General features: G+C 45.0%; 14 protein-coding genes across 17 annotated transcripts; 5 read left to right on the top strand and 9 right to left on the bottom strand.

The window, feature by feature from the left end:
• Positions 1-72,757: 72,757 nt before the first annotated feature.
• Positions 72,758-76,412, top strand: LOC146391288 (odorant receptor 131-2). Its single transcript, XM_084924159.1, has 2 exons — positions 72,758-73,797; positions 75,849-76,412. Exons 1-2 carry the CDS (start codon positions 72,869-72,871, stop codon positions 75,991-75,993), a joined length of 1,074 nt encoding a protein of 357 aa, XP_084780285.1. The 5' UTR covers positions 72,758-72,868; the 3' UTR covers positions 75,994-76,412.
• A 1,918-nt stretch (positions 76,413-78,330) lies between these two features.
• On the bottom strand, positions 78,331-95,489 carry acadvl (acyl-CoA dehydrogenase very long chain). Its single transcript, XM_084924158.1, has 21 exons — positions 95,383-95,489; positions 95,051-95,138; positions 94,892-94,961; positions 92,517-92,591; positions 92,085-92,157; positions 91,877-91,941; positions 91,640-91,774; positions 91,413-91,557; positions 91,057-91,186; positions 90,170-90,295; positions 89,852-90,050; positions 86,727-86,831; positions 86,334-86,420; positions 85,980-86,042; positions 82,656-82,757; positions 82,207-82,304; positions 80,969-81,041; positions 80,674-80,746; positions 80,402-80,474; positions 80,112-80,187; positions 78,331-79,322 (listed from the first exon to the last, which is right to left on the bottom strand). Exons 2-21 carry the CDS (start codon positions 95,122-95,124, stop codon positions 79,185-79,187), a joined length of 1,980 nt encoding a protein of 659 aa, XP_084780284.1. The 5' UTR covers positions 95,125-95,138; positions 95,383-95,489; the 3' UTR covers positions 78,331-79,184.
• Positions 95,490-97,232: 1,743 nt separating this feature from the next.
• Positions 97,233-120,402, bottom strand: dvl2 (dishevelled segment polarity protein 2). The gene is made up of 15 exons (XM_084924157.1): positions 119,850-120,402; positions 114,323-114,392; positions 110,961-111,115; positions 106,176-106,285; positions 105,822-105,951; positions 105,522-105,612; positions 105,362-105,431; positions 105,110-105,249; positions 104,546-104,622; positions 103,808-103,875; positions 103,588-103,722; positions 103,019-103,150; positions 100,871-101,047; positions 100,241-100,465; positions 97,233-98,868 (listed from the first exon to the last, which is right to left on the bottom strand). Exons 1-15 carry the CDS (start codon positions 120,008-120,010, stop codon positions 98,306-98,308), a joined length of 2,304 nt encoding a protein of 767 aa, XP_084780283.1. The 5' UTR covers positions 120,011-120,402; the 3' UTR covers positions 97,233-98,305.
• Positions 120,403-121,510: 1,108 nt separating this feature from the next.
• Positions 121,511-128,351, bottom strand: LOC146391285 (E3 ubiquitin-protein ligase RNF182). The gene has a single exon (XM_084924154.1). The coding sequence runs from the start codon at positions 123,642-123,644 to the stop codon at positions 122,997-122,999; it is 648 nt and encodes a 215-aa protein (XP_084780280.1). The 5' UTR covers positions 123,645-128,351; the 3' UTR covers positions 121,511-122,996.
• Positions 128,352-128,439: 88 nt separating this feature from the next.
• Positions 128,440-129,723, top strand: LOC146391284 (RING finger protein 227). 2 transcript variants are annotated; one of them, XM_084924156.1, is made up of 2 exons: positions 128,440-128,988; positions 129,400-129,723. In XM_084924156.1, exons 1-2 carry the CDS (start codon positions 128,538-128,540, stop codon positions 129,456-129,458), a joined length of 510 nt encoding a protein of 169 aa, XP_084780282.1. In that variant the 5' UTR covers positions 128,440-128,537; the 3' UTR covers positions 129,459-129,723. The 2 variants fall into 2 exon arrangements, with proteins under 2 accessions (XP_084780282.1, XP_084780281.1); XM_084924155.1 differs by having other exon boundaries at positions 129,397-129,723.
• Positions 129,724-130,032: 309 nt separating this feature from the next.
• On the top strand, positions 130,033-134,929 carry LOC146391283 (uncharacterized). Its single transcript, XM_084924153.1, has 3 exons — positions 130,033-130,143; positions 130,276-130,343; positions 132,012-134,929. Exons 1-3 carry the CDS (start codon positions 130,115-130,117, stop codon positions 134,927-134,929), a joined length of 3,015 nt encoding a protein of 1,004 aa, XP_084780279.1. The 5' UTR covers positions 130,033-130,114.
• An 8,962-nt stretch (positions 134,930-143,891) lies between these two features.
• On the bottom strand, positions 143,892-197,290 carry LOC146391282 (insulin receptor substrate 1-B). The gene is made up of 4 exons (XM_084924151.1): positions 193,014-197,290; positions 181,977-182,278; positions 178,490-181,658; positions 143,892-148,102 (listed from the first exon to the last, which is right to left on the bottom strand). The coding sequence occupies exons 1-4, from the start codon at positions 193,360-193,362 to the stop codon at positions 148,095-148,097; spliced, it is 3,828 nt and encodes a 1,275-aa protein (XP_084780277.1). The 5' UTR covers positions 193,363-197,290; the 3' UTR covers positions 143,892-148,094.
• A 117-nt stretch (positions 197,291-197,407) lies between these two features.
• Positions 197,408-211,822, bottom strand: agfg2 (ArfGAP with FG repeats 2). Its single transcript, XM_084924152.1, has 14 exons — positions 211,438-211,822; positions 210,465-210,558; positions 208,264-208,379; positions 207,284-207,428; positions 206,789-206,909; positions 206,593-206,697; positions 206,141-206,173; positions 204,810-205,079; positions 203,115-203,187; positions 202,927-202,970; positions 202,614-202,706; positions 200,569-200,688; positions 198,580-198,650; positions 197,408-198,449 (listed from the first exon to the last, which is right to left on the bottom strand). Exons 1-14 carry the CDS (start codon positions 211,602-211,604, stop codon positions 198,402-198,404), a joined length of 1,500 nt encoding a protein of 499 aa, XP_084780278.1. The 5' UTR covers positions 211,605-211,822; the 3' UTR covers positions 197,408-198,401.
• Positions 211,823-216,393: 4,571 nt separating this feature from the next.
• acap1 (ArfGAP with coiled-coil, ankyrin repeat and PH domains 1) lies at positions 216,394-238,820 on the top strand. The gene is made up of 23 exons (XM_084924150.1): positions 216,394-217,201; positions 219,727-219,784; positions 222,580-222,699; positions 222,840-222,893; positions 223,037-223,095; positions 224,323-224,506; positions 224,748-224,792; positions 224,885-224,980; positions 227,296-227,370; positions 228,298-228,410; positions 228,537-228,588; positions 228,665-228,765; positions 228,938-229,049; positions 229,151-229,362; positions 229,437-229,506; positions 229,701-229,795; positions 232,898-233,085; positions 233,194-233,244; positions 233,342-233,520; positions 233,980-234,089; positions 236,574-236,684; positions 236,764-236,825; positions 238,119-238,820. Exons 1-23 carry the CDS (start codon positions 217,149-217,151, stop codon positions 238,214-238,216), a joined length of 2,298 nt encoding a protein of 765 aa, XP_084780276.1. The 5' UTR covers positions 216,394-217,148; the 3' UTR covers positions 238,217-238,820.
• Positions 238,821-242,729: 3,909 nt separating this feature from the next.
• On the bottom strand, positions 242,730-248,015 carry slc16a13 (solute carrier family 16 member 13). Its single transcript, XM_084924149.1, has 5 exons — positions 246,503-248,015; positions 246,106-246,249; positions 244,567-244,823; positions 243,857-244,385; positions 242,730-243,260 (listed from the first exon to the last, which is right to left on the bottom strand). Exons 1-5 carry the CDS (start codon positions 246,822-246,824, stop codon positions 243,007-243,009), a joined length of 1,506 nt encoding a protein of 501 aa, XP_084780275.1. The 5' UTR covers positions 246,825-248,015; the 3' UTR covers positions 242,730-243,006.
• Positions 248,016-255,449: 7,434 nt separating this feature from the next.
• On the bottom strand, positions 255,450-258,339 carry LOC146391278 (macrophage mannose receptor 1-like). Its single transcript, XM_084918497.1, has 4 exons — positions 258,306-258,339; positions 257,619-257,993; positions 257,099-257,452; positions 255,450-255,796 (listed from the first exon to the last, which is right to left on the bottom strand). Exons 1-4 carry the CDS (start codon positions 258,337-258,339, stop codon positions 255,450-255,452), a joined length of 1,110 nt encoding a protein of 369 aa, XP_084774623.1.
• A 2,762-nt stretch (positions 258,340-261,101) lies between these two features.
• On the bottom strand, positions 261,102-262,376 carry LOC146391277 (L-selectin-like). The gene is made up of 3 exons (XM_084922728.1): positions 262,346-262,376; positions 261,371-261,745; positions 261,102-261,205 (listed from the first exon to the last, which is right to left on the bottom strand). The coding sequence occupies exons 1-3, from the start codon at positions 262,374-262,376 to the stop codon at positions 261,102-261,104; spliced, it is 510 nt and encodes a 169-aa protein (XP_084778854.1).
• A 4,822-nt stretch (positions 262,377-267,198) lies between these two features.
• On the bottom strand, positions 267,199-271,527 carry bcl6b (BCL6B transcription repressor). 2 transcript variants are annotated; one of them, XM_084924136.1, is made up of 12 exons: positions 271,385-271,527; positions 271,028-271,105; positions 270,713-270,939; positions 270,161-270,409; positions 269,937-270,071; positions 269,544-269,736; positions 269,253-269,455; positions 269,062-269,168; positions 268,865-268,963; positions 268,637-268,767; positions 268,210-268,347; positions 267,199-268,115 (listed from the first exon to the last, which is right to left on the bottom strand). In XM_084924136.1, the coding sequence occupies exons 3-12, from the start codon at positions 270,931-270,933 to the stop codon at positions 267,975-267,977; spliced, it is 1,617 nt and encodes a 538-aa protein (XP_084780262.1). In that variant the 5' UTR covers positions 270,934-270,939; positions 271,028-271,105; positions 271,385-271,527; the 3' UTR covers positions 267,199-267,974. The 2 variants fall into 2 exon arrangements, with proteins under 2 accessions (XP_084780262.1, XP_084780263.1); XM_084924137.1 differs by having other exon boundaries at positions 268,865-268,960.
• A 4,581-nt stretch (positions 271,528-276,108) lies between these two features.
• Positions 276,109-284,216, top strand: trip6 (thyroid hormone receptor interactor 6). Of its 2 annotated transcripts, none has more exons than XM_084924135.1 (11): positions 276,109-276,310; positions 276,666-276,712; positions 278,550-278,760; positions 279,901-280,004; positions 280,101-280,214; positions 280,321-280,911; positions 281,028-281,121; positions 281,229-281,398; positions 281,510-281,688; positions 281,803-281,923; positions 282,387-284,216. In XM_084924135.1, the coding sequence occupies exons 3-11, from the start codon at positions 278,559-278,561 to the stop codon at positions 282,516-282,518; spliced, it is 1,707 nt and encodes a 568-aa protein (XP_084780261.1). In that variant the 5' UTR covers positions 276,109-276,310; positions 276,666-276,712; positions 278,550-278,558; the 3' UTR covers positions 282,519-284,216. The 2 variants fall into 2 exon arrangements, with proteins under 2 accessions (XP_084780261.1, XP_084780260.1); XM_084924134.1 differs by having other exon boundaries at positions 281,025-281,121.
• The last annotated feature ends 258 nt before the right edge of the window (positions 284,217-284,474 follow it).

Genomic DNA, 284,474 nt, shown 5'->3' with positions numbered 1-284,474 from the left:
TTGTCCATCTCTCTGTATCGTGATGGCGAACCAGGAAAGCTGAACGGTCAGAGTCTGAACTTGTCCATCGCTCTGTAACGTGACGGCGAACCAGGGAAGCTGAACGGTCAGAGTCTGAACTTGTCCATCTCTCTGTAACGCGACGGCGAACCAGGGAAGCTGAACGGTCAGACTCTGAACTTGGTCGTCTCTCTGTATCGTGACGGCGAACCAGGGCAGCTGAACGGTCAGAGTCTGAACTTGTCCGTCTCTCTGTAACGCGACGGCGAACCAGGGAAGCTGAACGGTCAGAGTCTGAACTTGTCCATCTCTCTGTAACGCGACGGCGAACCAGGGAAGCTGAACGGTCAGAGTCTGAACTTGTCCATCTCTCTGTATCGTGATGGTGAACCAGGGCAGCTGAACGGTCAGAGTCTGAACTTGGCCGTCTCTCTGTATCGTGATGGTGAACCAGGGAAGCTGAATAGTTAGAGTCTGAACTTGGCCGTCTCTCTGTATCGTGATGGTGAACCAGGGCAGCTGAACGGTCAGAGTCTGAACTTGTCCGTCTCTCTGTCACGCGACGGCGAACCAGGGAAGCTGAATGGTCAGAGTCTGAACTTGTCCATCTCTCTGTTTCGTGATGGGGAACCAGGGCAGCTGAACGGTCAGAGTCTGAACTTGGTCGTCTCTCTGTATCGTGAAGGTGAACCAGGGCAGCTGAACGGTCAGAGTCTGAACTTGTCCATCTCTCGGTAACGCGACGGCTAACCAGGGAAGCTGAATGGTCAGAGTCTGAACTTGTCCATCTCTCTGTATCGTGATGGTGAACCAGGGCAGCTGAACGGTCAGAGTCTGAACTTGGCCGTCTCTCTGTATCGTGATGGTGAACCAGGGCAGCTGAACGGTCAGAGTCTGAACTTGGCCGTCTCTCTGTATCGTGAGGGTGAACCAGGGCAGCTGAACGGTCAGAGTCTGAACTTGTCCATCTCTCTGTATCGTGATGGTGAACCAGGGCAGCTGAACGGTCAGAGTCTGAACTTGTCCGTCTCTCTGTAATGCGACGGCGAACCAGGGAAGCTGAATGGTCAGAGTCTGAACTTGTCCATCTCTCTGTAACGCGACGGCGAACCAGGGAAGCTGAATGGTCAGAGTCTGAACTTGTCCATCTCTCTGTATCGTGATGGTTAACCAGGGCAACTGAATGGTCAGAGTCTGAACTTGACCATCTCTCTGTAACGCGACGGCGAACCAGGGAAGCTGAATGGTCAGAGTCTGAACTTGTCCATCTCTCTGTATCGTGATGGTGAACCAGGGCAGCTGAACGGTCAGAGTCTGAACTTGGCCGTCTCGCTGTAACGCGACGGCGAACCAGGGAAGCTGAACGGTCAGAGTCTGAACTTGTCCATCTCTCTGTAACGCGACGGCGAACCAGGGAAGCTGAACGGTCAGAGTCTGAACTTGTCCATCTCTCTGTATCGTGATGGGGAACCAGGTCAGCTGAACGGTCAGAGTCTGAACTTGGCCGTCTCTCTGTATCGTGATGGTGAACCAGGGCAGCTGAACGGTCAGAGTCTGAACTTGTCCGTCTCTCTGTAATGCGACGGCGAACCAGGGAAGCTGAACGGTCAGAGTCTGAACTTGTCCATCTCTCTGTAACGCGACGGCGAACCAGGGAAGCTGAATGGTCAGAGTCTGAACTTGTCCATCTCTCTGTATCGTGATGGTGAACCAGGGCAACTGAATGGTCAGAGTCTGAACTTGACCATCTCTCTATAACGCGACGGCGAACCAGGGAAGCTGAATGGTCAGAGTCTGAACTTGTCCATCTCTCTGTATCGTGATGGTGAACCAGGGCAGCTGAACGGTCAGAGTCTGAACTTCGCCATCTCGCTGTAACGCGACGGCGAACCAGGGAAGCTGAACGGTCAGAGTCTGAACTTGTCCATCTCTCTGTAACGCGACGGCGAACCAGGGAAGCTGAACGGTCAGAGTCTGAACTTGTCCATCTCTCTGTAACGCGACGGCGAACCAGGGAAGCTGAACGGTCAGAGTCTGAACTTGACCGTCTCTCTGTAACGCGACGGCGAACCAGGGAAGCTGAATGGTCAGAGTCTGAACTTGTCCGTCTCTCTGTAATGCGACGGTGAACCAGGGAAGCTGAATGGTCAGAATCTGAACTTGTCCATCTCTCTGTAACGCGACGGCGAACCAGGGAAGCTGAATGGTCAGAGTCTGAACTTGTCCATCTCTCGGTATCGTGATGGTGAACCAGGGCAACTGAATGGTCAGAGTCTGAACTTGACCATCTCTCTGTAACGCGACGGCGAACCAGGGAAGCTGAATGGTCAGAGTCTGAACTTGTCCATCTCTCTGTATCGCGATGGTGAACCAGGGCAGCTGAACGGTCAGAGTCTGAACTTGGCCGTCTCGCTGTAACGCGACGGCGAACCAGGGAAGCTGAACGGTCAGAGTCTGAACTTGTCCATCTCTCTGTAACGCGACGGCGAACCAGGGAAGCTGAACGGTCAGAGTCTGAACTTGTCCATCTCTCTGTAACGCGACGGCGAACCAGGGAAGCTGAACGGTCAGAGTCTGAACTTGTCCATCTCTCTGTGTCGTGATGGTGAACCAGGGCAGCTGAACGGTCAGAGTCTGAACTTGGCCGTCTCTCTGTATCGTGATGGTGAACCAGGGAAGCTGAATAGTTAGATTCTGAACTTGGCCGTCTCTCTGTATCGTGATGGTGAACCAGGGCAGCTGAACGGTCAGAGTCTGAACTTGTCCGTCTCTCTGTCACGCGACGGCGAACCAGGGAAGCTGAATGGTCAGAGTCTGAACTTGTCCATCTCTCTGTTTCGTGATGGGGAACCAGGGCAGCTGAACGGTCAGAGTCTGAACTTGGTCGTCTCTCTGTATCGTGAAGGTGAACCAGGGCAGCTGAACGGTCAGAGTCTGAACTTGTCCATCTCTCTGTATCGTGATGGTGAACCAGGGCAGCTGAACGGTCAGAGTCTGAACTTGGCCGTCTCTCTGTATCGTGAGGGTGAACCAGGGCAGCTGAACGGTCAGAGTCTGAACTTGTCCATCTCTCTGTATCGTGATGGGGAACCAGGTCAGCTGAACGGTCAGAGTCTGAACTTGGCCGTCTCTCTGTATCGTGATGGTGAACCAGGGCAGCTGAACGGTCAGAGTCTGAACTTGTCCGTCTCTCTGTAATGCGACGGCGAACCAGGGAAATTGAATGGTCAGAGTCTGAACTTGACCATCTCTCTGTAACGCGACGGCGAACCAGGGAAGCTGAATGGTCAGAGTCTGAACTTGTCCATCTCTCTGTATCGTGATGGTGAACCAGGGCAACTGAATGGTCAGAGTCTGAACTTGACCATCTCTCTGTAACGCGACGGCGAACCAGGGAAGCTGAATGGTCAGAGTCTGAACTTGTCCATCTCTCTGTATCGTGATGGTGAACCAGGGCAGCTGAACGGTCAGAGTCTGAACTTGGCCATCTCGCTGTAACGCGACGGCGAACCAGGGAAGCTGAACGGTCAGAGTCTGAACTTGTCCATCTCTCTGTAACGCGACGGCGAACCAGGTCAGCTGAACGGTCAGAGTCTGAACTTGGTCGTCTCTCTGTATCGTGATGGTGAACCAGGGCAACTGAATGGTCAGAGTCTGAACTTGACCATCTCTCTGTAACGCGACGGCGAACCAGGGAAGCTGAATGGTCAGAGTCTGAACTTGGCCATCTCTCTGTATCGTGATGGGGAACCAGGTCAGCTGAACGGTCAGAGTCTGAACTTGGCCGTCTCTCTGTATCGTGATGGTGAACCAGGGCAGCTGAACGGTCAGAGTCTGAACTTGTCCGTCTCTCTGTAATGCGACGGCGAACCAGGGAAGCTGAATGGTCAGAGTCTGAACTTGACCATCTCTCTGTAACGCGACGGCGAACCAGGGAAGCTGAATGGTCAGAGTCTGAACTTGTCCATCTCTCTGTATCGTGATGGCGAACCAGGGCAACTGAATGGTCAGAGTCTGAACTTGACCATCTCTCTGTAACGCGACGGCGAACCAGGGAAGCTGAATGGTCAGAGTCTGAACTTGTCCATCTCTCTGTATCGTGATGGTGAACCAGGGCAGCTGAACGGTCAGAGTCTGAACTTGGCCATCTCGCTGTAACGCGACGGCGAACCAGGGAAGCTGAACGGTCAGAGTCTGAACTTGTCCATCTCTCTGTAACGCGACGGCGAACCAGGTCAGCTGAACGGTCAAAGTCTGAACTTGTCCATCTCTCTTTAACGCGATGGTGAACCAGGGAAGCTGAATGGTCAGAGTCTGAACTTGACCGTCTCTCTGTAACGCGACGGCGAACCAGGGCAACTGAATGGTCAGAGTCTGAACTTGTCCGTCTCTCTGTAACGCGACGGCGAACCAGGGAAGCTGAATGGTCAGAGTCTGAACTTGTCCATCTCTCTGTATCGTGATGGTGAACCAGGGCGGCTGAACGGTCAGAGTCTGAACTTGGCTGTCTCGCTGTAACGCGACGGCGAACCAGGGAAGCTGAATGGTCAGAGTCTGATCTTGTCCATCTCTCTGTATCGTGATGGTGAACCAGGGCAGCTGAATAGTTAGAGTCTGAACTTGACCATCTCTCTGTATCGTGATGGTGAATCAGGGCAGCTGAACGGTCAGAGTCTGAACTTGGCCGTCTCTCTGTATCGTGATGGCGAACCAGGGTAGCTGAATAGTCAGAGTCTGAACTTGGCCGTCTCGCTGTATCGTGATGTTGATGCAGGGAAGTGGAATGGTCAGAATCCAAGCTTGTCCATCTCTCTGTATCGTGATGGTGAACCAGGGAAGCTGAACGGTCAGAGTCTGAACTTGGCCGTCTCTCTGTATCGTAATGGTGAACCAGGGAAGCTGAACGGTCAGAGACTGAACTTGTCCGTCTCTCTGTAACGCGACGGCGAACCAGGTAAGCTGAACGGTCAGAGTCTGAACTTGTCCATCTCTCTGTATCGTGATGGCGAACCAGGAAAGCTGAACGGTCAGAGTCTGAACTTGTCCATCGCTCTGTAACGTGACGGCGAACCAGGGAAGCTGAACGGTCAGAGTCTGAACTTGTCCATCTCTCTGTAACGCGACGGCGAACCAGGGAAGCTGAACGGTCAGACTCTGAACTTGGTCGTCTCTCTGTATCGTGACGGCGAACCAGGGCAGCTGAACGGTCAGAGTCTGAACTTGTCCGTCTCTCTGTAACGCGACGGCGAACCAGGGAAGCTGAACGGTCAGAGTCTGAACTTGTCCATCTCTCTGTAACGCGACGGCGAACCAGGGAAGCTGAACGGTCAGAGTCTGAACTTGTCCATCTCTCTGTATCGTGATGGTGAACCAGGGCAGCTGAACGGTCAGAGTCTGAACTTGGCCGTCTCTCTGTATCGTGATGGTGAACCAGGGAAGCTGAATAGTTAGAGTCTGAACTTGGCCGTCTCTCTGTATCGTGATGGTGAACCAGGGCAGCTGAACGGTCAGAGTCTGAACTTGTCCGTCTCTCTGTCACGCGACGGCGAACCAGGGAAGCTGAATGGTCAGAGTCTGAACTTGTCCATCTCTCTGTTTCGTGATGGGGAACCAGGGCAGCTGAACGGTCAGAGTCTGAACTTGGTCGTCTCTCTGTATCGTGAAGGTGAACCAGGGCAGCTGAACGGTCAGAGTCTGAACTTGTCCATCTCTCGGTAACGCGACGGCTAACCAGGGAAGCTGAATGGTCAGAGTCTGAACTTGTCCATCTCTCTGTATCGTGATGGTGAACCAGGGCAGCTGAACGGTCAGAGTCTGAACTTGGCCGTCTCTCTGTATCGTGATGGTGAACCAGGGCAGCTGAACGGTCAGAGTCTGAACTTGGCCGTCTCTCTGTATCGTGAGGGTGAACCAGGGCAGCTGAACGGTCAGAGTCTGAACTTGTCCATCTCTCTGTATCGTGATGGTGAACCAGGGCAGCTGAACGGTCAGAGTCTGAACTTGTCCGTCTCTCTGTAATGCGACGGCGAACCAGGGAAGCTGAATGGTCAGAGTCTGAACTTGTCCATCTCTCTGTAACGCGACGGCGAACCAGGGAAGCTGAATGGTCAGAGTCTGAACTTGTCCATCTCTCTGTATCGTGATGGTTAACCAGGGCAACTGAATGGTCAGAGTCTGAACTTGACCATCTCTCTGTAACGCGACGGCGAACCAGGGAAGCTGAATGGTCAGAGTCTGAACTTGTCCATCTCTCTGTATCGTGATGGTGAACCAGGGCAGCTGAACGGTCAGAGTCTGAACTTGGCCGTCTCGCTGTAACGCGACGGCGAACCAGGGAAGCTGAACGGTCAGAGTCTGAACTTGTCCATCTCTCTGTAACGCGACGGCGAACCAGGGAAGCTGAACGGTCAGAGTCTGAACTTGTCCATCTCTCTGTATCGTGATGGGGAACCAGGTCAGCTGAACGGTCAGAGTCTGAACTTGGCCGTCTCTCTGTATCGTGATGGTGAACCAGGGCAGCTGAACGGTCAGAGTCTGAACTTGTCCGTCTCTCTGTAATGCGACGGCGAACCAGGGAAGCTGAACGGTCAGAGTCTGAACTTGTCCATCTCTCTGTAACGCGACGGCGAACCAGGGAAGCTGAATGGTCAGAGTCTGAACTTCTCCATCTCTCTGTATCGTGATGGTGAACCAGGGCAACTGAATGGTCAGAGTCTGAACTTGACCATCTCTCTATAACGCGACGGCGAACCAGGGAAGCTGAATGGTCAGAGTCTGAACTTGTCCATCTCTCTGTATCGTGATGGTGAACCAGGGCAGCTGAACGGTCAGAGTCTGAACTTCGCCATCTCGCTGTAACGCGACGGCGAACCAGGGAAGCTGAACGGTCAGAGTCTGAACTTGTCCATCTCTCTGTAACGCGACGGCGAACCAGGGAAGCTGAACGGTCAGAGTCTGAACTTGTCCATCTCTCTGTAACGCGACGGCGAACCAGGGAAGCTGAACGGTCAGAGTCTGAACTTGACCGTCTCTCTGTAACGCGACGGCGAACCAGGGAAGCTGAATGGTCAGAGTCTGAACTTGTCCGTCTCTCTGTAATGCGACGGTGAACCAGGGAAGCTGAATGGTCAGAATCTGAACTTGTCCATCTCTCTGTAACGCGACGGCGAACCAGGGAAGCTGAATGGTCAGAGTCTGAACTTGTCCATCTCTCGGTATCGTGATGGTGAACCAGGGCAACTGAATGGTCAGAGTCTGAACTTGACCATCTCTCTGTAACGCGACGGCGAACCAGGGAAGCTGAATGGTCAGAGTCTGAACTTGTCCATCTCTCTGTATCGCGATGGTGAACCAGGGCAGCTGAACGGTCAGAGTCTGAACTTGGCCGTCTCGCTGTAACGCGACGGCGAACCAGGGAAGCTGAACGGTCAGAGTCTGAACTTGTCCATCTCTCTGTAACGCGACGGCGAACCAGGGAAGCTGAACGGTCAGAGTCTGAACTTGTCCATCTCTCTGTAACGCGACGGCGAACCAGGGAAGCTGAACGGTCAGAGTCTGAACTTGTCCATCTCTCTGTGTCGTGATGGTGAACCAGGGCAGCTGAACGGTCAGAGTCTGAACTTGGCCGTCTCTCTGTATCGTGATGGTGAACCAGGGAAGCTGAATAGTTAGATTCTGAACTTGGCCGTCTCTCTGTATCGTGATGGTGAACCAGGGCAGCTGAACGGTCAGAGTCTGAACTTGTCCGTCTCTCTGTCACGCGACGGCGAACCAGGGAAGCTGAATGGTCAGAGTCTGAACTTGTCCATCTCTCTGTTTCGTGATGGGGAACCAGGGCAGCTGAACGGTCAGAGTCTGAACTTGGTCGTCTCTCTGTATCGTGAAGGTGAACCAGGGCAGCTGAACGGTCAGAGTCTGAACTTGTCCATCTCTCTGTAACGCGACGGCGAACCAGGGAAGCTGAACGGTCAGAGTCTGAACTTGTCCATCTCTCTGTATCGTGATGGTGAACCAGGGCAGCTGAACGGTCAGAGTCTGAACTTGGCCGTCTCTCTGTATCGTGATGGTGAACCAGGGCAGCTGAACGGTCAGAGTCTGAACTTGGCCGTCTCTCTGTATCGTGAGGGTGAACCAGGGCAGCTGAACGGTCAGAGTCTGAACTTGTCCATCTCTCTGTATCGTGATGGGGAACCAGGTCAGCTGAACGGTCAGAGTCTGAACTTGGCCGTCTCTCTGTATCGTGATGGTGAACCAGGGAAGCTGAACGGTCAGAGTCTGAACTTGTCCGTCTCTCTGTAATGCGACGGCGAACCAGGGCAGCTGAATGGTCAGAGTCTGAACTTGACCATCTCTCTGTAACGCGACGGCGAACCAGGGAAGCTGAATGGTCAGAGTCTGAACTTGTCCATCTCTCTGTATCGTGATGGTGAACCAGGGCAGCTGAACGGTCAGAGTCTGAACTTGGCCATCTCGCTGTAACGCGACGGCGAACCAGGGAAGCTGAACGGTCAGAGTCTGAACTTGTCCATCTCTCTGTAACGCGACGGCGAACCAGGTCAGCTGAACGGTCAAAGTCTGAACTTGTCCATCTCTCTTTAACGCGATGGTGAACCAGGGAAGCTGAATGGTCAGAGTCTGAACTTGACCGTCTCTCTGTAACGCGACGGCGAACCAGGGCAACTGAATGGTCAGAGTCTGAACTTGTCCGTCTCTCTGTAACGCGACGGCGAACCAGGGAAGCTGAATGGTCAGAGTCTGAACTTGTCCATCTCTCTGTATCGTGATGGTGAACCAGGGCGGCTGAACGGTCAGAGTCTGAACTTGGCTGTCTCGCTGTAACGCGACGGCGAACCAGGGAAGCTGAATGGTCAGAGTCTGATCTTGTCCATCTCTCTGTATCGTGATGGTGAACCAGGGCAGCTGAATAGTTAGAGTCTGAACTTGACCATCTCTCTGTATCGTGATGGTGAATCAGGGCAGCTGAACGGTCAGAGTCTGAACTTGGCCGTCTCTCTGTATCGTGATGGCGAACCAGGGTAGCTGAATAGTCAGAGTCTGAACTTGGCCGTCTCGCTGTATCGTGATGTTGATGCAGGGAAGTGGAATGGTCAGAATCCAAGCTTGTCCATCTCTCTGTATCGTGATGGTGAACCAGGGAAGCTGAACGGTCAGAGTCTGAACTTGGCCGTCTCTCTGTATCGTAATGGTGAACCAGGGAAGCTGAACGGTCAGAGACTGAACTTGTCCGTCTCTCTGTAACGCGACGGCGAACCAGGTAAGCTGAACGGTCAGAGTCTGAACTTGTCCATCTCTCTGTATCGTGATGGCGAACCAGGAAAGCTGAACGGTCAGAGTCTGAACTTGTCCATCGCTCTGTAACGTGACGGCGAACCAGGGAAGCTGAACGGTCAGAGTCTGAACTTGTCCATCTCTCTGTAACGCGACGGCGAACCAGGGAAGCTGAACGGTCAGACTCTGAACTTGGTCGTCTCTCTGTATCGTGACGGCGAACCAGGGCAGCTGAACGGTCAGAGTCTGAACTTGTCCGTCTCTCTGTAACGCGACGGCGAACCAGGGAAGCTGAACGGTCAGAGTCTGAACTTGTCCATCTCTCTGTAACGCGACGGCGAACCAGGGAAGCTGAACGGTCAGAGTCTGAACTTGTCCATCTCTCTGTATCGTGATGGTGAACCAGGGCAGCTGAACGGTCAGAGTCTGAACTTGGCCGTCTCTCTGTATCGTGATGGTGAACCAGGGAAGCTGAATAGTTAGAGTCTGAACTTGGCCGTCTCTCTGTATCGTGATGGTGAACCAGGGCAGCTGAACGGTCAGAGTCTGAACTTGTCCGTCTCTCTGTCACGCGACGGCGAACCAGGGAAGCTGAATGGTCAGAGTCTGAACTTGTCCATCTCTCTGTTTCGTGATGGGGAACCAGGGCAGCTGAACGGTCAGAGTCTGAACTTGGTCGTCTCTCTGTATCGTGAAGGTGAACCAGGGCAGCTGAACGGTCAGAGTCTGAACTTGTCCATCTCTCGGTAACGCGACGGCTAACCAGGGAAGCTGAATGGTCAGAGTCTGAACTTGTCCATCTCTCTGTATCGTGATGGTGAACCAGGGCAGCTGAACGGTCAGAGTCTGAACTTGGCCGTCTCTCTGTATCGTGATGGTGAACCAGGGCAGCTGAACGGTCAGAGTCTGAACTTGGCCGTCTCTCTGTATCGTGAGGGTGAACCAGGGCAGCTGAACGGTCAGAGTCTGAACTTGTCCATCTCTCTGTATCGTGATGGTGAACCAGGGCAGCTGAACGGTCAGAGTCTGAACTTGTCCGTCTCTCTGTAATGCGACGGCGAACCAGGGAAGCTGAATGGTCAGAGTCTGAACTTGTCCATCTCTCTGTAACGCGACGGCGAACCAGGGAAGCTGAATGGTCAGAGTCTGAACTTGTCCATCTCTCTGTATCGTGATGGTTAACCAGGGCAACTGAATGGTCAGAGTCTGAACTTGACCATCTCTCTGTAACGCGACGGCGAACCAGGGAAGCTGAATGGTCAGAGTCTGAACTTGTCCATCTCTCTGTATCGTGATGGTGAACCAGGGCAGCTGAACGGTCAGAGTCTGAACTTGGCCGTCTCGCTGTAACGCGACGGCGAACCAGGGAAGCTGAACGGTCAGAGTCTGAACTTGTCCATCTCTCTGTAACGCGACGGCGAACCAGGGAAGCTGAACGGTCAGAGTCTGAACTTGTCCATCTCTCTGTATCGTGATGGGGAACCAGGTCAGCTGAACGGTCAGAGTCTGAACTTGGCCGTCTCTCTGTATCGTGATGGTGAACCAGGGCAGCTGAACGGTCAGAGTCTGAACTTGTCCGTCTCTCTGTAATGCGACGGCGAACCAGGGAAGCTGAACGGTCAGAGTCTGAACTTGTCCATCTCTCTGTAACGCGACGGCGAACCAGGGAAGCTGAATGGTCAGAGTCTGAACTTGTCCATCTCTCTGTATCGTGATGGTGAACCAGGGCAACTGAATGGTCAGAGTCTGAACTTGACCATCTCTCTATAACGCGACGGCGAACCAGGGAAGCTGAATGGTCAGAGTCTGAACTTGTCCATCTCTCTGTATCGTGATGGTGAACCAGGGCAGCTGAACGGTCAGAGTCTGAACTTCGCCATCTCGCTGTAACGCGACGGCGAACCAGGGAAGCTGAACGGTCAGAGTCTGAACTTGTCCATCTCTCTGTAACGCGACGGCGAACCAGGGAAGCTGAACGGTCAGAGTCTGAACTTGTCCATCTCTCTGTAACGCGACGGCGAACCAGGGAAGCTGAACGGTCAGAGTCTGAACTTGACCGTCTCTCTGTAACGCGACGGCGAACCAGGGAAGCTGAATGGTCAGAGTCTGAACTTGTCCGTCTCTCTGTAATGCGACGGTGAACCAGGGAAGCTGAATGGTCAGAATCTGAACTTGTCCATCTCTCTGTAACGCGACGGCGAACCAGGGAAGCTGAATGGTCAGAGTCTGAACTTGTCCATCTCTCGGTATCGTGATGGTGAACCAGGGCAACTGAATGGTCAGAGTCTGAACTTGACCATCTCTCTGTAACGCGACGGCGAACCAGGGAAGCTGAATGGTCAGAGTCTGAACTTGTCCATCTCTCTGTATCGCGATGGTGAACCAGGGCAGCTGAACGGTCAGAGTCTGAACTTGGCCGTCTCGCTGTAACGCGACGGCGAACCAGGGAAGCTGAACGGTCAGAGTCTGAACTTGTCCATCTCTCTGTAACGCGACGGCGAACCAGGGAAGCTGAACGGTCAGAGTCTGAACTTGTCCATCTCTCTGTAACGCGACGGCGAACCAGGGAAGCTGAACGGTCAGAGTCTGAACTTGTCCATCTCTCTGTGTCGTGATGGTGAACCAGGGCAGCTGAACGGTCAGAGTCTGAACTTGGCCGTCTCTCTGTATCGTGATGGTGAACCAGGGAAGCTGAATAGTTAGATTCTGAACTTGGCCGTCTCTCTGTATCGTGATGGTGAACCAGGGCAGCTGAACGGTCAGAGTCTGAACTTGTCCGTCTCTCTGTCACGCGACGGCGAACCAGGGAAGCTGAATGGTCAGAGTCTGAACTTGTCCATCTCTCTGTTTCGTGATGGGGAACCAGGGCAGCTGAACGGTCAGAGTCTGAACTTGGTCGTCTCTCTGTATCGTGAAGGTGAACCAGGGCAGCTGAACGGTCAGAGTCTGAACTTGTCCATCTCTCTGTAACGCGACGGCGAACCAGGGAAGCTGAACGGTCAGAGTCTGAACTTGTCCATCTCTCTGTATCGTGATGGTGAACCAGGGCAGCTGAACGGTCAGAGTCTGAACTTGGCCGTCTCTCTGTATCGTGATGGTGAACCAGGGCAGCTGAACGGTCAGAGTCTGAACTTGGCCGTCTCTCTGTATCGTGAGGGTGAACCAGGGCAGCTGAACGGTCAGAGTCTGAACTTGTCCATCTCTCTGTATCGTGATGGGGAACCAGGTCAGCTGAACGGTCAGAGTCTGAACTTGGCCGTCTCTCTGTATCGTGATGGTGAACCAGGGAGGCTGAACGGTCAGAGTCTGAACTTGTCCGTCTCTCTGTAATGCGACGGCGAACCAGGGCAGCTGAATGGTCAGAGTCTGAACTTGACCATCTCTCTGTAACGTGACGGCGAACCAGGGAAGCTGAATGGTCAGAGTCTGAACTTGTCCATCTCTCTGTATCGTGATGGTGAACCAGGGCAACTGAATGGTCAGAGTCTGAACTTGACCATCTCTCTGTAACGCAACGGCGAACCAGGGAAGCTGAATGGTCAGAGTCTGAACTTGTCCATCTCTCTGTATCGTGATGGTGAACCAGGGCAGCTGAACGGTCAGAGTCTGAACTTGGCCATCTCGCTGTAACGCGACGGCGAACCAGGGAAGCTGAACGGTCAGAGTCTGAACTTGTCCATCTCTCTGTAACGCGACGGCGAACCAGGTCAGCTGAACGGTCAGAGTCTGAACTTGTCCATCTCTCTGTAACGCGACGGTGAACCAGGGAAGCTGAATGGTCAGAGTCTGAACTTGACCGTCTCTCTGTAACGCGACGGCGAACCAGGGAAGCTGAACGGTCAGAGTCTGAAATTGGTCGTCTCTCTGTATCGTGATAGCGAACCAGGGCAGCTGAACGGTCAGAGTCTGAACTTCGCCGTCTCTCTGTAACGCGACGGCGAACCAGATAAGCTAAACGGTCAGAGTCTGAACTTGTCCGTCTCTCTGTAACGCGACGGCGAACCAGGGAAGCTGAACGGTCAGAGTCTGAACTTGTCCATCTCTCTGTAACGCGACGGCGAACCAGGGAAGCTGAACGGTCAGAGTCTGAAATTGGTCGTCTCTCTGTATCGTGATAGCGAACCAGGGCAGCTGAACGGTCAGAGTCTGAACTTGGCCGTCTCTCTGTAACGCGAAGGCGAACCAGATAAGCTAAACGGTCAGAGTCTGAACTTGTCCGTCTCTCTGTAACGCGACGGTGAACCAGGGAAGCTGAACGGTCAGAGTCTGAACTTGTCCATCTCTCTGTATCGTGATGGTGAACCAGGGCAGCTGAACGGTCAGAGTCTGAACTTGGCCATCTCTCTGTATCGTGATGGTGAACCAGGTCAGCTGAATAGTCAGAGTCTGAACTTGTCCATCTCTCTGTAACGTGACGGCGAACCAGGGAAGCTGAACGGTCAGAGTCTGAACTTGTCCATCTCTCTGTAACGCGACGGCGAACCAGGTCAGCTGAACGGTCAGAGTCTGAACTTGGCCGTCTCTCTGTATCGTGATGGTGAACCAGGGCAGCTGAACGGTCAGAGTCTGAACTTGTCCGTCTCTCTGTAATGCGACGGCGAACCAGGGAAATTGAATGGTCAGAGTCTGAACTTGACCATCTCTCTGTAACGCGACGGCGAACCAGGGAAGCTGAATGGTCAGAGTCTGAACTTGTCCATCTCTCTGTATCGTGATGGTGAACCAGGGCAACTGAATGGTCAGAGTCTGAACTTGACCATCTCTCTGTAACGCGACGGCGAACCAGGGAAGCTGAATGGTCAGAGTCTGAACTTGTCCATCTCTCTGTATCGTGATGGTGAACCAGGGCAGCTGAACGGTCAGAGTCTGAACTTGGCCATCTCGCTGTAACGCGACGGCGAACCAGGGAAGCTGAACGGTCAGAGTCTGAACTTGTCCATCTCTCTGTAACGCGACGGCGAACCAGGTCAGCTGAACGGTCAGAGTCTGAACTTGTCCATCTCTCTGTAACGCGACGGCGAACCAGGGAAGCTGAATGGTCAGAGTCTGAACTTGACCGTCTCTCTGTAATGCGACGGCGAACCAGGGAAGCTGAATGGTCAGAGTCTGAACTTGACCATCTCTCTGTAACGCGACGGCGAACCAGGGAAGCTGAATGGTCAGAGTCTGAACTTGTCCATCTCTCTGTATCGTGATGGTGAACCAGGGCAACTGAATGGTCAGAGTCTGAACTTGACCATCTCTCTGTAACGCGACGGCGAACCAGGGAAGCTGAATGGTCAGAGTCTGAACTTGGCCATCTCTCTGTATCGTGATGGGGAACCAGGTCAGCTGAACGGTCAGAGTCTGAACTTGGCCGTCTCTCTGTATCGTGATGGTGAACCAGGGCAGCTGAACGGTCAGAGTCTGAACTTGTCCGTCTCTCTGTAATGCGACGGCGAACCAGGGAAGCTGAATGGTCAGAGTCTGAACTTGACCATCTCTCTGTAACGCGACGGCGAACCAGGGAAGCTGAATGGTCAGAGTCTGAACTTGTCCATCTCTCTGTATCGTGATGGCGAACCAGGGCAACTGAATGGTCAGAGTCTGAACTTGACCATCTCTCTGTAACGCGACGGCGAACCAGGGAAGCTGAATGGTCAGAGTCTGAACTTGTCCATCTCTCTGTATCGTGATGGTGAACCAGGGCAGCTGAACGGTCAGAGTCTGAACTTGGCCATCTCGCTGTAACGCGACGGCGAACCAGGGAAGCTGAACGGTCAGAGTCTGAACTTGTCCATCTCTCTGTAACGCGACGGCGAACCAGGTCAGCTGAACGGTCAAAGTCTGAACTTGTCCATCTCTCTTTAACGCGATGGTGAACCAGGGAAGCTGAATGGTCAGAGTCTGAACTTGACCGTCTCTCTGTAACGCGACGGCGAACCAGGGCAACTGAATGGTCAGAGTCTGAACTTGTCCGTCTCTCTGTAACGCGACGGCGAACCAGGGAAGCTGAATGGTCAGAGTCTGAACTTGTCCATCTCTCTGTATCGTGATGGTGAACCAGGGCGGCTGAACGGTCAGAGTCTGAACTTGGCTGTCTCGCTGTAACGCGACGGCGAACCAGGGAAGCTGAATGGTCAGAGTCTGATCTTGTCCATCTCTCTGTATCGTGATGGTGAACCAGGGCAGCTGAATAGTTAGAGTCTGAACTTGACCATCTCTCTGTATCGTGATGGTGAATCAGGGCAGCTGAACGGTCAGAGTCTGAACTTGGCCGTCTCTCTGTATCGTGATGGCGAACCAGGGTAGCTGAATAGTCAGAGTCTGAACTTGGCCGTCTCGCTGTATCGTGATGTTGATGCAGGGAAGTGGAATGGTCAGAATCCAAGCTTGTCCATCTCTCTGTATCGTGATGGTGAACCAGGGAAGCTGAACGGTCAGAGTCTGAACTTGGCCGTCTCTCTGTATCGTAATGGTGAACCAGGGAAGCTGAACGGTCAGAGACTGAACTTGTCCGTCTCTCTGTAACGCGACGGCGAACCAGGTAAGCTGAACGGTCAGAGTCTGAACTTGTCCATCTCTCTGTATCGTGATGGCGAACCAGGAAAGCTGAACGGTCAGAGTCTGAACTTGTCCATCGCTCTGTAACGTGACGGCGAACCAGGGAAGCTGAACGGTCAGAGTCTGAACTTGTCCATCTCTCTGTAACGCGACGGCGAACCAGGGAAGCTGAACGGTCAGACTCTGAACTTGGTCGTCTCTCTGTATCGTGACGGCGAACCAGGGCAGCTGAACGGTCAGAGTCTGAACTTGTCCGTCTCTCTGTAACGCGACGGCGAACCAGGGAAGCTGAACGGTCAGAGTCTGAACTTGTCCATCTCTCTGTAACGCGACGGCGAACCAGGGAAGCTGAACGGTCAGAGTCTGAACTTGTCCATCTCTCTGTATCGTGATGGTGAACCAGGGCAGCTGAACGGTCAGAGTCTGAACTTGGCCGTCTCTCTGTATCGTGATGGTGAACCAGGGAAGCTGAATAGTTAGAGTCTGAACTTGGCCGTCTCTCTGTATCGTGATGGTGAACCAGGGCAGCTGAACGGTCAGAGTCTGAACTTGTCCGTCTCTCTGTCACGCGACGGCGAACCAGGGAAGCTGAATGGTCAGAGTCTGAACTTGTCCATCTCTCTGTTTCGTGATGGGGAACCAGGGCAGCTGAACGGTCAGAGTCTGAACTTGGTCGTCTCTCTGTATCGTGAAGGTGAACCAGGGCAGCTGAACGGTCAGAGTCTGAACTTGTCCATCTCTCGGTAACGCGACGGCTAACCAGGGAAGCTGAATGGTCAGAGTCTGAACTTGTCCATCTCTCTGTATCGTGATGGTGAACCAGGGCAGCTGAACGGTCAGAGTCTGAACTTGGCCGTCTCTCTGTATCGTGATGGTGAACCAGGGCAGCTGAACGGTCAGAGTCTGAACTTGGCCGTCTCTCTGTATCGTGAGGGTGAACCAGGGCAGCTGAACGGTCAGAGTCTGAACTTGTCCATCTCTCTGTATCGTGATGGTGAACCAGGGCAGCTGAACGGTCAGAGTCTGAACTTGTCCGTCTCTCTGTAATGCGACGGCGAACCAGGGAAGCTGAATGGTCAGAGTCTGAACTTGTCCATCTCTCTGTAACGCGACGGCGAACCAGGGAAGCTGAATGGTCAGAGTCTGAACTTGTCCATCTCTCTGTATCGTGATGGTTAACCAGGGCAACTGAATGGTCAGAGTCTGAACTTGACCATCTCTCTGTAACGCGACGGCGAACCAGGGAAGCTGAATGGTCAGAGTCTGAACTTGTCCATCTCTCTGTATCGTGATGGTGAACCAGGGCAGCTGAACGGTCAGAGTCTGAACTTGGCCGTCTCGCTGTAACGCGACGGCGAACCAGGGAAGCTGAACGGTCAGAGTCTGAACTTGTCCATCTCTCTGTAACGCGACGGCGAACCAGGGAAGCTGAACGGTCAGAGTCTGAACTTGTCCATCTCTCTGTATCGTGATGGGGAACCAGGTCAGCTGAACGGTCAGAGTCTGAACTTGGCCGTCTCTCTGTATCGTGATGGTGAACCAGGGCAGCTGAACGGTCAGAGTCTGAACTTGTCCGTCTCTCTGTAATGCGACGGCGAACCAGGGAAGCTGAACGGTCAGAGTCTGAACTTGTCCATCTCTCTGTAACGCGACGGCGAACCAGGGAAGCTGAATGGTCAGAGTCTGAACTTGTCCATCTCTCTGTATCGTGATGGTGAACCAGGGCAACTGAATGGTCAGAGTCTGAACTTGACCATCTCTCTATAACGCGACGGCGAACCAGGGAAGCTGAATGGTCAGAGTCTGAACTTGTCCATCTCTCTGTATCGTGATGGTGAACCAGGGCAGCTGAACGGTCAGAGTCTGAACTTCGCCATCTCGCTGTAACGCGACGGCGAACCAGGGAAGCTGAACGGTCAGAGTCTGAACTTGTCCATCTCTCTGTAACGCGACGGCGAACCAGGGAAGCTGAACGGTCAGAGTCTGAACTTGTCCATCTCTCTGTAACGCGACGGCGAACCAGGGAAGCTGAACGGTCAGAGTCTGAACTTGACTGTCTCTCTGTAACGCGACGGCGAACCAGGGAAGCTGAATGGTCAGAGTCTGAACTTGTCCGTCTCTCTGTAATGCGACGGTGAACCAGGGAAGCTGAATGGTCAGAATCTGAACTTGTCCATCTCTCTGTAACGCGACGGCGAACCAGGGAAGCTGAATGGTCAGAGTCTGAACTTGTCCATCTCTCTGTATCGTGATGGTGAACCAGGGCAACTGAATGGTCAGAGTCTGAACTTGACCATCTCTCTGTAACGCGACGGCGAACCAGGGAAGCTGAATGGTCAGAGTCTGAACTTGTCCATCTCTCTGTATCGCGATGGTGAACCAGGGCAGCTGAACGGTCAGAGTCTGAACTTGGCCGTCTCGCTGTAACGCGACGGCGAACCAGGGAAGCTGAACGGTCAGAGTCTGAACTTGTCCATCTCTCTGTAACGCGACGGCGAACCAGGGAAGCTGAACGGTCAGAGTCTGAACTTGTCCATCTCTCTGTAACGCGACGGCGAACCAGGGAAGCTGAACGGTCAGAGTCTGAACTTGTCCATCTCTCTGTGTCGTGATGGTGAACCAGGGCAGCTGAACGGTCAGAGTCTGAACTTGGCCGTCTCTCTGTATCGTGATGGTGAACCAGGGAAGCTGAATAGTTAGATTCTGAACTTGGCCGTCTCTCTGTATCGTGATGGTGAACCAGGGCAGCTGAACGGTCAGAGTCTGAACTTGTCCGTCTCTCTGTCACGCGACGGCGAACCAGGGAAGCTGAATGGTCAGAGTCTGAACTTGTCCATCTCTCTGTTTCGTGATGGGGAACCAGGGCAGCTGAACGGTCAGAGTCTGAACTTGGTCGTCTCTCTGTATCGTGAAGGTGAACCAGGGCAGCTGAACGGTCAGAGTCTGAACTTGTCCATCTCTCTGTAACGCGACGGCGAACCAGGGAAGCTGAACGGTCAGAGTCTGAACTTGTCCATCTCTCTGTATCGTGATGGTGAACCAGGGCAGCTGAACGGTCAGAGTCTGAACTTGGCCGTCTCTCTGTATCGTGATGGTGAACCAGGGCAGCTGAACGGTCAGAGTCTGAACTTGGCCGTCTCTCTGTATCGTGAGGGTGAACCAGGGCAGCTGAACGGTCAGAGTCTGAACTTGTCCATCTCTCTGTATCGTGATGGGGAACCAGGTCAGCTGAACGGTCAGAGTCTGAACTTGGCCGTCTCTCTGTATCGTGATGGTGAACCAGGGAAGCTGAACGGTCAGAGTCTGAACTTGTCCGTCTCTCTGTAATGCGACGGCGAACCAGGGCAGCTGAATGGTCAGAGTCTGAACTTGACCATCTCTCTGTAACGCGACGGCGAACCAGGGAAGCTGAATGGTCAGAGTCTGAACTTGTCCATCTCTCTGTATCGTGATGGTGAACCAGGGCAACTGAATGGTCAGAGTCTGAACTTGACCATCTCTCTGTAACGCAACGGCGAACCAGGGAAGCTGAATGGTCAGAGTCTGAACTTGTCCATCTCTCTGTATCGTGATGGTGAACCAGGGCAGCTGAACGGTCAGAGTCTGAACTTGGCCATCTCGCTGTAACGCGACGGCGAACCAGGGAAGCTGAACGGTCAGAGTCTGAACTTGTCCATCTCTCTGTAACGCGACGGCGAACCAGGTCAGCTGAACGGTCAGAGTCTGAACTTGTCCATCTCTCTGTAACGCGACGGTGAACCAGGGAAGCTGAATGGTCAGAGTCTGAACTTGACCGTCTCTCTGTAACGCGACGGCGAACCAGGGAAGCTGAACGGTCAGAGTCTGAAATTGGTCGTCTCTCTGTATCGTGATAGCGAACCAGGGCAGCTGAACGGTCAGAGTCTGAACTTCGCCGTCTCTCTGTAACGCGACGGCGAACCAGATAAGCTAAACGGTCAGAGTCTGAACTTGTCCGTCTCTCTGTAACGCGACGGCGAACCAGGGAAGCTGAACGGTCAGAGTCTGAACTTGTCCATCTCTCTGTAACGCGACGGCGAACCAGGGAAGCTGAACGGTCAGAGTCTGAAATTGGTCGTCTCTCTGTATCGTGATAGCGAACCAGGGCAGCTGAACGGTCAGAGTCTGAACTTGGCCGTCTCTCTGTAACGCGAAGGCGAACCAGATAAGCTAAACGGTCAGAGTCTGAACTTGTCCGTCTCTCTGTAACGCGACGGTGAACCAGGGAAGCTGAACGGTCAGAGTCTGAACTTGTCCATCTCTCTGTATCGTGATGGTGAACCAGGGCAGCTGAACGGTCAGAGTCTGAACTTGGCCATCTCTCTGTATCGTGATGGTGAACCAGGTCAGCTGAATAGTCAGAGTCTGAACTTGTCCATCTCTCTGTAACGTGACGGCGAACCAGGGAAGCTGAACGGTCAGAGTCTGAACTTGTCCATCTCTCTGTAACGCGACGGCGAACCAGGGAAGCTGAACGGTCAGAGTCTGAACTTGGTCTTCTCTCTGTATCGTGATGGCGAACCAGGGCAGCTGAACGGTCAGAGTCTGAACTTGTCCGTCTCTCTGTAACGCGACGGCGAACCAGGTAAGCTGAACGGTCAGAGTCTGAACTTGTCCGTCTCTCTGTATCGTGATGGCGAACCAGGAAAGCTGAACGGTCAGAGTCTGAACTTGTCCGTCTCTCTGTAACGTGACGGCGAACCAGGGAAGCTGAACGGTCAGAGTCTGAACTTGTCCATCTCTCTGTAACGCGACGGCGAACCAGGGAAGCTGAACGGTCAGAGTCTGAACTTGGTCGTCTCTCTGTATCGTGATGGTGAACCAGGGAAGCTGAACGGTCAGAGTCTGAACTTGTCCGTCTCTCTGTAATGCGACGGCGAACCAGGGAAGCTGAATGGTCAGAGTCTGAACTTGTCCATCTCTCTGTAACGCGACGGCGAACCAGGGAAGCTGAACGGTCAGAGTCTGAACTTGTCCATCTCTCTGTATCGTGATGGTGAACCAGGGCAGCTGAACGGTCAGAGTCTGAACTTGGCCGTCTCTCTGTATCGTGATGGTGAACCAGGGAAGCTGAATAGTTAGATTCTGAACTTGGCCGTCTCTCTGTATCGTGATGGTGAACCAGGGCAGCTGAACGGTCAGAGTCTGAACTTGTCCGTCTCTCTGTCACGCGACGGCGAACCAGGGAAGCTGAATGGTCAGAGTCTGAACTTGTCCATCTCTCTGTTTCGTGATGGGGAACCAGGGCAGCTGAACGGTCAGAGTCTGAACTTGGTCGTCTCTCTGTATCGTGAAGGTGAACCAGGGCAGCTGAACGGTCAGAGTCTGAACTTGTCCATCTCTCTGTAACGCGACGGCGAACCAGGGAAGCTGAACGGTCAGAGTCTGAACTTGTCCATCTCTCTGTATCGTGATGGTGAACCAGGGCAGCTGAACGGTCAGAGTCTGAACTTGGCCGTCTCTCTGTATCGTGATGGTGAACCAGGGCAGCTGAACGGTCAGAGTCTGAACTTGGCCGTCTCTCTGTATCGTGAGGGTGAACCAGGGCAGCTGAACGGTCAGAGTCTGAACTTGTCCATCTCTCTGTATCGTGATGGGGAACCAGGTCAGCTGAACGGTCAGAGTCTGAACTTGGCCGTCTCTCTGTATCGTGATGGTGAACCAGGGCAGCTGAACGGTCAGAGTCTGAACTTGTCCGTCTCTCTGTAATGCGACGGCGAACCAGGGAAATTGAATGGTCAGAGTCTGAACTTGACCATCTCTCTGTAACGCGACGGCGAACCAGGGAAGCTGAATGGTCAGAGTCTGAACTTGTCCATCTCTCTGTATCGTGATGGTGAACCAGGGCAACTGAATGGTCAGAGTCTGAACTTGACCATCTCTCTGTAACGCGACGGCGAACCAGGGAAGCTGAACGGTCAGAGTCTGAACTTGTCCATCTCTCTGTATCGTGATGGTGAACCAGGGCAGCTGAACGGTCAGAGTCTGAACTTGGCCATCTCGCTGTAACGCGACGGCGAACCAGGGAAGCTGAACGGTCAGAGTCTGAACTTGTCCATCTCTCTGTAACGCGACGGCGAACCAGGTCAGCTGAACGGTCAGAGTCTGAACTTGTCCATCTCTCTGTAACGCGACGGTGAACCAGGGAAGCTGAATGGTCAGAGTCTGAACTTGACAGTCTCTCTGTAATGCGACGGCGAACCAAGGAAGCTGAATGGTCAGAGTCTGAACTTGACCATCTCTCTGTAACGCGACGGCGAACCAGGGAAGCTGAATGGTCAGAGTCTGAACTTGTCCATCTCTCTGTATCGTGATGGTGAACCAGGGCAACTGAATGGTCAGAGTCTGAACTTGACCATCTCTCTGTAACGCGACGGCGAACCAGGGAAGCTGAATAGTCAGAGTCTGAACTTGGCCATCTCTCTGTATCGTGATGGGGAACCAGGTCAGCTGAACGGTCAGAGTCTGAACTTGGCCGTCTCTCTGTATCGTGATGGTGAACCAGGGCAGCTGAACGGTCAGAGTCTGAACTTGTCCGTCTCTCTGTAATGCGACGGCGAACCAGGGAAGCTGAATGGTCAGAGTCCGAACTTGACCATCTCTCTGTAACGCGACGGCGAACCAGGGAAGCTGAATGGTCAGAGTCTGAACTTGTCCATCTCTCTGTATCGTGATGGTGAACCAGGGCAACTGAATGGTCAGAGTCTGAACTTGACCATCTCTCTGTAACGCGACGGCGAACCAGGGAAGCTGAATGGTCAGAGTCTGAACTTGTCCATCTCTCTGTATCGTGATGGTGAACCAGGGCAGCTGAACGGTCAGAGTCTGAACTTGGCCATCTCGCTGTAACGCGACGGCGAACCAGGGAAGCTGAACGGTCAGAGTCTGAACTTGTCCATCTCTCTGTAACGCGACGGCGAACCAGGTCAGCTGAACGGTCAGAGTCTGAACTTGTCCATCTCTCTGTAACGCGACGGTGAACCAGGGAAGCTGAATGGTCAGAGTCTGAACTTGACCGTCTCTCTTTAACGCGACGGCGAACCAGGGCAACTGAATGGTCAGAGTCTGAACTTGTCCGTCTCTCTGTAACGCGACGGCGAACCAGGGAAGCTGAATGGTCAGAGTCTGAACTTGTCCATCTCTCTGTATCGTGATGGTGAACCAGGGCAGCTGAACGGTCAGAGTCTGAACTTGGCTGTCTCGCTGTAACGCGACGGCGAACCAGGGAAGCTGAATGGTCAGAGTCTGATCTTGTCCATCTCTCTGTATCGTGATGGTGAACCAGGGCAGCTGAATAGTTAGAGTCTGAACTTGACCATCTCTCTGTATCGTGATGGTGAATCAGGGCAGCTGAACGGTCAGAGTCTGAACTTGGCCGTCTCTCTGTATCGTGATGGCGAACCAGGGTAGCTGAATAGTCAGAGTCTGAACTTGGCCGTCTCGCTGTATCGTGATGTTGATGCAGGGAACTGGAATGGTCAGAATCCAAGCTTGTCCATCTCTCTGTATCGTGATGGTGAACCAGGGAAGCTGAACGGTCAGAGTCTGAACTTGGCCGTCTCTCTGTATCGTAATGGTGAACCAGGGAAGCTGAACGGTCAGAGACTGAACTTGTCCGTCTCTCTGTAACGCGACGGCGAACCAGGTAAGCTGAACGGTCAGAGTCTGAACTTGTCCATCTCTCTGTATCGTGATGGCGAACCAGGAAAGCTGAACGGTCAGAGTCTGAACTTGTCCATCGCTCTGTAACGTGACGGCGAACCAGGGAAGCTGAACGGTCAGAGTCTGAACTTGTCCATCTCTCTGTAACGCGACGGCGAACCAGGGAAGCTGAACGGTCAGACTCTGAACTTGGTCGTCTCTCTGTATCGTGACGGCGAACCAGGGCAGCTGAACGGTCAGAGTCTGAACTTGTCCGTCTCTCTGTAACGCGACGGCGAACCAGGGAAGCTGAACGGTCAGAGTCTGAACTTGTCCATCTCTCTGTAACGCGACGGCGAACCAGGGAAGCTGAACGGTCAGAGTCTGAACTTGTCCATCTCTCTGTATCGTGATGGTGAACCAGGGCAGCTGAACGGTCAGAGTCTGAACTTGGCCGTCTCTCTGTATCGTGATGGTGAACCAGGGAAGCTGAATAGTTAGAGTCTGAACTTGGCCGTCTCTCTGTATCGTGATGGCGAACCAGGGCAGCTGAACGGTCAGAGTCTGAACTTGTCCGTCTCTCTGTCACGCGACGGCGAACCAGGGAAGCTGAATGGTCAGAGTCTGAACTTGTCCATCTCTCTGTTTCGTGATGGGGATCCAGGGCAGCTGAACGGTCAGAGTCTGAACTTGGTCGTCTCTCTGTATCGTGAAGGTGAAACAGGGCAGCTGAACGGTCAGAGTCTGAACTTGTCCATCTCTCGGTAACGCGACGGCTAACCAGGGAAGCTGAACGGTCAGAGTCTGAACTTGTCCATCTCTCTGTAACGCGACGGCGAACCAGGGAAGCTGAACGGTCAGAGTCTGAACTTGTCCATCTCTCTGTAACGCGACGGCGAACCAGGGAAGCTGAACGGTCAGAGTCTGAACTTGACCGTCTCTCTGTAACGCGACGGCGAACCAGGGAAGCTGAATGGTCAGAGTCTGAACTTGTCCGTCTCTCTGTAATGCGACGGTGAACCAGGGAAGCTGAATGGTCAGAATCTGAACTTGTCCATCTCTCTGTAACGCGACGGCGAACCAGGGAAGCTGAATGGTCAGAGTCTGAACTTGTCCATCTCTCTGTATCGTGATGGTGAACCAGGGCAACTGAATGGTCAGAGTCTGAACTTGACCATCTCTCTGTAACGCGACGGCGAACCAGGGAAGCTGAATGGTCAGAGTCTGAACTTGTCCATCTCTCTGTATCGCGATGGTGAACCAGGGCAGCTGAACGGTCAGAGTCTGAACTTGGCCGTCTCGCTGTAACGCGACGGCGAACCAGGGAAGCTGAACGGTCAGAGTCTGAACTTGTCCATCTCTCTGTAACGCGACGGCGAACCAGGGAAGCTGAACGGTCAGAGTCTGAACTTGTCCATCTCTCTGTAACGCGACGGCGAACCAGGGAAGCTGAACGGTCAGAGTCTGAACTTGTCCATCTCTCTGTGTCGTGATGGTGAACCAGGGCAGCTGAACGGTCAGAGTCTGAACTTGGCCGTCTCTCTGTATCGTGATGGTGAACCAGGGAAGCTGAATAGTTAGATTCTGAACTTGGCCGTCTCTCTGTATCGTGATGGTGAACCAGGGCAGCTGAACGGTCAGAGTCTGAACTTGTCCGTCTCTCTGTCACGCGACGGCGAACCAGGGAAGCTGAATGGTCAGAGTCTGAACTTGTCCATCTCTCTGTTTCGTGATGGGGAACCAGGGCAGCTGAACGGTCAGAGTCTGAACTTGGTCGTCTCTCTGTATCGTGAAGGTGAACCAGGGCAGCTGAACGGTCAGAGTCTGAACTTGTCCATCTCTCTGTAACGCGACGGCGAACCAGGGAAGCTGAACGGTCAGAGTCTGAACTTGTCCATCTCTCTGTATCGTGATGGTGAACCAGGGCAGCTGAACGGTCAGAGTCTGAACTTGGCCGTCTCTCTGTATCGTGATGGTGAACCAGGGCAGCTGAACGGTCAGAGTCTGAACTTGGCCGTCTCTCTGTATCGTGAGGGTGAACCAGGGCAGCTGAACGGTCAGAGTCTGAACTTGTCCATCTCTCTGTATCGTGATGGGGAACCAGGTCAGCTGAACGGTCAGAGTCTGAACTTGGCCGTCTCTCTGTATCGTGATGGTGAACCAGGGAAGCTGAACGGTCAGAGTCTGAACTTGTCCGTCTCTCTGTAATGCGACGGCGAACCAGGGCAGCTGAATGGTCAGAGTCTGAACTTGACCATCTCTCTGTAACGCGACGGCGAACCAGGGAAGCTGAATGGTCAGAGTCTGAACTTGTCCATCTCTCTGTATCGTGATGGTGAACCAGGGCAACTGAATGGTCAGAGTCTGAACTTGACCATCTCTCTGTAACGCAACGGCGAACCAGGGAAGCTGAATGGTCAGAGTCTGAACTTGTCCATCTCTCTGTATCGTGATGGTGAACCAGGGCAGCTGAACGGTCAGAGTCTGAACTTGGCCATCTCGCTGTAACGCGACGGCGAACCAGGGAAGCTGAACGGTCAGAGTCTGAACTTGTCCATCTCTCTGTAACGCGACGGCGAACCAGGTCAGCTGAACGGTCAGAGTCTGAACTTGTCCATCTCTCTGTAACGCGACGGTGAACCAGGGAAGCTGAATGGTCAGAGTCTGAACTTGACCGTCTCTCTGTAACGCGACGGCGAACCAGGGAAGCTGAACGGTCAGAGTCTGAAATTGGTCGTCTCTGTATCGTGATAGCGAACCAGGGCAGCTGAACGGTCAGAGTCTGAACTTCGCCGTCTCTCTGTAACGCGACGGCGAACCAGATAAGCTAAACGGTCAGAGTCTGAACTTGTCCGTCTCTCTGTAACGCGACGGCGAACCAGGGAAGCTGAACGGTCAGAGTCTGAACTTGTCCATCTCTCTGTAACGCGACGGCGAACCAGGGAAGCTGAACGGTCAGAGTCTGAAATTGGTCGTCTCTCTGTATCGTGATAGCGAACCAGGGCAGCTGAAGGGTCAGAGTCTGAACTTGGCCGTCTCTCTGTAACGCGAAGGCGAACCAGATAAGCTAAACGGTCAGAGTCTGAACTTGTCCGTCTCTCTGTAACGCGACGGTGAACCAGGGAAGCTGAACGGTCAGAGTCTGAACTTGTCCATCTCTCTGTATCGTGATGGTGAACCAGGGCAGCTGAACGGTCAGAGTCTGAACTTGGCCATCTCTCTGTATCGTGATGGTGAACCAGGTCAGCTGAATAGTCAGAGTCTGAACTTGTCCATCTCTCTGTAACGTGACGGCGAACCAGGGAAGCTGAACGGTCAGAGTCTGAACTTGTCCATCTCTCTGTAACGCGACGGCGAACCAGGGAAGCTGAACGGTCAGAGTCTGAACTTGGTCTTCTCTCTGTATCGTGATGGCGAACCAGGGCAGCTGAACGGTCAGAGTCTGAACTTGTCCGTCTCTCTGTAACGCGACGGCGAACCAGGTAAGCTGAACGGTCAGAGTCTGAACTTGTCCGTCTCTCTGTATCGTGATGGCGAACCAGGAAAGCTGAACGGTCAGAGTCTGAACTTGTCCGTCTCTCTGTAACGTGACGGCGAACCAGGGAAGCTGAACGGTCAGAGTCTGAACTTGTCCATCTCTCTGTAACGCGACGGCGAACCAGGGAAGCTGAACGGTCAGAGTCTGAACTTGGTCGTCTCTCTGTATCGTGATGGTGAACCAGGGCAGCTGAACGGTCAGAGTCTGAACTTGTCCGTCTCTCTGTAATGCGACGGCGAACCAGGGAAGCTGAATGGTCAGAGTCTGAACTTGTCCATCTCTCTGTAACGCGACGGCGAACCAGGGAAGCTGAACGGTCAGAGTCTGAACTTGTCCATCTCTCTGTATCGTGATGGTGAACCAGGGCAGCTGAACGGTCAGAGTCTGAACTTGGCCGTCTCTCTGTATCGTGATGGTGAACCAGGGAAGCTGAATAGTTAGATTCTGAACTTGGCCGTCTCTCTGTATAGTGATGGTGAACCAGGGCAGCTGAACGGTCAGAGTCTGAACTTGTCCGTCTCTCTGTCACGCGACGGCGAACCAGGGAAGCTGAATGGTCAGAGTCTGAACTTGTCCATCTCTCTGTTTCGTGATGGGGAACCAGGGCAGCTGAACGGTCAGAGTCTGAACTTGGTCGTCTCTCTGTATCGTGAAGGTGAACCAGGGCAGCTGAACGGTCAGAGTCTGAACTTGTCCATCTCTCTGTAACGCGACGGCGAACCAGGGAAGCTGAACGGTCAGAGTCTGAACTTGTCCATCTCTCTGTATCGTGATGGTGAACCAGGGCAGCTGAACGGTCAGAGTCTGAACTTGGCCGTCTCTCTGTATCGTGATGGTGAACCAGGGCAGCTGAACGGTCAGAGTCTGAACTTGGCCGTCTCTCTGTATCGTGAGGGTGAACCAGGGCAGCTGAACGGTCAGAGTCTGAACTTGTCCATCTCTCTGTATCGTGATGGGGAACCAGGTCAGCTGAACGGTCAGAGTCTGAACTTGGCCGTCTCTCTGTATCGTGATGGTGAACCAGGGCAGCTGAACGGTCAGAGTCTGAACTTGTCCGTCTCTCTGTAATGCGACGGCGAACCAGGGAAATTGAATGGTCAGAGTCTGAACTTGACCATCTCTCTGTAACGCGACGGCGAACCAGGGAAGCTGAATGGTCAGAGTCTGAACTTGTCCATCTCTCTGTATCGTGATGGTGAACCAGGGCAACTGAATGGTCAGAGTCTGAACTTGACCATCTCTCTGTAACGCGACGGCGAACCAGGGAAGCTGAACGGTCAGAGTCTGAACTTGTCCATCTCTCTGTATCGTGATGGTGAACCAGGGCAGCTGAACGGTCAGAGTCTGAACTTGGCCATCTGGCTGTAACGCGACGGCGAACCAGGGAAGCTGAACGGTCAGAGTCTGAACTTGTCCATCTCTCTGTAACGCGACGGCGAACCAGGTCAGCTGAACGGTCAGAGTCTGAACTTGTCCATCTCTCTGTAACGCGACGGTGAACCAGGGAAGCTGAATGGTCAGAGTCTGAACTTGACAGTCTCTCTGTAATGCGACGGCGAACCAGGGAAGCTGAATGGTCAGAGTCTGAACTTGACCATCTCTCTGTAACGCGACGGCGAACCAGGGAAGCTGAATGGTCAGAGTCTGAACTTGTCCATCTCTCTGTATCGTGATGGTGAACCAGGGCAACTGAATGGTCAGAGTCTGAACTTGACCATCTCTCTGTAACGCGACGGCGAACCAGGGAAGCTGAACGGTCAGAGTCTGAACTTGGCCATCTCTCTGTATCGTGATGGGGAACCAGGTCAGCTGAACGGTCAGAGTCTGAACTTGGCCGTCTCTCTGTATCGTGATGGTGAACCAGGGCAGCTGAACGGTCAGAGTCTGAACTTGTCCGTCTCTCTGTAATGCGACGGCGAACCAGGGAAGCTGAATGGTCAGAGTCCGAACTTGACCATCTCTCTGTAACGCGACGGCGAACCAGGGAAGCTGAATGGTCAGAGTCTGAACTTGTCCATCTCTCTGTATCGTGATGGTGAACCAGGGCAACTGAATGGTCAGAGTCTGAACTTGACCATCTCTCTGTAACGCGACGGCGAACCAGGGAAGCTGAATGGTCAGAGTCTGAACTTGTCCATCTCTCTGTATCGTGATGGTGAACCAGGGCAGCTGAACGGTCAGAGTCTGAACTTGGCCATCTCGCTGTAACGCGACGGCGAACCAGGGAAGCTGAACGGTCAGAGTCTGAACTTGTCCATCTCTCTGTAACGCGACGGCGAACCAGGTCAGCTGAACGGTCAGAGTCTGAACTTGTCCATCTCTCTGTAACGCGACGGTGAACCAGGGAAGCTGAATGGTCAGAGTCTGAACTTGACCGTCTCTCTTTAACGCGACGGCGAACCAGGGCAACTGAATGGTCAGAGTCTGAACTTGTCCGTCTCTCTGTAACGCGACGGCGAACCAGGGAAGCTGAATGGTCAGAGTCTGAACTTGTCCATCTCTCTGTATCGTGATGGTGAACCAGGGCAGCTGAACGGTCAGAGTCTGAACTTGGCTGTCTCGCTGTAACGCGACGGCGAACCAGGGAAGCTGAATGGTCAGAGTCTGATCTTGTCCATCTCTCTGTATCGTGATGGTGAACCAGGGCAGCTGAATAGTTAGAGTCTGAACTTGACCATCTCTCTGTATCGTGATGGTGAATCAGGGCAGCTGAACGGTCAGAGTCTGAACTTGGCCGTCTCTCTGTATCGTGATGGCGAACCAGGGTAGCTGAATAGTCAGAGTCTGAACTTGGCCGTCTCGCTGTATCGTGATGTTGATGCAGGGAACTGGAATGGTCAGAATCCAAGCTTGTCCATCTCTCTGTATCGTGATGGTGAACCAGGGAAGCTGAACGGTCAGAGTCTGAACTTGGCCGTCTCTCTGTATCGTAATGGTGAACCAGGGAAGCTGAACGGTCAGAGACTGAACTTGTCCGTCTCTCTGTAACGCGACGGCGAACCAGGTAAGCTGAACGGTCAGAGTCTGAACTTGTCCATCTCTCTGTATCGTGATGGCGAACCAGGAAAGCTGAACGGTCAGAGTCTGAACTTGTCCATCGCTCTGTAACGTGACGGCGAACCAGGGAAGCTGAACGGTCAGAGTCTGAACTTGTCCATCTCTCTGTAACGCGACGGCGAACCAGGGAAGCTGAACGGTCAGACTCTGAACTTGGTCGTCTCTCTGTATCGTGACGGCGAACCAGGGCAGCTGAACGGTCAGAGTCTGAACTTGTCCGTCTCTCTGTAACGCGACGGCGAACCAGGGAAGCTGAACGGTCAGAGTCTGAACTTGTCCATCTCTCTGTAACGCGACGGCGAACCAGGGAAGCTGAACGGTCAGAGTCTGAACTTGTCCATCTCTCTGTATCGTGATGGTGAACCAGGGCAGCTGAACGGTCAGAGTCTGAACTTGGCCGTCTCTCTGTATCGTGATGGTGAACCAGGGAAGCTGAATAGTTAGAGTCTGAACTTGGCCGTCTCTCTATATCGTGATGGTGAACCAGGGCAGCTGAACGGTCAGAGTCTGAACTTGTCCGTCTCTCTGTCACGCGACGGCGAACCAGGGAAGCTGAATGGTCAGAGTCTGAACTTGTCCATCTCTCTGTTTCGTGATGGGGATCCAGGGCAGCTGAACGGTCAGAGTCTGAACTTGGTCGTCTCTCTGTATCGTGAAGGTGAACCAGGGCAGCTGAACGGTCAGAGTCTGAACTTGTCCATCTCTCGGTAACGCGACGGCTAACCAGGGAAGCTGAACGGTCAGAGTCTGAACTTGTCCATCTCTCTGTAACGCGACGGCGAACCAGGGAAGCTGAACGGTCAGAGTCTGAACTTGTCCATCTCTCTGTATCGTGATGGTGAACCAGGGCAGCTGAACGGTCAGAGTCTGAACTTGGCCGTCTCTCTGTATCGTGAGGGTGAACCAGGGCAGCTGAACGGTCAGAGTCTGAACTTGTCCGTCTCTCTGTATCGTGATGGTGAACCAGGGCAGCTGAACGGTCAGAGTCTGAACTTGTCCGTCTCTGTGTAATGCGACGGCGAACCAGGGAAGCTGAATGGTCAGAGTCTGAACTTGTCCATCTCTCTGTAACGCGACGGCGAACCAGGGAAGCTGAATGGTCAGAGTCTGAACTTGTCCATCTCTCTGTATCGTGATGGTTAACCAGGGCAACTGAATGGTCAGAGTCTGAACTTGACCATCTCTCTGTAACGCGACGGCGAACCAGGGAAGCTGAATGGTCAGAGTCTGAACTTGTCCATCTCTCTGTATCGTGATGGTGAACCAGGGCAGCTGAACGGTCATAGCCTGAACTTGGCCGTCTCGCTGTAACGCGACGGCGAACCAGGGAAGCTGAACGGTCAGAGTCTGAACTTGTCCATCTCTCTGTAACGCGACGGCGAACCAGGGAAGCTGAACGGTCAGAGTCTGAACTTGTCCATCTCTCTGTATCGTGATGGGGAACCAGGTCAGCTGAACGGTCAGAGTCTGAACTTGGCCGTCTCTCTGTATCGTGATGGTGAACCAGGGCAGCTGAACGGTCAGAGTCTGAACTTGTCCGTCTCTCTGTAATGCGACGGCGAACCAGGGAAGCTGAATGGTCAGAGTCTGAACTTGTCCATCTCTCAGTAACGCGACGGCGAACCAGGGAAGCTGAACGGTCAGAGTCTGAACTTGTCCATCTCTCTGTATCGTGATGGTGAACCAGGGCAACTGAATGGTCAGAGTCTGAACTTGACCATCTCTCTATAACGCGACGGCGAACCAGGGAAGCTGAATGGTCAGAGTCTGAACTTGTCCATCTCTCTGTATCGTGATGGTGAACCAGGGCAGCTGAACGGTCAGAGTCTGAACTTGGCCATCTCGCTGTAACGCGACGGCAAACCAGGGAAGCTGAACGGTCAGAGTCTGAACTTGTCCATCTCTCTGTAACGCGACGGCGAACCAGGGAAGCTGAACGGTCAGAGTCTGAACTTGTCCATCTCTCTGTAACGCGACGGCGAACCAGGGAAGCTGAACGGTCAGAGTCTGAACTTGACCGTCTCTCTGTAACGCGACGGCGAACCAGGGAAGCTGAATGGTCAGAGTCTGAACTTGTCCGTCTCTCTGTAACGCGACGGCGAACCAGGGAAGCTGAATGGTCAGAGTCTGAACTTGTCCATCTCTCTGTATCGTGATGGTGAATCAGGGCAGCTGAACGGTCAGAGTCTGAACTTGGCCGTCTCTCTGTATCGTGATGGCGAACCAGGGTAGCTGAATAGTCAGAGTCTGAACTTGGCCGTCTCGCTGTATCGTGATGTTGATGCAGGGAACTGGAATGGTCAGAATCCAAGCTTGTCCATCTCTCTGTATCGTGATGGTGAACCAGGGCAGCTGAACGGTCAGAGTCTGAACTTGGCCGTCTCTCTGTATCGTGAGGGTGAACCAGGGCAGCTGAACGGTCAGAGTCTGAACTTGTCCATCTCTCTGTATCGTGATGGGGAACCAGGTCAGCTGAACGGTCAGAGTCTGAACTTGGCCGTCTCTCTGTATCGTCATGGTGAACCAGGGCAGCTGAACGGTCAGAGTCTGAACTTGTCCGTCTCTCTGTAATGCGACGGTGAACCAGGGAAGCTGAATGGTCAGAATCTGAACTTGTCCATCTCTCTGTAACGCGACGGCGAACCAGGGAAGCTGAACGGTCAGAGTCTGAACTTGTCCATCTCTCTGTATCGTGATGGTGAACCAGGGCAACTGAATGGTCAGAGTCTGAACTTGACCATCTCTCTGTAACGCGACGGCGAACCAGGGAAGCTGAATGGTCAGAGTCTGAACTTATCCATCTCTCTGTATCGTGATGGTGAACCAGGGCAGCTGAACGGTCAGAGTCTGAACTTGGCCGTCTCGCTGTAACGCGACGGCGAACCAGGGAAGCTGAACGGTCAGAGTCTGAACTTGTCCATCTCTCTGTAACGCGACGGCGAACCAGGGAAGCTGAACGGTCAGAGTCTGAACTTGTCCATCTCTCTGTAACGCGACGGCGAACCAGGGAAGCTGAACGGTCAGAGTCTGAACTTGTCCATCTCTCTGTATCGTGATGGTGAACCAGGGCAGCTGAACGGTCAGAGTCTGAACTTGGCCGTCTCTCTGTATCGTGATGGTGAACCAGGGAAGCTGAATAGTTAGATTCTGAACTTGGCCGTCTCTCTGTATCGTGATGGTGAACCAGGGCAGCTGAACGGTCAGAGTCTGAACTTGTCCGTCTCTCTGTCACGCGACGGCGAACCAGGGAAGCTGAATGGTCAGAGTCTGAACTTGTCCATCTCTCTATTTCGTGATGGGGAACCAGGGCAGCTGAACGGTCAGAGTCTGAACTTGGTCGTCTCTCTGTATCGTGAAGGTGAACCAGGGCAGCTGAACGGTCAGAGTCTGAACTTGTCCATCTCTCTGTAACGCGACGGCGAACCAGGGAAGCTGAACGGTCAGAGTCTGAACTTGTCCATCTCTCTGTATCGTGATGGTGAACCAGGGCAGCTGAACGGTCAGAGTCTGAACTTGGCCGTCTCTCTGTATCGTGATGGTGAACCAGGGCAGCTGAACGGTCAGAGTCTGAACTTGGCCGTCTCTCTGTATCGTGATGGTGAACCAGGGCAGCTGAACGGTCAGAGTCTGAACTTGTCCATCTCTCTGTATCGTGATGGGGAACCAGGTCAGCTGAACGGTCAGAGTCTGAACTTGGCCGTCTCTCTGTATCGTGATGGTGAACCAGGGCAGCTGAACGGTCAGAGTCTGAACTTGTCCGTCTCTCTGTAATGCGACGGCGACCCAGGGAAGCTGAATGGTCAGAGTCTGAACTTGACCATCTCTCTGTAACGCGACGGCGAACCAGGGAAGCTGAATGGTCAGAGTCTGAACTTGTCCATCTCTCTGTATCGTGATGGTGAACCAGGGCAGCTGAACGGTCAGAGTCTGAACTTGGCCATCTCGCTGTAACGCGACGGCGAACCAGGGAAGCTGAACGGTCAGAGTCTGAACTTGTCCATCTCTCTGTAACGCGACGGCGAACCAGGTCAGCTGAACGGTCAGAGTCTGAACTTGTCCATCTCTCTGTAACGCGACGGTGAACCAGGGAAGCTGAATGGTCAGAGTCTGAACTTGACCGTCTCTCTGTAACGCGACGGCGAACCAGGGCAACTGAATGGTCAGAGTCTGAACTTGTCCGTCTCTCTGTAACGCGACGGCGAACCAGGGAAGCTGAATGGTCAGAGTCTGAACTTGTCCATCTCTCTGTATCGTGATGGTGAACCAGGGCAGCTGAACGGTCAGAGTCTGAACTTGGCTGTCTCGCTGTAACGCGACGGCGAACCAGGGAAGCTGAATGGTCAGAGTCTGATCTTGTCCATCTCTCTGTATCGTGATGGTGAACCAGGGCAGCTGAATAGTTAGAGTCTGAACTTGACCATCTCTCTGTATTGTGATGGTGAATCAGGGCAGCTGAACGGTCAGAGTCTGAACTTGGCCGTCTCTCTGTATCGTGATGGCGAACCAGGGTAGCTGAATAGTCAGAGTCTGAACTTGGCCGTCTCGCTGTATCGTGATGTTGATGCAGGGAACTGGAATGGTCAGAATCCAAGCTTGTCCATCTCTCTGTATCGTGATGGTGAACCAGGGAAGCTGAACGGTCAGAGTCTGAACTTGGCCGTCTCTCTGTATCGTAATGGTGAACCAGGGAAGCTGAACGGTCAGAGACTGAACTTGTCCGTCTCTCTGTAACGCGACAGCGAACAAGGTAAGCTGAACGGTCAGAGTCTGAACTTGTCCATCTCTCTGTATCGTGATGGCGAACCAGGAAAGCTGAACGGTCAGAGTCTGAACTTGTCCATCGCTCTGTAACGTGACGGCGAACCAGGGAAGCTGAACGGTCAGAGTCTGAACTTGTCCATCTCTCTGTAACGCGACGGCGAACCAGGGAAGCTGAACGGTCAGACTCTGAACTTGGTCGTCTCTCTGTATCGTGACGGCGAACCAGGGCAGCTGAACGGTCAGAGTCTGAACTTGTCCGTCTCTCTGTAACGCGACGGCGAACCAGGGAAGCTGAACGGTCAGAGTCTGAACTTGTCCTTCTCTCTCTAACGCGACGGCGAACCAGGGAAGCTGAACGGTCAGAGTCTGAACTTGTCCATCTCTCTGTATCGTGATGGTGAACCAGGGCAGCTGAACGGTCAGAGTCTGAACTTGGCCGTCTCTCTGTATCGTGATGGTGAACCAGGGAAGCTGAATAGTTAGAGTCTGAACTTGGCCGTCTCTCTGTATCGTGATGGTGAACCAGGGCAGCTGAACGGTCAGAGTCTGAACTTGTCCGTCTCTCTGTCACGCGACGGCGAACCAGGGAAGCTGAATGGTCAGAGTCTGAACTTGTCCATCTCTCTGTTTCGTGATGGGGAACCAGGGCAGCTGAACGGTCAGAGTCTGAACTTGGTCGTCTCTCTGTATCGTGAAGGTGAACCAGGGCAGCTGAACGGTCAGAGTCTGAACTTGTCCATCTCTCGGTAACGCGACGGCTAACCAGGGAAGCTGAATGGTCAGAGTCTGAACTTGTCCATCTCTCTGTAACGCGACGGCGAACCAGGGAAGCTGAACGGTCAGAGTCTGAACTTGTCCATCTCTCTGTATCGTGATGGTGAACCAGGGCAGCTGAACGGTCAGAGTCTGAACTTGGCCGTCTCTCTGTATCGTGATGGTGAACCAGGGAAGCTGAACGGTCAGAGTCTGAACTTGGCCGTCTCTCTGTATCGTGAGGGTGAACCAGGGCAGCTGAACGGTCAGAGTCTGAACTTGTCCATCTCTCTGTATCGTGATGGTGAACCAGGGCAGCTGAACGGTCAGAGTCTGAACTTGTCCGTCTCTCTGTAATGCGACGGCGAACCAGGGAAGCTGAACGGTCAGAGTCTGAACTTGTCCATCTCTCTGTATCGTGATGGTGAACCAGGGCAGCTGAACGGTCAGAGTCTGAACTTGGCCGTCTCTCTGTATCGTGATGGTGAACCAGGGAAGCTGAATAGTTAGAGTCTGAACTTGGCCGTCTCTCTGTATCGTGATGGTGAACCAGGGCAGCTGAACGGTCAGAGTCTGAACTTGTCCGTCTCTCTGTCACGCGACGGCGAACCAGGGAAGCTGAATGGTCAGAGTCTGAACTTGTCCATCTCTCTGTTTCGTGATGGGGAACCAGGGCAGCTGAACGGTCAGAGTCTGAACTTGGTCGTCTCTCTGTATCGTGAAGGTGAACCAGGGCAGCTGAACGGTCAGAGTCTGAACTTGTCCATCTCTCGGTAACGCGACGGCTAACCAGGGAAGCTGAATGGTCAGAGTCTGAACTTGTCCATCTCTCTGTAACGCGACGGCGAACCAGGGAAGCTGAACGGTCAGAGTCTGAACTTGTCCATCTCTCTGTATCGTGATGGTGAACCAGGGCAGCTGAACGGTCAGAGTCTGAACTTGGCCGTCTCTCTGTATCGTGATGGTGAACCAGGGCAGCTGAACGGTCAGAGTCTGAACTTGGCCGTCTCTCTGTATCGTGAGGGTGAACCAGGGCAGCTGAACGGTCAGAGTCTGAACTTGTCCATCTCTCTGTATCGTGATGGTGAACCAGGGCAGCTGAACGGTCAGAGTCTGAACTTGTCCGTCTCTCTGTAATGCGACGGCGAACCAGGGCAGCTGAACGGTCAGAGTCTGAACTTGGCCGTCTCGCTGTAACGCGACGGCGAACCAGGGAAGCTGAACGGTCAGAGTCTGAACTTGTCCATCTCTCTGTAACGCGACGGCGAACCAGGGAAGCTGAACGGTCAGAGTCTGAACTTGTCCATCTCTCTGTATCGTGATGGTGAACCAGGGCAGCTGAATGGACAGAGTCTGAACTTGTCCGTCTCTCTGTAACGCGACGGCGAACCAGGGAAGCTGAACGGTCAGAGTCTGAACTTGTCCATCTCTCTGTAACGCGACGGCGAACCAGGGAAGCTGAACGGTCAGAGTCTGAACTTGTCCATCTCTCTGTATCGTGATGGTGAACCAGGGCAGCTGAACGGTCAGAGTCTGAACTTGGCCGTCTCTCTGTATCGTGATGGTGAACCAGGGAAGCTGAATAGTTAGAGTCTGAACTTGGCCGTCTCTCTGTATCGTGATGGTGAACCAGGGCAGCTGAACGGTCAGAGTCTGAACTTGTCCGTCTCTCTGTCACGCGACGGCGAACCAGGGAAGCTGAATGGTCAGAGTCTGAACTTGTCCATCTCTCTGTTTCGTGATGGGGAACCAGGGCAGCTGAACGGTCAGAGTCTGAACTTGGTCGTCTCTCTGTATCGTGAAGGTGAACCAGGGCAGCTGAACGGTCAGAGTCTGAACTTGTCCATCTCTCGGTAACGCGACGGCTAACCAGGGAAGCTGAATGGTCAGAGTCTGAACTTGTCCATCTCTCTGTAACGCGACGGCGAACCAGGGAAGCTGAACGGTCAGAGTCTTAACTTGTCCATCTCTCTGTATCATGATGGTGAACCAGGGCAGCTGAATAGTTAGAGTCTGAACTTGACCATCTCTCTGTATCGTGATGGTGAATCAGGGCAGCTGAACGGTCAGAGTCTGAACTTGGCCGTCTCTCTGTATCGTGATGGCGAACCAGGGTAGCTGAATAGTCAGAGTCTGAACTTGGCCGTCTCGCTGTATCGTGATGTTGATGCAGGGAACTGGAATGGTCAGAATCCAAGCTTGTCCATCTCTCTGTATCGTGATGGTGAACCAGGGAAGCTGAACGGTCAGAGTCTGAACTTGGCCGTCTCTCTGTATCGTAATGGTGAACCAGGGAAGCTGAACGGTCAGAGACTGAACTTGTCCGTCTCTCTGTAACGCGACGGCGAACAAGGTAAGCTGAACGGTCAGAGTCTGAACTTGTCCATCTCTCTGTATCGTGATGGCGAACCAGGAAAGCTGAACGGTCAGAGTCTGAACTTGTCCATCGCTCTGTAACGTGACGGCGAACCAGGGAAGCTGAACGGTCAGAGTCTGAACTTGTCCATCTCTCTGTAACGCGACGGCGAACCAGGGAAGCTGAACGGTCAGACTCTGAACTTGGTCGTCTCTCTGTATCGTGACGGCGAACCAGGGCAGCTGAACGGTCAGAGTCTGAACTTGTCCGTCTCTCTGTAACGCGACGGCGAACCAGGGAAGCTGAACGGTCAGAGTCTGAACTTGTCCTTCTCTCTCTAACGCGACGGCGAACCAGGGAAGCTGAACGGTCAGAGTCTGAACTTGTCCATCTCTCTGTATCGTGATGGTGAACCAGGGCAGCTGAACGGTCAGAGTCTGAACTTGGCCGTCTCTCTGTATCGTGATGGTGAACCAGGGAAGCTGAATAGTTAGAGTCTGAACTTGGCCGTCTCTCTGTATCGTGATGGTGAACCAGGGCAGCTGAACGGTCAGAGTCTGAACTTGTCCGTCTCTCTGTCACGCGACGGCGAACCAGGGAAGCTGAATGGTCAGAGTCTGAACTTGTCCATCTCTCTGTTTCGTGATGGGGAACCAGGGCAACTGAACGGTCAGAGTCTGAACTTGGTCGTCTCTCTGTATCGTGAAGGTGAACCAGGGCAGCTGAACGGTCAGAGTCTGAACTTGTCCATCTCTCGGTAACGCGACGGCTAACCAGGGAAGCTGAATGGTCAGAGTCTGAACTTGTCCATCTCTCTGTAACGCGACGGCGAACCAGGGAAGCTGAACGGTCAGAGTCTGAACTTGTCCATCTCTCTGTATCGTGATGGTGAACCAGGGCAGCTGAACGGTCAGAGTCTGAACTTGGCCGTCTCTCTGTATCGTGATGGTGAACCAGGGCAGCTGAACGGTCAGAGTCTGAACTTGGCCGTCTCTCTGTATCGTGAGGGTGAACCAGGGCAGCTGAACGGTCAGAGTCTGAACTTGTCCATCTCTCTGTATCGTGATGGTGAACCAGGGCAGCTGAACGGTCAGAGTCTGAACTTGTCCGTCTCTCTGTAATGCGACGGCGAACCAGGGAAGCTGAACGGTCAGAGTCTGAACTTGTCCATCTCTCTGTATCGTGATGGTGAACCAGGGCAGCTGAACGGTCAGAGTCTGAACTTGGCCGTCTCTCTGTATCGTGATGGTGAACCAGGGAAGCTGAATAGTTAGAGTCTGAACTTGGCCGTCTCTCTGTATCGTGATGGTGAACCAGGGCAGCTGAACGGTCAGAGTCTGAACTTGTCCGTCTCTCTGTCACGCGACGGCGAACCAGGGAAGCTGAATGGTCAGAGTCTGAACTTGTCCATCTCTCTGTTTCGTGATGGGGAACCAGGGCAGCTGAACGGTCAGAGTCTGAACTTGGTCGTCTCTCTGTATCGTGAAGGTGAACCAGGGCAGCTGAACGGTCAGAGTCTGAACTTGTCCATCTCTCGGTAACGCGACGGCTAACCAGGGAAGCTGAATGGTCAGAGTCTGAACTTGTCCATCTCTCTGTAACGCGACGGCGAACCAGGGAAGCTGAACGGTCAGAGTCTGAACTTGTCCATCTCTCTGTATCGTGATGGTGAACCAGGGCAGCTGAACGGTCAGAGTCTGAACTTGGCCGTCTCTCTGTATCGTGATGGTGAACCAGGGCAGCTGAACGGTCAGAGTCTGAACTTGGCCGTCTCTCTGTATCGTGAGGGTGAACCAGGGCAGCTGAACGGTCAGAGTCTGAACTTGTCCATCTCTCTGTATCGTGATGGTGAACCAGGGCAGCTGAACGGTCAGAGTCTGAACTTGTCCGTCTCTCTGTAATGCGACGGCGAACCAGGGCAGCTGAACGGTCAGAGTCTGAACTTGGCCGTCTCGCTGTAACGCGACGGCGAACCAGGGAAGCTGAACGGTCAGAGTCTGAACTTGTCCATCTCTCTGTAACGCGACGGCGAACCAGGGAAGCTGAACGGTCAGAGTCTGAACTTGTCCATCTCTCTGTATCGTGATGGTGAACCAGGGCAGCTGAACGGACAGAGTCTGAACTTGTCCGTCTCTCTGTAACGCGACGGCGAACCAGGGAAGCTGAACGGTCAGAGTCTGAACTTGTCCATCTCTCTGTAACGCGACGGCGAACCAGGGAAGCTGAACGGTCAGAGTCTGAACTTGTCCATCTCTCTGTATCGTGATGGTGAACCAGGGCAGCTGAACGGTCAGAGTCTGAACTTGGCCGTCTCGCTGTAACGCGACGGCGAACCAGGGAAGCTGAACGGTCAGAGTCTGAACTTGTCCATCTCTCTGTAACGCGACGGCGAACCAGGGAAGCTGAATGGTCAGAGTCTGAACTTGTCCATCTCTCTGTATCGTGATGGGGAACCAGGTCAGCTGAACGGTCAGAGTCTGAACTTGGCCGTCTCTCTGTATCGTGATGGTGAACCAGGGCAGCTGAACGGTCAGAGTCTGAACTTGTCCGTCTCTCTGTAATGCGACGGTGAACCAGGGAAGCTGAATGGTCAGAGTCTGAACTTGTCCATCTCTCTGTAACGCGACGGCGAACCAGGGAAGCTGAATGGTCAGAGTCTGAACTTGTCCATCTCTCTGTATCGTGATGGTGAACCAGGGCAACTGAATGGTCAGAGTCTGAACTTGACCATCTCTCTATAACGCGACGGCGAACCAGGGAAGCTGAAAGGTCAGAGTCTGAACTTGTCCATCTCTCTGTATCGTGATGGTGAACCAGGGCAGCTGAACGGTCAGAGTCTGAACTTGGCCATCTCGCTGTAACGCGACGGCGAACCAGGGAAGCTGAACGGTCAGAGTCTGAACTTGTCCATCTCTCTGTAACGCGACGGCGAACCAGGGAAGCTGAACGGTCAGAGTCTGAACTTGTCCATCTCTCTGTAACGCGACGGCGAACCAGGGAAGCTGAATGGTCAGAGTCTGAACTTGACCGTCTCTCTGTAACGCGACGGCGAACCAGGGAAGCTGAATGGTCAGAGTCTGAACTTGTCCGTCTCTCTGTAACGCGACGGCGAACCAGGGAAGCTGAATGGTCAGAGTCTGAACTTGTCCATCTCTCTGTATCGTGATGGTGAATAAGGGCAGCTGAACGGTCAGAGTCTGAACTTGGCCGTCTCTCTGTATCGTGATGGCGAACCAGGGTAGCTGAATAGTCAGAGTCTGAACTTGGGCGTCTCGCTGTATCGTGATGTTGATGCAGGGAACTGGAATGGTCAGAATCCAAGCTTGTCCATCTCTCTGTATCGTGATGGTGAACCAGGGCAGCTGAACGGTCAGAGTCTGAACTTGTCCATCTCTCTGTATCGTGATGGTGAACCAGGGAAGCTGAATGGTCAGAGTCTGAACTTGTCCATCTCTCTGTATCGTGATGGCGAACCAGGAAAGCTGAACGGTCAGAGTCTGAACTTGTCCATCGCTCTGTAACGTGACGGCGAACCAGGGAAGCTGAACGGTCAGAGTCTGAACTTGTCCATCTCTCTGTAACGCGACGGCGAACCAGGGAAGCTGAACGGTCAGACTCTGAACTTGGTCGTCTCTCTGTATCGTGACGGCGAACCAGGGCAGCTGAACGGTCAGAGTCTGAACTTGTCCGTCTCTCTGTAACGCGACGGCGAACCAGGGAAGCTGAACGGTCAGAGTCTGAACTTGTCCATCTCTCTGTAACGCGACGGCGAACCAGGGAAGCTGAATGGTCAGAGTCTGAACTTGTCCATCTCTCTGTATCGTGATGGTGAACCAGGGCAGCTGAACGGTCAGAGTCTGAACTTGGCCGTCTCTCTGTATCGTGATGGTGAACCAGGGAAGCTGAATAGTTAGAGTCTGAACTTGGCCGTCTCTCTGTATCGTGATGGTGAACCAGGGAAGCTGAACGGTCAGAGTCTGAACTTGTCCGTCTCTCTGTAACGCGACGGCGAACCAGGGAAGCTGAATGGTCAGAGTCTGAACTTGTCCATCTCTCTGTTTCGTGATGGGGAACCAGGGCAGCTGAACGGTCAGAGTCTGAACTTGGTCGTCTCTCTGTATCGTGAAGGTGAACCAGGGCAGCTGAACGGTCAGAGTCTGAACTTGTCCATCTCTCTGTAACGCGACGGCGAACCAGGGAAGCTGAACGGTCAGAGTCTGAACTTGTCCATCTCTCTGTATCGTGATGGTGAACCAGGGCAGCTGAACGGTCAGAGTCTGAACTTGGCCGTCTCTCTGTATCGTGATGGTGAACCAGGGCAGCTGAACGGTCAGAGTCTGAACTTGGCCGTCTCTCTGTATCGTGAGGGTGAACCAGGGCAGCTGAACGGTCAGAGTCTGAACTTGTCCATCTCTCTGTATCGTGATGGTGAACCAGGGCAGCTGAACGGTCAGAGTCTGAACTTGTCCGTCTCTCTGTAATGCGACGGCGAACCAGGGAAGCTGAATGGTCAGAGTCTGAACTTGTCCATCTCTCTGTAACGCGACGGCGAACCAGGGAAGCTGAATGGTCAGAGTCTGAACTTGTCCATCTCTCTGTATCGTGATGGTTAACCAGGGCAACTGAATGGTCAGAGTCTGAACTTGACCATCTCTCTGTAACGCGACGGCGAACCAGGTAAGCTGAATGGTCAGAGTCTGAACTTGTCCATCTCTCTGTATCGTGATGGTGAACCAGGGCAGCTGAACGGTCAGAGTCTGAACTTGGCCGTCTCGCTGTAACGCGACGGCGAACCAGGGAAGCTGAACGGTCAGAGTCTGAACTTGTCCATCTCTCTGTAACGCGACGGCGAACCAGGGAAGCTGAACGGTCAGAGTCTGAACTTGTCCATCTCTCTGTATCGTGATGGGGAACCAGGTCAGCTGAACGGTCAGAGTCTGAACTTGGCCGTCTCTCTGTATCGTGATGGTGAACCAGGGCAGCTGAACGGTCAGAGTCTGAACTTGTCCGTCTCTCTGTAATGCGACGGCGAACCAGGGAAGCTGAATGTTCAGAGTCTGAACTTGTCCATCTCTCTGTAACGCGACGGCGAACCAGGGAAGCTGAATGGTCAGAGTCTGAACTTGTCCATCTCTCTGTATCGTGATGGTGAACCAGGGCAACTGAATGGTCAGAGTCTGAACTTGACCATCTCTCTATAACGCGACGGCGAACCAGGGAAGCTGAATGGTCAGAGTCTGAACTTGTCCATCTCTCTGTATCGTGAGGGTGAACCAGGGCAGCTGAACGGTCAGAGTCTGAACTTGGCCATCTCGCTGTAACGCGACGGCGAACCAGGGAAGCTGAACGGTCAGAGTCTGAACTTGTCCATCTCTCTGTAACGCGACGGCGAACCAGGGAAGCTGAACGGTCAGAGTCTGAACTTGTCCATCTCTCTGTAACGCGACGGCGAACCAGGGAAGCTGAACGGTCAGAGTCTGAAATTGACCGTCTCTCTGTAACGCGACGGCGAACCAGGGAAGCTGAATGGTCAGAGTCTGAACTTGTCCGTCTCTCTGTAACGCGACGGCGAACCAGGGAAGCTGAATGGTCAGAGTCTGAACTTGTCCATCTCTCTGTATCGTGATGGTGAATCAGGGCAGCTGAACGGTCAGAGTCTGAACTTGGCCGTCTCTCTGTATCGTGATGGCGAACCAGGGTAGCTGAATAGTCAGAGTCTGAACTTGGCCGTCTCGCTGTATCGTGATGTTGATGCAGGGAACTGGAATGGTCAGAATCCAAGCTTGTCCATCTCTCTGTATCGTGATGGTGAACCAGGGCAGCTGAACGGTCAGAGTCTGAACTTGGCCGTCTCTCTGTATCGTGAGGGTGAACCAGGGCAGCTGAACGGTCAGAGTCTGAACTTGTCCATCTCTCTGTATCGTGATGGGGAACCAGGTCAGCTGAACGGTCAGAGTCTGAACTTGGCCGTCTCTCTGTATCGTGATGGTGAACCAGGGCAGCTGAACGGTCAGAGTCTGAACTTGTCCGTCTCTCTGTAATGCGACGGTGAACCAGGGAAGCTGAATGGTCAGAATCTGAACTTGTCCATCTCTCTGTAACGCGACGGCGAACCAGGGAAGCTGAATGGTCAGAGTCTGAACTTGTCCATCTCTCTGTATCGTGATGGTGAACCAGGGCAACTGAATGGTCAGAGTCTGAACTTGGCCGTCTCTCTGTATCGTGATGGTGAACCAGGGCAGCTGAACGGTCAGAGTCTGAACTTGGCCGTCTCTCTGTATCGTGAGGGTGAACCAGGGCAGCTGAACGGTCAGAGTCTGAACTTGTCCATCTCTCTGTATCGTGATGGTGAACCAGGGCAGCTGAACGGTCAGAGTCTGAACTTGTCCGTCTCTCTGTAATGCGACGGCGAACCAGGGAAGCTGAATGGTCAGAGTCTGAACTTGTCCATCTCTCTGTAACGCGACGGCGAACCAGGGAAGCTGAATGGTCAGAGTCTGAACTTGTCCATCTCTCTGTATCGTGATGGTTAACCAGGGCAACTGAATGGTCAGAGTCTGAACTTGACCATCTCTCTGTAACGCGACGGCGAACCAGGTAAGCTGAATGGTCAGAGTCTGAACTTGTCCATCTCTCTGTATCGTGATGGTGAACCAGGGCAGCTGAACGGTCAGAGTCTGAACTTGGCCGTCTCGCTGTAACGCGACGGCGAACCAGGGAAGCTGAACGGTCAGAGTCTGAACTTGTCCATCTCTCTGTAACGCGACGGCGAACCAGGGAAGCTGAACGGTCAGAGTCTGAACTTGTCCATCTCTCTGTATCGTGATGGGGAACCAGGTCAGCTGAACGGTCAGAGTCTGAACTTGGCCGTCTCTCTGTATCGTGATGGTGAACCAGGGCAGCTGAACGGTCAGAGTCTGAACTTGTCCGTCTCTCTGTAATGCGACGGCGAACCAGGGAAGCTGAATGGTCAGAGTCTGAACTTGTCCATCTCTCTGTAACGCGACGGCGAACCAGGGAAGCTGAATGGTCAGAGTCTGAACTTGTCCATCTCTCTGTATCGTGATGGTGAACCAGGGCAACTGAATGGTCAGAGTCTGAACTTGACCATCTCTCTATAACGCGACGGCGAACCAGGGAAGCTGAATGGTCAGAGTCTGAACTTGTCCATCTCTCTGTATCGTGATGGTGAACCAGGGCAGCTGAACGGTCAGAGTCTGAACTTGGCCATCTCGCTGTAACGCGACGGCGAACCAGGGAAGCTGAACGGTCAGAGTCTGAACTTGTCCATCTCTCTGTAACGCGACGGCGAACCAGGGAAGCTGAACGGTCAGAGTCTGAACTTGTCCATCTCTCTGTAACGCGACGGCGAACCAGGGAAGCTGAACGGTCAGAGTCTGAACTTGACCGTCTCTCTGTAACGCGACGGCGAACCAGGGAAGCTGAATGGTCAGAGTCTGAACTTGTCCGTCTCTCTGTAACGCGACGGCGAACCAGGGAAGCTGAATGGTCAGAGTCTGAACTTGTCCATCTCTCTGTATCGTGATGGTGAATCAGGGCAGCTGAACGGTCAGAGTCTGAACTTGGCCGTCTCTCTGTATCGTGATGGCGAACCAGGGTAGCTGAATAGTCAGAGTCTGAACTTGGCCGTCTCGCTGTATCGTGATGTTGATGCAGGGAACTGGAATGGTCAGAATCCAAGCTTGTCCATCTCTCTGTATCGTGATGGTGAACCAGGGCAGCTGAACGGTCAGAGTCTGAACTTGGCCGTCTCTCTGTATCGTGAGGGTGAACCAGGGCAGCTGAACGGTCAGAGTCTGAACTTGTCCATCTCTCTGTATCGTGATGGGGAACCAGGTCAGCTGAACGGTCAGAGTCTGAACTTGGCCGTCTCTCTGTATCGTGATGGTGAACCAGGGCAGCTGAACGGTCAGAGTCTGAACTTGTCCGTCTCTCTGTAATGCGACGGTGAACCAGGGAAGCTGAATGGTCAGAATCTGAACTTGTCCATCTCTCTGTAACGCGACGGCGAACCAGGGAAGCTGAACGGTCAGAGTCTGAACTTGTCCATCTCTCTGTATCGTGATGGTGAACCAGGGCAACTGAATGGTCAGAGTCTGAACTTGACCATCTCTCTGTAACGCGACGGCGAACCAGGGAAGCTGAATGGTCAGAGTCTGAACTTGTCCATCTCTCTGTATCGTGATGGTGAACCAGGGAAGCTGAACGGTCAGAGTCTGAACTTGGCCGTCTCGCTGTAACGCGACGGCGAACCAGGGAAGCTGAACGGTCAGAGTCTGAACTTGGCCGTCTCTCTGTAACGCGACGGCGAACCAGGGAAGCTGAACGGTCAGAGTCTGAACTTGTCCATCTCTCTGTAACGCGACGGCGAACCAGGGAAGCTGAACGGTCAGAGTCTGAACTTGTCCATCTCTCTGTATCGTGATGGTGAACCAGGGCAGCTGAACGGTCAGAGTCTGAACTTGGCCGTCTCTCTGTATCGTGATGGTGAACCAGGGAAGCTGAATAGTTAGATTCTGAACTTGGCCGTCTCTCTGTATCGTGATGGTGAACCAGGGCAGCTGAACGGTCAGAGTCTGAACTTGTCCGTCTCTCTGTCACGCGACGGCGAACCAGGGAAGCTGAATGGTCAGAGTCTGAACTTGTCCATCTCTCTGTTTCGTGATGGGGAACCAGGGCAGCTGAACGGTCAGAGTCTGAACTTGGTCGTCTCTCTGTATCGTGAAGGTGAACCAGGGCAGCTGAACGGTCAGAGTCTGAACTTGTCCATCTCTCTGTAACGCGACGGCGAACCAGGGAAGCTGAACGGTCAGAGTCTGAACTTGTCCATCTCTCTGTATCGTGATGGTGAACCAGGGCAGCTGAACGGTCAGAGTCTGAACTTGGCCGTCTCTCTGTATCGTGATGGTGAACCAGGGCAGCTGAACGGTCAGAGTCTGAACTTGGCCGTCTCTCTGTATCGTGAGGGTGAACCAGGGCAGCTGAACGGTCAGAGTCTGAACTTGTCCATCTCTCTGTATCGTGATGGGGAACCAGGTCAGCTGAACGGTCAGAGTCTGAACTTGGCCGTCTCTCTGTATCGTGATGGTGAACCAGGGCAGCTGAACGGTCAGAGTCTGAACTTGTCCGTCTCTCTGTAATGCGACGGCGAACCAGGGAAGCTGAATGGTCAGAGTCTGATCTTGACCATCTCTCTGTAACGCGACGGCGAACCAGGGAAGCTGAATGGTCAGAGTCTGAACTTGTCCATCTCTCTGTATAGTGATGGTGAACCAGGGCAACTGAATGGTCAGAGTCTGAACTTGACCATCTCTCTGTAACGTGACGGCGAACCAGGGAAGCTGAATGGTCAGAGTCTGAACTTGTCCATCTCTCTGTATCGTGATGGCGAACCAGGGCAGCTGAACGGTCAGAGTCTGAACTTGGCCATCTCGCTGTAACGTGACGGCGAACCAGGGAAGCTGAACGGTCAGAGTCTGAACTTGTCCATCTCTCTGTAACGCGACGGCGAACCAGGTCAGCTGAACGGTCAGAGTCTGAACTTGTCCATCTCTCTGTAACGCGACGGTGAACCAGGGAAGCTGAACGGTCAGAGTCTGAACTTGACCGTCTCTCTGTAACGCGACGGCGAACCAGGGAAGCTGAATGGTCAGAGTCTGAACTTGTCCGTCTCTCTGTAACGCGACGGCGAACCAGGGAAGCTGAATGGTCAGAGTCTGAACTTGTCCATCTCTCTGTATCGTGATGGTGAACCAGGGCAGCTGAACGGTCAGAGTCTGAACTTGGCTGTCTCGCTGTAACGCGACGGCGAACCAGGGAAGCTGAATGGTCAGAGTCTGATCTTGTCCATCTCTCTGTATCGTGATGGTGAACCAGGGCAGCTGAATAGTTAGAGTCTGAACTTGACCATCTCTCTGTATCGTGATGGTGAATCAGGGCAGCTGAACGGTCAGAGTCTGAACTTGGCCGTCTCTCTGTATTGTGATGGCGAACCAGGGTAGCTGAATAGTCAGAGTCTGAACTTGGCCGTCTCGCTGTATCGTGATGTTGATGCAGGGAACTGGAATGGTCAGAATCCAAGCTTGTCCATCTCTCTGTATCGTGATGGTGAACCAGGGAAGCTGAACGGTCAGAGTCTGAACTTGGCCGTCTCTCTGTATCGTAATGGTGAACCAGGGAAGCTGAACGGTCAGAGACTGAACTTGTCCGTCTCTCTGTAACGCGACGGCGAACCAGGTAAGCTGAACGGTCAGAGTCTGAACTTGTCCATCTCTCTGTATCGTGATGGCGAACCAGGAAAGCTGAACGGTCAGAGTCTGAACTGGTCCATCGCTCTGTAACGTGACGGCGAACCAGGGAAGCTGAACGGTCAGAGTCTGAACTTTTCCATCTCTCTGTAACGCGACGGCGAACCAGGGAAGCTGAACGGTCAGACTCTGAACTTGGTCGTCTCTCTGTATCGCGACGGCGAACCAGGGCAGCTGAACGGTCAGAGTCTGAACTTGTCCGTCTCTCTGTAACGCGACGGCGAACCAGGGAAGCTGAACGGTCAGAGTCTGAACTTGTCCATCTCTCTGTAACGCGACGGCGAACCAGGGAAGCTGAACGGTCAGAGTCTGAACTTGTCCATCTCTCTGTATCGTGATGGTGAACCAGGGCAGCTGAACGGTCAGAGTCTGAACTTGGCCGTCTCTCTGTATCGTGATGGTGAACCAGGGAAGCTGAATAGTTAGAGTCTGAACTTGGCCGTCTCTCTGTATCGTGATGGTGAACCAGGGCAGCTGAACGGTCAGAGTCTGAACTTGTCCGTCTCTCTGTCACGCGACGGCGAACCAGGGAAGCTGAATGGTCAGAGTCTGAACTTGTCCATCTCTCTGTTTCGTGATGGGGAACCAGGGCAGCTGAACGGTCAGAGTCTGAACTTGGTCGTCTCTCTGTATCGTGAAGGTGAACCAGGGCAGCTGAACGGTCAGAGTCTGAACTTGTCCATCTCTCGGTAACGCGACGGCTAACCAGGGAAGCTGAATGGTCAGAGTCTGAACTTGTCCATCTCTCTGTAACGCGACGGCGAACCAGGGAAGCTGAACGGTCAGAGTCTGAACTTGTCCATCTCTCTGTATCGTGATGGGGAACCAGGGCAGCTGAACGGTCAGAGTCTGAACTTGGCCGTCTCTCTGTATCGTGATGGTGAACCAGGGCAGCTGAACGGTCAGAGTCTGAACTTGGCCGTCTCTCTGTATCGTGAGGGTGAACCAGGGCAGCTGAACGGTCAGAGTCTGAACTTGTCCATCTCTCTGTATCGTGATGGTGAACCAGGGCAGCTGAACGGTCAGAGTCTTAACTTGTCCGTCTCTCTGTAATGCGACGGCGAACCAGGGAAGCTGAATGGTCAGAGTCTGAACTTGTCCATCTCTCTGTAACGCGACGGCGAACCAGGGAAGCTGAACGGTCAGAGTCTGAACTTGTCCATCTCTCTGTATCGTGATGGTTAACCAGGGAAGCTGAATGGTCAGAGTCTGAACTTGACCATCTCTCTGTAACGCGACGGCGAACCAGGGAAGCTGAAAGGTCAGAGTCTGAACTTGTACATCTCTCTGTATCGTGATGGTGAACCAGGGCAGCTGAACGGTCAGAGTCTGAACTTGGCCGTCTCGCTGTAACGCGACGGCGAACCAGGGAAGCTGAACGGTCAGAGTCTGAACTTGTCCATCTCTCTGTAACGCGACGGCGAACCAGGGAAGCTGAACGGTCAGAGTCTGAACTTGTCCATCTCTCTGTATCGTGATGGGGAACCAGGTCAGCTGAACGGTCAGAGTCTGAACTTGGCCGTCTCTCTGTATCGTGATGGTGAACCAGGGCAGCTGAACGGTCAGAGTCTGAACTTGTCCGTCTCTCTGTAATGCGACGGCGAACCAGGGAAGCTGAATGGTCAGAGTCTGAACTTGTCCATCTCTCTGTAACGCGACGGCGAACCAGGGAAGCTGAATGGTCAGAGTCTGAACTTGTCCATCTCTCTGTATCGTGATGGTGAACCAGGGCAACTGAATGGTCAGAGTCTGAACTTGACCATCTCTCTATAACGCGACGGCGAACCAGGGAAGCTGAATGGTCAGAGTCTGAACTTGTCCATCTCTCTGTATCGTGATGGTGAACCAGGGCAGCTGAACGGTCAGAGTCTGAACTTGGCCATCTCGCTGTAACGCGACGGCGAACCAGGGAAGCTGAACGGTCAGAGTCTGAACTTGTCCATCTCTCTGTAACGCGACGGCGAACCAGGGAAGCTGAACGGTCAGAGTCTGAACTTGTCCATCTCTCTGTAACGCGACGGCGAACCAGGGAAGCTGAATGGTCAGAGTCTGAACTTGACCGTCTCTCTGTAACTCGACGGCGAACCAGGGAAGCTTAATGGTCAGAGTCTGAACTTGTCCGTCTCTCTGTAACGCGACGGCGAACCAGGGAAGCTGAACGGTCAGAGTCTGAACTTGTCCATCTCTCTGTATCGTGATGGTGAACCAGGGCAGCTGAACGGTCAGAGTCTGAACTTGGCCGTCTCTCTGTATCGTGATGGTGAACCAGGGCAGCTGAACGGTCAGAGTCTGAACTTGGCCGTCTCTCTGTATCGTGAGGGTGAACCAGGGCAGCTGAACGGTCAGAGTCTGAACTTGTCCATCTCTCTGTATCGTGATGGGGAACCAGGTCAGCTGAACGGTCAGAGTCTGAACTTGGCCGTCTCTCTGTATCGTGATGGTGAACCAGGGCAGCTGAACGGTCAGAGTCTGAACTTGTCCGTCTCTCTGTAATGCGACGGCGAACCAGGGAAGCTGAATGGTCAGAGTCTGATCTTGACCATCTCTCTGTAACGCGACGGCGAACCAGGGAAGCTGAATGGTCAGAGTCTGAACTTGTCCATCTCTCTGTATAGTGATGGTGAACCAGGGCAACTGAATGGTCAGAGTCTGAACTTGACCATCTCTCTGTAACGTGACGGCGAACCAGGGAAGCTGAATGGTCAGAGTCTGAACTTGTCCATCTCTCTGTATCGTGATGGTGAACCAGGGCAGCTGAACGGTCAGAGTCTGATTTTGGCTGTCTCGCTGTAACGCGACGGCGAACCAGGGAAGCTGAATGGTCAGAGTCTGATCTTGTCCATCTCTCTGTATCGTGATGGTGAACCAGGGCAGCTGAATAGTTAGAGTCTGAACTTGACCATCTCTCTGTATCGTGATGGTGAATCAGGGCAGCTGAACGGTCAGAGTCTGAACTTGGCCGTCTCTCTGTATTGTGATGGCGAACCAGGGTAGCTGAATAGTCAGAGTCTGAACTTGGCCGTCTCGCTGTATCGTGATGTTGATGCAGGGAACTGGAATGGTCAGAATCCAAGCTTGTCCATCTCTCTGTATCGTGATGGTGAACCAGGGAAGCTGAACGGTCAGAGTCTGAACTTGGCCGTCTCTCTGTATCGTAATGGTGAACCAGGGAAGCTGAACGGTCAGAGACTGAACTTGTCCGTCTCTCTGTAACGCGACGGCGAACCAGGTAAGCTGAACGGTCAGAGTCTGAACTTGTCCATCTCTCTGTATCGTGATGGCGAACCAGGAAAGCTGAACGGTCAGAGTCTGAACTGGTCCATCGCTCTGTAACGTGACGGCGAACCAGGGAAGCTGAACGGTCAGAGTCTGAACTTGTCCATCTCTCTGTAACGCGACGGCGAACCAGGGAAGCTGAACGGTCAGACTCTGAACTTGGTCGTCTCTCTGTATCGTGACGGCGAACCAGGGCAGCTGAACGGTCAGAGTCTGAACTTGTCCGTCTCTCTGTAACGCGACGGCGAACCAGGGAAGCTGAACGGTCAGAGTCTGAACTTGTCCATCTCTCTGTAACGCGACGGCGAACCAGGGAAGCTGAACGGTCAGAGTCTGAACTTGTCCATCTCTCTGTATCGTGATGGTGAACCAGGGCAGCTGAACGGTCAGAGTCTGAACTTGGCCGTCTCTCTGTATCGTGATGGTGAACCAGGGAAGCTGAATAGTTAGAGTCTGAACTTGGCCGTCTCTCTGTATCGTGATGGTGAACCAGGGCAGCTGAACGGTCAGAGTCTGAACTTGTCCGTCTCTCTGTCACGCGACGGCGAACCAGGGAAGCTGAATGGTCAGAGTCTGAACTTGTCCATCTCTCTGTTTCGTGATGGGGAACCAGGGCAGCTGAACGGTCAGAGTCTGAACTTGGTCGTCTCTCTGTATCGTGAAGGTGAACCAGGGCAGCTGAACGGTCAGAGTCTGAACTTGTCCATCTCTCGGTAACGCGACGGCTAACCAGGGAAGCTGAATGGTCAGAGTCTGAACTTGTCCATCTCTCTGTAACGCGACGGCGAACCAGGGAAGCTGAACGGTCAGAGTCTGAACTTGTCCATCTCTCTGTATCGTGATGGGGAACCAGGGCAGCTGAACGGTCAGAGTCTGAACTTGGCCGTCTCTCTGTATCGTGATGGTGAACCAGGGCAGCTGAACGGTCAGAGTCTGAACTTGGCCGTCTCTCTGTATCGTGAGGGTGAACCAGGGCAGCTGAACGGTCAGAGTCTGAACTTGTCCATCTCTCTGTATCGTGATGGTGAACCAGGGCAGCTGAACGGTCAGAGTCTGAACTTGTCCGTCTCTCTGTAATGCGACGGCGAACCAGGGAAGCTGAATGGTCAGAGTCTGAACTTGTCCATCTCTCTGTAACGCGACGGCGAACCAGGGAAGCTGAACGGTCAGAGTCTGAACTTGTCCATCTCTCTGTATCGTGATGGTTAACCAGGGAAGCTGAATGGTCAGAGTCTGAACTTGACCATCTCTCTGTAACGCGACGGCGAACCAGGGAAGCTGAAAGGTCAGAGTCTGAACTTGTACATCTCTCTGTATCGTGATGGTGAACCAGGGCAGCTGAACGGTCAGAGTCTGAACTTGGCCGTCTCGCTGTAACGCGACGGCGAACCAGGGAAGCTGAACGGTCAGAGTCTGAACTTGTCCATCTCTCTGTAACGCGACGGCGAACCAGGGAAGCTGAACGGTCAGAGTCTGAACTTGTCCATCTCTCTGTATCGTGATGGGGAACCAGGTCAGCTGAACGGTCAGAGTCTGAACTTGGCCGTCTCTCTGTATCGTGATGGTGAACCAGGGCAGCTGAACGGTCAGAGTCTGAACTTGTCCGTCTCTCTGTAATGCGACGGCGAACCAGGGAAGCTGAATGGTCAGAGTCTGAACTTGTCCATCTCTCTGTAACGCGACGGCGAACCAGGGAAGCTGAATGGTCAGAGTCTGAACTTGTCCATCTCTCTGTATCGTGATGGTGAACCAGGGCAACTGAATGGTCAGAGTCTGAACTTGACCATCTCTCTATAACGCGACGGCGAACCAGGGAAGCTGAATGGTCAGAGTCTGAACTTGTCCATCTCTCTGTATCGTGATGGCGAACCAGGGCAGCTGAACGGTCAGAGTCTGAACTTGGCCATCTCGCTGTAACGCGACGGCGAACCAGGGAAGCTGAACGGTCAGAGTCTGAACTTGTCCATCTCTCTGTAACGCGACGGCGAACCAGGGAAGCTGAACGGTCAGAGTCTGAACTTGTCCATCTCTCTGTAACGCGACGGCGAACCAGGGAAGCTGAATGGTCAGAGTCTGAACTTGACCGTCTCTCTGTAACTCGACGGCGAACCAGGGAAGCTTAATGGTCAGAGTCTGAACTTGTCCGTCTCTCTGTAACGCGACGGCGAACCAGGGAAGCTGAATGGTCAGAGTCTGAACTTGTCCATCTCTCTGTATCGTGATGGTGAATCAGGGCAGCTGAACGGTCAGAGTCTGAACTTGGCCGTCTCTCTGTATCGTGATGGCGAACCAGGGTAGCTGAATAGTCAGAGTCTGAACTTGGCCGTCTCGCTGTATCGTGATGTTGATGCAGGGAACTGGAATGGTCAGAATCCAAGCTTGTCCATCTCTCTGTATCGTGATGGTGAACCAGGGCAGCTGAACGGTCAGACTCTGAACTTGGCCGTCTCTCTGTATCGTGAGGGTGAACCAGGGCAGCTGAACGGTCAGAGTCTGAACTTGTCCGTCTCTCTGTAACGCGACGGCGAACCAGGGAAGCTGAACGGTCAGAGTCTGAACTTGTCCATCTCTCTGTAACGCGACGGCGAACCAGGGAAGCTGAACGGTCAGAGTCTGAACTTTTCCATCTCTCTGTATCGTGATGGTGAACCAGGGCAGCTGAACGGTCAGAGTCTGAACTTGGCCGTCTCTCTGTATCGTGATGGTGAACCAGGGAAGCTGAATAGTTAGAGTCTGAACTTGGCCGTCTCTCTGTATCGTGATGGTGAACCAGGGCAGCTGAACGGTCAGAGTCTGAACTTGTCCGTCTCTCTGTCACGCGACGGCGAACCAGGGAAGCTGAATGGTCAGAGTCTGAACTTGTCCATCTCTCTGTTTCGTGATGGGGAACCAGGGCAGCTGAACGGTCAGAGTCTGAACTTGGTCGTCTCTCTGTATCGTGAAGGTGAACCAGGGCAGCTGAACGGTCAGAGTCTGAACTTGTCCATCTCTCGGTAACGCGACGGCTAACCAGGGAAGCTTAATGGTCAGAGTCTGAACTTGTCCATCTCTCTGTAACGCGACGGCGAACCAGGGAAGCTGAACGGTCAGAGTCTGAACTTGTCCATCTCTCTGTATCGTGATGGTGAACCAGGGCAGCTGAACGGTCAGAGTCTGAACTTGGCCGTCTCTCTGTATCGTGATGGTGAACCAGGGCAGCTGAACGGTCAGAGTCTGAACTTGGCCGTCTCTCTGTATCGTGAGGGTGAACCAGGGCAGCTGAACGGTCAGAGTCTGAACTTGTCCATCTCTCTGTATCGTGATGGTGAACCAGGGCAGCTGAACGGTCAGAGTCTGAACTTGTCCGTCTCTCTGTAATGCGACGGCGAACCAGGGAAGCTGAATGGTCAGAGTCTGAACTTGTCCATCTCTCTGTAACGCGACGGCGAACCAGGGAAGCTGAATGGTCAGAGTCTGAACTTGTCCATCTCTCTGTATCGTCATGGTTAACCAGGGCAACTGAATGGTCAGAGTCTGAACTTGACCATCTCTCTGTAACGCGACGGCGAACCAGGGAAGCTGAATGGTCAGAGTCTGAACTTGTCCATCTCTCTGTATCGTGATGGTGAACCAGGGCAGCTGAACGGTCAGAGTCTGAACTTGGCCGTCTCGCTGTAACGCGACGGCGAACCAGGGAAGATGAACGGTCAGAGTCTGAACTTGTCCATCTCTCTGTAACGCGACGGCGAACCAGGGAAGCTGAACGGTCAGAGTCTGAACTTGTCCATCTCTCTGTATCGTGATGGGGAACCAGGTCAGCTGAACGGTCAGAGTCTGAACTTGGCCGTCTCTCTGTATCGTGATGGTGAACCAGGGCAGCTGAACGGTCAGAGTCTGAAATTGTCCGTCTCTCTGTAATGCGACGGCGAACCAGGGAAGCTGAATGGTCAGAGTCTGAACTTGTCCATCTCTCTGTAACGCGACGGCGAACCAGGGAAGCTGAATGGTCAGAGTCTGAACTTGTCCATCTCTCTGTATCGTGATGGTGAACCAGGGCAACTGAATGGTCAGAGTCTGAACTTGACCATCTCTCTATAACGCGACGGCAAACCAGGGAAGCTGAATGGTCAGAGTCTGAACTTGTCCATCTCTCTGTATCGTGATGGTGAACCAGGGCAGCTGAACGGTCAGAGTCTGAACTTGGCCATCTCGCTGTAACGCGACGGCGAACCAGGGAAGCTGAACGGTCAGAGTCTGAACTTGTCCATCTCTCTGTAACGCGACGGCGAACCAGGGAAGCTGAACGGTCAGAGTCTGAACTTGTCCATCTCTCTGTAACGCGACGGCGAACCAGGGAAGCTGAATGGTCAGAGTCTGAACTTGACCGTCTCTCTGTAACGCGACGGCGAACCAGGGAAGCTGAATGGTCAGAGTCTGAACTTGTCCGTCTCTCTGTAACGCGACGGCGAACCAGGGAAGCTGAATGGTCAGAGTCTGAACTTGTCCATCTCTCTGTATCGTGATGGTGAATCAGGGCAGCTGAACGGTCAGAGTCTGAACTTGTCCATCTCTCTGTATCGTGATGGCGAACCAGGGTAGCTGAATAGTCAGAGTCTGAACTTGGCCGTCTCGCTGTATCGTGATGTTGATGCAGGGAACTGGAATGGTCAGAATCCAAGCTTGTCCATCTCTCTGTATCGTGATGGTGAACCAGGGCAGCTGAACGGTCAGAGTCTGAACTTGGCTGTCTCTCTGTATCGTGAGGGTGAACCAGGGCAGCTGAACGGTCAGAGTCTGAACTTGTCCATCTCTCTGTATCGTGATGGCGAACCAGGTCAGCTGAACGGTCAGAGTCTGAACTTGGCCATCTCTCTGTATCGTGATGGTGAACCAGGGCAGCTGAACGGTCAGAGTCTGAACTTGTCCGTCTCTCTGTAATGCGACGGTGAACCAGGGAAGCTGAATGGTCAGAATCTGAACTTGTCCATCTCTCTGTAACGCGACGGCGAACCAGGGAAGCTGAATGGTCAGAGTCTGAACTTGTCCACCTCTCTGTATCGTGATGGTGAACCAGGGCAACTGAATGGTCAGAGTCTGAACTTGACCATCTCTCTGTAACGCGACGGCGAACCAGGGAAGCTGAACGGTCAGAGTCTGAACTTGGCCGTCTCTCTGTATCGTGATGGTGAACCAGGGCAGCTGAACGGTCAGAGTCTGAACTTGGCCGTCTCTCTGTATCGTGAGGGTGAACCAGGGCAGCTGAACGGTCAGAGTCTGAACTTGTCCATCTCTCTGTATCGTGATGGTGAACCAGGGCAGCTGAACGGTCAGAGTCTGAACTTGTCCGTCTCTCTGTAATGCGACGGCGAACCAGGGAAGCTGAATGGTCAGAGTCTGAACTTGTCCATCTCTCTGTAACGCGACGGCGAACCAGGGAAGCTGAATGGTCAGAGTCTGAACTTGTCCATCTCTCTGTATCGTGATGGTTAACCAGGGCAACTGAATGGTCAGAGTCTGAACTTGACCATCTCTCTGTAACGCGACGGCGAACCAGGGAAGCTGAATGGTCAGAGTCTGAACTTGTCCATCTCTCTGTATCGTGATGGTGAACCAGGGCAGCTGAACGGTCAGAGTCTGAACTTGGCCGTCTCGCTGTAACGCGACGGCGAACCAGGGAAGCTGAACGGTCAGAGTCTGAACTTGTCCATCTCTCTGTAAGGCGACGGCGAACCAGGGAAGCTGAACGGTCAGAGTCTGAACTTGTCCATCTCTCTGTATCGTGATGGGGAACCAGGTCAGCTGAACGGTCAGAGTCTGAACTTGGCCGTCTCTCTGTATCGTGATGGTGAACCAGGGCAGCTGAACGGTCAGAGTCTGAACTTGTCCGTCTCTCTGTAATGCGACGGCGAACCAGGGAAGCTGAATGGTCAGAGTCTGAACTTGTCCATCTCTCTGTAACGCGACGGCGAACCAGGGAAGCTGAATGGTCAGAGTCTGAACTTGTCCATCTCTCTGTATCGTGATGGTGAACCAGGGAAACTGAATGGTCAGAGTCTGAACTTGACCATCTCTCTATAACGCGACGGCGAACCAGGGAAGCTGAATGGTCAGAGTCTGAACTTGTCCATCTCTCTGTATCGTGATGGTGAACCAGGGCAGCTGAACGGTCAGAGTCTGAACTTGGCCATCTCGCTGTAACGCGACGGCGAACCAGGGAAGCTGAACGGTCAGAGTCTGAACTTGTCCATCTCTCTGTAACGCGACGGCGAACCAGGGAAGCTGAACGGTCAGAGTCTGAACTTGTCCATCTCTCTGTAACGCGACGGCGAACCAGGGAAGCTGAATGGTCAGAGTCTGAACTTGACCGTCTCTCTGTAACGCAACGGCGAACCAGGGAAGCTGAATGGTCAGAGTCTGAACTTGTCCGTCTCTCTGTAACGCGACGGCGAACCAGGGAAGCTGAATGGTCAGAGTCTGAACTTGTCCATCTCTCTGTATCGTGATGGTGAATCAGGGCAGCTGAACGGTCAGAGTCTGAACTTGGCCGTCTCTCTGTATCGTGATGGCGAACCAGGGTAGCTGAATAGTCAGAGTCTGAACTTGTCCATCTCTCTGTAACGCGACGGCGAACCAGGGAAGCTGAACGGTCAGAGTCTGAACTTGTCCATCTCTCTGTAAGGCGACGGCGAACCAGGGAAGCTGAACGGTCAGAGTCTGAACTTGTCCATCTCTCTGTAAGGCGACGGCGAACCAGGGAAGCTGAACGGTCAGAGTCTGAACTTGTCCATCTCTCTGTATCGTGATGGGGAACCAGGTCAGCTGAACGGTCAGAGTCTGAACTTGGCCGTCTCTCTGTATCGTGATGGTGAACCAGGGCAGCTGAACGGTCAGAGTCTGAACTTGTCCGTCTCTCTGTAATGCGACGGCGAACCAGGGAAGCTGAATGGTCAGAGTCTGAACTTGTCCATCTCTCTGTAACGCGACGGCGAACCAGGGAAGCTGAATGGTCAGAGTCTGAACTTGTCCATCTCTCTGTATCGTGATGGTGAACCAGGGAAACTGAATGGTCAGAGTCTGAACTTGACCATCTCTCTATAACGCGACGGCGAACCAGGGAAGCTGAATGGTCAGAGTCTGAACTTGTCCATCTCTCTGTATCGTGATGGTGAACCAGGGCAGCTGAACGGTCAGAGTCTGAACTTGGCCATCTCGCTGTAACGCGACGGCGAACCAGGGAAGCTGAACGGTCAGAGTCTGAACTTGTCCATCTCTCTGTAACGCGACGGCGAACCAGGGCAGCTGAACGGTCAGAGTCTGAACTTGGCCATCTCGCTGTAACGCGACGGCGAACCAGGGAAGCTGAACGGTCAGAGTCTGAACTTGTCCATCTCTCTGTAACGCGACGGCGAACCAGGGAAGCTGAACGGTCAGAGTCTGAACTTGTCCATCTCTCTGTAACGCGACGGCGAACCAGGGAAGCTGAATGGTCAGAGTCTGAACTTGACCGTCTCTCTGTAACGCGACGGCGAACCAGGGAAGCTGAATGGTCAGAGTCTGAACTTGTCCGTCTCTCTGTAACGCGACGGCGAACCAGGGAAGCTGAATGGTCAGAGTCTGAACTTGTCCGTCTCTCTGTATCGTGATGGTGAATCAGGGCAGCTGAACGGTCAGAGTCTGAACTTGGCCGTCTCTCTGTATCGTGATGGCGAACCAGGGTAGCTGAATAGTCAGAGTCTGAACTTGGCCGTCTCGCTGTATCGTGATGTTGATGCAGGGAACTGGAATGGTCAGAATCCAAGCTTGTCCATCTCTCTGTATCGTGATTGTGAACCAGGGCAGCTGAACGGTCAGAGTCTGAACTTGGCCGTCTCTCTGTATCGTGAGGGTGAACCAGGGCAGCTGAACGGTCAGAGTCTGAACTTGTCTATCTCTCTGTATCGTGATGGGGAACCAGGTCAGCTGAACGGTCAGAGTCTGAACTTGGCCGTCTCTCTGTATCGTGATGGTGAACCAGGGCAGCTGAACGGTCAGAGTCTGAACTCATCCGTCTCTCTGTAATGCGACGGTGAACCAGGGAAGCTGAATGGTCAGAGTCTGGACTTGTCCATCTCTCTGTAACGCGACGGCGAACCAGGGAAGCTGAATGGTCAGAGTCTGAACTTGTCCATCTCTCTGTATCGTGATGGTGAACCAGGGCAACTGAATGGTCAGAGTCTGAACTTGACCATCTCTCTGTAACGCGACGGCGAACCAGGGAAGCTGAATGGTCAGAGTCTGAACTTGTCCATCTCTCTGTAATGCGACGGTGAACCAGGGAAGCTGAATGGTCAGAGTCTGAAATTGACCGTCTCTCTGTAACGCGACGGCGAACCAGGGAAGCTGAACGGTCAGAGTCTGAACTTGTCCGTCTCTCTGAAACGCGACGGCGAACCAGGGAAGCTGAACGGTCAGAGTCTGAACTTGTCCATCTCTCTGTATCGTGATGGTGAACCAGGGCAGCTGAACGGTCAGAGTCTGAACTTGGCTGTCTCGCTGTAACGCGACGGCGAACCAGGGAAGCTGAATGGTCAGAGTCTGATCTTGTCCATCTCTCTGTATCGTGATGGTGAACCAGGGCAGCTGAATAGTTAGAGTCTGAACTTGACCATCTCTCTGTATCGTGATGGTGAATCAGGGCAGCTGAACGGTCAGAGTCTGAACTTGGCCGTCTCTCTGTATCGTGATGGCGAACCAGGGTAGCTGAATAGTCAGAGTCTGAACTTGGCCGTCTCGCTGTATCGTGATGTTGATGCAGGGAACTGGAATGGTCAGAATCCAAGCTTGTCCATCTCTCTGTATCGTGATGGTGAACCAGGGCAGCTGAACGGTCAGAGTCTGAACTTGGCCGTCTCTCTGTATCGTGAGGGTGAACCAGGGCAGCTGAACGGTCAGAGTCTGAACTTGGCCGTCTCTCTGTATCGTGATGGTGAACCAGGGCAGCTGAACGGTCAGAGTCTGAACTTGTCCGTCTCTCTGTAATGCGACGGTGAACCAGGGAAGCTGAATGGTCAGAGTCTGAACTTGTCCATCTCTCTGTAACGCGACGGCGAACCAGGGAAGCTGAACGGTCAGAGTCTGAACTTGTCCATCTCTCTGTATCGTGATGGTGAACCAGGGCAGCTGAACGGTCAGAGTCTGAACTTGGCCGTCTCGCTGTAACGCGACGGCGAACCAGGGAAGCTGAACGGTCAGAGTCTGAACTTGTCCATCTCTCTGTAACGCGACGGCGAACTAGGGAAGCTGAACGGTCAGAGTCTGAACTTGTCCATCTCTCTGTAACGCGACGGTGAACCAGGGAAGCTGAATGGTCAGAGTCTGAACTTGACCGTCTCTCTGTAACGCGACGGCGAACCAGGGAAGCTGAATGGTCAGAGTCTGAACTTGTCCGTCTCTCTGTAACGTGACGGCGAACCAGGGAAACTGAACGGTCGGAGTCTGAACTTGTCCATCTCTCTGTATCGTGATGGTGAACCAGGGCAGCTGAACGGTCAGAGTCTGAACTTGGCTGTCTCGCTGTAACGCGACGGCGAACCAGGGAAGCTGAATGGTCAGAGTCTGATCTTGTCCATCTCTCTGTATCGTGATGGTGAACCAGGGCAGCTGAATAGTTAGAGTCTGAACTTGTCCATCTCTCTGTATCGTGATGGCGAACCAGGGCAGCTGAACGGTCAGAGTCTGAACTTGACCATCTCTCTGTAATGCGACGGCGAACCAGGGAAGCTGAACGGTCAGAGTCTGAACTTGTCCATCTCTCTGTATCGTGATGGGGAACCAGGGCAGCTTAACGGTCAGAGTCTGAACTTGACCATCTCTCTGTAACGCGACGGCGAACCAGGGAAGCTGAATGGTCAGAGTCTGAACTTGTCCATCTCTCTGTAACGCGACGGCGAACCAGGGAAGCTGAATGGTCAGAGTCTGAACTTGGCTGTCTCGCTGTAACGCGACGGCGAACCAGGGAAGCTGAATGGTCAGAGTCTGAACTTGTCCATCTCTCTGTATCGTGATGGTGAACCAGGGCAGCTGAATAGTTAGAGTCTGAACTTGACCATCTCTCTGTATCGTGATGGTGAATCAGGGCAGCTGAACGGTCAGAGTCTGAACTTGGCCGTCTCTCTGTATCGTATTGTGAACCAGGGTAGCTGAATAGTCAGAGTCTGAACTTGGCCGTCTCTCTGTATCGTGATGGTGAACCAGGGCAGCTGAACGGTCAGAGTCTGAACTTGTCCGTCTCTCTGTCAAGCGACGGCGATCCAGGGAAGCTGAATGGTCAGAGTCTGAACTTGTCCATCTCTCTGTTTCGTGATGGGGAACCAGGGCAGCTGAACGGTCAGAGTCTGAACTTGGTCGTCTCTCTGTATCGTGAAGGTGAACCAGGGCAGCTGAACGGTCAGAGTCTGAACTTGTTCTTCTCTCTGTAACGCGACGGCTAACCAGGGAAGCTGAACGGTCAGAGTCTGAACTTGTCCATCTCTCTGTAACGCGACGGCGAACTAGGGAAGCTGAACGGTCAGAGTCTTAACTTGTCCATCTCTCTGTAACGCGACGGCGAACCAGGGAAGCTGAATGGTCAGAGTCTGAACTTGACCATCTCTCTGTAACGCGACGGCGAACCAGGGAAGCTGAATGGTCAGAGTCTGAACTTGTCCATCTCTCTGTAACGCGACGGCGAACCAGGGAAGCTGAACGGTCAGAGTCTGAACTTGGTCGTCTCTCTGTATCGTGACGGCGAACCAGGGCAGCTGAACGGTCAGAGTCTGAACTTGTCCGTCTCTCTGTATCGTGATGGTGAACCAGGGCAGCTGAACGGTCAGAGTCTGAACTTGGCTGTCTTGCTGTAACGCGACGGCGAACCAGGGAAGCTGAATGGTCAGAGTCTGATCTTGTCCATCTCTCTGTATCGTGATGGTGAACCAGGGCAGCTGAATAGTTAGAGTCTGAACTTGACCATCTCTCTGTATCGTGATGGTGAATCAGGGCAGCTGAACGGTCAGAGTCTGAACTTGGCCGTCTCTCTGTATCGTGATGGCGAACCAGGGTAGCTGAATAGTCAGAGTCTGAACTTGGCCATCTCGCTGTATCGTGATGTTGAAGCAGGGAACTGGAATGGTCAGAATCCAAGCTTGTCCATCTCTCTGTATCGTGATGGTGAACCAGGGCAGCTGAACGGTCAGAGTCTGAACTTGGCCGTCTCTCTGTATCGTAATGGTGAACCAGGGCAGCTGAACGGTCAGAGTCTGAACTTGGCCGTCTCTCTGTATCGTGATGGTGAACCAGGGCAGCTGAACGGTCAGAGTCTGAACTTGTCCTTCTCTCTCTGTAACGCGACGGCGAACCAGGGAAGCTGAACGGTCAGAGTCTGAACTTGTCCATCTCTCTGTAACGCGACGGCGAACCAGGGAAGCTGAATGGTCAGAGTCTGAACTTGTCCATCTCTCTGTATCGTGATGGTGAACCAGGGCAGCTGAATGGTCAGAGTCTGAACTTGACCATCTCTCTGTAACGCAACGGCGAAGCAGGGAAGCTGAATGGTCAGAGTCTGAACTTGTCCATCTCTCTGTATCGTGATGGTGAACCAGGGCAGCTAAACGGTCAGAGTCTGAACTTGGCTGTCTCGCTGTAACGCGACGGCGAACCAGGGAAGCTGAACGGTCAGAGTCTGAACTTGTCCGTCACTCTGTAACGCGACGGCGAACCAGGGAAGCTGAACGGTCAGAGTCTGAACTTGTCCATCTCTCTGTAACGCGACGGCGAACCAGGGAAGCTGAATGGTCAGAGTCTGAACTTGTCCATCTCTCTGTATCGTGATGGTGAACCAGGGAAGCTGAATGGTCAGAGTCTGAACTTGACCATCTCTCTGTAACGCAACGGCGAACCAGGGAAGCTGAATGGTCAGAGTCTGAACTTGTCCATCTCTCTGTATCGTGATGGTGAACCAGGGCAGCTGAACGGTCAGAGTCTGAACTTGGCTGTCTCGCTGTAACGCGACGGCGAACCAGGGAAGCTGAACGGTCAGAGTCTGAACTTGTCCGTCACTCTGTAACGCGACGGTGAACCAGGGAAGCTGAACGGTCAGAGTCTGAACTTGTCCGTCTCTCTGTAACGCGACGGCGAACCAGGGAAGCTGAACGGTCAGAGTCTGAACTTGGTCTTCTCTCTGTATCGTGATGGCGAACCAGGGCAGCTGAACGGTCAGAGTCTGAACTTGTCCGTCTCTCTGTAACACGACGGCGAACCAGGTAAGCTGAACGGTCAGAGTCTGAACTTGTCCATCTCTCTGTATCGTGACGGCGAACCAGGAAAGCTGAACGGTCAGAGTCTGAACTTGTCCATCTCTCTGTAACGCGACGGCGAACCAGGGAAGCTGAACGGTCAGAGTCTGAACTTGTCCATCTCTCTGTAACGCGACGGCGAACCAGGGAAGCTGAACGGTCAGAGTCTGAACTTGGTCGTCTCTCTGTATCGTGACGGCGAACCAGGGCAGCTGAACGGTCAGAGTCTGAACTTGTCCGTCTCTCTGTATCGTGATGGTGAACCAGGGCAGCTGAACGGTCAGAGTCTGAACTTGGCTGTCTCGCTGTAACGCGACGGCGAACCAGGGAAGCTGAATGGTCAGAGTCTGATCTTGTCCATCTCTCTGTATCGTGATGGTGAACCAGGGCAGCTGAATAGTTAGAGTCTGAACTTGACCATCTCTCTGTATCGTGATGGTGAATCAGGGCAGCTGAACGGTCAGAGTCTGAACTTGGCCGTCTCTCTGTATCGTGATGGCGAACCAGGGTAGCTGAATAGTCAGAGTCTGAAATTGGCCATCTCGCTGTATCGTGATGTTGAAGCAGGGAACTGGAATGGTCAGAATCCAAGCTTGTCCATCTCTCTGTATCGTGATGGTGAACCAGGGCAGCTGAACGGTCAGAGTCTGAACTTGGCCGTCTCTCTGTATCGTAATGGTGAACCAGGGCAGCTGAACAGTCAGAGTCTGAACTTGGCCGTATCTCTGTATCGTGATGGTGAACCAGGGCAGCTGAACGGTCAGAGTCTGAACTTGGCCGTCTCTCTTTATCGTGATGGTGAACCAGGGCAGCTGAACGGTCAGAGTCTGAACTTGTCCTTCTCTCTCTGTAACGCGACGGCGAACCAGGGAAGCTGAACGGTCAGAGTCTGAACTTGTCCATCTCTCTGTAACGCGACGGCGAACCAGGGAAGCTGAATGGTCAGAGTCTGAACTTGTCCATCTCTCTGTATCGTGATGGTGAACCAGGGCAGCTGAATGGTCAGAGTCTGAACTTGACCATCTCTCTGTAACGCAACGGCGAAGCAGGGAAGCTGAATGGTCAGAGTCTGAACTTGTCCATCTCTCTGTATCGTGATGGTGAACCAGGGCAGCTAAACGGTCAGAGTCTGAACTTGGCTGTCTCGCTGTAACGCGACGGCGAACCAGGGAAGCTGAACGGTCAGAGTCTGAACTTGTCCGTCACTCTGTAACGCGACGGCGAACCAGGGAAGCTGAACGGTCAGAGTCTGAACTTGTCCATCTCTCTGTAACGCGACGGCGAACCAGGGAAGCTGAATGGTCAGAGTCTGAACTTGTCCATCTCTCTGTATCGTGATGGTGAACCAGGGCAGCTGAATGGTCAGAGTCTGAACTTGACCATCTCTCTGTAACGCAACGGCGAACCAGGGAAGCTGAATGGTCAGAGTCTGAACTTGTCCATCTCTCTGTATCGTGATGGTGAACCAGGGCAGCTGAACGGTCAGAGTCTGAACTTGGCTGTCTCGCTGTAACGCGACGGCGAACCAGGGAAGCTGAACGGTCAGAGTCTGAACTTGTCCGTCACTCTGTAACGCGACGGCGAACCAGGGAAGCTGAACGGTCAGAGTCTGAACTTGTCCGTCTCTCTGTAACGCGACGGCGAACCAGGGAAGCTGAACGGTCAGAGTCTGAACTTGGTCTTCTCTCTGTATCGTGATGGCGAACCAGGGCAGCTGAACGGTCAGAGTCTGAACTTGTCCGTCTCTCTGTAACACGACGGCGAACCAGGTAAGCTGAACGGTCAGAGTCTGAACTTGTCCATCTCTCTGTATCGTGACGGCGAACCAGGAAAGCTGAACGGTCAGAGTCTGAACTTGTCCATCTCTCTGTAACGCGACGGCGAACCAGGGAAGCTGAACGGTCAGAGTCTGAACTTGTCCATCTCTCTGTAACGCGACGGCGAACCAGGGAAGCTGAACGGTCAGAGTCTGAACTTGGTCGTCTCTCTGTATCGTGACGGCGAACCAGGGCAGCTGAACGGTCAGAGTCTGAACTTGTCCGTCTCTCTGTATCGTGATGGTGAACCAGGGCAGCTGAACGGTCAGAGTCTGAACTTGGCTGTCTCGCTGTAACGCGACGGCGAACCAGGGAAGCTGAATGGTCAGAGTCTGATCTTGTCCATCTCTCTGTATCGTGATGGTGAACCAGGGCAGCTGAATAGTTAGAGTCTGAACTTGACCATCTCTCTGTATCGTGATGGTGAATCAGGGCAGCTGAACGGTCAGAGTCTGAACTTGGCCGTCTCTCTGTATCGTGATGGCGAACCAGGGTAGCTGAATAGTCAGAGTCTGAAATTGGCCATCTCGCTGTATCGTGATGTTGAAGCAGGGAACTGGAATGGTCAGAATCCAAGCTTGTCCATCTCTCTGTATCGTGATGGTGAACCAGGGCAGCTGAACGGTCAGAGTCTGAACTTGGCCGTCTCTCTGTATCGTAATGGTGAACCAGGGCAGCTGAACGGTCAGAATCTGAACTTGGCCGTATCTCTGTATCGTGATGGTGAACCAGGGCAGCTGAACGGTCAGAGTCTGAACTTGGCCGTCTCTCTGTATCGTGATGGTGAACCAGGGCAGCTGAACGGTCAGAGTCTGAACTTGTCCTTCTCTCTCTGTAACGCGACGGCGAACCAGGGAAGCTGAACGGTCAGAGTCTGAACTTGTCCATCTCTCTGTAACGCGACGGTGAACCAGGGAAGCTGAATGGTCAGAGTCTGAACTTGTCCATCTCTCTGTATCGTGATGGTGAACCAGGGCAGCTGAATGGTCAGAGTCTGAACTTGACCATCTCTCTGTAACGCAACGGCGAAGCAGGGAAGCTGAATGGTCAGAGTCTGAACTTGTCCATCTCTCTGTATCGTGATGGTGAACCAGGGCAGCTGAACGGTCAGAGTCTGAACTTGGCTGTCTCGCTGTAACGCGACGGCGAACCAGGGAAGCTGAACGGTCAGAGTCTGAACTTGTCCGTCACTCTGTAACGCGACGGCGAACCAGGGAAGCTGAACGGTCAGAGTCTGAACTTGTCCATCTCTTTGTAACGCGACGGCGAACCAGGGAAGCTGAATGGTCAGAGTCTGAACTTGTCCATCTCTCTGTATCGTGATGGTGAACCAGGGCAGCTGAACGGTCAGAGTCTGAACTTGACCATCTCTCTGTAACGCAACGGCGAACCAGGGAAGCTGAATGGTCAGAGTCTGAACTTGTCCATCTCTCTGTATCGTGATGGTGAACCAGGGCAGCTGAACGGTCAGAGTCTGAACTTGGCTGTCTCGCTGTAACGCGACGGCGAACCAGGGAAGCTGAACGGTCAGAGTCTGAACTTGTCCGTCACTCTGTAACGCGACGGCGAACCAGGGAAGCTGAACGGTCAGAGTCTGAACTTGGTCTTCTCTCTGTATCGTGATGGCGAACCAGGGCAGCTGAAAGGTCAGAGTCTGAACTTGTCCGTGTCTCTGTAACACGACGGCGAACCAGGTAAGCTGAACGGTCAGAGTCTGAACTTGTCCATCTCTCTGTAACGCGACGGCGAACCAGGGAAGCTGAACGGTCAGAGTCTGAACTTCTCCATCTCTCTGTAACGCGACGGCGAACCAGGGAAGCTGAACGGTCAGAGTCTGAACTTGGTCGTCTCTCTGTATCGTGACGGCGAACCAGGGCAGCTGAACGGTCAGAGTCTGAACTTGTCCGTCTCTCTGTATCGTGATGGTGAACCAGGGCAGCTGAACGGTCAGAGTCTGAACTTGGCTGTCTCGCTGTAACGCGACGGCGAACCAGGGAAACTGAATGGTCAGAGTCTGATCTTGTCCATCTCTCTGTATCGTGATGGTGAACCAGGGCAGCTGAATAGTTAGAGTCTGAACTTGACCATCTCTCTGTATCGTGATGGTGAATCAGGGCAGCTGAACGGTCAGAGTCTGAACTTGGGCCGTCTCTCTGTATCGTGATGGCGAACCAGGGTAGCTGAATAGTCAGAGTCTGAAATTGGCCATCTCGCTGTATCGTGATGTTGAAGCAGGGAACTGGAATGGTCAGAATCCAAGCTTGTCCATCTCTCTGTATCGTGATGGTGAACCAGGGCAGCTGAACGGTCAGAGTCTGAACTTGGCCGTCTCTCTGTATCGTAATGGTGAACCAGGGCAGCTGAACAGTCAGAGTCTGAACTTGGCCGTATCTCTGTATCGTGATGGTGAACCAGGGCAGCTGAACGGTCAGAGTCTGAACTTGGCCGTCTCTCTTTATCGTGACGGCGAACCAGGGCAGCTGAACGGTCAGAGTCTGAACTTGTCCTTCTCTCTCTGTAACGCGACGGCGAACCAGGGAAGCTGAACGGTCAGAGTCTGAACTTGTCCATCTCTCTGTAACGCGACGGCGAACCAGGAAAGCTGAATGGTCAGAGTCTGAACTTGTCCATCTCTCTGTATCGTGATGGTGAACCAGGGCAGCTGAATGGTCAGAGTCTGAACTTGACCATCTCTCTGTAACGCAACGGCGAACCAGGGAAGCTGAATGGTCAGAGTCTGAACTTGTCCATCTCTCTGTAACGCAACGGCGAACCAGGGCAGCTGAACGGTCAGAGTCTGAACTTGGCTGTCTCGCTGTAACGCGACGGCGAACCAGGGAAGCTGAACGGTCAGAGTCTGAACTTGTCCATCTCTCTGTAACGCGACGGCGAACCAGGGAAGCTGAACGGTCAGAGTCTTAACTTGTCCATCTCTCTGTAACGCGACGGTGAACCAGGGAAGCTGAATGGTCAGAGTCTGAACTTGACCATCTCTCTGTAACGCGACGGCGAACCAGGGAAGCTGAATGGTCAGAGTCTGAACTTGTCCATCTCTCTGTAACGCGACGGCGAACCAGGGAAGCTGAATGGTCAGAGTCTGAACTTGGCTGTCTCGCTGTAACGCGACGGCGAACCAGGGAAGCTGAATGGTCAGAGTCTGAACTTGTCCATCTCTCTGTATCGTGATGGTGAACCAGGGCAGCTGAATAGTTAGAGTCTGAACTTGACCATCTCTCTGTATCGTGATGGTGAATCAGGGCAGCTGAACGGTCAGAGTCTGAACTTGGCCGTCTCTCTGTATCGTGATGGTGAACCAGGGTAGCTGAATAGTCAGAGTCTGAACTTGGCCGTCTCTCTGTATCGTGATGGTGAACCAGGGCAGCTGAACGGTCAGAGTCTGAACTTGGCCGTCTCGCTGTATCGTGATGGTGAAGCAGGGAACTGGAATCGTCAGAATCCAAGCTTGTCCTTCACTCTGTAATGCGACGGTGAACCAGGGAAGCTGAATGGTCAGAGTCCAAATTTGTCCATTGCTCTGTAATGTGACAGTGAACCAGGGAAGTGGAATGGTCAGAGTCAGAGGTGGAAGCCTATGCATGACTGAATGGAAAATTTGCCCACAGATGCAGAAGACTAAGCTGCTCAGCCTCAAGATGAATCTTATCATGTGAAAGAGAGCTGTTCTCCTCCAGTCACCGACTCCATTCAGCCACATGTTGGTGTATGGCATTGTTGTTTGACACCAATGAGTCTGTTCTGCCAGGAGTCTCTCTGAGGGTGTAATCCTTGTACAAGGTGAGTAGATCTTTTCCAGGTGGGTTTGAGACTTCGGCTGCACAGGTCTGCCACCTTATGTAGCACGGAGTGGAGGATGTTAATATTCTCTTTTCGGGCCCCAGCAGGTTTGTGACCGAGTGTTGGCTCTCACAGGTCTGCCACCTTGTGTAGCACGGAGTGGAGGATGATAATATTTCTTTACTGTAGCTGGCTTGTCTGTGGTCTGTGTGGTGCTCCCCGTAGGTTTTCTATGTAGTGAAGTTTGCGGTAAGTTTAATATTGCGTTTACGCCATGTGCAGAACCCACTTTGTGGAATGTCTCGCAGACGTCCACACCTGTATTTGTCCCAAGCTTGACATTGTAAGCAGCGACGACGTGCTCCGGCATTTCATTGAAGTGAGCTCCAAGTCAGGTAGTCAAAATGGGAAGCGGGTAACTGAGGATTCGAACCAGCGACTTCCACCTCCACAGTCGTAATACTTACACACTGAGCTAACCAAAGTCACAACCAGAAGCCAGTTTACAAGTTAAGGTGATTTTATTGCTACCAAACTGAAAGCTTTAACCCCAAGATTAACAAAGGCCAAAATAACAAACAACACAAGTTTCTTTGAAAAAGAGAAGTGCTACCTAACCCCTGAGTGAGACAAAAACCAAAAAAAGACAAGTGCTGCCCCTAACTCCCTAACTGAATAAAAAAGAGAAAAAAGTACAGAAAATAATAAGGCCGTTCACCGCTTCTCCTTCAGTGTCTACTTACTATTGTGAATAACTTCTTTTAAACCCAAAAACATGAATGATGCATTGATGTCCAACTCTGCACGTCTTTCCGTTCACCGTTCACAGCTTCTGGTCAACCCTCTGGCCATCACCAGTAGGTGGTAGGTGAAGTGCCTTGCCCAAGGACACAACAACCGACAGTGTCCGAGCCGGGCTCGAACTGGCAACTAAATAGCAATAAGAATAATAATTATCTGATGTGAAAAACAGTTTATAAGCATAATTCTATATATTTTTCATTACATTTGAATTTAACAGTTCAATCTTTCAAATAACGGACAGATATTTGTGAAATTATGATACATTTGTGAATGTATTTTAACAATCTTAATATGCATATGTACAGACAGACAAATACATTTGAAAAACAAAAAAATATTTTTATTACATTACAGTGATTTTGCGTTAATTTACATTTGAAATGTAAAATCACAGTCTATTTGTGTAAGTTTAATGATATTCTAGAAGAACAGTACAAAACTGTAAAATACACAGTAAAATACTTTTATATTACAGTTTTTTTTTTACAGTGTAATGTATTGTTTACATTTTATTCTGTTACTGTTACCATTTTACCATTTCTTCTTGGACCAACTGCAACCCACATACTATCCTTAGGGATTAATAAAGTATTCTGATTATGATTCTGATTGTTTCAGGATAGATGATCTGCCATTATCCAATGACACATCTGCTTACCTTTGTCTTTTGCTCGTTTCTCCCCTTCTTTTCTCCTTTTTTCTAAAATGAGCACCTGATGGCTTTGATATTTTCTTGTCCATCTTCCGTTGGTTTTAATTTTGCATTCCAGTATGAACACCCATCCCCCAACCCGAGGATCACCACAACATAACCTAATAAGCTACACCTTAGTTCACAGATATGCTTTGTCTAGGGTGTATTTCTGGGATTTCACACTACCCAGGATTCAAATCAGGAATACATAATGGGCTTGGATTTACAACATTATGAATGAAATGTGCTCTATTTGGAAGCAGCAGCCCCCCCTCCCGTGTCGGTTGTGTGTGAGACTTTAAATCATCAAACTTGAAATTATACCATTTAAATTGTTATTGATCCCTTTACCCCTAGCCCTAAAGTGAATGGCCTGTATTTGTATAGCGCTTTTACTAGTCCCTAAGGACCCCAAAGCGCTTTACACATCCAGTCATCCACCCATTCACACACACAAAGTGTATAAAGTGTATATTTATTTTCTTACTCTTCTTATATTTATTGTTCGTTTACTCGCACTGCTATAACTGGAGCCTCGTCGTCTCGTCTCTCTATATACTGGACTGTATGCAGCGGAATTGACAATAAAGTTTACTTTGACTTCAGCACAGCAGCAAGCAGGCGCACCGAGGGCTCTCGCGCTCACTTTTTGCGTATAGAATTTCTGGGGGGGGGAGCTGCAAATTATAAGTCTGTATCATAATGCCTGGTGTTTTCGTGTTTGTTGGTTTGTTTTTATTTTGTTTTATTTTGCGAGTTGGTTATTAGACCAACCAGCCAGAGAATCCCCCGCCCCCTCGCCCTCTCCTCCCTGTGACGCATGCAGCAGGCGCACCTCGGAGGGCGCCCTTATTCCCAGCAAATGGGCGATAGAAAACCGATCGGTGCCTATGCCATCCCCAAAATGCGCTGGCATGAAGTCGGTGCAGCATGAGAACGAGCATTTTTTTTTTTGCCGAAACCCGTGACGCGCCCCTACCACGATGCCGCCGTGAGCAACCGCCCATGTCGCCCATATCAAAAACCGCTACTGTGCCCACCTTACTAACCCTTATGACATCACCAGACAGTCGGCTGGCTCAAACTAACAGAAGGGTCCATTCTAAATGAACGGCATATAAACTCGTATATAAACTTGCAAAACCCTCTGTAAGAACTCAGATAGAATTATCCTATGAACTTTGGGGCCTTTTATACTCACAAGAGGAAAATTCGTATAAAGCACCCGTGTAAGACATTCGACATGATGAGATGAAGCCAGTGTGCTTGGAGCCCAGCAGTAGGTGGCAGCCTGCTGTCAGACACCTCGTTGCAGCGCTTACATGACAAACTGCACATTTTCAGACACGAGGAAACTTCGTACGTGAAAGCAACTGTGTAACTCGCGTGTTAATTTTGTCGAAGGAAATATCAAAATGTTTCAAAAGCAATTTTTAAATTAATTTTGCAGATCCGTTTTAAAACTGAATTCTTCTGTCGTTTCAAAAGACAAAGAGGACTAATATAATTGAACTTAATCACTGGTAATTAATACTGCGTGGGGTGTAAATGTGCAGCAATTGTGTTAGATTTGAACTTCTCCCAAAGGCCACGTGCAAACTGCGAGGGTGTTAAGAGTGGATGTCGAGGTTTGGCTGGGATTGGAGTTAGAAAGGAGGCCGGTGTGAGGATGGTTGATAAAGCCTATAGAGACTTTATTGTTTACCAAAAGACCTCATGCAGACACGTGACACAAGTAGGCCTGCCTATGACACACACAGAGAGAGGGAGAGAGAGAGAGAGGATGTCTGGGTCCGCAGTGACAGAGCAGCAGACAGAGAGGAACATGCGGCGGACAAACTGTCTTCCCCATCAGCTCCACCGCTGCCTCCGTCATTATCTTGTAAATCCACCCAAACCCCGATGAAGAATAATGTCACGAAACAACACCACGGAGGTCAGCGACTACACCTGCGTGCGCTTTTACGTGTCCACGGTTTCTTTCTCCGTGCTGCTTTTCTTCAACCTCATCATCAACTGGACTATCGTGCGCGAGGAGCGGCTCCGGCGTCACGCCCGCTTCGTGCTCATTTTCCACCTGCTGGTGTCCGCGCTGGTTCACCTGGGCATGAGCAGCGTGTTCTACTACCAGATCCACCTGGACACGCGGCTGTCCCGCTCTGCGTGCATGGCAATGATTACCATTTTGATCAGCAGCGCGTCCAACATCCTCCTGACGCTCACCGCGATGGCTCTGGACCGCTTCTGCGCCGTGTGCCACCCGATGCGCTACAGCTCTGTGTGCAATAAGGGCCACTGGCCCTGGCTCCTTGGAGTGTTTACCTGGATGGTGGCGCTGGTGATTCCCCTCAGTTTGCTTTTTAAAGACAGTGATGCGCCCGATCGGGGCGAGTGCGGCCGGGAGCAACTGAAGAAAGGCGAACTACAGAAGGTCCTCTTTATAGGGCTGTGCACGCTGATCATTCTCTACAGCTACGTGAGGATACTCGTGGAGGGACGGCGGCTCGGGGTCCTCAATCGGAGAAATCGGGCAGGATGCAGAACGATCGCCCTTCACGGTTCCCAGCTCGCTGTCTACCTGCTCCCCAACTTTGTGAACTTTGTGCTTTCAATTCTCTACAAGCGGGAGTTTATTCAGCGGGAGACCAAGGAGCTGTCCGCCGTTGTTGTTTTTGCTTTTTTCAGTCTGGCGCAGTGCGTTGCGCCAGTTGTTTACGGTTTGCGTAAAGAGGAACTTCTGGAGCAGTTGAGTCGCAGGTTCCCCTGCTGTTCCCGATATCTGAAGAGTGTCCTGGGCTGGACTGTGCGTGCTAACTGGTCTCATGTGCCCTACAGAACGAGGTATGTCCGGGCTCATCCATTCATTAAATGTATTTACAACCCTTTAATGGTCAAAATTGCAATATTCCATCAGTTTCTACTTTTCTGTCTGCGCCTATAGATGATATACAGAGAAGTGACTAATTAAAGGGGAAAAGAACATCATAAAAACGGCTTCTAAAAAAGTTCTAAAAAATAATAATAATACCCCCTCATTTAATTTAAGTGTTTTGATAAAAGTGATAGAAAGAAATGTCCTTTAGGACAGACATAGAATAATGTTCAATAATGTGGGTTGTTTTCAAGTGACCCTCTCCACTAAGTGGACAGGTGCATGGATCCACTCATTCAGTTCAGGGTCGTTATCCCAGCTGCCGCAGGTCTAGATGCAGGGTTCACAGAGAGACATACCAACCGTGCACGCCCACATTCACACTACAGCACGTTAAGCTAACATGGTAGGAATACCCAGAGAGAGCCCACGCAGCCACCGAGAGAACAGGCAAACTCCACACGGAACCTCCTGAAAGCAAAACCGCCTGCAAAACCTCCACAATAGTCCAACAAAGTAATTAGACTGTTAGTCTAATGTCTAACTCTTGTGATCACTGCAGCATTCCCTGGGTCACAGTGCACCACTGAACTTTCAAACTCTACAGTCCTGCTTTAATATTCCGATCATTGAGTCAGGCAGTGTGATCTTCTGACATTCACCTCGCAACAAGTTGCCCCTCTGTTTTCCTTTACGCAGTGATAAGGGTCACCACAAAATTACCAAAGCTGTGCTCAGCATTTTTCAAAGTCAGCTTCATCTAAAAGCAGGACCACAGATGTTAGATATTAATTGCTTAAAGATGTTGTGCAACAAGCAGTTGCATGACTCATGTTACTTCACCCTCCCTCTTTCTTAACCGTTTACCCACAGTGGGTGACTCGAGCCTATTGCTGCTGTCGCTGGCCCATCACAGGGTTGACACAGACACAGTAGGGCACAGTTCTAACCTGTAGGGCTAAATTAGAACCAACGGGTAACCTAACATGCACGTCTTTGGACTATGGATGGAAGCACTCAGAAACCACATAGGCCACTGGGACAACATGCAAAGTGCACACACAAAGCCATTCTGGAGGCTAAAAACCCAGAGCCTTGTTGCTGTGAGACATCATCACACAAGTTCCTCCACTGGTTTAGTCTGATCTTTTCCCTTTAATTAGTCACATGTCTTTATATAACAGCTATCTAATCCGCTAATCAGACTGTGATCTAGTTATAATATTTACAGCAGTAAAGGTACACTGGCAAATGGGTAAACATTACTATTGCAGTCGCACAATTCACCTTCACTGAGCTCACAGCTTCTCAGTGTGAACAAATGGCGTTTGGACGGCTTTGAGCTCAGTTTACCAATCAATGAATGTAGAAATCCTTAACATGGAGCAACTAAGTAGAAAGGGGAAAAACATAAAGACAAAAACTTGTTGTTGTTGTCAGATTTTATGTGACAATAGTTTGATTTGAAAGTAGATGTCCAGCAGACGAGGGGGGGCAATCCCGTCACAGCTCATCCCAGAATATACTTTACATTGTTTTTGCCTTTTAGTCAATAAATAGGACGCTGACTGTAAAATCCAGTAAACCGAGACAGGATTTCACTGAGTTTGTTTACGGCAGGAGCGTTTGCGTGATTCACCCTATCGTCTGTTAATGTCCATGCACTGCAGTTCTCTGTAAAACTGAGTGTGCCGTGTATGTAAAACAATGCAAATTAATGCTCACATATTAGAAACAGTCAAAAAGGGAACTTTGTGTAGAAGGGTGACTAATATTGAGATAAACGTGTAAAACAAAGCTCATTTGCTTCAGGTTCTCCATCACTACAACTGCTATTACTACACCGTGACTCAACGAGGGATCGCTGTGGACAGTTGGTGTGTGATTTCAAGATGAAAGTGCGGCTTCGTGAATATTAATGACTTTCCTTTTCAGTGATTTGGAAATGCCAGCCACCACAACACCTCAGAAAGGAGGCAAATGAGCTTATTTGTTCTCTTTGCTCTTTTTTGCCCTTCAGGGAGAGAACGATGACGGCTCAGACCATCATTTCCCTGGAAGTCTCGCAAGTCCCAGAAGTCCCGCAAGAGGAAACTCAGCCGGTAGCAGTCAGGAGTTTCTCACATGACCAGAGCTCATGTCAAGGTAACGCGGAGGACGCCTGAAGGGAAAAAGCCGGTCTTCATTGGGATTTTATTTGTAACAGGAACATGTTCTCAGCTAGGAAGGGCCCTTTACACCATCACATCAGTCCGTGAGGCTTCATCCTGATATGGGAATGTTACAGTCATGCAGCAGCAGCAAGATGGAACATCAGCATGTTTATACTTGGGTCTATTTTTGACCTTTTCTGCCTTTTCCTGGTGAACCACATGCTGATTCACAGCAGAGCTGCGCAGTGGTCGGAGGGAACCGTTCCCTGTCCTGGCTGGTCCAGACTTAAGCTCCCTGACCTCCAGGCTGATGGAGACATTTGGGATCTTAATGACTGGAATACGCGAGTTTCTTAAATATGTGGTTTGATGAATGTTGTTTATATATATTATTAATATTGTTGACATTAAAAAAAGAAATGTGAGTTAAATGGTGTTGATGCGCTAATTCCAGCACTGTGAGGCCATAGACACTGCGCAATAATAATGGAAGCAATTATAGCCCATAAACGAGAAACATGACACAGACACTGTCTGTCTGTGGAAGGGCAGAAGTGCGGCCGTGGATTTAGTTCACTGGTTTGCGTAGGTGACTCACAGGCCACAATGTCTTTCACTGGGGCCCGGTTTCAAATCTGCCTTTAACCATTTCCTGTTTGTTGGTTGTCCAATTTCCTGCCTACTCTAAACACAATGCTACCAAAATATACGTGTTATAAGTGTGCAAGCTAGTCTACATATGGAAAAGACTTACCTCAGAGAATTCACACAAAGTTATTTACTATTAGAGTCTGTGTCATATCTAACTGAGCGTGTGTAATAATTAGTCTGCCGGTTACATGAACACATACCAGGTACACTAACTATGGCCGACAAGAAGACGGACAGCTTTGCCTATAAAAGTGATTAAATACAGAGCTAAATAACAAAAATACAACTTAGGGTTTCAGCATTTAAAAATGTGCTTTTAACATAAGACACAGACTATATTTGATCTCAGACCGATTTCCGTTTAAGGAGCCAGTTCATCCCCTCACTCACACAGGTTACACACCTGTTTAAACTCGTGCACTTGACCAGCACGGCTGTTACACACAAGGTCACACATGAGTGAAATCTGCAAACAATGATCACCTACTTGACCTCTGACCGTATTGGTACAAGTGCGAGCTGGGTTCTAATTTATCTGTTGTCCAAGTATAAATATCACTTAGTTTTAAAACATTGTCACCAGGTTAGATAATGTGGGTTGTTTTGAGCATTTGACATAACGCCGCTGCTTGTTACTCCGCACAGTAAACCAGAGCTTTCTTACAGCCTAACATTATAAGATGCCATTAAATGATTGACAGGAAATCGTTTTTTATAAAAGATGCTAAAAATCAGTTTCTCTGCACATAGTGAGGACCTAAAACCACGTTCCCCTGCTCTGAATGAGGTGATGATGATGGTGAATGATGACCCAAACGCAACAGGGTGGGTAGGGGGGTTCACGCATGTCCATATATTGATTTAAAAACTGAGAAAGCTACAGGCCTCGGTCAAAAAAGCTGCAGTGATGAGATGCTAAACCACTTTACACTTGATTCTTCTGTTATTGGAGAAATATGACCAGTAAGTAAGCTTTTAAAAAGCTGGTGGTTTGATCCCCCATTTCCTGAGCTAACCACATCTCATAACACCTCTAAGAGTGTCGAGCATTGGTTAATGCTCGACACCAGTGCATTATTATTTTAGAAGATTAGATTTTTAAAGTGAGACAGTGGTGTTTTTTGTTTGTTTGTTTTTTTAAAAACACCAAATCTAATTTTGTTTTGATCTTGGTTCGAATGTTTCCGCATAAAAAAAGGAAATCATACAGGGATGCTGGGTTTGCTTCTCAGCTACTGCTGAGCTTGAGAGTTGGTTTTCAGCCAGGAGGACAGACACATGCCTGGGGAATTCTCAGCAACAACAACCGCAGGCCTTCTACAGCATCGGCACCTTTCGCATTAAGTTCTTTAGACTCTCACCCACATAAGTAACGCTTGTCATCTCGTGTGCGTATGCCTGTGTAAAGACAGGAAGGGGTTCATCTGTTTGCACTTCACTTGTATACACACCGGCAGACGACTCCTGACATAAAAGCAAATACTGGCTTTCCTGTAAGGCACCTGCCCTTGAAGAGCCGAACTGCAGAAGTGAAACTGAATTAGCAAAGTTTGTTATGAATACAACAGAAATAGGAAGCTCGTTTGGCGGCAAGATGGGTAAAAATATTGCAGTGATGGGATTTTTTTTTCTTTTTAAGTGCTACTAAAAGTCAGTGTTGCTGTACGTGCTGAAAATCACAAAGAGGGCGAGACATAGTCTGGAGAAAATGAACTTTATTGGCAGAAAAAAGCAATATAGTTACAGCCTATACAGACTCCCACTTTGTTACACGTTCACTACGGTAGAGAAATAAATGATAGAAAACTTAAACATGGTACACAGACGATGTTACATTCACTGCAGTTCCATGTGGCTGATAACAGTAAAGAGCACACAGTGAAGTATTGTTAGGAAAGCTTTGTGTGTTCGAGCCGGTTTCTAAGGCAAAAAGGTTTTACAGTCTTGACATTTGTGTGTCTGTTGATCAACGAGCAAACTGAACATGCAGAAAGGCGTTAAGAACAAACATCACGCTGTTCTCTGCATTTAAACACCAAGTGTAAAAATCTGTCCTTTAAAGACACATCAGTTTCCTGTTAACTGGCTCCCTGACTTAAAGTTGCATTGATATTGTTGTATTTATGGTTAATAACCAAGAACCAAAAGAGCATAAATTAATGTATTAACAGATTAAACACTGAGGGTTTACATCATGAAGGCTTGGACACAAAGGAAAGGGTGCATTTCAAAGCCCCCTTCACACTTCAGACAAATGTAGAACTGTGACTTTCCAACTCGCATGACATTTTTATTTCTCGCAGAACAAAAGTGCAGCTCAAAATCTAGATGCCTCGAGTTGCAATGTCATAAATAAATGACGGGAAAAAACAGTGGGTTAAAAAAAAGACACCAAAACCAAAACCAGTTTCTGAGGCTGTAAATGCATCTCATAAATTAAAAAAGGGCACTGATGTGTGTCAGAGGAATAATGGCAAAAAAAGTCCGGGAGGACTTGGCATACGTGACGAGATGTTGAGAAGACTGACGAAACGCAGAAAGAGCGAGGGCGTTTAGAAACCCAGGGGGTGAGCAGCAACCGCTCCTCCGTTCTCCACGACGGCTGCAGAGATGGCCTGCATGTTGCTGAAGAGCTTTCTGGACTCGCTGGAGTGGAGAGATTTGATCTCGTGCGTGACCCTGTCGTGAGCCTGGGGGACGGAGACAGGAGGAGAGTGATGGTGCCAAACCGATCGTGATGGCATCAGAACACCACAGAGGTAAAGTATGGACTTATTTCCTCAGCCAAGGAGAGCTTATGTTTTTATTCACAGTGCCATTCTGTCTGTAAACAAGACAGGTCAAAACATTTGACTGAATTCTGATTAAACTTTGTAGGAGTGTAGCGCAGGGTCGTGCTAATGCTCCTTTAGACCTTGACTAAAGCGCCAAGGTCTAAAGGTGTCCAAAGTCAACTCAATGACCTATTAGTCACAAACTGACAAAAAGCGTTACAACGTAGAAACTATAATTATTACCAGTGTGGTGTGTATTGTTAATATAACCCTGTATAAAGATTTAAAATATCCTGTCATTTTCGACCTCAGATCTCACCTTGAAGGTCAACAGATTCCTCTGAAGGTCAAAGTGATAATAATGTTTTATAGAGCTTTATTTTTAGTCCAGTTACTTAACATTGAATACCTATAATGCTTATATACAAATACAGTATTACTCCCTTAAAGGTAAATATTGCTCAGAGAGTGAGCGCCTTGGTTTGCGCTCTCTGAGTGCTTCTGGTTTATATTTAAAACTTGTGTCTTCACTGCTGTGTAAAATGATGCCAGGCCAAACTAACTCCTCTCTTTAATCATATATCCCACTACTTACCACAGTGACACTACCTAAGAGTGCTAGCCACGGTTCAGATCATTAAAAACACCGAACATCCTCCTTACATAGCAGCGTGTGTTTGTGTCTGGCTCTGCGGAGGATCTTACCTCGGTACACCAGGTCTCACACAGCAACTTCTCATGCTGAGCTGATGTGTGGCCTTCACTCAGAGCTCGCGACGCCCTGCAGAAAGAGGCCGAGAAAAAAAGACGTTCACAAGAAATGTCGCTTTGGGCTGCGTAGGAGTTTGTTTGTGGAATAAAAGAAGACCTTAGTTTAGAAGGTGGGTGGGAGCGTGCAGAAAGAGCGCAACGGGGACAGATAGAAAGGATGGTGTGGTTAGTGGAAAAAAAAAAAAGAATGAAGACTTAAATCTGTTGTTTGCACTTTTGCATACCTTGACAGGACGACCACCATGGCGTAGATGTCAATGGCGCAGTCTGCGACTCTCTTGAGAATAAACTGTTCATCTGAAAAATGAAAGCACACAAGTTTAGATAAGTTAGAAAAAAACAAACAAACATTTGTTAATAAAATGCCAAGATGTCATTTCTAAACTGTCAGATACAACTCATAATATAGTCAAGTTCAAATCTTCCAGGTGAGCTGAAACACCCGCAGTCACACACACACACACACACACACACACACACACACACACTCTCTCACCGATGATCTTCTTGCCATGTTTGATCAGCAGCTCCTCGATAACTCCTCCAAACTGCTCAATGGCTTTAACTGTCTGTAAAGCAGAAACAACAAAAAGTGCAGAGCGTTAGGAAACACGCAGACTGTAGCAGAAAGCAGAAAATGAAGGCAACGCAGGAGGAAATGTTCCATTAGTAAACAAAGGGTCCTCTTAAAAGTGCCAGGCACCCATTCATCCAGCCTGGGCCAGCCCCTTAGATGGGCTTGTCTCATAAATAACAGTTGATCGATACAAATAATAACAAAAATAACACACCAGTTCTCCGCTGTGTGCCAGCTCAGGATGCACCGTCCCCTGCAGCGTCAGACCTGTGCTCAAACCTGCCTTCCTGTAAAGAAGAGAGGACCGCGTTACACAACAAAAAGTCATTCTCAGCAACACCGACAGCATCGTTCAGCCGTCCGTCCGAGTCTACGATGGATCTGTTGATCCCAAACCGCAACCTGTGCTGGCACGCTGACACTTTGGTCAACTCTGTTGTTTTAAATCTGCTATAAAAATTAATTTGTCCTGTTAATAATAATAATATGCTGTCTGATATACAGCCTATCAAAGAAGGTTGTACTCCAGTTTTCGTGAGTAAAATGTAGTCATGCATTGTCAATGCCTGGTTGGAAAAGCCAGTGACAAAGTCCCAAAATTCCCAAATGGTGAAGTCACGATGGCTAAGACCATCTTTTATATACAGTGTGTGGGAAGCTGCACAGTTAACCATGTTTAAATTAAATACAGAACAAAAATAAGCCAAACAGCTGGTCAAACTGACTGAAACCTGCAGCTGAGGCTCTATACAGAGGTTATGACAAGTTTATGCTATAAATGCTATCATTGCGTCTAAAAGTCTCTCTATGATGCATTCAGTGGTCGACTGTTTGTTTTTAGCCGTTCATTGTATTAATTGCACAACCAGTGCAATGCAGCACCACACAACACCTTTGTGTGCTACTGTTGCTATAAAAAGGCCCGAATGTATAAGCAAGACTACAGACCCTGACGTGCAAGCAGCTTTCAGTGTCTCCTAGAATTGGGCAGGCGGAGTAGAGAGGATAAATGATCTGCACCGCAGTTATATGAGCCTGTATGCCTGAGCTACAAAAGCACTCACACAGCCTCTGAGAGCGTTAAGTAAACGGTTAAAAGGAAGTCTTAATCAAATTAACACAAAGAGAGGAGGAAGCCACACTTTTCTGCCTCCTGTGTGTATGTGTGCAGCACATGATTTTCTTACACTTGTGTACTCGCAGCGAGTACACAAGTGTAAGAAAATCATTTTCACATCACTGCCTTTCTCAGAAAGAGGAAGAGTGCATAAAAAATGTCTCCATTTCCATTAATCTGATGGCATAACTGCTGTATCTGTCGACATCAGCCTGGAAGCTGTATCACTTCTTCAGGTCACGTTCTATTTTTTGCAAGGGGCGACCCCTGATCGCACACCCACTGCCTTCCAGACATACAGAAAGGAAAAACAGTGTTGCAGAAGCTAAACCAACCTTTTGGCTCTCTTGGTGATTTCTCCTGCGAGCACGCCGGCGTTGCTGATGGGGCTCTTCAGGGCCTTCTGCAGGCTCTTCAGCTGGTTTCCAGCATTCTGCAGGGAAGCACATGCAAGCTGCTGAGCGAAGGGCTAAACATAGTCAGGAGGAGTCAGGGTTTATCTGGATTGCTCAATCTGTAGTTATATGCAACATGTTAAGAACCAATACTTCCTGATAGAGAGTGAGGAAAAGTGAAGTGCAGAAAACGTGGATGTGATACAGAACTCAAATGTGAAATGTGAAGAGGAAGTTGCTTCTTATCACAGAATTTCAGAATTTTATACAGCAAGCAGAATCCACTTCCTCTGTACTTTCACAAAGCACGCACACGCGCGCACACACACGCACGCACGCACGCACACACGCACACACACACACACACACAGAGGAAATTTCTGTGTTACCTGGAAGCCATTCAGAGCCACAAAGAGCCTCAGGATGTCGTTTGTACCCTCAAAGATTCTGAAAATTCTCAAATCCCTCATCACTCTCTCCATTCCAGCGTCCTGCAGAAACAAACACAAATAAAGAACATGATGGGCTCCATTGCTTTTCAGCTCCACCTCAATAAAGCACCAAAAATAAAAAGTAACTAACTAAGTGTAATTTGCCCAGATCACCTAAATTATGTCTACTAGGAAACAAAGGAGAGGTGCCACAATTAAATAAACACCTGTTTAGAGTGTTAAATACTGCACTGGTAACATGTGCCCGTATCATTTTGGAACACTGGAAGGACTCCCATATGCCAACGCTTAAAATGTGGAAAGAAAGAATGATTGGGAACGCTGCTTGCGAAAAGATGTTGGGAAAGTTACATCATGTGGCGGAAGCTGCAGTTGAACAGTGGGACAACTTTTGCACCTACATGTTTACCTGACTTGGACATTTGAGCCTAATGCAACAGATGTTAAAACCTCACTGTTTTTGTTTTGTTTTTTTGTTTGTTTGCTTCTTGTTTTTGGTTGTTGCATTTTTGCATTTGTTGTTATAAAATGCAAAATCTAATAAATACTTGAATTATTAAAAAAAATAATAAAAAAAAATAACTAAGTAACTAAAAGCCCTAATAAGACAGAAGGAATGCAAATATTGTACATTTTCCAAGGTTAGCACTTAATTCTTTCCCATCTCATGTCCATTTAACGCCCTGAAATAAGGTAATGAAAATGCACCGTTAAAGAGGAATAGAGGCTTTTGCACCGCTTCTGAATTCTGTATGTGGAAACCAGTGTGCATATTTTAAGTGGCACAGAAATGAAAATGTACACCAGCACACTTTTGACTTGGTTTCCTTGCTGAAGTGAAACCCTGAGTCAAAACGCACGGAGCGAGCAGAACCGCTAAAAGCCTGCTGCATTCGTCCCCCCCGCTGCTGCGCAACTAATTCCACTATCAACTGGCACGTAGCACAAAGGAAGTGGAATTATTTTAAGCAGCTTTACATGAGACCAATCCAATCGTAACTCAACAATACAAGGACTCAGAGTGTAAATCATTGTTTACAGTGGCTGAACTAAACTTTTTGTTTTTTAAAAGTCATAGTACATTGTCCTCCATGACTGAGCACACTTTCCACTGAACTAAAAAACAAACCAAAGCAGCAAGCTTATTTTTTTTTCTCTCTTCTGCACTGTCTGGTTTATTTTAAGCAGCACAAAACTGTTTACACAGCTCCACCACGCCCCCGTATCTTCAGCTGGTTGTTTCCAGTCTATTCTAGTGAACTTCTTGCTTGATATCTTTTTTTTTTTCACTCGAATGTGGTCTCAGTATTTTCTGAGTGTGTATGCCGACTCGCCTGTTGCAACTAAATGACTCAATACCGCAACAGCAAGGCAAGCACCTGCCACTATACAGTGCAAAGGCTTCTGAGAAGTCTTAGCCACACCTGTGCATCTTTAATGGATAAGAACAAAGATCTGTTGCCCGATTACATCATTACTTCTGTTTAAAACTCTAAACAGATAGAGGCCATTAGCGCACCATCACCATCATCATCACAACAAAAACTGAAGCGTTTGTGGACAGAAACACACAGTAAACAGAGCGGGAAAACGATTTTATCTTCCAGCGCATAAAACAAGGAAATGCGGATCCTTTAGGCACATCCTTGTTTGAGTGCTTGCCACACCTGTCAAAGGCTCGCCAACGTTTACTGACAGCCGTGTTTGAGATAAAAACAAAAACCAAACAGAAGCGAAGCCAAAAGATGAGCGCAACTATCAGGAAACTGCGCATGTGACCACAGTCAGCATACATCCAAAAACAATCTACACACATTCCCAGTGCTGATGTTTACAGCTCCCCTACATGTTGTAGGAGCCTTTGTATTTGTGGCTGCACAAAACAAAACAAACAAACACACAAAAAAAGCAATGTCTTTAGAAACATCTACTTTTTAGGGGTCATGTTAAAACTTGGCTTTCATCGTCAAAGAGTTTTAACGCGGAGCCGGTGTCTGTTTACACACCGCAAAGAGTGAAGAGGCGGAGCCATTACCGAAACAGTGATCTCAGATTGAACGAAAGAAAACAGTGCTGTTCCTGTAATCACCATTAAAACCTGGAGTCCTTAATCAAACCACCTGATCAACAAACTCCGACGTGAAGAAAAGTAAACTTCGTAGGTGCTCCATCCACCGCCGCTTGTTTTACAAAGAGAAAAATCTGCAGTAAGCCCCCAGAAGTAAGGCGACATTAAAATCTGCAGATGAACTGTTCACTTGGTCTAACAGCACGTTTGAATTATGCAACTTACTGAAGGCTGACGGCAGCTGTACATTAATGCGATAACTGAAGCAAGCAGGGGTGAGTCTAAAGGGGGGTATGAGGTGTACTAGACCATATATATTTCATCCCCTTTGTAACACTTTTCAGATTAAAAATGAAATAATATAAAATATTGTCTCAAAAAAATCTGTTAATATTTAAAAATCTGAAAATTAAAGCTTTTTTTTTTTTTGACCTGATTGATTTTAGGTTTGGACAGTGAATTATTGTTAATATTAATTAACATCTACACAACAGTGGCAGATGGCCGCCCCTCCCTGAGCCGGCTTCTGCTGGAGCCTTCTTCCTGTTAAAAGGTAGTTTTTCTTTCCCACTGTTACCAACTGTTTGCTTATAGTGGGTTGGTTGTCTAACCAGCTTGGAAAGAAAAGCGTCTGGACTTCTTTAAATTGCTTGAAGATGTTTGATGGTGGAGAGTCCCAAATTTAAGTGGGAGTGTCCCCCCCAAGAGGGACAATGGTCGTAATGATCCTCTACCTAATCACACGAGCCAAGTTGTGAAAACGGGTGTAGGTCACAATCAGCCAAGGTTTTAGGTGAGCTCATTGTGAAACCTAGCCCCACCCTATCATGTGATTTCCCAAGGTCAAATGGCCCCGGATGTGAGTGGGTGTTAAGGCGTTAGGGGGTCCATGACTGAGAACCTTCACAGACCTATTGGGCTGGTTGATTGTTCAAGTTTGATTCCAATAATGTAGTGTCATTACTTTACAATATTAAGTGAATGCTGTTGTGATTTGGTGCTATATAAAAAGAGACTATACACAAGGTATAAATTCTGAGTATCGAGAAATTCCTGTTCTATCTACTGTTTCACCTGCTTTCAGCAGGATGTTAAACTCTAGCTTTCAAAAACACAAACTTTAAATTTTGTCAAATATATTTGTCCCCATGTTACCTGGTTTGTAACTAACAGGATGTGGACTGAGGACTCACCTTCATGAAACCCATGCCGCCCATAACCTGAATGCTCTCGTCTGTCACAAACCATGCTGCTTCCTGTCTCAAATACACAAAGAAACACAGACATGTAAAAGACGTTTAGCACTGCCAAACACACTATCACATTTCATCTCACATCAGTCAGGAGACATATGCTTCCTCTATTTACCATCCTTCGGTCTTCCACAGAAAAAGGAACCTCATGAAGATTATGAAATAAGTGCCACGTTGCCCACTAATGTGTGCTAACAGAAAAATTGAAGCCAAACATCCTTAAAGGCTTTCTGGTTACTGCAAAAGCTGAAATAAAAGGCTTGCAGTACAAACATTGAAGGGGAAATTTCTTACAGAGGCAAATATCTTGCTGATGGCAGCTTCGATCTGGAAGTCGGTTGCTCCGCTGTCCATGTTCCCACTGATCATGTAGGCCATGGACTGAGAAAACACACAGAAGTAATGGTACCATGAGTTTGACACCTTTCTCATAAAGACAATCAAAACTGAATTTAATTTGAATTCGTCACATTAAAAAAAAGGCATCTCAGCACATTCTCTGTGTTAAATAAAGCCCAGTGAGCTGACAAGCAGATTATGCTGACTGACAGTAAAACAGGAAATCAACCACGGTGTCAAGATAACAGCAAACCATTAATAAGCAAGGTTATTCTCAGAACCTGCACCACACGGCTCAGCGCGGCACCAGGTGAGGTAGCGTTACAGATTCGTGTTGTGTTGTCTGACCTCTGTGACGTACTGCAGCATAGTCATGCGAGCCACCTTCTCCTGGATGGCTCCGTAGTTGTGAATCTTGTTCCCAAACTGGGTTCTGTTGGCTGCATGGTCCACCTGACGAAAAGTGGAAAAGCACAGGCCGCTATAAGACCACAATTCATTATTTTAATTCAAGAATTTGACTCAAGCCACAAGATATGAGGAAACAAGATTTTGCAAGTGGGTTTTTTTTGGTGCCCTGAAATGCTGTTGCTATCTAGCAGTTTTTTTTGTATGAAAAGAGGAAGTTTGGCAGAGCTGCCGGTCACCACAAAAAGAAGCATGATCAGTATTGTGGTGAGGTGCAAAACTGGTGGCAATGTGTCAAAATACCATGAGACGTGAAAACAAACAACAAAGCTGAAAAGAACCGTGCTTTCTTTAAAAACTTCACACGTTAAGATTAGTGTTGAATTAGGTTGCAAGCGCTCACTGAAGGCAGTTTATGGCTGCATGACATTGAAAAAATGAACTTCTCTTTATCAACATGTGAGCAAGTCATTTCTCTAAGTGCATGAGAACCGGCTCCCTGTGCCTCCTCTGCATGAGATTCTCCCTCAGTAAAAACGCTGAGGGGGCAGGAATTCCCCCCACATTAACTTTTCACAGTTTTCTCTCCAGCCGACGCAACTGCTCAAACAAAACAACCACGTTTTTCCCCCCCGGGCGAGAAATCCCTTCAGTCACAGCAATAAAATATGCTTACTGTAGAGACCATTTAGCTGCAAAACTGATTTGTGAATCTCATTTACTATAAGCGCAGTAACACTGACTTTGAAGTAAATTTCTCTTCATGTTCTCAGGAGGTACATGTGCACACTGGCTTAATATTAATGTATTTTTCTAGTAGTGAAACATTTGCAACTGAAGAAGAGGTCCACGGTCACCTAATTATCAGTGCTGATATGTCAGTAAACAGTGGTTTTCTGTTGTGTCATATCAGTTTTGCACTTGTTAAAAGACAAGTGTTGTAAACTAGGGCTGCCACGATTAGTTGACTAGTCATGATTACGACTAATTTAATAGTCGACGCGTCGTTTGAAGCTTTGTAAGATCCCAAAAGACGCAGGAATAAGTAGTAGGATTTAAGAGTGTAATAACAGACTGAAACAGAAGATGGCAGCACTGCATGTACAAGGATGCCAGCTGCCGTTAAACCCCGAAGAAGAAGAAGAAGCAGCTCTGTCCCAGAATTTATAGCGCAGCCCAGCTCAGTTTCCAACAATGGCGGCAGCTAGTTAGTTTTAATATTACTCTTATTATTCTTTCTGGGTCACAAAATAAACGTTTAACATATTTTCAGGCGAGAATGTAGCTGTGTAAACCTCAAATATCTGCTCAGTTTATCAAGACACCACATATTTTCAAAAGCGCTCCGACGTTTTCGGAGACGTCTGTTACCCACTAGCTCGATAGCTAGCCGAGGGCAAGGCTCACTAGAGCCGGTGAGAACACCGGACTCCCGGCAAATCGTTTTCAAACCCACCGCCGTCTTTCGCTACTCAGGTTAAACATATATAAGTCACTTAGATAACTTAAAAATTATATTGTTTGGCTTTTTTTAGTATTTTATTTGTTCCTGAGTAAATCGGTTTGGCTGAGATTAAAGTTATAGTTTTTACACAGCTGAATAAACATCAAGCAGACAGCTGATTATCAGAAGTGTGAGATGCTCGAGAATTTACTCCGGTGTCCTGTTATATTTTAGATAGCAAGGAGTTTATTAAACTTCACCGAAACAATCTGCAAATTTCATTTAAATTTAATAAACTATCATCTTGTCTTTATTTTTAGTTAGCACATACCTTAAACACTTAAAGCTGTAAGCTAATGATAGTTATATAAGAGCAGATACTTGCTGGTGCAATAAGCTGTACGTTTTATGTCCAATGGATGCATGATCTGATTAGTCGACTAATCGCAAAAATAATCGGTGACTAGTCGACTATCAAAATAATCGTTTGTGGCAGCCCTATTGTAAACAAGTGAAAGAGTTATGTGCAGCTGTATGCTTTAGTCTACCTAGATCTAATAATAGTAATAATACCACATCAGCTACTGGCCAGATAAATTTGCGTTTTTTTATATCAGCATCTGCACAAAATCTTTTTCCATCAAAAAATATGATCATGTATGTCTCCATTTACCTCATCTCCTCCCTAACAGGCGGGCCAATCTGAATGAAACTTTGCATCTCCACACACGATGTTTTTAAAAAAATATTTATTCCAATTTGATTGATTTATGTGTTCAACATCCTCCTGCGAATGTGATGTTACGTTCTCTGTTTGTCTCATTTGCCTCATTAAATATTTATAGTTCAACTCTGCTTTTATCATCGTTCATGAGAAACTGCGCCTCATCTTCCTTGACCTATGGCCTCATTAAACGCTTTCAGTAAGCCATTACGTTCTCCGCTGTTCGTTTTGAGTCACAGCAGGATGTTCATTTAGTCAGTTATGTTTGTATTTATATTAAAGCAGACAATAAAGCAGGACACGACTGCATGTGACTGTCAAGTTGCTACTGAATAAGTCTGCGTTGTCTTGATTTCTCAGTCGCTCAAACATTTCGTTTTTAAATGCCGAGACACCCAAAACAGTCAGCTCGAGGCTTCAAAAGAGGACTCCATTAACCAGTGTGTGTTGTCACTGTGTCTATGGTCCTCTAATCTTATGACCATCTACTGGTAGCAATTCAAACTGTTTTAATAAACATAACACTGATTTTAAGTAATTTAAGTTAAAAAAAAATTAATTACTTTACTAATCAAAAAAGCTGAATCCTCTCAGTAGACAGAGCCGAACGGAGGCGTTCAGCACATTTAAGCGCAGCAAGAAGCAGAAAGAGGCCACAAAGAGAAGGGGAATTTCCCACTAACCCACAACGAAGAACAAAGCAAAGCGAAATGAGTTGCAACACAGACAATATTGGTTACAGATAAGAAACAATGCAGCAAGTGGGAAACCTGACAGCACATATAGAAACTAAACCATAAGTAAAAGCCATAGGCTTCAAGAGAAGAGCTCCACCGGTGCGCTTCACCCACTTCCCTTCCTTTCTACACTTAAGGAGCCTGGAGGGGATTCACTCACAGCTTTGGCGATGACACTCTTCATGGTGCCGGAGAGGGCGGCCGCCATGCCAAAGCGGCCGTTGTTCAGGATGTTCATTGCCACCTTGAATCCGCCTCCGATTTCGCCCAGCACGCACTCGGCCGGCACTCGCACGTTATCAAAGTAGACCTCGGCCGTGTTGGAAGCCTTGATGCCCATTTTCTTCTCCGGAGGGCCACTGCGAGAGAGAAGTAAGGTTTACGACGATGGGAAGGAAGAAATAAAAAGTTTCATCCACAACAAGAATAAAGGGTTTAGTGGCAAACAGTCTGCTAAGTTAAGAAAAGGGGCGCTCACTGTGTCACTCCTCCAAAGCTCCTCTCCACAATGAACGCCGTGATCTTGTCCTTCATCTCCCCGGTTTTGGGGTCCTTCATGGGCGTCTTGGCGAATACAGTGAAGATCTCAGCCAAACCTCCATTGCTGAGGAGAGAAGGTTATTTAGAATGGAGTGGCCATTACTGTGTGTCGCTGGATGCACTGTGTAATTCTGCCCCCTTGTGGTGAAAGCACAAAAAAGCTTCAGCTGTCAAACAGTCAAGCTTTACTTTAAGATTACTTTTCAAATACGTCAACTCTAAAAACAGGAGTTTTAAAAGGACTAAACACTGATTTAGACACTAATAAAATAAAATAAATGTTTAAATGCTACAAGTAATAAAATTAAAGCTCCCTCACACACAGATATAAGACGGTTAAACTACTTATTCATATTTTATTCATGCGTGACGCCAGTCAGCTGTTGCTTCTAAGCAATCACACAGCATCTCACTATTAATGACAGACAGAAGCACGTACTCCCCAGTCTTCGTGTAACAGGAAATTGTACTCAAGCGAGAGAAAGTGAGACAGGTGTCAGCTGCACTAACCACTGCGGTCGTGCATTGCTTTGATGGGAGAAAGCGAGTGGTTGTTCAGAGGGTACACAGTCTTATAACCACCAGAACTTGTGTGTAGTGCACAGTGCAAAGTGTCTCAGCTCAGAAACATTTTGAAAACCATTCAAGCATATACAGAAGAACCGAATCGAAAGCGCTTAAACATAGGTAATAACTATGGAAAGAACGTTGAACCCTCCTCAGCAGACTGTGCTGTGGTTTGTCCGGTTTTCTATTTTAGGTTTGTCATCAAGTCGGACTATTTTTTAGCAAACTATTCACCAAGAACTTCCTTGGAGTCCTCACCTGATCCAGATCTTGCTTCCATTGAGGGTGAAATACTTTCCGCAGGGCGACTGGACGGCAACGGTTTTGATAGAGGCGGCATCAGAACCGCTGGCTGGTTCAGTCAGGCAGAAGGCGGCTATGTGCTCGCCTGGAGTAACACACACACACACACACAGAGTCATTGTCAAAGCAAAAATTTACAACAAAAATTACTAAGCTTTTCTTTCACATGAAGTTAAGACTTTTCTAGCACAGTGTGTCCCTCCAACACTATGGCTTTTTTAGCTTTCAATAATAAACAGACAGAACGTCTCCAATCTTCTACAGAGCTACAGTTTACCTCGAAATCCAGATGCTGATGCTGGTATTCTTACCTGAGGCGAGTTTTGGCAGATATTTTTCCTTCTGAGCTTTATTCCCAAAAAGCAAAATTCCCTTGAAACCAATAGACTGGTGTGCACCCAAAGTAATACCGACTCCCAAATCATGACTGCCAACGATCTCAACCAGCCGGGCGTACTGTTGGACGGATAATTTCCGTTACACTTTTTAAAACCATTGCCATGTTGTCAATATCATAATTAAGTCAAGCAAGCTGTACCTGAGTATTTGAGAGGCCAATGCCACCCAGGTCAGCTGGCACCTGCATACCAAAGGCACCCATCTCCTTCAGGCCCTCCATGGTGTGATCCTCCACTTTCTCCAAGGCATCGTTCTTGGCTGGATCATTTACCTCCTGTCCACGGGGAGCAGAAACATGGAGGGGGAATCGGTGAGTGGAGGGTTTGGGGGTGTTTAGGAGCAGTGAGCGTGAGGTCAGACTAAGATTTACAATTACCTCGAAAAATTTGCTGCATGGCCCCACGAGCTCTCGAAGGAACTGCTCCTGCTCCTCATTGAGGACTGCGGCACATACAAACCATTACACTGGCAACAGTTTTTCAGTTTAACAAAGCCAATCAGCAAGAAGCTGGCTTTAATTTTTTTTTTTTTAAATCAGGTAAGAACATAAATACTCTTATATATAAATAGTCTTATGGATTTACCTTGGGGAAAGGGAAAAACCTGGGAAGTTGTGATCTGCCCCTTGAAAATGTTGAAAGCAAATGATTTGGATTCCTGTGAAAAGATAATCCAAACAGTAACATTTAAGTTAATTCAAACACCACTGAAACTGCTCTATGGAGCTGCAAGAGAGGTCAAGCTTAAAGTCCTTAGGGCCTACCAAACGTGCATTGCTGAGATTTATGCTGCCACCTGCTGGTGAATTAAGAACACTGAAAGCCTCTGTGTGTTGTGTTTAAACAGCAAAGAAATCAGCTTTAAAGAGGGACCCATTCTTAAAGAAACATGTGCCCTATTGCTCCTAGGATTCAAACCTTTTACTTTGAAAATAAACAAAGTAGACTGACTGATTTTAACCAGATTTTGGCCATTATAAATGTAAGACTTGCTTATAAAGCAGATAGTAAACATACAGCAGCAGCAGCTGTCTTCTTTTCCACTTTGGTGGCAGTGTCACTGCCGACTGCTGCAGGCTTCTCCAGCACTGCCTGAAACCACAAACAGAGCAGAGGACAAAATTATATAAATTATCTTTAAAATGAATAAAGGGAAACAAGTGAGGAAACTACAAACTCTCTGTGCAACAAAGCTTACAAAACATACAAAATCACTGCTTAACCATACGCAATGTCAGGTTGACTCATGTAAAAGGAAAAACACATCTGAAGGTTTACCACCATGTAGCCAACAGGATGAAGGCACACAGAGGGAGACAGTTTGCTGTCAAGTGCTGTTTGGTGATTAAATGTTAAGAGCACACAGGCTACAGTTTTTCCAGTTTCAATCAGGACACCAGCTCCGATCTCAACTAGGTGAGAGGTGAAGCCAAGGGTACAGCCACTCAGCTGAGTGCTGAGTATGTGGTTCGTGTTTTTAAATCTGCTGTAAACTACAGCACAATTGCCTTTTGTACCTGATTCATAATTAACTCCAGTAAAACTTCCAGTGAATTGCATTTTAATTTCATAAAGACAAGATTTATTACGCCTCACAATAAAAGTATTTATCACAGGGCTGTCGTAAAGTTCTGCTTTTAACTATACAGACAACACCCTGTGAGCTCGTGTTTATTAAAAGCACGACCTTGGAGCAGGATTTACATATGTTTATTTTATTAAAGCAACAAAATAGGTATGAACTTTGTTCCCAGCTAATAATTACTGTGTTGACCAGGACTCACAGCTGTTCCACTGATGCGGGGCCAGTGTGAAGTCAGGTCTGGCTTGGTACCAGATCACCTTCTGACTATCATTGGATCATTGGCAGAGGTTAAGTGTTTTCAATAAGAAGAAAATCCAGATGGACAGAACCGGCACCTCCACATTGTCCTCCATATCCACTAACACCAGTACTTCCAAGTCTGACCAAGATATTTAATAGTGGTCTGCTGGTGTAGCTTTTTTGCCAGTTTTTTTTTTATAGTGATGATCTCCATAAGTCACTAGTAACATCTGTGTAACAGCACCACTAGAGGCAATATCATTATTATAATTATAGGTATTGTCATAAGGAATTAGCTACAACATCCCCAGACTTTATATGTGCTGGTCAAAAGGACCAAACAGGGCCACTGTAAGAGGGACCTGGGTTCACACTAAGGTTGGGCGATATGTAAAAAATTTCCAGCTGACAATCGTCAGTCCAGTAACCGACAATAGGCGATATATTCAGGCATGCAAACTTACTCATAAGCAAATAAATAAATTAATCGCCTTTGTAAAAATGAATGACGGTAGCCTCAGCCTATCATCGATAGTCGATATATTCGTCCAATTGCCCAACCTTAGTTCACACCATCAATAATGATTAAAACATAAGCCCTGAAGACTCAGCAAACTGATTTTCTATTGATGAAGACCTCCACATCTCCATTTCTATTACACCAGAGTAATTAAGTAGTAGATAAACAATCAAAGGATAGAAAAGCCCCTGTTTTCCCCCAGAATCTACTTTAGAAATATTTGTTTTAATGTAATGCTTATGGATCCAGCACTATGTGAGACCTCTCAGCAAATACAAAAACACAGAGTTTATCCCAGATCAAAGTTGACCTCTTGGGAGGATAAACTGGACTGGTTGGATAAATTTGTGGCAATGACTCTGGGGTATCTTACTGTCCATTTTCCTGACACTTCTGACAATATGATAAACCCAAACTTTATTTTGAAATACATTTTAGGCTAAAAATATTTTTTTTATCTCAGTGGTGGTGATTTTCTGTTGATAGCTCTTTTGTATTCAAAGCAGTAAAAACTCTGATTTGCAGATAACAGTGGAAAATATTTCCTTGTTGCGTCATAGCAATTTTGCTAAGCCAAAAGTTCACAGTCAATCTGATGAAGACCTGCAAGACTTTAAAACTGCTTAGACATATTTATCATTACGACTTGTTTTACTATACACAAAGAAATAATATCATTATTAACAATTATAATAACAAAAGTAACAACACACGCACGATCATTGACTTCACAACTGCTGATAAATTTATGAATTTTTGTTAAAAACATTGTGGTAATGTCGGGTGTGCATCATCGGTTTTATTGTGAACGCTTGCCTAAGCAACTGCAGTGTCACCTTTAATACCTGGGTCACGTGAACAGTGAACTTTCCCCCAGTTTGAGCGGGAGGGGGTGCCGGTGTTATATCAGCCGCAAGCTGCGATTACCCAAACAAGGACACAGTCTCGATCAAATGTAGTGGAGCCACAGCGTGAAGCAGCCGTGTTAAACAGAGTAATGTGTACTTAATGCATTATAATGAGATACGATATAATAACGTAACGCACCTCGGCTGCCTGGCTTGCGTAGAGACGGCCGTTTTGCCCAACAAACACCACCGCGGCCTGACGCTGACCTCTGCAGATCAGACAAGACACGATATGTTTGTAAAACATAAACATCTCATTCTAAACCCTTTATAGCAATAATTAATGCTGATTACTCACCCGGTTAGCACGGCAGGAAGCCGGAGAACGGTGCTGCACAGGGCGGAAGACTGGCTCACTTTGCGAAGCAGCATGATTTTATTTTGTTCTTTAAAAAAAGAAGAAGAAGACGTTATACACAATCATTTGCCGCAACTAGCATTAATAACGAAGCAGGGACAGATGTCATGCAAGTCAGCTTAGCTGTTGACGGCGTGTAGCTAACACAATTGTAACAAACGTCGGTCTGTTCCGTAAGCTGGGCTCGGTGCTTAAGCCCGCGCAGAAAAAGCCTGAGGAAATTCTTCATATCCTTCTACGAAAGGCCAAAAAGATCAGCGTACGCAACACACCTGTCTATGTAAGAACAACGCGTCCCTTCCGTCAAAGATGCTACCAACAGTCCGGTAAAAATGAACCGTCCACAGTGTTGCCAACTCCTCAGTAAGGGAAATCGCTATTGGCTGTCCTAAAAGTCGGCAAATGACGTCATCGCCTAATTTACATAATTGGTCATGTTTATGTAATTGTAACCAGCGCTGTAGAAGAGAGAAATAACGTCGTGGGAGAGACATAAAGTGAGTAAAAAAACACCCCTAATGCATTTGGAATATTTTTAAAACTACAAATTAAATTTCTTTTAGCGATTATTGCTTTTTTAATGTCACAATTCCAATCCTCCTCCTTTATCCGGGCTTGGGACCGGCAAAACTGACCCGAAATAGGCACTCTTTGTGTGTGTGTGTGTGTGTGTGTAAGTAGTTGCAAACTTTGTGGTCCACAAAAAGTAACAGAAAAACATGTGTAACCATAACGTTGTTAACAAACTACATTAACAATCGAAATTGACAAAAAAAAAATAGACACACTAGAAAAAACAGTGGCAATGTGAAAAATGATGGGAACTAGTCTGGTCCTAATGCAGGCTAATTGTTTTTGTTTGTTTGTTTGTTTGTTTTTTTCAGACACCCCTCCACACACACAGGCCGTGCTGGCTCACAGAATGAGTGGGTCATCCTCATTTTGGTTGAGAGTTTTTATGGCAGGATCAGCATCTGTAGCATTTGACTTAATGGAAGTGAGCATGCAGCTGATGTGCCAAAAAACTGCAAAACCTTATCAGGCAGCTGGTGTTCATAGGAAGCCCCACCAGACAGCTTCAGTCTATATATGAGATGTACAAGATGGAGTTAAGGCTCTCCAAGGACATCCGATTTCTAAGTTTGCAATGATGTGTTTTAGTGCATTGATTTATTTTAGACGGCGAGGTGCCCACGGCAGCACCCGCTGCTGTAAGAGCGATACGTGCTTTCACGTCAAAAAGTCGTCATAAGTCTCCAATAACACCAGGAAAAGTCGCCAGATTTGTCGCTAGTCGCTTTTCAGAAAAAAAGTTGGCAACACTGACCGTGCACAACAGCGGTCTCCTGTGGACGTAAGAGGCAGAGCCTGCCTCAAACTAGGAGAAAATTTGACGCGGGCGGAGCGTCCGCGGAGGGAAACGGAGGTGGACGGCGGGGCATACCATTACTGACATGCGTAGTGTAGTGCGTTTTTAAAACGCCCCCCTGCGGCTGTATTTGTTATTACAATCAACAGACGTTCTTCTTCTTCTACTTTTCGACAGTGTTGGAACATCGCATGAGCGCCCCCTGCTGTCCGGTATGCATGGACAAACCAATGACTGTAGAAAACAGAAAACGGTTTTCTACAGTCATTGGGACAAACGTGCACGATGTGATCCGTCAGCGTAAAGTAAGATTTACAAATGATTATAGCAGTTTGTGTGTAATTCCAGCCCACACACACGTACAAATCAGTCTGAACATTATTCTAGAAAAGTGTGTGGTCAACGTGTAGTAAGCAGCTAACATGTGTTAATGCACAATTGTATTTGATTTGTTGCTAAAATGTGCTACTTGATTGCTTTCTGTTAGTTGATTTGGATCTAACTGTATTATTAAAATAAATAATAAAGATTTCTACCATAAAGCTTTCCCGTATCAACACCGGTTCTCTCGTATGAGAATTTCTGTTTCTATTATTACATCTATTAAAAACATGATGCTAAGCCAAATTCAAATCCCACATACCTTAGAGTTTTTGCAGCATCTGTACTGCAGTCTGTCAATGTGATAAAGTTCACGGTCACAAGCTTCATTCAAATCTTCACGTGTCTAGTTAAAATAAACAACTCTGAACCGTAAGTATGTATCAAATTTATTCTCAAATACACAAGCAAAGGTGGCAATATGAAATCAAGCAATGTGACACTATAAATGTCAGCTTTCTGAAATGTTGACTCTTCATTTAGCACCTTAATAGTTAGTTGGGTTACACATGATTTATATAGTCACACATAGAAAAAGGAACGGGTGAATAATGCGAGTCAGTAACATAAAAATAAGCATGGAGAGCTGGGGCATTTGGATCACAGTTACTGAGGATATACACTGCATGTAGGTAAAAGTACCGCTGTGGACGTCTAGTGCCACGAGTACCATCGTGCCTCTACAGCCTGACACCAAAAAACACCCCCACCCCGCATTCCTCACAACAAGAGTTATCTCATGACTATGCCTAGACAGTGATTACTAAACACAAGTTCTTCTGACATTTTTGGACCTTTCTTTCTTTTCACATTACAGTTTGCTGGTCTGTAGAGTTGCATATACACAGGAGTAATAGATATATACAGAGGGGCTCACTGTCAAACAATGCTGAAACAAAAGATGCTTGCTGTACCTGGAGTGTGAAAACGTAAATAATAATGGAAAGGCACTTGATTTGCTCCTGTGCAGCCAATGAATCTGGCCTGAGTGCCTGAGTGTGTCTGGCGCCCTCTAGTGCCAAACTGTGGTCTCAGTTGTTTCTGGATGGGCAGCTCAAGGGCAAGTGGCTGAACAGGAAGGGTCTTCCCATGATAAAATATTAAGTGAGTGTTTGAAGGAGTGTAATGATCAAATGCTAAATATTGTACAGTTTTCTGTAGGAGGGAAACAATAACCTCCTGGGTTAAGGCCTGAAAAATAAAAACAGGCTGTGCTCTGTAGTGGATTTGAGGAAGAGAAGCTAAACTTTCTACATAGATCAATTGAGATTTGTCCTATTGTCGTTCTCACTTTAAAACCCTGTTCGACCAAATTTAGTGTCAAGCGCCCTGACTGCAACAGGCACACACAAGTTCAATAAGCTACCATCAGATCCTCGTCGACACAAGTGGGAACACTAACTTCACATGAACGGACACCAAACACAAGGAAGAGGAAAAAAAAACTACATGACGTCCACGAAGAACTCGCTGGGGTTTCCCATGGCCAGGTGGAACGACTGCCGTGACGCAGTGAGCTCTGGGGGTACGGAACCCAGGTCACGAGTGGGCGGAGCACCAGGCGGTCCTCCAGGAGTGGAGGAAGGAGGTGGAGGTAACGCGGGGTGCATGGGAGCTGCCGCCATCGGCTGCGTGTGCTGAAGGCCGTGGGCGGCTGCCATGGCCGGGTGTGGATGCTGGGGTACCATCATCACCATCATGGGGTTGTACGGCAGGATTCCCGGTGGGTAGGGGGACATGTGGGGAGGTTGGGGTATGCGGTGATGATGCGAGCGTTGGGAGGAGGCGTGGCTGTGCTCGCTGGGGGCGGCTGAACCGTGGCCGCGCCTCAGACTGCTGCGCGTCGAGTACTCAGACTCGCTGCCGCTGCCGGAGCGCGAGTCGGCACCGCCACCTTCTCCACCACCGCCGGACGGGGATTTCTCCCCTCCGCCCACAGTGCTACCAGGGCCTTTACTGCTGCGACGCCGCTCACCCTCGCTTCTCGTCGAGCCGCTGCTCCGGCTCCCTGCAGCAACACGGGAGAGAAAACACTGTTTGATAACAAGTCAAACAAATCTGAGCTCTGATGACACTGCTTAGCGGATTTACCAGTTTCACTAAAATCATTTACACTTTTCTGTGAAGTCTTTCTTGTGTAATTTCTTAGCATTTTCCACACAGCTGACTGCTGCCCCCCGGTGGAGGTGGGTTAGAACAACTTAGTTGCATGGATTGTGTGATGGCTCAGACAGAACAGTAAAGATGCACCTCAGGACACACATGGGACAAAGACACATTAGCAAACTTAAGCTGCCTTTGTCTACAGTTTTATTTATAGAAAAACTGAATTAAAAGTGTTCACAGGAGGTGGTTCATTTATGATATTACTTATTACTGTGATCTAAATTTACTACTCTTGCATTGAAGTTGTGTCCTAGCAGCAGGCGTTTGACCCATTGGCCCTAACACTTTGCATATGACTGGGTACAGCCACCAGACTGTGCTGTTTATGCTTTTAAACAAAGATTTCAAGAAAATGCATCATTTTCTTTTGTATTTGATTAAAGTGAAGATTAACGATTGAGTGGGCTGAAGCATTCTAGACTTTGGCAATGGCTGGTTGCAAACTCCTGTGTGCAGATGTCTTCAACCTTTAACTCTACATATGCAACTATCCTCTCTCCTTTGCACAACAGGAATTGCTGCTCATTTTTATTTTTTCACTTTTTAATAGCCGAATTTTGAATCACAGATGCCACAGACGCTCTCCTGAGTCTCTGGTGTAGCGGTGAACACATTCATCTTACACATGAAAGATAAAATGTGTCGTCTGAGACCAGGAGGAGGCAGAATCGCAGTCTAAGAGGTAGTGTACTTTTTTAATTTTTGGAAATGCAGTGTTCTCATGCATGAAGGCACTTTTGGCTCACACAAAGGAGGTTTAGGCCAAAAGCAGTAAAATGTTTTATTAAAAGCCCATCATTTACTCAGCTTCAGACATTTTTATTCATTAAATGGGCAGAAAATAATATAAAGCAGACTTATTGCCGTTAGTAGACATGGATCAGGGATGTGCCGTCATCTCCAAACAACCCATCTGAGCCAAGAAAAACCCTGAAATGGTAGAAATTGAGCAATAGGCTCATATGTCCTGTTTTATTGTATTTTCTAATGTTATATCCATGATTAATAGCCCTGTGTGCAGTCATCAAGAGCCACAGGATATATTATACACAATGTCAGAGCACACTATGTAGCTCTGTCATGAAAAGCTAAACTTCTTGAGTTATATTTTGGAGTGGCCCTTCAAACAGGAAGAGTTTGCTCACAGCGGCCTCACCTACAGCATCTCACTCTAAAAATAAATACTGGATAAAAGAACATTTCTCTCCGCTTACCTTCGCTGTGTTGGCTGCCAGTGCTGCCCGGGGCGTAGCTGTAACTGGTAAGCTCGTGGTACGGAGGCGGCTGGCTGGAGAAGGGATGTGTTGGGTATGGCTGATAGGGGAAGGTGTGCATCATGGGCCACGGGGAAGCCCCAGGGAGAGGCAAGGGGGCCAGGGTGTCCTGGTCCGAGGCGCCGCTGGAACCGTCGTTGTCATTCAGAGACAGATTGGCCATATCTGTGTGGGAGACACGAGGGAGAGGGTGAATAATGTTGCAAAAATGTTCCTTCAAGATTTACAGCTAACAGAGAATAATTTTTAGGTTTGCATGATGAATGGCTTCAAATATCAACCTCTGACGTGAAAAGATCTTTTCTTGCACCAAACCCGAAAAAAAAATGACTACATCTGAACCGTTAATATGGTGCAGCTGGTGGACAATGATTGGTCTTCTTTCCTGAGATTTCATTTTAGCGATGGCAGGACATTAAAGAATCCTTTGATAACTATAACGTCAAATGTCTAACCCCTTCTACAACCGGTGCGTCCACCAGTGCCCATGTGCAAAATGTGATTAAGGATAAAACTCAGCAGTCGGATGTGTTGCTCAGTGTTTGATGTCAGGGTTTTGCAGCCACTCACAGTTCTCACAGTCGCTCAAGTCTCCGAATACGTAGTAGCACTGTTCGGAGAATGTGATCTTATTGACCGTGTGGCGAATGAAGCCGGCCTTCAGCAGGTTGCTGGCGTACTTCCTGGCTTCACGGCGGTCCTGAAATCCCTCGATGTGGTGAAACAACCACTCAACTACGTCTGAACCTGATGAGGGTTGCAGAGAAATCATTCTAATCATCATTAAGAAACATTTTGTCCCATAGATGCCAGGTTTTCGTAATAAAATTCAATGAATCATGAAATAAAGTGCAGAGTTTTGACTGATCTTTTAAAAACAAACTAGCAAAACAAAAACACACACTAGGCTCAGTGCGTGCTCATATAAAAAGATTTGTTTCACAGATCACATGACTCTTTTTCTAAACAACATAATCCCAGTGAGAGCCCCTACTACAATCAGAAAACGTATTAAATGAAAATGATAATTAAAGAACATCTTATTATAATGAACATACCATACATATATCTGCATGGACCTTCTTCCCTCCCGTGCAAAACTTTGCACGAGCATACCTCAGTTATTAACATATGGTTTTTTAAATAATCATTATAAATCCCAGTTCATGTTTCATGTTCATCCCCTGTGAATGCTTTTGTTTTAAGTGTCACGTTCGTCATGTGGCTTAACAGTCACTAAAATTTGCACCCATGATGGAATTTTGTTCAAATCACCAGTAAATACAGAATGAAAAATTAGAAAAAGAGCGCTGCAGGCCGGTAAATATAACAGTAAAACCCAACATTGTTACAAAAAAAAGGGGACCTGAGATTAATGGTTCAGTGCGACGATTTATCGAGTCATGTAAATGGGAGCATTTCACCCACATTTGTGACTAAAAACAGACCCGCAATAGAAACATATTTAGGTGCAGAGTGTGAATAAAAAGTTTAACATTAGGTCACTGCTGCAGGGATGATGATGCTGGCACACTTTAATGTGGAGCCGGAGTCTGTTTACACACCGCGAGGAGCAAAGAGGCGGTGCCGTTATAAACAATAATTAAACAAGAAGGAGCAGTTGATCCATAATAAGACAAAAATGTTTCTTATCTTATTACTCCATTAATCGATTGACTTGATAGATTACTCAATGTGTAAAATAATCAATAGGTAAATACAAATTTGAATTTTTCAGTTCAAGTTGTCAATATGTGCGGAGGATTTTAGAATTCAGGTTACGTGTTAAGCTGTAGTTACCACATTGATTGAACTAGATAAAGACACTAACTCATTAATGTTGTTTGTCTCCCTCTGGAGGCCACATCAATGTGAAAACAACAGATGTTTTCATATCTGATGTTATGCCTGTAGACAGTTTGAGAAACAGCAGATTGAGTTTGAGAAAAAAAATTGAACTTTAAATGCAGCACTATAACAGCTGCAGTGAAGAGCAACAAAAGCAACACCGCCATCAAATGTACCACACCACACAGCTGGCTGGGTGTGGTTACACATTTTATTCCTAATACACTTCCTTATATTTAACTTCCCCATGTCTGTAACCTCACTGCTTGCATTCTGTTTGAGAGTTTGTTTTAAAGTGAAGGGTTCCCAGTGCTGTATGCAGACCACTGAGTCATGTATTTATGTGGAGAAACTGAAACATCAACACCGCTTGGCTTACTTCTGGCTTACATCTAAAGTAGCCGAGTGGAAATCTAACCAGCGGATTATTTATAAATCTTTAAGAGGAATTTAGCAGGAAAACGACAAGCTCAAAAACTATCCAGGTGAAATGAACACCTCTGACTGAAAAAAACCTGCCTGACGCCTGAGGTGTGCCTGCAAGCTGCTGTGTTAGAGTACATTAAAAAGTTAGGGGGAAAGTAATAAAATCAGAGACTGAATATAACACCAAATTTTCATTTCAAAAAGCACAAAGTAGACAAACACGTAGTAATTATCCCTTGTGATTCAGCTGCATGCGATTCCAATTTAACACATGTTTTCATTCAAAACAGGCATTCACGTTTGTACTTGAGGGGTTTTTCCTCCCACAAGTCACACGGTTTTAATTCTGTGAACATAATGCCTGCCCTGTAAAGTCCTGTGAGCCACAAAAAGTTCATGGAACGAGTGTAGTTTCTCTTGCCTCGTTTCCACTTTTTGTCTTACCTAGGAAAGCGTTGGGAATGGTGATTTTAAGCCACATGCGGTCCCGGACTTCCAGACCCGACTCTGGTGAGGCCATGGCTTTGGCGACTGATGCCATGTCAGAGTGCAGTGATAAGTTAAAGTCATCAAAACCTAGAGAAGGATGAAAGAGTGTTTAAGGAAAATCTCAGGAGGGAAAAACATGCAAGAAAGCATGACAGATGAAAACAGAACGGGGCCAAAAACAAGAAAGCAAGGAGTGGAACTTCAAAGAGATCAAAAGCAGGAAAGCAGCAGACGTCATTTATCACACAACAGCCGCGACAAAAGCAGAAAGACAGATGTGAAAGACGACTCCTGTGCCAGTGTCGGTGGGAGACAAAGACGGACACAGACTGAAGAAGGGGAAAGAGATACTTTAGAATAATGAACAGCATTCAGACTGAATATCACGAGTCTGGATATGAAACTAGACAACTAGACACGAAGGACAGTTTTATGAAAATAATACACAGCCGTGAAAAGGCTGAGAGCAAAGGGGATATTATAAAGGAGCAAATATAGAGTAAGGTGAACGCAAAGACTCTTACGTTCAGTCTCGGTGACGGAGGACGAGGACGTGATGGTGCTGAGGGAGGAACTGCCTGGGTAGGGAGGGTAAGCCCCGGTCATGGCCACGGAGTGACTGACCCATGCTGCAGGGTCAATGGGTCGGACCGGCTCATCTGCAGGGTGAGGAAAACAATTAGGAAACAGTTACTGACACAAACATGGATCCATGTGTTGTGTCTCAGGCAGAGCTGTACGTACTGCGAGGCAGAGTGAAGTAGCCCTGAGGAGACGGGTCCCAGCACTTTGCCACTGTGAGGATGATGGGCCTGGAAAAGAGTACGCAGACATCACGACTACGGTCAGATCACATCGTCCACGCTGATACTGGGGTGAAGATTTACCCGATACAAAAATGTCACATGGCAACAACAAGACAAGGCAGGGCATGTCTGAGAGCGAGAGCTGTGAGTCAGCCTCCAATGATCATTTATTAATAAAACAAAACAAAAAAAGATAGATACTTCTACAACCTCCCAAAGCACAGTACTTTGCAAAATATGCAAGAAAACTGAAGGTGGAGAGAACGAACATGTTTCAGCACTTGAGGAAAAAACACAAGGCTACGAAGAAGGAGATACTAGCAGTGACGTGCGATTTAAACAACTCTCCACACAGCGTCACCGGAGCGCTCACTAGCTACACATCATAAGACAAGAAGAGCAAATGATGGATCAAAGTTACTGAAACAGGACTTTAAGAAGCTGGATTAAAGCCCAACCCAAGATATAACATCACAGAAGGACAAGAAGGGAAATCCCCTTTATTTACTTACACTTCTAAATGCTGCTGCCTTAATAAAACTGCAAGCATCAATAAAATGCTGTTCAGTAAATTTTTCCTATATTCTCAGGAATATCATTATAGCTTCTCTAAATATCATGATATAATTTTGAGACTATACCACCCATCCCTGATGGAAAAAAAAAAGAAACATACCCTGGCTTGTGTACAATCTCCCTCAGGACCCGCACTGCATCGTCGTTACTCATATTTTCAAAATTGATGTCATTCACCTAGGAGGAGAGGGGATAATGAGGCATAAGAAAAAGGTTTATTTAGACTCATAAGTGGAGATGAATTATTTATTGATGCTGATGATGAAGAATAACAACCAACTGTTTTGGTAGCTGATTAATCAAAGTCTTTTCAACAGAAAAATGTCAGTAATTTCCCAGTTCTAGCTTCTTGATCGGAACAAAAAAATAAAATAAAATAAAAACCAGTTGCATTCATATGCATAAATACTTCCTTTGTTTCGTTTTAGAGAGAAACAGATGTGTTCATGTAGACAAGGAATGAATTACAACTGAAGTGAACAAGAACTGATCTGGACTGGATCACCCACTAGAAAAGCTCCTGAAATGAGACCCAGCAGATCTCAAAACCAAACAACCACACTGGTATTTCCTGGATAAACCAGCTGCCTGAGCAGTAATTTAAAAAACTAAATAAATCAAGACATCGTCATTTATATAGGAAAAAGCCATCATTCCTCCTCACCTGCAGCAGCATGTCACCAGGTTCAATGCGTCCATCAGCAGCCACAGCTCCTCCCTTCATGATGGAGCCAATGTAGATGCCTCCATCCCCCCTTTCGTTGCTCTGACCCACTATGCTGATACCCAGGAAGTTGTACTTTTCTGTACGGTTGAGAAATCACAATAATGTTAAGACGAGGTGAACATTAGGTAAGAAAAATGAATCTGAGATATGAGTTTAAAGGTTCATGAGGTGCATGAGGAGAGTACAGACCCATGTTTAGAGTGACGGTGATGATGTTCAGAGACATCGTGGAATCTGTAACACTGCTGAAGGAGGAGGCCTGGAGCAGGAAATGACAACATTACACTACAGACACTGACGTGACCAAAATATTTAATCTGTTTGCACAAAGTAAATTGTGCGCACACACCCTCTCCAGACGTGGGGGACGCTGTTTCCTCCGTCGACGATGTCGCTTAAGAAGCCTCGAAGCTGTGCTCTGCTCTGTGGCACTGCTGAACCTGTTCAACAAAAGGTGAAAGGTCAAGAGAGAGAAATATCTCATAAACCTTTAACAGGCTTGGCTCTTCAGGAGGTCAACACAAATTTAAGGGACAGCTTCTCTCGCATTAGCCTGTTTCATCACCTACTGGATACATACGACATTTATCAGGCTGAGTTCCTTAGTAGACAGAATTTTTTCCCCCCATAATGCTTATCTCTTTCTCACCTGCTCATCGTGTCATCGTCCTCAGAGTCGCAGAAGCTGGTCGTTTCTAACTCGCTGCTCATCACCGTGCTAGAGCTCTCGTATCCTGCCAGGTGGCGCTCCAGACGACTCTGGCCGTTCATGCGAGGGCCTGAAATGCCGCACGAGAGTCCCCAAAGACAACAGGAAAATAATCAACATGATTTTTCATGTTTGTGCAAGTCAGGGTTTCCCTATAGATCCCAAACATTCCTCGCTCCTCAGCAACTCTCTGATTATATCAACTTGTATTGAGTGTCTGGGAGATATAGACGTGCCAAATCTTGATAGGAGGCAGTATTAAAAGGATTGTTTTCGTGTGCACGAGTGTCTCACCGTGTTGTTCCATGCTCTCTCTGTGCCGAGGCCTCTCTCTCCTGAAAGAAACTACAGACTCCGTTTCAGTCTGGTCGTCCAAAGTCTCCACGCTGCCTGTTGCATTGGGACTGTAAAAATAAGCACAATTACAGATGGAATTAGAGCACGACTGGATTTCAACACTGGATTTGCAGTAATCAGTGTTTACAACATAAAAGGCATTTCTAACTACATACGTTTTTTATGTTATGCATTTTTGCAATTATAGTAGACTAGAAAGTACATGCCCTTGCTTAAATTACCTGTTCTTTTAAAGCAGTATTGCCTGCTGCTGTATACGAATATCTATGCTTTATTTTTTCGTCCTAATTTCTAACAGCTTCCTCTGAATGAAAATGGGCTTAACTGAATCTGACACATCATACAAGTATTTATATTATTTATTAATTATCATACAAATAAAGAAAGAAAATAAGTGCCAATTTGCTATTTAAAGAACTGTAATAATTTCAGGAGGACATTTGAACAGTCAAAAGAAAAGCCTGTCAGTGTTTCTGCTGGACTAACTTCAAAAGAGGCCTTTTTTCTAAATGATCTCATTGCCATGTTTGCAGGCATTTTGCTGTTATCTCCCAAGAGACATCCTTATCAGTAATAAACTAGAATCAGCTGATATCAGTCCATTTCTTTAGTCGAACTCTAGACTATTCTTCAGTTAAACGGAACTACTCACTCTTTTCCTTATTTTCTGTCACATTTACAGAACATTTACATATTTATATTACGCTATTTAAAAACAACTTGGTAATTGTCCAAATAAGTGTCCTGAGAAGGACTTTGGGTGAAATCAGGAGATGGACCAAGGCCCAGTATAGGCTCCTTAGATGCTGTCAGACTACTCTGGGAGTCTAAGAATACAAATATAGAGCTGAACACACGTACAACTGTTCCCTTTTAAACACCAAATCAACATTTTAATACATACTTTTAGCATTATGTGCTTAATGTTGCTTACATTAAAGTTGTTGGTCAGGTACGTGTCACTTTAATGAGGCCTTGGACATGACATCTGCTATGTATTACAGTGTCTCTTATTGCAGTGAAGGCTATAGAACAGCACAATCTCTTTGCTGGTCCAATATTAGCACATTTTCCTACAATGATCAAAAAGTTTAAGACACATGAAGACACAAAGCACGGCATGGTCACTGTGCATTAGAGCTACTGTAATTTTATTGACATCACATAGTAAGCTTTTCATTTCTTTCTACCACTCACATGGATTTCTTCATTTTTGTAAGCTGTGTGTACATCAACACAACCACAATCAGACTGAATGATAATTAGTTTGCTTTTAAGATTCAGACACACTATAAAAAGACACACTATAAAAACTTAAAAGCACAACTAACACTGGATTCATGAGACCCACAATTAAATGGCTGGTTAAGCATTTCGCAGCTTGATTGTTTTTTAACATACAAAAAAAACAAAAAAAAGAACTGTCCCCCAAAATCAGTTTCTCATAGCTTGGTGTTATATCTACACTGATAATACATCTGGAATAAGTTAATAAATGATCAGCATCCAGTACCCTGGAGACCACCCAGTCATAAAAACAGCTGGTTAAACTGAACCTTTTCTTTGGTACCAGAGACCCTTTCATTTGAAGATTATCACGTATGAGCAGTAAGGTGTCAGTCTAGCTCCAAACATATTATGGAAACAAATAACTAATTTACTTTTTCTTCTTTACTTCCTTACTAATGACTCGTGAAAAAGCAGCGTGCAGATATACTTGGTTTTTTATAAAGATAAAGGATGGACTATGGTTATAACTATAGTTTTCAGTAATGTTGGATTGGTCATATCAATATCAATATTAGATTACATGAAAGGCAGCAAACATCGATGTATATCTAAAGCTGGTGACGCTGATTAGATTCACTCACTGAATTCTACCTTTTTGATTAGCTTTATACTGCCCAGGTGTTAGAAATCATCCCTACAGCTATTGAATCATCTGTTTATATCCTGTTGAGTTCAATTGGCTCGATCCACAAAGAGCAGTGAATATCAGAGTAGCAGTTCACCACAGCTGACCTGTGATTTATGTACAATAAAGCAAAAATCTACTGGATATCCCAATAAAAAACAGTATGCAACCACTTCTGATTTTTTGGCCCACACTGATACACATTTTTGCTACACCTGATCTTACAGCTTGCCCACCTGTGAAGTCCCACTTTAACCTTCTTCGTACATGTATGTACAAGCTGTACAATATAACATAATATAATACAAATAAATAATAAATAGTTATTTTGAAATTCATACTGGTTTTTTGCTTTTTTTAAAAGCTGTCCTAATCACACACGTGTGTGTGTGCACGCGCATGCATGTTTTTGTTTGTTTGTTTGTTTTAAAAAATGAAATGACTACATGTAAGATGAGATGTCATTCTTGCTCTAAAGACTTGTATTAGCTTGACAGTTTTTAAGCTTCAGTCACTTCTTCGTTTTGCTTTTTCAGCTCAAAACTAATGTTTTTGGTAGCCTCGGTCTCAATGCAGGTTCTGGCAAACCCAGTGAGAAACCAGTTGGTTCACTGCTATTAGCAGATATTTCCAAAACAGTGTTAAACAAGAATAATCACTAGATAACTGTTTGTTGACACATTTGTCATATTAACTTAATGTGATGTTACAGTTTTCTGCAGTAACCCCAACTATCCAAACCAACTAGACCACATTTCATAACATTTCAAAGCACACTGGAATGGAAGTTCTTGAATATGGCAAAAACATACTCAAACTGTGTGAGGGAACACTTCAATCAGATCTGTCTACTCAGGGATTGAAAGCTTTTCCTTGTGTCAATAACAAGGGCGGTCCCAGCTAAGATCAGTTTCAAATGAGCTCACATATTCGTGCGTAAACCTGATACTCTGAGAGTGTGAGATATTCAGGTAAATATACAGTTTCTAATTAAAACTATAGGAGGAGCACAGGTGTGTGCTGCAAATCTTCAAGTACAATGGGTGAAAAGTGGTGGATCATCCCAAAACTACATGAGATCAGCTTGTTAATGACCTGAAGACAGTTGGGATCACAGTCGCTAAGAACAACACTGGTAACACACTAGAGCACAATGCAATGAAATCCTGCAGCGCACACAAGATCCATACATGCCACCCTTCCTGATTTTTCTGTGAGAATCCCGAATTTCAGTGCCCCTCCCGAAAATCTCCCGATTTTCCACCCGGACAACAAAATTTAAAAACGATATCCCAGATAGGCCCAGGCAACTCCAGTTTCCAACAATGGCTACTACTACTGCAGTTATTTAGTTTTAATACTACTCTTATTATTCTTTGTAGGTCACAAAATAAACTTTTAACATATTTTCAGGCGAGAATGTAGCTGTGTAAACTTCAAATATCTGAGCTGACGGGAACAGCAAACTCCCGGCACATCGTTTATAAACCCCCGCGGTCTTTCACTACTCAGGATAAACATGATATATAAGTCACTTAAATAACTTAAACATGTTATTGTTTGGCCTTTTTCAGTGTTTTATTTGTTCGTGAGTAAATCGGTTTGGCTGAGATTAAAGTTATTAGATTAGATTAAACAAAACTTTATTAATCTCTCGGGAGGGTTCATCCGGCGGTTTTCACACAGCTGAATAAACGTCAGACAGAAAACTGATTAAACTGAAGTGTGAGATGGTCGAAAATGTACGCCAGCGTCCGGTTATATTTTAAATAGCAAGGAGCAGACGGCAGAGTTTCACTCCACCGAGAGAGCTCGTGACGTAATTCTGAAGGCTAGACCGTCCAATTTCACGGTCGCTCATTTCCGGTCTACCCGACCCACTTAGACCATGAAGGCCGGGTCCTCAGGTGGACGCAGCCTCTGAATTTGGACACCTCCGCTGTTTCCAGCCGGACAATAATAACGGTGACATTTAACTTATTTTATCCGATAAATAAACACTGTAAAATTCAAATCTAGCTCTTTGACATCATCTCAACCAACTGTGTTTGAAAGGAGGAAAATGCTGAGTATGACCCAAAAAGCACATCCCTGCAGTTCAGGAGTTGGAACCATTATTGGGGCTGTTTTTCTGCTAAGGGGACAGGATGACTTCACTGCATCGAGGGGGTCAATGAACAAGACATGTAATATACAATCACGGACGAGAACCTTCTCTCAGCCAGAACGCCGAAAACGGGTCATGGATGGATGTTCAAGCATGACCCAAAAAATCACCAAGGCAACAAAGGAGCAGCTACAGATGAAGCAGGAAATCATGAAGTGGCCTAGCCAGTCTTCAACCTCAGACTTATACAAACTCTGTGGAGGAAGCTAAAGTTTTGAGCTGCCATGGGGCAGCTAAGAAAGGATTTAAAGATTTGTGCAAACCTGGTGACCAACTACAAGAAACATCTTACAGCTGTGCTTGCTAACAAGAGTTTCTCCACCAAGTACTAAGTTGTGTTTTACTTGTTGATCAAATACTAATTTCATGACAGTGACATGCAAATCAGTTTAAAACTTTTATGTAAAGTGTTTTTTTCAGGATTGTTCGCTGATGTTCTGTCTCAGTCCATTAAACTAAAACTACCTTAAAATTTGAAACTGTTCATTTCCTGATAAGTGAGCAAGCTTGCAAACTTCAGCAGGGGATCAAATAATCATTTCCCTCACTTTAAATACACAGTAAATGATTCACGTGTGTGTGTGTGTGTGTGTGTGTGTGTGTGTGTGTGTGTGTGTGTGTGTGTGTGTGTGTTGCTTACTGGAAAGATGGTGGTCTGGAGTCCCCGATGCCCCCAGTCCTCTCTGCAGGTGGGGGAGGAAGGGGTGGCGGAGGGGGCAAAGGCTGGGTAGTTGTTTCCACAGGGGGGACCACTGCCACTGGAGGCTCTGCTGCTGGAGTGTCTGAAGATACCAACTGATATATAAAAGGAAGAAAAATAAAAGAGATTTAGAGACAACACAAACAAAAAATAAAGAGAGGAAAGAATCTGAGGTAAAGGTCGAGGGAAGCAGGATGGAAAGTATTAGGAAAAAAGTAGGCAAGTATGTGGAGTGGTGAGAAACTGGCACAAAGTAAGAGAGGGCAGAGAGACGAGAGGGTGAAAAAAAAGAAAAGGAATGAAAGGACGAGAAGGAAGGAGGTGGAGGGCAGAGGGAGGAAAAACGGGTACTATGTCAATTACTTTCACATACAAACACTGTACTCTTTTCAGACTAAGGTCTCAAGGGCAAACTGAAACGCTATCCTACACTTAACCTGTCTCTCTTCATTATACAACAAAAGTGTCCACACACACACATAGAAGGGGAGAGAGAGGTATCACACATCAACAATTAGGATGAATGGCATATAGCTTCCAATTACATGGACCATAGAAACACAGAGAGCGGAGTCCAGGCCTTCTTACATCACTGCAGAGCCCACACATCAAGTTTCTTATTATAAACTTCATATGAGCTCCAGAGTTTGGGAAGTTTGGTGCATTCAGTGACTTCATATAAACATGCTTTGTATTTCCTGTCAAAATAACTCAACCAAATGTCCACAAGCATGTGCACAGAGACGTTCGCCCACTTTATCCAGTCACTCCCTGCTTTTTGCTCTCCATTAATGGCTACGTAACTGTGAAACACTCATCTTCTGGGATCCCTTCATCCATCTCTCTGTGCAGATCGCATATCAGTCCCTCTGGTGTCTGAGCTTTGTTCTCCCTCTCTTTGAGTTCTTATGCACTTAACAGATGCTCCAGCCCCTGTCCTTCTTATCTGGGCCAAGTCTCAGTGTTTTGTCTCCTTTTAAATGCAACCCGCAGGGTGGAGTAAAACAAGTGGGTCTTCTACAAGAGAAATGGAAAGTATGAAAGCTGTACCTGGCAACTCACTGTGCTATAACTGCTAACAAGCCACGCTGCGTGCAGCTCGGCTCGAGTATCAGTTAACACAATCAGAGAAATGTTTGCTTCCTTCGTGAATTTGTTTGGCAAACTGAAAAACGCCTTTTCTATCTCGACATGCTCATTTAAATGTTTGCATATGTTAAATTCCGTGCGGCTACAGAATTTTAACTTGACTTTCTCGCCCAATACTGTTCTATGTGTTTGCACATGGCCAAGTCATGCATTGCTGCATGTAAACAACTGTGCTGCATGCTTTCCTGCTAATATCGCCTTCTAAATCGGGGGTCCAGTTGTTCCAAAATAGCTCAGCTTGACAATGCAGTCACATTGTAGGATATCAATGTGTAGACAGAGTGAAAATTTTAATGTTGCTGGTCAACATTTTAGCTGCGAGTTGACTAAAAAAATTTAAGACACATTTAAAATGAATTTAAGACCATTTAAATCTTTTAAGGCTGTTTATTAGCAAATACGTATTTAAGATAAAAGCTTTATAAGGACTTGCAGCCACCCCGGCCAGATTTGACAATTACTCTGGCAAAGAAAACAATGAACTATCTTTTTAATGAGAGCCAGTTTAATATAGCATCTTGTTTATAGTATTGAGTTTTTGCTGACATTGATGTAAATGCGTAAATTTAATAATAGGCATTTAGTTTGTGCTTTGACAATAAGGACCTCCAAGTCTGAGGTCACAGTTCTCAGCTGGAAAGGGGTGGGATGCCCCAAGTGGGGTAATTTAAAGGGTCTTGTTCACTGAGGTGTGAGGTGTGAGTGGAGCATGAGACTGGTATACTGGTGTGGTGTCAGCAGTGATGCTATATCAGTCTGTTGTGGTGAAGTAAGAGTTAGCTTGAAAGCAAAGCCGCTGCTCTACCAGTCGATCTACGTTCCTACTCTGACCTATGGCCCTAAGCTGTGGGTATCCACTGAAACTACGAGATGGCAGATACAAGGAGAAGGAAGTGAGCTTCCTCCAAAGGGTGGCTTGGCCCAGCCTTAAAGATAGACTGTGGAGTTGGTTGTTAAGGAGGCGCTCAAACTGCAGCTGCTAATGCTCCACACAAAAAGGACCCAGTTGAGATTGTTCAGGCATCTGACTAGGATGCCTCCTGGATGCTTCTTGGTGAAGTGTTTTGGGCATGTGTTAGTGGGAGCAGGCCCCGGATTAGACCCAGGCCTGAAACTGCCTGCGTTGTCCCCCTTGAAAGAGCTAGAATAAACGTCAGGGAGACAGGGAAGTCTAGACATTTCAGCTTAGACTACTGTACCACAACCTGGACCCAGATAAGAGGCAGAAGATGGATGGATGGAAATTTTGTAAACTTTCAATTTACACAAATAGCAGAGGAAACAACACAAAAACACCTATGAATATAAAGCAGATAAGAGCATTATCTCTACTGCCCTCAGTGTTAAAACACATAACGGGGTAAAACAAATGGTACAAAAAGGACCCCTCTCAAGCTGAATGGAAGCATAACTATGATATGGAAAATATTTGTAGGGACCCTCTCTCAGAAAAATGGAAAAAGTGCATCAGCCTTACTGCAAACATGGACATCATGTCTGTCTCCGGGTTAAAATGTGCATGCTTTCATTTGACAAATCTCTTTAAAATGTTTAAAAGGGAAATGTCATGCAAAGAAACAGTCGGTTCAAGGCGCTCAGTGTAAGAAAATTCTCGAGTGACAAAAGATTTATTGAAGTCTGAGAGTAACAGTCTAGCAAAACTACCAGTGACTCAGACTGTTGATAAAGCTCCAAGAACATTTTTCCCATACATCTGCTGAGTCTGCTCCCTCCTGTTTTACCTGGGTGGACAGTTACTCTGGTTCAGTTTTTTTCCTGTTCCAAGTTTCCAAACGTTTCACCAAAGAGCAAGCCAGGACCAGATGTGCAAACTCTCTGATGACATATAATTGTGCAAAGTTAATGGCTAAAAATCTGAAATCTAATTACTTCATTTTGCTGCTGCTGGTTAGACAAGACTGTTGGTCTGAGGGAGGTCTGAAGGAAGACACAGGAAAAAGAAGAGGTGGTTTTTGCAAACACCCTCTGGCTAAACATGATGTAGGCTTATTCTTGAGATTAAAGTTAAGTCTTGACATTTTCAGACAAGCCTCAAGAGGAAATGATGGAAAAAGAAAGGTTAGCAGGGAAATCTGTATAGCTTCCACTCCTGCTTTAAAAAGAAAATAAACAGCAAGTTTATCATCTCTTACCCATGACACCACTCTGCCGTTGAAACATGGCAACTTGGCACTGTCGTCTGAAATCTCTTCCTTCACCACCCTGAAGAACAGAGACACACAGGGAGGTTCAGTAGGTTTGAACGGTTCTGGTTTTCTGACATCATGATAAGTGTGATCTGTATGGTACACTGCAGTGGAGAAAAGAGGGCTAAAAACGACATTAACTCATAAATGTAAAAAGTGAAAGTGCGGAGGGGAATTAAACAGTTTACATTACCGACACATTACATGAAATATATGAGCCCGTGACAACAACACAGCTGCACCAAATCAAAGTGCCAGGGTTAACTCAAAACCCATCTGGGTAAATCATCAGCTTACAGCCACATCAATGCAGCTGCAGTTGATCACACTCATATTAAAACTGATTTCACTGAAAAACTGCAAATCAACATTAAAAGGATGGCTGGGAGGAGGATCGCATTTGGCTAAACCTGAGGAACATTTTCTAAAGAAACAAAAAGGATAATGAGTTTAAAGGCTTTTGTTTTGTGTTTTTGGTGGGTGGCTACATAGGCCAGTCAGATTACTTGCTATGAAGAATAAAGGCAACACAGATAAGAAGGGGTTCAATTCATGGTCGAACAGAACCTCTCTGGGAGGTACAAAAAATTCCTTTATACAAGAAAAACTTGGTTTAAGGATAAAATAATTTGCATGTTTTTGATTATAATAGGGAATTGATTGTATAACACATCCAAGTATCTCACCAACACTACCAAACTAGTGGCTGGCAACAAACACCACTGAAGTGTGACGACAGCAGAAGAAAGAAACTAGTGTGACCCAGTCGAGAGTCTCAAAAATATCTCTGAAATGAAATGAAACGAAACAAGGGCACAGAAATTGTATTAAAAATGTTTTGGATTCAGTCAGCAGAGGTAGAGGAAACCTTGCCTAGGACTGGCTTTTTTAGCATTTGTAGTCACACACCAGGGCTTATCTAATTGTTGGGGTTCTCTCTGTAACAATGTACCATCTTAATCCTGCAATAACCCTGCAAGTATCTTTGAGCGACTGCTGTTGTGAACTGGGACTATATAACTAAACCTGAACTGAATTATACTGGCTCCTTACTGAATAGGCTATTAGGGGAGGATGATCTGTACAGTAAAGCTGATGAGCCTCTGTTACTTCCTCTGGCACAAATCCATCACTTTTCTTGTTCTTTCGGACTATTGTATTAACAAAATTGCACTTATTCTTAAAGTGTGAATGCGACTTGCACAGTGTTGGCGAGGTGTTGATTGTTCAGTCATTTTGCAAATATCTTAGTTGTACACAAAGGAGAGCCAAAACAGTCAGTCTCCTTCCTGACCTCAGATTCCTTGAATGTATATCAAGTTGATCTAAATGTAATGTAGCAGTATTGTAAGAGGTTTAAATGAATATTAAAGCAACAATTAACTAATTTAGCTTCAGTTAGCCCCCATTAAAAGTAAACTCCACACCAGTATAAGTACAAGCTTATCATTGGGATCCTGCTTCTAATCTTATTTCCAAAATACCACCCAAGTCATGGAGCCATGAATCAGCACACTAACAACAAACATCACAAAACTGCTTCACAGACACTGAGGAATTTCTTCTTTTACCACAATGAGCTAAAACACATTGAGCCTACTTGTGAATTACACAACCCGGTCAACTAAATCTGCATGCAAAGCCATTACAGATAACAGCAGCTACTTAACATTAATAGCCAACATGGTCTAAATTCTTTAAAGACAACACATCCGTCTGGCAGTTTTCCCCTCCTCCATCTAAGACTTCCATGTTTACAGAGAGGCAAACACTTGGCTTCAGCTACAGTAGTTCCAAGAGACCGAGCTGGGCGTAAGTGCTACATAGAGGACACTTGGCTGTTCAAGCGTCTCCAAAAGTCTCCTTTTTCCAACTTCACATGCCAACGTACCTCCTCTTAAGTGTGTGAGACTTGGTCAGGCTCCACTGGGCTTTTGTAAGCAGCTGTTGAGAGCTGGTTTTGTGGGTGCATGCTAGCATACAGCCAGATTGTAGTGGGCACTATTGAGGATCTGCTGCAGGTTTTGAGAGCCCTGTCTATGTGGCTACTGACGTAGCTAACAATATTTTTTTTCCTATCCATTACACTTTTTAAGCACTATAAATCTACACCTAGACGGCAGATGGACAGATGCACAAAGTGTCTGCAGAGACTAAGATTGTCATCATTCCTCTGTCCCCCAAACAAACAAGAGACCACAGTCGAAAGTCATTTCACTCACATACTGAAATGCCTCGAATACAATGCATAAACAACTCTGAAATATGCAGAGTCCTGTTGGATTAACTTAAACTTTTCCCTGCCGACTACCATTCTTCAAGTCCCTTGCTACCCTTAAATTCCTCACTCTCAACACGGCATTGCTGTTCTAACAATTAATCTTACTCAAACAGCTCCCTGATCCCTTCTCAGCGCACATGTATACAGCAGAATATCCAGTGACTCTAAGTGAACACCACCCTGTTCTTTCTCTCCCTTTCTTCTCCCCATAGACACCCCAGACACCCAGCAAATGGCCCCTGTCCAGGTCCAGGTTCCTAGCACCAGCCCTGGCCTGCTCTGCTCCACGGAGCTCCCCCTCTGCCACACACACAGATCTCCTCGACAGCTGGCCTCAACCCAGGACAAATGAAAACACACACTATTACACACTCCTCTCCTGGTTAGGAGAGAGCAGGGGGAAGAGAGGGGGAGAAAAAGTCCCTGCTTTGATTGGACAGCTGACTCAGAGCTATGTTTGAAATTTTTCATCTGAACTCAGTTGGAGATATTCAAATGAGAGAGCATGATGCCAGACAGTGCAATTTAACTTAAAGACAGGCCATACAGTCTTTGAGAGTTTCCAGAGGGTGGCTTGTTTGAGACGTTTAACATTTAATACTCACACACAAGCACACGGGGTCTAAACATAATCATGTGTTACCCAGTTACACAGGGACAAGCTCTTAATCTGACAGTTAACTTACAAAGTCTAGTAAGGGTAACATAATAAACCGACATGCTGATTGAAAAGCTCGCCAATTATCTTACTGTGCACATGACAGCTGCACACACACGCACTCTTTGGGACATTAGACTAAAACTAATACAACAGACCTCCAAAAAGTCTGGAATGTTTACTTTTTGTTAAAGTTTCAAACTTCATGTTGGTAGCGTCAGTTTGTGGTGCTTTTGAAAGCAAATTCAATAGAAAATAAACAGTCAGTGAGCAGAGTATCAAGTCATTCCCTTTTTCCACGTAACATGTTTTCTTCATGTTACATGTAATAAACAGTAAGTGGTTATATTAGTATATATATATATATGGAAGATATTTGAAAGCATCACCTTAATGGTGAAGTCTCTTTTTCTTGTAGTTATTTGACCTATTTAATTGATTTTTATTTCAATCTTGTGTATTTTTATCATTTAGTTCCAATGTACACCACTTTATCTTAGTTTAAGTTCTTTTTAACTGTTTTATTTAAAAAAAAGATGCTATAGTATGGTATGCTTAGGTGATGGATCCCAAATCCTAAATATGGGTTTCAAATACATAGGCCAAACATGGCCATCATTGTGTACGCACTAGTGACAGACAACTTGTCTAAAAACCTATGCCATAAACTGCCACACATCTCCCTAGAAATGTAAGTACACATCGTCGTCTGTGCAGCTCCTACGGGTATAAATGCAGACAACAGTGTTTGGCACTTGCTTGGGCTCTACATTACTAGATTTGCTGCAGAAGCAGAATTCAGACTTTTAAATCTGAGCTCACTCATACAACAGCAGGTTGTCAAACACAAGAAAGCCCCACCATAATGCTGTGTTAGAGATTTGTATGAAAGTCCAGATTTCCAAGTTCTCAGCTGGAATGTTTAACTGGAATGTACCACTCAACTTGAATTTCCTACTTAGAAAAACGAAGCAGTCCCATAAACCCTGAGTTTACTATCCAAAATGGTACTGGTAATGGTAAAGAGTATAAAAACTACAACTTCTGTGCATTTGTGACTCACTGAATAAGCCATAAGCAGAGCACAGGCCAGGCTCCAGCCATGAATGTGCTGTAGCGTTGTTTTTAAGTGCAGAAAAACAAACACTATACTGCATTACTAGTGCTACACCACTGGCTCTACCTTAAACAAAAGCAAAACAAATCCTGCTTTTCCTCACTTTTACAACGTTCCCACTAAACACTCTAATTCTGGAGTGACATCACTTTGTTCACTTCTATGCAAGCAGACTTCTTTTCACAACCAGAAGAGTCGCCCCCTTCTGTTTATTACAAGGTACTTCCACATTAGCTTCACTTTTCAGAATTGAAAATCATGCCCATCCATCCAAAAACTATCCATCTTTTTAATATACTGTCTAGGCTTAACGCTATGATGTAAAACAGCTCGACTACATTACGTAAACTGCAACTTCCAATTTTTATTTATTTATTTATTTATTTATTTTTTTGGGGGGGGGTTACAGGCACTGGTTAGACCAGATGTACCGTATTTTTAAACAGATCTGATGTTGATGTTGCTTCTGTTGACAGCTAATAGTAGCCCACCAGCTTTGTCAAAGCCCAGTGAAAAGCCAAAAAATCCACCTCATCTCCGCGTTGATATTAGAGCTGGCTTGGCACAGGCTCCCCTGGTGCCATCCAAACGGAGTAAAAGAGGCAAATAGCCCAGACCAAATCTTCATCCAAGACTACAATGTATTTAACAGAAACCCTAAGGGTCTCTCGCTGTGTGAATAAACCACAAACATGCATTCCTCTGCGCGAAAACACACAGCAAGATTGAATTGATAGAGGCGAGGAGACGGCTCTTTCTAAGGAAGTTTAGGTTTTGTGTGTGTCTGTGTGTGTGAGGAATTGGGGGAATGAACGGATGGCTGGGAGGCCATAGTGTTAAAGAGGGGAGACAAAACCCGAAAGAAAGAAAAGGCGAGGATTTCAGCAGATGATGGACTGAAGGAGGGAGGGAGGCATGAGGATTAGGGCAAAGAAAAGCAGCAGGGGCAGGGAATGCCTCCCATTGTAATGATGATGTTTTCTGAGAAAAGTCCCAGCCGACACAGCTACCTCTGGTATTTGAATATTCATCACCACTCATTACAACTTTCTGATTAAGGCCGGGCTTGGGGGACTGGGGTCCAGACAGGCTGGCTTCATGCATGTTCACCCTCCCTCGAACCATAAGTTACCCCCAGCGACAAATATACCACAACTGCTCACAAGATGGGATAGAGTGGTTTTAGAGATACAAACAGCATTTTCTCCCAAAACTATGTACGCACGTTAGCTCTGGGAAGTCACTCCTCCGATCAGAAAATCCAAGCACAACAAAAGGGCTACAAAATAGCTTTCCAAAATTTCTGTGCCTACATTCACGTTTGCATGATGGATCTCCTTATTTTGCATGCAAAGCTCACAGCTCTCCTTCTACTAGAGACAGAGAGAGGGGAAGGAAAGAAATCACTGCAGCTCACCCGAAGTCTTGGTCCATAGACTTGAAGAAGAACTTGTAGTTTGGCTTGTTCAGGACCTGTTTAAAATCCAGCAAAGTGATATTTTCGGCAGCGATGGGAATCTTCACCAAATACGGCGTCTCCTCCTCGTCGATATGATAAATTATTTTGGTTTCCGCCATCTCTACGTTTGCGGTTTCTTTTTTCTTCTTCTTTTCCTGCCGACCTGGAAGTTTCCGAAAGAAATACACACACACCGTGAGGCGAGGTAGCGATAACTTTGTGGGGCAGTTAGCTGGCGGCGGAGCTAGCTTAGGTGGCTAACGAGACGGCAGAGGTGAAACGATGAGGGCCACCGAGATTTTCGGTCCGAGCCGGAGGACGTAGGGAGGAAAAACCCTGCTCGAAGCTCGACTTCCCTGGAGTAAAAACTCGCATTCCTACTGTTACCGAGAGGCGAGGGAAAAAAATACGGGGAAGCTACATTCACACGACCTAACTCCCAACAACTTTTCCCCCAACAAAAACATACAGGGGAGGGGGGGTCTGAAAACTTTTCACCACTTGTTGCGAGCCAACGCGGCGTGTGACGTAAAGACGTACCCCCTTCTTTTCTTTTTTTACGTACCCTTCCGAACCAGACACTCCCCCCCCCCCGTAGTATTTGTATTCTTACATACATAAATAAAGCGTCTCTAATGGTATTTTATACTATATATTCACAGCCTGTTCACGTTCATATTTCTTTTAATATTTTTTTTGTTTTTTAGTCTAACATTTTAATAATGAGCTTTTATTTCCATCAGTTGGTTAAATAGTATGGAGCATTAAACTTCAAGACTGTAAATGGTAAATGGACTGGTGCTTAAATAGCGCCTATCTACTCAGGTTAAACACTCAAAAGGCTTTCTTACTGCGAGCCTTTATTCACCCAGTCACACACATCCATAAAGTGCTTTTATATGTCCATAAGCACCATTTTCTCTAACATTAACACCACTCCGATGGATGCAAAAGGGTAACGAAGGTTTCAGTACCTTGACACTTGAACTGGTGGTTTTGTGCCAGAAAGTGATTTCCCATGTTTCTGTGTGTTTTTGTGTCTAAAATCGTTATTTAAGTTGGTACATAGACTATAGTGAACTGGGTTTATGAAAGGGTTATATATAAAATAAAGAAATTACCTATTTTGCAAGTGTCTTTATGAATCTGCGTTATTGTGTCTACATTATAATGAATCCCGGCCTTTTTGGCCACAAGAACTATCTTTATAGAATTGTGATCTTGAAAATGACATTTTTAATGTCAATGAGACTTTGCATCCGGATAAATAAAAGCTATATAACAGTAACTCAGCCAAAAACTGACTGCAGCTTATTTTAGCCTTTTAGTGACAGGAATGTTCTTTCTGACTCAAAATGCCATGACATCATTCATGAGAGACATCTTTGACATTTTTTTTTTTTTTTTTTTGGGGGGGGGGGCAAATTATAGGCCAATAAGTCATTTATAATAGTTTAAAATTTAAAATAACTTTTTGGAAAATACCTAAAATCACTTATTGGCAGTTGCTCTGTTTTTTGACCCTCTGATTCGTTGCTGACCCAAACCTGAGCCACAGGTACCCTTGAAATGAACTGAAACCTGGACACTGGGTGACAAAAGGCACTAATGGGACAAACTGCATGTTTAATAGGGTGTCAATGTCAAACAGAAGAATACAGTGCTTAGGGAGAGCTTTTTATTAACACAGAGCATATTTCATGTTTCAAATGACCTAAAAACAAGGAAATTAATAATTAATATCAGCACAATGTTTGCCTAGCCACAGGTTAAAAAGAAACTCATGTTTACTCATGTTTTTATTCATTGCTAATCATCTTCTTTCGGCTATCTCCTCCTCTGTCCCACCAACCCTCTACATGCCCTCCTTCAATACATCATTTTCCTCTCTTCCTCTTCTCCTCCAGCCTGGCAGCTCCAGCTCCATCCTCCTTTGTCCTCTGAGCACATGTCCAAACCATCTCAGTCTTGCTTCTCTGATTTTGTTACCAGTCATAGTCCCTATATTTAAAATTTCTTACTCTCACCTCAACACTCCTTTCCTTCTAACCTCCTACCACCCACCACCCCCACCCCTTTGTCTTCACACAGCAATTCAAAGTCAGATTTAATGTGAGAAGCATTAACTACAAAATAGCAAGATATAAGGTTCACACACAGTCCAGGAAAAAAAAAGTTGAACACACACACAAACACACCACAGAGAAATCCAAAAGGAATACAAAAATGTACTTAGCATTGTTAAATATCATTATTATAGCTAATGAAACATTTATTACAAATGTAATAATTACAACTTCACAAAACATAATACCAACATATTAAGCACAGAGAAATCATATCACTTACCATGAAAATTATTCTAAATATCCATAATGGGGCAGATGTGTTCATCCAAGAAAAACAGTTATAACAGTGTACTGAAGTTTCTGTGTGAGGTACAGTTCAAACTTTTGCATGCTCAATTACGTTTGCTGTAATTTACATCACAGGTGAGAGAAATGAGTGCACACTGATGAAATAAATACATGTGCGTTCTCAAGTAGATTATTAAAGTTAGGCCACTTTCACTGATTTCCAAACATGTACACACCCTGCACAAAGTAAAGGACTGATGTAAGGACTGAGGACCTCATTTAATTTATTCTTCGGCAGCAGAGTCAGCCGCTGCAAAAATGATATTATCAAACATAATAAGCATGATGAGAACGATTAAAGAAACCTTAGGGTTTGTTTGTTTCCCTATTAACCACTAGGGGGCACGCTTTATCAAGCTACCACTGATTAAAAATCTGTACTTAAGGCATTCAGTAAGGACACATTTAAGGATTGGACTCTAGTGTAATAGTTTGCATGTGAACGGTCACCAGTTCGAAATCAGGAGCAGACACAAACTCCTTTGGAGTTGTGTCAGGAAGGGTATTCACTGTAACACAAAAAAATTCTACCAAATCCCATATGCAGAGCTGTCTTCTGGAGCAACCCCTTTTGAATAAAGGAGCAGCTCTAATAAGTAAAAACCTAATTTGATTACAGGGTGAATGCTAAGTACACTTAAAAAAAAACATGTTAATAGAAAAAGAGTGGCAAACAATTTCTGTAACTCTAAAATTTCCTGTTCAGGAAATGTGGCCCAAACACCACCCCGAACACACAGGTGATCACAAACAGCACCCAGAAGATGACAGCCAGGATCTGTACACAAAACAGCGTCTTCCTGCTCTGCTGTATGATCTGCTCTTCGCCCACCAGGCCAGGCGCTGTGCCATAAGGGGTTTCGGGGTGCATCTGCTGCACCCGCAGGCTGACGGTGGGTAAGATGATGAAGCGGGTGTCCCTGTTGCTGTTGCCCTCCATGGAGAGCACCACTCTCTGGGTGACTGTAGCCATCCGCGAGGTCACAGTCATGGGCAGGTGGAAGGCCCCGGGGGGCAGCCTGGACAGGATGCGGGAGTTGCAGGGTAAGGTGAGGGCATCCCCGGTTTCCAGTGGGGTCAGATGGCGGCAGAGAGGGCAAGGAACGGCTTGTGGGCTGTGGGCGTCAGGGGGGCAGAGCTGGATCCTCTGGAGGCACTCAGTGCAAAAAACGTGGAGACACTCCAACATCCGGGGGCATTTGTTGTAGCAGTTGTACTCCTGGTAGCAGATGGGGCATTCCACATCCATGGGTTCCCCTGGACCGGGGCCACGGCTGGGCACGGAAGCAGCAGTGGGATCCCCCTTCTGCGGCACTGGGGCAACATGCCCTGACATGGTGTGGGAGTGGGTGGATGTAGAAGAACTGGCGAGAGGCAAGTCGGGGATGAGTTTTTAGCTAAAGATGTTAAACTCTGTAGAGAGAAAACAGGATCAACATAAACTTCTGCTCTCCCAAAGATCCTTTGTTTCTTTAACTTTCATGAACAGATTCCACGGCCCATGAGTCATAGCATTCATCCGTTTAACCGCTCACACATCCACCATCCACCACCCCCCTCACTTACTCACAATCACCTTTGCCCTTGAGTGCGTGCTAGATAGCACAGACACACACACACACAGTCAGAGAAAAATATACAAAATAGTCGGGAAAGGAAGTAATCAGTCACTCTAAGATTTCTCCATTTTTAGTGTGTGGGTGTGTGTGTTTGTCAGCGCACGTTGTCTTTTCCCAGCTCAGGCTTGTTCCACTTCAGTCATTCAAAGCAGCTGATTTTTTTTTTTTTTAATTAAGAAAACATAAGAAATGTTGGTATCAAAATTACTGTATTTGGAGGCACTTAGGGGAAGCGGTTTGTGTTGCAAACAGATTGCGTGTACTGTGCCAGAAGTCATTATTTATTTACTGAGTGATGTCATACTGAACTAGGATTAACTCAGGGTGATGTAAGACCCAGTGTTTTTGTTGGGCTGGCTTTTACCGGCTTTCTTCTACTTCATGGAAGTGTAATTTTAAATCAACTAAGTGGATCTCTAACACAAAGACTCTTTTCAAAAGGTGTGTTGAATTGACACAGCAGCCCAGCATTTTAACACCGTGGCTGTGTTAGAGTTAAATAAAATGTTTATGAAAGGAAGACTTTTTGGGAAATGTCCTGCTTTGCTTTCCTGTCATTAGATGTGAAGATTGATAAGGTTGTCTGCAATGAGAAGCTGCTGCCATTTCCACAGTTTCTCATTCTTGGATTTTACTACAGTAGCTTTGCATAATTTATATTTTAAATAATGCTTTTTTTCTTATACTTAAGTGCAGCCCCGCTGTTCATCCTGTGACAAAAACAACCCATTTTTAGTGCCTCTCTCTTTAAGGCAACTTTCTTGTAATTGGTTGTTTGTAATAAACAGAAGGTTTGAACAGCAGGTGAGTGTGGCTTCAGATATAAAGATAACCCCTGTGTTTGACATACAGAGCCAAGAGTAGAATACATAAGAATAAAGAATACAAGGCAAACACCAGTCATTTCTTTAAGGAGCCGTGCTACACAGGTGGATGTAGAAAGTTGCTGATGTACCAGTAAATACAATTTAAATGTAAATTTTCTAATTTGGCATACCTCAGCCTTTCCTTTTCCTTTCCTTAAGAATGGCTTCTTGACAGTCAGCCTTCCACTGAGACCATTTCTGACGAGGCTTCAGTGAACAGTAGATGGATAAGATGAAGGGTCACATATATCTCTCAGGTCCTGTGTCACGTCTTCGTGGGACTTTTTCCTATTTCTTAAGGGTATTACTTGCAGTAATTGTTCATCTGCTGTAGATAGTTTTTTTTAGGCCTGCTGCTTCTTCTTTTGCCCAGTTTCCTCAGATTTTTTGAGGACACACTGCACACCATGCTGAAATATGCAAAGCTTTGGGCTGATAGGTCTTTGAGACTCACTTTGTTGGTAAAAACACACCATTTTATGTCTGTCAAACTATCTTTGGCATTCTCATAGATTTAACTAAATAAATATATGTGACAGGTTGTATTAACAAAGTTTTTGTCCTAAGTTTTCTGTTGTGTGTAGACACAAAAATCGTTCATCCCTCGAGTTAGATACGTTTTAGACTTGAATGGTTCACAGGTGAGTGTTAAGTGGTTAATACAAAACCACTCCTCTGGAAATGGTCAGGTATAAGGACTGGACTGAACATGACCTTTGGAAATTGTGGAGAACTACTGCTCAAGTCAACTTTAAAAATTACAAGAACCCTGGCTCCTTGGAATCAAAATGTAAAGCAATCATGGCACAGTCAAGACTTTCCCACGGCACTGTATATACCATAAAAACGATACAAGGAAATACACAATACTTTACTTTAAGGCGTAAGACCTTTTGGTCAGACACACTTACAGTCTGTAACATTTGTTGATGTCATTTGATCTGTGATTTATGAAAGGAATCAGTAGAATTGTGTAGCTTTACTGGCGCTTTGCTTTTCTATATTTGTGTTTCGCACGGGACAATGACAAGGCAAGCCACACACACTCAGTGGGGGACTGTTGCTTAGCACACGGGGTCCCCTTTGTATCGGTCCATGGCAACCTGAAAGCCTTTCTTCAATAAGTCATCAGCACATTCATGCAATGAGAACAGAAAGTCGACTTTTAGAGCCAAACTAAGCATTTTAGTGAATGAAAGCGACCTGTGGAAGACAGCTATGCATACTTAAGTGAACTCTTTTCTAGGCCAGCGGGCCTGCTGGGACTGTACACAGAGTAACTGGCAGCGCTCCATCATCACAAACGTAAAAGAGATCAGAGAGTCACTTACCCACTGCGCTCCGCTTCCCTCTCATCCAAGGAACCTTTGTTTCCCACCTACAACACCGACGCCTTCTTCTTCACAGGCACACGCAGTTTCTCTCATGTTGGTACAGATCTGTTCTCGTTACGGTGCACATTAATCAGGCGAGTTTATAATGTCTGAGCTCAGCTGACTGGCAACCTTTTGTTTTCGCTCAGTCTCACCTGATTTTATCCGTCTGGTCCCCAGTGAGACACCTGTGTGGCTCGCTGAGCAGTAATTAAACCCTCAGTGATGTAAAGGTAACCAGGACACAAAAGACAGAAAATGACAGATTGGTGTCTCTCGATCATGACTTGCACTACTCCGCTTGCGTATCATGTTATTATGCTTCCACACAGTCAGCATGTTGGGATTTTAAAATAGAAAGTATGGCTTAGGCTGAAATTATTAAACATCCTTGCAGTTTATACATACACACACACACACACACACACACACACACACACACACACATATATATATATAACTATATAGCAAATGGGTCAAGAATCTCTAACAGTTGTTCATAGAGGTTTCCTCACATACAGAGGAACTTTGGTATCGGTTTGGAAGGTGTATAGTTTTTACACCTTTGTAATTAATACAGCGATAAAAACATGTGAGATGCAGGCTCCATGCAAAGACCATCACTGGTTTTTAATTGACCGCTGGTTCCTTTCTCTTTAGCATTACTGATATCCTGCTGACCAGCTCAGAAACCTGAAACAGCTCAGGTGGAAAATTTTCACAGTAGACAGTTTAACTTGTAACTTTAGGAAAATCATATCGAAAAATCTTAACTGTTGATCTTAAAGTGTGTTTTCACTCATCATTTTACATACCCATGTTGATCTAAGTGGTCTGACCTACTATTTAGTTTATTGTTATATTACTTTGAAGGTACCTGTTCACTTAGCTTTGCTTACCGGGAATAAAGTGTGTGCTGCTGTTTCCTGTATATGACAAATAAAACTGTAAACTTGTACTGAAGCGTAAACAGCAAGTGAAACCGACATGTAACCCACCTGAGGTCTGTCCCTTGTGTTCTTTGACGTTGGCATAGTTTGTTTGTATCACACATGCTGTGTTTAAAGGTTGGTTGTGCAAGATTCAGAAAGCCCTTAAAATTATTGACACACGCCCTACTTCTCAAGTAGACATGAGCAAACCAGTTAGAGCCCATTTTGCCTTTATATCTGCCTGGTTGTAGATCAGGAGGTAGACCAGGCCTACATTTCAGAAGGTTGGTGGTTCGATCCCTGGCAGCTCCAGTTTACATGGCAGGCGTATGCCTAAATATATCGAGTTGCTGCGATGTGACTGACTAATTGGATATTTGCATCAGTGAGCATCACTCCTGGTTAGGTTTGTTGACTTGAAACATTAGTCGTAACATTTCAGTATAAGTTCTGTGTGTCTCTTATAATGACTGTAGTTAAACAGGTGAAAAGTGGTTCATGTACATACACATTACAAAAAACCCAAACACCCCTTTTCTAAAAAAACAAAAACGAAATACTTCACAGGATATGATCCCATTTTCCTTTGAGTATTAAGATTAAAGAGACCTGGTGCTTTACATAATTATACCCTGTACAGTAAGATCAATGCAGGGGGAAAAGTGGGAAGGCGTAAAAAGAACAGAGAGAACAAAAGACTCTACAACTCACACAGGAAACACACAAACGGAGAGAACAGGAGAGGTTTTGGGTTTGTGATTTTTGGCCGAGACTGTGGCACAGCGGAAATCACCATGAAAGGAGTTAGTCCTGGATTATCTGATAGGAGGAGTTTTATTTGGGGGATTACTGTGGAGAGGGAAGAGCCAACGTCACCCACGCATATACACACATACACAACCTCGGTGTTTGTGAAAGTGAAGTGTGTGTTTGTATGTAGTGTGTAGAGGCAGATAAGAAGGAAAAGCCTAGTCTAATATGTGAAAGACATTTCTCTGATCTCTGAAGATAACTTCCTGGGACTATTAGAAATGTCTACACAGAGCTTGACTTGTTGTATCTTGCCCTCCTGCCTGTCATGTACTGCACAGTGATAGAGGAGTGTGTGAGAGATAAGGAGCGATTCAGGAATGAAAACAAACTCTGTATGTTTAATGTGGATATTCTGTGTAGATATACACTTGTTACTGTGTTACTGTAGCTGGGTGTGTGTGTCTGTGTGTTTTGGAACCACTTCTCATGGCGTCATTGTCAGCAGTATCGTTACATCACGTGGGGCTTGTGACTCATCGGCCGTGTTTAGTTGGGTCTGAAAGGTTAGGTTTCCGACAGGACGTCCAAGCCCCGCCTCTCTCGGTGCAGTTTGAATAAAGCTCAGAGCGACTCGCCTTCTGACTCATTCAAACTTTAAGGACGAAACGCCAGCATCAGAAAACGACATGTACGCAGAGGAACTCGAGTGCGGGGTTTGTTACCAGACCTACAACGCGGGTCGGCGGTGTCCCCGGGAGCTCCAGTGCAAGCACAGCTTCTGCGAGAGCTGCCTCTTGGCCCTGTCCAGGCCCCTGGGACCCGGAGATGCGCATCTGGAGGCTGGCAGGTTGATCGTATGCCCGCTGTGCCGACACATCACATCCATCTCCGATCATGGGAAGATCCGAGCCGAGCTGAGGGTGGACGAGAGCGCACTGGAGCGGCTGACGGCTGCGGGACTCCTCAACGAGCCCGAGGTGGACGATCAGGTTCAAGGGGACGAGGAGGAAGCGACAGCTCCCGAGACTCCAGCCGAGGAGAGCGAGTCTTCAGCGGGCACAGGAGGCGGGAGACTCCGGCGGTCTTTGAAGAAAGTTTGGCAGGCATTAAGCGGCAAGGGCCAGCAGAGAAGAGAAGGTAAGAGAGACCCTGATTGTGGTTTATGATACTTTCACTGGTAGATTTATCCTTGATTAAGTATCAGCGAAACCAGACAGTCAAAATATCATCTAAAAATCTCAAGTTTGTGTCCATTTAGTGATTTTATTCTGAAATCTTAAGGAAAAAAACTCCACATGAATAATCCAACTGCTATAGGAACTAAAAAGGAAAATAATAGCCAACTTTTATTTGAAGTAAATGATTAGTGCTGTAAAGAGATGCAAACTTAGTCACACTATAGTTTGGTTTGATCACACTTTCTTCGGTACCTTTTGTAAGAACTGGCATGTGTATCTATTCAATAACAACATTCTTTAACTTTAGGGAGGTTTCCATTGAATTAAGTTGTTCATTGTTTTCTAATGTGCTCTCTCTTTCTTTCAGAAGACTGTATGACCAGTGAAGACCTGAGGGCCCTCGCCATGATGTCCTGCCACATGTTTTGAGCAGCCCCTTATGGCCCCAGAGTAATGCAGTATGAGTGACAATCATCTTAAAATGGACTTGATGGCGATGACGATAAAGCCATGTGGACACTGTGAATGTTTTGATTCCTTGTTTGGCTGCTGTGTAGCCAAATGTGATGCCAAAGCAGCCTTTTCAGCCCCACTTATGTACAGATGCAACTGTTTTGATATTTATTGTTTTTTGTTTGTTTTTATGAAAGTATTTAATATTTTAAAAAAAATAAACACATTTTTTAAAAACGCAGTTTGAAGCTTTCTGTGGATTTTTAGTGATTTGCCTTTTGATAAAAAACAAAACAAACAAAGTTTGAATTTATTATTGTCATAATTAAAAGCTGATAAGTAAATTGAAGGTGAAATGTACGGCCTTTCAAAGGAAAAAGGAATGTAGACAAAAAAGGAAAGTTAATGTTTTACATAAAATTCACTGAAGTCAGAAAAACAACAAATAGCCCTTTGCTCAAAGCTCCAGGAAGTTGGTCACCTAAGGCCAGGTGAACTGTATTGCCTCCAATCAGACTGACAAGCACCAGCAGAGCTGCAAGATCCCCTACATGGTTCAAGTAAAAGATACCGACTAACGGCACTGCTGCAGCTTTTACTAGTCGTATAAACCTGGAAAAAAGTTGCTGATCATGTTCGGCAACTTTGCTCCTCACCCGAGGTAAACGGTACACAGTATTTTGTGGGGTTTTTTTTGCACATGCAGATAAAACATCTGAAAAGCACTAGCAATAATTTGTGACGACAGTTCAGTTCGATCTATCTACATTTGGGTGTATTTTTATCTCTCCAGAGTCCTTGTGTTTGTGCCGATCTGTGCAGCCATCGTGCTGTTTATTGTGTGCCCAGATTCTGCGAGAGGTGAGCCCAAGCATGCTCATCCTAATGGCTGTTGTGGGGTGTTGCTGTGCACGTGTTAGCTGGAGAGTCATAGTATTTATTTCAACAAAGCTGATGGTGTTAATGGTGGCAGAACTCACTTTTATCAGGGATGTCAGGAATGTCATGAACAGTTTCCAGGTCATTTAGATAAGGATCTTATTTTAATAAGATCAATTTCATTCCATTTTTTAAATTTATAAAGTATCAACAACAACTGTCCCCTCAAGTCACTTTAAATTGCAAAGGTAAAAATCCTGCAATAATAGAGAGAAGATTGTTGGGGTTTTCAGACAGGGGGTGGGGTGAGGGAAGAAAATAAACATTTCATCTTCAGCAACAGTAATCTTGCATCATATAAGGGAAGATTATGAAATAAAAATGTTACAGTCAGGAATCTGTTTTTAATCTAAGATGCCAGAGAATTTTGCATGACTCATAAGTCACAGGACCATGGTGCAGACTGCCGAGTTCATCCACTTTCTGAAGCTGAGCGCCCTCTAAAGGCTAACTTTCTTCTGACTTGATTCCTCTTGCAAACAGAAGGGTTGAATAGCAGATGATAGCATAGCAGCAGATGACCTCACCGGCACAAACTCTATAAACGCCAAACAATTTAATTTGAATCGGTGGATTTAGCTAATGTTTATTTATTAAATATAGTGGCGCAAACATGATTCATTTAATAATTATGAAAAAACATCTGCAGTAACAAGACTGCTTAGCTTCCCATCTTTAATTCTGCGGTGTTGTGTTCAGTCTTTCAGTTCTGTTGTGTTTAGATTGTTCTTCTTGTGGATGTTTGACTGTTTCCAGAGCAAAGATTTTAACAGGTCACCGTGACTTAGACTCCTCTAGAAAATAATAACTTGCTGTAAGTGTCGTAGTTAAGATGTCAGTTAAATCAAATTGGTTTAAAACTAAGGTTATATAAAATGTATTCAGTTTAATATCCTGTGAAGCTCTCATTTTTTTACATGGGGTGAAAAGTTTGCATAACACTGTTCTTTTTATTACATTTTTAAATATAAGTAAACAAACGAGAAAAAAAAACTATGTCAAAGAGATGAGATGCTGCTTTTCCAGATTCACAACCTCTGAGATTTCCACATAGAAATGTAGTGATGATCCTTGCCAATCCACTTCACCATGGCTTTCCTTGCTAGCATTAAAAGAGAGGGTAGGATATCATCAGCATACAATAAAACTTTATGTTGTTTCGTACCAGTTGTAATTCCTTGAATATCTGGGTGTTTGCCTGATTGCCAATGCTAAGAGCTCTATAGCAAGAGCAAAAGAAAAGACAGTGGCCTATTTTCAGAGTCCATTGAAACAACAACACCCAATATTTTATTGTTTAACTTTAAAAAAAATTGAAGTCTACTTATCAAATTTTAACAGTGTAATGAGGGGGGAAAGCCTGAAACTGAGAATCTACAGCAGCCTGAAACCAGAGCTTCCAAAGGGATTACTTGTAGATACAATGTCGTCATTATGTGAAACTTTGGCAATCATGTAGGTCATCAGACCTCTTTCAAGAAGACATAACACAGGCTTTAAACCTGCTAGAGTTATCAGTCATCCAATTGCCAGGCTATATGATATGTAAAATATTTCAGTTTATAATTTGCTATCTGTTTTCACTTTCAGCCAGTTACACAGCAACTCAGAAGCACAATGGAGCGACGTACAATGCCTGGAGACAACTTTACACTCCGTATAGGCAACATCGTCCCGCCTCTACTGGTCTGCTGTCAACAGAAACTGGACTTCACACTGGAACTGATGACGAAACTGAGACGAGTGGAAATTATAGAGGGACTCCGTCAATCATTGATCTGCAATCAAAACCTTTACAGGTTACACAAGGTATTTACAGTGACGGCCAAAACAGCCCAGCAAGCAGGCAGTCTCGAGTGAGAATAATAAAAGTGCAGAGAGGCCATAGAACAGATGGAGCGAGGCCAGCAAGCAGCTTTTTAACTAGCAGATCCTCTCCCCAGCACGGCGGGCAAAGCGCAGAGAGATGGAGGTCCAAAGAGAATGACCCCACGCTCACTCAGAAAGAAGCCCTAATTGGAAATTTTCATGATTCCCACTCAATGATTATTAGAAAACCACCTACAGAAAAAGCTGGCAGTCACCAAAGCTTGAGTTTTTCAAAAATTTGGGACCTGAAATATATTCCAAAACCTTACAGCAGAGGACAAGTTGCAAAGACTGATTCTTCAAGGACGGATGAAGATAAATCTCCTGGAAACCCATTTTCTTTTTCTCTTTCTTCATCCCAGACGAGTGGTTATTGGGAAACTCCACGGGGGCGTTACAGTGACTATAAAGAGACAAATGAATCTCCAGCAGTTGGGGCACAGAGTACATGGAGTGGGAGTCAATCAAGCAATTTTCTCAGCTCTACAAGTCATCTGGCTCCTCACGCAACATCAATCAGCAATGGCGCAAACACCCCTGTTATTAACACAAACCCAAGCGCAGAAAAACTGGCATCATCCATCACAGATTCCCCCCATGGGCGAGACTCAATGAGCAACGGTCAGACACAAAGACACAAAAAAATGCAAGCGTATCTTTTCAAGGGCCCTGAGACCTCAGTTAATAGAGTTGTGGGAGATGGACGAGAGGCTTTAAGTGGACAAAGCAATGCTGTCATTACGTCAGATAATCAAAGGCCCTCTGATGTACCTGCTGCCAGCAGATTTGGATCCAGGTATTATAACACAAAAGATACAACCAAGCAAATTACTTCCAATCTGCCATATCATCATACTAGTGCGGCTCAGAATGATGAACAGATGCACAAAGATTTAAAAAGACCCATCTCCAGCTTAGTTCTTCCTCCTCACATCACAGAACAATCTTCCGATCTCCATCTTGCTCCAGTAAAAACGAAGAATATGGCAAGTTTTTCCCCTTCACCTCACATTTACTCCACACATGGGTATGCCACCAGAAGTGAGGAACCTCTTTCAGTCAGCAAAGTCAATGCAACTACAAGAGATTTGGTGCCAATCCAAAAACCAGGAGGGGGCACACAAAGTATCTTTGGCTTCAAAGAGTTTAAAAATCCTGTGTGGCAAGCTGTAAAGAAGCCATGCGCTCTCACCTTTAAAGAACAGCCAAACTCCAAACAGCACAGCTTTGAGAACATGAAACATTATAAGTTTAAAATGTCAAATTTTTACCCTGCTCTGCTCCCAAGGTGCAGTTTTGGCCAAAGAGGAGGATCTGCTTCTACTACAACACCACCGGTAATATTGGAGAAAAACCCTGTAGTTTATTCTTCACCCAGCACCTTAATCCCAGTCACAACACCCACACTGTTTGTATCAGGGTTTATGCAAGTAATGACACCTAAAAGTGACCCTGGTGTGGACAGAAACCTCAACTACAGACAATTCAGAACCTACAAAATAACAAAAGCTCCAAAAAGATCCGACTCTCGACCACTCGAGGGAGCCAAACCTTCAGTTCAAGGACCGGACAAATCTGCCAGACTCCAGCAGGATCTTGATGGTATTAAAGTCGGACGTCGACAGACCTCAGAACCGAGAAGCTTCAGAATTTCCAATCAAACTGAGCCAGGCAGCAGCAATACATCAACATGGACTCCAAAGGAGTTGAGCAGTGTTGACCTTAAACCACATTTAAAGACAGCAGAGGATTCTGTATTAGTCTTACCTGGTAAAAACAGCAGCAGACCCTACACTTTCCGGAGATTCAAGTCCTTAAAAAACACGACAGCACAGGCTCGCAACAAAATATGGTGGCAATACCCGATGCAAGATCCAGCATCAGCATCTTACATAGTCTCCTCCGCTTATTTGAGATCAGCGGGGCGCCTCACTTTTGCATCAAAGCAAAAATCAGAGCTAAGGACACCCAACCAAAGCAAACCTGGTGAGATGAAGGCAACCCTGCTCCACACCTCCACCAGCCGCTCTGTGAGAGCCAAACACGCGAAGGCAAGACACAGACACAGAAACAGCAAAAAGCTCGGTGATTCTACATTCACCAATCACACTGTGGCCATAGTCAGGCTGCCCAAGCGCCCCGCCGAAGTTAAAGCCGTCACTTACACCGATGTTCTTGGAAGTGCTTCATTCAGTGGTGTCATGGAAACAACAGAATCTCCTGACAGGCCAACTGATATGGATCATTTTCCAAACGTGACAGCTACGACCGAGCAAAAGAAAGCGATGAACCGTTCGAATTTAAACTCTGATGATGATGAGTACAGTGGAAAAAACATGACCAAGAACACTGAGGAAAATACTGATAATGAGATGGGAGATTTCAGTGGCACAGAGAAAAACAAGGCGGATAAAAGCGAAAAAGCCGATTATGAATGGAAAAAAACAGATTTTTTTCCAGATAATGAGGAAAGCGGTGGCTCTGAAGTTTTATCAAGTGTAGTAGGAAGTCAGGCATTTACAAAAGATTTGCTAGAGATGGAGTACCTACGAACTTCTACTGAAAATGTTTCCTTTAAGTCAGTGAACCTGCCTCACCCAAATAAAAAAACAATAAAAATGCTGGAACAGTTCCAATAAAAGCTGGAAAAGTACACATGACTGTGTTTTTGTGCCAACAAACATTTCTAAACAACACGACTGAGCTGATGGATATACTATTACAAGGGCTGAGCTATAAATGGCTGATTAAACCGTGTTTACATTCAAGGGTACTTTTGTTAGTGACGTTTATAGCTCCTGATACCAGCTTTAAACAGTGACAGTCTGTTTCCTTTTGTTTACATTCTTCGCGCCTGCCGAAGATTTAAACTGGATTTATGCGTGCAACGGGCTGATCGGTCTTCTCACCTTGGAAATGGAGCATAAAGAGCCAATTGACTAAAATGTGCAGATGTTTAAATGCTAGATTTGTGAAGAGCAGCTGTGCAAATCTTTGTCTGCTGGCAGAAAGAGCATCGTTGAGATGAGCAGTTCTGTTTCTTGTCTGTATATCCGCTGTGATGCTCCTCTGTATGTGCTGCACCATACAAATTAAAAGGCTCATAATTTACTTTTGTTGTTTGTTTTGTTATAATTTACTTTGTTTTATGTTATAAGTGCCCAGCAACAAAGATGACTAACTGGACAGTGATCTGCAGAGTTTTAAGGATAAACACTATAAAGACCCTTAATAGTAATGTAACTGTAATAGTAGATGTAATATTAGGATGATAACAGAAAATACACTTATTTAGCTTCAAAAATGTGAAATATGCACCGTCATTGCAACCAGAAACTGTCTTCCCTCTGAAAACATCTCAGTGTCTAATTACATAAAAGGTCTCCGTAGTTTGGTGAAATTATGAGATCTCATGAGAATATTTCAAACATCTGTCCTCACCTTTTCACGTAGTGAGGTGGTGGTATTGAGCATCCTGGTAATTATTATAATTAGGCTAGCATGTCCAATACTTTAAAAGCCTGGGACTTTACTAAAGTTGCAAAAAGCACAAGGCCTAGGAAACGTGAAAGATTAAGTAGCCTTCATAGTTGAAGCTAACAAAGTATTCTTTGTTTCTAAATATAACCAATTAGCTTTTCTTCCTAGGCTAAGTAAGCCCAGTGCCAGCTAACAAAGTAGGTTTTGTGGCTAAACCTGACTTGTAGGCTCAAAGACTAATGTGTAAGATTTTCCCATACACGCCCACTTTGTTAGCTTTAGGAATAAGAACCGCTTAGCCAAAGAACAAAAGCTAATGGGTCAGGTTTAGCTAACAAAAGCTCAATTTGACCAATTAGTCTTAAACCTAAAACCAGTTAGCTTTGATACTTAATGCTAACAAAGCAGGTTTAAGTATAAAGCTAGAAATACTTTTTGGCTTAAAATGTTCTAAATAGTATTTTAGCTCCTCCAGCAAAGGATGGATGAGCTGCAAATAATGATCACGTAATGTATCAAGCTCACATTTGTCTTTTACAAGAACTTTTGTTTTTTCCACTGCATAACCTTCATGCACACTACTTACAACTTCACCATAGTTCTTGCTCCTGATATACTGAAAAACATTCAGTTCAAACCATTCAGCAAAGTCTAAAAAAGACTCTTCATGATGATACACAAAATGATGAAGAAATACCAAATGATGGGATAGTTTGAAATATTGCATTGCTATCCATGTTACCACTTGGATCCTGCCGTGGTTGGCACAATTTTCCCAAGGGGCCACATGGGGGACTGTTGTGGATGACCCAACCAATAAGCTAAACTTCTGCTCAATATGAATTTAATCTCTGTATTATAAACAGTTACTGATCATAGTAATTGCTACAATCAGGCCCTAATGGTGGCTCTTTGGGAAAATGTATTGCCCACCCCTGTTAAATGTTCATGATCATAGATGGAGTGATCCTATTGGTTGACCCCCACATCAGGAAGCTGTGGTTTGGGCCTTCCTATTACTGTTATGCTAACATCATTAGTATGATCAGTGAAATTACATATTTTCATGCTTTTTATGGCCATGATTACCACTGACCATGCACTCATAATCCTCCTGAACTCAAACACATTCATTTAGACTTGAATGAGATTCATTTGTCCTGAATATGAATGTTCGTGAACCTCCCTGACTTCTCAGTGGATTGTAATTTTCACTAGCTTGTCCAATACAGTCAGCCAAGAAAAGACAAGAAAACTAATCACTTTCTTTGTGCACTTCACACATTACCAATAACCTGTGAATTGTGACGGCATGTGACCCATTACATTTCTGCCTGGTTACTAAAGCTAATAAAGCCATCTTTGTGCCTACAGTTAAACTGATAGGTGTAATGCATGAGGTGCAGGAGTTTAGCACTCACCCAGATCCCACTGGATTGCAGTATGCTGATGTTGCAATATTTATTATCCACATTATGAATGATGCCAAAAGCATGCTGCTCTAGTTTAAATAATAAAGAAAAAAATAGTCTGTTCAGAAAAGCTCTGTAGTCTGTTCCCGGTATTACTGATGTATAATTTCCTGTCTAGATATTTAAATGAACTGAATGGCTTTAACATATTTTCCTAATGCTGCATCAGCTCTCCTGCGTTTCTGTTCTTTGTTTCAGTATTGTTTAAACCAGTGATTTGCAGAGTGCTTTACTGGAATTCTGGATGATCTGGAAAACTCAGCATGCTGGGAATGTATGATAACGCAGCCTTTTCACTGAATTACTCTAGCTCTGACCGAGAAGACGTGAAATGTGGCTTTTTGAGCGTTGGTTTTGAGTCATTTGGCAAATGATTTGCATTCTATAATGTCAAATAGAAAGAGGGAAAACAGAGCAAGGTCATTGTTGAGGCTTTTTATAAATGGATTGTATTCCTTGTGTCCTCATTTCCATGCAGGCAGTGGCTGTTCAGCGTGCTGACACAGATTTTCCATCTCCTGTTTTTGAGCTTACATTCACGCTTTCAGCATGCCGGTCTCTGAGATGGAAAAACTTGATCCTCCTTTGCACTAGTGGGGCTTCTTTGAACTCCATCAACCGATCTCATAAGTTTACACAGAGTAATTCATTAAAACGCTCCATTATTTACCCTATTTGTCTCGAATTAAACCGTAAAGGAAATACAGATGTAGTATAAATTTGTTAGTTTCAATCACAAGGATGTAGTCATCACTCTGTTGCTACTTTTCTGTGTCTTGTCAGTTTTAGCTGAATTTACGGATAGCACACACTGAGTGACCTGATCTGGTTTTGCAGCAAGAGCACAGATGTTCCACTAGATGGCGTGGCTCATCCACTGTATTATCTAATGTGATAAAGTCAAGAGGCTTTGCACTTCTCATCCTGGGGGTCTGCTGTTGGCCCACTACATGACTTTTAAGTAAAATGAATTCACAAAGATCAATTTTCTATCATCATTGCAACAGATAGTAATCATTTTAAATCCATTCCTTTCCTTTATCGATCAGACAATCAAGTGTTCAGTTTTCGGGGACGCTGTGCCCACACTAAACCCAGATCACAGCTCCTCACAAGTCCATTCACACCTGACCCTTCACCTTCTCTCAGTACTCCACTTAAATTCCAGTTCTACACTTGTCCTCCATCTACACCCTGGAAGAGGCCCCAAAGCCATGAGAAAGTGGGAGGGATTTTTTTTTTTTGAAGGGGACCTGCCAGTCAACGTTAAACACATTGTATATTGGATTAACACCCCCCTCCAACTCTCTACCAATACCCGTGGAAAGTGGGACTGTCCACTTTCCCATAGAGCTGAGAGGTATTAAGGTGATATGATGTTTGATGTTATGAGGTTTCCATGTGCTGGCATGTAAAGGTGTGGGCCTGCCGGCTCCTTCAAAGTCACCCTCTTTCTGTGCTGCCTTTTGTGTTAGCTGAGTGTTGTGTGTCGAGTTCACACAATTCCAAGTTTCTATGCTCGCCTAAAATATTCTCTATCAGTGTGTGTGTGTGTGTGTGTGTGTGTGGTGTTTTCTTGCAAAGGCTGGCCCGCCCTCCCACTTCTACTGTGAGGGGAATTCTGTACCATGTGTCTGTGGTTTTCAGGGAGCTTTCAAAGAAAATAAAGCACTGAGGCCTCGCAGCCCCTCCTTACTTCCCTCCTCCTTTCTTCTTCTTCCCCTCGTTTCCCCTCACTCACTCCCTCCATGTGGCACTTATTGTTTTTTACAGTTTCCACCTCCCCATTTTTAGTCCAGCCAGCCAGCTCCTGAGTGACAGAGCTAATTTCATACGCATCCTATAACCCAGACAAATCCATAATCACAGCAAACAGTCTCTCACGAGTCGGCTGAGAGGGAGAGTGAGAGCTGGGTGGTGTCGGGAGTAGGAAGGGGAGGGAGGGAAAGACAGAGAAAGGCTTTTTGTTTGGCTATGTACACTATGTGAAAGAGGGGGCGGTGAGGAAAAGGAACTGGAAATACATTAGAAAATGGTTGCGTCGGCTGTGGTGTTTGTGGCTCAGATGGCTTCAGATGTCATGTAGTGGATGGACCCACACACATGGATACCATGACTGTGTGTAAACTTACTTTACTGAGTCTGCAGTGATTAACTTTGCCCTAAGGCTCATATATACATGGAGAAAAAAACAGGAAAGTTGTAGGATTAAGAGAAGCATCTTGCAGTAGTTTCTGGCTGTAGTCAAAGGGTTTATTGGCTTATTTATGGTTTAATGTGGCTAACTGTAAGGGGGGGAATAAGGAAAAAAGAGCATAGCTGTTTCTAACCTCTCATGAACGGTGCTTTCTTAGTCAAACTTTCTTGACATATCCTTAAGTAGTGTTCAGGAATAGTTTGAAAGGCTTCTTGAAGGACATTCAAAGCTCTTCTTTGGATGTTTCTGCCTTTTGTTCTGTTCTCTATTGTGCTGATCCCACACTGCTTCATTAATGTTGAGGTCCAGACCAATCCATGACTGATAGTTTTCCACCGTGTGTTTTTGCTACCCAGGTATTGGCATCGTGTGCACTGGGATATTTTGGGATCACTGTCATGCTGAAAAATTAGGCTGAACCCAAAATTTCAAACTTGGACTCATCACTTCCTGTTGCCACTTATTGTCAGTCCAGTTCCTGTGTAATCTGGCATACCTTCACCTTTTCTCTGTTTCCCTTCCGCAAGAATGAGAGACTGAACAGATCAACAGAGGAGCAAGACGAATATCTCAGGTCCCGTGTCAGGTCATGCTGTTTTTCTTTTTTTCCTATTTCTTAAGGAAGCGCTTTTTTCCCCCTTCTGATACGTTTGGACAGATTCAAAAAAAGAAATTGGAGCAAATTGGATTGAAAATGAGTGAAAAAGCAGCCAATGTCCAAAGAAAAACAACATTGGAAAGAATTTCAGAAAAGCCTTCAGATGTTTTGCTTGAGAGCACTTTAAAAAAAACCACATGAAAATCTGCCTCCTTGGAAGCAGAATATAAAGAAACGAGGGATGGCTCGAGACTTTTGCACAGTACTGCAATAGAATAAGTGTGAATAATGTTGAGGAAGCACTCTTGAAGCATGGAGTAGTGCCCACATCACCGTTCCCACATGTGCTTCGGGAACAAAAGCTTCATCCATGCCCTACATTCATCGAGCTTCCTGTGGACCGCACCATGGAGGAAGTCATAAAGACCGGAAGACTTCCTGTATTGTTGCCAGCATTTAGCGGTACAAAGTGTACATGATGTGCAAGGCCAGAGACTAGTGATGTAAACCTATAAAAATAGATCGCTTAGCCTCATCAAAGGGCCCAAGACGTACATCTGACGGGAGATTTATGCATCTGTTTTCTTTCCACAGCTTTAAGACCTGTTTTTACTGCGCTCAGCAGATGTGTTGATGCTGGAAATCAAGCTATTTTAGGAAATCATTTTCACACACACACTCGACGGAGCTTTTAGCATTCTTTCATATATTGAACATCAGATTTCATACCATTCCTTGATTCGTTATAACACTAACTACAACAGCCTTGATTTTACAGAAGCAGACTGTAGTCTAGTACATCATGCAAGCACTCTTTGCTTGCATGCTTAGTGCATGGGATCATTAATGTGCAGTTACATCATTTTTGAGGACTTAAACTGAAGGAATTGTTAACCTGCAACAAACTGAAGTTTCCAAATCCTAGCTTCAATAAAACTGAGCATACACTATATTGCCAAAAGTATTTGCTTGTCCCTCACCCCTTCACGCTCATCATATGAACTTGAGTGACTTCCTGTTTTTAGTCCATAGGGTTTAATATTATGTTGGCCTGGAGGAATGTTTATGGAAATTTTTGATCGTTCTCCCAGAAACGCATTTGTGAGGTCAGATACTGATGTTGGATGAGAAGGTCTGGCTCACAGTCTCTGCTCTAATTCAAACCAAAGGTGTTCTGTCAGGATGAGGTCAGGACTCTGTGCAGGCCAGTCAATGTCTTCCACACCAAACTTGCTTGTCCATGCCATTATGGTCCTTTCTTTGGTGCACTGATGTGTATACATTTTGGAGCATTTGGTGATGTAATGCTTGGATGCAGCTGCTCGGCCATGGAAACCCATTCCATGAAGCTGTGCACACTTGGCACCGCTGACCCCACTCTGTGATTTTACGTGACGTACCACTTCATGGCTGAGTTGCTGTGGTTCCCAATCACTCCCGCTTTGTAATAATACCACTAGCAGTGAATACTTATAGCAATATAGTGCATATTGAGGTTCAAAATAGACTCTTGCACTCAAAAATTGCACCATTAAGTAGCTTTTTTTTCCCCTCTGTGGTGTCGATCATATCTGCTATCACTGTGGAAGCTCACCGTAGCATTTTTCTCGAGCACTTTAAAGGATTTATGTACTCTGTGAAAAATCTGACACCGCTGGGAACTCCAGACGTAAAGCTCATGTGATGTTCCACATAGGGACTCCTGTGGTTATTTAACTGAATTTGTTCACACGATACTCTGCAGGTATTCCTAATGTTTATACAAGCAGGGTTATAGAGTGTATTTGTGCCGCTGTGTACCTGCAGGTGCATGTAGGTGTGTTTGTGTAACTGCAACACAGATACAGTATGATGAACACATACACAATGATGAGATTATAGGCAGTCAGACACATCAGGTCCACCCGCTGGCTCATGGCCAGCGCACCTCCCTATGACTGAACTTTGTGTCCTCTTGCTTTGGCTCCCATCCACCATCCGTCTTCTGCTCTCTTTCAGTCGTTTGTCTTCGCCAGGGATGCTGTCACCATAGCCGAGCCTGGCATCATCGCTGGCTGTCGCCACTACTACCAGATGGCCGCTGTGTCCATTCTCTCCTTATGATGCTCTGCATTTCCGCCTTGTCTTATTTAACTGTAGTGAGATTAATCTGAATGAGTTTATCTGCTGTGAGGGCCTCAGAGTGCATCACAAAGATGGTTTACTTTTATTTCACTGATTGTGGATTTCTATAGAAACAGGGACATTCTTTGTGACAGTGTTTAAGGTCACTCAGTAAATCAGGAGCATTGCTTGCCTAAGCACTGAATAGGACCAGAGAAATGACTGAAACTATAATGTACTAGACTATTTTGGTAAATGTAGCATTTCTGATGTGTTTCGGCCTTTCAGGCCACACTACAGAATGAGCTTCTAAAAATGTCCTTCCAGGGTCAAGATGATCTGCATTTAAATGTGGACAAAGAAATAATTTGAGGCGTGCACCTTTATCTGCTTTTCTGATGTGACTGTACACCGTTTTGTTATTAGTTGGCTTTTTATGGGCCAACATTTCTAAATAGTTATGTTCATAGCACCACCTGTTGCTTTGGCATGCTCTTGACAGCAATTCTTTTTGAAGATTAAAATTTTCTGACCCACACACAGCTCAGCTCAATGTCTTGTTTATTGCATCCAAAAGTGAGGCTACGGCATGTTCACGGATCGAGCCCAAATCAGTGCTCAGCATTTAGCAAATCACAAATCCACAAACAGTTGGAGCACAGATTACAAGTTTTACAGTTTTACCACTTTTGTCCTGCACTTCCACCATCTTGCATGGTTAAGTCAGGGTTAGCGGGGGTGCCTCAACTTTCCGATTTGGAAATCTGACTTGATGGGATGTTCTAGTGGAATAGGCTGACTCAGAAGTTGAGATTTCTGATTTTTGAGTATAAATGGTGTGAAGAATTAGTCATGCCCCTACAGCTACCTGTTAAAATTCCCAACTTTGCAGCACAAATGTATGGAAGCTAGTTCACGCCACAGATTTTTCCTCTTTTTTCCATCCATAAGTCAGAATTACTTAAATTTATTAAGTAAAATTTTGAGCTACAAACTTTAAGAATTAATTAAAAAACAAATTAAAAATTCAGTTGAGGATGCAAAGTTCTGCTTCACATAACTAAACGCCCCCTTCATAATGATATAGGGGATGCACTTGACCATGTTCGCACTTTCTTACCATTCATTTTGTAAATATGTGTGTATGCACTGGACTTTTTACTACTATAGGAATTTGGGCAAAAAATAGAAATTTTTCATCAATCAACAAAAACTTTGATTTAAAAATCAGCTAACAGAACTTTCTTTGTAGTTTTACGCATGCATTATGTAGAAAAACTGAAACTGCACTTCTTTGTCTTATTTTAAAATATCTCTGATATTAAACGTGTAATCAAACAATTTTAGCTCTTCATAATCAAACACTGTGTTTCACTCGTCTTGCCTACAGTTGTCACAGTTGGCTGACACTTCTGTTTTCAGCTGTATTTTCCAAGACGCATTTACACAAAAAGTGAACTAGCGCCAAAGAGAACTAAAGTGTCAGAAAAAAAAGCAGCAGTGTAGGTTTCAGTATCCTCAGGTGTGGTTTTAGTGCCTTATTTTAATCTTTGGAGGCTTATGGTTGTCTAAACTAGCCTTAATTTTTATTCATAAAGGGAAGTGAGAGCGTGTGCAGGTGCACGTCTCGTCTCTGCGCTCTCTCATTTCTATTAATTCCTTCTGCCAGCCCGCAATCACACCTGGGCTGGGTTTAGTTACTCATCCATCTGTGGACGAAGACGATACAAGATCCCACACGGGAGCACGGATTTATCGGGCAGAGGGAAGCTTATTTAATAAACCCAAGTGCTGAGTGAGAGGATCGCACTGAATGAGGCAGAGGGAGGCCACGAACACGGTGTTGGTTAAATTCCCGGTCAGACGAATGATTAACTCCACCGGAGAGCGGCCAAAAAAATCGAGTCGACGATCTTATCAATGGAAGTGGCGAATGTGACTAAGGCAGCTGAAAGACGCCTTTGAAAAACGACCAGGCCATTTTCCTTTCCACAAAACAGCGTGACATCTGCGCTGTGGTCGCAGCCTCATCGAGCGAGCGTGTGTGACTCACAAAGTGTGAGAGGCGCATGAGCCCGTCTGCGTCTGTGGCATTTCTCGCAGATGTTCACACTTGCTTCAGACTGTAAATTAAAGCGTCTTCCGCTCGCAGCTCAGTAGCTCCGTTGTTTTTCTGTCACTTTTTCTTTCTTTTCTTTTTACCAAATCATCCCCATTACATCAATCAAAAACCCAGCAGCCAGTCTCAGACACAAAAGAAACCACAAGTCCTTTTAGTCCTTTTGTTGTTTGACTTTTTTTAATCCTTTCTAGTCAGATTTTGTTTTTCCTCAAGCAACAGAAGTAAAACTGTCTACATCAATGGCAAATCTCACAATATTCCCCATTCAGTACCATCCCTCGGGGGGAACAGGAGGAATACATACAATTAAGAACAGCAGCAGCAGCAGCAGCAGCACCTTCCTGCACATTTTATGAACACGTCTACATCCGCTAACAATGCAATGAATGAAATCATACAGCCGACCTTAAAACTGCCTGAGCGTCTCCCAGAAGGAGTTCAGTTCATGATATGTGGGTGTGACAATCGAGTACGTCGCCACGGGCAGCCAAAGTTTTCCAGGCCGCGGGCAGTTTGACAAGGTAAAAACGTTCATTAAGAAGCAAAAATAAAATAAAAAAAATAAAATAAAATCATCAGATGCTCAGAGCTTGAGGGATGGGGGGCTCTTAATGGCAGGATAATAACGACAAGATTGAAAGCAACTGTGTTTGTGCGCTCTTTCTAAACTCCAAAGTACCATCAAGCATTTGCGTTTTGGCTGAAAACTGCTGAGTTACATTATGAGAACATCTCCAAAAATACCATTAGAAGCATTTCTACTCATTATCGCGTGTTTTTCTGCGAATCTGCAGTGGGTAAACACGTGAGATTCATGTGTTCATGAGTCTGTTTTTCATTCGTATTCTTCCCCCCTCTCAATTCTGAATGACTATCCTTTATTACCCGCAGTTTCCTACCACTCAAAAAAGCTCAATTGTTACGCTGTCAACCTCAAAAGTCATGTGACCAGAGGGGAAAAGTTCACGAGCATCCCGAGGCAGGCGGGCAAACACGCGAGTCCAAATTTGCAGCTACACACATACATGTGTAATTAGACGTTAAGTTATTTATTATTTTTCCTCCTTCTTGTTGCTGTTTCTGTGCGGCGGCCTTTTCTTCCTCTTCGTGCACTTGTATTTTTTTTAAACCCTCCAGTCAGAGTCACACACAAATTCAAGGTTAAAGCATACGCAAATCTTCACAATGAGCAGACAGCGAGGTGAGATATGTCACAGTTTTCCCCTCGCTGCTAAAGAAAACACCAGGGGAGGGAGAACATAAAAGGTTACATTTTTAACATTTTTTCATCCCCCCCAAAACAAAAACAAAGCAATGTGTCCAGACTTGAGAGCTCAAGGTCACCAGAGGAGAACAGCCGCGTTTTTTTGTGTTTTGGCACTGCTGCGATTTAGTCCTCCATTAAGGTCCAACGCTTATGGGCTCAAAGCCACGGCTATCAGTCAAGTCATCGGATAGATCGCTGCCACACCGCACAAACAGAAAAAGTTATTTCATGAGAACTGTACAGCCAAAAGAGACCCAAAAACAATAAGAGACAAAAATAGTCAATATACTCTGATAGGATATCTATATTCGTGCTAGTTGCTAAGAGAGAGATATGACAGACAGGCACTTAAGTTCTAATGCATAGCAGAGATTGAAGCAAGAGCCTAGACAGAAAAGAAGGACTTGGGGCCAAAGCAAAGTGAAAACACCTCATAAAATGTTTGGTGCTGTGTAAAAAAAAACCCAAGTGAACAAACTGCAGTTTTTTTTCATACCGATGAAATGAGAACTGATCCCTGCTCAGCTGCTAAAAAGCAGTGTGCTGACGGCTACAAAGCTAGCATCAGCATGGCTATTGATAGGGCCTCTGTCCTCAGCTGTGTGCACTGTATGCTATTTAGCATCCTGAGATGAAGGGGATTAAGTGAGACACAAGTGTCTGGAGCCAGTAGCTCTAATGGGATTGCTTAGCAGTATATTTGGGGAGGGGGGGTCTAACCCTGAGCTGTGGTCAGCAGGACAGCGAATTTACGCCCTGGCACAATGCTAATATGTTAATCTGATCTAGCTGGTTTTAACTAGCTAGCAGGCAACTGTACTCCCTGCTACAAGTGTCTTTTGTTTGAGGCCTGTGCGCTCAATACTTATGGCTCACTGAACAGCGAAAGTATGCAGTGAAGAAGATATCAGGAGCAGAAAAATTTGAATTTTGAAGAGTAAAATCGACACATAATATTTAACAGTACGCTAACAGCAGCTATGCTAGTATTTCTCACAGTAGAAAGGAAGGCTAGCAGATTGCTAGTACTTTAGGTCTCAGTCAGACAAGCCTAGTGGCTTGCTAGCGACCATTTAGCAGCTACTGGTCGCTAGGTTAAAATATTTATTCCTCAACCAGTTGTGAGTCATTGCTAGAGGCTGCTGGCAGTTGCTGTGAAACTGATTGCAAAAGCTCCATACTCAAATGGTTGGAGACTAGTTAGTAACCCTGTTGCAACCACCGTTTTCTAAGGAAAAATGGGTATTACACGACTCTGAAATTGGTCACAAAAAGGTGTTTTTATTGCTGCATCAAAAACATTGTGATTGCTTTGCTTGCTAGAGGTTGCAAGAATAAATGCAGTTGTTGCCTGTTGCTTACACGGAAGACCACAACTTGTCCGCTAACACTTGCCATCTCTCCACCAAGCAACTGTGAAACTGTAAGAAAAAATTGGAAATGGAGAACTGTTTGCCTTCAAAATAGGTTGCAACTTTTGAAATGTGTTGGTTGCAACAATTACTTTGAAGGCGAACACTCTCTGCTTCTGGTTTGCTCGGGAGAGTAAGCGGTGAGTGTTTGCAGACAAGTCTGCATCTTCCTTGCAAACTACAAGTGACTGCAGCAACCTGCCTGCAACCACAGCAATGACAAGAAGGTGCAGTTTTTGGTGCAGTGATTTCCTCTAGCAACAATTCGCTGGGGAATACTAACTTTTTCCCTAGCAACCAGAAGTTGCCAGGAGGTTGCCGACTGGTCTCTAGGCTTGTGGCTCTGAGGACTTAGTGAAATTTCTGCGTTCATGTCCTATCAGATTTATTGTGTACAATCTCCCCCCCGTTTCATTTTATTTCAACTTTCCAGTTAGGACTGTCAACATGTTTTTCTTGATTTTACCCATCTTAGAAGACTCACATCAAGGAATATGAACTGAAACCTAAAGACATAGTGTCTATAATGTTTTTCAGCCACATACGAGCAACTCTGTAATCACAAAGCTGACGATCGCTGTGCACACACAGCAAACCTTCAAACCTTCCATACTTTATGACATGAATGCAGTAAAAGCTCACACCAGTGCTCCCCACTTTTCTTTTTATAACTACATTAAATCAAGCTTGGAAAGAAAAACAACAAAAAACACCCCACAAAGCTTCACTGAAGTTCTCTGGAAAATGGCTACAATCTGAAAATGAGGCACTTTTTGAGCAGATGTACAATTCCACACATTTTTCTTTTTCATCAACCGTTGTATTCTTTATAATTGGAGCTCTTCCAATTAGGAAAAAAAAAAGAAAAAAGAAAACACTGTTCTCCATTTTTGTACCCTCCTCTGACGGGTTTCACTCAAGGAATGAGAGCAGCAAATAGCTTTTTAAGAATGTCATTTGGCACACATCCCTGTTGGTTTCCACAACCAACTAGATGAAAGTGAAGAGGAAAAAAAAAAGAAAAGAAGTTTTCCATCAGTCTCTGACAAAGTGCTTGAGGACCGTGTCCGATCCAGCTGCTCTCTCGATGCGATAGGTTGCCACAAAATGAAGAGGCGGAGCCTTTGTTTTCCCCAGGGACGATTCACCGACATCAGCACTCTAGAAGAAAAGCCAGAGAAGAGAGGTTTGATTACAAATCGTATAAACACACCTCAGATATGAAGAAGATGAAAGAAATGTTATGTAAACAAAGTGTCTCCACCTTATCTGGTTAATATGTAATGTGTGATATCAGTTCTGGAACACGCTGACCCTAAAACGAACAACTTGAATACGTAGTGCGGCTAAACGGGCTGGAAGAAAGACTCAGACAGGAAGAAGGAGATAAAGGGAACAGCAGGGAGGGAGAAAGTGAGGACACCTATGGCTACAGGCAACTGTGTGTGTGAGAGTGTGTGTGAGAGTGTGTGTGTGCGCACAAGCCCGTACGTGGGAAAACAGAGTTCTAGATCCCATGTTGCATTTTCCTGAGCACATGCCCCACATGTGAGCACACAGGTATGTGGGAAAATGTCACTGCTGCAGTTATTCAAAATGTCAAGTCTGAAAAGTAGTCATGGCTTCTTTTTTCCTTTCTTTTTTTTTTTTTTTGCACCGTTGGAAGGATTAGCTGCATAATTCTGCTCCACAGTAGAGACAGCAGCAGAATCACATGACATCCAGAGCCATCTGTCAGTCTTGGGTCCTCTGTGCCGTGTCATGTTAGGTTACCCTGGTCACAGCTTTAGTAGTCAGTGTACAGCGATGATTGCAGTGCAGAAGTGAGCTAAAATTGTTTTTATACAAGGGGGAGTCTGCACCCTCCATCCACTTACTACTACAAATGGTACCACTGGTGCAAAAGAAATTGGTATACGGCTCGAGACGAATGGCACCACAGCGCTTAGCACTGATGCCACGTATCAGGAACACTACAGCTCTAGCAGGTCTGTGTATTGTGTGGGTGTGTCTTATGTCATCCAGGCACTCAGATGCCACTCATTTCTCCTTTAGGAGCCAATGCACAGGTGGCTTCATTCAGCAATCAGCCACCCAGCAGTATATAAGCTAGCGAAGAGCTGCTCATTGAGTAATGAGATTTTTAGTGGTTTATTCTGCTTGTGTTAACTAAGATTTGTGTTTTATTTGTGCTACTAGTCACTTTTGTGATCTGTTAGGGGGGGCGTGTCCTGGGTCTGCCCCAGGGGCCTCCTCCCAGAGTTTTTGAGTGAGTTTTTGCAACTTCAAATGAAATAGCTGCCGGTGACACCGGAACAAAGACGAGCTTTGCTCAACTTAGAGGAGAGTAGCTGAAGTAACTACCAATGAGAGTAAAAAATATAATTGACATGTGACCTGGAAGTAAACGGGTAACTTGTGTTACCTAGGCAACTGGAGCCTGGATTATCAGTATGTGACCGGCCTTAAGATGCAAAGTGATGTGCAAGTTTGCACATTGCAATTTTAACTTATTGTATGTATTTTATGACTATTGCTTCTTTTATTTATTTTGTTCTTTTGTAAGGTGACCTTGGGTTTTTGAAATGCGCCCTCAAATAAAATGTATTATTATTAAGTGAACAGCTTCCACTGCGGATGCAGGTCAAGGATAAGTAGTTCCTCCACTGTTAAAAGTATTTATGTACACAATCTTATCTTTTTTTTTCTTTTGTTATTTTTTGATGGAGATCCAGTCTCTTTATGGTCACGATTCACCTCTTAGCAGGTTAGCTTGGTTCAAGGCTTAAAACTCTGTGAGGGTTTTCTGAAACCTCAGTGGAGAAAATGGACCAACCAGTCAGAATGCAGGATGAAAATAATCAGAAAACACTGGCTGACTCAACACTGCGCAGTCTGACAGGCCTCCGGACTGATGTTGTGCAGTCTGACATAGATTGCATTAGACACATATAACTCGGTTAGATGTGCAATTATTCCTTCAAGATTTCAGTTTTCCTGTGGTGTGTATGGACCTTCAAACCAGATGTCAGGTTGTTGTATTGTGGAGTAGATAACGACCGAGTACAGGCTAACTGCTTTAAAGGTCTTGTGTGTTGTAAATAAACAATGAATGCAAGATGCGAACCACAGCTCCTGCACCTTGTACTGGAAGCACAATTATGACGACCATAAAGGTCAGTAAGTGCCCTCTAAACTGGTTCAGTCAAACGTGGTGACTCACACTGAAGGCACTCAAGCCGCCGAGTGCCAAAATAACCAAAGCACAAAGCTAGTAAAGAGGACAGGCTCAGAGAGAGTTCCCAGTCTCTTTTCTTAAAATTAAAAAAAATGAAAAAATTCCCAGCCTTGCTTGACTCTCTAATTGCAATTGAGAGTACTCTGTATTTACACCCCCTCCCTCTCTCTGTCTCCCCCCCAGCTTGTCTTCTTCCTGGTGCAGTGAGCTATATTTAGCGTGCCTCAGCACAGACGGTGCCCGCCAGCCGGCCAAGCCATCACGGCCTAAATCAGAGCGGAGCAGCTCGAAAAGCAGCAACATAACCGAGCTATCCGGCATGAGAATCCAGAGCAGGGTGTCGCTACACGCTCTTGTTACTGCTGCAGCTCTGCCATGGATACACACATGCAAACTCTGGGAGATGCTGTAATTGCGCAGATGACATTCACTTAATAACGACCTTTCCTCTGCACAGACGTGGCAAATTATACAGGAAAAAAATGTGAAACAGCTGTCTACACATACAGCCTTTTATATGCGGCTACATGTGAAGTGCTTCCTCTCCTGGTCACACTAATCAGATATCTTATTTTCCCCAGGCTGCCCAATGTCGGCGCCTTGGACGTGTTAATCGATCTCATCCACTTCCTAGCATCGTTTCTCCATCTGTTGGCTAATCGATAGGATAATGACCGCGGTGGCTATTGTGTGAGTGTGTGTGGCTCTCTTCCCCTTTTCTCTCCCAGACTGTTTAAATCAAGAGGTTAGACAAGGCTATCTGCCTCCGGAGTACAGTGTCTAGCCAATAACTGTTCTCTAGCCGCCTGTGTGTCAGAAAGTGTGTGTGTAATTAGGAGAGTCTGGGTCTATGTGATGTCTCAATCGAGGGCTGGCTAAAATTGAAAGCCACCATGTTCTCCTGTCGTAAATCGACTGTGTCAGTCTGTCATTTTCATGCCGCCCCGGCTCCCACAAGACACGGAGGCTGCTCCCAGCAACGTGATGTGAGTCACCGAGTGCACTGGTCACTTGGTTTGGTTTAAATCATATTTTATGCTAAAGGAAATTGGCCAGACCCGCGCTAGAGTCCATCATGTGTTTACAATCAATGGAAAGTGGCGCTGGTTGAAAAACAGACTGTACAAAAAGAGCAGTGTCAGTGTCACCGTCTTCATGAGAGCAAGACACATGTGCACTAGATGGATCTATGAACTTCACACAGGAACAGATGAATGAAAAATCACCAGAAAGCATCAATGCTCATCACTGCATCTCATCCTTCTGTGAGCATCTCATAGGTCGCAGAGCAGAAAATGTACAAATTCGTTCTTACTGAATGCCTCCAGCGTGCTGCGATCTCTTTGTGCAAGACAGCAAATTCCTTCCAACTCCATAAGTAGCCAAGAAGCCACGACCTTTGACCTACACATTGCGAGAAGCCAAGAATATTCTTCTGGAGATCATTAGTCTTTTCAAATGAGAGAATCTCTTGAGGGTTTTTCCACGATGGATGCAATTTTTCGAGCCAGCGACTTGAGCTCCCGAAATCCTTCTGCACTGTTATTATACTTGATTCCATTAAATCATCTATCCTGCAGGCAAGGCGAGCAGCTAAGAGGCGAAACGGCGCAACATGAGCCGGGATCCAGCGTCAAAGACAGCTGCGTATACACAGATAGACGAAAACTGGCAGGCTGAACCGACAGGACAGCTCCCGTGTCACCTCATTTTATTTCTTCCAGCGACGCCAGAAAGTCTGTCAGTTATAAGGATTTAATGTTTGCACTCTGACCACAGCGTCTGATTTCACCGTACTTATTTGTTAGTCATGAATTTGGCGCGCATGTGGATGATGGTTTGGTAAAAGTAATACTGCACCCAAAATCTTCCTCTGAGCATCTAATGCTTGGCTCGTGGGGGCTTCAGAGGTGGGTGTGGGAAAAATAAATACATAAAAAAATCTGAAAATGGCTTCTTCATGGTGGGTGGCAGCTGCAACCAGCTCATCTTACAAGAACTGCTAAAGATACTACTGTTGCCATTTTAAACATTCAATGCAAGCACACTGTGGTCATTTTTGCAGAGAAAAGAACAAATGGAAGAGTTATACGGAAGACCAACAGTGCCCAAATTGGAAAATAAAAAAAATACCTACAGTAGAAATGTAGAAAGAAATACAGAAACAAAAACATTTACTACAATACACAAATGTTCTGTCTGTCCTTGAACTCCTTGTTCAATCAGGAGTTGAGCAACCAAACTTGGCACACCCAAATATTTTAGGCCGCTACAGGTTCTTATCTAATCACATGCCTTGCAACCGCCTAATAATTGATTAAAATCACAAACCAAACATTACTGTACCATTGGCCAGGCCAGGTTTCCAGTGCCTCTACTCCAAACCCCTCTCAGATGGCTGAGCTCCTCACCCCTTCTCCAAGGTAGATGCCAGCCATCCTTTGGAAAAAACTCATTTCTTCCACTGTCAGTTTTTGTCATTTTTTAAGATCAATTAAAAATTATTGGCTAGATTTTTTTCCAAATTTTTCATTTGATTTAAATCCTAATACTAATTGTTTTGTTCAATAACTTGTTATTCTGGCATTTTTGGGCCTCCGTACACTAAGAACACTAATTTCCTCCTTTGTTTGAAGTCAAAACGAGAAAATGCAAAAGCGTTAAAACCGGTTTCAAACAGCCACATTTTAACCTCATCTGAACTGAGCTCTTGTATATTTCAGTTTTCTGAGATATTTGGAATCACTTAGACCTGATAAGTATAAAAACTAAGCATCATCTTTGAACAGAAAGTCATCCTTTTTTAAAAGTATGTCTTGAAATGGGGTTTATTTTACAGCAAAAGACAATAAAGTCACCACTGTACAGGTATATGGTGCAGAAAAGGCAAAATACAAAGTACCCATATGAGGACACACAATATATGAGAGCTGTTCAGGTAAAGAACAAGTAGCTGAGTTAAACATCAAAGAGTAATTCAAACACTAGGGTAAAGTAGTGTTAGTAGTGAAGAGATTTGTAGAAAGGCAAAAATAATTCTTTATCTCCTGGTTACATCCAGAATCCAGATCTCAAGCCCGTCCCCATCGTATTTAATAGTCTGCATAAAGTCAGTAATTAGAAGTCAGGTGAGTACAATAAGATTGTCACCAGTAGGCCACGTCATTAAAACTCTCTTTAGGAGTGGCCCTAGCTAGGAGAGTGTGGCGCCCTGAGCAATTCCTTGAGAAATTTATGGTTTTTGTGAAGCTGTTCTGCTGCATTTTTTGCAGTGCAGCAGAAGGGGGGGGCTTATCCCAATGGGGAAGTTGCTGCTGTTTATGAGGCGGTTGCACATGGCCTGCAAAAACGCCCATGTAGGAGTTTTAAGTAACATCCCCATTAAATGGTTTTAATGTTGTGGCTGATTGAGTTACAGCACAAAACGTTACATTTTCTGCACATGCTGTTCGGTACAAACAGAGTGGGAAGGTTTTCCTGGGAAAAACTCTTCTGGGACTCAAACAGCATCTCGTGTTCACCAAAACACGAGTATTTGAAATCAGTATGCTCCCGAACGAGCATCTCCACGCGATGCTTAACCACCTTTAAAATAATGAGAATTAAGGTGCTAACTATCCATCTTTAATCAAAGCTTTTTATCACCTGAAGACATCTCTTCATTTGAACACAACATTTTCCTTTTATGCTCAGCTGTAAATTTCCATGCGTTACATCCGTGCAGCTGACAGTGGCGAGCAGACTGCGTGGTGCTGAAAGACGAGTTGATGTGTGCGCTTATTGCATTTTCACGCCTGCCTCTTCTGTAGCTCTGCCGCCGTCAATCACGCCTCCAGCAGCTCGTAGCATAGCTGCTGTAGCTATTTAACCAGGTGTGTGCATGTGTGCGAGAGGGTAAGGTATATATACACATAACATGACGTGTGCGGGGGGAGGAGGGTGTAAAGTTGCAAAGATTACATTGAAAATAACACCTGCAAAACACACAAGACAGACAGACACAGACAGACACACACACAAAAGGTTATGAGATGAGTGCGAAAAGCTGTAGCACTCTTTAAATGGTATTAAAAGCTAAATGCTTATTAAAGGTGGTAATTTGTTCCTATATTCTGTGAGGTTCAGAGACAGGCCTGTATAAGGCTCCAGAGACTTTCCATTATGCAGCAGCACAGTGGGAAAGCCTGAGTGGGCGTGTTACAGCACAGAAATGTGTGGGGACAGGAAGAGATGGACAGAGACAGAGCAGCACTGCAGAGTCGGGGGGAGAAGAACATCCACCGTCCTGTCCCATGTGCCGCTTCGCATCCGAGTATTTTTAGCTCATCCTTGAACAATATCCGAACGAGTAGTTTGTTATGCCGCCAGGCCAACATGCTGGCCTTTGCACACTACAGCTTTCTCATCACCTGAGAAATATACTGGGAAAAAAATCTTCTGTTTCATCACGTCACACCTTCGCTATTTCAACACCTGCCTCAAAGAAACAACAGTAAGTTTCTGAACTTTGCACTCAGCCTCGAGATCACACCTTAAACTCGTTCCCTGTACGATTCTGAATTTTGAGATCTCACTTCTGGCTTTTAAAGCTCTTCATAGCCTCTGCCCTGGTGTACAACCTCCCTGATCTTTTAGTCACATATAAGCCCGTGTCAGCATTCACAGCCCAAAAACTAAGGAAGGAGATGCCCGAGGAAATCAGGTCTACAGAGTCAGTGGCTGCATATGTACAGCCCAAGTACAGCTTTAGTGAGAATACACAAGCGTCTGTTTCACAGGGTGGCTTAAACCTTTTCATAGAAAATCAGTGTCAACAAGTAAAGCTGATTACTGGCTGCTTTCTTCCTGATCTAAACGCTCAGTGTTCCTCTGCAGAAACCCAGACGTTAATAAAGTATAAAGAGAGAGAAAATAACAGCAACTCCTGCAATGAATGGACAACGCCAAAAAGCTAAAACAACCATTAAGGAAGAAAAAAATACAACAAATCATCACCGTCTTATTAAATGCATCTTGTATCTCAGCACCAGAGCAGTAAAGACAAGTCAGTCACTAAGAACTGGACACATCTGCTTACGCTTCTGTCATTTAAGTTTGAGACACTTTTTCTCAGGCCATCCATCCATCACAGGGTCACAGTGCATCTAAAGTCTATCCCAGCAATCATGGGGAGGTGAGAGGATTCAAACCTGGGCCCATCTTTCTGTGAAGTGATGGTGCTAACCACTGTGCCACTTTTTGCCTATTTCAAGTCATTATACATTGATTATTGCTGGGTTTGGACAGAAAAATTGCATCTAAACATGTTATCTTGACCTCTGGACAACTGTAGGGAGATCGTTTGCTGTTAATTAGTAAACAAATTTCAATTCAATTTCATTTACACAGCACAAAATCACAACAGTCGCCTCAAGACCCCCTATATTGTAAGATGAAGACCCTATAATAATACAGAGAAAACCCCAACGATCAAACAGCAAACTTTGAGCATGCATTTGGCGACAGTGGGAAGGACAAACTCCCTTTTAAAAGGAAGAAACCTCTGGTAGAACCAGGATCAGGGAGGGGAAGTCAAGACTGGATGGTGGTGATGGGAGGGAGACAACACAAAAGGCACACTGTGGATGAGAGCCAGAGAATAATAATAACTAATGACTAAACGCAGAGTGGTGTATGAAGACACAAAAAGACGCTGCCTCCATGTAGTTTACCCATAAATAGAAATAACCATCAAAGGTCACAATTAGTCTTTTTATTGCAACAACAAACCAGTCCGGGCCTGTGCGAGTTGCTTCTTAACCTTTGACCAACTTTTAAAAGATAAAAAGTGTATTCATTTTTCCAAACAGCTCATGCTGCAGACATCAGTGTGTTGTAACCAGATGATCCCACTGTAGGTCCAAACGTCAGATTCCCCTCAGGGAATCCGAGGATTTTCCTAACTGTTGAAATGAGTGACTTTAAAAAAAAATAGAAAGAAAAAACAACCACTGCAGAGAAACTCGAACCCAGTTTGAGCAGAAACTTCCTGCCGTTGCTCCAAATGCAGCGTTTAAACTGTGTAACAGAAACTGGCAACCGTAGTGAAATCTGACATGGGACGTCCTGTCCCTGGAGAGCGCAGACACAGCTAAAGCCAACGGGACCAAAGGGTTTTTGTGGACGTTATCTCATTCATTCTCCCACTCTCACTCACACACATACACACACACACAGTCACTGTCTGCTGATTCAGACCGGCGATTTCTCTCCGTCTTTGTGTCGTGCCGCTCCACCAGTTCTGCCACTTTCTGCTAATGCCGATGGCCCCACTGAGCATTGATACACACACACGTATAGACACACATGACGGTGGCATCCTGAGTGAAGTGATATACTGAGTGATAACATGAGCAGGTGGGATCCTCTCTTCCGTGTAAGGCCTTTCCCAGAATGCCAGCGAACAGCTTGCTCCGGTTCTCCGATGTGGACGGACAAACGAAGTGAAACACAAGAAGCTGTTGCACCATCTTGAAGTAAAGCCGCCGAGCTGCTGCTGAGACATTTGTGTCTTTTCTTGCTTCGCTGTGACAGAACAGCAAAATTCAGCCAAAGTGTTTTTTTGGCACATCAGTGAAGAAGATGTAAAAGGAAGGAAATCTTCTTTATTAGTCTTCAAATCACACCAACACCAATCTGGATCAAGAAATTCATTGTAAAGCCGACTAAGGCTGGTAGTTGAACCAAAAGTGCTGCAAACATGAATGATAATGTTAATGTTCATCCCACAGCCCACATGTGCATCTGGAACAGAAATATAGGGAAATGCATTAACAAGAATACTCTCAGCGGCCACTTTACTCGGGTCTTTAATCCTTTATGTCAACGATTCAACAAGGTGCTGGAAACATCTTTAGAGATTTTGGTCCATGTTGACATGATAGCTGTAAAAGTCTGCAACAATACTCGGACTGGCTGTGGTGCTTAAATGATGGTCAGGTGTTACTAAGGGACACAAAATTTGCCAAGAAAATATCCCCCATACCATCACACCACCAGCAGCCTGAACCGTTGATACAAGGCAGGATGGATCCATGCTTTCATGTTGTTTTGCACTAAATTTGGATGCCATCATCTGAATGTCGCAGCAGAAATCGAGACTCAGACCGTGCATCGTTTCTCCAATCTTCTGTTGTGCAGTTCTGTTGAGCCTGTGTAAAACTGTAGCCCCACTTTCCTGTTGTTCAATTCAATTCAATTCAATTTTATTTATATAGCGCCAAATCACAACAAAAATCGCCTCAAGGCGCTTCATAGATACAGAGAAAAACCCAACAATCATATGACCCCCTATGAGCAAGCACTTTGGCGACAGTGGGAAGGAAAAACTCCCTTTTAACAGGAAGAAACCTCCGGCAGAACCAGGCTCAGGGAGGGGCGGCCATCTGCTGCGACCGGGTGGGGTTGTTACAGGAGTAAGTACAGAAGCTAATTGTTTTGGTTTTCCATTCTGCAACTTTAATGTTTTATAATCAGTGTAACCACTTAGCTGCTGCAGGCTGTGCCTGCTTTTATTTTTAATAAACAGTGGCCTTTTCCTAATAAATTTGCCATATCAGCTCAGGTGGCAACATGTCAGTGTGGTATTTACAAAATGTTCCACCCTCAAGATATACTGACTCTTCTATTGCAGCTGGCTTGAGTTATTATTAATTGCAAAAATGTTGTTAAAAAAAAAAAAAAAAAAAAAAAAAAAAAGATTGTATAAACAATAAAAAAAAAGAAAGAAAGGTTTGCTATAGTTCAGATGACTCTCAATTAAAACCTTCACTTCCCGGTGCCATCTCGGTCAGTTCCTCTATAGGTCTTCATCACCTGATGAAAGATAGGAGTGCTCTGCTGTGACAGAGGACCCAGAGAAGAACTCATGAACCCTTGGATCATTAAAATGACAAAAAAGGGGCTAACGGTGTGGAATCTGGAGTTCAGTTTGGAAATCGTGTCCCGTGTGTTTGGAAACTGATGCCAATCTGTGTTTCACAGTGCCTCTGTGTGTGTCTGTGTGTGTTCATGACAGCTCCTGGCCTCTGCTCCAATCTGATGATGAATTGTGTAATTATTAATAGAGACGCCTCTGCCGCTTCATACGGCAACAGCTCTGCTGGTTTTAAGTTACTATGTGCAGCTTTATTGAAAGAAGTGCAGCTCTGTGTGACTGCATATATATGCGTGTGCAAACACCGAGGACGAGTGTGATCGAATGTGCAGGCATGCACGTGAGAGCGTGTGTGTGTGTGTGTGTGTGTGTGTGTGTGTGTGTGTGTGTGTGTGTGACTGTGGGTAGACAGCAGACTTGGCCAACATGCACAGCAAATATTTATCTAAGAACCTTCTGGACTCTCCACTACTGACACTTCGCCTCATCTCCACAAGAGGAAACGCCTCCTCTCCTTCTGCCCTAACTGCTCCCCATTATAGTTCGAAGCACCTCCTCAGCATGAGCTACACTCATCCTGAGCCGTTCCCTGCACTTGCTAAGGACTGGAGATCAAAACAGAATTAAAAGGACTTGTACTAGACTAATATTCAACAGCTGACCGAAGTGAATGTCACTCTGTGTCTGCTGGATGTGTAAATGAGCAACCGCATGCTAACAAATTAGCCCTAAAGAAAGTTATAAGGTGATAATATGTTTGGGCACTCGTTTGTTGGCTTGCAAGGCAACCAAAGTAGTCGATTCATGCAAGTCAAACGGTGGCAGTTTTTGCCAAATTTGATTGACGGCAGAAATGAAATGACAGGACCCGTGCGCGGCTCAAAATGAAACCACAAGTTCCTACAGACCACTCCAATCACACCAGCTTGGTTTGCAAAACGCTTTCCTGAGGTCAAACATGCAAATCCACTGCACCAGTCGCCTCACATGCGTGCTGTGTTTGGATGGTTGCACGCAGGTTGAAACAAGAAAAGGAGAGGGGCTAGAGTGGAGCGAGCGAAACGTTGACATGGATACGAGTGACACAATAACAGGAGATGGAGTAAGCTCTGAATCAATGAGCTGCAATGAGCTGGAGCAGGAGTATGAAATGAGTATGTGATTATATGTCTGTGTGTGTTTTGGAGAGTTGGGCAGCCATGCAGCTGTGGCGGCTGGCCTGGCCCATTATTATGGCCACTAACTGGATAAGAAACACAGTTCATAAAAAATACATGAATAAAAATAAGACACACGGCTGTGTTTTTACTATTTATATACAATGTACCACACAGTGCACTGCATTCACAGAGCTTGTTTGAATGTCCAGTTCTGAGTATGTAAATTCAACCAACATGGAGCACTGCCTCGGGGATTGATGGGATTTTGTTTGACTTCTGACAAGTATAAAAAAAACAACAACATTACTGACACGTGCAAGAAAAAACACCTGCTCGACCTCCAGCCGCCTTCCACCTCCTCATTGTTTACCATGCACTGAAATCAACACTTAAAAAGAAAAGTCCTTTTAAAGTTTGCAGTGGTCACTGGCAGATGCATGCTGGGAGTCACAGTCCAACAAATATACTGTTCTTACCAGTCAGCCATACAAAGGACACGGTGATGCTCAATCATCCAGGTAAGTAGATCCGAAAAGGTTGATTCTGTTGATCTGGACGTAGCGTTTTCATTGGGAGAAACGTTTCGTCACTCATCCAAGTGACTTCTTCAGTGTCAGCTGACTGCCCATTTCCCCAATCTTATAAACAGTACATTTGCACAATGACTGAAACCAGCCCACCCTACCATTCAGTGGGCTGGTTTTAGTTATTGTGCACTTAGAAGTCACTTGGATAAGTGATGAAACGATCCTCCCTCTGAAAATGCTACATCCAGATGAACAGAATCAACCTTTTGGGATACGGTGATTGTTTTATCCTAGCTGATGCAGGGAGTAGTTTCTTATTACCTGCTCTCCAATTCCCAAATTCCCATGTCCAAAGTGGATTTACGCTTCCCTTCCAATTGTCCCTACCACGAGCTGCTGGGCTGACAGACTTTGGGTTTCTGGGATCGACGCTGTGCTGAAGGATTACCTTGATCTACGGTTGATGTGAATGTCGACTTAATAGATAACTGACATTTTAATGATGCTGTCAGAGGGGACTGGCTACTTTGAGGTGTTGGTAACACTCGTGTCTGCGGTTTCTATTTAAAGTTCCTTATTTGATGAATAAATAGAAGACGAGTGATCATGTTAAACAATCTAACCTCAGTACAAGCCTCGTTTTTGCCACAATGAAGCAGGTTTTTCAATCAATGGAAGGTATGTTTGCATTCACATTTCTCTGACTTAGAGCTACACTCCCTCACACCTGTACAAAGTAAGATTGCCGTGGATATTCAGCCCTCATGTTATGTGAATGAGCTGTGTCATGAGGCATGGCCGACCACCACCTCTGTGTGTGTGTCCCTGTCTTGTTTTGGACAGTTGGTGGTGATTCACATTCATATTCTGCCTAACTCCCCCCGCCCCAAAAAGGGAAAAAAGAAAAGCCATCAGCGTCATCAGCTCACAGCGAGCATACACAATCGCTGATGACGAGCGTGCTTTACACATCAGTAGACACTGTCGACCAGCCATGTACGACGCACACGTGTAAAGGGGGCGAAAAAGCTTGCGTCATGTTTCTTTCGGCTCTCCTGGCTGACAACTGGTAATGAATACAAACAGTTTCATTAATGGCAAATGAAATTCAACAAGAACATCAACAGTAAACACTGTGCACATCCCTTCCTTCCCACCCCCATCCGCTCCTCTCTCCTCAACATCCATCACTTTCCACGTGCACTTGTTTGTTCTCGGCCAGGTATGACTAATGAGTAAACAGGAGAGTTAAGCGCCTTTCATTTCCTCTCCGCTGCCAAATCGAGGCTTTAACTGCTCCGGTTGGGTGCTGTGACGCCTGCGGTGGGGAAGAACATTGTGTTAACAGCTCTGTGTGAGTGTGCGTCTGTGCGCAGTTTAATTGTAGATTCCATAGATGGTCTTTATCAGACTGACAGAAGGAGTCTTCAAGACAAAAGCACTCAAGTTTCACAAACCACTCAAACCCACACACACGCACACAGGCAGGAGCACTTACAAGGCTTGAATCCAAACACGGTGGAGAGGTGTCAGCATGTGTGGAGACGATCCGAAATCTCAAATGCCAAATACCAACTGATGCGGTGCCAGCTTGTGCCGGATGGGTGCGGTTTCCACATCATTTAAATCTGGCACACCAAAGGGCACACGGCACATGCCGCTTGAGTGGCAAGGATGTGAATGATAACTGAATGCAACCAGTGATGAAGCCTTAACATATTTTATAAAACTTCTCCAATGTCATCCACCCACCTGATTCCACTCTAGAGCTCACCATTTGCATCATCCGTCGCCGATTCAGTGTTATGGTGCTGTAATGCTCGCCGTTCAGCCACTGTTGGGACGGTGCCAAGCAGTGAAACCAATGTCGCATCCGACAGTGCAAGCTGCAGTTTTTGGTGTCATTTCTGAGCATCGTGCACGTCTCGAGACACGAGCGTGCTGCCTTAAAGTCATGCAAAGCAGCCAACATACTGGCTATACCGGCCTTTAATCCCCGTGCAGTTTCCTTCTTTTTAACTATCCTGTCTCCAGAGATACACCAATGAACCAAATACTGACCGTCACTTTGACACGCATCACCCACTTACAGGTTGCTGCATGCACATAACTCATTGCATGTCCTTTCACATTGCAACAATCACTCAAGCATGGTATGAGGAACACAAGAAAGAGGTCAGGGGGTCGACTCAGACCCAAACCTCCCAGTTCACAATCTGATTGAGCAGCAGTGAGATGTGCCTAAACAAGCACAGTTTGCCCAGTTGTCCCAAAAGGTCAGAGCTGCTCTGGCAAGAAGGATCTACATTGTACAATGTATATGGTTTTAATGCTTTATACTGGCGTTGAGACGTTTTCTAAAAAAAAAAAAACTAATATTTTAACACCAATTATTTAAAAAAAAAAGCACATAAATACTATTTTACTTAAGTTGACAACTGACAGTTCACTAAACCTGCCTAATTACCACTGTGACAAGTCACAGTCGGCTTGTCAAGCTTTAGATTTAGCTGCATACCACTAAAGCATGTATGACTCTCTAGTAATAGTACCCCTTGGCATCAGAGGAACTTTTGTTTTCACGATCCAACATGCAATGAATGGAATGCACACGCGTTTATCAATGCTTCAGCATCCCGCATGCTTCCTTTTTAACGGGTTGCTGGCAGTAAGATATAGTGTGTGATGTGTTTAACCACATGCTAAAAAGGCACATTTTCAAAGTTACAAGACAAAAGACCCAGAACCTCTAATACATCCTGAACATATGTTAATTAATCAGCTTTTGATTGAGTGAGTTGAGGGTTCAGGTTCACAACAAGGCAAAACTTGACTTCAAATGAAAAGAATAAACTTAACTACAGTCAGAGAACCCATATGCTTAACTGCCTCTATAAACACACACACACACACACACACACACACACACACACACACACTCTGTTCCCAGCAGTAATTTGGGCAATTTAATGGGAAAAAAACCCTGCAAAGCACAGGAAGCTGTTAGTTCTACCACCGAGGCCCGGTTATGGTGCTGACGACGAGGTGACGTCGAGGTGAGGCTGCTCTCTAAAGGTTAACGACCGCTCTCAAGCCAATAATGGCAGCGATAAGCAAACAAATCTGCTCCTTCACTCGGTCTGCACCGAGGAGTTACATAAGGCAGGTCGAAGTACTGTTTGTTCCTCCTTGCTGTTACCAAAAAGAAAACTTTAAAGATCTCAGGAAAGCGATCAGCTCGGGGGCCCGCGTGTGGAGTTTACTTCATCTTCCTGCACCGTCGCAGTTAGAGGAAGTGTACGTTTGTGTGTGTAAGGGGAACAGCTGGGGGGTACAGCCATATGTTAACACTGGGAAATATCGTTTCTCTGAGGTGACATCAGAGACCGAGCCCTTTGGCGGCTTGGTTTCCTGAGCTTACTGAACAGAGTTCGTTGAACTCGATTACGCAATTCAAGGCTATAGGCTCCCCTATAGGCAGTCAGGGTTGAGCAACCTATATGATGTTGAAAGGCTGGCTTAACTCATACCAAGATCCTCAATTCATTGTTTGCACTTCACGGTTTTGTGTGGCAAGTATAAGAAGCTCCAGCTATCAACAATAAACTACATTTTCACTTTTTTAACTCATATTTTCCTTCCCTTTTTAAATGGTTTTATGAATAATTAGATGCCTCCTACTGTTTTTATGGTGCTCAAGCAAATCAGTAGTGTACCCATGAGTCCCCCCCCCCTCTTCTTTGTGTAATGCAACAAACTGCAGCACTATGCATAATACCAGTTTCCTCTCAAAGAAAACACAGTTTGCTAACTTTAGGGAAAAAGGAAGCAACTGCATCTGGGTTTCCGGTGTTTACCGTCATAAACTAGAAACATCTCGCACTCGAACGCTGAACTGTGACCAGCTGCACGCAAATTTCTGCTTTTTACTTGATGCAAAAGTCAGCTGTTTCAAGACCTCGTGCTCTCTTATTGTTTTGCTCACCCTTATTAGTGGTTGAAACATATTTCTCCTGTCAACTTTACTCCCTCTGAGACATCTAAATTTACCTTGTGACAGATGATTTTATGGGCTGATTTTACGAAGGTCATATACTGTGTCCAAGATGACTTTGAAGTGAGGATTTGGATTTTGTTTGCAAGATCTACTCAAGAAGCAACCAAGACAACGCAAACTGATTCAAAGACTTTCAGTGCAGGATTTGAGCTCTTTGATTGTGGTTTATTGAAACTAGACATGACATGATGATATTCCCTGATCAGTTGCAAGTAGCTGCTGAAATCGGATCACTGTTACTAGCTGAAATTGATTGCAAAGAGGTATACGGTGCTGCACTGAAAACCTCCTTCCAGTTGTTCAGGACTGCTGTTGTTGGTCGTTAGCAGATCGCCACAGTCACGGGTAGTTTGGATAGAAGTAGTTTTGGAACCGTGAAAAGTCCAGCACAAAGTGGAAATTGAGACTGGTTATCTTTTGAAATGTGTTGGCTGCAGTGGCGAGCCACAGCTTTTACTCTGAAGGTGACGGTTCACCATTTCTGATTTTTTCATTTCCTTTCATTAGCACTCTGCGGTTGGTTAGCAAGTAGTTGCAGACAAATTGGCATCTTCAATGCGAAGTACGGGTAACCGTGGCAACTTGTTTGCCATCAAAGCAATCCCAAGGAGGTAGTCTGTGCAGCACCTTCTTTGCAACCAACTTCACCTGAAAGGAGCCAGCAAACTCAAGAAACCACTTGCCAACACATTTTTAGGATACAATGACATATTTCCCTAGTGACAAGTGGTTGACAAACAGTTGCCAACCAGTCTGTACGCAAGTGTGACTGAGGCTTTATGATAGCAAGTTGTCAATGAGAACGGGCGACCCTTAAAGCATAGCCTGCTTTCCCTTCTTTTGACTCAGGATCATGAGTTACACAATGAATTTTCTATTTAATAATACTTGAAACTAGTTGTTGAGACCATAAATTAATCAAGAAGGTGTTTACTGAGGTCGTAATAGAAGTGAGAAATTGGGCTGTTTTCCTAGAGATTTCTATACAATCTGATTCCCTTAACAACCAGAGCTGTTGCCCCCTACTGGCCATTAGAAGCATGTTTCACTTTTCAAAACTTTTCACTCCTGGCAAAACTATAAAAACTAAATTAATTTAAAGAACATTAAAATATTTCGAAAAACCACAGTGATTTTTTTGTTGTTGTTTTTTTTAACTTGCTTTATTTTAAGGCACTACTTAGATTATCTTTATCTGCAGTGGTCACTCGGGCAAATTTCCCCTCTCTCTTATAGACTCCAGAAGAACTTCACTGCAAGTATTTTTCAGGGTTAGTTCTCAAATGTTCACATTTGACTTGCTGACAAATGAAACTTGACATGTGGCGTGGGCAGGTGGCACTCGGCCATAGTGCAACTGTGCAGAGACCATGAACAATATACCATTAATACCACAATAATACCACAAACAATACAAGCGCGTAGCAAATTCAAGTGGTAGTGCGAAGTGCCATTTGAAGGTAGAGGTCTGGCACTCTGAGATTGCATTAACTGCACTGTCCAGACAGATTAACAGTCACTTAGTGGAAAACGGCTCAGTTGGGTCCAATTCAAACATCCCAGTCAAAGCCCAAGCAAGTGAGGGAGTAAAAAAAAGACTGTAAATCGGTCTCCTCTGAGAATAACTTGACCTTCTCTGCATGAGACTAAACTCTCTCCGTTTTCACCGTGAGCACTTCAGCTGACCTGCCATGCACTTTAACCTCCTCTCATCCCTCTGAACCTTCATCCCCTAATCCGTCCGGGCCTCGGTACAGCTTGACCCACAACAAACACACAAACATGCACTGAAATCGCACACGGCGACGTAAATAAACAGTAATACAACCAGACAGGAGCACAATCATGGTCTCCATGTGAGAAGTGGCTCGTTAGTAGAGGGTAATCAGCTTAGTGCTCTCCAGCGCCCACCGGCACTAAGCTCTTTACAGACAAACCCAGTTAGAGAAGTAGCAGCTGAGCAACGCCGCGGCCCCGAGTCCAACAAAACACACACACACACACACACAAACACACACACACACACACAGTCAGACACATACAGATCATAGAGGCGACACGGGGAGATACATTGTGGAGGTGTTGACATCAACACAATTCCCTGTGCTAGAAGAGAGATGTGTACGCGCAGGGGAGAAAAGACATTTATATGGCAGAGCAGACAGACGGAGAAAATAAGAGAGACAGGGAAACACACAGAGAGTGAGAAGAACGCCGAAACGCCACACAAAAACTCAAATAAAGCACCAGGGGAAGCTTTCCTGGGAGAGTGTATTAGGAGGGAGGGGGGCAAACAAGAATGAGTGTGTGTGAACGGAGGGAAACACTCCCTCCTTCTCCTCCTCCTCCTCTTCTGCACTCAGTAACCCCAGTGGGTTGGTGGGTGGCAGCTCCGTTCTTTTAGGCAGCGCCCGACGCGCTCCGAGCCCAGCATACATCCCATACCACAGCGCACAATTGGCGCTCTGTAGCCGGGATCATGCTCATACACGGAACTGGCACACTGCCCAGAAAACACGCAAACACACACACATGCACACGCAAACACACACACACGCACACACACACATGCACAGTCAGACACATACAGATCATCACAGGACTAATGTATAATTTTTAGCTATAAGATCAAAAACAGCAAAACCCGCTTCAGGCAAATTTCCAGAGCTTTATGTCCTGTCACTTTTTAAATTGTAACTTAAAACCACATGTTTTTCAATAAAGGAGAGCTGTCTTCAGACTGATGCATCTCAACAACTGCTGGATAGAAATTTGACATTTTGTCCTCCTCTGGATTTCTTAGAACAACCGCCAAGCTACTGCACAAGTGTTACCGAAGGTTCGACTGGATTAAGATGGAACGAGGCGCTTGAGTGTTTTCACACGTTAGCTTTTATATCGATTAAATTGTCACGATTCCCCCCCATTGGTGTGGTAATTGTAGCTCCCCCAGATGCAATTACTGCGTTCACATCTGGCGATTCCACCTGCAGAGCGGTTTGTTCACCATTAAACGTGATCCAACCCGAATTACCAGGTGTGCCCTGCAAGTTTGGGCCAGGCATGCTTTGCATTCTGGGATGCAACAGACGTGCAGGATGCACAAAGTGCAGCAAAAAGCTGTAAAACAAACCAAGGAGTCACTTGGAAGACAAACAAGGAGTGCTTTATTTGGTCAGATAACTACGCTTGGTGTTGTGCTATTTTGCCTGAAATAACAATCAGACAGATACGAGGGATAGGAGTAAATCCTCCATGTTATCCACTAGTCTCAAACATAGCATCTTCTTACAACTTCAGTCATGAACCAGTTCAAATCTTAATAAACAAACGACACATCTATAAAAACCTTTAATCACCCCGCAGTACTAGGATACTACTTGAACCACACAGTTTACAAAGCAGTCAATCATATTTTTGTCAATTTATGTACGCAGCTATCCATCATAGACTGTATTTAAAAGATCAACATAGCAAAGCATGCCTTACCACCCGGCAGCTATCTCGGTAACACCTCTGAGTACTTTAGGGGGTAGTTATCTCGAAGCATCATCTAGGTTAAGACAAGATATACTTTATTTTGATTTGTTTCTACCTAAATGCAATAAAGTAAAATAAAAGTAATTAGTCAGAATGTCTAATAGCGTAAAATATCTCCAATTGAAAAAAAACAAATGGGATTTGAAACATTTTTTTTTTAAAGAAAAAGAAAGAATTTGCCAAATCTGGGATAAATGGCATCTTAAAATATCTCAATGCAACAGTGGACATTGTAGTGTAATAATAACTTCCATTTCAGTGATTACCAGGACATAAAACTTACATATATATATACACATACATTTAAAAATAAATATTTAAAAAAAGGTTAAAAGGATTCCTGAACCCAGCAGAGCATTAGTAGTAATTGATAGTGCAAAAATCGCCATCATTGTAATATAGTGAGACCTAATTTTTGTAGCTGGCTATAAACATGGTAATTTCCACCGAAGTGAAAGACTTTAAACAGACGCGTCTGAGGGGGGATTGATGCACTTTTGGCGCCAGCCTCAAGTGGCCACTTTATAGGTTGGGGAACTTCTCTGCTTGCTTCATTTATCAGCCAGGGAGGTTTCTGATGATGCACACACATAATATGCAACATTCAAACACAGTCCTCACATTAAGTTGAAGCAACTTCAAGAAAAAAAAGAAAGAAAAAAAAAGAGTCGGAGTTGGACAAGATTTATGCTCTGCAAGTTAACTGAAATCATCGCTCTGATCTAAATAAATTTAATCATGCACTCTGTTTTATATCTGACGGATGGCTCACAGTCATAGGTGATTTATTTCATTTGTTCAAACACCTTGTACGCAAACACGGCTCATACGCCCCAGAGGAACACGACTGTGAGAAAGAAAAATAAAAGTCTGGTGTGAAAATAAAAGGAGAGCGCAAAACAAAGAGCCCGCTCTGCAAGAGAGAGAAAAGACAGGAAGAGCAGAAGAAAGAAGTCTGGAGCGCGGAGGAGGTAGGAATGGTGGGCCGAGGGGCTTTGTTCGAGAAGAGAAGGAGCAAAAACAGTACTGACAAAAGAGAGAGAGTGTGTGTGTAAGTGCGCGCATGTCTGTGCGTACGTGTGCGTGTGTTTGTGGTAGATCACAGTCAGGTCACTGAAGGTTACTTTAGCTATTAATTGAGGAGATTTTGGCTGATCCCTGCTTCCTGAAAGGTGATTGGCTTTTCTGTTGATCTGATGATCTGTTTTGAGCCTTTCCTATTAAGAGGTGAGACGTCTGTCTGTGTGTGTGTCTGTGTGTGTGTCTGAGTGAGTTAAGTGTGTCGTTTCAAGCATGTGTGTGTAAACCAAACAAACTGAGACTTTTTAATGTAACTAAAGTGGTGAAAAGTGAAAAGCAAGCAAGTGCAGGTGTAGCAATCATATGCTCTTCTATCAAATCCTGTGACAGCTTCAACAGTGGAAAGCCTCAAATCACGCGCACACACACACACTTACTCTGTCCAGCGGCGCCTCTTTGACTGACCAGGCTGCCAATACAATTCACTCTGCTGCCTCTGTGTTCTTGTGTGCCGAATCCATGTGAATAAGGTACTAGTTAGTCAAAACATGACCAGAGTGCGGAGCCATTAGCCAACGTTTTACTACCTAATTATCATTCGAAGGCTGGGCAGCTCACCAGTAACACACACACAGAACAAAAAGCAGCACAATTAAGGTCCTGTCAAGGGGCTCTAGAGTAAATGATTTAAGCCCAAGCTGAGTCATTTTGTGGATGAGAGAAATAAAGAGATTCATTAGTGAAGAAAATGAAAAAAGCCACTCCTGCGAGAATTAATATTCATTTATTTAGAATTTTTAGCATTTCATATAGCCAAAGGATTACTGAGACCCAGGAATAAAAAGAAACAAAAAAAAGAATATTCACATCTTAGACGCAGGATTGCAGCGCTTTATATTTTGTCATATTATTCAGAGTCTCTTTAAGCCTGACATGACTGCTGTTGTGATATGGCGCTATATACAAATAATGAATGGAACCGAATAGAAAATGCTCACACACTTCAAACCTCTGCAGGTCTCATTAAGTTACTTCTAGTGCCAACACTTCATTATTCAAAGTGTTGCTGAAGAACAGTTCGCTTGCTGCTCCTTTGTGCATCTTTATTGCCACGATGCTCTTCTCACATCCTTTTAGCGCACATCATCTCATCTCACCGAAACAGACTGAAGGTGTGTGGGGAGAGAGTGTAAGGGCTGGACTGAGACTGGGCTTTTGAGACCATTCCTTAACCCATGACCTGAAAAACAGACTCCTTTGGTCTCAATAACACAAAGAAGTTTGAAAAACCCTGGCAGCCGCTGGTCATCAGAGAAAAATGTGTACGCCTACAATTGATTGGCGAGCGGCTGCTGAAAGATTGGTAAAATTGGTCACACAGTGGTTGCCGCATGCACAACTTGCATGGAAGAAGCCAAACACTCATCTACTATTCGCTGAGCGATAGCCAAAAGGCTGAGAAATACACATTTTCCCTAGAAAACAGAGGTTGCCAGGGGCTCACCGATCAGTCTTTAGGCCCCTAATGAGACCTAATGCTCATCCTGCACTAACACATTAAACAGATAAGAGAAAAATGCTTCAGGGTGTGGCTACCATCCTGCTGAAATTTTGCGAAATATCCCCCGATCATAGTCAAATTTAACCCTCACATGTTTATTATTAAACACTCTGTGAATTTGCTGCCCAGTATTTCCAGTAAGGAAACTTCTTTAAAGCTTTCCTTTAAGATTCAAAACTGTAAAAAAACAACAAAAACAAAAAACAGATGCACCTTGATAACCAACCTGACTGGCTACCAATTGCATTGGCTGATAATCTCCAAACTGCAGGTCATGCATGACAGACATGTTTTCAAAATACTGCCCTTAGCAGTCAGATGACTTTCTGAGTACCTCGTCGACCTTTGCTAACCTTACTTACTACTGCGTGATTCACATCAAAGTGTGTTTAACTTTTACTGTCGTGTTGCAGTTGGATCAGTTGACAAAGTACACCGGTGTGTGTACTAGAGAACGTAAGCGATACATGAAGCGTAGTGAAGGATGTGTCCATTACATTAAGGGCCGGAAATGAGATACGAGCCCGGCAGGACGTGTGGAATTACTGGAATTAGTCCCACACACACACAAGGAAACACACATTGTGTCCCATCAGGTGATCTGTCCCACTTCAGCTCCATGTGATGAGCTCAAGAATGAAGCCACTCAGGTCTGCAGCTCTCGCTCTGACCTCGTGATACTATACTGTCAAAGTCACACTCATTTATAACCCACGCGTCATTTTTTTCACCTCCATCAGCAAGATCGCACCAAGCAGGATCCAGGCATGAATGTGTGCACCACAGCCTGGTTAAGGCCTCGGGAAGAGGAGTTACTGAAAACAAAACCAGCTGTGTGGTAATATGTTGGCAACGAGGGAGTGAAAAAGAGTCGAGCAATTAATGAATTCATTTTCTTTACACTTGAGCACCATAGCAACAAACACCTGCTCTCTATTCAGGCAGTATTCAGTGTGTAAAGTCCATTTTTCTTATCTTGATCCAAGTAAATTAACTTATTATTGCTCATGAGTCTCCCAGATTAATCACCATTGCTCTAAAAACACCCTGAAAACCGTCCTCATTGATTCTCCACGCTTGCCGGCGTTCCAGGCTTTCGTATTTGAGAGCCAACAGCACTTTATGAAAGGGCTTTTTGATGTCTGTCAAAACGTAGCAAACAGAAATAGTATGAAAGCAGATATGTAGGAGAGATGGTAAATATTACACACTCATGTATGCAATCCGCAAATAAGAAAACAATCCGCTCAAAAGCAGAATTTACAGTCCAAGTCACCTCGTGATTGAACTGTGCTGCAAATACTGCGCTCGCTGATTCAGTTTAGGGTTTCTGAAGGTTCAACATGTGTGCGGAGAGGCTGCACGGTGACACACACACGCAACACATGTCCAACACATACACCAGAGATTTAGTCTGTATTCATTCTGCAGAACCAAATCCTCCCATTTCCTCTTCTCCCTCACACCACACTCAGTGGAAGATTAGTTTGTGACGGGGAGGACAGCGGGCAACATCTGAAAGAACGCACACACACACCGAAAATGGAAAGTCCAACCACCACTCCCCATGAAGGCAAAAGTCAGCAGCTATTTTTCTTACTTACGTAACACCGCTTAATTTATACTACTTTATATCAGGTAAAATACTGATTTAATCTGATGAGATAGCGTAATTGATCACTGAACGTACTCCAATATTGGGGCTTCTGACCCCTTACACAAGATTAGGATTTAAACCTAATAGGTGTTGAGTTAATGCTCTTTTTGAGTCAGGATGCACTGATCCAGCTTTTACTGGTTCCAATATGAAACAGATACCTTGGCTTAAACCCCAGCTGGTGACGGCAGATGGCTGCCTCTCCGTGAGCCTAGTTCCCTTTGTTAAAAGGGAGTTTTTCCTTCCCACTATTGCCAAATGCTTGCTCATAGGGAGTCGTCTGATTGTTGGGGTTTTCTCTGTCTTTAACCTATAATATTAAACGCATTGAGGCAACTGTTGTTTTGCTTTAGTGCTATATAAATAACACTGACTTGACCTGGCTTGAATTAGGGGTATCTGTCAATACTGAACACCAGTCCAACACCAAGGTTGAATTATTAACTCTAATGGCTCTTTCATGTGTAAGGCAACATCAGTCTTGGTTTAAAGAGAGAGACAAAAGCCAAGAGCCATGAAAACTAATTTGATCAGTTTAATGAAAAAACAAAAAAAAACCCAAAAAAACATACAAATGCAAAAAGATCCCACCGATATCCCGTCTAAATATCAAATCGGTGCTTCCTGCTTCTCTAGGGATCTCTATAAAGTTGTATATATTTAATGAACTAACCAGAAAGACTTCTACAAACAGCTGGAAGCAAGAAACACAACTTCAGATCCTTCATCAGACCGTGATTTTTAACGAGTCTCTTTAATAACCTTTAATAAAATTGGTCTGTGTGTGTGCCTCTGGCAACTTACAAACTGTAAGCTTTGTGTTCACTGTGGAGCAAACATCTGGATACATGATCCACACGCATTCAGAATCAAATGTCTGGATTTGCTGCCCCGCCCCATCAGTAACATCATCTTAATTTCAATTAAGATTCTCTTGTTCTTCGTTCTTATGTTGAACCTACTGACTACTACATGACCCAAGGTGAGAATACACCTATGCATGCACAGCACTGCGTGTGCAGTAATTTGTCGCGGCGTGGCTTTCCGTAACCTGATCCCAGTTTGTCTGCAGTCTTCTCTCAGCTTAAGTTACGTACTGTAAGCAGTGTTTTTAACAATATATGAATAATACCAAAGGCCTAGGGGCAGATTTTTAAGAGAAATAAGGGGTACTGTTGCTAGTCTGGAGATTTTATACTTTCAGGCTCACACGGCTGACTGTCGCTAACCATTACCGCAGTGTAGTGAATTCTGCATTTCTGCATAATAAGTAGGTGTGCTCACAAAGCTATGTGGGAGTATATGTGTTAGTAATCAACCCAAATTACCCCTCAAGCTTTTGGATTCACCCGACTGGACCATGGCGATGCACACAGATGACATCATAATATGACTGAAGTCAGTGGGGGAGGTGGAGGGAGTTCTCCCACAAACACGCGTGCAGCGGGACGCACACACACGCATGCACAACCTTCAACCCTCCCCCAAAACCCAAACAGAGGAGGCTTGTTGCTATGTGCGGTGTGAGTTTAGTAACTCCCTGAACGGACCACCCAAACAATGCACACTGGACTTCAGAGGACACAACCTTGACTTAAACAAAAACAAAACAAACCCCTCAAATCCAGAAGTTATCGAAAAAATCTAAATAACCGTGGGAGGAATAATATATTTCACAAAACCCCACAGAACTAAACCTCTCAGATGTTCTTGTGCAACTACAATGCTTTTTTTTTTTTTCTGGATCTCCTCCTGGGGGGCAAATCAGTTGCATTATTCTGGAATTAGCCTAATGAAGGAACATTTAATTTGCAGTGTGCAAAATTCAAGCTAATTTCCAGCATATTATGCATTATGTAATCATGAGATGCAGGGGTGCACCTCCCACCTAGTCGTGTTTGTCATCCGTACAGCCAACTGTACAACAGATGAATACCAGAGAGGAGAATCTGGGAGGCTAAGGGGTACATAAATCTGGGATTATGAAATTGCTGTAAGTAATGGTATTGCCGATGGTCTCCCTCGAACCAGAAGGCTCTAACACTAAATAGATACATACCATTTTAAGAGCAAATAACACCGGTAGCACTCAAATTCTTAACACCATCCTGATGAACTGCTAAGAATTGCAGTCACATATGATGCTTGGATTCAGCCACCACATGTTTTGTCCTGCTGCACATCTGTGTGCAGTTATGCTCTGCATAAATATGAGCCGAGTTGTGTGTCACTGCGCTCCGAGACTAACTCTTCGGAGCAGGCTGGAGCTCGGTCTGCCTCCAGCACAAACAGAAATCACAACTGATAAACAACTTGGAGCACAAATGCATACGTACACTCCGTGCCCTGAGCTTCACCCTCTCCGGGGGTCGTGTCCCAGCCATGTGGGTCTGTTTTACATAACACCACTAGTGCTGTCAGTCTAACCTGGCGCTGGTTTGGATTACATGCACAGCGAGACAAGCCTGTCGCACTCTGGAAAACTGTGAGGAATTTACAAATGTGAGGTTTGCTGTAGATCGGAGCGTCATTCGGCTGCTCAAAGAGTAGTGCTAAATAAACACTTGTATAATTCGATAACACCTTAGGATAATTACCCTTTCCTCCATCATTCATTGGTAATAATGGCACAATAGTCATAAATTGAATTTGCTGGGATCTACAAAAATTCAGCAACGTGGTAAAAAGTAAAACAGCAACTAGAACACAAGACAAACCACTTTTAGATATATTTTAAGATATTCAGTGCATATATTTATAATGTAATCAGCCCAATCACAAGTTGCATATTGCAACATAGCTGTTTCCAAACTAGTGCTGACATTACAAAATTATGTAGTATGTAATCACAGGTTAAAGGTGAGAAGTTCATCTCTGCGATGTCTCTAAATCAAGGAATCTCTGTATGTGTGCACGATGTGGTTTGGATGAGTAGTTCTAATATTCAAGATGCTTTCTGCTACACATAGCCTGCTAGTGAAGCATTAAGGAAACATCTGTAAATCCTTTAGCCAAACCATCCACCACCAGAAATACATTCTCAAACCACTGGAAATACTGCAGTAAAATTACGTCTCACCATTTGTAATAACACCACAATGTGTACTGTGCACATCATCTGTGAAAGGAGGTGCATGCTAGGGTTGGGCGATTTGCTCCGTTGTCCAGTTCCCCCATCGTCCCTCATTGTGACATTGCCAATGACCAACAGCATCGCCCCACAGAGTGCATCCAACACAAGAGAAACACGTACACCTGTAGTTCATATATCATGAGGCTGATGAATTTGGCTGACTGTAACTAGTTAACATAAGTTTTTGGATATCAGCTGAGAACCACGAAGTCTTTGCAACTGTCAGTCACACATATTAATATATGTGAAAGTGCACCATGAATCTATAGTGGCAAACTCAGTTTATCATGAATCTAAGAAACGTCTCTGACATCATCGTCTATTAACGTATGCACACTTTCTTAAAGTTACAAAATAACACCATTAACAGTTTTTTCTTTACAAATGTTTTACTTGCCACGCACTGAGGAAGGTAGTGGCAAATAAATAGTGAATTAAAATAATAAGCTGCCTCTCCAAAGAGTCAAACTTCATGCCAATAACTTCATTCAGAGTTCAGGGTAAGATGAGGAGAATACCTAGTGACTAAATCAGAGTGTGGCAGGCTTTGTATACCTCAACTTACCAATCACATCTAGGCTTAACTGAATACTACCGATATGTTTGGTTGAAAATTCCTATAAGGCATCCTTATGGACTGGAACAGAGATCCCCCCTCCAGATGGTGAAGAAATAAAATAATTGGCCTCTGAGGAAAAAGATAATAAAATTAATTCACATGGTTTTCCTGGAGAAAATGCTGCAAGCGATCACTGATTTAATTTGTCCCCAAAAGAAAAAAAAACATCCTCTCCACTTCATAATCTAATGTTTCACTCAGTTCTGCTGAAGGTCACCAAACTCCTCCATTACACGGGACAAAAAAGAAAATAATAAATAAATAAATCAGCACGACACCAGTTCAGCATCTGTAAAACGCAGCACAAATGCTCAAACTGTCTCCATAAAATTCACCCAAATTTGTTGCAACTGATTCATTTTTTTGTGTTGTTATTCTAAAAGACGAACTGGGTTTGAAGTAGCTCAGTTTGCCTTTTCCTCGTTTCCCCAACCGTGACGGGTTATTTTTAAACGCTACTTATTGCATAACTGGAGTCCAAAAGGAGTGTTTCTGGCTCTCGTCCCACTACGGATGTTCAATTTTAGCCTTTGCCCCTCAGAGCCAAAAGAACGCACCCCTGAGACATATACAGTCTCTTCCTATACAAGCTGGTGCCTGCTGGAAAAAAAGCCCTGTAATTACAGCAGATCTGAACTCCTTAAAAAACACACACACATACTGGATTGACACAGACAAGATAATTAATCCTTTCAAAACTGTATTTTTCTGTGTAGAAGCCGACAGATTGGACGTTATGTACCATCTCTCCATGTCTGCGTTTCTTTCTCGCATTGCTGCAGCAAAACAACAACATCTCAGCTCAAGATGCGTTTTCCAAACGTGCCTGCTCTTAAAGGACTGTGCTGAAACAGTGTGAGTGGGGAGGCAGAAAGACAAAGGACGTCTTCAGCAAAAGAAAAAAAATGTTGAACAATAGTGCATGTAGTGAACAGAAGGGAGGGAAGGAATTTCAAAAATCTATCAGGCAAGAAGAGGAGCGAGGACAAGCAGTAGATGTGATGAATGCAAGCTGTCCAGAGGAAAGATGAATGCAGGAATAAAGAGTAAAATAAGAAAAAAAAGTAAGTTGAAGGGCACAAATTACAGAGTACATGAGAAAAAAAGTTTCAGGAGAGTCCAGTAGTCTTGGGGTTTTGGTCCTGCTGAGGCCTGCCAGCCCACCGCGGCAAAAACACTTGAACAAAAGGATCATTTATTGGAGGAGGAGGAAAGAGGGGGAGGGATGAAAGGAGGAGGAACACTGTACAGAGGCATTTGAGAGCTGTGTGAGTGAGGACTGGCCCCATCTCAACATTCACAGCCAATGTGTAACATTCCCCCCCTCCCGCCCCAAACGCTGCACCGCTGATGTTCTCAGCAGCCAGAACCCATATGGTCCTTCTGCGGTAGCATGCTAGCATCTCGATGTAAAATACACAGAAAACTCATGCATCTTCCACAGAGACAGCCTCACGTCTCCAAATAAAACTAACGCAGCAAGGTATGGACACAAGCCGGTGGTTCATTTCCATCCGTGGAATGAAAACCAACTGTTGAGCCGCGCTCACTGAAGGATCCCATGATGAATTTCTGCTAATGCCTCAAATTCTTCATTGATTCCAACGTTTACCACAAAAAACAACAAAAAAGAAAAAAATCCCAGAGAGGATTTAGGTCCAGCACGGCCCACGGTGCAAATCACGTGGAAGCAAACAGGGCTTCATAAGCGGCGAGGCTTGACAGGATGCATGCATCACAAGAGACCCACTGTGGAAGCTTAAGCAAGACTACTGAGTGTTTTACTGATGCATATAAATTCCCCCCATCTCCATTTAAATGCTGCTCTATCTGCTTAAACTGCAGGCGTCCGTTGCTTAACGGGCCAATTTAGTGCAGACAGAGGTTCAAAGGGAATGTTTTTCTATGAGGAAAATGCCTCAAAGGGAGTTAGTTAAGGCATTGTTTAGCCACGGTGGTCCCCCACAGCTAGAAAATTGCTCCACACAGGAGGAGAAAATGTAAATACAATGAAAATCCATTATCCAGCCTCGATGACCTCATTGAATGTGCAGAGAAAAAAAATGCTGACTTTAAATGCAGCAGGAACTCTACACATAAAGTGTATGTGATTACAGGAAAACACTCATCATAAAACATTTTTGTTAACTCTGCAGTGGGCTCAACTAAACATTCAAAGCTTTCAGCTTAGATTAAGTAATGCACAAATCACAGCACACAATGCTTTCAGGGCCAAATCTACAAACCTGGAACTTCTTTCAAGTCTTTGCATACTTTCCTACATACGTTTTAGAGCTCTAGAAGTGCAAAAAAAAAAAGAAGAAGAAGATGATAAAAAAAAAATCTGAATTATAATTCAAAATTTCTTTCTCTCACAGCAATCTCCTCAAGTGTCATAATGGACCATTTTAATTTGACAGGTCAACAGAAAACAGGGTCAAAGTTCATCTTTATTGAACTTAAAGCAGAACGCTTCAGTGGCAATTGTGAATGGTTTCCTTTGCTAAGAGTGGGACTGCAGCGAGATGTCTCAGACAGCTCTTCTCCTCAACAAACAATGGCTCAATCAGAGCAGAATGATTCTGATGTTTGTCATAAACGTATTAAAAACGGATCCCAGTTCTGCTTTTAAACTCCCAATAGGGAAAAGCAGCACTGAGCATGCATGGACAATATTCAAGAAGCCTCAGATCAATAGCAATTTCCACAACTTCGATATTTACTGATATTTCAGGAGTCTGTCTGACCTTTAACACCTTATCTAATCATATCAGGTGAAGAGTTTCTGTACACCAAAGCTCAGAGAGGTAAATCAATTCATGATTTGTCAGAACAGCTAAGCTTTGGCTCTTACTGCAGATTATGCAGACAGTCACACAAATAAACAAGTCTCTACATTTCAATCTGGCGCCAGGTAAAGTTTGAATACAAACATCGATGGATAGGGAGGCTGTGCTCTATTGGATTATCTTGAAAGCATATTTTTTTTCATTCTGAGCCATGTGATTGCAGGAAAAGAAAGAGAGACAGAAAACCTATGAGCATAGTGGTGACATAGAGATGTCTTTGTCTTTGTATGAAGACAAAGACATGAAGGGGGGAAAAAAATAGCATATCTTACCAGTTCCCTCCTTGCTTCCATTTTGGTGCGTCCGCAGCTCCTCTGATTTGTAGAAGTCAATGCTGGCGTACGTGTTCAGGCTGGAGCTGCCACTGCCACTGCTGCCGACTGATGCACCTGCCGCCCCCACCCCAGAACCAGAACCCAGTCCAGAGAAGAGGCGAGATGGGGCCTGGTTGCCAGAGGGCCCATCCAGTCCCACGTGGGGGCTCTCCTTGTTGGCCAAATCCAAGTCTATGTAGTTAAGGCCTTGCTCTGCAGATGAGGTCTGAGCATTTGTGGGAAGAGATTGCTGTCCAGGAAGGGGGAACTGAGTGGGAGATTCAGTCACAACACCATTCCCCCACAGCATGCTTTCAAAGCCCAGCCGGCGGGCTACAGACTGGTGTTCAGGAAAGAGGGAAGCAGTTGAGGAAGAAGTCGAGGTAGAGGTGGAGAGGGAAGTTGAGGCAAGGAAGGTTTCTGAGCAGTGCCGTCTGCGTCCTTGGGGGTCGGCCCGGATAACTTTAGCTCCCTGGTCTGGGTTGGGTCCTGTTTTGGATAGGGGAAAGTCTAGACCCCGTGGCAGCACAGATGTATCATCCCTGGTGGGAGATGGGCCTTTTGGGGAGACGCTAGATGATGACCGGGGGACAGGGTTGTTATTCAAACTGAAGGCCATCTCTGTGTAGTCTCCACATGATGTAGGAGACTCGGATTTGGTCACTGATGGAACGCTTTCTCTGTTTTTCCTAAGTGGGGCCTCTGCCACTTCAACCTCATCTTCATGAGGTTCAGTATTATCCTCATTACAGGGTTTAGGGGCATGAGCAAGCGTTGGGGGTGTGGGAGGGGTATGGAAAGAGGGGAAAACCAGCGGGGTAAGAGAGAGGGGTGAGGGCGATGGAGAAGGGCCCAGGTCCATGTTGACGTATTCAGAGGCAGCTGGTGGAGTGATCGGGGCAGATGGGCTACGGGAAAGGGGTATAAAGTTTCCAAAGGAAGAAGATGGCTTCTGTTGAGGCTGCTGGCTGCTGGAGCCATGAGGCAGCGATAATCCATGCCTTAGACCCCTACCACGACCTAATCCTATCCCAGTCGGATTGCCCTTCTCCCCCTTGAATTCAATGCTTACATACTCCCCAGGGCTCTTAGGTTCTGGTGGCAGAGGGTTCTCACGAACTCTAGGAAGAGTGTTCGCTTTGGATACGTCAACAAACAGGCTAACAGGTCTGCTTCTAGTATAGCTACCCTGCTTGGACAACCCACCAGAGCCTCTTCTCTGCTGCTGCTTACTCCCATCCTTGGACTGAGTTCCCCCAGTCACGTTACTCAAAGCCTGGGTAGTTCGCTCGTCGCTCTCACCCAGACTTTCACTGCTGGCTGAGCTGGAGGAGTACGAGGAAGATGAGAGAGACAGGTGGCGTCCAACTACTGCATTACCAACTGCTGCTTGCTCCTGAACCCCTCTAATAGGTTTACCGCCACCCATTCCCCTCCTAGAACTCCCATTGGGCCTTCTTCCTCGTCCAGGACCATCATCAAAGTGTCCGGTAGAGGGGCTATGTTTATAAGACCTGGGTAGGGAATAGTAAGAGTACACCATCTTGGGACCATGTTGCTGCGGACTGGTCTCCAAATGTGATGAGTGCTCAGGAGGTGGGGGACTGCCGTTTACAGAACGTGCACTAATTGGAGACATGTTCATATAGTCACTGCCTGGCCTGCTGTCTGCACTGCCACTGCCCACCCAAGCCCCACCGGAGAGACCTCCACGCTGGTCAGGGGAACAGCTGCTATTAGGGGACATTATCATATAGCCATCAGAAGTTGGTGGAGGTCGAATCTGCTGTGGAGGCGACACGCTGTTGTTAGGAGTCATGGCCATGTAATCATCAGCAGGTTTGGAGTCTGAGTCGGGGACCGAAACGGCCAGTGACTGGGAAAGGGACGTCGGAGGCTGAGTAACTCCAGGTAGCATTGACATGTACCCATTGTCCACGCCTAAATCTACACTACCACCTGCTCCTCCAGTGCCTTCAGCTTTAAACTCTCCTGCCACATCCAAGTACCCGCCTCCTCCCCCTGCCGACCCAGCACTCATGGCAGATTCCTTCTGTGTAGAAGAGCAGGTGGAAGTAAAAGACTCTCGGCTCGTGCTTCTTGACATGATAGCGTAATCGGCCGAATCGTCATCTGCTGGCTCCTCGGCTCTGCGCTGACGTGGAGCCAGCCTTTCCAGGGCCATAGGAGGTAAGGAGGCCCGCTTGCTCAGCAGCCTGCGTTCAGCTTCACATTCTCGGCTGGAGGAGCGGCGTAGAACTCTTTTAGTTTGGGAGCCAGAGGTTGGTGTTCCTGGTGTTTGCTGGGAGCCACTTCCTTGATTACTGTTGCCACCACCACTGCTACCACGTTGGCCCATTAGGATATAGTTGGCCCCATCTTCACTGAGGGACTGACTACTGACACTGCCAACAGAGCTTCCAGGGAGGCTAGGAGAAGGTAGGAGCGTGTGATCTCCAGGACTTGAACCATACTCGTCTGAGGAGCCGTAGTCACTGGGTGAGCCTGAGACAGAGGCTCGATGAGAGGGAATACGACTGTAGGCTCCAGACCCCGGAGCACCAGCACAAGACGTTAAGCCTCCAAACTCTGAGCCATGACCAGAACTAGAGGACAGACTTGGAGCTGGGGAAGGAGCTGGGGTCGAGATAGAGCGCATCAACCCTAAAGGAGTTTTAGCAGTTGTGGTGGGTGCTGAACGAGCTGATTTTGATCTGAGGATTGGGGTGTTAGAGCAGGAGCCATTGGTGGAGGGGCTGGAGTTCACCCCATGGATCGGTGTGGCACCTGTTATCCCATCCTCCCCTTTCCCCCCATCACTTGCAGTGCGAGACCTTGGGAAGCTATGCCTTGGTGTGGGAGAAGCGTTGGCACAGTTGATGGGTGCTCCACTGTTAGTTCCTCCAGGAGGCTCGGTTCGGGGCCGGCGGGTGAAGCCAACCTGGCTAGGAGGAGGGTTTGGGTGGTGGCGGCGTGAGGGAACACTGATGGGGTTAGAAGCAGTAGCACCTCCTCCAGGGCCAGAGTTGGACTGAGACTTGCTGCGCTGGCGGAACTCCTCACTCAACGCCTTCATGGCCTCTAGCAAGGTTTCATGCATGTTTTGGGCGACTACTGAATCATCCACCTAGGACAAGAGGCAAAAAGCATCTGATAAAGGGAATGAAATCACAATATGATCGATTTTATATTCACATAATGTATTCAAAGTTAAAAACTACTGCACATTAAACCACTAACATCTTAAAGACAAAGTGCTCTGTATCTAAATCTTAGATTGTCATGGAAACTCTGTTTAGTCTCCTTTTTCAAACCCGTGAAGCCTTACTCTGACAAAACTTTGACATTTCTTTAACTCTGCTGATTGCGGGCTTTTAAGATATGAGTAGGATTGGAGAATGAAAATAACCATCAACATGAACAGAACTGTAGATTACAGGCTCACCTGCATCCAGAACTCGCCCGGGCCTGTCACTGCAGAGCGTCCCACCTCAACGAAGAAGAAGTTTTCTGAATGGCCGCAGCGTCTCACGTTCATCAGCTGCAGCACCACGGCGGCAGCATCAGAGTTGAGCTTCACAAAGTTCACCGTCTTGTCGGTCAGGCAAAGGCGGTAGATGCCAACCAGGTTCTTGGCCTGACCCAGGCCTTTGGGCCATACCTTTACCTGCCATACCTCTTTGAATGCTGGTCCAGGATTAGGCACTCCATAGTCTCCTGCACCGCTGCCGTCATTAGGATTCTTACCTAGAGGGACAGAACGGGGACAGAGTGAGATTAAAAGGTTACTGGGATGACAACAAAGAGAAAAATAAGAGATTAAACTATTAAAGTGAGGATTTATGAAGAGCACTGGGAAGTACAGCTGTTGCAACAAAGGACTGACATGACTTTGATGCACCTGTAAATAAAAGAAACAACTGATAAAATCTCTATTATACGCCTGTTAGTTGAGGGCAAGCTGTCTTTATTATGTAAGCTGTGCTGTGGCCGAGCTTTCCATATATTTCTAAAACAGATCCAAGTATAAACTGGGCACGCACTGGCTTGTGAGACTGGATCATTGTACCTGCAGGCTCCATGCCTGTGGTCTCATTTATCAGCTACACAGGCATCCTGACACACACAGAGGCACACATACCACCAGTGTGGGAAAATTAAACTCTTGACAACTGAAGCTGAACATAAGAATGATGACTATGGAAAGGAAAAAAAAAACAGCTCTGTGGAAAACCTTAAGAGAAGCGACTTGGAAAATGCTTAATAAGAAATGCTTCTCCAAAACAAACAATGCAAATCACTGGCAGGAATCCTAACGGCACGCCCTTAAAAGCTATTTTCTCAAGCGGAACTGACAATAAAAACTGGCTTTGTAAACTAATAAATTGAAGTTTCTTTAAGCAGCAGCACAGGCAGCACATTCACCCTTTGTGTTAAGTGTGCTGTAGTCAGATACCAGAGGCCTACTGACGCCAAAACACAAGAGAAAACGGCCCAAAGTGATATCTGATCCTAAGTTAGTAGGGGCCAAACAAAGGCATGGGACTTATCTAACCACCTAATATTTGTCTGACTATTATCCCAGGAAAGTACCTTAATACTACGTTGTACTGCAAATCATTGTTAGCGGCTAGTGACACTACCTTTGAATATATGACAGATTTACATCTAAGCTCATTTATATCCACACACAAAAGACGTCACATCTGTTGACTAGCACGGATTATAGGAACAACATTATGTGAGTCATGTTTAGGGTGGATTTTGTATTCTTCTCCAGGGAACCACCCTAAAAAGTTCCTGAAACTTATTTTCACATGTCCCACATTTCTGAGATACCTCTGTTATGTTGCCAGTTTGGATATGTCTGAGCATGATAACCATCTATGACACAGACTCAATCAAACTAATGACAAGGCTAAAGAAACAGATCTCAACATCAGAACTCACCTGTTCCCTTGAATGGAACAGGATGGTCTTTGTGCATTTATAGTGAGCTTAAGCACCTGCCTTATTAACCTACCACATCTGGCATACTGAAGGAGACGACATATTGAAATAAGGAAAGTTCTATTTTTAAAAGGGTTATCTCATTGAAACCACTGGTTTGCTATATATTATATACATATATCTGCTGATGTTCCAACAAAGCCAATGTTCAAATTTGTTCTCTAGAATCATTTTATCGTCTGATTTACTTTTAGTTCACCATCAGTTAGTCGTATTTACACAGTTCTTCTAATTTATAAATTTTAGCTAGCTAGAATTTTTAGCCATTTACCCACGATGTTTGGCTAACAATTTGTTTAGCCAAATGTATTTTTAGCTGTTAGCTTCATCTTAAGTTAATCATTTTGGACTTTTTAAGTCAGAATTTTAGATAAAATATATAACATATATATTAAACGTTAATGGTCAAAGAGGCACCATATTGATATAATACTGCAAACTGCAAGATTTTACGCAGACAAAGCAAAATATTTTTGATTTCAATAAGCACAAGCGAGAAATAATTAAGGAGTCCTGACCGATCTTCTCTCCAAGTTAGGCATTTTGATAATTACGATCAGTTCACCAAGTCGCAGCTGTTGAGCCACACGATTTAATTAATGCACATAACTCTCTACCTGTGGAGATGCACCTGTGGATCCTGAGAAGCTTCAAACTGAAGCAGCTGGAAGGAACAAACACAACTTCAGCTTCAGTAAAAGCTGCATTTAGTGGTGAGTCTCTGTTTAACAACCTCTTATACACAAATTTCTGTTTAATGGCCAGTACTGGTGCTAAAATATAGAAGAAGCCTCATGACTAAAAAAAACCCAGCTCTTTAACCCAACTATTTTTCTGCACAAAGGATTAGTGTTGATTTGTGCACTTATTTTACTGTCAATTCCAACTGATTATCCATTAGCTTTTGATTTTGATTCATGTACCTCTAGCAACTGTATAAGAGCCCACAGAGTGCTTATTGGTGGTAATCACTGCCTTAAGCTATAGTTTTGATCCAACAATGCAATATTATCACAATACTTTACCCACAATATGATATTACAAGTATTGCAATAATATACATTGTAATTTATCACTTTTTTAAAAGTGCAAATCACATCTTCAAAGTTAAACATTATCTTGTTTTATTTAAAGACATAAAATTATCTCACTCCAGTTATTTTTTTGTTGCAAAAAGGTCATACTGGCAATTCAATGCAGCCCGTTTCTGATAATGCAACAATTAACTTTGAGAAATCGATGTTCACATGTCGGCTTCTGTCTACATATACAGAAATTCACTTTTAACTTTTATATTTGTGCTCAGCAACCTTCCTGTCCCACAGGAACATAACCTGAATACATTCAGCTCACAGCAAGTTGAGTCAAGTCTTCTCGAGTTGTGCTCATTGACAGGGACTCATTCAGGCTGATATGTCTGCATTTATAAATTAGACAGAAATTATCTGCAAACCTTCAACAATCTCTCTGAGAGAGATTGCAGTCAGTCCAAGTAAGATGGCAACTGTCTGCAGAAAGGTTGCCTCCATGGTTGTGAGTGTGAAACACCCGCATGTCTGGGCAAGCATTTAGTCAAAAGTTGCAATCGGTTATAGAATGTGAAAAAATTCATTACAATCAGTTTTTTTATTTTTAGGCGATGAAGGAGGTCTTTATCCTTTTTTTACTGATGCAACTGAGCTATTAGTTTGCTCGGAATAAGGAAGCACCTTTGTCAAGCTGTGTTTGTCCACTGTTGGACAGTTTTTCAGTTTAGCCAATTTAATGTAAGTTTGCTTTGCTAACATTATATCAGAAAGATGGTACAGACAATGAACCCCCAGAGCGTTTATATGCACCTAATAAAAATAAAATCTGCATTTGATGTCCCCGGATCAATATAATATCACCATGCAAAACAAAGTGATTCTATGCTGTGTTGATTTTTTTTTTTTTTTTTTTTTTTTTTTTTTTTATCCCCAGATTACGAGTTTTACAGTTTCACTAATGTTTATGTACACAATCTCGGGGCTGGTGACTTCTCCGACTTTCTGAGGTAAAAATCTGTCTGTTCCACTTGAAAATTCCACCTTCGAAGTTCAAATTTCCAACAGAAGAATGACCATGTTTTTACACAGATTCCCTAGTTCAATTCCAAGAGGAGACACAAACCCCTTCGGGGTTTTGTCACATTGCACATCTGGTGTAAAGAAAGGGAAAAAAACCTGACAAATCAAACATGTGGAGCAGCCCGCTGTGGCGACCTCATTTGAATGAGGAACAGCCCAAAGTAGGTTTTCTATGGACGCTTCATTCTGTTTCCCCAAGCATCTGCTGGTTGAAAAGAAAAACCAACAAAAAAAAAAACAATCCTAAAATGACAACCACATGTAGACCGGGACCCTCAGCATGCACAGCGAACATCACGTAACTGAGCTTCTGTTATGCAAACTGTTTTTCCAGATCCCAATCCCAAAACAGCTTTACATGCGATTGCACAAGAGGGAGAGGTCTGACGTGTCTCGCCGCGTCTCCGTCCACTCTTCTTACCCAAAATTGGAGGATCGCTCACGACTTGAAAGAGACCTAGAATAGATGTTTTGTTGAAAGCCAGTGAAGCTGCGGCTTCGCGGCTGTGTGTGTGTGTGTGTGCGCGCGTTTGTGGCACTCCCCCTATATTAGATGACTCACTCAAGGCCATGCACGGCTGTTTTCATGTGCTGCTTTTCTCTCCATGTGTGTGAATGAGCACGAGGACCTCTGTGCAAGAAGTCCTTTTTGCTTCCTCGATTTAGATTTACAACAGGAAGAGACGGTTTTAGGACTTTTCAGCGGGGACCTATGGAATGAGGGACTACAGGAGATTGCAAGGAGATATAAGAGTGTCATTAAGAAAGGGGATTAAAAAAAAGGAGCGTTATTCAAAGTTTATTTTGGGATTGCTTTGCCTGAAAGAATCTAATTACAGGCTTATTTCAAAATTCTTTTTTTCCCCTGCTCTCTGAGAGTGACTCAGATTGCAGTGCAGCACGATCCTTAAAGAGTATCTTTTTCTTTTCAAGAACCCATTTAAAATGTCTCGAGGAGAGTGTGAGCGTGTTGTTTGTTTTGAATAAAGCAAAGCCTTAAACCTCAGCTGTGCCCTCAACAGCACTTACACAAACACCCTTTATCTCAAGGCCGCTCTGGCTGTGTACTCTAATCGACAACCCTCAAAAAAATAAAAACCCTTAAAGTATTTTAAAAGTTTTTTTTCCCTAGAGTTCTACAGATTTGCAGGTGGATTCACACCTATGAAGCATTACAGAGCTCAGGGCCTGATCTTACACAGTGCTGTATAAAGTATGAATCGCCCCCCTCGGCTTTCCTCTCGAGTATCTTTGGTGTTTGTCAGAAAGAAAGCGGGGCATGGAGAGTTTATCAGTCGGTCAGCTTCCATGCAGCACAACGCCCCTATACTACATAATGAACCCTCAGAAAAACACGCACACAGAGTTGGAGATAATCTAAGGACCTAAGCCGGATGCACATGAAAGCACCTGGAGGTAATGAACCATCCGCATGAAACCTGCTGGTTGAATACGGGCAACACACACACAGAAACACTCTGACAACCTTGTCCCAACCTTCACAGATCATGCATCGGGTCCGGGAGTCCATGCATATTTATTCGCAGTTTGAGGTGAAGATAACGTACACTGGCTTATTCACGCACCGCTTGTTTAGTCCACGTCCGCGGTGAGCACACACTGGAAGCCTGAAGCCTGGAGAGTGGGAGCCTGCGCGGGCAACACTGGCGCCTATTCACACCGATTTATTTGCTACGCTTGAGCTGGCTCCCTCGAGATCACAGGTTGACCATAAAGAGGCCATAATCCAAGCTAATTTACTCAACTGCAATTTCAATTACGAGTTGTTGGCACTGAGGGGAAACTTGCTTTCCTATAGCCTTTTGTGCTACGGGGGTTGTGAAGGGGTGAAGGAGGTGCCATATTTAGCCTCAAAGGCCGTTAGATCCCTTGACAGCACCTCACTGAGTGGCGGGCTCATCACTGTCGTGGTTACCCCCAAAATCCTGGGGACTTGGCTGCAGCAATGCAGAAGTCCAGATACAATCAAGCAGTGACCATCTACGAAAAAAATGCTTGAATTTGCAGCTAAAACTTCTTAGTTAGCTAATGCCGCCTATAAATCAGGGGAAATTAGCTGACTGGCTCTCATTGGGTCCTATTTCAAATTTCTGACCTCACTGCCCTAGCACGCTGTGCTGTAGGGCCACAAAAGACTCCACAGAGATTGGTGAGGGTAAAAAAACCCCTCCATCTCAGCTACTGTGCCGTCCAGATCCACCCACGCTCACTTACCAGTGTACCAGCTCAGATAGATGGGAGACAGCTGTGTACATTTTATCCCTGCACGTATTTGTGAGAGACGAGAGCCACCCGGCAGTGAAAACAGTTGGTCTAATCTCTGGCTGACATGTGTACCCGTTTTCCTCTTTTCTAACCTCTCCACTTCCTCGATCTTCATCCATTTCAAGCATCTGCAATCCCCCTCCTGCCCAACCCTCCTCACCCCACCCATCTCTCTAGGCCCACACTTGGGGGGCAACACCAGCATCCGCCCGGAGCTAGTTTCACATGTGGTCTCGGTTAGACGGGAGAGCGCACAGACGTACATGCATGGCTGCCTGAAATTATCGGTGACGCATTTAAGGTTCGCCGTTCCGGGACACGCAAGAAAGCTGCAAGAAACCCACCAAGCTGGCATCCGCCTCAGACTTTATTGGTCAGCGAGGCTCTGGGTTACTAAACTTTGTGTCGCACAGACCAAAATGAGACTGTGCGGAAGGAATTTTTAACAATACACAATGGGTTTGGGTTTTTATTTTTTGTTTGTTTGCTTTGTTTTGTTGTTGGGTTTTTTGTCTTTTTTTAACATTTCCAAAGTGGATAACTTGTATTTTAGAAATAAATCACTACAAAGCGCAGACCGATGCTCTGAAAACATCAGGAGGAGGAATATGGTAACAGCAGCTCGTTAAAAAACACTGACTAAAAGCTTCTGCAACCTGCATTTGTAATCGTAGACTTATCAGTGCTGCTCGTGTTGCTTATGCTGATTAGCTACAGGAAGGTGTGGTGGTAACCGCCTGCTAATCTATAAAAAGCTTTTACCATCTTCTTTCCGCTGCTAGTTTTAGGCGTCGCCACAGTGGATCATCTCCATCCATCTCCCTCTATCCCTACCATCCTCTGTCACACCAACCCTCTGCATGTCCTCCTTCACTACATCCATGAACTTCCTCCTTGTCTCCCTCTTTTCCTCCAGCTTCAGCATCCTTCCCATCCCTCCTGCGCTTCTCTAGCTTTATCTCCAACCCGCTCGATCTGAGCGTGCCCTCAAAGCTGTAACAAGACCAAAAAAGAATCAGGATAACAGAGTTTACTTTTAGTTCACGATCCAAGTGTTGATGCCTGTGGTCAAAGTTATACCTCATACACAGATAAGGTATAATGAAAGGAAAAGCTTGTCATATGACTCACACCCAAATGCTGCTTTAGTTTTTGTATGTTTTTTTGTACATTTTTTTTTTTTTAGAACAAGCACTGGCACAGGGCGGGTTCACTGTGATCCATTCACTGCTGCTACATGTATACGTTACTACAGGAACAGCATGGCACTAATTAAGGTTTTTGTTTACTACCACTGTTTCTAAAGCCCATGAACTTCCTGACCCCCAATATAACAACGTTAATGGGATACTATCGAGCAACATTAATCAGTGAGGCCTGCTATAAAAGGTTCCTATGCATTTAAAGCCACACACGCTCCACACATCGGCACTTATTGATTAAACGGGTGCTGTTGCTGCTGGCCTCGCTTTACTGTCAGTCAAAGAGAGCTCAGCTCCAAGCTGGCCAGCGGACACAAAGCAGATTGCTCAAGGCCGACTCTGACTCACATCCATGACGTTTTACAAGCTGCAGCATCGCTACAAACCAGATCCGGTCAGGCTGCAGCTCACCGAGTTAAAGAAATTACAAAGGGTTACTGTGCATCTAGTCGTTACGCAGGCGAAATACTCTGTGGTAGCTCAGCACGCACCAACCGGGGCTGAGGTTCTAACAGAGAGCTGTAGTTAAGCTTCACTTCTGCAGGAAAAATGTGTTTTGTTTTGGGGGTTTTTAAGAAAAGAAAGAGACGGACATGGTGGCATTTGGAAAAAAGTTCAATTAGCACACAGCCTCTGTGCAAACGTCGGCCAACCCTCGAGACAATAATTACCACCTAATTAGGGAGATGAGCAGTGTTTAAACACGGCTTAACATTTAATCGGTCGGCTCAGCGAACCAGTGGCGAGATCCAGATCTCTGAGGCCGGGGCAGCTGAACGACACTCCGAGATAAAAACAGCCTGACGGGGAGATTTGACTTCTAATTCCGACTCAGAGGGACGTCACAAAGGACGGTTCACTCAAAAACACAAGTTCTCCTCAAACCTACAGCGTGACTTACAGAAAGTAGGAAACACCTGCTGAATTCTTGGACTGAGTTCAAAAATAAATGGTTAATAAGAGAAAACACAGAATAAAAGACAACCAGAACTTATAATACGCAGACCAAAAAGATCAAAAGTGATTAAGTAAATTATTTAAATGACTCATTTATTGAGTCATTAAAAAAATTATTTGACATATTTTGCCGTTAAATACTCAACTAATAGTCAAAATGAATATTATTCATTAGTTAATACAGTGTGACACTTTTTTCTCCTTATATTAATTTATCTTTGTAATAATCATCCAATTATTTTATTTGTTATTCATTTTCAGGGTTTATTTATGCTGCTATTTCTTTTTAATTTAGTTACATCATATGTTTATTTATTTATTTTTTTTAAATATGCACTTTTTGATCCGATACATTGGCAGTTTCTGTCCTCCACAGACATAAAGTGAAGTCTATCAAATGGCCAAAGGGTCCATCAAACACATTTAGCCTCATATGAAACATAAATAAGCAAACTGCTTCTCTGCAGATGCTGCAGGCAGGAACAGATCCTCCCTGCTCCGAATGTTTCCGACTGATCTTCTGCGTTTCAGAATCAGGACTAAATCAGAGACTGTCAGTCAGTCTGCTTTAATCTCTGTTTATGTTGGCACATTTAAACGTGTGTGTGTGTGTTTGTAGACGGTGTGTCTCTCTTGTTCGGTGCTGATCGCTACGAATCTTGGACTTTATCATAGTGTTTACCGAGGCCGACTACAGCTCCCAAGGTGCCGCGTTCTGCCCGGCGCACGGCGACTAAGGGTCGCGCCTCCGCTCCGTTTCATCGAGGTTAAACCTTTACACACTCGACTGCCTCCTAATAGTTGAGCAAATAGCTGCCCTGAAGCCTAATACTGTACGCGCTGCCTGAAAGGGTCTTACTGGAATCAGCTGAATAAATAAGTGGGATCCTGCCCAGCGTGGCAGCTGGCTTGTGTTTAATTACCACCAGCCTGTGCGCAATATTGAACTGTTCCTGGACGGCTTTAGGTAGTTTTCCCAGGCCTGGAGAGGAAGCAGAAACTGTACAACAGCAAGGACATCCGCGGTTTTAATCGTGCTTTCACTGCACGCACGCTGCAAACTCCAGCCTTTGCAGCCGGCTGCTGTGCAGAGGGGATATGTGGAACAGGTATCACACCGAGGGCGTGGTTCTGTGGAAACTAGTGAGGCAGACAGTGCAGCATCTTTTGGCTCAGCTTCAGCTTCAACTTTTCTCCAGGCTGGGATTGTTCTCCCAGCCTGGGGGGGGAGGGGGGGGTCACTGTGGGTAGGCGAGGCTGTAGAGCATGGAGGCGCGAGCGAGATTTGAAACTGTGCATGGGGTGCACATACCAAAGCAGGCCGAGAATCCTTACAGAGTTGCATGCAGCAACATCTCAGTAAACGCCTGGATCATGCATGCATATGTGCACATGTGCGTGTGTGTGTGTGTGTGTGGCCTCATTTTTTTTCTAGAAGAGTAGAAACTGTGTATAGGCTGCAGCACATACCACAAGAGCGTTGGAGTTTACACTGCAGCCAGCCGCAGCCTTTACTTTACACAAGACACAAGAAACCCAGCACTCTGGGAAAACAAAGGAAGGAGACAAGCAGCCACCGAGGGATCAGTCATTTCAAAGGCTGTTCGTGATGATGCTCGAGCCAGAGGCTCGTTGGGACACTTTGGATTTCTTAGAGGACGGCCATGAAATGGGATTTTCTGTACATGTGACCACGCGAGCACCTGTAGATTGGATTAAATGTTAGATGCTAGACAGGAGGAGTGCACGTCCAGTCACTTTCCCCGTCATAAGCAGCGGCTTACACCTGCAGATATGTGACATTATAAAACTCCTCTGGCTCCAAATAAAAAGTGGACTATCACAAAGATAAAGTTTGTCCTCATTTATTTCTGTGCTCTCCCCCAGCCCCTACATTAATCAGCTGATTTGTGTAACCCAGCAGCAGGTCCTGTGCAAGGAGAAGCACCTTGAACTCTTATCATCCACGATTGCATCATGTGTCCCTGGTTGCCTATCTACTCTCTCAGAGCCAGGAAGGCTGAACAGGTGATCTGGAGTTGCTGTGCTCACCGCTGTAGCTGTAACAGCTGTGTTTACACAGCAGCTGATAGACAAGACTTGAGAAAAACCCACAGGGATTACTGTTTTTTTTCACCCCCCGGGGTACTTGAGGCCATTTGGGACAAACCTACTGCAGCTGGATGGGACACATCAGGGCTGCTCACTCGTTACCCATCAAATCAGAAGATGGATTTCAAAGTTTAATGACTTAGCAGTCGGATATTAATGCACTTCTCTCTCCGACAGGTTTTTGGGGACGTGTTCCTCCTGCTCTGAGATCAATGCCTGATGTAATACAGAGCAGTGTCAGCAGAAAAGCAGAGCAGAGTAAACAAGAGGGCAGGGTGTGTTTGAGCAGTAAACTCGGGACAGGGAGGCCAAACTCGTACTCAGCTGAGGCCTACTCATTGACACCCTCCCCCTCCCGAAAGAAGTGTGCTGGACAACAAGGAACAAACTCCTAGCCTGACACCAGCGTGGTAAGAAGTGCTGGAGGATACAAACCCCACCGCGCGGCTCAGAGACGCACGTTTACGCAAACCACGGTCAGAGGCTTTAAAAGGTGCACACATCAACCGGCCTGAAACGAGCAATGAAAGGACAACTGTGTCGTCTTGACACTGCAGTCTGTGAGGGCTTGGGAATAATCCTTAAACTGTGTAATAAAACACGTCCCGGTCCACAGTGCGCTCCTTTCGCGCTGCTCTGCACGCATTGCCACGTTTCTCCTCTCGTGCAAAGCCCCAAACACACCAGTGTGTGTGTGTATACATACATATATACACACACACACACATATATTTGTGTGGGTGTGTGTGTGTACATGCAGAAAAGCGTGCATGTGTGCGTGTTTGTGTGCAAATGTGCTTCTCTTACTCCTGCACTGCAGCTCCACCATGGCCTGGTACCACTCGTCCTGGTCCGCCTCGTTCTCCGCGGCCACGGCGAGGCTCTCTGCCCGGGTGTACAGCACGATCATATGCTTGTTCTTGGAGTCGGCCCGCTTGTTAATGTTGAAGCAGGTCTCCAGCGCCACCACTTTCTTCGGGACGGGGGCCTTGCCCCGGAATTTCTTCTCGCTTTCGTAGTACTCCAGGCGGGCCGGACCGCGCTCCGAGGCGGCGCGGAGCACGAAGTACCGCCGGTGCATGGACTTGTGCTTGCGGAGGTAGCCGCTCTTCCGCACGTCCTCGTGGCTGTACTGCTCGCCCGCTTGGCTCTCCATGACACCCTCCGATCTCTCTCCTCCTCTATCTCTTTATTTTAAACCCCCACGTGAAAAACCAGCGCGACTTCTTCTCGTTTTCCTCGTCGGTGTTTGTGCGAGTTCAGCGAGCTGATCCAAACATCCCCCGGCTCCTCTCCTCTGCCTCTCTCCCCCACACCGGCGCTGGCATGTGAGAGGAGAGTCAGAGGTCGGTTTGGGGTTGCTGGAACTGCGAGTCCCGGAGCTTAAATCTGAAATCGTGTTTGTTTATGACCGCCGGGTCGCTTCTTTCTCTGGAGGAGGAGGGGGTCGATTTTTGCCCAGCGCACGGAGCAAAACAAGTTCTTTCAGGCGCACACAGAGGAGCACATGCGGCGGAGCTCCCCCTGCTCTCCACTACTACTACTACTACTATTACTACTGCTGCTGCTGTGAGTGTTTCCAAGCGCCGTCCGGTAGGTTTAATCCCAATTACTGCACATCGCAGTGCGCGGAGCCCATCCTGCTGCACGCGGTCTCTGTGCGTGTCCCCCCACCCCTGCCTCGCTCTGCTCTGCTCTGGTTTCTCTGGCGCGGAGCAGCTACCGTGGAGCAGGACTGTCACTCAGCGCTCTGCTGGTACTTTTGATCGCGATGCGTTCAAGGACTTCATCACAGCTCTGATAGCAGAGCTCCACCTCTTCCCCCTCTCACGCACCACCACCAAGCCCCCTAAGTGAGCTAGAGCCCGATTTAAGGACTCTCTCGGGACAGACCAAAGAGCTGTCAAAGGACATTAGGGGCAAGACTGTAGACCTGCAATACCATCAGCGAGAACCTTCAGAATCAGAATACTTTATTAATCCGTGAGGTAACAGTTGCTCCAAGCAGTAAGAAGAATAACTAACTAACCTAAATTAAATAATAAAATATATTACAAAGTTATCAAATATAACCAAATAGTTCTAATAGATAATAATAGAATAGATAGCTCTAATTATTAACATGTATAACACAAATTAATTCTATGGTTGACACTTATCTCAAAATGCATGGTCAAGAAGGCATGTGTACAGCCCCATCTTAAATTTGCCAATGAACATATAAATGATTCAGAGAAGGCCTGGGAGAAGGTGCTGTGGTCAGCTCTTTGGTATCAACTCAACCTGAGATGTTTGGAGGAAGAAAAATGCTGAGTGTGAACCAAAGAACATTCAGGCACGGAGGTGGAAACATTATGGTTTGGGCTGTTTTTCTGCTAAGGGTAGAGGACGACTTCACCACACTGAGGGTCAAATGGACAGACCCGTGTGCTGTAAAATGTTGGATGAGAAAAGAGAACAAAGGAGCAGTTAAAGAAGAAGAACATTAAGTTCATAGAGTAACCAAGCCAGTCGCCACATCTCAGTCCTACAGAAAATCTGTGGAGGAATCTCAACGTTCAAGTTGCCAAGCGTCAGCCACAAAACCAGAAGAACTTAGAGTTTCTGTAAAAAGAGGAGTGGGCCAAAATACTGAGCTCTGTGCAAATCAGGAAATGACTTACTGCTGTGCTTACCAACAAGGGTTTCTCCACCAAGACCTACGTCATGTTTTACTTGGTTTTACTCAGTTGATTAAATAATTATTTCACTCAATGACATGCAGTTTATAACTTTTATGTTAAGTGTTTTTTTGCCCAGTGTAAACAAACTGAAGTAATCTAGGCCTCCTCTGCCCCGGGGGCCTGGTTTTTGTGCTTGGTTGCGTCATGTTTGTGAAACACATTTGTTTTTTAAGAACACACCATGTCAGCACAAAGATAAAAACAAGACGTTGGCTCCAGATCAGATAACATGACCGGTCTAACATGTCGACATTTGACTTAAGCAGCACAATCTTCTTAAAACAGCTGCAGTTTCATCAAGATTGGGGGCCATTAAGTTTTTCCCTTCAATAATACAGTCGCTAATTCTTGTGCAATTAAAGACTTAAGTAGGCTTTAGCCAAACTTGCAGACTTACTGTGTCCTTTGTAAATGGTGCTTCATTTAAGTACAGAGGAAACCAAACTGTAACACACAATAAATATTATAATTCTCTCCAACTGTTCTTATTATCAAGGCTGTTTTATGAATGGACGATTCATTGGCCATTAAGACTTGGAGCTATTTCTTCATGCTGCTCAAAAAATGAAGGAAACACTTAAATTAAACAGTGAAACATTCAAATTGAAAATCTTTACCAATACAGAGGTCATTTACTGAGAACAAAATGATGTAACAACACTCAGCACTTCATGCTCAACTAAAATCACCAACCATCTGAGTGCTGGTTTAAAAAAAAAGTGCAATTTCCGAATCACTATTAAATTATTATTATTTTTGCCAAGAAAAAGAAGGAAAAGTGCAACGACTTATTTGAATGTACACAAATAAATGGAAATAAAGTACACAAAGCAAAAACAGAGTTTGTACTGTTTTAGTGTAACGAACAAAATCTGACCCTGCTTTCAGAAACACAGACCCAAACCATGACAGCAGTGTGTTTACAGATGGCCGTAGACACTCACTGTTGTAGCTCTGTCCTAACCTCCTCTATACTTTCTGACAATGATTTGACCCAAAACTTTCAAAGTTCATTACTTCATAAAACTGGTTGCCACAGATTTTTAGGGGTTTTTTAGTGTGTAATTTGGCACATCTCAGCCTTTTCTCCCAGTTCCCCTTTCTTAAGAATGTCTTCTTGACACTTTAGATCAGGGATGTCAAACTCTTGGAGCAGTGAAGCTCACTGAAAGAAGTTTAACTGCACTCTTCATCCCTAAGATGTCTTAGTTCTAGTATTAGTACATCTCAGTTTTTCTCCATAACAGCAAACGCTTACTCAAAAAAAAAAAAAAAAAAAAAAAAGTGACAGAAAAAGTCATTTTAAAAGTTGCAGTAGTTCTGTCCAGCGATTTTAAAACAGAGAGATTTTGTCAAATCACAGAAGTTTTTCTAGTTTACTACTACTGTTGACTCTTCATAAAAAAACAAAACTAAAAAAACCCCAGGAAGGTTTCTGTCATGTAATTGTTTATTACGTTGGTGTAATTTAAATAGTCACGGGGGAGATCTTTATCAGCGGGAAAAACTGTGAAACTTGTTAAAGTACAGTTAAAGTCCAAAAGCTATGTCCTCCTTCACATTTTTCAGTGATGTATAGTGGGCCCCACTGTAGTCTCTAGCGGGCCAATTATGGTCCCTGGGCCTTATGTTTGACACCCCTCCCTTGGTCCCCCTGTTACAACTGACTTAACATTTCCATGTTATTATACGACTTACAAATTGATTAAGTGATGTTTTGTTTTTTCCTGTTTCTCCATTCAGTTTTTGTGTGTTCCTATAAACAAAATGTTAACGCCTTCATGCGCACTCAACTAACAATCAATATCTCCCACAGCACCTGAAGGCAGCATCCCTTCCAAAGCTAGGATTTCAGTCTTGGCGCTTCCACGAGTCCGTCCTTAAAAATCCCCCTTTCTGCTGAAATGTGAACACACTGACGCATGTTTGCAGCACTGTGCATTCAGAACAGAGAGGGGGGGGCATACTGATTAACACTGCAGAAGGTCGCGTGACTGTAAAGAAAATCAAGGGTCACAGTAACCTCATAAATCCTTAGGGAACACAGTGATTTATATTCCTGCTACTGAGTCCCGATTAAGCTGATATAATTCGATAAATGGACCATTTTCACTCGCCATTTCTACCCACTCTCGTCTGCCTCTGCGTGCAGTCACCCCCCCCCCAAAAAAAGGAATGTAGCAGAGCTTACTTAGTGGGCATGATGTAGATTTGGATTCACACTGGATTTAATATTCCAATAAATATTGCAAAGGGGTCCCATTGTAGTCATTCTAGCGGCTCTAAAGGGCTTCTATATTTGTGCTGCACGCTTATGCAGTATGTATGTAGTTATGCAACATGCATCCAAAAGTAACCTTGCGCATGAGGTCAGAGAAGAAAACTGGATGCCTCACGCCCCCTGCTGTTTGAAATGCTCCACACAGCCGCATGTGCGTGTCAGAGCCACGCTTGTCACAAAAATACCACCACACACTGTTTTAAGAAGCAACAAACTGATTTTATGAACATGAATACTTGTAGTTACAAATACGCTCTTACATGAATCTCTTCTTTTATTTTTGGCAAAATAAGAGAATTAAACTTCATGTCAACCAAAGGGGAAAAAAAAGCAGAATAAAGGTTTTGGTCCGGTACATGAAGCGATGAAGATCTTTATACACATTTAAGTTACTCTGAAGTTGCTTTTACATTCAGTAGCTCCTTTTTAGCCCTCTAAGCGCATGCAGCCTGAGAGTGGAAAACGTAGCTCATCCTTTGCAAGGAAACCTGACAACAACAAAAACAAAAAAAAGAAGAAGAAAAGAAAGAAAAAACAGCAACAATGACGAATGCAAACACGCACCCGCGCTCACACCCCACAGAGACAAGCCCGTCTTATCCTCGGACACCGATTCACATGCATCAGGATTCTGTTAAGGCTGTTAAAACCATCTGTGGATGCTCGTGATGCAGGGTCAGAGTCTCAGCTGGCTTCTCCGAGACTCAAAAGTACTTACTCATGGGCCGAGGGATTTTTTTTTTTATATCTCTCTCTCTTTTTTTTACACTTCTAAGCAGGAGATGAAAGCAAATAGCAGCAGCAACACGTGTGTGTGTAATATAGGTGAGTGCATCTCAGCAAAAAAGAAAAGTCGTAGCGGCGTCGTGACTCCCACAGAGCCCTGAGGTGGCGTCTACTGGCACACAAACACCTTTTGACGTACGTCACGTGGCACAAACACAGCAGGCCGACACTCTTGCACATACAGACAGGGATTTTGTGAACTGCATTCGCGCATTTTTGTTTGTTTTTCTGTTTTTCCTCTCCACAAACACGTAAACAAAGACAGATAGGGGAGGGAGGGCGGCGTGGATGCGCGACCCTCCCCTGAGGGGGTGGGGGGGTGAAAATACTCCAGAGGCATTGAAATGGCAGCAGCTCCTCCTTCAGTTCCCAGAGAGAGAGGGAAAGGGTGGGGAAACAGGGGGGTCAGATGAAAGGATTTTTTGACGTCCCCCGACTGGGGTAAACATTCCCCTGCAAAGACAAGAGAGGCAGGGTGAGAACAGCAGCCCGGGCTTACTTAGTATGCTATCGCAATTCACTGAAAACTGGCGAGAACTACCAATTAGCGCCCCCAGAGTGCACTTCGTGGAGGGATACTCACCGTGAAAGGGTTCACCGACATGGGCCGAGGGACTTTGGACTGAGAGTCAGACGTGGGGAAGGAGGCAAAACCTGCAACACACACACACACACACACACACACACACACACACACACACACACACACACACACACACACACACACACACACACACACACACACACACACACACACACACACACACACACAGAGATATACATGATACAGGAAAATGGTGTGGCATGAAACCAGAAACCTGCAGCTCTAAACTGGGTGGGTCATTTTGGTATTCCTGGACTGCTGCTAGTGGACGCCACAGTGCGTCTCAGGAAAGACGAGCAGTCCCCGCTGCAGTGGGAGCTTTCCATTTGGGCCTCGTTTTATGACCAACATATGGATTAAAGTATGGTTCCCCCCTTCCCCCCCCAATTTTCACTTGAAGCCTGATATAGCACCAAATCACAACAACAATGCTTTATATTGTAAGGTCCTATATATAATAAGGACAGGTGTCAAACATCAAGCTGTAATTCGTACATTTTGGCGTGGCTGCATCTGTGATCTGCACTGGTGTAAAGAGAAGCTTGTGCATGCATTTACTATGTTTTCAGCAGGTATGGTGATGTGTGAATGCGCACACAGGCGGAGATATGGAAACAGAGTCATGTCTCTTTTAAACTCAATCTAAAAGTCCAGTTAAGTTTCATTTTTATGTGCTGTACGGTAAAGGTAGACGCCACCATCCAAAATCTACAAAACTGTGAGATCGTCATGTTCAGGCCTGTGACGCAGGCCCACAGACACATGTGGAAGAACGACAACACGGCTCGCTTTTACATCAGGACATGGTTCGTTGAATCTCTCGCGCTATTAGGAGATATCATGATCAAGCTGCTGTGAGTTGGCTGCGTGATACAACTGTGATCAGAAGGCATTATAACCTTCTTTTCTTTTTGAGGACTGGTTGCACGTGAGGAGGAGATGTATTAAAATAAATCACATCAATAATTGTAAATGTCTGGGTCTCTTTTCTCAGTGTGGCCCTTAACTTGATGCTCGCGCTTCAGGAGGTAATAAAGTAATATGGTTTGTATTCTCATAAAAACCAACTACCACAGCACCTTATCTTCTTCTACCTCCCATCTCTGTCGTCCCTTGTTAAGCCCACCACCTGCTCATCCTCATCCATGTCATCTCCCAGTACACCCAGCATCTCTTCGTTTCCTACCCAGCACGACTCTGAGCATCTATAGCTCAGTTAACTGGGCAGACGAAGTGCTTAAATGGGCAGGGTGGCACCAGGAAGACCACCAAGGGTAAACCGAATATTAGAAGTCATAGATCAGGTGAAGGAGGAACTACAGGACGTCTCTGTGTGGTCTCTGCACTGTGGTCGACCTCACAACTATTACAGCTACTTAGAATCTAACTGACTTTATAAAGAGGAAAGAGATTGTTTGGCATTTTGACATGACTTTTGATTAAAACTGTGATTTAAATTTTTTTTAATTATCAATCTCTGATGACTCAATGTGATTTGATGAGTATAAAAAAACCTTTTTACATTTTTGGGGCCCAGGGGGACTAGTATGCAGTGTAGTAATTAAGTTAGGTCTTCCTAATTTGGAAAAAACATTTTATTTTCTACAACTTTAATGTAATCAATTGTGTAATCTTTTCATTTACACAATTGATGCATAAAAATAAGATATTTTGTTAAATGTCCTTTTAAATGATTAGAAGATATTAGTTTTTAGCAATATAAAACAGATAAGTAGCGAATCCTTAATAGAGCAACAAAATCCAACAAATACATGTTTTTGTTTTGTTTTTACTAAATAATGACCAGACTTTTCATTTTTGGTCTATTTTGAGTTATTAAAAGAAGACTATGTAAATAAAGATATTAATAATAATTAAAAACTTGACTTATAATCCAAGAAAACAAACAAACAAACAAACAAAAAAAAACATCACGCAGGAGGACAAATAAGAGGCAACAAATCTCACCATTTGCTTCCTGATTGGTGGCTGACTCATGAGGAAATGCATTCTGGGTAGCAGCCGCTGGGAAAGCGCCGGACGGAGGAAAAACCGAGGTGGGCGAGGTGACAAACGCACTGGAGTCACCTGGAGAAGCGAAACACCCACACATGCGGCGAAATTAGACACAGATCATTAATCCATGCAGAACACATCTGTCAGCTGCTCTCAGACTGACAGTATAAGACTGTTTCCCCGTGTCTGTACCTTACACAGAGAGCCTACAGGAAACATAAAGCAGTAATGAGCCCTGCGACCAGTCAAGAGTATAACTGCATACATGAATACATGATACTGTTGAATAATTGAGGTGGAGCCGATGGAAAGCCCAGAGCTGCGAGGGTCTAAAGCTGAAAGGAAACAAACGCCAGGTTGTTTATTTGCATCATGAAACATCACAGCATCGCTGAGCATTCGTTTATCCACGTTGTGGTTAATGCACCAGAGAAGCTTAACTGAGATTTCAGCTCCACGCCGAGCCTTTCCTCTTACATATCTGCCTTTGTTGGGTGAAGTCAGTGACCCGAGTAAAAAGTAACGTTGCTAGCATGAAGCCTCAGTGGCTGTGAAAGCAGGTAGCTGTGTGCGAGCTTGTGTAATCAACCGTTTAGTGTGTACACAACATACACTTCAGCGTAGCAGCTCTGCGCGTCATTTTCACTGCCCTATAGGAAAAGAAATAAAGGCCCAGCTCACACAGCTGATCTGGAGACTAAATGTTACCCGTTAATGGGCCAAGCAGAGGGAAAACACAGGAGCGTTTTTAACTTTTATATAAGCACAAAAGTTACATTCAGACTCTGTAAGCAGGAACTAAATGCTTGAAATATGTAACCTATACACAGAGCAGAGGGATCAGTGTTTTATAACAGGCTGTGATTTGAATTTCCTGTTTTTAAGTTTAGGCATTCACATGTCATTTAAGTCACGTAGAGTCAAGCTAAAAGGCAATAGTTTGAACACAAGTGTAGGTGCGCTGCCTCCTGACAAATCCATAGGACAGCCTGAGAGAGGAAATAAATATATCAGGAAAAATGTGATTGAGGAGAATATCTACAGTTCAAGATGAACATGTCTGCATGCTTAATTTGGCATGGTTGTTGACAGCAGACTGGTTGGTCTGAGTATTTCAGAAACTGCTGATCTACTGTGATCTTCACACACAACCATCTGTAGGGTTTATAGAGAATAGTCTGAAAAAGAGGAAATATCCAGTGAGCAGCCGTTCTCAGACTGCTACGAGCTAATAGGAAGGCAACAATAAGTCAAATTACCCAGTCGTTAAAAGGGAGGTATGCAGAAGCGCATCCACTCCAAACTTGAAGCAGATGAGCTACAGCAGCAGAAGACAACACCGCATGTCACTGCTATCAGAACAGAAGACACAATTCCCGTGGGCTCATTAAAATTAGATAACAGAAGATGAGAAAAAATGTTGCCTGGTCTGATGAGTATTGATAACTGCTGCAGATGGCAGAGATGGAGTCAGAATTTGGTATAAATAACATCAAAGCATGAATCAAACCTGCCTTGTATCAATGGCTCAGGCTGCTGGTGGTGTAATGGTGTGCGGGATGTTTTCTGGGCACACTTTTAGTGTTTTAGTACCAACTGAGCATCATTTAAATACCACAGCCAGCCTGATTGTTGTTGCTGACCATGTCCATCCCTTTATGACCACAGTGTACACATCTTCATATAACACATCATGTCACAAAGCTCAAAAATTGGTTTCTTAAACATAGCGATGAGTTCACTGCACTCCAATGGCCTCCACATTCAACAGGTGGAACAAGAGATTCACATCATGGATGTGCTGTGCGATGACATCAAAGAACAAGGAACTAAAGCGGCTCTGAAGGTAAAAAGGGTTTCAACCTTATATATATTTTTTAATGTGTGATTATTTCTTTGCCTCCACCACAGCGGTGGTTATCTAACCAGCTCAAGCTGCTCTAACATCTTAAAAAGTTGCAGCAGGAAGTTTCAGAAAGAGTGAGCATGGGGCTTACCTCCTGAGGCGTTACTGAAGGGGTTACTGGGGGAGAGGGCGACGGGCTGCTGGGAAGCGGAGCTGGAGCTGGAGCTGAATGGGTTGGGGAAATCTGAGACACACGGGTTGGGGGTTGGGGGGAGAGAGACAGGGAGATAATTCAGCGTTCTGCCCGGGGGTTAACGGGTTACATTCCTGCCTATTCAAGGCAACACTGCTCTGATTTTCACAGTCTAATCTGGAGTGCTGTACTGTTTTTGAAGAGGAGGGAACTGAATGTAAATAGTGCAGGTTAACAGCAGCAATCGATGCAGTTCGCGCTCGGCACCTACTTGCAAAACTTTGGGAGCTGGAGACGGTATCGACACCAGGGGAGCTGGGGAGAAGTGGAAGAAAAGGGGGGGGGGGAGAAGGAGGATCGATCAGAATTTGACCTTTAAACAGCTCCACAAGCAGAAACGTTAAAAATCTGCCATGTTTAACAAAAGCTGATTTGACAAGGCTGCTTTTTTCCCTCTACCTGGCAGGAGTTGAGCTGGATGAGAGCCTGCTGCCGAAGATGGCGCTGTACTGCGGTGGGCCGCCAGGTGGAGCTGCAAACAAGCATTTCCACAGGCATCACAACACAACCAAACACAACGTCAGGCCCAACATGAGCCCCGGTTTACGAGCTCGAGCAGTGCTATGATCTTGAAATGTGAGCAAAAACCTTTAAAACAGTCCAAACTGCTGATCCCGCGCATGCAAGTCATCACAGAACAAAAGAATTACAAACGCCCTGAATAAAATATCATCTTCATGTTCAGCTTGATATGAATCAAAAGTGAGCCGAGGCAGAAAATCAATAACCTCCCTACTCTGCCAAGCAGGGGAGGCAGCGATGACGCTGGAAAGCAGCAGAGCTTAGCAGGCCTCTCACACGAATCCTGTGCATTAAAGCAGCCGGCTTAGTTATAACGCAAACACAGCTGATTTCAAAACCTATCAACAAGGTCCTTTGAATCACGCTGTGCACGATCTGGAGCAAACACAATGAGCATAATTCAGCTGCTAAAAGCCTTGGCATTTGGAGTAAGGATGTTATGCAACCAAGCTGAGCTGGCCGCGACAATCTGCACACGCGAAGCCCTCAAATCAAACTATCTATCTGTTACACAGTGCTGGAAGATGTGCTTGGGTCTTTATTGAAGCCAGAGTGCTACTGAAACAATGGGGGAAAAGTAATCAGGTCAAGCTGAAGCAAGGTTTAATTATTCTCTGTTCAGGCAGGGAGTTTAGTCCCTCCTCCTGATTAGTCAGAGAGGTTGTGAGAGGATTAATGGGACTGGAAAAAAAGAAAGTTCTTCAGTTTATAAATTTGGATTAGTTTTCTTGAGTTAATTGGGTTTTTTTTTTTTTTAAATCTGTGTTTGATAGGACAGTGAAGATTTTTGAGTGGGGGCCTGGAGGACCAGCACTTTTTGGTAAAACTCAATCCACAATCAAGTGGAGAGACCTCCGGGTCGAAAATATGAAGCCAATGGTGCAGTTCCTCTAATGGCCACTCGAGGCTCCAAACCCGATTCAATCCATTAAAATCCCCAACTTTGGTACAGAAACCTTTTCAGTTTCTACGGCCAATCCCCCTCCCCCCACTATTACACAGGGTGGGAAGTTTTGTTTTATCATACCCTGCCCACAAACAAATTAAGGTTACTCGTCATCAAGGGGTGAGGTCACTTTGAGTAAAAACTGGACGTAGGCTAGCCAACAGTAACTCTCAAACATGTTTGTGGTTTTGGTCCCTTTAGAGCATTTATGTATTTGATCCAAATACACCTTCCTGTGTAGTCAACTGCACTCACATCCCTTACAGGAAGTGTGTGCACCAGTTTCGGTGAGTCATATTCTAATATTTATTACTTGGTGTCACTTAAGACTAATTTGCACATCCTGTCTCCGTGTGTGAAACGCTTGCTAGTCTCATGTTAGAACTTAACACTCCAGCTTCCTGTCTCTGTATGGTCACCTGTGGTTGCAATAAAACAAGGCAAAGCTAAAGTTAAGATTTAAAAAAAAAACAAAACAGGAACAGCTATCGTCGTCTTTTATATACAGTCTATGTGAACACCTTACATAAATTCAAAAAGCTGTGAAATAAATGCAACTGTGCAAAAGCCTTTGAACTACACTGATACAAAAAGTATTAAAGCTTCGACTGATAAAAACATCGTACCTGTGACCGATGTTGTTTCAGAGAAGACGCTGTCCAGCTGTGACACGGCAGCGTACCTATCCTGGGCTCTGCCGCTGCTGACCGGCGGTGTCGTCTGACCTATGCCAACAGGCTGCTGTTGCTGCTGTTGAGGCTGCTGCTGCTGCTGCGGCTGGGACAGAGACTGAGGCAGAGGCTGTTGGGGATGGTTCAGACCTCCAAAGTCCACGCTCAGAGACTTGGGGAAGGCCCTGAAGGGGCCCGTAGCCCCCGAGGCCGACACTGTCCGACCTGAGAGAGAGATCGCAGATTAGTATGTACTAACAGGTAGATGTTTAAAATGTGATTGTTTGAACCTGAAGCATCAAATTCAAATAACATACAATAATTCGCAAGTAACTCTCACATAACACAGCCCATTCACTACGTATAGAAGCAAATTATCTCACGCCATGTAAAGATCCTCATGCTATGAGGTGTAGAAATAGCAGCATTAGCTTAGACTGTACTAAATAAAGCACACACACTCATCGTGTTTAGGGATTAAAAAAAAAAAAACCACAGGAAAGCAGCAAGCCAGAAACTTCTTAAATGCAATTGTTAGAAGTTAACAAAGACAGGAAATGATGTTTAACATCAGTGTTTGTAGCAAAATATCAGAGTCTGGATCAGCCAGTTAGCTATGAGCATGGGATCAGAAGTTAAAATCCAACATGGTCTCCATGAAGACACAAACACCAGAGCAGAATGGACCTGATGCAGCTTATCTGCTGGTATCTGCATGTTTTTCCGTCTTTGAGAGCATACCTGAACTCCCTAGCATACTTGTTGGGGGTGTTAAATGTGTATGGCGCGATTACAGCTGTGCCCTACATAGTTCTGAAGTGCTTCAACGCCAACGTGGTGCGAAATATCAGCGGCCCTCTGCTGACGGGGGCAGCAGCAGCAGCTCCGGCCTAAAAATAGCCCCACTTTAAACTTGTTCTTTTTCCTCTGAGGGAGGGAACAGTGTGTGTGTGTGGGTGTGTGCGTGTGTGTCCTTGACACTCCTAGGCTTCAGATCTGGGCTTTGAAGTGGGAAACCTGAGTGATGAAGAAAAACATTGACCCCAATTGCAGTATGTGACACTGGCCAGCCACGACTCGCTGGCTAAATGAATACAGAGTGCTGCGTCGCCTCTCCCCTCAGGCCGCTCTAAAACAAACTCCAACTCACATGCATGTGATGCTCGCTAAGCACCGGCGCGGCCATCTATTATAAATGATACAGCATTGGAAGAGCTTATTGATTTCAGCATTCACACGAGCGCACACGCACACACTCAAAAGCATCGGCCGGAGATGCATCTTACCTAAAGTGAAATGGTTTTTGAACGAGCTACTGGCTACGTGGTTGGAGAAGAGAGGAAGAAGACAGGGGAGAAAAGAGGAGGGGAGATAAGGAGAAACAAGTGAGTGCCACTGGCGTCGCATGAATCTGCCACTCGCAGGCTCTGATGAGCGGAGAGCGACATCAGTGAGAATCAGCGAAAATATTCAATGATCTTTACACCGTGAACGATGCACTGCCAAATGTTCTTGCTAGAGGCGTCAGGAATAGAACAGAGAAAGCACAGTGTCTATTTTTTAACCAGGAATCTTTCCTAAGATCACATAAGAGGAGGAACTAGCTTCCCAAATACAACAAACACTGTGGCACTTTACTACACAGCTGGTAGGAGACACATTAGTAGTAAACTTGTGAAAGCCTTCATAAGTTTACTACTAACAGTGGCACAAAGCATCCAGTGGGCGGAGGGCACACCTGAAGGCCGTGGAAGGGCGGGGAATGAGGGACCGTGGTTCTGACCTCCCAGTGTTGACGACAAAGAGCCTGGTCGCTGTCTTTCTATCCCACACAGGGTGGGATCTGCGTTGGAAAGAAACAAAAGATGCATTAAAAACAATTTTAAAAGAAGAGATAAGCACATGACGATGCCACAAACAAATCTTCCTCTCACCTTTCAGAGGGGGGTCTCTAAAGCTTTGGGAGCGCGACGGCCGAGCCGTGAACGCGTCTGTCCGCATGTCGGCGGGAGAGATGGCGGGGGCTCGATCCCAAGACGGCAGCTGGGACTGAGACTGGAGGATAAGAGATCGAAGGAGACAGAAGAGAAGCCGATGGAGGGTAGAAAGAGAGACACAAAGCCAGAGGAAGTGAGTCTCTTTCATCCTTTCTCAATAATTCATAAGCAGAGGCTTTGAAGCCGAGGCTACCTGGCCCTCCGACTGTCCGAACCATCAGTCTTTGTCTCTGTGCCGCGGCGAATTCAGGTCATTTCTTCACTTTCTATCCTTTTTTCGATACCCTTTGAAAATCTCATCTACTTTCCCTTCCTCTTTTTATTTATTTATTTAAAACCACACACGCACACCACCCTCGTCTTCTCACTTTCACTCCCCTCACTTTACCTCCACCCGTTTCACAGACAACTACCACACCTTTAGCCTCTTACCAGTGGTCTCGTGGCTCTGGCATTTGGAGGCATATTATGGGATAGCCCCTGGCTCGCTAAGGGACCATGAGAAGGGGGCATAGCCTGAACCCCTGGACTCCAAGGACCCTCCATATCTCTCCGGTTCTTACTTTTGGAAAAATGCCTGCAAAACACAAATGATGCAGTGTAACTAACCAGTCTCATTAGCAACACAATTAAAGCTTGACATCTGGTCATTTATTTACTAAACAAGAAGATTGAGAGCATTCTCTAAGCTTGAAAATAAGCAGCTATTAGCCTTCAGCTAATTTTTCTGAGCAAATATCTCTTATTCAAACATGGAAAGCCTAACTTTAACACAACCCTAATTAGCTATTGTTTTCATTTTACTTTGTGTTCCCTTTTAACCTCTCAAAATGACTCTTTTTACAGTTACACATCTTTATTGCACAAGCAGAACAGCCAAATGCTAGCAGCTCTGTAACACAATAAAAACTGAGCTAAATGCTAACGTCAGCATGCTATCATGCTCAAAATAATAATTCTGATTAATTTTCTTTTTATAGCCATTTTTACATATGTACAATACTGAAAGGGTTTTATTTTTACTCATATTACCCTTTAACAGCAGGAAGTACAGCACCTACATTCTGCTAATTAGCAAGTTTGCTACTTTAGTTTGAAATATTAGCATGCTAACATTTGCTGTTTTTATCTTAAACTGCTCTATTTTAAACAGACTAACATATGGTGCTAATTAAAAAATATTGTAAATAATAAACATTCTTACTGTAAAAGGTTTTATTTTATTATTTTAAAGGCTTTTAACTATTAACATGCAAACTTGAACATTTGCTGGGCTTTTTTAAACCGAATTTTCTACATAAAAATTGATTTAAACTAAATAAATGAACTGAATAAAAATTAAGATGCTTTTCTCTGCTTCCATCAGCATATATTATAATTTGGTTATATGCAGGCGGAGGCCAAGCTCTCACCATTTTTTCTTCTCATATTTATCTTGAAGGAACTCTTTGAACTTCTGTGAGTCCTTCATGTCGGAGCAGCCGTCATTCTTTGGGTCAAACACGCACAGCCACGTCCTTCTGCCCACCTAAAGACACACATTTCCAAGAAGTCACATTAAAACCACGCTGCTTGGGACCGATCCATCAAAAACAAAAACAAAAAGAGGGTTAGTGAGTTTCCGATTCCCTGAGTAGAAAATGAGAGCAATCCCTGGTTTTTGTTGGACATTTAATCTCAGAGAGTCTCTCAGATATACACACAGATTTTCTCATCAGTGACTCATCTCCGGTGCAAGAGTGCAGCAAATATTACTGGCAGCGAATCATGACTGACCGGATCACTCTTCAGAGGATGATGAGAAAGGAAAAGCTGGACGATGCACACCTATGCCTCTCTGCACATTACACTTGACCCCGGCCAACAACAAGCTAATAAAAACCGATAAGCACTTGTGCTGATAGCCTCAAACTCTTTACCACTTACTGGTATATGCTCAGCAGAGAGAGCTGCCTGAACCAGTGGCTCCCAAAGTGGATGCTGTGAGGAGGGGGGGGGGCTTATGCAATCCAATCACATTTCAGCACCAAAATGAGGTTTAATTAACTTGGTAATTAAGTTTTCAAACTACAGAAATAAACAATAATTACCATAATAATCTAAGTTGAAGTAACACAATTGTAGCTCAACCAGCTGGACTGATTGGTATTATATTAATATGGAAGTTGGAAAATATATCAAAACTTCATTTTGATGACGTGAGGGTTTTATTTCTTTTTATATCGAATTTCTAGGTTTTTCTGGACCAAGACAAACCGATTTGAAGCCTTCATTTAAACTCTAGAAGATAATGTCAGGCTTTGTTAAATAATAAGTAATAAGAGATATCACTCAGTACTGACAAAAATAGCTAAGCTGCATAAAATGAATCCTAAAATAGCCTGCTGATCTGCACCACTGGTCAATTTTCCAGGTTTCTACAAAGAAAACAGAGCGATATCATTAATACTTCCAGTGTTTCAATAAAATGCACTGCTGCTAATGATGCGCTATTGCCAGAATTGTTACATGAGAGTAGAAACATTTAAAAATTTAAAAGGATTTCAAGAGCTGGACAAGGTATTTGTCCAGCTCTTGAATCACAAAGTTAAAATCATAAAGTTATAAAAAAAGAATGTTTAGTTCCAACACACTCCTCATGTGCAGGTCAGATAAAGGGGGAAGTGCTTTTTATATGTTATTATAAAAAGGCTGTACAGGTACGGCCCACTTTTGGCTCTAACTGTAGCCCATTAACTCAAATAAGTTCAACACTCTTGGCATAAACAAACACTGAGTAAACGGCAAGTTCACCTCTGTACCGTCCTCTGCCTCAGCTCCAACCGTTATCAGTTACAATCCTGCAAACGGCCGCGTTTTAACGTAGCTGCGGGTCCCCACGGACGTGCAGAAAACAGCATTTTCTTGTGACGCACCACGGATATGAAGCACTTTCCAGAAACATATAATTTCAAGTATTCTCATATTAATTGTTTAGTTTATAAAAAAAAACATCACACAGAACGTTTGGTAAGAGACACGGTTGTTTTTCTTTTCATTTACATAAATATTTGGATGTTTTATTTGGCTGGGTCTCTGTTGTGAAAGGGTTCTGATGTCACCAAACCCTGCTAGTTAAATAAAGGTAAATAAAGGAAGAGATTTTGATAGGGTGCTTTTGTTTGACTTTTGGTTAAAATGGGGTCTGTTCAGAGTTTAAACCCTGGTTTTAAAAAACACACACACAGAAAGGAAATAGATCGTGGTTTTGTGGGACATAAAGTGCCCCATCCTTTTGTTTCTTGGCACAGTATGAGGTTGGCACTAGTATCCCCCCCCCTCCCTCCTCCTCGTCCAAAAAAAAAAAAAGCACTGCCACAAAGACTGGTTGGACTGGTAGTCTCAAGGGGCGTTTCACATTCCATATCAGAACCACAAACAGACAGTTTTAACCTTGAATTTGGACCAAAGAAGAGGGAAAAAAGGAAATGGTAGCTGATGTCCTCGGACGACTCCGCAGTGTCAACAACAGGAAGAAATCACATTCAGCTGCACATCTTTCTTTTTTTTCCTCGAATTTTTCTAAAGTAAAGCAAACACGATGCATCGGGCCCCCAGCTGGGACTTCACTCACCTCATTGCCATGGTTTTGGAGGAATTCTACTTCCTGTTGGGAGAAAGTTGTCATGGAGATGGACTTGACTCTGTGGGGAGGGTTGAGGCCTCTCCTGGGACACAGAGGAGAGACAGATGAGTCAAATAAAGGAGAGAAATGGGAAGATTTGCAGTCAGCCCTCACCTCTAAAGACAGCAAAAAGGGGATGGAGCAGGTGGGAAAGGAAATATATCTGACACGTGACCGTGAATCAAAGGACAGATTTGTTGTGGAGAAGACAACATACACACACACACACACACACACACACATACACGCACACAATCGTGACAGAGAGAGACACATGTCTTCCAGAAGCTCCTATTTTCTTCATGCTGGGGACATAAAGTGGGACACTGTTGTACATGTGCAAGATTGCGCAATGACGCACACTGAGTGCCGAAACCGTCTTCCTGAAGAGGAGTGCCGGGGACTAGGCTGAACATGCAAAACAAAGTGTGACAGCACACAGGCGCACACACACTCTCTCTCTCACTCACTCACACACGCCCACATTGAAAAGGAGCCTAGAGAAAGAGAGAGAGAGAGAGAAGAGAGAGAGAGGTGGTGTCAAACCTGCACCATGACGAAATGAAACGTAACTCAGAGCTGGAAAATGACCAGCTAGCGGTCTGTCGGTTATCAAGCTGTTGGGAGACACGCACGAGAGAAAGAGAGGGAGAGAGACAGAGAGAGGTAGACACTGCGTAAATTAATGTGTGCACACATCCTCGGCTGTTGCATAGCACCAACAACCCCTGTTAACGTCAGGAGAGGGGAACCAAATGATACACATTTGTCCGTGGCTGGGTGGTGCACGGTGTAATCTAAGGCCTGGCACTTTTACTCTATCAGTATCTGGCTGCCCCTCACACTGATGCTAAATGTGCAGTAAATAAACCCCCACACACCCCTCCCCACCCCCGGATGGGGCGGCGGGGTTTGCACTCACAGCATTCCGGAGCACGACGTGCAGACGAAGCTGCCCACGGTGATGTCGGTGTAAGTCACCCCGGGCTGGTTGCACTCGAAGCAGTGTTTGTTTACTCCAGACTGGGCCAGCTCCCGGACCTTGCGGGCGCAGATCTCTTGGTTGTCCCGGTGCTTACGGTTCGACATTTTTTTTTAAATTATTCTGGTCGCCGCCTGTCACGCAGGCTTCCCCCCTCCCCGGTTAACACTCCGCGGTCCTCCTCCCGGATCCCCTCCGTTTACTCCAAGGAGCACCTCACGCCCGCATTATGGAAACGCTTTTATGCGGCTTCACCCCAAACGCAAGGCTGCACAGACTAGAGGCGCGTCAAGCCGTGAGCGACCCACCTGCAGCATAGCGGAAGCAGCTCGGGTTACCTTTCAAAATAAAAGCGATTGACAAGGGACTCTCGAGAGCGACTGTGACGTTTTTACTTTTTGGTTGCCTGTTTCTTTAAAAAATTCGTTCCAGCATAACCACTTGGTTATCTCATCAACTGTTTTGTAGGTCAAGGTATTTTCCAGTTATTCTGTGGGTCACAGTGAATCAGCTGTATTACTCTTAGCCTGCCATAAAGACGCTGAGAAATAAAAATCATTAAAGTGTTATAAGGATCGTGTGATATATTCAAAGTTTCCTTTCAAGCCTGATCTTACTTTTAAAGGTAACACCTGTTTATTGGTTTGGAAAATAGCAGCTGGGTCATTCCTTATGAAATCAGTCAAATATGAAAAAAGTGACTCAGAGCAGATCTTTCATATGCTATAAATGGTTTTACACACATGGTAATGTTTTCCTGAGAACCGGGGGGAAAAAAAGTATGTTTCAGTTTATCTTATTTTGTCCACTACAGAGAACCTAATGAATAGGCTCGATCTCAGGAGGATATGACCTACTTTCTATGGTTTCTCCAGCGAATCAACAGAAAATAAAACATCCAGCATATCAATCATGGCTTCTGTTAGTCTACAGGGATTCAATTGGTACAGATTTACTATTGAGACTATGATATATCCCATATCATACTAATTCTGTCTCACTTGGAGATGGGTTAAATTAGATTTGCAGTTTTTAACAGAGCTTAAAAGTACCAAATGTTGACCATGTATGAAGGCCTGTAATTAGAGAACATTACAGAAAATCATGTGATGCATCAATATGATCATCTGTATTTACACCTTGACGATGAACTATCCACATTGGCCTAAATGCTTTCATTTTGTTTAACCTAATCTCATGAAAAATGCTTTTACCTGAGATTCTTGTGTAGCTATGAGAAGGGCCTGGCAAAAAAATAGATAATTAAACATTACTACAACTTCTACAACTTGGTGGCGACTGCAGTTTTGCCTTTTATTTAAGTTGGTTATATCTTATTTGTATTTTATCAACTAATATACACATACATTTTTACTTTATTATAAATAGCCACTCCAACAAAGAGTGTGCTCCTAGCACGCTTTCTTTTCAGGAGTGTCGTTTCGCGCTTTACTTTGAAAATCCTGCCGGATGTGACCCTGTTTATTCTGACTGGTTTGGCTCTTGGAGAGATGCTGAGGGGATCTCCTGTCAAAGACAAACAAGAACCTGTCGAGTCGCCAAGTTTACTTCGCACAAAACGGTTTTATTTCTCCTTCCGAAGCGACCGTCTGTCGCTACGTGCCGTCTGTGCCGCGCTATCAGTGTGCGCCATTTACGCACACGTCCCCGTTTACTGGCGCAGGACTTGCACTTTGCTTCTGCTGCCCGCTCTGGAAGGGGGGCAGGATGTTTTTAAGGGCTTAGATACGTAAAGTTGAGACGCTAAAATTACTATTTAATCCTTTATAGTTGTCAGTTGTGTAAAACACATGCGGTTTTCTGTCCCCGTCTTTATACGTGTCACACACACACAGACACACACACACACACACACACATATATATACATTTTTGGCATGGGACTTTTGGTGAAGGGCCTACTTTGAAACGTTAAGGCTGGTACACTTCTGAAATCACTTCACTGTTTATTTTGATGAAGCAACTTGGCAACAGCATACCTAACTACGCCCTTTCCGTGTCGCCTGAGAAAATACATGTGAGAATCACATCATTTCCCACTGAAACAGGAACAGTCTGGACACCGAAGGCGTCACTCTGCTGTGATCTTCCGACACCCAGACTTTTAGGGAATAAGGGAAAAAGAACAGTGATGTGAAAGCAAGGGAAGAAAGAAAAACATCAGTACAGTTATGTTGTTGTCTGCTGAGATAGCCTGCAATGATTGTTTCTGATCAGCAGGGGGAGCCACACACAGGATCAGATAGATAAATAGAATATTTTTGTGCATTTGGACACGGTGGTATGATGGAGGTAGACAGAAGAGCCCTCTGAGCCGCTGTAATTACACCTCCACGCAAAGTAGTCAACCACAGGCTTTATACTGTCTGACTACAAACCTGACTACACAAGTTTGTGGGAATGATAACGAAGCCAAGATTGCTTATTTAATGTTGGCCAATAGTTTGTTGTGCCGGTTTGTGAAAGGTATGGAAGCCCAACTCTGCCAGGACAAAAATGTAAAAAGTTATACTTTTTATGTTTTTGCATTGTAACTTGAACGTGTTGGATAATAAGCGATAATGATTTACTCTTTATTTTCTACTATCATTCTAACATAGAAAGCCTCAGTCAGCTGTCCAGTACTTACTCGTGTTTTTTTGAGTTAGCCATTCTTTTGAAGTACTATCGAGATCTTTAGTGAGTAGGTTGCATGTTTTTTTATTTAAGCAGGGATTGTACAAGTCCGATAACGTCCACTTGGGTACCAGTGAGGTAAAGCTCATCATCAGATGGTCCATGTGTACATCCACATACCTGCCTGATTTTTGGGATTGTGCAGACTTATCCAAGGAGAATTTACATGACAATGTAACAACTGTCCCTGCAACCAGGCGGCAGACTTTATAAAGTATAACAGGAACAGTCATTAGTTGTCTAACTGTCCACAGCTGAGTATAACCGAGTCTTTAGTTGCCTCCTTTTGACCCAGGAAGTCACGGATTTTCTTTACATTTCATGATGTTGAGCTGAAAAACTAACAATTTTCACCTTGGAAGTCTGACATTTCACATATTTTAACTTCTGTTTTTACTTTTATCATGTTAATTGCATTGTATTTAGATTTTTGTTGCTGTAATCCTTATATTCTATCATATTCTGAATGATATCTCAATTTTTATTTTGTATCACAACAGTTTTTCCACCTTTTCTGGGTTGCACTGTTTTGTACTGTATGTCATATGTTGTATGACAACTGAGAGACAAGTGTACTGTATGCCTGAGCAGAGTCAGCCAGAGGTATCACTGGGTCCTAAGCAGAATTTGATTTTGGACGCCCAGCTAAACCCACGTCTAACACCCATCTCAGCACCGCCAATATTAGCTTTATTTTGTCCATGCTTGATTGTTTGAACATTGTTATTCTGAGACTTACTAGTGTAATAAAACAGAATTAATACAGTGAGTTAGTACTATGATGACATGGTCCAGGAATTTAGAAGGGGGGATAAAGAGGAAGGAATTTTCCCTTTACGTTTAAAAATAAATAAATTATATTATTAATATTGATTTTTTTTTTTTTTTTTTCAAAAACATGTTGTTGGCAAAGTCAGCGAGCAACTGAGTGAAGGCTGGCGTGGGCTATAGCTTTGTATCACATTATGTGCATGCAGTCAGTGGTGATTCGAGTGTGTTGCAGCCTTATACACATATACACAGCGAGGTCCCTGCAGGCATCATTCATAACCACTGTGTTTGGCTCAGTCACGTAACATCACATGGACACAGTAGGCTGCTCTGCTAGCTAAGAAAACTAACATGAATACTAAAGTAAATAGTAGAAATAATTTAACGACAGTGACATTTTTGTTATTTAAGTTTTTGTCCTCTACAGTTCATTTCACATGAATTATTTAGTGTTATATTCAGTTGTTATTATCTGCTGACTTTTTTCTCACTCCTCTTGCTCTTGTTCTTCTTTCTTTTTTCATTCCCAGAAGGTTAACGCCTCGTTTTTGTTGAGTGCTGTTCATTGTTGTCATTAGGCTTGTTTAAACAGAATCAAACTATTTGCCACTTATCACTCGGCTATACTCAGTTACAGCTGGCGATGGCGGAGTAGTCATTCCTGTTATACTTCTTTGAAGTTCGGGCACATGTGTAGTGCATTGTAATGTAAAATCTCTGCTGACAAGTGCACGTGCTGTGACCATGCTCACCTTGTCTGTCATTGCAAACTTTGCACATTCACTCTGCTGTAGTTTGAACTTTGTCAGCACATGAGCAACCCCTGCAATAAGGGCACCAGGTTAGCAGCTAACCTGGTGCCCTTATTGTTATAATGATATTTCTCCTGCTTCCCTATGAATAATGAATATCTCTGTTTGATTTGGATCTGTCACTAGGGTGAAACAATATTCCTAGCAAAACGTTATCAGTTTTATTTTTGGCCTTACGTCGGTGTTGTGGTATAGCAACTAGTGGACTACATTTCTAACCTAATATTTCCTGTAGTTACACACTATCGGCTGTGGGTGCAGGGTAAAAAAGAAAGGCACTTTGGATTTATGTAGAAAATGTGCGCACATTTTTAAAAATAGTTTTATTAAAGCCATTTAGACACATTAAAAATCAAAACAACGCCACATATTTAAACACAGAATGTCGAACATCTTGTTCTTCCGTTCGTGGAATCACTTTTCCATTGCTATTAATAGGTTCATTATTTTCTTGGCATGAATGAACTTCCATAGTAGATCTGTTGGCAGTGGGTGGCTATAGAGGAGTTTCTTTACACCTCAGCAAAAACCATAACAGACAAGGTTGTCAGGCAAGAATACACACCCAGTCTAACTGCATGTGAAGCTCACTGTTGTACTGTAACTGAAAAGTAGAACACACAAACAACAAAGGGAGAAACTAAGTGAGGGGGTGAAACGTCACGACACGGCCTGCTGGAGCTGGTGTGGATGTTAAACGTTAGTGTCAGATTGTAAGTCCTTCAGCTCAGCGTTTTTTCATATGATGCAACTTGGCAGTGTATGTCTCTTATTATGTGCAGCTTCCTACTTCAAAACCACAGTTTGCCATGAGTAACAAACCCGGAAATAGTGGGACGTGACATGGGGGGTGGACCTCTTCTGAGACAGAGAGAGAGGCAGCGAGACAGGCAGAGTACTAGACTCGGCACCCCCGGGGAGTCCTGATTCACGCTGCCATCGGATTTTATTTGAAATCCTCTGGGATCCATAAGGACACTCTGGCCCTCTGCTGGAACTCCTCCCGTGGCTTTGCGCATCTTCTGCGCCGGACTGTGCCTTTTTTTCCTTTTTTTTTTTAAATCTGCCGCATAAGATGGTAATGACGCGACTAACATCCCCTCAGTTCATTCAGTGCTGACAAGTTCTCTTCCGACGCGAATGTGCAACAGATCGGGCGAAAAAGAAAGAAACCCGGAGAGGAAAACAAGTTCTACACGAGAGTGAAAACACCCAGCAGCGAGAACAATGATCCGGGCTGCCGATGTGGAGCGTTAAAACGAGTGGGGGGGAAAAGAGTTAGTTTTTGTCTTTGCCAGGCTGCACCTCCAGCTGAAAGCCAGGAGTCACATACATACACGAAGTGTCACGAGGGTTGGTGTCAACGCAAAGGATGACGGTGAAGCTGGACTTTGAGGAGGGTTTGAAGGACTCCCCGCGCTTCAGGTAAGAGTTACACCTGTACCTTTGTTAGTCATGCTGATGTCACCAGTGAAAAGCTGGCTTTGCTCCAGCTCCAGCAGGAGATTATGGATTAAAGGCTGATTCATGTTTCCCTAATAAAACATTTATGCATCTGCCGGTGTTGCTGTTCACTCTTCTGTCAGAGAGTTTGAGCTGCTCGGGTCAAAAGTCACTGAAAGCTATGAGGACATTGCGCAGGCCTGCAGGGCCGTGGGGGGCTGATCTGCTGCTCTGAGGTGCTTTCCCACGTCTCACCGAGACCACAGAAAACCTGTACTAGCCACGGACATTCAAACATCGCCATGAAACTCCTTCCAGTGGAAAATATCAGCAGTGCTATCACTAGTGGCTTGGTTTTCCAAACTTCAGTTGCAGCTTTGATGCTTCCTCTTCCTGATAGTTGTCGAGATCAACCCACCTCCACTCTCAGAGAGATCACACTCATTTTTCAGAGAATCGAAATCTTAAGTCAGGCCGGGTCACTGCAGCCCCTGTTGCGTGTCAGCAAAGCGGCGTGCGACCAGTTTCCTTTCAACATCAGCACATCTGGTGCAATCGAAAGGGAAGTGTTTCTGAGTTGCTTTTGCAAGTGGCTCAAGAGAGAGCTTGGCACAACTTTGGGTGTGCCTTGACAGTTTGTGGCAGCTCGCCTGAGTCACAGTGGCTGCCTCAGCCAGCTGATTTGGCATACCTCAGTCTTTCTCTCTCGCCCATCTTGAATTTATGGGGCTCACACAGCAGTGGAAAGTTTGACTTGTGGCAGCAGACGTGGTGAGGTCTCGTGTCAGGCTGCGAGCAGGGCGAAGGAGGGAGGAGGAGGTGCTGCAGTCATCAAATACACAGACAGGGTTAATCGCACACACATATACGGGAAGATGGATGGACAATACAGAGGGCCAAAAAAAAATGAGGGGAAATAAAGTGCTCTGACACCTTGGGACAGACACTCAAATGTGGTACCTTCTGGTTACTAGGTAACAGCGGGGTGGGAGGGCGACAGGAAGTGAAGCGAGATGTGCTGAGGTGATCAACAGGAGACAGGAAGCGTGTTTTCTGTGGGGAGAACCACGGCGGAAACTCAGCTTAAGCTCTGTCTTAATTTGCTTTCTTAGCCTCCGTCTCTCTTGCAAGGAGACATGAAGAAGATAAAAAGGATGTGCTTCTTTTTAATCAAGGGCTCCTTCACTCTCCTCCACAGTGGCCTCTCTCCTTTAGACCTTTTTCTTTCTTTTTTTAAAAAAAAACAACCCTTTTCTTCCCTTCTCTCCTGGCTTGACATGTCATTTGGTCGTGTTTCAAGAGCACATGACCTCAGACTTTGATTCAAACCTCGCCGCACTAACAAACACAAACAGTTACTGTCTGTCCCGGGCCTCCTCTCCCCACTCAGACGCGCCTCTTTTTTTTTTCTTTCTCTGTCTCTCTGTTTCTCTCTGTATCTCTGTACTGTTGGTGGAAGGCAGCGGAAACCACATGGTTTAGCTTTTGGTATGAGAAGACACGACAGGCAGAAAGAGATCGAAAGAAAGTGTCACGAAAAAAAAAACAAGAAAAAGAAGAAGGCCCTTAAAAAGACCAGCCCTGAAGAGGATCTCTGAGGAGCTTTTGTCTCAGAGATGTTCGAGTCCACATCCTGAACCCAGAAAACAAAACGTAATCAATTACACGCACACTGGAGGTTTTCTTTGCAGTCATGTGGGCCTACATAAACTTCTGATGGCTGGAGCGTCCCCTAAGCTCCATTCAAACCCACAGGAATGCACTTCAAACCCTGCCGAAGGTCACAGAGATTCTAAAAATACTCAACGCTTCATGCTTAATTACAGCTAAATGAGTGTAAAACAAGATGCCCGGGGCCTGAAATAGTGGCGGCCGTGAAATATGTGGAGTAATTCTGTCAGCGTAACGAGGCTCTAGCTGCACAATATTAAGACAACAAAAAAAATACTCTTTCCTGTTGTGCGATTGCGACTGTTCCTGCGCACTGTGACGGTGACACGTTGACATCCACTGCTTTTAAAGGCATGGAAATGCTGAGGAGTCATATGCATCATCTCAGTGGAAATAAAGCACAAGAATAAAAATGTTAAGCATGAATTATTTGGTTTGTAAGCGTGCAGAGCAAATAAGAAATGGAGAAATAAAGCTGCCCATGAAGGTATCGAGCTTGCACCACAGAAGCGCATCATATTGCAGTGGTTATGTTTTAATGTTAAGCAGTAAAATGTGCAAGAATCCATCCATTCATTTTCTTAACTGCTTATTTAGATCAGGGTTTGCAGGAGGGGGAGGGGTGGTGGTGGCTAACCCAGCCAATCACAGGGCAGGTGGAGTGATGTTTGCAGAAATGTGTAAAGAAATGAAACATTTAGTCTGTAAAACATCAGAAGAAAAAGCAGTTTTTGAGAGGATAGAGCTGATAAATGACTTTAAAATGAAGGGTTTTCACGCCTTATATTGAAAAATCCATGACCCCTGACCTTTAACTGGAATTTTCTCTTTTCCAGAGCTGAGATTGAAGACGTCCAGAATGACGTGAGTGAACTCGAGACACGGTTGGAGAAGGTAAGACACCTCCAGATGTTTTTGAAATAGCACCGCTGTGAGTCACCGCTCCACTTCAAAATGATAAAACGTTCCCTTAGACGGGCACACACAAACACACAAGCGCACAAACGGAGACGAGGCATCACGTGTCGATGGACAGTGGCAGCGAAGTCAGCGGTGGGCGTTGGTGGTTGGAGCTTTTTTCACCTGACGACGAGCAGGAAGTGCCTGCAGGTGCTGCTTCCCCATCATATTGTCCTGCTTCAGAGAGAACTGCACTTTGTTCTGCTTCGCCGTGCCGACCTATATTCCCTGTTGCGTGCTCACGCTGTAAAAATCAACAGTTTCAGATCTATTCATCTGATAGACGTCAGTCACATGCTGCGTTTCTGTTCCCCGATGATACGGAATAAGAACAAATCAAAGTGACTTACTACTATGTTGTTAGTTATTCTGCGAGCTCAGGTTCCCACATGTTATATTTTACCATTTTCAAATACAAAAACAAAAAAACAAACACAGTCACTTTGCCTGTAAAGTGTCATGAATGTGACTGATTTCAGTTGAGCAGGTGAAACAGAAAGAAGCTTTTCCCAGCATGCATGAGATGTTTTCCACGAGATTAGGTTTAAGGAAGTAGCACATGTTTTTTTTTTTCCTGTCCCGGTGCTATTTCACATGCTGCGACAGGTCTGAGCCACATCCCAAAAGGATTTTGGGACAAAGTTCTTCGTCTTTGACAGACACTGCACGCTATATTTTTCAGTTATCTGACTAGATCAGAAGAAGTCAGCAGATAATCTACTGTACGAGTAATACCACAGTCTCAAAAAGGAGGGTGTTTAGAGTTAAACGTTGCTGGAGTACAAATCAAACTTAATATTCTATATAAAGGTCTGATTGTAAGTATTCATTATGTAAGTGAAGTGTGGATTTAATGCTGCATGGAGCTCATTTGTGATCTGTAGCAGTGTAGAGTGATGCGTAATCTGTGTGTTTTGTATGCAAATTAGCCACTGCGCTTTTTTTTTTTGTTTTTTTTTGCAACAATTTTTGAAGTTCGTTGAGTTCAGGACTGAAGCGTGTGGATTCAGCTTCACGTCTTCACTGTGTTCAGAGGTTCAGAGGTGCTTTTGCTCAGAGAAATCCAGATAAATTAACTGAGATTTGCACAAAAAGGTCAGACAGCGTGTCCTATGATGCCACTACAGTCATATCTACGCTCAAGTGATGTGTGTGCTTAAATATTGAGTCACTGACATGTCTTGGTGCAGGGATTTAATGTTAATGTTTTACCCCCCAAACATCCATTACAGGTTAGGTTTTGTCACTGCGACGTGCCTCCTCAGATGTCACTGGTGGTTTAAATGTAAACGCAAATAAAACTAAAGATTTCTTCTAGCACGTCTTTTAAATTATTGCATTGAATTAGATATTTGCAGATGTAATAAAGGTCATGAGCTGTTGAACACGCTGGGGAAGAGAGGAGCTCCCCACAGGGTTTAAGTCCTTTTTGCTGAACGCTTGTGGTCACAAGCAGCACTTAAGAGGAAAGTCATAAAGTCACTGAATTGGCTTGAAAACCACCTAAAGCTTCAAGCTGTAAGTCAGCAGATCACGCTGAAGTGATCAGCGGTGGGTTTTATTGCTTGATTAATGGAGCTTTTAATGGGTAAGAAAATATAATCTGTATGCAATTTCTTGTTTTTGAACTTCAAAGGGTGCTCACAGAGGCCAGAGGAAAGATCTAATCAACAAAAAAGTGGAAACGACTGTGAGGGTGGACACTGGGTACAGGCCTTATCTTTCCAAGGCAGAAGCTCAGTTTATATTTGACCTTTAATTCAAAAATTTATGTATTTGCTTTTATTTAAAAAGCATAATTCAACACATAGAGATCCTCCACTTTCCTGGCCTCTAAATAGCTTTAAAGCAAGTTTTCCTGGCATGACGCAGTTTGTGCTGTTTCAGTCTCAGTCCTTCCATCAGTGCTGTTTGTTTCCACCAATGAAATTTTTATCTTTTTTATTTTTATTTTTTACCAGAAAGAGCTGATTTTGAGTTTCAAGTTAGCTAGAGTCAAAATTTCAGGCAGCTATCTCAAAATTTCAACTTCCTCGGAAATTTTAGTCTGTAAGTCAAAATTTAGATAATAACCAGAATTTTTGACTCATAGATGGCAAATTTCTTTTTCCAGTGGCAGAAACAGCCTCTCATATTTTCCAGGAGCAGACTATCAAGAAGCTGTTTCAGCAAAAATAAGACAAAAACCACATTGCTGTTTATTATTTAGCCAGCTAGCCAAATTAGCTATAAGCTAGCAAAAGAAGAAGAAGAAAAAAAGCTAACTTTAACAGATAAAAGAGCCTCATATAGTCCTCCTATGGTGGTGGAGACCAAAATGGAGTTAAAATAGAAACAAACATAGTGCTTACACAAAGTGGTCGACCGCTCTTTCTTCAGTATGACTCAAAATATACGACTGAGCTCATACACTTAGCAGGAAAGTATTTACAGACGTCAAGCTGCTTTCTGCATACAATTTTATAGGACCACAAGTCTTTTTGCAACTGCAACCACAGCTATCGCCACCTGGTGGCCTTTAGATAGAATGAAGGTTTGAAACACTTCCGGCATGTTTTATACTTATTCTCTCAGGTCTCCAGTACAGCTACTGAACAACCAGAATTAAAATCTGTGAACAAGGTTATACTCAGCATGAATGCAGATTGTGTTAAACTGACGTTTGTTGCCTGCTGTTACATTGTTCAGGAGATCATTTAATCTTCGTGTTGCTTATTTGTGTCATCCAGCTAGTGAAACAGTGCCAGGCCATGCTGGAGGCCGGCAAAGCCTACTGTCAGACCAGCAAGAGCTTCGTGAATGGCCTCCGGGAGCTCGGACACCAATGCTCCGGGGACAAGATGATGGCGGTGAGCAGAGCACACTGGGTTCTCAAAGTGCCCGGAAGCTGTAAATAAAGATGGCGGTTATGAATCGATGAATGAAAACATTAAAATGCATTATTGACTTGATAAGTTTCAGAGTCTAATCTAAGATTTGTGCTCTGCAGGACTGCTTGGAGAAATTTTCCAAAAAGCTGAATGTCATTTTTGAGGCACAGGGGGTGAGTTTGTTATTCACGGCCTCTGACTTCTCCTTTTCACTGCTGATGCTTATCAGCTGCAGTATGTGGTCAAGTACGGCTGCAGCACGCCGCTGAACATATTACATTTGACATTTAATATGTTTGTCTTTGTCTCCTTTTAGGAAGTGATTGAGACCACGCAGAAGTCAGTGAGGGCGAAGCTGCAAAGCTTTGTGAAAGAGTGAGTGAGCCGCTACGGTGGCCCCACCTGTGTGTTCGATCTAAGGCTTTAAGTTTCTGAGTTTCTTTCCCACCAGCACCAGCATACACTTCATACATACGTACATTTTCCTTAGATACAGTCATTCCCCTGCATGTGTGCCTGTCATAATCGTTCTGCTTCTCCTCATAGTTTGTCATGTGGTCTGCTCCCATTAGTGGAAATAACTTGGTAGATTAGATAAGAGAGGTATTTGCGATAGCGTCACATGGTAAACAGTATTGCACAAAAGCTATGGTAAAAAAGTAAGAAAGAAAGAACAATAAATTTGCCGGTGATTAAAAAACGTTTTATATCATGTGCATGTGACTTAGCAGCATCCAATAACTTGCTTTCTGCTTTTGCATAAAAACTGATCTGGTAATGTGGATACTGCTTACTTTACCTCCCTCTATGAGGCAGCTTTCTTGCCATTTCTGTGAGAAGTCTTCAGGAATAGTTCTCCAGACTTCTTGAAGGACATGATGTTTCCACCTTTAGATGATCCCACACTGCTTCAGTAGTGTTGAGGTCGGGGCTCTGGGGAGGCTAATCCATGACCGATAGTGCTCCATAGTGTGTGTTTTTTCTATCCAGGTGTCCATTTATTGCATTGGCAAAGTGTCTGGGATTATTGTCATGCTGAAAAATAAAGCTGTTGTCAAGCAGATGCTTTCCAGATGTTGTTGCATGGTGGATAAAAATCTGATGGGATTTTCTGTGTGCTTAATTGCATCAATTTTGATGCAACACAACAGAATGCAGTGCCAAACCATGACAGTCTCCACTGTGTTTTACAAATAGCGTTAGATAGAATAAATTAAACAAATGATTTGTTTTGTGACAAGCTGCTAACAACAAAGTGTCTAAAGATACCATTTAAAGTTGTTTCTTTGCTAATTTGTCTAAACACTGGTTCATCCCTTGAGTTAGGTGCAGTTTTATTGCTTGAATGACTCATAGGTTAGTGTCAAGGGGCTTAATGAATGAAGAAATGTCAGGTACAGGGACTGGGCTGAAAAGGAGTGGAAAAGCCACCAGAATAATTTTTGAAAGACATTAAGAAAGCGTGGAGAACTGTTGCTCAAGAGCACTGTAATACAAAATTACTAGAACATTTGCAGGAAATATATACAGAGAAAAGTGATGGCTCAAGATTTTTGCACAGTGCTTTTTTTCCCCTTCTTACCTTCGTCTCCTGTTCTGCAGAGATGTTCGTCGTTTTAAGGACACACGAAAAGAGTTTGAAAAGAGCAGCGAAGCCCTGGAGGGGGCGCTGTCAAGGAATGCTCAGGCTCCACGCGGGAAGCAGCACGAAGTGGACGAGGCGAGTAACGCCCTGCTCAACGCGCGCAAGGCCTTCAGGTCTGAGGCTTTGGACTACGTGCTGGAGGTGAGGAAAGATGAGTGCAGAGAGGCTCACACAGGCTTCACTTTAACTCAGACTGCTAGGTTGGAACAACAGCCTGCAGCAGCAGCACAGTGGTCATACTTTTGCTTTGGATGATAACAGGCCTGCCTCGGGGCTTCCGTCCAGTCTTGTGGTTGTGGCTTCTGGCTGGGCAGTATCTGTTTTGGTCATGAAAATATGGAAGTCTCTCTAACCATTGCTTCCTGCTTTTTCTTTTTTTCAGATTAATGTCATTGAGGCCAAGAAGAAGACAGATATTCTGCTGGCAGTGAGTTGTTTTTTTTACCTGTTTGTGTCCATTTTTAAATGCATACTCTATCTTCAGACGTTTCTCACTGACTTTGTGTTGCTTCCTGTCAGATGTTGTCGCTGATGGATGCCCAAGCCCAGTTCTTCCTGCAGGGTCACCAGTCTCTGTCAGAACTGGACGAGTATCGACAAAAGCTGAATGAAGAGGTAACTCCTTCTGTTTTGTTACATCTCTGTTTCGGTTAAAATGAAATTTTGTGACTGAAACCGTCTGTGCATGAGTCATAAATAAGTAGCAGTAGGACAGGAACAAGATATCCTCAATGTGAGAAAAATGCGTTCATACTTGTGAATGTGTAGAATAGAAACCTTACTTGTAATCCTGCTGTGTGTTTATGTTTCTTTCTAAGAAGTTCAAGGGAATAACAACAAATGATGAGTTAAAAACACAACAAAACTAGAAGCTGGTAACTAAACAAAAGAGTAACCAAAGAAGGGTTAAAGGAGCCAAACAAAACCGCCTCCTCTGCACTGAGCTCTTGGAGCACTCCTCTCTCTGGCTAAACTGGAGTCAGCTGCCAAGAGCAAGCAACACACACACACACACACACACACACACACACACACACACACACACACACACACACACACACACACACACACACACACACACACACACAGGCCCTGCCAGGGCACCAAAGAGCCACCCTTAAAATAGGTAACAAAGTCTGCCCCCATAGACTGTATGTAAAAGATGGAAACAGCCACTCCTGATGCACTCGTTGGTCTTTTTAGACCAGAAGTGACCATGTTTGGTCTTGTAAAATTACACAATTTTAAGGATTAATCTTCATTATTGTATTAAATCTTAACCTACTCTACAGTTGTTGAAGGAGGAAATAAGCTTTATAGACAAAGTGCTTTTGGCCTAGGCTGTCAACGTGTTAATTTCATCTCTGAAAAATGTTTTCCTTAAAAAAAAAAGTGGACACAGCCACATTAGCAGTTTCTCAGTTTGAGTCTTTATCCTGAGCTGAAGACTAATTGGTGTAAACTTATTGCACAGAGTGTTTTTCTTGCATTAGAATGGGCTTTTTCAAGGGACACTCAGAGTAAGCATGATCGGACCACATGTATAGACAAAGTGTTGCTGCTGAGTTGATTAGTTAGTGGTGATAAACTGCTGCATTGTACATTGTCTGCATGCTAAAAAGCGAGAAGCCAACCAAAAGCTGGTGAACAACGTAGGCCTGAAACACCCAGAAAAGCCTCGCAGATGATTTATGAGGCAGGAAATGGATTACAAATGTTTGTTCTGGCTTAGGGATGCACAAGATGTTGCTAAAACATTTTGAATGAAACAATCGTGTTTGTGGACCACGGGCGTCATGGTATGATGCTTTTGGCCAAAATGCTGTTTGGGTTAACTCTGTCCAACTAGGAACTGGCATCTCTTTGGGGAGGGGCAGTGGAGTCACAAGGTGACATCACACTTTCATCGTGACAGGAAAAAGTGAGCAACAACAGGAAATATTTCACATCTCTGTGTGTGTGTGTGTGTGTGTGTGTGTGCGCGTGCGCCCCTTCCTGCTCCTTTGCAGAGGAAACTGTAAAATCTTTTCTGCACCGTCAACCTTGAGCAGAGGCAGCATTGCTGCTAAGTGTTTTTGATAAAATAAAAAGAGTTTCAAACAGGAAGTAAATTGTGAACACGTTCACTGACCGGATCAAACCACAGAAAAGCGCTTCCTGTTTGAACAGGAAATGATGAGAACGAGCAAGAGCAGAGGAGAGAGTGAAATAGGGAGAGGGTGATGCTCTAAGCAGGCTCTGTGCAGGAGAGACCACCATGTTGTTTTTTGGTTTGGCGCAGGATACACGGCAGAAGTTCAGCACTTCCTAGTTCCTGTTTGCACAAGAGTGCGCAGGAGTGATAACCCACCGCGAAGCTGCCGATTTCTCTGAGTTTCTGAAAGAACTAAATGTGTCGGAGATGAAAATGAAAGGAGAAAACTCTCCTTCATAACATTAAATGGAAAGACTATGCAGGTTTTACAGTTTTAAACGGTTCTCACAAACTGTTTTGGGCTTTATTTTTTTAAAATTTGTGATGTTCTTATGAAATAAAGGAAAAGATAAAGTGATCGGTGAGAGATGCTGAAAAATAGTTGGTGTGGGGTTTTTGTACTAGTTTAGCGACCTGAATAAAAGTGGTGCAAATCTGAAGGCTCGTAAAAATGTTGATGTTCTGAATAATCTCAGTTTGACTGGTAAATAGGCTGGTGCTTTTAAAGCACCTTGCTACTCGCTTTCTACGCATAAACAATTTCTAACATTCAGTTATAAAGTGTTTGGTTCACTATCTTGCCCAAGGGAATTTCAGCACAGTGACAGGAGGGGATGGTGATCGAACCACTGTCCTTTCAGTGTGTGTTTAACCTGGTAGAGCTGGACAGCGAGCTGAAAGTGTAAAAATATGAATCCAGGTTTAATAACCGCTGTGTCGTGTTGTGTTTTGACAGCACAAACAGTTTGTCCTCGACTGTGCCAGAGAAAAGAGGGACATGGAGCAAAGACACGCAGCAATCAAGAAAAAGGTAATGCAGTTGCAAACGTTCACAGCCGAAAGGGGCATCATGGGTAATGTAGGCACTAGGTTTTAACAAGACGGACACAGTGGAAAAACGAAGACGGCATTTCTGGTGCTGTCACGTTCGTTTTTACACGATGTAGCTGTGTTTTCATCTGTGATTTTAATCTCTTGTTAGGTGGTTGCTAGACAACACGATGACATAACAGTATATGATGCATAATGAAAGTTGCAACAATAAAAATTAGATGTTTGTGTTGTGAAGTTAAAATGACGCAATGATTTAATAAAGATGCATAAATCCAACAAGTTAGTCATTTTAGACAGTTGGTAGGTGGTTGCTAGGCAACATAATAACATGTAATATGTAATATAGATAAAAAGATAAAAACCTCAAGGGGACTAAGAGGTACCTGTATGCTAGGTTTGGTTGCTAAGCTCCTGATTGTGCAGACAGATGTGTATTTCAGTAAAATACGCTCTGCTCATTGGAGCCCACCAGGGACTTTGGCATCTTCAGTGCCGATGGGCTTTTTCTGGCCCCGACAAACTGATGTACTGTGAGACTAAAGCATTTTGGTGCAAATATAACAAAACTAACATGGGCAAAGATGCAACTTACTGGGTCAGGTTAGGCCTGGATGTCAGCCTAAAAGTAGCCCACATTTGAATGGCATCGATTATAGCATGGTTGCTTTATTTGCATCATTCTCGGATGAAATGCAGCACCGCTATTGATAACTTTTGGCCCAGATGTTGCAAACAGGGGGGACAACCCAAAGAAAAATCATTCCACATGGTACGCCAGATCTGGACCGCACCAATTACTTCTGTATTACATCACTTTTTGTAAACACAATTAAAGCTGTGGGGAGAAAAAAAAGGCCTTGAACCAGATGACACAATGTGATTTTAATTTCTTAAATATTTCAAGGACATGTCTTATGATGACTCCATTATGGACTTTAATGGTGACGCAGCTAATGGGATCGCGATGGAGGGCTATCTGTACAAGAGGGCCAGCAACGCCTTCAAGACCTGGAGCAGGTACAACTTTGCTGTGCGCTTTTCCTCTCATGAACCTCACTGTGATAAATCCGATGTCCACCGTGCGTTTGCTTGCCCGGCAGTGAATGAAAACAGCTAAAAAGCTAAACTCTTTCTCCACCTCAGGCGCTGGTTTTCAATTCAGAAGAATCAGCTGGTGTATCAGAAGAAATTCAAGGTAAATTTCGCTTAGGGTCACGAGCACATTGGAAAGACGTATGCAACCTGACCATCACGGTTTGTCCATCTTTTAGGACCAGCCTACAGTCGTGGTGGAGGACTTGCGTCTTTGCACAGTCAAACCCAGCATTGAAAATGAGAGGCGTTTTTGCTTTGAAGTGGTTTCCCCATCAAAGTGAGTTCACTTCATGCACACCTGCGTGTGTCTGTTCCAGTAATGGTGGTGAAGTCGCATTAGCGTCACATGTGTGTTAAAGCGTCCTGCAGACTGCCGAGGTGTTAGTTTCTTGCTTCTCGAGTGTTAAATGGTCACTGTTGTGTGACTTTGTGTGCGTGTGTTTGCGTAGGTGCTGTTTGTTGCAGGCAGACTCAGAAAGGCAGCAGCAAGCATGGATCAGCGCCGTCCAAAACAGCATCGCCTCAGCCTTTCAGGAGCGCCGAGAGGACACGCTCAGCCCAGTGAGAACACATACACCACACACACACACACACATTATCTTCAACATGCACTTTCCAGTGGGAGTTAAATGCTCGCCATTCCCATGTGTCTCTGTTATCAGAGACAGCGCTGCAGCTCGGTGTCTACAAGCAGCCTGGGAGGAGGAGGAGGTGGAGGAGGCGTGGATCAGGACAACGAGGGCTGCAAAGCACTGGAGGAGGTTCAGGCAATCCCGGGGAACAGGCAGTGCTGCGACTGCGGAGAGCCGGGTCCTGACTGGGCCTCCATCAACCTGGGCATCACACTTTGTATCGTCTGCTCAGGAATACACAGGTACACACACACACACACACACACACACACACACTTGGCTTCCGCTGTGCTTTAATGGTTTCCTTCCCTGGCAGGAGCCTTGGAGTCCATTTCTCCAAAGTACGCTCCCTCACCCTCGACTCCTGGGAGCCCGAGCTTATTAAGGTAATTTAAAATTTTAAAGCTGCAGCGGCTCCACCTCCCTGTGGCCTATTGTGAAAAAGTTCCAGAGAAAATTATGATTGCACAATGGATTATGCAACCGTTTTCTTTATATAAGCAAAAACAAAATAAAAAAAATTAGAAAGAAATTAGTGCTTAATCTGGTTTATTTGTTCTTGTTTCCCTGCTGCCTTTAGTTGATGTGTGAGTTGGGGAACACAGTTATCAACAGGATCTATGAAGCTCGGATTGATGAGATCACCATCAAGAAGCCCAATCCCTCCAGTCCCAGGTACGCATAATCAATCCAGTCCAACGTGCATTCAGCTGATTTTTCCACGTGCAGATGTGTGACAGGAAGTCTCCTTAGGTATTAAAAAATAATATTTAATATCCTCTGTAGTCCTGAAGGAGCGCTGTGTAGTCCGACAGTTATTCTTGTTGGCTATCTTGCTTTGGGACTCAAGACATTTTCTCAGACAAGAGAAAATGCATCAAAAACATAGACTGTATATAAAAGATGGCACAAAAAACAGGTTTACAAACACCTGCTTTAATGGTTTCATTTTAGCATCATTGCCTGTTGCTATCTTGTTTATTTGGAGCCCAGAGTGACCAGATTTGGAAGAGTGCTAGAGTGCTAAGTTATCCGCTACTGCTAACTAGCTTAATGCAGTGCATCGATAGAGTGTATATAACAGGTACCTATTCCACCTTTCTTATGACAAGAGGTCGGTTTATCTCAGAAGCATGCACAGACACAGATTTATGTAAATTAGCGCTGGCATGAAAATAAAATATTAACATTTCATTCAAAAACTAGAGAACATTCCTCCTGGACAGACTTTTGACAGATTATTGATTTAAAAAGGGTCTTAAATGCACAAATACCACAAACATAGTTGAGACGTCCAGTTCAGTGGCTCAGATTAGCTGAAGCTGAATTGGTGGTACGCACCTGTACCCATAGGTACAACTCAAATAGTTAATTTAGTGTAAACAGGAGAATTGTGAAATAATCACCCTGTACAGTTGGCATCAACTTCGAAATGCACTTTAAACTGTTTTAAGTAACACATTTATCTCTGCTGTAAAACTTAGAATTTTGGTGAGATCCATTTACTTTTTTAGTCAATTGCGGTCGGGCAGGTTTTTTGGTAGTTTGGCTTCAGTTTCAAGCCTCTGAGTTTCTGCTTGATTGGACGGGGATGCCACCGAGTGTTAAAAGTGTGAGCATATAGCAGGACATGTCTAAGGTTTCTGTCAAAATCAAGTTATTTCTGAATTTTCGTACTTCAGTTTTGAGCGCAGTGGAGTGGTTTACACATTAGCTTATCAAACTAATGTCCCTGATTAGGATTCAGGCCGAGACACGAATGTGCCCGAATCAAACATGTGGACCTACCTGCTGTGGTGAACACTTGTGACAAGGGAGCAGCTGAAAGTAGCGACTTTGTGTTTCTTAACTCTGGAGCTGCAGTAGAAAATTACTGGTGTTCCTCCTTTAAGTTTGCAGCTAGGCGATGATTATATTGCCAAAACAAGACTGATGATTGGGTAAATATTAGCAGTAGAGGAAGTAGACCATAGATGTCAGGAGCTAATGATAGTTGGTTGATACCAAAGGCAAAACAAATCAGCTGCAACTGAATGAAATCAATTCTTTCATTAATTGTGTTGATATTTTATTTTATGCGTTTGCCTGTTTGCAATTCAGACGACTCCTCCAGATGGGAGAATATTGCATACATCTATTGGAATCCCCTCTCTGTTCAAGCGTCATTCTTTAAGTGGTTCATGGAACATCGGTATTGATGCAGGTGGAAAGAAAAACAAACAGGAACACGCTCTTCATCTCCTTCTGCTGCCACATTAACGTTACTAACAATTCTGCTTGCGCACGCTGTATTTTTACATTGACTGATCACTAACTCGCTACAGATCTGAGTGGGAGTGGACTGACGCCACTGCTTCACCGAGCATGTTTATTTATATGCTGAATTATAAAAAGGTGCTCTCCATGGAGATCTTTGTAGTTTATGGTTAACTTTATCAGCAGCCTACGACCCATCTCAGACCTTTTTTCTTCTTCTTTTGCTTCCTCTCGTCTGCGTTTTGTCACGACAGACAGGAACTGCAGCATGTACATGAAACAGATGGTTAACTCTCTAACTAAAGTGTTTTCCGGAAACTTGTAGTGAGGCTGCAAGCTTCAGATACGGTCAAAGGGAAGTACAGCCTCTTTTAACTCTAAAAGTTTGGGTATCAGGACATAATAACAGTGATCCAGGCTTTACTAAGTTATAAAATGAAACCCATGAAATATTTCACCGTGTTAAACTAATTACACCCCATGATTCAGCAGCTTGTTGATTCACCTTTAACAGTAATAACTTGAAGTTATCGTTTCCTGTGTGGCTTTATCAGTCTCTCACATCACTATAGAGGAATTTTGACCAACTCGTCTTCACAGCGTTGCTTTAGTTCTTTGAGGTTAGTGGGTATTTATTTATTCACAGCTCTCTAAAGGTCCTACCTCAGCTTTTGAGTAAGGTTGCGGTCTGGACTCTGACAGGGCCTTTGCAACATCTTTAATCTTTTTTTTTTCTTCATTCTGTTGCAGATTTTCTGCTGTGCTTGAGATCATTGTCATGTTGCATGAACCAGTTTAGTTTTAGCTATCAGAGAGATGCCATTTAACTCTAGAATACTTCAAAAACTAGCATACTTTGGTGTGTAGATGTGTTCATAGTTGATTCAGTGACCGCGAGGTTCCCATGACCTGTGGCTGCAAAATAAGCCCAAATCGTCACCCCTCCTCCACCATGCTTTACAGTTGGTATGAGGTGTTAGTGCCAGCATGCTGTCCAGTTGCTCTGGATTGTGAAAGTCTGATCTGAGCCTACACTTACACTTGTGTGTCGTCTTGCTCACCGTAAAACGATGGAGTTCAAATTATTTGTATATGGCCTTATAAGCTTTCTCAGACTGATGGACAGCAACAGTTGCTTCTGTAAGATTATTGCTCATGTGTCTTGTCCTGTAATTGTAACAATGCTAGTTGTGTGCATGGTTACATTATACCAATCAGTGGTCAACTTTGAGTCTGTAAAGGCCTAAAAACTAACTTTACTTCAGAAAGTTGGCACACAAACATCCCCAATTTTAAATGAAGGCATTACTTAACTCAGTGCCTCAGAAACTTGTTAAATTCCCGTCTCACACCTTCAAGTAGAGAAGTGAAACTGAGCTTAAGAAAAGCCAGAAACACACTGATGGACACGGCCCTGCACGTGGCCTTCTTCTGTTTTAACTCTACCTCGATGTAAGAGAAGCGTATCCTCCATCGCTCGCTCTTATTCTTTCTCATTTTCTGATACTTTCTGATCCTCAGAGGAGACAAGGAGACGTGGATTCGATCAAAGTATGTTGAAAAGAAGTTTATCCATAAGCTGCCTGAGACTGGCAGGAACCCCCCGCTGAGGCGATCCAGCGGCAGGAGAAACCGAGCGACCACACAGATCGCGCAGAGACCGCCGCTCAAGCCCAAACCGAACAGAGCCACTCTGCCTCGGGTCACAGGTAAAGCAGCGAGTCGCCCCTGCTGATGTCAAACAGGAAGGCATACTTCGATAACGCTAAGGGCCTGGTCAGCTGTATCAGTAATCACGACTGTTGTTCTCTCTTTAGGGTTAAGCCCCAGTGACCTTGTCCAGAAGAACAATTCAGGCTTCCACAGAGGTGAGATAAGACCTCAACAAAACACAGATCCACCAAAAAAGAGCTTGTACATCTTTTGAGAAGAATCACATAACATTACATCTGTTAAATCTTTCAGATAATGAAGAGGAAGAGGAGGAGGATCTCAGCCACCTCCACCCCGGGGCGCTGCTGTACCGCTCGGCAGCCCTGCAGAACTTCCCCGTCATGGCCGACGCGTTGGCCCACGGAGCCGATGTCAACTGGGTCAACGTGAACGATGAGTCGAGCACGCCGCTGATACAGGCTGTCTCAGTGGTGAGAAGGACGCTCAGTCGATCATTAGAGTTTGAATCTTTACGAGTTCTGTGACCTCTAGATCTCATGGAAATGGATGGAGGTGATAACGAAATCTCTCTGTTGTCCCATTTGTGGACACCAGGCTTGGTTGAGCAGCCTTTGCTTGAGTACAGCTAAACACTTGTAGAGAACAAAAGCGGGATGGTACGGCTTACCTTTGAAACAGGTCCCGAAATAGTCGCTGTCATGTAGTAGTCGATGGGTTTCTACTTTCTCTGGTCAAAATACCCTTCCCACTAAAAACAAAGTATCTCTTAACTGCCATAAGCGTATTTGCATGCAAATGCGTGTTAAATGATTAGGATACTCTGGCGTTTTTATCCTTAACCTGCCTTTTACTCACACTGTGTCACACACGGTGCAATTGGTAAAGGTTCAGAGGGTGTTTGAGCTCACGCGTTCTCCTGTTTCGGTCAGAACGCCCTGGCAGCCTGCGAGTTCCTGCTGCAAAACGGCGCCAACGTTAACCAGGCGGACAGCAACGGCAGGGGACCGCTGCACCACGCCACCATCCTGGGCCACACGGGGTAAGACAAACACAGATACTGTGACACCGCCCTGTTTCAGTGAAAAAAAAATAGCTTCATACCAAGATAACAGAATCTGAAAACAGACACTGGTTATTGGACTAAGAAAACACAGTGATGCAGGATGCTTTCATGGGTAAAAAATGTGAGGACTGGTAGAAAGACGTAAACCTGACCTTAAACCTGCAGTCCCTCCAGTTGCCAGCAGGGGGCAACTCCACCAGTTGCAGTCTGATTGAGTAGAAGTCTATGAGAAAATGTCTCGACTGCTCATGATTCCAGTAAAGAGTTTCCTAATGGATTTATGGGCTCAGTTGGTGGTTTCAAGTCTTATTTAACACAACATGATGTTCCTTCTGTAAATGATGGTCCCATTTAGAGTATAAAAGGTGGTAGAGCGGGGTAGATTTAAGGCCATAAGAGTGCGTTTTGTCGTTTTTCCTCGATGTCTGGTGTTGAAGACATGCCTTCAGATCCAGTTTTCCTGTGAGGGTGTGTTTACCAAAGTATGGTGAGATTACCAACCCAGAGGGGGGGCCTGAGGCGGTAAGATGACTCTGAACCACTGGGAAATCATAACATAACATTTATAATAATAAACAAGAGGACAGCAGGGAACAATCAGTGGGGGGTATGGTTTACATGTAAATGTTAAACAGAGACAAAAGGTCTAACACCGTGGGCCTGGAAGACAGCAATGGGGAGGCAAGATCATAAACTAAGACTAGCTAGAAATTGAGAAAAGTTTAGCCCTGGATGTTTACCTCCAACTCCACCCTGCCAGCAGTTTTTTTTTTTTGTGTGTCCGTAGTTTTTTGAAGTTGTCAAGTATCAGTGACTTTCTGTAGTCTCTTATTGTCCTTTGTGGGTGAAGTTTAAGGGCCTCGTCATGGTTCTCCATTCGCAGACACTTAGCAGCTACAGACTACCATCCACCTGCAGACAGCGTCTGTTGCTGGATGGAGCTAACGCCCAAATAATGCGGTACAACCAGTCTGCGGGCCGCTGTTGCATGCGCTGTTGTTGACCTGTCAGCCATCCGCGAAGAGGAGCGAAGTTTTACAATAAGCTGAAGTGAAACCGATCAAAACAATCAAAAGTGTTCACTGCGGCCACCGTCTGTGCCTTTACTCTGGATTTTTTAGCTTTCATCTTAATTCGCACTTCTCGTGTTCCCCGTGAACTCCACTGTTGCATCCTTCCCTTTTCTAGTCAGCTTCTCCACCAAACAGCATTTGACCTACTCACAGTAAAGCTGCGTGCCGTTGGGTTTTTGGAGGAGTAAACAGTTTGCGTAGGTTGAATACTTCTCTCTGTAGGCAGACACCTACTCAAAAAGAGCGACCATAAATCAAGAGTAAGGGTCAAAAGCACCAGGATGTAAACAACTGTCTACAACAAGGGGACGTTAACAGACGTCAAATATCACCAAAAAAACAAGGTCATGGATTCAGAATGTCCATTTTTGTGTATAAACTTGATGATATATTTAAACTAATAACAAGGCTGGTGTGACTCATTATGCCAACAATACCTGGTGGTGGTGAGTAAAGTGGAAAATGAGTCACAATGAAACATAAACGTTTATTCTTAAGAGCGACGAGTTAGTTGGACATAATTGATATTAATTAGTCTCAAAACTGTAGCTTTTTTTCCCCTTTTTTTTTGCAGCATTTTCGGTAACACTTTATAATACATAATACAGTATAATTCATTGTTTCCTTACCTTTAAGTATCTTTTTATTTGTTTCCAATAATACATTGAAATTCAAGAAATAACATGATTCAGATACATTCATGACAACACTTCTTCTCAACTGTTCAGAACTCATAGTTCCAAGAATTGAACCCACATGAATCTAATACAGAAATAAACCCATGAACTAATAGTCCCCGTTGTGCTTTCCATCAAAAGCATGAACGACTTAGAAAGCATTAGAAAGCTATTGTGTAATCCCTGAGGTTCAGGCTTCAGACTGCTCCAAACATCATGAGTGGACATCCCCAATGCGATCATCTCTCAGAGGGGCAACCAATCAGAAAAAAAGCCAGCATAAAGGGAGGCTACAAGGGGAATAGGGAAAGTGATTGTTTGAGAATTATCAAGAGTTTGATAATTCTGTTTGTTTTTATTGTTTTAACTATTTTTTTTATTGGTTCTCTTGCACACGCCTTAGGGCTTGGAAACACATACATGCAGATTTGTCCATTTCCTGTAAGATATTCCTGAGAAGAGTACTGTGACGCTGTGGTTTTTACTGTGACATGAGTTTAATGTTGATTGGATATGAAAGTGGACCTGTAGAGATAGAAAACGAGAAGAGAAACTACACTAAACTCCAGAAGCTTTGGTTGGGAAAGTCAGTTTAAACTCCAGTCCCTTCACTTGAGTTCCTTAAATGCTCGGGTCCTTGAAAATGCTTGGACATAGTATAGATTTGCAGGCTATAGTCTCTCATGTGCTCTCTCTTCTCCGTTTCTCAGGTTGGTTTGTCTGTTTTTGAAGCGAGGGGCTGACTACAACGCCCGAGACAAGAACCAGAAGGACCCGATAACTATCGCCGTGGATAACGCCAATGCAGACATCGTCACTTTGTAAGTGTTTGACTCGAAAGAAAACACGTGAGCCACGTTAGCAGTGGCGGGTTCGCTTAATCGATCTTCTGTCTTTCAGGTTGCGGATTGCCAAAATGAACAAGGAGATGCGGGAGATGGATGGAGCATTCGGCCAACCAGGTCATTCAGAGGGGCAGGGATCAGGGGGTGGAGTGGGCGGGACTGGAGGTGGGCTGGCCAATACTAGAAAGAGTCTCCAGGCTATAAAGAACCATATAAGTGGATGGGCTATGGGGATTCAAAATGACAAACTGGGCTAAAAAATATATTTTTTAAAATCAAGCATGCCTTACCGTGCATGAGTTTATAGATGAAAAAGAAAAAAACAAGCTTCAACTTAGATTTTTTTAAGAATCCTGAACAGAGGGTACGACGGGTGGAAGCTGTTCTCATGAGGTGGTCACACGCACTTTGAATTGTAAATGCACAACATGCTGCACTTTGAAACCCACAAAGCATCCGAACACTATGTCAACACAGACCTACATGTGGGCGTCTTCAATACTAAACCGTTCTTTAAGCGAGCTTAAAGAAGCTGTGTATAGAGTAGACCTGGGTCAGGCCCATTTTCAGTGTATTTAGGATATTTTCTGTCTGTACAGTGTGCTGATTTGTGTATTTGTGACTGTGTTTCTTATTCCAGTTTATGTAAGCTAAATTCAGGGTTGGGTTTTGGTTCTCAAGGACAATTTTCTCCCACTGTTCTGTGAACGGTGACTCAGTTTAAGCTTCGACACTGTTGGATTTGACCTCTTTTGTGCTTAACTGAGCGCTCTGCCGCAGCCCCTCGAGCTTGAGGTTAACAGTGGGTTTTGTTTGCGTTTTTTGTGCCATTTGGCTCTTTTTCAAGCTGCAAAGACCATTCCTTCGTGGTTGTCTTCTGGGTCCGTTTAAGGGCTTCTTGATAACTTTATACTTTAGTCTCCTGTGTCCGGTTTTTAGTCATGTGGGAATTGGGGAGAGAAGGAAAAAAGACAAGAAAAACAAGTTGTGTTTGTCTGCTTGAAAGAACTGCTGGTCAGTATTTGACGTGCTGTGCTTTGTCTGTTGTTGTTGTCTGTGTTGTATGCACTCGTGTGCCTTTGCCTTCTGCCCTCTGAGACGTCCGGCTGGTCTCAACTGCTTGTGCAGTGTGCGCCACCTACAGCAAACTAAGAGGTAAAGTGCATGTGCATGCCATTACGTGTGTTTATGTGTTCAGTTGCATGTGTCTTGCTTTAGGGCTACAGCTCTAAATGTGTCCAGGAAATAGTTGGTGTGCAGTTAACGGTGTAGCTTTTGATGAAACGATGGCTGCGGCACATTAAAGTACGGGTGCTTTCAGAAAGCAAGGGCGGCACTAATGTGGGTTCTTTAAGCTTTTCAATATTCCCAAAAGCTTTAGAGGCTCACGTCTTCTCTGGTCTTTTTCAGGTGATGAAACCTACCAGGACATTTTCAGGGACTTTTCCCACATGGCCTCGAACAACCCAGAGAAGCTCAAACGCCGCAGTGCTGACCCGAAGTCTTAACCAGCTGCCTCTCCACCTCCTCATTCCACAGTGCAGCACCACATACTTTCAGGCACATATAGAAAAGATTCATCTTTCAGGCATGCAGATGCACTCGCTCTCTCTCTCTCTCGCTGGCTACCTGCCACGTGTTCGGTCACAGCTCAGCTGGTGTTGACTTCAGAGGGAACGAACGCTCCGAACAGTGAATTCTTTGTGCGAGCACGTCAGAGCAGAACAATCGTGTCCAAGTGGAAACACTGCAACAGCTTTATGAGACCAGCGTGAGGTGTCTGTAGCAGAGGGTAGCACCATTACTCTGCCAAAAGTTTTCTTATTAAAACCAGTAAATCTGTTTTTTATTTCTTTTTTTTTTCCTTCTTTTTGTAAGCGAAAAGAGGCTGTTGTTTTAGGTTTTGCGATTTCTACTGACTCATTACATGAAACAAAAAAAAAATGTTTGTAGGAAATTGTTGTAAAAAGTTGCATTTTATTTCTACCGTCTTGCGATGAACTGGAGTATTTGCAGATTTTTAAATTTGGGACTTTGTGTTCATGTTTTGTCTAAATTATGTGAGGTACATTCAATTTGTATTCAGATCAAATAAAAGAAAAATTCAAACTCGTGTTTCAGTGTATTTCAGTTTTAACTTTTTGAACTGAAGCAGTAATAAGTTCTTATTTTAAAGAACTCGTCATCCTATTAGAGGTGCTTTGCACAACTTTCCAAAAGTCATTAATTATCCTTACTAATTTTGTCCTGGGTCTTGGGTCTCACTTTCTCTGAAACAAGCCATATTATCTCCACCTTTGTTTCATCCAGCTTTCTTCTGATTGGCAAACAGAAGAGCATGTAGCTCCACTGGTGGTGCTCACAGATGGAGCTGCTGTGCTTAAGAGCATCAGTATTGGGTATGTCTGCTTTCTGTGACATTGTATTAAACCAAGAGTAGAAAAAAACATGCCTGCAACAGAGTGTATAGAGCAGTCTGAAGTGTGTATAGACAGTAACCAGCCACTTAAGTAGGTATAGCTGATCAACTGCTTATTAGCACAAATATCTAGTCAGCCAATCACATGGCAGCATCTCAGTGCATTTAAGGATGTAAAACAGGGTAAAGGCGACCCGCTGAAGTTCAAACTGAGCATCAGAATGAAGAGGATTGAAGTGACTGAATGTGGCATGGTGGTTGGTCAGAGCATTTCAGAAACTGCTGATCTGGAAAAAATGATGAAATATCCAGTGAGCAGCAGTTCGCTGGTGGAAAACGTCTTGCTGATATTTGAGGTCAGAAGAGAATGGCCAGACTGGTTTAAGGTGATAGAAATGCAACAGTAGCTCAAATAAACGCGTTAAAATCAAAGTATGCAGAAAACCATTTCCAAAATTGAAGCAGAGGCAGCAGAAGACCACATCAAATATCACTCGTGTCAAGTAAGAACAGGAAGCTGAAGCTATCATCACAGACTCACTAAAACGGGACAATAAAAGATTGGAAACAGTTGTCTGCACTGATGACTGTTTCAGCTCATTCCAGATTGTTCAGATGGCAGGGTCAGAATGTGGTGTAAGCAGCATGAAAGCATGGATCTATCCACAAAAAATGGTCAAGCCGGTGGTGTAATAATGTGGGGGATATTTTCTTGGGCCCCTTTGTACAAGCAGAGCATAATTTACTCAAATATCCTCCACACTCACCTGATCTCAATCCAGTACAGGGCCTTTGGGATGTGATGGGACAGAAGAATAAATGAGAGAAAAATGGAGTCAGACCCAGCACTAGCAGCGAGTACGCAGCCATCTTTAAAATAAGCACACAACATAGTGACAGTATATGAGAGAAAATAAAGAAAAGCATAAGAGGTTCCCTTTAACCTCCTAGGACCTGGCGTCCACATATGTGGACATCACATTTTGGGTTATTTAGACCAAAATACTCAATGTTGCTCTACAAGGGCCTGATATCCACTTACAAGGACATTATTCTGCTACTGTTCTATCGAAATTTTAAACAAATATCCTCATATGTGGCTCTCATTTTTCTTAGAAACAAATTAGGTTAAAAAAAAATCTGGTAATTCTTTGTTTTTACATTCATCAGGTCCCAATCAGCCCAAATATCAAAGAGAAATTAAAAATGCATGCCGAGTACGGGTCTTAGGAGGTTAAAGAAGATGAATACAGTTTGTATCTCTGTCAAAAGCCCAGCAGAGGGCGGCATCATCCTGCAGCCGTTTTAGATGAAAACAATCTCTGTGAAGATCTGTTTGATAAGGAAAAGACTGAAATAAACCGAAAGAAAATACATGTTTGCTTTAAAAATAATAATAAAGAAGACAATCACTGACAGTTTGCAGGTAACTGACGAGGTAAATTTACTCCAGAGTCACAGACTGTAAAGGAAGAACACACTAAGAAGAAGCTGTTCAGCACAGACCACCTGCTTTTTGCATTGCAACACCTTTAAAGTGAGTGTGCTAATGATCAGCAGGTCACAGTGATCCAGTCATGCTCTTCTTTCAAACATGGCAACCATCCAGCTGCTCTCCAAACCAAACACGTCTGGTTTACAAAGCCTGCTCTAGTTTACGGTCAGCAAAAGTACAAAGTGCTCGAGGAAAAAAGGTGACGGCGTCATCAGGAAAACGCAACTGAGAAAACACAGTCTTGTGTTCCTGCTGTGCAACAAAACGCAGCGGTGGGAAGAGGAATTCCTGAGGTTCAGAGTCGACACCAGCAGCTCATTTAGCCGAGCTCATAATAAGTCAGTGTTAACAGGACAGGACATGCTGCGGTTTTTATATCCAAACATCTGCTTCAACAGATTACAACCATAAATCAGGCATTTGCAGGCAGCAGTAAATCATCATCAGCGTAGACCTGAAAAACAGCCACTGCAGTCGTTAAATTTGTTCTCCTAATTTTGGAGCGTGTATGTGTGTTTAACACGCCTTTAAATTTGAAGCATCATAACCAGTCAGCATCTAATAAACAAATTATTTTACCCAGACCAGCTGACACTGTGGTTTACCTCATCTTTGAGCCAGCAGAGGCTCACAAATGATTGTGAGATATTGTATGTCTGAAGAACTTTAAAAATGTAACCCTTTAAAGCTTAAACCACAAAGTAATCGCTAGAAAATTCTTATATTTTTTTTGAAAACCGAGAGCTTATTGAACCTTACGAAACGCTTTAATTAATGAAATACAAAATTTGTACTATAGTTGCTACATTTGGCATTTTTTGCATCTTATAGGTTAAAAATCTACTGTGCAATTTAATTAAGCTTTTAATGATGATGACAACGATATAGAAGTGTTACAAACTCATACATCAGCTCATGTGTGATACACTTGGCATGACAGGGTTAAGAACATAAAAAGTCCAAAAAACACATGTATTGTAGCGTTTTACTTTCCATTAGTTTTACCTGATTTTTTCATATCCTATTCAATGAACTGAAATTTAATTTCTTGTTTAAAAATGTTATTTTAGTTTTTTTAAAATCAGTTTCAGAATAATTTTTAGACTCCAGCCTTAATGTGGAGGCTGCTTCTCAGACTGAAGTCATGCAAGTTTTTGCCATGCATAGGTTTAGTATTAATTAACTATAATAACCTTGAAAAAGCTTTCACAGGACCTGTCAGTAACTCGACCAAAACCAGTGTGCCACTGGTGTTAAGCTCAATTTACTTGGTTTCTCCGAGTTAAAACATTGTCACGTGCAGATCAGGTCAGAGAGCTAATGTTTCACACATTAGTCCTGTCATGCCAAGCTAGTAAAAGTGTATGCAGTGATGGGGCGAAAAAAAAGAAAAAAGAGACTCACTTTATGGAGGGTATCTACACCAAAGAAATAAATGAGGAGAGCACTCGACCATCCGTGTATAACACAAATTCAGGTAAAGTTCAGGTGAAGGAATTTCACCTGCTCTAATGTAAACCAAAGTGACGACAGATGCTCTGCAGAGGAAACAACCCCATTAAAAAAAAAAAAAAAAAAAAGGGACCACTGCTCGCTCCCTCCTGACTTTTCTCTAGTGTTGCTTTTTGCTTCGGTTCTTATCATAAATTAGGTCATTTTTGTAGCTCTGGCAGTGCTCGCCTTCAGCTCTCCTCAAGTAACAGCCTGTCTCCTGGTATCTCCCTTCAGACTGTGCTGGGGGACTCTGCAAACCTGTGGAAGCTGAACTGGCTGCAGGTGCACACTCGTTCTACCAACAATGACACGAGCAAAAAAAATCGGTCAGGAGGGAAAATGAGAGCATGATTTCATTTGTATTAAAGCAGGTGAAATGGACTCATGGATGCTTCTTGACAGCACGGGACGTCGGTCGTTGTTACTCAACTGAGCTGTGATGATCAAGCATTTGCTTAATTTTCGAGCTGTGCCACATTCAAAGAATGTGTGTGCAAATATAAAAGATCCTGGCCAGTCTTCGGCAGAAAAATCAGACTCAGGTTTTATGTTCACATGAACAAAAAAAAAAAAAAAAAAAAAAAAAAATTGATTAATTAAAAAAAACAGCACCTCACTTTGCATGTCACATGTCAAAAACAGTCCCGTGAATTATTTAAAAAATGTCCAGTTTCCTTTAAGGCAGAAGGTTCTGGCTCCAGCGTTAAACGGAGGTTTGTATTTGTAACAGAGCGAGGAGCTCGCCGCTCCCTTACAGCTGCTACGAGTTTCACAGGAAGCTTCATCTTTCACTGAGTCTCTGAGGTATGACATGAATACATCGTTGCTCACGGAGGTGTGCAACAGGATGCATTTTGATTGTGTGCTCAGAATGTGCAAGGCTCTATCTACTAACAGAGTTTTGGGTTTGCTGGATCATTCGACTCCACTGTGTGTTTTTTGTCAGAGGGCGAACTATTCATCTGCTCCAGCTCTAAATCCAAAACTTTCTCTTTGGCATCGAGGGAACGTCTTTGAGGAGGCGGTGGATCAGTACAGGAGAAAAAGCGAGGCAGGGTGGTCATGGTCAGCATACCGAGGAGGAGGAAGGAGCCGGCCACCACGAAGGAGGCGATGTAGTTTCCTGTGACGTCCTTCAGGAATCCTGAAAGAAAACCTGGATATTACTTGAAATGTAAGAAACCGTAAAACTGAGAATGAGATGATGAAAGACTGAGGGATAAACTGAAGTGCACAATATCGGCCTCATGTCGATGAAGGAAAACACTGCAGTGTTTAAAAAAGATGAAGCCCTGATAAAGCTCTGCAAAATCGCACGTTTAATCATTGAATACTAGTAAAAAAGAAGCCTTGTAGGGTAAAATAAGAGCTTCTGAACAGCTCATTCATTTTTCTACCTTGAGGTGCCACGTGCCACTGAGGTGACGCAGCTCGCACGTCCAGTGATGATTTTTAAAAGTGAAAGTCGGATCGGCTTCACAAAACTTGATTTTTGCTCTCTGCACAGGTTTGAGGTTAACAGTAAAATGCCACAAAGTGATCTAAAAATAGCAGGTGTGCAGACAAGGTGTCTGCCTTTTATAAGAGCAGTTATCCAAGCTTATGACAGCACCTCATTCAGTGTGTTGTATTTTGGGCTGATTTAGGTCACTTTAGATAGATTCTTTTCAAACTAAAGCTACAATGGAGTCGTTTTTGTTATAAGCTGGCTTTATCTCGGCAGCTTTAACGCACACCTACCTGACAAAGGAGTCCCCAGAAGTCCAGCACCACTCTCGATGAGCTGCAGCAGTCCGAGTGCCCCCATCGTGCGCTCCACGCCCACAATCATGGGCACCACCGCAAAAACAACGGAGGTCAAAGCCCCAGAGCAGAAGCCATAAAGCAGGCTGATCACCATCAGAGCGGCGTAGGAGCCAGACATGGAGCTCACTGGCAGCAGCATGATAAACACTCCTGCTAGGCCTGTCCACAAGGTCAGTAAATGAACAACCCGAAAGTGGCCCAGGTCGGAGAACCAGCCCGACACTACGCGCCCCAAAATGTCCGAAGCACCTGCAGCTGACATAACGAAGGCAGCTTGGTACTCTGAGAAGCCAACTTGGCGACTGTGGGCCACCAGGTGGAAGTAAGGCACGAAGTAGCCGACGTTAAACAGAGTAACGCCCAAAGTGTAAGTGAGATAGGGCCTCTCAGTCAGCAGGGACAGCTCCAGGTAAGAGGCGATGCGCCGCAGCATGGACGCACATGACTTTGTCTCTGAATCCACCTGCAGGAGAGGAAACAAGGAAAGTCTGAGCTTTATCGTTACATATCGCTCCAAAGTCAGTGAGCAAGAAACTTTACTCTTCTGTCCTGATGGTTATGACAGAGAACATTATGATATTCCTCTCTGAGAGAGACGTTTTTACTTAAACCAGACCACTGCCTTGCTCCTCCTTCTGTTCTACCTTTGCCGGTGCTTTAGAGCGCTGCTGCGGACGGATCAGCGCCCCGCAGGGTACAATGTTGAGGCTGAGAGCCCCCAGGATCAGCAGGGCCCCTCGCCAGGCGTACGTCTCCACCAGCAGCTGAAAGAGCGGGTTGAAAGCGAAGGAGGAGAGGCCGATGCTGGAGAACCCCAGTCCCAGAGCCAGGGCACGCCGGCGAGTGAAATTAGCCATGACTGTGGCCACCATGGGAGTGAAGACCATCCCCCATCCAAAACCTGGAGCACAAAGCGAGCAAAGTGAGAGGCAAGCGAGCAGTTCACTACTTTACGAGTTAATCGGTTAACTGTTAAAACCCTCTTTAAAAAAAAAAAAAAAAAAAAAATCCTACTTTCGGTCAGTAAATGTTACAAAGCTGTAAGACAACCTCAGGCTCCACAGATGGGAGACCCAACTTAACATATTGTAAATGTGAAATAAAATAAATAAAAATGTCTCTCTGACGCATCAACTGACTTGGAAAACAAAAATCAATTTTTTGCGCTCTTCCTATGATGAGTACGGGAAACTGGGTGGATGCACTATCATATCAAATGAGCGTGAACACCACAACACGAGTAGAAGAACACTGACAAACTGTACAAGGTAAATAGTACAAAAAAAATACCACTGATGTATGCAGTACACGGTGTGTGTACAAAACATCTTGAAGCACCAAACTTAAAGCAGATCTGTTGGTGACGGTGTAGTGAGGGGGGGCAGTTAGCTCATGGCATGCATAGAAGCAGCAATAACTGAAAACAACTACACTCTGCAGCTTAACAAGAGTGTAGTTGCACCTGTGTGAGTGACTCATGCCTGAAATACACCTGCTGCTCATCTGTGATGTCACGTCTCAGATGCAGTTTTGTGCTTTTTGTCACACGGCTTGAAATGAGTTCAGCAGTGCAGCGTGTTCATTTTGAACATTTACCTGTGTCTGAGTCATTCTGACTTGTATTTTGTCTTTTTGTGAATTATTATTAATCTCTGGCTCTCTTCCACAGCATGGTTTTGTTCCGTCTCCCTCCCCTCCCCCCCAGCCAAGCAAAGCAGATGGGTGTCCCTCCTTCAGCCTCGTTCTGTGGGAGGTTTCTTCCTTTTTAAAGGGTTTTTTCCTTCCTACTGTCGCAAAGTGCTTGCTCATAGGGGATCATCTGATTGTTGGGGTTTTCTCTCTATTGTTGTAGGGTCTTTACATTCAAAATAAAGCACCTTGGGAAAACTGTTGTTGTGATTTGGTGCTGTATAAATAAAGTAGAACTGAACGGAATGGAATCTTGTTTCTGCACGATGTGCAGAAGTCATCTTTCTTTAAAAAGTGAGTTTAATTATGACTGCTAGCTCTGAATTAAGTATTTTTAACATTTTTACCGTAACATTGTGACATCCAGTTAACCCTAACTGTAAGTTAAAGTTGAAAGTGCTACAGCTGTGTACCAATGCTTTTCACTGGATGTGCCAAAAAACAGGAGCTAAAGCCTGCTAAAACTGGTGGTTTAAGACTCTAATACATGTTACCTGAAATTACTCCCATCGTGAGGTAGAGGTGTACGAGACAGGTGGACTGCGAGGCAAGTGTGAGGCCGAGCCCGGCCAGAAAGCCTCCCGTCATCACCACCACCCTGGGATTGTAAGCATTACACAGTGCAGCGGCCAGTGGACCTGCAGAACAAGCAAACACATTTACATCATTTATTTATAACTATATCAACCTTTTCCCCCCTTTAGAAGATTTAAGGTTGAAAGACCTTAATCCAAACAGGGTCACATATGCATCCTGTAGTAGTCTGTATTTACCCTTTAGTCTCACCATAAGTGTGTTAATGCATTAAGAAAGAAAAATAATTACTGTACAGTTGTCACCTGTAATACTACAAACTGCACACTCACACTTCCACAAACATCAATGACTCACTGAAGAACTGCTGAGCTGCCAGGCCGGTGGACGAGATCCAGGATATGGCCTGGGCGCTCTCCTCGAAGTACTGAACGAACTCCACAAAGAAGATGCCCAGGCTCCGCATCAGGCCGAACACGAGGCTCGAGCTGACAAACATGGCTACAACCAGCACCCAGCCCCAGCCTCCATCCGGGCCCTCGGCCTCATCGCTCTGGCTCTGTGATTTGGACTTTATGTTGGTCATTTCCAAAGGAGAGTTATCTGAAATGCAGGTGAGGAGAACAATGAACGAGTGCAGAACAAGTCTCAGATCCTGTCTGAGATTCTCAAAAGCCATAATTGATTAACTTCCCACAGGCCAATAAATGCTCTGGTTGACCCATGCATGTGTGACTCTGCTGCTAAACAAGCAGGTCTTCATTTGACAAGAAAATATAGGTGAGAGGTGACAGTAACCGCTGAAGTGTTCATGCATCAGCTCTGATCAAATATTTACACGCTCACTAGTTTTGATCAATGATAAATCATATTTCACTGCCAGAGGGGAACATGGTGCAAGTCTGAGTGTGTCAAGATAACTCAGAGTTTAACGGTGTCACATCTCTTTATAAATTATGAATGATTTACAAAGCCAGAATCAGCTCTGTTTATTTATTCTAACCATAAATTACGATGTTATGTTTGACTTTGACTTATCAGCTGACCTAAATCTGGGTCATACTCGTTAAACATTCACAGCTATAACACGTCATAAAATGGGTAATAGTCACTCTGCACAACTGTCTTGACACAGACTTACATACAAGTTAAACAGAGGCTTTTATTCATGATCAGTGACAAGTATTGTTAACAATCTTCACACTATGAACACAGTGTCAAACACAATGAATAAAAAGGTAACTTGCAGAGTATTACCAAGGGTAAATACATATCTGTAAAGTATCAGTATCTCTTTAACTTTATGAAGAAAAGCTCATGAGCCACTACAGCCATCGTGATGCTGTTAATGACTTTCTATGATGTGTTATTTCCCACATTTCCACTTTCGTTTTTCTGGTTTCTGTTGAGCTGTCAGCCATTTATCTTGCTGAAAACTACTTCCTCTTCCACGTGAGTCATCAGCTCACACATATATATGCAAAATCTCCCTCACACCCCAAGACTGCACTCTTCCACATGGAGCTCTGACGTCGAGATGTTGTTCCTGATCTCAAATCTCCCATTTTTAAGTAAGATCATTGAAAAAGCAGTTTCTCGACAGCTCAATTACTTCTTAAAACAGAATAACTGCTATGATGCCTTCCAGTCAGGTTTTAGACAGAACCACAGCACTGAAACCGCTCTGACCAAAGTGTTTAATGACATACAGGGAGTGCAGAATTATTAGGCAAGTTGTATTTTTGAGGAATAATTTTATTATTGAACAACAAACATGTTCTCAATGAACCCAAAAAACTCATTAATATCAAAGCTGAATGTTTTTGGAAGTAGTTTTTAGTTTGTTTTTAGTTTTAGCTATTTTAGGGGGATATCTGTGTGTGCAGGTGACTATTACTGTGCATAATTATTAGGCAACTTAACAAAAAACAAATATATACCCATTTCAATCATTTATTTTTACCAGTGAAACCAATATAACATCTCCACATTCACAAATATACATTTCTGACATTCAAAAACAAAACAAAAACAAATCAGCGACCAATATAGCCACCTTTCTTTGCAAGGACACTCAAAAGCCTGCCATCCATGGATTCTGTCAGTGTTTTGATCTGTTCACCATCAACATTGCGTGCAGCAGCAACCACAGCCTCCCAGACACTGTTCAGAGAGGTGTACTGTTTTCCCTCCTTGTAAATCTCACATTTGATGATGGACCACAGGTTCTCAATGGGGTCCAGATCAGGTGAACAAGGTGGCCATGTCATTAGTTTTTCTTCTTTTATACCCTTTCTTGCCAGCCACGCTGTGGAGTACTTGGACGCGTGTGATGGAGCATTGTCCTGCATGAAAATCATGTTTTTCTTGAAGGATGCAGACTTCTTCCTGTACCACTGCTTGAAGAAGGTGTCTTCCAGAAACTGGCAGTAGGACTGGGAGTTGAGCTTGACTCCATCCTCAACCCGAAAAGGCCCCACAAGCTCATCTTTGATGATACCAGCCCAAACCAGTACTCCACCTCCACCTTGCTGGCGTCTGAGTCAGACTGGAGCTCTCTGCCCTTTACCAATCCAGCCACGGGCCCATCCATCTGGCCCATCAAGACTCACTCTCATTTCATCAGTCCATAAAACCTTAGAAAAATCAGCCTTGAGATATTTCTTGGCCCAGTCTTGACGTTTCAGCTTGTGTGTCTTGTTCAGTGGTGGTCGTCTTTCAGCCTTTCTTACCTTGGCCATGTCTCTGAGTATTGCACACCTTGTGCTTTTGGGCACTCCAGTGATGTTGCAGCTCTGAAATATGGCCAAACTGGTGGCAAGTGGCATCTTGGCAGCTGCACGCTTGACTTTTCTCAGTTCATGGGCAGTTATTTTGCGCCTTGGTTTTTCCACACGCTTCTTGCGACCCTGTTGACTATTTTGAATGAAACGCTTGATTGTTCGATGATCACGCTTCAGAAGCTTTGCAATTTTGAGACTGCTGCATCCCTCTGCAAGATATCTCACTATTTTTGACTTTTCTGAGCCTGTCAAGTCCTTCTTTTGACCCATTTTGCCAAAGGAAAGGAAGTTGCCTAATAATTATGCACACCTGATATAGGGTGTTGATGTCATTAGACCACACCCCTTCTCATTACAGAGATGCACATCACCTAATATGCTTAATTGGTAGTAGGCTTTCGAGCCTATACAGCTTGGAGTACGACAACATGCATGAAGAGGATGATGTGGACAAAATACTCATTTGCCTAATAATTCTGCACTCCCTGTATGTCTGAATACAGACAGTGGAACAATGTCAGTCTTAGTTTTACTGGATCTCAGTGCAGCATTTGATACAGTTGACCACAACATATTACTCAAACGACTGGAGAACTGGGCAGGTCTTTCAGGAACTGTACTAAACTGGTTCAAAACATACTTAGAAAACAGGAAATACTTTGTATCAATAGGTAACTTCACATCTGAGCAGACAAGTATCACATGTGGAGTTCCCCAAGGTTCCATCTTGGGACCCCTTCTGTTTAACATTTACATGCTCCCACTGGCACAGATTATAAAGAACAACAAAATAAACTATCATAGCTATGCAGATGACACACAAATATATATCACAATGTCACCAGGAGACCGAGGCACTGTACAGGCTCTTGGTAAATGCATTGAGGAAATTAATGACTGGTTGTGCCACAATTTTCTCCAGCTAAACAAAAACAAAACTAAAGTAATAGTCTTTGGTGCCAAAGAAAAATGATTACAGGTCACCAGAGAACTTCAACCTATACACCTAAAAACCACCAACCAGGCGAGAAATTTGGGTGTAGTGATGGATGCAGACCTAAACTTAGAAAAACACATTAAGACAATAACAAAATCAGCTTACTATCACCTCAAGAATATTTCAAGGATAAAAGATCTGATGTCTCAACAGGACCTGGAAAAACTAGTCTATGCATTCATCTTTAGTAGGCTTGATTACTGTAACAACATCTTTACAGGTCTACTGAAAAAATCAGTCAGACAACTACAGCTCATTCAGAACTCTGCTGCTCGAGTCCTCACTAAGACCAAAAAAGTGGACCACATCAGTCCAGCTCTGAGGTCTTTGCACTGGCTGCCTGTCCGTCAGAGGATAGACTTTAAAGTTCTGATGCTGGTCTATAAAGCTCTGAATGGTTTAGGACCAAAATACATCAGTGACCTCCTGACCCAGTATGAACCTTCCAGATCCCTCAGGTCATCTGGATCCGGTTTTTTATCAGTTCCCAGAGTCAGAACCAGACACGGAGAAGCTGCATTCAGCTTTTATGCTCCATATATCTGGAACAAACTCCCAGAAAGCCTCAGATCAGCTGAAACACTCAGTTTATTTAAATCCAGGTTGAAGACTCACCTTGTCTCAGCTGCATTTGAATAAAACACCAAATCCACACTTTTAAGCTTAAATTTCAAAACTTACATTTTAACTACTGATTTTATCTACTGTTTTTTATAATCAATTTTAAATCATGCTTTTTATTTGTTTTTGTTTTTTAATGTCTCTGTAAAGCACTTTGAATCACCGTGTTGTTGAATTGTGCTATATAAATAAACTTGCCTTGCCTTATGTGCTCTTTCTTCTTGATGTTGCCGTCCACTGGGGATTGCCCGGCTATCACAACTGTGGTTTTCTGTTCCTTGTCACACACCGCTATGGTTATATGGTTGGTTTACCAGCAGCTGCTCGTCTGCCTGGAACTGGCAGTCCCACAGGAGCCCTGCTGTTCTCAACCAGCTTTAGTGGTTTCTCTCACCGTGGCAGTCTGCAGCTTGGGCCCTGCCGGCTGTGGCAGACTTCTCCCACTGTGGATTTGGTGTTTAGGGACACTTATGCTGACACGATAAGAGCCTCTGTGCCATCCTTTACGCCCTTTCGCACTTCATGCGGGAGCTTGAGCTTCTATGTTCCTCATCATGGTCTGTCTTTAGGCACCTGAGACACTTTTGAAGCAAGTAACCATGGGGAGCAGTCATCCTTTTTTGTGTGTGAGGTAAACAAGACAAACAAGACCAGTAAGGACAGGTCAACAGACAAACAGATAAGCAAACTGTGTGAAAATATCATTAAACTGAGTCCAGTGTACTCCGTTAACTATGCACAGTAAAGTATGTGTTGATTAAAAAAAGGTACATGAAATAATTTCATAGTCATGAAAACTATATAAACTATATATGCTAAAGAAATAACAAAAATAAACAAATAAAAAAATGCCCTGAAATACAATATTGTCCATGATGATGATAATAATAATAACATAAAATAATAATTATACCTCGTAATGACACTACTATAAGTAGTAAAAATACATGTATTAAGGGGAGGGGCAATTTTATTAAATTGTGATTTCCCTTTGAACCACTTTAAATTGTCAGCCCCAGAGCAAGCCAGCAAAAGGCATGTAGGGAGCTGATATCCCAGGGCACATCCCAATCACCCCCCAACTCAGACGCACCCATATCGGTACCATGTCTGCCCTGTTCTTTTGTTGTCATAATAAAAGCTTGTTATATTAGCTTGTTCAGTGGAGAAATTAGAATGATCCTTTTCTTTTGAGAAGTGTTCTATATAATTTTGGTTTGGATTATGATCTAGTTTATATAACTGATTATAGAAGGATTTGAAAACGTTGATGTCTTGGGGATTTTGAACTGGTTCTCCAGTTTAATTTTCACATTTATGCTGACTCCTGCTTTACTGCTATATTGGAAGCTGTCGTATTTAAGCTGTTTAATGATAAATTGTGTTTTTTTGTGGGTTAATACCTTCCACACAATGATCACGTTCCTGGATTGATGGGTGGGGGAGTAATATGTTTACTGTCTAGATGTGCGATTATTTATTCTCCAACTATCATCAAGTCCGTAAGAGTTCATATAATGGTTTATTATATATGTTGAATGTCAGAATCTGGAGTTGCTATTGGAATATGAATATATTTTAGGGGTGAAAAGTGTATTAAGATATCCATCTATTGTAGTAATTGTCGAGTCATTTATAAACAATTATCTTAATAAAAGAGAAAAAGCTATGAAACAAGGATAGGTCCACATTGTTGGGTCCATAAATGTTTGCAAGGGTATATGTTATATTGTGAATTGTTTGGTGGTGTATGTCGATGAGTAAATATGTAAATATGTCTATGTTGATTAGATTTAAGGTTTTGATGTGTATATCCATCAATTTAATGTGATTAAGAAAGAAAAACAAGTTATAACAATAAAAGGAGAGAAAGAGAAAGAAAGAAAAACATTAAAGAGAAGATTATGAGTTTCATCCAGCGTTTCATCCCTGACTGCAATCCCCTCTCCATCTTACTCGTAGATTTATCGTGCTGGAATTTGTACCAATGGGTTCGAGCTCATTCATATTGCTGAGCTGGCCTCTCACCACCAGTCTCATCTCTTTGAGGCTGGTGCTCATCAAATACCTTCTCTTGACTGCCCCAGGTAACACAGGTGCTGGAGTCTTACCTTACAAATATTTAACTTATGTATAGGCGTATACATAAGGTAAATATGTATGTTATGGCTTTTCCTTGCATGCATGTAATTATAACACACCATACTGGAGTCAGTCAATAATAGTGCAGACTGTCCGGCTGAGCAACATCCGAGCAATAAGTTACAAATGAGTCAAAGCATCAGAAAGTTAAACCACCAAATCCACCCATAACCTAATGTTACTCACTGCTCAGCAGAAGGAATCACAGGAATTTGCTGCTAACACACATGAGCTCAAAGACTTAAAGCCATCAGGAAACTAACAGTAAAATGTCTCAACAAATACAACTTTGACCCACTGCTTGTCTGCTTCACCATGTATCATAATAATAGGATGTACATTTTGAGTTTTACCTCCAGAAGAAGAAGCAGTCCGGCAGAGTTAGATAAAAGGGGGACAGCAGACACTGCTATGTCCACCATTCGTTTCCTACAGCCTACAAAGTTGTCAGCAGCTTGTAAGAGGGTTCTGTTAACGCAGATAACCCCGACAGCTCGCTGTGATGAAGCTGGTTTTATTTCCTATAAAGAAAGAAGTCCATGTCTGTCCGAGTTGCCTGTGGTGACTAACACTAACTGGTTATTTTAAAGGCTGATTTACAGACTCGGGGATAAATTTCACACAAACTTCAAACGTATGAAGCTAAATGTTTTGTCAGCTACACTCGAACAGGTAGACGACCGCGCGGTGGACATTGTGCACGTGCCTTCTCCCCAATCATTATCACATGCACTTGACGTCGACGCATTTGGCGCGTGCGCACTGGCTGTCCGAGGCGACACAAAAATAACTTTTTTTCATGTTTTCCAGCTAAACTATTTGAAAATGTGTTTCAAGCGCAAGTCAGAGGTCTCAAGTGACGTCATTATTAACGTGTGCGCGTGAGCAGAGGTATGACAGCGTTCACTGTGAGAACTTCACCTTTTCTAGCGGAGTGAGAGTGAAAAAGCCGGCTGACCGATTAACTGTAAACAGCTCCCGCCTGAGCAAAGCCTCACTGCCCTGCTCACGGCGACACAACTCAGCCCCGGTGCATTCTTGTCCCCGGAGCACCTCGTGGTCCACGGTCTCCAGCTTCACTTTTGTAAACAGTTAAATTACATAATAAGGCTCTGTAGTCCACCCGCGAGTACACTCAGGAAACTTACAACCGGTGCGCGTGCGCAGTCCTCACGCGCATACTGCCATGAAAACAAGATGAATCTTATCTGAAAAAACACAAGTCTTATCACTAGGTTTACATAAATAAGATGCGTTGTGTCTTTTTAAGTGAAGTGGAATTTCAGACCACTTCAGATTTTATAAAAATCAAAACTTTTTTGAGCTAAATATTTTCCTACAATAGTTAAATAAACTTCCCAGTAGGGCTCTAAAGACTAATTTTATTCTCCTGTCATTATCACACTCGTCCATGCACTGCTGGAGAATGAAAGATTTAGAGAACACACAGGTAATGTGATCTTGCTGTGTGTGTGTGTGTGTGTTACATTAAGGGTGTTTGGCTGAGACATGCAGTGTTTTAGTGCAAAATCACGTTAACCCTGAAGGTTAATGCTTGTGTCTCCCCACGCAGTGGAAATTCATGCATCGTTATGTTCCAAAAGCTCCAACACAGCACAGAGTTTTGTACAACAGCCCATTTCTATTTTATTATGTCGCCACACAGATAAGGGTCAAAGATCATGAGCAGAAATGTTGTTGACCACTAGTTCCATTGCTGAACAATCCACCACAGACATTTTTTTTTTAATCACCTGCACAGTTTTAACCAAGCAGTACAACTGAATTAAAAAAAGCCTCAAGAAGTTGTTTTGGCTTGAATTATATTAATTTTCATATGAATAGATTAATATCCTTTCAGAGCTGCTTGTTGGTGATGAGATTTTAAGAACCTGGAAGAGAAAGGATCCTGATGCACAACTTCAAGAAAGAAGCAAAAAAAAAACCCAAAGCAAAATAGGTAATCCAGTGGCTTAGACTTGAAACCATGGGCTGTTAAGGACCACAGATTCTCTATAGTATGTTATCAGCCAATCAGATGAGCCGGTAAAAGAATGTAGACAGTGGAGAGTGAAACAGGTTTAACGGTTATCTTCTCTGTAGGTGTTCAGGATACAGACACTAAAGAGAAGCAACAACAAGGTTCAAAAATTACAACTGACCAGATTTGATTTATTTCTGACTCACAGGCAAACTCACATAAATGACCTTAAATCCAAAAAGCTGATTCTGTTCATCTGCATGTAGCTTTTTCAGTGGGAGAAACACTTCGTCACTCACCTATCCACATTCCTTCCTGATTAAATAACTGTTAATTTTTTATTTATATATTTAGTTCTGTGGTTAAATATCTACTATTACCTGACAATGATGAGTGTTGAAGGATATTATTTGAGAACCATTCCTTTTGCAAAATAAACAACACGATGAAAACACCTGAATACACATAATACTTTATTATAAGAAAGTTATAGATAAAATGATAAAAGTAAAAGTATTTCTTCTGTTATAAGGATCAATTTAACTGCTGCAGATGGTTAAGACTGAGCTTTTTTTTAACACACTATATTCTGTCTAGAATAATAGATCACATCCAGAAAAAAATGTTTATAACATGGTAAGTTTTAAATCATCATTTTCAATCATACTTATAACATAGATATTTTTAATCTTTAATCTCTTAAGTACTTGATAAAAATCATAAAAGCAAATTATTTCTGCTGCAGTAATTAACCTGCAGTGAGTCAGAGAGGTTTAAAACTTATTGTTTAGAACAAATAAAATTATATTTCTCATTTTGTCTTTTACTGACCCACTGATACCGTCCTCCTCTTTCCATAGCTGCACACCTACCACACTCCCCAATCTTTCCATTATCAGCCCAGTTCTCATAGCAGACTAGTTTGTCACTGATCCAGAACCACAGATCCATCACGCAGGTGTAGCGCAGTCCCACCCATACGTAGGGACTGCTGGCATTCTTGGCTCGCTTCTCCACCTCTCTCTGTTGGTGAGGGTTAGTGATGGAGACCAGGTCAGTGTGGTGCAGTCTGCAGTAATACAAGGCTTCCTCCCAGGTCTTGTTTTTGTTGATCAGAATCAATTTATCTGTCAGAAACCATCAAACTTCAGTTAAGTCTGGTTAACAGCAGCTTATGTTCCACTTTACCTTGAATACAGACAATACACATTAAAACATTTTCATTTTTCACTTCCTTTAGCTGTATACTTAATTAGTTTAAGTGTGTACAGTGCATTTGGAAAGCATTCACAGTTCCACATTTTGTTCTGTTACAGTCTTATTCCAAAATAGATGAAATTGCTTGTTCACTTCAAAGTTCTGCACATGATACCCCAAAATGAAAAAGTGGGGGAAAAAAATTGTTGAAATTCCTGCAAATCAAAAGCAAAAATATGGCATCAACAGTATGTAAGTATTTACACTTTGTTGAAGCTTTGTTGAAGCTTCAAGCCTTCCTGAGTATGATGCTACAAGCTTGGCATATCTATTTTAGGGCAGTTTCTCCCATTCATTGCACAACCTCTGAAACTCCATCAGGTTGGATGGTGCACAGCCATTTTCAGATTTCTTCAGAGAATCAGGTTCAAACTTTGGCTCTTGCTGGTCACTTGAGGACCTTCACAGTGGTTCTGCAGCCACTTGTGTTTATCTTGGCCGTGTGCTTGGGGGCTTGTCCTGTATAAAATGAACCTAATGTGAATCTAATGTTCGGTGCTCTCTGGAGAAGCTTATCATCAAGGACGTCTCTGTACATTGCATTCATCTTTGCCTCGACTCTGACTTGTCTCCCGGTCACTGCTGCTGATAAACATCCCCAGAGCATGATGCTGCCACCACCATGCTTCACTGTAGGGATGGTATTGGTCCGGTGATGAGTGGTACCTGGTTTCCTCCAGATGTGATGCTTGGCATTCAGAGTTAAGAGTTCAATCTTTGTTTCATCAGACCAGAGAATTTTATTTCTCATGGTCTGAGCATTCTTCAGGTGCATTTTGGTAAACTGAGGAGTGGCTTCAGTCTGCTCACTCTACTAAACATGCCTGATTGTTGGAGGGCTTCAGAAATGATTGTCCTTCTGGAAGATTCTCCTCTCTCCACAGAGCAATGCTGGAGCTCTGTCAGAGTGACCATCACTCCTTGACTAAGGCTTTTCTACCTCAAACTCTCTAACTGGCGAGGTGGCAGCTCTAGGAAAGTCCTGGTGGTTTCAAACTTCTTCCATTTACAGATCTCTGTGCTTATTGGGACCTTAAATACTGCAGAAATGTTTCTGTGCCTCAACACAAGCCTGTCTCAGAGCTCTACAGACAATTCCTTGGATCTTCTAAGTCTAGTGATGCTCCTATTACAGGGAAAAATAAATCAGATTGATCTTAGTAAAAACTCACCATCATAACAGAAGAAAGGATTTTTGTTGTTGCATTCATCAGAGCTCCATTTTCCTGATCTGTTTAACAGAGTCACAGCACATTTCCTGTTTTGTCCGTCATTAAATGACTCCATATTCCAGTGCCTGAAAGAGAAATTACTTCCATCTGACCACCTCCAGGTGTTTCTGAACAGGCCGATCCACAAATCCATCGGAGAGCCCTGAGACTTATTCAGGATCTTAAATTCTTCCCCATCCACCTGATCGAGTCCACTGGCCAGGTCAGTGTAGTGATCTCTGCAGTAGTCCTGAGCCTTTGTCCAGGTTATCTGCTTCTCAATCAAATGGATCGATTTACCGCCTCTCTTCTTTCCTGTTAAGCAAAACATCAAAACAAAACAAAATTTCCATCACCACAAACATTTTGAAGAAATACAGAAAGACACATAATTTGTATGATTCCTCAAACATGCTTTCTCTCCATTTCTGTTTCAGTTCAGTTATATTATCAAATCAGACTATTATCCACATATTCTCACCATCGTAGCAGATGAACCACATAGTTCGGTCACATCTGACATCTGCCCAGTTTCCTCTTGTCTTCACACAGTTCTCATATTCATTTTGATCACCTGGTTCAGAAGGTCCCCATCTGGTTTCACGTTCAGTGTATTTCACCCCTGGCAGAGACCAATGCCACATCCTGTTTTCTTTTCCTGGGTTGCTGAACAGTCCAATCCAGGCTTTACCTTCATACTCTGTGGATTCACGCAGTCTCGCCATGTCTGCCATGTCAAACACGCTGGCCAGGTCTGCATAATTCTCTCTGCAGTATTTCTGTGCTTCTTCCCAGGTTTTGTCTTCTCTAATAAAGTGGTACTTATACAGGTAACAAGTGGAGACGAAACACTGCCCTAAAAGCAGTAAAATATTAGCAATAATGCTGCATTATCAAATCAAACTCACTGGTTCACAGATAAACAGTCTACAACACAAGTGTGACTCTGAGCTCAGTGACCTTCTCAGTGAAAGACAAATGTGTGCAGATAAAACAAATAGATGAAAATCAAATGGAAAAACAAAGAAAAGACAGACGAAGGAAGAAGACAAGACATTACAAAAAACACAGGGTAAGTTTGTAGGAATCAACAAAATACACACCATCAAGAGAAATATCATCTCTATAGGGAAACTCAATCAGAATAAAATAAAGATTTTCCACTTACCCATCAGAATCAGCAGAAAGAGACTCCACTGCATCTTTAATCTGCCGGATTAAATAAATATTTCATTAGATAATGAAATCATGTTTCATTTCATAGATGGTCTGGTTATAATCATCATTATAATCTGGGTGTACAGATTGGAAGTTCAGCTGGACCCAAATGCAGACACGAGCAGGCAGCCAGAGTTTAACAGGAAGTGAACCGTTTATTCAACTGATGGCAACAAAAGAACAAACGCAGCAAACATCCAAAGGGTGAAAATGTAAATTGTAAATGTTTTACATCACTCATGTATACATCAAAACATAGAATTAGGCTTTATAACTGTTATCACTGTTGTAAAAATACTCCATGCTGTACTAATACAGAGGTGTCTTATTGTTGAGGTCAGGAGCTGCCAGATCTGTTTTCTCTGGTAGTCTGCATGGATGAAAGAGTCTCTGCTTAACATAACTGATATTATATTAAGGCAGATTCTTCGGTTTAAAGGTGCTTTTCTTTTAAATCCAGTCTGCTGCATATCTTAGAAATTGATTTTGAAATATATAAATATATATAAACATAAACAAACACAAAACATGCAATGAATTACAGATTTCAAACTTACATCTGATTAGTCGTTCGGTCCTTCGTCTAATTTGGCCTCTTTCCTCGAAGGGTTCAAATAAATACTGAAATAAAAGCAAACACAGAGAGCTCATTATGCAAAGATTGGAATTTATATATTAAAATACTGCTGCTGCTTTCAGAAAGATAAAGACGAGGGAGTTTTTTACACGTATGAAAGCGGTATTCTGTTGCGTGTTATTTATTTTAGAGCAGACAGGAAACAGGAAAATAGCTTTTTCCTCAATGATTGTAAAACTGTATAATTTTATTGTTGTCTCTTGTTTTTGAACTGACTTCTCATCATATACTTTCACCAATGAAAAATCTGATGATGGTTTGGATCATTTATATGCAGAAATATTAGAAATTATGGAAATATGTATATTTTTATTGTGAGCTTGTTCTTTACCTGAGTGTTTTATCTTGATGTTGCTTTACAATTTTCTTACTTTTGCATGTAAACACTGAAACACTGCTGATAAAATAAGACCAGAATCTGTGGATAATTTGCTTTTTATTACTTATTTTTCATTTAAAATGACTTTTGTTATTATTGGATGTCGTCACTTACAGTCTAATGTCTCTGAACTTTCCCACACACGTTGGAGAATAACTATTTTTTTTCAATAACTATCATTAAGAGATTGTCTTAATTTTCATATGAACACATTTTTCACTGTACATGTAAAGTTATAAATCCTCCCAGTGTGGATCATATTTACATTTTGAATGCAAATTTCTCTGAAATGATTACAAGATAAACATGTGAGCAAATGAGCCATACGCTCAGAAAACTTCCCACGAACTCCAGTCGTCTGCAAAATGACCTCAAATATATATATTTTTTGAAAAGTGATCAAGAGCATTTTCTTATTATTTCATCCTGTTCTTTAATAATACTTGTTAAGCAGGTTGTAACCTATCTAGGGGAGCTATGCCTTAAACATCTCTGTCAGCTGACATACGAGTGGTAATTTTTTTCATTAAATGAATGAATTAAGGATAAAAACCATTAGAGGTTCATAATAAACTGACAATAAATGTAATGAAGGTGGGAATATGAGAGAGTGAAAGGATAAAAGAGAATGTATTTTTAGTGTTTTTGCTTTATATTCAGAAAAACAGACTAAAATATCTAAAAAATGGCAGAAATGCAGAAATACAGACTGCCCATTTGTAGTGCAATCCTCAGGTAAACATCCTGAGGATCAAGGTGCAGTATATGAAAGGGAAAAGATACAGTGTAACTTGTTACGACATGTTGTGAAGTGAATTGGATTTTAAACCATGTGCTCACATAAGAACAGGAGCTGTATGCTGTGCATGCTGCTCTCTCAGACTGTTGCTGAAGGGAATACAGTGCTGTTAAAAAGTGTTTTCTCCTTTCCTGATTTCTTAGTTTTGTGCATATTTGTTACATGTTTCAGATCATCAACCAAATGTTAATATTAGACAAAGATAACCTGATTTTTTGAAATTATGGTTTCATCTATAAAGGGAGGAGGTTATCTAACAGTGTCCTACAGTGTTTTTTAGCATCAAGGGTGTCATAAAGTTTGTTGTTTCTCTTATTTAATGTAACTCCACTGCTATCAGCACTTTGTCAGTCATTTTATTTTTTAAAAAAAGTCTCTTTCTGTTTGCGGTTAAAAAAACAAACAGTAAGAGCCCTGTGAGTGTTGAGATGTGCAGACAGCAGAGGGAGTCAAAGCCAAGTGAAAAACTTATCAGGGCTCAGAAAAGGCTTCAGGTGGGTTTCTTATTTTGCTTACAGATCTCTGTGCTTATTGGGACCTTAAATACTGCAGAAATGTTTCTGTGCCTCAACACAAGCCTGTCTCAGAGCTCTACAGACAATTCCTTGGATATTCTAAGCCTACTGATGCTCCTATTACAGGGAAAAATAAATCAGATTAATCTTAGTAAAAACTCACCATCATAACAGAAGAAAGGATTTTTGTTGTTGCATTCATCAGAGCTCCATTTTCCTGATCTGTTTAACAGAGTCACAGCACATTTCTTGTTGTTTTGTCCGTCATTAAATGACTCCATATTCCAGTGCCTGAAAGAGAAATTACTTCCATCTGACCACCTCCAGGTGTCTCTGAACAGGCCGATCCACACATCCATCGGAGAGCCCTGAGACTTATTCAGGATCTTAAATTCTTCCCCATCCACCTGATCGAGTCAACTGGCCAGGTCAGTGTAGTGATCTCTGCAGTAGTCCTGAGCCTTTGTCCAGTTCTTGGCCTCTTTAATCAAATGGATCGATTTACCGTCTCTCTTCTTTCCTGTTAAGCAAAACATCAAAACAAAACAAAATTTCCATCACCACAAACATTTGAAGAAATACAGAAAGACACATAATTTGTATGATTCCTCAAACATGCTTTCTCTCCATTTCTGTTTCAGTTCAGTTATATTATCAAATCAGACTATTATCCACATATTCTCACCATCGTAGCAGATGAACCACATAGTTTGGTCACATCTGACATCTGCCCAGTTTCCTCTTGTCTTCACACAGTTCTCATATTCATTTTGATCACCTGGTTCAGAAGGTCCCCATCTGGTTTCACGTTCAGTGTATTTCACCCCTGGCAGAGACCAATGCCACATCCTGTTTTCTTTTCCTGGGTTGCTGAACAGTCCAATCCAGGCTTTACCTTCATACTCTGTGGATCCACGCAGTCTCGCCATGTCTGCCATGTCAAACACGCTGGCCAGGTCTGCATAATTCTCTCTGCAGTATTTCTGTGCTTCTTCCCAGGTTTTGTCTTCTCTAATAAAGTGGTACTCATACGGGTAACAGGTGGAGACGAAACACTGACCTAAAAGCAGTAAAATATTAGCAATAATGCTGCATTATCAAATCAAACTCACTGGTTCACAGATAAACAGTCTACAACACAAGTGTGACTCTGAGCTCAGTGACCTTCTCAGTGAAAGACAAATGTGTGCGACTATAAGACTTTAGTGTTTGGATACAATAAAGATAATGTTCACAAAAAAAAAGACATGAGATTGAAATAAAAAGGATTATTCATAACAAAAAGAAACAATTGAATTGATGGAGATCAAATGAAAAAGCAAAGATAATAAAGAAACAGATAAAAAAAATATTGTCAAAAAAAAGAATCATAAGTTTGTAATAAAATACACACCAGGAAGAGAGGAGTGAAATCTACAACAGGCAAAATTAACCAGATACTACAGAAAATGAATAAAAGGAGAGAAAAAACACACCAAAACCCAACAGAGATCATTAAAAGGACAATCATGAAAGAGCAACGTAGTGGAAATATTGAGAGAAAATAATTACAGCAATAAATAATAACAATAGCAAACATCAGAGCAGAATGTAAACCGGAAAAATACAAACATGTTAGCAGAATAAAACTGAGGAAGCAGTGCGGAGAATTTCCACTTACCCATCAGAAGCAGAAACCGACTCCACCGCATCTTTAATCTGCCACATAATGAAAATATCTTTTCTTTAATATACAGTAAAAAGATGACAACACTTTGAATGTAAAACGTGTCGTTTTAGTGTGTGTGTAGAGAAATGACATTCATATAGAACTTACACTTAAAATGCTGGAAGTCACTGTTTTGTTTGATACTGTGTTTGGATGTGTTTCTCGAGGAACTGTATGAAAACACGTTTTAGTTCTTTTAACATTCAAATAAAATGATCTGTTGAATTAATCTGATAAACCACATCTCTAATTGAGAAAATCTTACCTTAAACTCAGGTAAAGAAAATTAAACCTCTAATACAACAGCTGGTAGATGATCTGAAACACATTCGGTACTTAGAATATTTTATGATGCATAGAGTTTATTATTTTTAGCTTCTCTTTAATATCATAGTGTTTATTCTTCATATTTCTAATTGTGTACAGTGATGCTGGTCGCACATTGTTAATTCATGAAGCTTTTATCAGTCTGTTGTTGCTTTTGCCATTAACTTGTCACATTTATCCAACAAATACAAGGTTTTTAAGAAATAGCAACATCTAATCATGAATGAAACCCTCATCAGTTGAGCCTATACTGTATAAAGTTTAACCTGGAAGTGTATTAAGTGCTACCCAGGAATCAAGAAAAACCAGACAGTATGTATAAAATGACCCATTTATTACTAAATACCTGACAAGTCCCCAAAAAGCCGTTCCTAATCTGGTCTGGATGCTCTACTTTAAATTTGTCTGATTATCATTTGAAGCGTCAGCTCTGTTTAGGTCATTGATGAGATACTGTGTGATCATTTTGCAGTGCTGTACAGAAAGGTTGGGTTGGATCCCACAATTGTTCTGTGGGACGCAGATCACATTTTGAAGAGAGGACCCAAATGCAGACGTCGGGAGACTAAACTTAACAAAAGCAAGCTGTTTATTAAGGCTGCAATCATAAAAAATACATAACAAAGGCAAAAGGCGACTCGGACTTTGACTAAAACCAAACTAAACTGGGAAATCCACTGGTCACCAAATAATAAGCACACTCCATTCAATGTAATGAATTACAAATTTTAAACTTACATCTGGTTAGTGGTTCTATCCTTCGTTGATGTCTGTCGTCGAAGTGTTCAAGTAAATCGGGAAGTACTAACAAACAAAGAGAAGGCTTTATGGAGAGGTCTGGATTTAAATATTAAAATAGTGCAGTCCTAATCAAATCAGCAGAAGTATCATAACAGAGCATCACTGATGGCTGTCCAACAAAAAGAAACTGAAAGCATCATTCTGTCTCGCCCTTTTTTCACTCACAAACATATAAAATATAATAATTTTCCCCAATAATTGAAAGACTATAATTATATTGTTGTCTATTGTTTTTGAACTGACTCCTCATTATGAATATAATAATAATAATTTGTTTTTTATTACCTATTTTTCATTTAAAACGACTTCTGTTATTATTGGATGTCCTCACTTACAGTCTAATGTCTTGGAAATTTCCCACAGATGTTGGAGAATATGATTGTTTTTCAATAACTATCTGAATTAATAGATTTTTAAGGTTTTTATTTTAAGGTTGCAGCACACTGAATGTAACCAGAGTCATGCGAGGACACATGAACACATTGTAAATCATCCCGCTGTGGATCATATTTGAATCTTATTTGATTCCCAAAATATTCTGACCTTGTTTGAGTGACCGCCCATATTTTGTTTTATTGGTTTCTTTTTAAAAAATGTGATCATGAGCATTTATATATTATTTGCTTTAAAATATCTCTGATGGTGGCTGCCAGCTGACACAATGAGTGACGATTTTGATATTTTTTTGGCTCGATTAAATAAATTAGGGATTTTTGAAAATTCATAAAAATGACAGAAAAGTAGAGACTGCGCCTTTTGTAGAGCAATCCTCAGGTAACGATCCTGTGACCAGGGTGCAGAATATGAAAGAAAAAAAAATACAATGTTCCTTGTGTATTCAATATTTCCAGTTTGATTTGCATTTTATATGTTAGTGTAGTATCTGCCCTGTGAGTGTTCAGGTGTGCAGACAGTAGAGGGAGGTAAAGCCAAGTTTAAAAATCAAGGGCTCAGAAAAGGCTTCAAGTCACTGACCAGCTCTACCAGTAAACATCCAGTTTTTGGTACCAATATTATTCCTGATCAGTCTTTTCTTGTGTAAATGCATCAGTCTATGATGATTAATGCCAATGATTAATGCTGGCTTTAAATTCTGGATCACAAAATATATTTATATCTGTTGCCTTTTCCTGGAACAGCTGAGTTGTCATCATTAACATTATAACTCTGCTTTTCCTCCTGTGACACTTCAAAAACATTGCTCAAAGCCTAACGTAACCAGAATAGAAACTATTATGAAGTTGTCAGAACAGAAATACGTATTATGTCTTTAAGGGGACTTTTGTTCTTTACCAAATTTATTTTAAAGTGTTGGTGGATGTTATCTTTTACATTATTTTGGTTTATTTTGGTTTATCTGATTAATACAGATCAATAATCAGTCAATCTTTATTTATGAAGCATACATTTATAGAGCAACACACACCAGAAACTACAAAATTCACGTCACAATCAAATAGTTAACATTATAAAACACATGTACACTCTAATAACTACACCTTGTTAATCCTGCGCGAACCCACAGATTCAACAAGGTGCTGGAAACATTCCTCAGAGATTTTGGTCCATGTTGATATGACAGCAATGTTGTGCATTCAGAGCTACTCTGCATATCTTCACACATTCTTCACCACAACCCTGCTGCTAACCTGATATTTTCTCTTTTTCAGACCATTCTCTGTGGGAAAATCCCAGAAGCTCCGCAGTTTCTGAAATACCAACCTGTCTGGCACCAAAACCACGCCCCATTCAAAGCAGCTTAAATCATCTTTCTTCCTCATTCTGATCCACAGTTTCAGCTTCAGCAGGTCGTTCTGATCAAGTCTACATGCTTCAATGCACTAAGTTGCTGCCATGTGATTTGATATCTGGGGTTGAACTATGTGTATAAGATATTTAAAGCATCACAGATTAATAAAATAATAATAAAGAATTTAAGCTACTTCAATTATTGTCAATTTTGTGTAAGTCAGAAAAACTGTGCATTATAGAAACCCAAACAGGAGACTTTAGTTTTACTTAATCTCTAAGGAGTTACAACAGAAATGAGAAATAGCACCCAAACGTTACAGTTTCTACTAATCTCCCGTGGTCTTTGCTCCAGTGTCCACTTTCTGAGCTCTACATCGTTTATTGTCTCTGTTAGCAACGCTTATGTATTTCCCAATAAATCTATGTGGTTCATCACAAACTTGCTCAACAGGCCTTTTGCAGGATTGTATTTCACAATAGCAGGACAAGTTGTGTAACATTGACTATGATAAACACTCTCTGACTCTCACTGATAGATCAGTTTTCCCTGCAACCTCATACGTCTATAATTTCTCAAGATTTCTGGGAATTAGTCATAGCTGAAGTTTTTATTTTGTTGAATAAATGTATACTTTTAATATATTTAAATGTATTTACAATTAGAGCTTTTTGTATCTAGTAGAGCTATATGGTTAGATTTTGAAACTTTATACTATATTGTATTATTTAATTTAGTTTAGTTAGTTACTTTTCTGTCTTGGAACAATTGTGATCACATAATTTCCTCAGGGATTAATGACGTGCTCTGATTCTATCTATTTCTATCTACTGCTTGCAGCAGTAAATTTCTTTCCAAACGCAGTAGAAACCTTGGGTGTTGATCGTAGTTGGTTTGCGCTTTACGTTCCTCTGGGAAGGAAATGCTTCTCCAAATTAGGGCAGCATCATACTCATAACTGCGGTAGCTTCCTGAAATGTTCAAACTGTCAAGTCACTATAATGTATGCAGTAATGCTCACTTCATGAAATAATCTTCACATATTTCCCATTTCATATTCACTTCCTCAGATTTGTTCCATCCTCTTATCTGACAGCCTTCAGATGAAGTCATATGAGAAGGAGAACCCTGCAAAGGTATGAATGAAGGGAAAAAGCTGCATGTCGTAGGGGAGGAGGGGGTTGAAGGTTGGAAAGTCCCTTCAAGCTTCCAATGTTTGTCTGTCGAGCGTGGACAATAAGGCCAGCTAGCCACAACTCATCAGGGAGCAGGAAGCAAGGATGACAGAGGGTGGGAGAGTTCAGCAGGAGTCTGCAGCCCCTCCAGGAAGCACCAGCCGGCTCGCACACGTGTTATTGGCTGGTAGAGTGGACTATTAAGACCCAGGAGGAAACAGGTGCCCTCAGCTTCATTGTTTCCTCACCAGCAACCAAGAAAAAAACGAAACAAATACTAAAAAAAAAAAATGGAGGGATAATTTTACTGAGCAGAAGATGTGATTCATGGGTAAAAAGAGTTTCCTAATGGGAGGAAGGAAATCAAAGGAGGTGAAAGGCTGAAGGCGCAGAGAGCCTGAAAATAAGTTGTTTTAGTTATCCAGTTGTTTACACATTCACCTAACAAGCAACAAGATCTCCAGTTTGATCCCGGGATGAGATATAGATCCCTCTGGGATCGTGTCAGGAAGGGCACTCTACCACATCAAACATGTGGCGCTGCCCCCTGGGCGAGCCATTATGACAAAAGTAGTTTTAGTCATTCAGGGGATGAGTCATATGTAGCACCACGGTCTTGGAGGAACGTTGTCTCATTTCACTGTGTACTGCACCACTGCACATGGTTGGAATGACAATAATTGACCTTGAGTTCTTTAAAATACAATATATACACTAAACTGTGATACACAAATGACACACCGAAGATCACGTTTCCAATTAATATAAAAATTATTTAATTTAAATTGTACAAAACCATCTTTGTCCAGCAAATTACCTCTCACAAATACAGATTTAGTAATATTACATTTTTATTTGAGTTCAGTTGTCTTGTTTAAAAGTTTAGCAAACACCATTTGATTTCTTCACTTTTTGTTCAGTATGATACAAAAGTCCTTTGCCTGCTTGGACTGGAAAAGCACATAGTTTTACTTTTTTCTTTAAAGTTACACAGGCGCCGGGCCATCGGGTTAAGATAAATCAAAGTTAAATACACATCAGACAAAGAAGCTTCGGTAACTTGAAACTGAAAAACCCCACGTCTGTTCTAATTTACACCAAATCTGATCACATCTCCTTCACAAAACTTGCTTTATCTTTCCTTCAATCTGCTCACACACACACATTTCTTTACAATTCAATATGCACACAAATGCACAACACTTGTACGACTTTACCTTTCGCTCCATACCCTGTCCCCTTCTTTACACTTCTTCGCAAACCCTCAAGCAAAACATTCTTTAATTGTCTCAATCGTGTATTATTAAAGCACAACCTCACCAAACCTCAACCAACAGCTTTGTAGAAATGACTGTCTCTTACTCCATGTGTAACCTATTTGTATTTTTTCATTCATTTATTGTTTGTTGTTGCCTCTATTCAAGACTAGATGCTAACAATTTTGCAACTGACAAGTGAGTTAATGAGCCAAATTTCACATTCTGATTCAGAAAGATTCAGATTATTGAGGTGCGATTAGTGATCCTCCTCAGCAGGCCTGCAGGATAGGCTGGTAGGGCTCAGTCAGCACTTTGTAGCGGATCTTGGTGTTTGTGACGGCCCCGTGCTTCTGGCGCAGGTGCAGGCGCAGCTGGCTCTTGTGTCGGAAGTGCAGGTCACACTTCTCGCACTGGAAAAACACAGGGCGTTCATTCATTAGACGTCATGAACATGACAGGACAATGCTCTTGATGCTGCGATTATGTGTGCCGCAGGTAGCTTACGCTGTAAGGCTTCTCTCCGGTGTGGATCCGCAGGTGACTCTTCAGCGTCTGCAGGTGGCGGAAGCGGGTGCCGCAGGTGTTGCAGGGGTAAGGCTTCTCCCCAGTGTGAATCAACACATGGGCCCTGAGGTGGGCAACCTAACACCGGGGCAGACCACGAAACAGGTTGAGAGGTGCAAAATAAAGCATGCAAACATCAAATAAGGCAGGCCTCGAGGAAGAGCTGTAGCCATCTACACTCGCTCCACATTTTCAAATTTTGCGACCAACTAGAAGAGTTAACGAGAAACTGGAACTCAGCTAGTCTACATGAACCAGTCTGATACTGCTGGAGATAAAGAAAACACACCAGTATCTAGTGTGGCTAACATCTGTGTTATTACTGAGAAATCATTGAAGTCTTTTCACGCAGTCATTTGACCCTCACCTGAACAAACCGTGCCCCGCAGGTGTCACAGCGGTAAGGCTTCTCTCCGGAGTGAATCCGGGAGTGAGTCTTCAGGTTGGCTGGTCGGTTGAACTGAGCTGCACACACGTTACAGCGGTATGGCTTGTCACCTGCAGACCCAGAGGTCATTGTTACATGTTTGTTGTTCACTTCTGAACTGCATGCAGAACAGGAAAGTAAATTTAAACTTTTTTTTTTAAGTCTCACCTGAGCAGGCAGGTTTGGCTCCTTGAAGGCTGCCAGAGTAGGAATAGGGCGTGCAGTAGTTTTCACGCTTAACTTGGTGATGATTGAGATGGGCGGCTTCTGGGTGAGAAGAGTGCGATTTCAGGAAAATAGTTAAAAATATAATTTTATAATAGCACCAGTGGAAGAAGGTTTCAAAACGTGCTGTTTATACCTACCATGTCCCTCCTTGTTAGAGGTGGGCACAGTTGGGTGGTCCTCAGAGGGTGATGGCCTGAGGGGAGGGGCTCGGCCAGAACCCTCGTAGCAGGAGGCCTGCCCCTGTCTGAAGAAGAGAGGGTCAAAGATTTTAGAAACCCTTACAAACTTTCTGTTTTCTCCGTCTTTTCATTGTTGTTATCCAGTTTACCTATCAATCTGACCGGGCACTTCTCCAGACCACGCCTCTGTTGGTGCTTTTGGTGTTGAGTCATCAGTGGGTGATGCTCGATTTTGGGGTTCCTCCATCTCCTCGACTTTCACTGCACTGGCAGCACAGAGAGGGTTGAGGACAATGTATTTGTACTTCTTCCAGTTGCAGGCCTTCGGGTCTGGCGTGGCTTTGGCATCACTCTGGGGAAAACAGACAGAACATCAGTTATACAAGTGCTGCACGAGCTCCCCAAAATCCTACAAATCAAATACTTTCCCTGAGACATACCACAAGGTTTTTGTTGCAGGTCTCAGATGCAGCAGGAGAACTTGGCTGGCATCTGGAGCGGGTGGGGCTGCTTGGAGACAAAGTCGGGCTGGCCATGAGAGGTGACTCAGGGTCTCCTTTCAGCTCTGTTGACCTGGGCTGACAGCTGGGGAAAGCCCCTGGCTTGAGAGAGCCCCCAGTCACCACAGGGACCCTGCAGGAAAAACAAAGGAAGTGCTGTAATGAGCTAAACCCATCAAAGGACAAAGGAGCGCAAACCAAAGCACGTCTGGCATTGTGCAAACAACGGCTCAAAGTGATAAACAACTTTGAAAAGTAGGAGCCGCACAAAACAAGTCATCCGGGACATCAACTATACATTTAATTATTCAGTTTCACACTAGAACTTCTTACCGGGTTGCTGCTGCTGTTGGCAGTAATCGCAGGGGTCCTTGAGTAGGCAAGTCCCCTCCTTTGGGAGATACAGAGGGTACGGACACCCTGGAGTCCAGCTCCAAGTGGAGGTGTCTGACTGTCCTATTCTCCATGCTGCAAAAGATTGCACATGCAATTTGATCCAGTTTAATACACTATCTCTTCCAAGCTGTGAACAGCACGTGTTCTTTCATGGCCCTCACCAGTGCAGCTGCATGAAATCCCGGCAGGTCTCAGCCACGTGGTCCATCTGCAGGTAGACAGCCACAGCCAACACCCCGGAGACAATGCTCGGTGTCAGAGGGAGGCGGGAGGTGTACATGAAGTCTAGCAGCAGGGAGACGCTGGAGGGGTCCAGGGTGGTGGGGAGAGACACAGTCATGAGCTGCTCCCCGCTCCCACCACGCCCCTGTAGCAATGCACGGCGTGAATACAGCGAGTAGAAGAAACCACTGAGAAGAGAGGAGAAAGAAAAAACAACTTAAAGTAAGACATGCAGTTCTCGTATAAAAAACTATCTGCAGTGCTTTTAAGGGAAAAAATAGGGAGAAAGGGGGTGGGAAGAAAAAAACAATGGATGTACTAAGTGGAAGGAAACAGGAGCTTATGATGAACGAAACAAAATTAGAAAGACAAAAACAACTATGAGTCAGGCATAGAAAGAGGTGCAAGATGTACCACTCGGATTATTTTTGCAGTAGAAGAAGATATTGCTCCTAAATTCTGACCACAAAACGACTGGTTTGTCCACCAACCTGCAGGCCACGAGCACAGCACAGTGTGCCTGCAGGTGCACATTGCCAACGATCAGGGTGGTGTCAGTCAGGATGCTCCGATGTCGGAGTTCATTCAGGTTCAGCAGCACATCATTGGAGTGGCGAGTGAACTCCTTCACATATCCTTCAGCTGGGGCCGCAGCCCTCATGCTCTGCCCTCTGTCGGCCCGATATCCCTCCAGAGCTTCCATCGTGCTCATCTGAATCTTAAAGGCATTATAAGTAAAACAATGAGGCATTTTTTAATGATTGCACCAATGTCCTTTCTATGTAAGATGCATAACAGACACTTACCTGTGTGTAACTGAAAGAATAAATATACTGGAGTGTCCCAGACACATCCGTTAGGTGAGACCAGCTCCCTACTCGTACCTTTGAGTGGGGAAAAAAGAAATACTAATTTAATCCTATTTGCATATTCAACTTTACAGTGTTACGTTTTTAAATCGACATGAATATGAATCAAACAGCAGCAGCGTGCACTTTTAAAAACTAAGAGTTTACCAGAATTTTTTTGTAGATAAATCACCTATTTAGTGTACTAACAGTATTAACAGTTCTACATAAAAATAAAAAAGTTAATTAATTAAGAAAGCGACAGTTAGGCAAATCATTTTTTAAAAAGCGAAACAATCAGCATTTCCACCTTACCCCGACCAGCAGGGACGAGAATTAGCGTGCACTGCACTGACGTCAAACCCCTTTGGCTCAGTGTTCAGTCCACGGTCAAAGATGTGGAGCAAAGGGATCACCGACAGCCTCCGCTTGCTCTGAGCAACACTGTGAGGAGAGGTTGAAGGGAGGGAGCTCTTTATAATATCATTCAGGAAGCCCCCTTACAACCAGAGCAGCTCATTTCCTCTTTCCTCAATGGGCCCACGCGCACACTGGAAGCAACGCAGGAAAAAGCCCTGCATGGCTCAGGCTCCAGGCTCTAAGTATTTTTAGTGGTCTATTAGTTTTTCTAAACTCCCCCCTAGGTCTGTACAAACTAATAGCAGGAAAAGCATCGTGTGTTTTTGTGCCATGTTAAAAAAATATATGTAAGGACCTTTGGGGACATGCAGTACGAGTCTGACTATCCAGGGGTAAGCCAGAGAACATCCCCCACCAACGCTTTCCTGCCCTTCACCTCTCTCCTGGACAGAGGAAACTGCTTGACAGGAAGCTGGAGCACCAACTTATTGTTGGATAAACAAGTTATGCTTTCACCTTTTTAAAGGATGATTTTTTAAACATTTTTACAAATTCTGCTAATAATTTTATGCACAAGCTCTCATAACCTATGATGATACCCATCATTTATAATAAATACTCCCATTCAAATACAAACTGTCATTGTTGAGTCAACCAGGTCAGTATAATGGGCATTTATAAGTACTTCACAACACTATCCGGAAGCTTCTGGCTTGATGCCTCAGAGCAAAGGCTACGTGTTATGAGGACCAAAAGGAAGGAAGCGAGACAAAATTGATCATTATAAATGGGAGACACCTTCTCCACACTGAAAAACAACCCCTACCCAACCCTGACTGAGAGAAATGCAGCCGACAGATGTGCAGGAACTTCCCTACACATACACACAAACATGCACAAACTTATTATGCATCCTGCAAAGCTGCTCAGAGACGTGGATAAAAAAAAAAAACGCCCGCGCAGGACATCCGTCAATAATAAAGCAAGCAGGAGATAAGGGAAGAGATATGGAGACCTGGGTTGGGGGCTGGGAGGTGTTAATGAAGTGAGGGGACAAAGGCTTTAGAGGTTATGAATATATTTTTTTTTAAAAATGATTAGCGGAAAGCTGCCCCATCTTTAGCACAGCCTCAGGTTCACAGAGAATCACACACAGTACAGTTAACTGAGTCACAGCAAACGTGAACTATGAACTGTGTTTCCTCCACATCAGAGCATTTTACAGGAGACCATGAGGAAGGTGAAGAAAAAAATCTTCAAGGTTGACTTCTTAGAAGTGCTCTAATTCAGCTATGCTGTGTAATGTTGAGGTGAAGCTTGGAAATGTTCCTCTAAAATGAAAAACAGATGCAGGATTCAGTGCAGGATGAGATCTACAAGAGAAACAAAATACTGCTCGAACTTAAATGATTACTTTTGATGAATTTAAAGGGACTCACAGTTAACTAGACTACATGTTCTCAGAGTTTTGCAGGCTTGATATGTCTTAAAGGGGAAAACATTTAACAAGAATTTATTTAATAGTAATAAAGATTATTAGGCATAGAGTTTACGGAGTTTTTGTTACACTGTTACACAGTTTGATACACCACAGCGTACTCTAAACACTGCATGCTCTATATATTGCGTATATGTTGTACTGTGTCCCATACACCGCATTATGCCCCATATAACACACTATGGCCCATGCACTGCACCACACTCCTTGTGATAGAAATTGCAGACGTTTTCCTTACTGAAGTGCAAATTATTAAATAAAACAAATTTATACAGCTGTGATCCTCAATACCCGTTTAACTCAATATAAGTAAGCCAACTAAAGAAGATGAAGTCGAATGCACAAATTTATATTAAGTAAAAATGTAGTTTTTTATTTCCAGTGATGACTTTACTCCATATTATGTGAGAGTTTCCAGTGATAATGTAGATGGCAATAAAAGGACACAGATAAGTAGGGATATTTTGTATGTGTAATTTTTTGGCATGCTGTTTTACATTTTATTACTTTGCAACTCTTTTGGATATAAGTCTGAAATCACTGGGAGTCCCACTGTGAGACCACTGAACAAACGCATTAGTATATCAAATGAAAGTTCAAATAATTTGCTTTTTCAGGTTTGATAAGCCTTTAATAAAATATTTTCCCTACAATTCAGTGTCTAAAAGATGATTTCAAAATCAAACGCAAACCCATTTTCATATGAATCCTTTGAAAAGGTGAATCGGAAGTAAGATGTTTGCATGGGACGTTGAGTGTTTGTGTGTGCTCTTGTGCTTTTATTTGTTTGGATGGAGCTCAGATCAATTGTGTGCTTTGAAAAAAAAAAAAAGGAAAAACCATAAAGGAACACAACGGTTAAGAAAACAGAGAAGGAGATGTAGGTCTAGGCTACTTCCAGGCATTGTGAGAAGAACGGATGAGGGGGGCGGTTGAGGAAAAGTGAGAACATTACTAAACGGGTTCACCAATGGCCGGAAGCCATTGAGTCTGTCCCGCTGGCAAGACTGGGCAACGCTCATTGTGACTTCCTGCATCTTGCCCCATCTGTCAATGCCCATCAGCGACCCACTGGCCCTGTTTTGATAAAATGCAAAGTTGTTAATATTTAACATCAAAATAAAGTCCCAAATGGACCTTCTGCACTTCTCAAACGAAGAGCTTCCCCTTGTTTTGTGATTTCCTGGTTGCCTGGACAGGACCATATTGTTCATCTGATAATGTATGGACTGAAGCCATGCTTTGACTTCAAATCCACCAGTTGGTGCCAAAGTGTTGATAACTCCTGTAACAATAACAGAGATCAACCCAAACTGCCTGTGATTACAGAGCTCTATGGCCATATAAGGGCAAACAGCACAGAGCTAGAGGAGGAGGAGCAGGACAAGGAAGCAGGGAGATCCCAGGGAGCAGCTCTGGTTGTTTGTCCGCTTATTGGCAGAGACAGAGTGGGAAATGAAAAATAAATGATATGAAACCCTTCCTTTGAAGCAGTGCCTTGAGGAAAGAGCCATGTGCCTCCAAAACTGTGCTGGGTGGAGTGTGAGAAGGAAGAGGGGGAGCGAAGGGAGATGGGCAGCTGACCCAAATCTCATGATTTGATGAAGCTTGATAGAACTAGTACTTGACCTCCATATTAACGGCTGTGTGTGTGTCTGTGTGTGTATGTGTGGTGGAAAAGACTGAGTATACATAGAAACCTTGAAAATCCTCAAATATCCATCTAAGAAAGGTAAATACAGTTATGATCAAAGCAAGTGAATATGTAGAATAAATAGAATACATTGGAATAAATAGTATAATTGTCTTTTCAATTCAGTTCAATTTTATTTATACAATGCTACATCATAGCAACAGTTGCCTCAAGGTGCTTTATATTATAAAGTAAAGACCGTACAATAATACAAAAATACAATGTTTAATTGCCTTTTTTGTTGACAATAGACAATCCAATCTGCATGAGTGGTATCCTTCAGATGGAACCAATCCAAGGGCTTAGTATCAGTGGTAAGTTGGCAAACATGGCATCAGAGCTATGTTTGCCAAAGAGGTGCTTCCTCAGAGTGAACTAGTGGCTAGCCTGACACTCTAAAACACTTTGAGACTAGATCATTTGTTTCCAAAGTGTTATTGTGCACACCACCATCAGAAGATCGATAACAAGATCAAGGTTTTTTCAGTGACAGATGAAGAAGCAGCCTCGGTGCAAGTGATTTGTTTCAAAAAAGATTTTTAAAAAGTGCAATGCTTAAGCGAGAAAAAGTTGCTCTAGAAGGAGGTTGCCTAAGAGTGAAATCAAACGAGGAAAAGCGAGAGTCATCGAACAAGGTCATACAGTGGCTATGATTTACAGCGGCTACCTGGGAAAAAAGTTCCTGTTTACTGATTAATCCAAGTTTGGCATTTGTGACAGTGACAGAAGTGTGCAGATAAACAAGAGACAGAATGAAACTGTAATGTATTAAACCCAAAATGAAACATAGTGCTAATCAAGTCTGGAGCTGGACACCAGTACTGAATCACCTTCACCCTATCCTACTCTCGTCACGGTCTTTGGTCCACACACACGATCATGTTGAGATAACAACATCGGGTATCAGGTTTTGCCCAAACCTGTCAGCACAAACGCTGTTATTAAACCATAAAATGATTGTTTCATGTTTATGAGGGACAAAAAAAACTTTGTTGTGCACAGGAAAAACTACCCTAAGTGATAATACAATATCTGCTTAATTGTGCCATTTTTTAACCCACTTTCCCCATCTTTCTGTGTTTTCTTTAGCTGGATGATTGAGCATGCATCAAGACATTTTGGTTTGTATAATTTTTACCATAGTCACCTTTTTGGGGAATTCTGGTCATATTATTTTATAATAATCTACTGAGCTTCTCTGTTTTACTAAAGCTGGCCTCTTATAGCTGGTGGTAATGTTTCGGGTGCTGAAACACATGACTTTCCCACCTTGTCCAAAGGGAAGCAGAGCTCAGTGGCGGTCTCAGACTTAATATACACTGGTATAATATACCCCTCTATATACTGGTGTAATTACACATGTGGGGTTATTCTGTTAAAACTTAGCAGTCTGGTATATATGTTATGTTGGAGTTTTGAGTGTATTCTTGGGGGGGGGGCAGCCTGTAGATGTGACGGACCCCCCACGTCTCCGTGCGCGCGCACGTACACGCGCGCAGCAATGACGTCACACGGTGGGAATGCAGTGAGGATCTGCGGCCGCCGCTGCTGCTGCTAAAGGCCTCTGGATCCGGGACAAAGTAGGTTAGCCACGCCGAAGCAGAAGGAAAGTTTCTCCGGGACAACTTTCCCCGGCCTGGGAGCGTTTGGATGGAGGCGTAGGTCGTGTTGGTGTGGCTCATTTCACACGGTATGTGTCGTGGTGCGTTTTGGCTGACTGCTTTGTTTCCTGTTCGGCTGAAGTTAGCCCGAGGGAGAGGCACGAGCTTTGCTCGAGTTCAAAACAGGCTAGCAAACAAGTAAACAAGGCTGTTACTAAAGTTAATCACGGCCGGTTAGCCCCGGTTTGGAGCGCTTAAAATGCTGTGTGTTTTTACATGTGTGGGGTACGGAGGACAGTTTTGGACGAGCAGCTGAGCAGTTTGTCTTTCACGAGAGAAGAAAAATGTTAGTGAGCTCAAAAAAGCAGAACAAACATGTCGCTCGTGTATCTGTGATGCGCCTGCTTGTTTCCTCACTATCCTGCTGTGTTTCTGGATTTTTAGATGACACCGAAGGAGAGAGGAGGCTCTCTGTAACGGTACTGTGAAAGGTAGGAGACGATCTGGTGCTGTTCGTGTTATATAGCACAAAATAAAATGTATACATATTTACAAAAAATGTTTCCCGGTATGACTTCAGTCATTTTGTCTTCCTCTTACTCCGTTTAGCACAGATCGCCACCTTTTCAGGCGACGCTGTGTCAGATGAGTTAACGCAAACAGAGCAGCGAGTTTCAGAATAAAAGCGTAAATGTTACAAAATAACGACCTGTTATTAAAATTAGAAATAAATAACAGATTAAATTAAAATTTAATCTGTTATTCTTTTAATATTGTGTGTTACTAAAGTGCTTCCAGTGCATTTCATTTCGAGTTTCCAAAAATCCCGGATGTCCTGTGCCTCTGTTCCCGTTTCCTTCACGCTTCTTGCTGCAGTCAGCATCAACTTTGACATTTCACGGGTTGCTGCGCCTCCCATACAGCCCAGCCCAGCTCAGCTCACACACTTAGCTTTGTGTTTCACTCCACATGAAGAGGTAACAAGACGGTCTAAGTGATATAACAGATGGGATTAATTTCCTGTTCTGGATCCTGGGATTTGAGTGTGTGCTCATCCGGATTCAGACAGGGGGTGTTAAAACGGGTCTTCAGTGGAGGTGTTGGGTCACTCTTTCTTCCACGTGGTCAGTGTGTATTATCATGTAAAGTCCATCCTGACATTGTGTGGTTTACTGATAAATGACTCCAAATCTTAATATAATGAAGGTATAGGGGAGGGGGAAAAGCTTAAATCTAATGTTTGGGAATTGTTTTTCTGTGTGACTACCTCATTTTCTCATCCGTCAGTATAATCCTCTTATGATGGCCACACGACCCACAAACAATCAGTCTGAGTGGGCTATTAATTTCTCCACTCTGACAGTACGTAGCTGTGATTCGCTGTGCCTCTTGGTCCATTTTAGCTTTGTGTCTATAGCTTGCATTCATATGTGCTGGCTCTTGGTTTATGTTGTAGAGTTTGATGAGTCAGCTATATTTGTATTCTGTAAAATGATGAAAGCGCAGACACCAAAGTGATGGCCTGAAATCTGTCTGGCCTCAGTGTTATTACAGTCATATTTGCTCAAAAATACACAATTCAGATAACAGTAAAACATGTCAGATGTTTTTTTTCTTATGTAACAGGAGCGGCTTTACGCCCCTCACGTGCAAGTCAGCACTTTTTCAGCTCAGCTGTGAGCTTGTCCTGAGAATACATAGTATATTGTTATGAGCCAGGTGTTTATGCGTATACAGATACATATCACGGTACAACATTTCCTGCCATGTTTTTGTCCCAGCTTCATTTGGAAATAAATGATACTGGTGTGTAAACATGAAAAGACAATAACTATTGTGGCGGATAAACAGACGAGGGGTAGCTGCAGATTTGCACCTGTTTATGTCACTGTACATCTGTGTGTGTGAACGGGTGTGCTGGCGATCTTTTCCGTCACCGTTTGTGTCGTGAAACGCACAAAAACACACTCGCACATGTTTTCAGGCGTGTGCGATCCTGCTGGAAATCCCCGAGCCCTGCAGTCCAGCTTCTCTCTTCCTGCTCTTCAACCAGAAGCCCATTGTTCAAGCTGTGTGTGTGCCCGTTGCCATAGGAAACTAAGTCTGAAGCATCCCTTAGTTTCCATTGGTTACCTCCGGCATAAATGCGCAAAACAGCCACAGCTGAGCTCTAATACACAAATTAAGCCTAAAAGCATGAAAAATATAACAGGAGGTTAAAGTCAATTTTCTTATTATTGTTACAGGTTAAAAGCATGTATCAGTCATATTGTATTAATGAACTTTTATGTACAGAAAAATGTGACATAAATGTTTGCATCACCTCAGACACCTGCCATGTCCGGTCCCACCTGGCTGCCACCGAGGACTCTGGACAGCCCAGAGCGAGCCGCCCCCCAGATGTCCCACTCTGCTGGTGGAGCAATCTATCGAGCCCCTATGAAGAAGGGCACGCCCGATTTCAGACCAAAATATGGTCCTTACGATCAGAATGGAGGAGGAGGGATGGCCAACAGGTACATGGCAACTGGGCCCACAGGTAAGAAGTCTACTCGGCACGCGCCGTATCGTCCTGAAAGCATCTGAAACTCAACTCACTGATGTTTTTATGTTACAATCAGGAGAAAGGAGCTGTAAAATCATAAAACTCTGTAAACTCTGCATGATATCCATCCTCCGCTACTGATGTGCAGATGTTAGGCTGAATAATGATCCCTTCCTGTAGCAGTTCTATTTAGGAAGGCTCTAGCAGTCTGAGTTCACAAATAAAGTCTGTGTTTACCGAAGTCTTTTTAGTATTAAATGTCAAAAACTTGCTTTTTAAATTTGTAAAAGTTTCTGCTGACCTCTGAAATACACCGAGTGTGTGGCTGTGACCCTGTTTTCTTCTATCCTTTTTACATGGTGTCATATCACATCGTCAGAGTTTTAGAAGCGGAGATTGCGGTCGAAGCAAGGTCTTTTAATTTGAAAATTGACCAGATTCTTTATCCTGTTCCTGTGTCTGACGTCTTTCTCCCAGCGATGTCCTTTTTTTTTCTTTTCTTTCCCCAACCGATCATAGAAGATGGCTGTCCCTCCCTGAGCCTGCTCTGACGGAGGTTGCTTCCTGTTAAAAGGACGTTTTTCCTTCCCACTGTCGCCAGTTGCTTCCTCATTAGGGGTTTGATTGTAGGGTCTTTACCTTAAAGAATGAAGTGCCTTGAGGTGACTCCTCCCTGTATCTTTTGCCTCCATTTAAAAAAAGGAAGCCGTGGTATTCTTAAGTGATACAGAGGAGATCCACTTTGGGGACACTCCTGAAACACTGGTGTATTTCAGGGGTAAAACAATGAGAATATTTAGAAGTAAGTGACTAAAATAGAAACAACAATAGAAACTGATAGAAACAAATCGGATGTGGCTATGCTGGAATACTGACTCTTCACTTTTTTTGATTTTTGTTTAATTGAAAACAGATTCAGGATTGTAGCGTTTCTTACTCATATTAGAATCATGACTGAAAGATCTCTCGTGGTTAATGTGGGTAGAACGAGTGTTTCAGCAACCAGCGATGCATCGCATGAATGTCAGAGCGAATCTTTGTAGTGAAGATCTGCTTTGTGATGTTGTGCTTTAAAAAAATGTTGTCAAAGACGATTTTGGATTCATTTCCAATATCTGTTCTCTAAAACATTAGGTGGACCCATGCATCATTCATCTGGTGATCACTATTACCCGTCTCCACACGGTCCTAAAGAAGACCGCAGTTGGAGCCCTCACATGGACAGCTACGAGATGATGGTGAGTGGACATGTCAGTAGCTTTGCCTACAAGAAACTAAAGATTTGAAGGGTTTCAGAACCAGCTGACATGTTTCTTATGCTGTTCTGGTGTTAGCATCGTGGCCCAGAGAAGCCAGCAAACTACCACTCCAAAATCGATGCTGAAATTGACTCCCTCACCAGTATGTTGGCTGATCTGGACAGCCACCCGCAGGACTCCAGCACTCAAGTACGGCAAGCTCAAAATGATTTACATGTACTTAAATTAAACAATGAATAATGTTGATAATATCTCTCTTTACTTGCCTGTTTATTAATTCTCCGCCTCCCCACAGCTCTATGACAACGTGCCTTACAACAAATACCTCTCAGCGGATCACTACAAGCCTGCACACCAGAACGCTGCCCCTCCTCAGGGTCGCCCATCCATGAGCTACAACCCTCATCCCCAGAGCCAATACCACCCAGCACCTCCCTACCCCAGTGAGCATCAGACACCTCAGTACTCCACCTCCCACCAGCAGGACTACTACACCACTTCTACCCCTAAACCTTACCCTCAGCCCGTCCCAGCCTCCTACACCACAGCGTCCACTCCTACGGGGCCCAGGTTCAGCGTCCAGGTAAAGACAGCGCAGCCAGTCACCTACTCTCAGACAGGGAGGCAGGCTGAACAGGCATACACTCCGCCTCCTCCTCGCCAGCACGTGTCACGACCCCCGCCCCAGACTCAAACCGCTCCCCAGGGCTGGTACCCTCCACATCCCGGCTCACAGGTTCAGGAGATGCACTCTGAGGGGGGGTATAAGGGGAGCGGCTCAGGGTCTGGAGGAAGAATTAACCAGCTTCCAGTGTCTAAGAGAGCGATGGAAAATAATCAGAGTGGGTCGGGAGCCGCACAGGGTCCAGGTTATCAGTCGAGCAAGGTAGGAACGCAACTTCTATTTTTTTCATACAACAAACACAAATTGATTTGTAGTCCAGGTGTTCTGAAAAATCAAATAAACTTTGTGTGATTTATGTGTCCTCTTTCCTCCAGCAGGGGGCAGCAACGACCAGGCCTGAGGAAGAGCTGGATCGGCTCACCAAGAAGCTGGTGTATGATATGAACCACCCGCCTGCTGAGGACTATTTTGGTATCAGTTGTTACTAGTGGCACATCACAGGAATAAATCTAAAAATAGTTTAAGAGGAAAGCTCATCTTAATGATTTTTTCTTGTCTGTTTCCATGCCGACCTTCAGGTCGCTGCGCCCGCTGCGGAGACAACGTGGTCGGCGATGGCAGCGGCTGCATCGCCATGGAGCAGGTTTTCCACGTGGAGTGTTTCACGTGTATCACCTGCCACGCACGTCTGCGAGGGCAACCCTTCTACGCTCTCGACAAGAAGAGTTACTGCGAGAGCTGTTACATCGTACGTGAATGAGCTGTTTTCATATTTCCTCAAACCGGAGAGATTTGCTCTCCCTCGTCTTTCAGTGGTCCTCTCTCAACCCTGTTTTTATTTCCATCTGTTTTTCTTAAGAGCACACTAGAGCGCTGCTCAAAGTGCTCCAAACCCATTCTGGACCGCATCCTGCGAGCCATGGGGAAAGCCTACCACCCTCGCTGCTTCACGTGTGTCATTTGTAACTGCTGTTTGGACGGCGTGCCCTTCACAGTGGACGCCACGTCTCAGATACACTGCATAGAGGACTTTCACAGGTAATCGCTGAACTGTGCGAGCTAAACAGCGTTTGCAGGCTGCGACTCTGCACTGAGGCCGAGACAGAGGTGCTTAAACTAACTCTGAGCTTGGATGCTTGTTGTGTCTGACAGGAAGTACGCGCCGCGCTGCTCGGTGTGTGGGGAGCCCATCATGCCCGAGCCGGGGCAGGAGGAGACCGTCAGGATTGTAGCCCTGGACCGCAGCTTCCATGTTAATTGTTACGTTTGTGAGGTGAGCTTTCCCAATCAAGCAGATCTCTTGGCATATATCGAGGAAAAGCTTTATGAATTCCCTTTTTTCTGAGAATAAATTAGTTAAAAATAAGAGGAAAAGGGATCAGTTTCAGGGAAATAGAGTAACAGACTCAATGCCGGCGCCTTTCCAAGGCAGAAGAAAGCCTGGTTACATTAAACATTACATATAATTAACACAGTGAACTCTCTTGTGAGAATAAAGTAGTTAATAAACATCAGCATGGAGTTGCTAATCTCTAAACTGCAGGTTTAGGTGGAAACAGCTCAGTGTGTTGACATAAATCAACCACAGTAATCTGGGGAATCTAAATGTGTATTTAAATGTGGACTTGCTGATCAAAGTGTGGAGTTCATCATAGTCGACGAAGAGTTCAAAACACGAAACTCGGCAGTCCTTGTGAGCGTTTATCTGAAGTGACCGGAGTGCCTCTTTTCATCAGGAATGTGGTCTCCTGCTGTCGTCTGAAGGCGACGGTCGAGGCTGTTACCCGCTGGACGGCCACATCCTGTGCAAGAGCTGCAGCGCACGCCGCATCCAGGACCTCTCGGCCAAAATCTCCACCGACTGCTAACGAATCTCTACCTGAACCTCCTCGCTCCCGGCCTCACAGATCCACGGACAGCCGGCACATTATTGATAGCAGCTTGTTCACTCAGTGTCGGTAGAAAATCGTTACTTTTACTTCCTCCTCACTAGTGTTCGGCTTCTCCCGCTTCATTTCCTTTACTCTTTGGTACATCGTTTGTAATGTTTAGCTCAGCGTTTGTACGACAGTGGCCTGACCTGCAGGCAGCTTGGGCTCCACTTTATCATTCATCCACTCCGGTACTGCCCACATATTCCTTGCACATGTCATTTTATTTTATTTTATTGTTAACACTTTCAAAGACGATGAAAGCACACACAGACGTTACAGATTTCAACCTGGAAATAAGGATTTTTTTCCAGATAAGGGACACACGTGATAATCAGGATTATGGTTTATCTGAACCAGGCTAGAGAGTAGGCAGCGTTTTGCGTCGAAATGCATATTAAAAGCACACAAAATCAACTGTGATTGTACATAACAGGTGGGTTTGAGTGAATCTGCTGCGGGTTGTTGTGGAACGCGTGTAGCCTGTAGTGCAGTGCGGTGGCGTAGCCTGATAGAGCAGGAAATGTAGACGATAAGAATGTGTAGCAGTTTGACAGCCAATAGCTTATTTTTCTTTAGAACGAGATTTGTTAGGACAGATTCTTTGTCACGCTTCTCAGCATTACAGCATCATGTTACTAGTCGCTTACTCATAACTTGTAATAAGACTCTTTTCTCTCTTTTTTTTGCCATTTTTGAATGTCTACGAAACACAATCTTTGTTTGATGCTTGTTTGTTTGATACTTGACATGTTACATTGAAAATGACGGTGCAATGAAGTCAAACTCACTTTGTCTAATGGAAAACAGGGTGTGGCTCACTTACGAGGCATCCTGGTGTGCAAAAGCTCAAAGCCTCTTGTAAAGAGTTTGTTTAATGTGCCATTTAGGCGAAACGTTAAAAAGGAAAAAAGCATTTAAAAGTGATAATCTGTTTAAAGGGGCAGATTATGGATTATCGTTGTTAGCAAAACTTGTGTTTCTCGTTTGGTGTGAAGGCACCGTTAGGGGGTAATGAGTGCTGAATTTAAAGGGGACCTGTTGTGCTGTAATTTTGAACTCAAGTAGAGCAGCTTTGCAATGATTCAGTCTGAAATAATCAAAAAGTTACTTTCTCTGTCTGAGCTGTTTTTGCGCCTCCCCTTCTTTTAAAACCAGCTCTCTTCTGATTGGCTGCCCCTCATAAACAAATGGTTAGACCAGCAGGTGGCTTATGTGCCTATGATTAAGCCTACTCTATGACATCACCTACAGTTTAGCACAGTAATTGGAAATAAAGAAGTAAAGAAAAGCATGATAGGTTCCCCTTTCTTTTAAGGTGATGACTTTGTTTATCCCCCTTAAATTGATTTTTTTTTTTTTTTTGTTTTCGATTACAAGTCTTCATTTATGGAGGCAAAGTAGTCATACTCTGAGCCTTTGGAGCTGCAGTATTTGTTATAATTGTGTTTAACCTCTTGTCTCTCCGTCCGCATTTTGTACGTGTTTAACTTAAAGGGCTAGAAATGTGAAAGCCTTACCTCAAGGATGTCATTCAGCTCCATAACTGTCCTGATTTGAAACTGTTTTTGTGTTTGTGTGTTTCTGTGAATTCTGCTTTTGTTTCGGTGACACAACACGATCACTTTAAAACGCTCTAGTCGTCGGCATCTCTTCATTTATCTCGTGATGTGCTAATCTGTTTTGTTTTTCTTAAACATTTCACAGTGCTCGCAACTCACTCAACACACTGAATCACGCCAGCATGCGTCACGCTCCTCGGATCTTGGAGTTTTCTCTCCTTTTCAGTCACGGATTACGATCTTTGTTGTGGATTCAGTTTAAAGTGCTGAGTTGGAGCTCAGTGGTTAAAACGTTAGCAAAGAGGTGATTCTGGCATTTTAACAAACACCA

Source organism: Perissodus microlepis, chromosome 3 (assembly GCF_051167445.1).
Source record: "Perissodus microlepis isolate ML-2025 ecotype Zambia chromosome 3, ASM5116744v1, whole genome shotgun sequence".
Taxonomy (NCBI): Eukaryota; Metazoa; Chordata; class Actinopteri; order Cichliformes; family Cichlidae; genus Perissodus; species Perissodus microlepis.
Note: the sequence above shows the minus strand (reverse complement) of the source record. Positions and strands in the feature narration are given on the sequence as shown.

What these genes read in the sequence shown, in the direction of transcription:
- LOC146391283 (XM_084924153.1), top strand. Translation starts at nt 130,115, where the DNA reads ATGTTCGGCAACTTTGCTCCTCACCCGAG. An exon ending in AACTTTGCTCCTCACCCGAG is followed by an intron (nt 130,144 to 130,275) that starts GTAAACGGTACA and finishes TTATCTCTCCAG; the next exon opens with AGTCCTTGTGTTTGTGCCGA. An exon ending in GTGCCCAGATTCTGCGAGAG is followed by an intron (nt 130,344 to 132,011) that starts GTGAGCCCAAGC and finishes TTTCACTTTCAG; the next exon opens with CCAGTTACACAGCAACTCAG.
- slc16a13 (XM_084924149.1), bottom strand. Translation starts at nt 246,824, where the DNA reads ATGGCTTTTGAGAATCTCAGACAGGATCTGAGACTTGTTCTGCACTCG. An exon ending in CACGATGGGAGTAATTTCAG is followed by an intron (nt 244,824 to 246,105) that starts GTAACATGTATT and finishes TTTGTGCTCCAG; the next exon opens with GTTTTGGATGGGGGATGGTC. An exon ending in TCTGGGGACTCCTTTGTCAG is followed by an intron (nt 243,261 to 243,856) that starts GTAGGTGTGCGT and finishes GTTTTCTTTCAG; the next exon opens with GATTCCTGAAGGACGTCACA.
- trip6 (XM_084924134.1), top strand. Translation starts at nt 278,559, where the DNA reads ATGTCCGGTCCCACCTGGCTGCCACCGAGGACTCTGGACAGCCCAGAG. An exon ending in TGCATAGAGGACTTTCACAG is followed by an intron (nt 281,689 to 281,802) that starts GTAATCGCTGAA and finishes TGTGTCTGACAG; the next exon opens with GAAGTACGCGCCGCGCTGCT. An exon ending in TTAATTGTTACGTTTGTGAG is followed by an intron (nt 281,924 to 282,386) that starts GTGAGCTTTCCC and finishes TCTTTTCATCAG; the next exon opens with GAATGTGGTCTCCTGCTGTC.
- LOC146391282 (XM_084924151.1), bottom strand. Translation starts at nt 193,362, where the DNA reads ATGGAGAGCCAAGCGGGCGAGCAGTACAGCCACGAGGACGTGCGGAAG. An exon ending in GGTGGAGCTGCAGTGCAGGA is followed by an intron (nt 182,279 to 193,013) that starts GTAAGAGAAGCA and finishes CTGTCCCTCTAG; the next exon opens with GTAAGAATCCTAATGACGGC. An exon ending in CGGGCGAGTTCTGGATGCAG is followed by an intron (nt 181,659 to 181,976) that starts GTGAGCCTGTAA and finishes CTCTTGTCCTAG; the next exon opens with GTGGATGATTCAGTAGTCGC.
- LOC146391288 (XM_084924159.1), top strand. Translation starts at nt 72,869, where the DNA reads ATGTCACGAAACAACACCACGGAGGTCAGCGACTACACCTGCGTGCGC. An exon ending in CATGTGCCCTACAGAACGAG is followed by an intron (nt 73,798 to 75,848) that starts GTATGTCCGGGC and finishes TTTGCCCTTCAG; the next exon opens with GGAGAGAACGATGACGGCTC.
- agfg2 (XM_084924152.1), bottom strand. Translation starts at nt 211,604, where the DNA reads ATGTCGAACCGTAAGCACCGGGACAACCAAGAGATCTGCGCCCGCAAG. An exon ending in CCAGAGCCACGAGACCACTG is followed by an intron (nt 206,910 to 207,283) that starts GTAAGAGGCTAA and finishes CTTATCCTCCAG; the next exon opens with TCTCAGTCCCAGCTGCCGTC. An exon ending in TCCAGCTCAACTCCTGCCAG is followed by an intron (nt 202,971 to 203,114) that starts GTAGAGGGAAAA and finishes ACTTCTCCCCAG; the next exon opens with CTCCCCTGGTGTCGATACCG.
- LOC146391278 (XM_084918497.1), bottom strand. Translation starts at nt 258,339, where the DNA reads ATGCAGTGGAGTCTCTTTCTGCTGATTCTGATGG. An exon ending in CTTTCTGCTGATTCTGATGG is followed by an intron (nt 257,994 to 258,305) that starts GTAAGTGGAAAA and finishes TACTGCTTTTAG; the next exon opens with GGCAGTGTTTCGTCTCCACT. An exon ending in GTGGTTCATCTGCTACGATG is followed by an intron (nt 257,453 to 257,618) that starts GTGAGAATATGT and finishes TTTGCTTAACAG; the next exon opens with GAAAGAAGAGAGGCGGTAAA.
- LOC146391284 (XM_084924155.1), top strand. Translation starts at nt 128,538, where the DNA reads ATGTACGCAGAGGAACTCGAGTGCGGGGTTTGTTACCAGACCTACAAC. An exon ending in GGGCCAGCAGAGAAGAGAAG is followed by an intron (nt 128,989 to 129,396) that starts GTAAGAGAGACC and finishes TCTTTCTTTCAG; the next exon opens with AAGACTGTATGACCAGTGAA.
- acap1 (XM_084924150.1), top strand. Translation starts at nt 217,149, where the DNA reads ATGACGGTGAAGCTGGACTTTGAGGAGGGTTTGAAGGACTCCCCGCGC. An exon ending in TCATTTTTGAGGCACAGGGG is followed by an intron (nt 222,894 to 223,036) that starts GTGAGTTTGTTA and finishes GTCTCCTTTTAG; the next exon opens with GAAGTGATTGAGACCACGCA. An exon ending in GCCTTCAAGACCTGGAGCAG is followed by an intron (nt 228,411 to 228,536) that starts GTACAACTTTGC and finishes TCTCCACCTCAG; the next exon opens with GCGCTGGTTTTCAATTCAGA.
- LOC146391285 (XM_084924154.1), bottom strand. Translation starts at nt 123,644, where the DNA reads ATGTCAGGGCATGTTGCCCCAGTGCCGCAGAAGGGGGATCCCACTGCT.
- LOC146391277 (XM_084922728.1), bottom strand. Translation starts at nt 262,376, where the DNA reads ATGCGGTGGAGTCGGTTTCTGCTTCTGATGG. An exon ending in TCGGTTTCTGCTTCTGATGG is followed by an intron (nt 261,746 to 262,345) that starts GTAAGTGGAAAT and finishes TACTGCTTTTAG; the next exon opens with GTCAGTGTTTCGTCTCCACC. An exon ending in GTGGTTCATCTGCTACGATG is followed by an intron (nt 261,206 to 261,370) that starts GTGAGAATATGT and finishes TTTGCTTAACAG; the next exon opens with GAAAGAAGAGAGACGGTAAA.
- dvl2 (XM_084924157.1), bottom strand. Translation starts at nt 120,010, where the DNA reads ATGGCGGAAACCAAAATAATTTATCATATCGACGAGGAGGAGACGCCG. An exon ending in CACCGTCACTCTAAACATGG is followed by an intron (nt 105,250 to 105,361) that starts GTCTGTACTCTC and finishes TCAACCGTACAG; the next exon opens with AAAAGTACAACTTCCTGGGT. An exon ending in CTTGAGCGACTGTGAGAACT is followed by an intron (nt 100,466 to 100,870) that starts GTGAGTGGCTGC and finishes TCTCCCACACAG; the next exon opens with ATATGGCCAATCTGTCTCTG.
- bcl6b (XM_084924136.1), bottom strand. Translation starts at nt 270,933, where the DNA reads ATGAGCACGATGGAAGCTCTGGAGGGATATCGGGCCGACAGAGGGCAG. An exon ending in GATTTCATGCAGCTGCACTG is followed by an intron (nt 270,072 to 270,160) that starts GTGAGGGCCATG and finishes AATCTTTTGCAG; the next exon opens with CATGGAGAATAGGACAGTCA. An exon ending in GCGGGGCACGGTTTGTTCAG is followed by an intron (nt 268,348 to 268,636) that starts GTGAGGGTCAAA and finishes CCCCGGTGTTAG; the next exon opens with GTTGCCCACCTCAGGGCCCA.
- acadvl (XM_084924158.1), bottom strand. Translation starts at nt 95,124, where the DNA reads ATGCTGCTTCGCAAAGTGAGCCAGTCTTCCGCCCTGTGCAGCACCGTT. An exon ending in AGAAGACAGCTGCTGCTGCT is followed by an intron (nt 92,158 to 92,516) that starts GTATGTTTACTA and finishes ATCTTTTCACAG; the next exon opens with GAATCCAAATCATTTGCTTT. An exon ending in GTGAGACCTGGTGTACCGAG is followed by an intron (nt 79,323 to 80,111) that starts GTAAGATCCTCC and finishes TCCGTCCCCCAG; the next exon opens with GCTCACGACAGGGTCACGCA.